The sequence below is a fragment of the Panthera uncia genome (assembly GCF_023721935.1).
Source record: "Panthera uncia isolate 11264 chromosome A1 unlocalized genomic scaffold, Puncia_PCG_1.0 HiC_scaffold_17, whole genome shotgun sequence".
NCBI lineage: Eukaryota > Metazoa > Chordata > Mammalia > Carnivora > Felidae > Panthera > Panthera uncia.
The window spans coordinates 11,184,219-11,472,576 of NW_026057577.1; the positions used below are offsets into that span (position 1 = coordinate 11,184,219).

At 39.3% G+C, this 288,358-nt stretch overlaps 2 protein-coding genes across 4 annotated transcripts; both read left to right on the forward strand.

Annotated features, from left to right (window-relative positions):
- Window positions 1–1,352: 1,352 nt before the first annotated feature.
- ARL14EPL (ADP ribosylation factor like GTPase 14 effector protein like) lies at window positions 1,353–7,653 on the forward strand. Its single transcript, XM_049649066.1, has 3 exons — window positions 1,353–1,463; window positions 3,377–3,516; window positions 7,294–7,653. Exons 1-3 carry the CDS (start codon window positions 1,371–1,373, stop codon window positions 7,514–7,516), a joined length of 456 nt encoding a protein of 151 aa, XP_049505023.1. The 5' UTR covers window positions 1,353–1,370; the 3' UTR covers window positions 7,517–7,653.
- A 19,500-nt stretch (window positions 7,654–27,153) lies between these two features.
- Window positions 27,154–241,864, forward strand: COMMD10 (COMM domain containing 10). 3 transcript variants are annotated; one of them, XM_049649063.1, is made up of 7 exons: window positions 27,154–27,225; window positions 28,556–28,646; window positions 37,762–37,872; window positions 39,968–40,123; window positions 73,884–73,994; window positions 240,078–240,137; window positions 241,321–241,864. In XM_049649063.1, exons 1-7 carry the CDS (start codon window positions 27,185–27,187, stop codon window positions 241,357–241,359), a joined length of 609 nt encoding a protein of 202 aa, XP_049505020.1. In that variant the 5' UTR covers window positions 27,154–27,184; the 3' UTR covers window positions 241,360–241,864. The 3 variants fall into 3 exon arrangements, with proteins under 3 accessions (XP_049505020.1, XP_049505022.1, XP_049505021.1); XM_049649065.1 differs by lacking the exons at window positions 240,078–240,137; window positions 241,321–241,864 and adding an exon at window positions 156,445–156,655; XM_049649064.1 differs by lacking the exons at window positions 240,078–240,137; window positions 241,321–241,864 and adding an exon at window positions 102,257–107,489.
- Window positions 241,865–288,358: the final 46,494 nt, after the last annotated feature.

Below are 288,358 nucleotides of genomic sequence, written 5' to 3' on the forward strand. Positions count from 1 at the left end.
GGGCTGGGGTTTCGTCAAGCTGACGCAAACGTTAAAGCTGTCCTGATCAAAGGTAAGTACCATTAATACTAAGGCCGCTATCTGTAGGGTGGATTCCACCTGATAGAGAATGAAAAGGAAAATCAATTGTTAGGGAAAGAAAACTCAACTTGCTGACCTACTATGGGGAACTGGAGAGTGCAGGATACAGAAGAGTGGACGGTCTATGACATAGACCTGGGAGAATGCAGATACGCGGATAGATCCAGCTGGCAAGCAGCAAGCCTGTGGTGCCAAACGCCCCCAGGGACCTTGGTAAAGCATAAGTCAGGCTTCTTCGGTGGAAACAGCACCCTTGTAGACAGTCCCAGCAGTGGATGAGAGGTAAGACAACCCGCAGGGCTGTGGGAGCCGCCTCTGGAGCTTGGTCCTTTCTGAGAGAACACTGCAGAGCAGCCTGGGATATGCAATTTGCGATTAGCATCCCATGTTGACCTCACCTGAGTCACGCATCCATAAACGGCACCCTGTGTATACAACCAAGTATTTCAGAGCAAATTGTAGGCATGTTAGCAGCTGGGTTTTATGGACACCGGATGCCTTCCCTTTTGCCCATGTTGTACTAGAAATGTGTCAGAAAACTTGAGTGAGGAAGCCAGGGCTTTTAGAGCACCCTGAGGAACTATCTGCACAAAGAGGTGACACTGAACCCACAAGAGCGGATGGGATTTTCACAATGTTACTGGGGACATATGACATTCACGTGTCTTACTTTTTGTCAAGGGATTATGTGTAATGGGGGAACAATGGGGGTCTAAGAATGCAGACTCTTAAAGAGAAGTGGGGTGCCTGGGTGGCTCACTGGGTTTAGCGTCCGACTCTTGGTTTTGGCTCAGGTCATGATCTCACGGTTCCTGAGTTCGAGCCCCGCATCAGGCTCTGTGCTGACAGCAAGGAGCCTGCTTAAGATTCTCTCTCCCTCTCTCCTTCTCTCTCTCTGCCCCTCCTCTGCTCACGCTCTCTTGCTCACTCTCAAAAATAAAATAAACATTTAAAAAGAGAGTGAGAGAGAGAAGTGGATGGTCCCAGGGTGGTCTGCTCCAGCAAAGTCTGTGATGCTAAGAATGGTTAGAAGTTAGGTGTGATTTGTTCATGGAACTCCCGGCAGATAAAAGCATTGGTCAGGTGGTCTGGGGGGAGGCAGATATGGGATTTTGGAGTGAGGGGTAAAAAAAGAAGCCAGGAGAGTGGATGGCTTTTGCAGGAAACCTGGCTTTGAAAGAAAGAAGGATGTAGTGAGAGAGCCAGAAAGTCCCAGGATTAGGTTGCTGGAGATATATCATACTAATGTGTTCTCTTTCGGTCCCAGTTCCTTCGTTTAGTGATTGGAAATGAATGAACAATCAGAGAAGAGTGTCACGCAAGAGGGACACACAGGTCAAAGCTCTCCTGAGAAAGACTGTCAGATCGGACAAAAGCAGCTGGTATGGCAAGTGGATATTAGGGTTTCATGGTATTTGGAGAGGTCTCAGCTCGGGGATCTCGGAGGTGAGCCTGGTCTTGGGTGGAAGGTGGGTCCCGTCAGGATTTCACAGGAAGGTTCTCTGCTCCTCCATACGGGTGGGGCTTTTCCCCCATTTCTTTCTGCTCTCTGAGGGGCTGGTCTCACTTCACGTACCTCCTCTCTGCCACTCACCTCCCTTGATTTACAACCCAATGTTCTGTGCAATAAAATCCTGCCCCTTGGAGAAAAATATTTTCAGAGACTATAGTCCAGTGTTTTTATTTAACAAGCCCTAAAGGTTTTTTTTGCCCCCTATTACCTGCTGGTCATGATTCTAAAACTTGGTACATATTAATTCATCAAACTTGTATCACAGGGTACTATCGTGACCCCGTTTTGCAAAGGGAATCAGTGAGGCTTAGAGAAGTGGGAGCTTGTTCAGTGCACACCCCTGACAAGTGGCCAAGGTTTGAACTTGCGTCTCGTGTCTGTGTTCTTACACTTTTGTCATGGAACTGACAATGACAGTAGACGATATGAAGTTGTCTTTATTTCACAGCCATACCTAAATACAGAATTGTTTCATACAGTCTAGTTTGTAAAACAAACCCATACACACACACCAAAATGAAAATTTAAAGAAACATGGGGCACCTGGGTGGCTCAGTGGGTTAAGCATCCAACTTTGGCTCAGGTCATGATCTCGTGGTTTGTGTATTCAAGCCCTATGGCAGGCTGTGCACTGACCGTGTTGTGTCTGCTTGGGATTCTCTCTCTCTCTCTCTCTCTCTCTCTCTCTCCCTCTCCCTCTCCCTCTCTCTCTCTCTCTCTCTCTGCTCTTCCCCGGCTTGTGCTCTCTCCTTTCTCTCAAAGTAGTAAATAAATAAACTTAAAAAATAACCCAGAAAATTTAAAGGAACATATTTATATTATTTTAGACAAACTGGACTATTATTATAAGCTAAATCAACTGCAGACAAGGCTGAAGTTGTTACTGACTTGTTACGTTGAAATTCACACTTTGAAAGTTTCCCTTTTGTTTCCAGGTGTGGTATTTCATCTCTGTATGACAGCCTGTGTGTTTTGGGGCCAATGAGATTATATTCTTCTGAAATCCTTCAGAATAGCATTCCCTTCCCTAGTGACCTATGTGCCACATTTTTTAAATAAGGTGTCAGGATTTATTGAAGAAGCATCTTTGTTCCTTGTCTTTCTCAATTGGGCTCCATTTCTTTTCCATCTGTAAATGTCCCCAGATGGAGTCTTTTGAAAATCTCCACTAACACTCTAGAAAGCCATGCGAGGAAGATTTTCTTCCTCAAATCTGGCTCTTACTGAGAGTGGATCCTTCAGGTGTGTGCACACTGCCTTGAAGTGATCCAACAACATGATTGTTGTGAAACATATTCCAGAACACGGGGTGAGGGGGGGCGGGGAGGATGGGGCTGTGTGCACTTTGGGGTCCCATTGTGGTTTGAGACCCTTCACCTTGAGTTTCTGCAGCCAAGAGTTGCAGAAGGGCTCTCTTCCCTTTTTCTCTCCCTCCATAAAATGCTAATTCTGACTTTCATCCCCATCAGATTTGAGAAGCCAACTGGTATTTTCCAGGTGTAAAAGGAATTCTGTTCCTGCTGGGTTGTTTTCTATGGTTTTCCTTTTTTAATTATATGAGTTTTTTACTGTGGATTTCTTCATTCAGAAAGAATGACCTAACGTGAGGAAATTTACACGTGAGGACATTTATATCATCTTTAGAGACTGAATCAAATAAAACTGTTTCTTTCTCTAGGTAAAACATCTGTGCTTTCATGATATTATGGCGGAAGTTTATTTTGATACAACATAAAACAACTCTCAAATTCTTACTACTAATACATTTTATTTGTTTCGTAGCAACAGATAGAGCGGCAGTTAAAATGCTTGGCATTTCAAAACCCTGGACCACAGGTAGCGGACTTTAATCCTGAAACAAGGCAGCAGAAAAAGAAAGCTCGGATGTCAAAGATGAATGAGTATTTTTCTGTAAAATACAAGTAAGATCATGATTTATTGTATTTGATTTGCGGGATCGTAACATGCCTGAATTCTCCCGGACAAAGCAAAGATTGCCTCTTCTTTATGTTTTAAAAATATCTTTTCTTGGGGCGCCTGGGTGGCTCAGTCGGTTGAGCATCCGACTTCAGCTCAGGTCACGATTTCACGGTCCATGAGTTCGAGCCCCGAGTCAGGCTCTGGGCTGATGGCTCAGAGCCTGGAGCCTGCTTCTGATTCTGTGTCTCCCTCTCTCTCTGCCCCTCCCCCATTCATGCTCTGTCTCTCTCTCTGTCTCAAAAATAAATAAACATTAAAAAAAATTAAAAAAAAATATCTTTTCTCAAGTGCAGTATTGCCCCACGTATTTGGAAGTTAGCAACTTCAAGAAATAGACAATAATCCCAGACTAGTAATCAGTTTTTTAAAGGTACCAGAAACCCTTGGATTAGAGTAATAGCTTTAGTAAGAAAGATGATTAAAAGTAAGAAAGATGTAGGGTCCAGCTTTGGCTCAGGTCATGGTCTCACGGTTGGGGGGTTCAAGCCCCGTGTCAGGCCTTGTGCTGACGGATTGGAGCCTGGAGCCTGCTTCGGATTCTGTGTCTCCCTCTCCCTCTCTCTCAAAAATAAACATTAAAAATTTTTTGAAAACTTAAAAATTTATGCCCATTAAAATACGCCTTAAAAATAGTGAAAGACAAACCACAGGATAGGAGAAGTTATTTATAATTTGGAAGGTCAGTATCCAGAGTTTATATAAGTCAATAAGAAAAAGATAAACATCTAAAGAGAGAAATGAACCAAACAATGAAGAAAAGGCTAATGAACATTCAGGATACAGAACCTCATCAGTATAGCAGAGAGGTTCCAGAGAGAGGCAGCATTTAGTCTGACAATACCAATGTTGATGAATTTTGTTTTTTTATGTTAAATCTTTTTTAACATTTATTTATGTTTGAGAGATAGAGCACGAGTGCGGGAGGGGCAGAGAGAGAAGGAAACACGGAATCCTAAGGAGGCTCTAGGCTCTGAGTGCTGGGCTTGAACCCACAAACCGTGAAATCATGACCTGAGCTAAAGTCGGACGCTTAACCAACTGAGCCACCCAGGGCCCCTTAATTTTTTTTAATGTTTATTTATTTTTGAGAGAGAGAGACAGAGAGTGATCGGGGAAGGGGCAGAGAGAGAGAGAGAGAGAGAGAGGGAATCTGAAGCAGGTTCCAGACTCTGAGCTGTCAGCACGGAGCCCAACATGGGGGTCAAACTCACGAGCCACGAGATCAGGACCAGAGCCGAAGTCGGACACCAAAGCGACTGAGCCACCCAGGCGCCCCAGATGCCCAATGTGGGGCTTGAAGTCACGACCCCAAGATCAAGAATTGCATACTGTACCGACTGAGCCAACTCAAGACCCCAAGGGATTGTTATTACTTAAAGCTGTGGTTCCTCTTGGAGGGCCGGGTTGAGGGATGCTGTGGGCGGGCCATGGAGAAGACCTCAGTGCCATAATACTCTTTTATCAAGCTGGGCAGTGGGCAAGTGGAGATTTGGTTTATTCTTCTTCTTTACCTGTGCATTTATGTTTTGCACACTTTATTTTTTAAGTTCATTTATTTATTTAAAAGTAATCCCATTGGGTGCCTGGGTGGCTCAGTCAGTTAAGCATCCGAGTCTTGATTTTAGCTCAGGTCATGATCTCACGGTTCGTGCAATCAAGCTCCACATCAGACTCTGTGCTGAGTGTGGAGCCTTCTTGAGATTCTCTTTCTCCCTGTCTCTCTCTGTCCTGCCCTGGCTCGCGCATGTGCTTGCGTGCTCTCAAAAAATAAATATATAAACATTTAAAATAATCTTTGCCACCCAACATGGTGCTCAAACTCATGACCCCAAGATCAAGAGCTCTTCTAACCGAGCCAGCCTGGCACCCCTGTTTTGCACACTTTTGTATGTCTGATATTTGAGAGTTTTATAAAAGAAAGCATCAGATGAACAGGAAACTATAAAATCTGTGTGTTGGTATCAGAGTTAAGGCAAAGGAATATTTTTGGGTTAAGGCAAGGTGACAAGGACAAGATCTGGTATGTGCTCTCTGGTGGCTTCATGACCACGGTTTCCATATTGGATTTTTTTTTATTAATTTATTTTTTAATGTTTAGTTTTGAAAGAGAGAGAGAGAGAGAGAGAGAGAGAGAGAGAGAGCATGAGTAGGGGAGGGGCAAAGAGAGAAGGGAGACACAGAATCTGAAGCAGGCTCCAGGCTCTGAGCTATTAGCACAGAGCTCAATATGGGACTTGAACCCACGGACCGTGAGATCATGACCTGAGCCAAAGTCAGACTCTTAACTGACTGAGCCACCCAGGCGCCCCCATATTAGATTTTAAATCTCCTGGTCTGCTGGCACCTGAATTTCCTGGTGGACATGGGAGGGGGTGATCTGTGCATCCCACAGACAAAGCACTCCAGATGTAAATCCTCTTTGGAAGGTATTCCCGATAAAGTGAGAAAATCGGGCAGCAAGTTTCCATAGTGATCCCCAGCCTCCCCTGCTTTGTTAGGAGAGGGAGGAAGAAGAAACAGCGTTACTCAGCTGAACCGGAAGAGAGGAGATTCTGTGCCTGTTTCAGGATAAAGGGAGCAGAAAAGTGGACAGTCTCACCACACCAGCTTAGGGCCAGCCCTTGTTAATTTTTTACTTCCAATTGTTAATAAGGGATACAAGCTATATAGAGGCACTTTTGTCACACTGAGGCTTTCACACGGCTCACTTTTGAAGGGTTTATTTCAGAAGGGCTCTGTTTGGAGAGGGTGGCAGAATTCTTGTGGAAGCTTTTGCCTCCTGGACGTGTTGCAGGGGCTGACAGAGAAAGTGTGGGCACTTAGAGCAGGGTGTGGGCTCCGCTGCTTGCCTCGGGTACAGAACTAATTGCCTTCACTTAGCTCATGACGGATCCTACCACCTTGATCACCTGCTCTCTCTCCTTCCACTGGGTAAGAAACAAAATCAGAAAGGAAGGGAAGCAAGGGTACCTGGAGACTGTTAGGTAGCAAAGGACTGTTAGTGCGTGTGTGTGTCTTTCTTCTTAATGATGATGGCGTAGTAATGCACAGTTCTAATATTTATCTCGAGTTATTAAAAATATAACTGTATTCACTGTAGTGCTTTAAAAAAAAGTTTATATATTTTGACAGAGAGTGCATGTGCATGCACAAGTGGGAGAGGGGCAGGCAGAGAGAGGGGGAGACGGAGAGAGAATCCCACGCAGGCTCTACGCTGTCAACCCAGAGCCCGACGCGGGGCTCGAACTCACCAACTTTGAGATCATGGCCTGAGCAGAAACCAAGAGTCAGATGCTCAACCGACTGAGCCACCCAGGTGCCCCTCCCTCTAGTGTTTTTTTTTTTTTTATAGAAAGAAAAAAAGAGTGCAATTTTTCAGGGAAAACTTCATCAAGGATGATTACAGTTTTGAAGAAAAATTGGGGGCATTCGTAGGAAGAAGCTTTTATTCAGCTGTTCTTTCTCATTTGCTTCGGTGGAATATTCTGTTCCCCAGCATGCTGGGAAAACAAAGTGACTAGCCTGGCCGTGTTGGGAATCCGTGGCATATTGGCTGAATTTCCCCAAACACCACTGCCATATCACATTCTGGAGCGTGGCTGGGTAATCTTGAGGATGACATTTGCTCAGAATAGACGGGCTGTATTTATGAAGTGAGCTGCATAGTCCTTCATTCTCCGTGCTGAGGAAACCGGGACTGTCGTCTGCTTTCTCGGCAGGGTCAGGAAGAAGTATGACAAAAGTGGCCGGCTGATCTGTAACGACGTCGATCTGTGTGATTGCCTGGAGAAGAATTGTCTGGGCTGCTTCTACCCTTGTCCCAAGTGCAACTCCAACAAGTGTGGGCCCGAGTGCCGGTGCAACCGTCGGTGGGTCTATGATGCCATTGTCACCGAATCTGGGGAGGTGGTCAGCACACTGCCATACCCCGTTCCTGACTAGGAGCTGTTCCCTGGGAACAGCTTTGTTTCTTCTTTCTGTTTCTTCTTGACAGTGAAGCCAACCTCTTTCTCGTGGGTGGATTTTAGGGCTTGGGGGAAATGCTGGGAGAAGATGCTGAAGGTTCATGTTGTCTGAAACTGTAGAACAATGTAGAATGGGCAGTCGCTCCAATGCCTTCACTCGTGACCAAAGGGTGACAGTGCATGGTCTCAGCATCGCCTCCCCCGAACACCTCCGTCTCTGCCCTCAAGTCAAAAATGTCTTTCGTCTTTACTGGTACCTGAGAAGATGTAGTTTTAAGATGTTCAGAACTCTGTAGCTGAGAGCTCTCCTTACAGAGAACATACAATCATAAGTTTGTAAGAGCTAGCTACCCTTGCAACCTTACACACCACAAGTTCCAAGTCCGACTCACTTCTTGAATTAAAAATACACCCCCACACTCTGTGACTTTGCACTGTATTGTCTTGTTTTTTATATGTTGATAACATTAAAATTAAATTTGGTAATACCTGGCAGTATTTTTACGAAAAATTTGTATTTTATTTGCAAAATTGAGAAATTGGGATGACGGTATCCTACACGCCAGTGGTTGACTTTTTCTTTGCAATTCAGGATCAGTATTTCAAGATTCTTTTCAAAAGGAGGAAACAAGTTATGTAAAAGTGTGTTGTTGTAGGTTAGTTGACTAAGTAGACGTGATTTTTTTCAATTCTGATACATTGTAGAAGGTTATACAGACCTTTGAGCTGAGCCTTCTTTGGATTTGCTTTTATTTTTTTAATTAATTCCTTTTTATTTGGGAGAAAGAGCATGGGTGGGGGAGGGGCAGAGGGAAAAAGAGAGAAAGAGGAAGAGAGCGAATCTCAAGCAGGTTCCAAGCTCAGCATGGAGCCCAAGGCGGGGCTCCATCCCGTGAACCATGAGATCATGACCTGAACTGAAATCAAGAGTCAGACGCTTAACTGACCGAGCCACCCAGGCGCCCCTGGGTCTGCTTTTGTAACAGAATCCTGTTTACCCTAAGTCAGGGGTCTCATACTTCAGAGTGCAACAGAACCACTTGGAAGACATTTACATCATTGATTTTGCTGTCCCCCACCAAGAGTTTTGGATGCCTTAGGTCTGGGGCAGGGCTCAAGAATTCGCATTTCCAAGGTGATGCTGCTGGTGTGTGCATTTCACCTGTAGAACCATTAATTCAAGTTATATGAACAATATAATATATGGAAGGCTTTAAATAGAGTAATGTATAATTTTTTTAAAAAAAGATTTAGTATCGGGGCGCCTGGGTGGCTCAGTCGGTTGTGTCCAACTTCAGCTCAGGTCATGATCTCGCGGTCTGTGAGTTTGAGCTCCGCATCGGGCTCTGTGCTGACAGCTCGGAGCCTGGAGCCTGCTTCAGATTCTGTGTCTCCCTCTCTCTCTGCCCCTCTCCCACTCACACTCTGTCTCTATCTCTCAAAAATAAATAAATGTAAAAAAAAATTAGTATTTGATTTTAGAATAAACTTGAAATGTTATAAACAAGAGTTTTCAGGGTTTATTTTTCCTTCTTTATCAGTGTCCCAAGCACATGTGCCAGGGAAGATTCTGAATGATTCTCGACTTGTTACTTGACAGTATGTTTTGGGACTAAATTAACAAAAATCCTAAAAGTTATGCTATGACTATGGTATTCCTGTGTACGTGGCCTGAGAACTTACTCTGTTTTCCACATAATTTCCTGGGTTTTCCAGATTCAACTCCCTTTTACTGAGCCTCTACTTAACATTTGTGAGCCACACGTGATGCTAAGTGCATCCACTTCATCACCTTGAGCCGTCACCATCCTGTGAAGAAGGCGTGAAACCCAGTGACCCAGGTCTGATCCTTTGAAATGCTCACCAGCCACCTGCCAGTCAAAGGAGTGGGGGGAGCTGTTTTGTCTGTTTATATTTTGTTTTGTTTTGAGAATATTGTTTTGCAAATGGCTGACCAAATGGATTATTTTATTATTGATTTTAGAATCATATGGTTTTAAATTTGAAAAGGAATCTTCTATGTTGTCCAGCTAGTGAATTGTTCAACAAATAACCAAGAGGTTGTACTGTGCTGGGGAACTGGGCTAGGCAGAGATCCAGCTGTGAGCATAGGCCAGTGGGTTCCTGTCTTCAAGGGGATTTTGGACTAAAACCTGTCTTGCTGTTGTTTTATTTTTACAAGCGAGGAAATTTAGCCCCAATGAGATCAAATGACTCAGTTAAGGACACACAGAAGACCTGGCCACTCTTGGTATTTTTGAACCCCAGTAGTAGGTCAGTCTTCTTTCCATGAAACCAAGCATTTCCCTGGTTTGCCTGATCATGAAATTCCTTCAAATGCTTTTAATAATACTCATTCTGAGCCCTACCCTAAACCTCAGGAATCAGAGCCTCCAAGGAGGGGGCCTGGAAATCCAAACTTTTTTTTCCTCCAGCACCCCAGGTAAGTCTTAATGATCAAGTAAGTTTGAGAAACACTGCCGTATTGCTAGCTGTCCTATTTTCATGTTAATAAATAAATAAATAAATAAGGCAGGGAAGCTGGGTAGCTCAGTTGGTTAAGCATCTTACTTTGGCTCATGTCATGATCTCATGGTTTGTGGGTTCGAGCCCTGCTTTGGGCTCTCTGCTGTCAGCACAGAGCCTGCTTCAGATCCTCTGTCCCTCTCTCTCCCTATGCCCGCCTCGCTGTCTCTCTTTCTCCCCCAAAAATAAACATTAAAAATAAAATAAGGCAAATTAACCTTAAAGTGTCTTTACCTTTGGTCTCTTCTTATCATTGAGTCTTAAACATTAGATGAGATAATCTGATTTAACTGGTTTGGGGGCGCCTGGGTGGCTCAGTCAGTTGAGCATCCGATTTCTGCTCAGGTCATGATCTGATGGCTCCTGAGTTCGAGCCCCGCATCGGGCTCTGTGCTGACAACTCAGAGCCTGGAGCCTGCTTCAGATTCTGTGTCTCCCTCTGTCTCTCTCTGCCATTCCCTGCCTTGTGCTCTGTCTCTCTCTCTCTCTCAAAAATAAATATTCAACAAAAATTTTTTAATTAAAATAAAATGTATTGATTTAAAAAGTGTGTTGGTAAATCATGTTGGTAAGTTCTCCAAATAAAGCAAAAAATAAAGAATTTGAATGATTACTAAGCAGACCCCTCCTACTGCTTTTATAGAAACCTAGCAAAACATTTGATGAAGTGCTTTTTTAGAAACCACATTATTTCATCTTGATCTAATGCCATTTCTATGCATTTTTTAAAAGGCTCCTGCACTAAATGATTATGGCAAAAATAAATCTAGGGGAATTGTCAGAAATTTATTTTGCAAGTGTCTAATTTTTATCACAAAATGAACAAAGCTCTTTAGTGATCTGAACTAAATTCAGATTAGCCAAGAAATGTAGCTGTCCTGTCTGATGACACGAACCGAGGAAATTGTCTTGTCATTGTAACAGGATTTTCCTCTTTCTTGCTTGGCTATCTTTCAATCCTGGCATATGTCTTCATGAATATGTATAGAAGTTGTAGATATTACAGATCGTTCTTCCATAATGCCTTGGAAACTGAAACATATGAGTGGGTCTGTGGTGCTTGGCCATAGAGGTTATTTGCTGCATGCGCCCAGGGGATTCCTTTCCCATAGTCTACACTGCCAACCACACCTCCTACAGTTAGTTGTTCAGCAAAGTGGCCCTGTAGGCAGGTGCCATTGGATATGTGGATTTCTCTATCTCTCTTTTTTAAGTTTATTTATTTTGAGAGAGAGACAGAGAGAGCACCTGCAGGGGAAGGGCAGAGAGAGGGGGACAGAGGATCTGAAGCAGGCTCTGTACTGTCAGCACAGAGCCCTATGTGGGGCTCAAACTCGCAAACTTATGAGATTATGACCTGAGCAGAAGTTGGACACTTAACTGGTTGAGCCATCCAGGCACCCCTGATGTGTGGATTTCTCAATTGCTTGCATTTATTGACACTTTTAATATGTGCCAGGCATTGAGTGCTTTAGCTTACCCCGTAGATAAAATCCTTTTATCTTATTTCTTTTCCTTCCTTCTTCCTGGTGTCTACAACAGAAGTCAGTTTTCAGGAGCATTCAGGAGAGTGGCCCATATTTATGATCCAGGCTAAGCAGTTTTACTCTGTGTTTCTTTTTCAGAATCTCTATATTTTAATCCTGTATTTGGAATATTCTTTTTCCAATTGACAGATTTCCTAAAATTCTGCCTATTTCTATGGTACTTTTCCTTCATCCTATAGAAGGCAATGGGCTTATCATCACTAGTCATGCCTAACAAACAGTTGATTTTGTGTTTACAGTTTGTAGTTTTAGCTGTTTTACACTTTATATGATTGTGTTCTTGGTTTTTTTTTTTTAATGTTTATTTATTTTTAAGAGAGAGACAGAGCACGAGCAGGGAAGGGAAGAGAGGGGGACACAGGATCTGAAGTAGGCTCCAGGCTCTGAGCTGTCAGCACAGAGCCCAATGCAGGGGTCAAACCCATGAACCATGAGATTATGACCTGAGCTGAAGTAGAATGCCCAACTGACCTAACCACCCAGGCACCCCTGTCTGTGTTCTTTTTAAATTCGCCAATGTTTAGGTCATATATAATAAATTCAAAGAGATCAAGGACTGGGTTTAAATGGTTTTCTTCAATAGTGCTTTCAACAGCCCTTCATGCTTAATAGATCCATTCATTCATTTATTTATTTGTTCATTAACCAAGCACCTCTTACTTGCCAGACACTTTATTAAGCACTAGGGATACAAGGTGTAAGAAAGAAAGAAAAAACCCTAGGCTATATGAAGTAAAAAGGAACCCCCATCATCATTCCTCCTGTCTGAGGCCCCTATCCACCTGCCTGCTTATCTCTTGCTTTCAGAGACATCTTATGTTTGTTGTATATGTAATGTCCAGCCTTTTTAGCTGTACTTAGAGGAATAGAAAAAGTGCATCCACCCCAACTTTCTATAAGCTGAAGTTCCTTGTTTGGGTTTTGATATCAAGGTAATGCTGGCTTCACATAAGAAGTGGGAACTCCTTGGAACACCTGGGTAGCTCAGTTGGTTAAGTGTCCGACTTCGGCTCAGGTCATGATCTCACGGTTCGTGGGTTCGAGTCCCACATTGGGCTCTGTGCTGACAGCTCAGAGCCTGGAGCCTGCTTCGGATTCTGTGTCTCCCTCTCTCTCTGTCCCTCCCCTACTCAAGCTCTGTCTCTCTTTGTCTCTCAAAAATAAATAAACATTGAAAAAAATTAAAAAAAAAAAAAGTGGGAACTCCTTTCTTCTATGGAAGGCTTTGTTTTAGATAACATTTTTCTTCCTCAAATACTTGCTGGAACTTGGCAGTAAAGCCATTTGGGCCTCAAGGTTTGTTTTTTAACCCATTTTATTTAAATTTTCAAATTTGTGAACATTACGTCACACAAAATAAACTCATCATTTTACCTATAAAATATTTTCCGCTAATTTTAACTGTAAACTACGAAAAGGAGAGTACAAACCAGTATCCTTTTAATAAATTCCTTTCCCCTCTTAAATTAGCCCGAATTGGGTTCTGTTGTTTATAAACCAAACACCCTAACTAGTGTAGGTACCACCCAGAAAATGGAGAGACATTTATAACTGCAGCAAATTCCTTTTCAACAAACTTTTTTTGAGATTCGTGTTCCTTTTCTTTTTTAAGGTATACCTAAGGCCTGATTTAGGAGGTCTGAGTTAGAGGCTCTCCAGGTTCTTTTCAACACATCTGTTTCCAGTATGAACCGGTATGCTCCTGCAATGGCAATTGAAAATGTGTTGTTATACAACTCACAGAATGTGTCAGCTGAAATAGAATACAAATTACCTACTTTTCAGGAGTTATTGCAAGCAAGTCCCAGAGACAGAAGAGAGAAAGAGAGAGAGGAATGAAGGAGGGTGGGGGAATGCTTCTCTTTAGAACTGCTTGAGATTCAGAATCTCCTTCCAGCTTTAAAATTTTCTATAGAGCACTTGGCAGCAGAGTAGCATTAAATTATATGATTTCTATGATTTTTGCATATATTTTTGGAAAATGAAGCTCATTTGCATTTTGCAGTTTTTAATAACCCATTTTCCTAAAAGGTTTGTAGAGAAGAAAAAAAAATTACATGTATGGTTTTGGCTCCCTCTGCTGGCCATTCTTGGGCACTTTAAGTCTACACAAGAGACTCCATCACTGAAATAGATTTGGGATTCTTTTCCCCTGAAAGTTCAATTCAACATTTAGTCTAACGTCTCCAAATTTATGACAACTCTTTAGGTTTGGTAAATATATTTTTATTTTGCTACTCTTTTTTCTTTTTGCTTCAGAACTATCCCTGAAAACAGGAGGCATTTAGCAGAAAAATAGTTTAGAAAATATTTCAGATAAAATGCGTAACTCACATGTCTCTCAAGCTGTCGGTGGTGAAGGTACCCAGTGGACTGATATGTGTTTTGTTTTGCTTTTTTAAGTTTCTTCGTTGTTTTTCCACGATCAGCATGTAGGCATGTTTATGACAGTTGGGGTTTTGCAACTACAAAGAGCTGGGGCTAATTGAAGCCGAAAAAGGGTCCATCCCATGTAAGGAAATGTACAAGAGCTGGCCTTGGGAAGAACAGATGCCCAGGCAGCTCTGTGGGGCTGGGTAGCATTGTCCTCCAGGACCAATTGCCAGGTGAGCTGGGGGAGAGGCAGGTTGTTAGGTGTCCCAGTAGCTAATTAATGCAACAAACAAGCCAAAGAGGAAGACGTAAGGTTTTTTTTTTTTAATTTTTTTAAATGTTTATTTCTGAGACAGAGAGAGACAGAGCATGAGTGGGGGAGGGACAGAGAGAGAGGGAGACACAGAATCAGAAGCAGGTTCCAGGCTCTGAGCCATCAGCACAGAGCTTGATGCGGGGCTTGAGCTCACGAATGGTGAGATCATGACCTTGAGCTCAGGAACCTTGAGATCATGACCTGAGCCGAAGTCTGATGCTCAACCGACTGAGCCACCCAGGCACCCCAGAAGACGTAAGCTTTTAATCACTGCCTCCCTTTAGAGGGAGACTGAAACCAGACAAAGCATGACTCCCCCTGTTCCATTTTCCTAATGGTTGAGTTCAGGTGGATCTGGGCAATTGCTGCCAACGAGCCCTGAACAAAGGCTTCTGCAGTTTCACACACCCTGTGTTGGGGTCGATAAGCTGGGGGGGGGGGGAGGTCAGGTCTAGGATAATGGCTACTGTAGTCAGTAATGGCTGGAAAAGTAATGGCTACTGTAGTCAGAGGGGGGAAAGGTGTCTTTCAGATTCCCTTCTCCTCTCTGTAAGGAGCCCCTTCCCGAAGTGCCTAAAGAAGATGTGTGTGTACCCAAAGCCTCAGACATAGAGACCAAGGAGTGAAGACACTTGGCCAGAAATTGAGATGTGCCAAGAACATGTGCCAAAGGCGCCCAAGTCCTCGACTGTGACTCCCTCAAATTCAATGCACTGGCCGCACACCCTGCTGCCATGGGGTGGGCAAACTCCCTCCCGAAGTCTGCCGGGGAAAGCTTTTGAAATTGCCTGTGGTCAGGCTGAAAGATCACACATAGATTTTTAAGTAGGAGCCGGATTCCTCCTCATTGTTGGGGTGAATCAGCTCCTGGGGTCAATCACTGGAGTTTTAGAGTCCCTGGGGAAAGTCGTTGAGTGGTCCTGAGGCGGATCAGAACCTACCCTTCACAGACTAAAGATCCCAAGAAGACAGCATGGAGAAGGAGAAGGGGATTTACCCAAATAAGATCAGGAGCTGTTGCAAAACTGAGAAACGAAAAGTTAGGTGGGTCAGCTCACTGCCCATGTACAACCCCTGCTCTGGTCTCTCCATTCTTAGAAAAAGCAAAGCAAAACCAGTTGTAGAAAAGATATCTCTTGAGGCGCCTGGGTGGCTCAGTGGGTTAAGCATCCGACTTCAGCTCAGGTCATGATCTTGAGGTTTGTGGGTTCGAGCCCCGCATCAGGCCCTGCGCTACTAACTCAGAGCCTGGACCCTGCTTTGGATTCTGTGTTTCCCCTTTCTCTGCCCCTCCCCTGCTTGCACTCCGTCTCCCTCTCAACAATAAATAAACATAAAAAAAAACAAAATATTAAAATAAAAGGTCTCTCTTTAAGTTGATGTCTATTGCTGACCCCTCCCTTTATCTGAACAGCCAGGCTTCTAGAAATAATATTCAAACATTGCCGTATCCATCTTTTTTTTTTTTTTTTTTTTTAGCTTTTAAGTAAATTCTACCCACAACGTGGGGCTCGGACCCACAACTCTGAGATCAAGAGCAACATGCTCTACCAACTAAGCCAGCCAGGCGCCCTTCAGTGTATCCACTTCTCTGTCACTTATTTCTTCATTTGTCAACTCACTATGTTCTTTGCATTGCCGCCCCTGCCCCACCTCTCCCACTCCAGTCCTCCACCCCATACAACCCAAACTTCCCTTGCCAAGATCCCCAACGACCCCACTGTGGTTAAAGCCCAAGAACCTTTATATCATTGTGTTGGTTGACCTCCTCTTGGTGTTTGATGCTGCTGGCCACACTCTTTGTTTTTGAAACCATCTCAACCCTTGATTGTACCTCTCTCCTCCCTGACGGTTCCTTCTCAGCCTTTCCTGTTATGCATTCATCACAACGTTTCTGTCGTGAGTCCTTGTGAAAGTAAAGCTCCTTGATACCCTCAGCCTTTCTGGATCTCTCAGCAGGACAGTGGCTGAGAGCCAGGTCTTGAGTTAGCACAAGGTGTTCAGGTCCTGGCTCTACCCACCACCGACCAGTGAGTGACTGTGGGAAAGTTATGCAAATCCTCTAAGGTTTGTGAATTTCCTTACCCACTCCAGTGGACCTGCCCACAGGACTGTCGTGACGTACAATGAAATAATGTTCTTCAAACAATGCTGGGCACAAGCATAGCTTGATAAAGTGTGGCTCTCATAGTGTATTCAGAGCATCCACAGTGGCCTGTGTTCACCTCAATCACGACACTTTTTTCCGCCTTATATCTTTTTTTTTTTAATTTCTTTTTTAAAAAAATTTTTTTAATGTTTATTTTTGAGAGAGACAGAGACAAAGTGTGAGCAGGAGAGGGGCAGGGAGAGAGGGAGACACAGAATCCGAAGAAGGTTTGAGGCTCCAAGCTGTCAGCACAGAGCCTGACACGGGGCTCAAACTCACGGGCTGGGAGATCATGACCTGAGCTGAAGTCGAACGCTCAACTGACTGAGCCACCCAGGCAGGCGCCCCTTTAATTTCATATTGGTTTGTAAATTCCTTGAGTGGGCGGACTGTGTTTTTAAAATCTCAGATCTTAATCTGGAGTATTTTTTACAATTACTAAACCTATACTGATACATCACTATTAACTCAAATGCGTACTTTATTCGGGTTTATTAGCTTTTGCCGATGTCCTTTTTCTGTTTGAGACTGTATCACAAAGGAGAAACTTCTCCAGTGTAGACAGAGAACCAAGGATGGGTTGTTAGAACAATGAGGTTAGGTGACATGTCACACAAATTCTGTGAATGACCTGGGGCTCTCTTGAGACCAGTTAGGACCTCTCTGGCTATTTGACTTGTTAGAAGGATCACTTTATCTTCAGTGATGCGGCACTGACTGGTTCTGAAGAAAACTAACTATGCCCCTTTCATCAATTTAGGAACATAAACAGACGCTAAAGGGAAAACCTCTTAAAATCCTGTGTAAACAAAAGAAAAGCAGTTATACCGAAGAGAGAAATGATCAGCATTCTTTTTAAATGCAATAGTCTTCATAATTTACTGTGAGCTTTCCTTTCCCCATACACACACACAAAAACCATCCTTAAGTGAATTTTGATGATGATTGATGAATTAAAATTATTTACAAATTACCCTGAGAAATAATGTTAGTATTTGGGTCACTCAAAGTAATGTTATTGATATGTAACCTCTTTTAGTACCTAATGTACCTAATGTAAAAAAAAAACCTGGGCACACAGTAATTCATTTATTTTCATTATGTTTTGAATCATGACTTTACTGTTACTGTAAAAATAACACATCCTCATTATCAGAAAGTTCAGCAATACAAAGAAGTACACAGTAAACGGTGAAAAATTATAGAAAATATTTTTATCTTTATTTTAAGTTTTTTAGCTTTATTTTGAGAGAGAGAGAAAGAGAGAGCACAAGCCAGGGAGGAGCAGAGAATGAAGAAGAGAGAGGATTCCAAGCAGGTTCCGCCCTGTCAGCTCAGAGTCCAGTGCAGGGCTCGAACTCATGAACCGTGAACTCATGACCTGAGCCAAAATCAGATGTCAGATGCTTAACCGACTGAGCCACCCATGCGCCCCCCAAATTATAGAAAATCTTACCCACCAGAAATATTGTGAACATTTGCCAAAGTGAATTCCAGTAATCTCTGTACGCATATTTATATCTAAATCTCAGTTTATATAGGATACATGCAATCTACATATAGACAAATAGAAATGATTTTATTCAAGTGGATAAGAGAAGGAAAAGAAACTGAAGAAATTATTTTAGGTAGTTGTTTCTTCAACAAAGAAAGGTTTGTGTGTTCCTAAAATACTCCTCTAAAGCAGGGGTCTCAAACTCAAGTGGCTTTGGGCATAGACTATAAGTCACAAAGCAAGCTGTAATTGTTAAATTGCTTAGTATTGTTTCCAAAATAAAAATCTCTCGGATTACATTGCCTATGTCCTCACTGAGTTGGTCACACAAATTGAGCAAAATACCTCCACAGTCCGTGGCCCAGTATCTAGATTGTTACCCTTGCGACAATTAAGAATAGACTAAGAAGTCCTAGTCAATTTATTGCCTGAGTGATGTATTACATCCCATTTCATATGGGGTGTCTGGGTGGCTCAGTCCACTGAGCGTCTGACTTTGGCTCAGGTCATAATCTCACAGCCCTTGTGAGTTCAAGCCCCACGTCGGGCTCTCTGCTGACGGCTCAGAGCCTGGAGCCTGCTTCGGATTGTGTCTCCCTCGCTCTCTGCCCCTCCCGCTCCCATGCTCTGTCTCTCGTTGTCTCTCGAAAATGAATAAACGTCAAAAAAAAAATTTTAAGATAGGGTGAAGTATGTAGAGAGTTTAATTAAACCTTAGTTCTACAATGGATTTAACATTCACTACATGCCAAAGGACCCCCATTCCTGACTCGTTTGTTTTCATTAATCTCTTGGTTGGCTTGTTTTTAACTCTCAGTTTCCCCAGAAGGAACATGTAAAAATTACAAATGCAATCCCGTTTGAGCATATGGGAACTTTGGTTAATAATTGTATAGCATATTGGCTGGATTTAGGCATTTTTCTCAAAACTTTGTTGCCAGTGAAGAAGTCTGAGGCTGGTTGATTCTTTTTCCTCTATTTTTTTTTTTTTTTTCATTTGGATACCCAAAGAATTGTCTCTTTATCCTTGGAGGTTGAGAACTTGACCAGAATTTGCCCCAGCCTCACCATTTTATATCAGGCTCTTCAGAACACAATATGTTCTTCCATCAAATGACATATACAGGGTTTCCAATGTTATAGAGAAAGTGTCTTCTGGTGTATGTGTGTTGTGATCTTCCCATAGGCATGAGGCAGCCTCACCCACCCCCAGCTGGAACTGGGTTTGGTGCAGAGCCTGATGAAGGTACACGCATGCCAATAAGGTGTGAAACGGTTAATTACTCACATGATGAGGCTTTCTTTTATATGTATATGTATATTTTTAAATGTTTTATTTATTTATTTTTGAGAGAGGGGGCTGGGTAGGGACAGAGAGAGAGAGAGACAGAGGCTCAGAAGCAGGCTCCAGGCTCTGAGCTGTCAGCACAGAGCCTGATGCAGGGCTGGAGCTCATGAACTGTGAGATCCTGACCTGAGTTGAACTCGGATGCTTAACCGGCTGAGCCACCCACTGACAGTGAGGAGCCTAAGTGGGATGTCTCCCCCTCTCTACTGTCCCAACTCACTCTCATTCTCTCTCTCAAAATAAAAATAAATAAATAAATAAAACTTAAAAAAATATGGGGCACCTGGGTGGCTCAGTCGGTTAAGCATCTGACTTCGGCTCAGGTCATAATCTTGTGGTCCGTGAGCTCGAGCTGTGCTGACAGCTCAGAGCCTGGAGTCTGCTTCAGATTCTGTGTCTCCCTCTCTCTGTGTTAAAAATAAATGAATATTAAAAAAAAAAAAAACTTAAAAGAAAACTTAAAAAAATAAAAGAAATCGAATTTGCAATTGTGTTTAGTCTGTTTGTCTCAGTGTCTAATTTACGTATTAGTTAGGAAATGGCATACTTTTGGTCCTCGGTCTCTTTCTTTTGTTTCACAATGCCTTCTATGCCGATTTGGATGTTTTCTCAAGTTGTCTCTTAGTTTTCGTTCCATCAAGTTTATTTCCTTACTAAGTTCTATCTTGAACATTCACATGGGATTTGCTGCTGCCTCTTTGGTCATTATTTTATTCCAGATTCCATTATTTTATTCCATTATTTTATTTTCATCTGCTCTTTTTTTTTTTGCATACAGTGCGCCTCTTTTTCGTATATTTCTTTCTGTAGGATGATCGCGTTCTTGCCGCATCCCTTTTTCTCATCCAATTTGTGTGGGTCATGGACAGCTCTGCCCAGACCTCTGATGTGGTGCCAGAATTTTCCAGTGCCTGTGCCTGCCACTGCGAGATCTGTTTGTTTTTCCATTCAGGATGCCAGCTTGATGGCTCAGTGTTGCCTTCTGTTTGTCTACAAAAAGCTTAAGGGGAAGTTGGGGCCGAGGGTAACAGTTTTTTGTTTTTTTGTTTCTTTTTTTTTTTTTTGGTGGGTGTGACTTTCAGTTTCTCAACTTGGAGATTTTATTCACTGTCCTGTAGCAGGATTCACTCCACTTTTATTTTTTAAGTTTATTTATTTATTTTGAGAGAGAGAGCACAAACAGAGGAGGGGCAGAGAGAGAGGGAGAGAGAGAATCTCAAGCAGGCTCTGCTATGTCAGCTCGGACCCTGATGTGGGGCTCGAACTCACGACCTCATGAGACCATGACCTGAGCAGAAATCAAGAGTCAGATGCTTAACTGATACCCAGGCATCCCAGATTCACTCCACTTTTAGGGGGCAAGTTCAGTCCCTGAGCAGGGACTAAAATTAAAATTTTTTTATGTTTATTTATTTTTGAGACAGAGAGATACAGAGCATGAACAGGGGGAGGGCAGAGAAAGAGGGAGACACAGAATCCACAGCAGGCTCCAGGCTCTGAGCTGTCAGCACAGAGCCCAACGTGGGGCTTGAACTTGCGAACTGTGAGATCATGACCTGAGCTGAAGTTGGGGGCTTAACTGACTGAGCCATCCAGGCGCACCTGGGATGCCCCAGGCTTTAGATCAGCCCTTCATTAACTGTGGCACCCCAGACCCTCTGATCCCTCCTGAGCCCTGATGTTCACTTTTTTCATTCTTTCATTTCCCCTTCCTGTAGTGGAAGGACTGGGGTGCCTGTGGGCTTCAGCCAGTGTTAACAGTGGGGGAAGGGAAGGCTATTTTCACTGCAGCTGCAATGTAACCTCCCCCTGGCTTTTGTCTATGGGTATCTTTGCTTCTTGTTTTCTCTTTTCAGATTTCCAACTCCTTCATCACTTGGGGAGTTAGATATAGTTTTGTTTTTTTCTGCCTTACCGCTCTATGCTCTTCTTTCCCCTTGGCCCAGAGGCAATAAATGTGTGACTCCTGGAGGCTCCTCCCCTGAGTGCTGGATCAGCCCTCAGACGCTTAAAGCCTCCACAGATCTCCCAAGCCTTCCCCTTGGCTGCCTATTTCTCTCCCATTTTGCTCCCTTCTAAACCGGGGAATACATACATTGGGGAATTCTCATGGCTTTGTGGACACCTTTCTTCAGCACTGTTTCAGCAGGTGGGGGATCACCTTTCAAGTCCATCTTGACAGGGGCAGATGCTTTGTTTCTTTTCCTGGCAGACACTTCTTCAAGTGTGTTATTAAGTCAGGCTTCTTTGCTCGTTTGCTGTTGGGTGGGGTTTTCTTTTCCTGTTGCGTGTTTGAGGTGTCTACTGCCTTTATATCCTTTACTAGTCACTGGGTCAAAGGGATGTGTACCAGCACCACACGCAATATGTCTATGGGGGAACTGCCATCAGCTTCTCTTCCTACTGGGTTCGCTGGTGGAGATTACTGAAGAATCCATTAAATCTTTCACATGTCCTGTGTGTAAATATCAGTCCTGTTAATGACATAGGCCTCTGGGAAGTAGAATGGAGAAAAGCAAGTGCCAATTAAAACAGAGGGGTGGGGGCGCCTGGGCAGCTCAGTGGGTTGAGCACCGGACTTCAGCTCAGGTGATGATCTCATGGTTCCTGAGTTTGAGCCCTGCGTTGGGCTCTGTGCTGACAGCATGGAGCCCGATATGGATCATCTGTTTCCCTCTCTCTGCCCCTCCCATGCTTTCTGTATCTCAAAAATAAATAAACATCAAAAGAAATTTAAAAATGGATTAGAAAGGGATCTGTTCATGTATCACAAAGTATATTTTTTGTTACATTTTAATAAATATTTCCCTCCCATACCGTCCCCCACCCTCCATTTGGTTAATACTGTGTTTTGTTTTGTTTTGTTTTCTGAGCAAATGTGGCCTGCAACTTTGATGCTATTCCTTTTCTCTTTTCTTTTCTTCTCTTTTTTTTTCTTTTTTTCCCCTAAGCTTCTTTCTTCCTTTTCACATCACAGCCTGGCATGCAAATAAATACTCAGAGAATAGATTATGTTCCTGCGTTCCTTGTTCCTGATGGATCTCACCTCAATCAGGCACATTCACATAACCACCTCATAAATAAAAATATCCAATTTTGAAACTCCATTCCCCGGAGAATCTCTGGAGAAGCTGTGGAACAGACTGTTGCATGTTTCCCGTCTAGAAGGCGTTCTTCAGTTCTACTCCTATTGATCCACTCACAGTCATAAAGCAAGTGCTGACTACTGAGCTAAAAACAGGGCTAGCAACTGTGACCGCGTGGTGGTGTGGAGAGGGGGTGGTGTGTTCCTTGTGGTGCTGAGGAGGAGGAAAACTGGGCCAATGGCTTCTGCAAGCAAATGCAGCTGAATATGAATTTTGTATTTGATAGGACATGAGTGGCAGGTAGTTTTAGCCCTCTGCCTATGTGATTCTAAGCTACCTTTGAAAGTTCACCCGAGACATTCAACATGAATTGTAGGACCACAGACACTCACAGGGTTAAGGACCTGGGCCAGATGCTTAGCTAACCCACTGCCAGAATAATCTGGGTGTGTAATAAAATGCCCATACCCCCAATCTGACCATATATATCAAGAGCTTCCTTGCAAGGTTGTTTCAGCTGAACTCGGTTCCTGGGGCTCAGATACTAGTCTGTTGGGTGAGTAGGTGTTACCTTTCCTCCAAAGATAACCATTTGCATTGGTAGCTGGAATACTGAGGTGTGGATTTGGGCTGGGCTTGTAGGTGTACCCAGGGTTTACTTAAGGGTTGGAGGAGACTTTTGGAGGGGAGGGAAAGGCTCAGAACCATTGAGTGCCAAAGATATAAATCATGCCTAGCAGGTAGAGAGTGGGTGTAGACTATATTGCAGGAAATGGCCATGGGGCCCGGGAGATGGAACTCACCCAGAGGGTGGGACTTCAAACCGGACAAAGGTCACACCCAGAAGGAAGTGTTAGCTCTCAGGACACAGAGGACCTTGCTCCAACCTGTGCTGTTATAGACTTTGGTAAAACAACTAGGCATATGTGAAATAAAAAGGCTGCATCACCAAAGAGCTAAAACATTCAAGGCTTAAGCAACTCTTGTGTTGAAATTCCACTCAAGGAGTTAAATGGTCTCTGAGTTATGCACCCCCCTCACCCCCAGATATGCTCAACCTTACTGCATCCCAGGCTTCAGTGTATTGTTCAACTTCCCTGACAAAGTGGCTGCTGGGAACTCTGAACTGTTCCCATGGTCTTAAAGCCCTTGCCATTTGCTGCCACCCTTGGCAGGGTAGGGGGTGGGAGAGGACACATCTGGATTAGGTATGGGCATGAGCTCACTTCTTTTACAGTTTTTGGGACTTGGATCGTACTCTACCAAACTCATGGAGGCTCTGGATTTTCCAATGATGCCTAAAGGCAACAGGTGACATACCTCGGGAGGACAGGGGAGGTATGAGCCATGGCACAAATTGTGACCAGCAAGAGACAGAAGATTGGAAAGAGTCTGCAGACAAATTTGTTTTCCCCTGACTCCCACCTCCTGGCGGTTCTAAGACACAGTAACTCAAAATAGTGTGTCTGGAAATATCCCACAGTACCGAGAAATAAACTGGGTTTTAAATCTATTGTAATGCCCCCGATTTCGAATCTGAGAGACCACCAAGGAGCGGATACCGATGCAAACGCACGAGGGTTTATTTGCAAGCTCGAGCTTGGGCCCAAGTATACCCGACACAGCGGAGCAGAGACTTGGACCCCTAGGTTAAGAGGCATAGCAGTTTTATAGGGGCCAGTGGCCAATGAGATTGTAACACACACAGAAAGTTGCATAGTCATGTCAGTCCACACGCAGGTGGCCAATTGAATTACAATTTACCCTATAGTAACTGTTTGAACTAGCCTATCACTCTGGTCAGAATTGGTGCGCAAGTTTGGCAGGCAAAAAGCGGGGTTTAAGAATTGGCACGCAAGTTTGGCGGGCAAAAGGCGGGGTTTACATTCTTTGGCGGTTAGGGGTTCCGAATTCCTATATGAGCCGGTTTCCAGTAAGGGTGTGCTCAGTGGCTTGACTAGGGTGGGGGAGTGTCTTAAGGAATAAGTAGGTCATGTGGGGGTTATACATGAGATGGTGGGTGTAGCACAAAATGGAGTTAGTCTTGCTCTGCTTGTCCAGGGGTAGGGGATTTTTGTTAAATTCCTTGGGTCCCACACTATAACCAACTGGATAACATGCCACCTTGTATAACATACACACACACACACACACACACACACACACACAATGTTAGATTTGGCGAAAGTTACAGTGAAGACAACGATATGGAAGAAATAAAATTGGGGGCATTCAGCATGTTTAGTAGTCACAACAGATCAAGGGCAGCCATTCTGGGCTCCGGATCCATCATAAAGTTGGGATGACACGTTCGAGGGTTAGGGGTAAAGTGTGGTCATGGAACTGTGTCTCCAGAAGGTACATATCCTGTTCTCTAGCAGGTGGTAACAGGTAGCCAAGTATAAGGGCTTTTTCATGGAAATGTATATGTCTACACTCTAGAGACCACAGAAACATTTTGGGTGAGAGTTTCATGTAAGGGGTGAAATTATTTTCTGCATCAAGCCTTTATAGCAATGAGTGCCAATAAGAAGTGATCACCCCGTCAGTGAAAATGATGAGAATTACCAGAGACTTTTTTGGTACAACCTTAGAAGTCTGTGCTTTGTGTTATAAAGGAGGGGAGAATGCTTCTTGCACATATACATCACATTGTTAAATTCTTATCACAGCTCAGGGGAGCAGACATTATTCTCATCCCCATTTTACAGATCAGAAATAAGAAATTTAAGTGAGGAAAAGTGCTCTGTTCCAAGTTACATGGATTCAGGGCTCAAACCACCCTGATGCCCTTTTGCTCAAAATCCCAGCTATGGTTTTGAAGGAAACAGGGAGGTAAACTTCACTAGAGAGTCAAAAATGCTGGTTAATGGCTCTACTTTAGGTAATGAATGGAGACAAAAGGGAAATTATTCAGAAGTCGAGGGAATTGGGACCCTTCTAAAATTATGCCAGGTAAAGTAATCTGTGTTTGTATCAGAGACCTATAATTTATGTAAATCCACATACCTCTTTTTCAGATACTGCATAAATTGGGGAGCGTGTGGCATGTTGTGGAATTAAATGTATTTGTATGTGTTCGACACACTGTATAATTGACTCAATTATCCATGTGGGGATTATTCACTTTTAATTTGCAATCTGGCTTCTCCCTTCAGTTAGGATGTTTTTGGGCTGCTCTAGGAATGCCAACTAATTTAAATAATAATTTAAGTAAAACATAATTAGGTAAGAAAATTACATTCAATCTTTTGCCAGCTCCTGAAGATTCTACAGCTGAAATGGAACTCTAATTCACTCCCTGCTTTTTTTTTTTTTCCATTCTCCAATGCTATTTTACTACCACAGGATTTTAATGCTTTCCATAGATTATTGCAATAGTTCCCTGTTTGACTTTCCTGCTTACCTCTTTCCAATCCAATCACCATTCTGCTGACAGTAATCTTCAAAAGACGAAAAACAACACACAGGCACGCACACACACACACGCGCGTAATCAATAGCATCTCTCATCACAAAAATTTCTTTACTGGAAAACATTAATGACTCCCTATTTCTCACTAGCTCAAGCGCACACACCATAATCTATCATTCAAGACTTCATGCCACCTGCAACAGGAAGTTTTCCTCATCCTAATGCTCTACCTCCCATGCTTTATCATTCTTCCCACCTCTGAATCCCTTTAACACACCACGTGTTTTTCTCTAAGGCGACAAAGGTAATCACGAACCCATGTTGTATCCCTGCTCTACTGTGAGATTCTAAAGAGCAGCCTCTGCGGGGATGCGTCTCTCCTATTAAGCAGTACCTAGCTCAGTGTGGCACCCCAAAGGGGCACAATAAAACTTGTCCCTTTGAACTGCTGGCAAGCCTTGAGGGCAGGGATTTTGGTCTTTTGCATCCCAAGTGCCTAGCATAGTGCCTGCTTACAGGGTCTGGTGCTCAGTAACTACTACGGTACATACTACATACGAAGGTACATACTACAAGCTCTGTGGGGTGCCCTACAGAGTTCCAGGCAGGCAGATACTGGAAGGGCTGATCACACAGTACCTAGGCTGGTGGCGCAGACTTCTACTGCGGGATGTTGTGTGACACCCCCCACTGGTTTGGGGAAGAGTGTTCCCCTTCCTGCCCCCACGCAGCACAGGCCAGACACTGGCTGGGATGGGGTGCTCACTCTTCGTTAAAAAAACCGTGTATGTACATGTACACACACCTAAATATATGTTTATACACACCTACTCCATAAAAATACACATGCATATCCAAATTTGAACTGTGCATGCCTACTCATACTTGGATTCTTTTGATAAGCATAGTACAGTGCCATAATGTATTTTCCTAGTAACATTTTCATTTCTCTAGCTTGCTTTAGCTTATTTTATTGTAATAACGCAGTACGTAAAAAATATACAAAATACAAGCAAGGACTATGTTACCAGTAAGGCATCTGGCCAACAGTAGACTATTAGTACTGAAGTTTTGGGGACATCAAAAGTTATACGTGGAATTTTGACTTTTGGGGGAGAGGCACCCTTAACCTCCAGGTGTTCAAGGGTCAAATGTGCATATATAACAAGTAAATAGATAAATATAAATAAGTTAATATGCGAACAGGGTTAAGGCAGAACACTGCCCGTTGGGAGGGTGGCTGCGACCCTCCCTTGGCCTGGAGGACCGCAGGAGAAGACACAGACCTCGAACCTGAGGGGCTTGGGCCTTCCGGCGTTCCGTAGACCCGCCGCCATTGGCTGAGCTGAAGACAGCTGACAGGCGGCGGCTGGGCGTGGGAGCTTGAAACATGGCGGCCACCACGGCGCTGATCCTGCCGGAGAGCCCCAGGTAGTCGCCAGAGGTGGCATGGATGGGATCGACGCAGGGACTCCCTTGTTAGCTGTCGCCTTTGGCTCCGAAGCGGGGCGGGCCCTGGGCTGGAGATACCGCGGTGCGGCCCTGCAGGAGTGCGGGGGACTGTGGGTGTCTCCCCTTCTCGGTGGTTCACTTACGTGGGGTTACAATGCGCCTGGCAGTTGGGGTCAGTAGGACAGTGTGTGATGTGTGTCACCGTTCCCAGAGTGTGGGATCAGAAGTACCCAAGTCTGCCTGGAGTAGTGCTGAAGCACGTGGAGAGCTAAACAGTTTCTGTTTTCAACTCTCCTTCAGGCCTGATTACGAGAAAGGTTCCCATTAGTGCTGGAAGGTCTTTAATCCCTAACACGTGCCATTACCCCTTTTCAATCAAGATGGACTAGGCCTCGTTTTGGGCTAGTAAGGTGCCTAAGCAGAATTTGGTAACATTGTTTTTGATTTCATTTTAAAATTTATTTTTAGCTCATTTCTACTTATGGTAGGGAAGCTCGGTTGTCCAGGGTGGTGATATAAAGTTCTGTCTTAATATACAATTATTGAAGTAGAAATGACTCCCATTTCATGAAAAACAAGTAATAGTGCAGGTAGTGATGCGGAAAAAGTTGGACAGTAACAATTTCCTTGCGCCTGAATTGGGCAGGAATCTTGACGAAGAGAGTTGTCATTTTAAAGTTTTTTCCCTTCTTCCCGGATTCCTTGAGTTCTGACAGCCAGTTGTTCTCCTCATATCAGTGTCCTGCTTAAGAGCCGCCACGTCACTAAGCCATATCCAGTATGATGCAGAATTGTTCTTATCACATAATTTAAAGTTGATGATTACAGGAGAAGTAGGGTTTTAAAACAACTGTGTGCTGTTACCCTAAATGATTTCATATGTCATATATACGTTGTTTTATCGCATTATCTGCCATGCAGTATTCTTTGCTTTGTATTTTGGTGTAACTGCCACTTTGCTCCTTCTCTTTCCATAGTTCCATTGTGGGTTAAGTGGATATTAAATATTTACTGCTGAGTGATTAATGGCATTCCCCACAGAGTGCAAGCTTCCCCTAGTTGTCTGCCTTGCCCAAAAGAAAGAGAAACTTTTCCAAATGGACTTTTTCAACACAAATACTTTTTGGGAGGCATCTGTTTGGAAATGTCCTGCCTCTTTTGCTGGCCATCATCTGTTTTTCTTTATAGCAATCAGAGTTGTTGAAATGGAAACTTAAAGACAACTGCAGTTGTAGACAAGCATGCTTATAGCAAGTACAGTTTCACCTGGAAAACTCATTTTAAAATTTTGTTTTACACATTTATTTAGCATGAAAAAAGCAGTGTCGCTGATAAATGCAATAGACATAGGAAGATTTCCACGATTGCTCACCCGAATTCTTCAAAAACTTCATCTGAAGGTTTGTATTTTTGCATTTCTGTAGTTTATAGTACTTTTCTTGTGATTGCACTGAAACTCTTTTGTTTGTATTCGAAAAACTTTTTGTGACGTATAGTGTTCTCCAGTGTGTCCTAGGGAACACAGGCTCTGTACAAAATTTTGTAATGTCCCAAAAGTTTGGGAAACTCTGTCTTCATTAAAGTTAATCTTTTTTTATTATGTAAATTTTCAGAGTGTATATATATATATATTTTTTTTTTCAGAGTATATTTTATGATAGTGTTTACAGTAAATATTTAAGGGTGAATATGATGTGCAAAACTTTTCAAAGAAGTTTGACCTTGCAACTGATGTCTCATGGTATATATTTTGGGACTCAGGTTCCGTGTAACATGCTTTGGGAATATTCTGATTTCATTCTTCCTCTTAAAAATAATGCTTTTGGGGCTCCTGGGTGGCTAAGTTGGTTAAGCATCCAACTTCAGAGCTCAGGTCATGATCTCACGGTTCATGAGTTCGAGCCCCGTCAGGCTCTGTGTTGACAGCTCAGAGCCTGGAGCCTGCTTCAGATTCTGTGTCTCCCTCTCTCTCTGCTCCAACCCCTCTCATGCTCTGTCTCTCTTTCTGTCAAAAAATAAATAAACATTAAAAATTTTTTAAAAAATGCTGTAGTTTTCTTATCACCCCAGTATTTAATCTTTCCTTTAATCTTTCCCTTTCACTTATTTCAAGGGTGTGGTTATTTTGGACACATTAATGTTTAGTGATTCACTGCTTGGTCACCAACCTAAGTTAACTTCTTTTTCAGGTTATAAAAATTTAATTCCATCCAACACATGTTTATGGAGCATCTAGTAACTGCTCTTCCTGGTGGTACATGGCATCACCATTAAATGAGAATTAAATGGACTTTTTTTTTTAAATTAGTTTTTATTTTATTTTTATTTTTATTTTTTTAAATTTTTTTAAATGTTTACTTATTTTTGACAGAGAGAGAGAGAGAGACAGAGCATGAGTGGAGGAGGGGCAGAGAGAGAGACACACACAGAATCCGAAGCAGGCTCCATCCAGGCTCTGAGCTGTCAGCACAGAGCGTGACACGGGGCTCAAACTCACAGACTGTGAGATCATGACCTGAGCCAAAGTCAGACGCTCAACCCCAAATTAGTTTTTATTTTAAATTCCAGTTAACATACAGTGCGATACTAGTTTTAGGTGTAGAATATAGTGATACAGCACTTCCATACTTCACCTGGAGAACCTGGACCCTCTTCTCTTATTTTTCCTCAGAAGCCAGCTCACTTCTGAGTCCCTTCTCCCTCTTAAGTGTCTCTCAAATCCAAGTTCTCTTCATAGTCTTAGTTCAGATCCTTATTATCCCTGCCTTAGACTGCAGTAACTGCCTCCAAACTGATACCTCTACCTGAAGTCTACTCCCTCCTATCACTTCTTCATAATGCTAGTCCATTTATCTCTACAAATATTTTTTTCTAAAAAAAAAAAAAAAAAAAGAATTCAGTGTATCTTTACAGTGTTTGAAGCCATCATTGACTTCCCATTGCCTCATGGAAAAAAGTTCAAAATCTTTAGAATTGTATTGTAATCACGTTATAACAACATTATAATATGGCCACAGGCTTTATTTTCCCATTTTGCAAGTGCTCCAGTCACACCGGGCTGTGCACTTTTACCGGAATATGCCGTGAACTTTTCCAACTCTGTTTCCATGCATATACTCTTTCCCTTACCTGCAATGTCTTTTTTTCCCCTTTTTTATTGAGTAGACTGGATGTCTCAAGGATCTTGCTGTCTCACTCTCAGCACTTTGTTTTCTGTGCTTCTAAAACACTTGGTTCATTGTCATCTCATTTTAGTCCTGCAGTGTAAGTATTTGTTTTATGGTGCCAGGGTCTTTCGCTGACCTTGAAGATCTTGAGCATCATGTCTTACTTATCTTTATATTTTCCATGCCTAATACACTTATATGGTCTGCGTTCAGTAGCTGTTCTTGCAGTTAATTCTTATCCTTGCATGGGAAACACAAACCAAATGCAGGTCCTCTAAATTCCGGGCTATAAGGAATTTGTGATGTAGATGGAGAGACAAGAGGAGCCAGCAGAGTAATATAATAGCAGCCACATTCTGAAGTATTTGTGATTCAGTTATGTTCCTCCCTCTGGTAGTGTTCTAATGACTTTGTGGTGTTAATTCATCTGATCCTTACAGCAACTTTAGGAAGTAGGTACTATTGTCACCCTTATTTCATCCAAGAAGAAACTGAGATAGACACCAGTTAAATAATTTGTGCACGGACACACACCTAGCTAGTAAGCTCCCTGGTTCCAGAATCCATCCCTTCAATCCATCCCTGTTTATTACAATCAACCTCAGGAAAGAGTACAAAACAGTATATAAGTTAGTACAAAAGTGAATGATGTAAGCAATCAGTCCAGAAGTTCTGCTGTGATTTCCCGAGCTGGTAGCTGTCTTCTCAAACTTACAAAACAGTGTGGGACAAAAAACTCTCAAACGAATCTTTTGTTCTTTATGATGAGGGAGGATAGGAAATTTGTAGGAAAACGGTGATATGTAGTTTGTCTTTGATCCTCTCAGTCATTTCTGGGGTTGTGAATAAGTTAGCGTCTATCTTAGAGTAAGTGGGTGGCCAGAGCATTCTATAGAGATGCTTGGATGCTATGCCATCAGTGGCAGGGGAGTGAACATGAGGAGGTCTGGTCATTGACAGCTGAAGCAGTTGAGAACAGAAACATATGCAGGTGATAACTTTGCCAGCTAAGATAGAAAGCAAAGGTGCATTTTTTTTTTTTTTTTTCCTGGACAGTTTCAGGCAGTGTTCTTCTAGAGGGGTTCCTATTGTGATAAGAGTTTGTAGCAAGTAAAGTTTGCAGTGACATTCAGGATCTGCCAGATTTCTTTTTGTGTTCTTGGTCTGTTAAGTTGGACTTTGCCTTGAGACAAGCAGAGCTCTTAGAACAGTGAAACCTGATGCGGGTGCATAGGTGAAGAATTTTAGGAATTGGGTTGCTCTTCTAAATGTCATCAGCTTCACACTCATTTTTTTATGGGCTTTGTCCAGACTGGTTCCTTGGAATCCCTAGTTGGAATAAACATAGGGAGAAGCCTTAAGCATGGAATATGGGTGTGCTTAAGCATGGGTTTGGGAGTCCTCTTTGAACTGGTCATCTTTCTGGCTCATCCTAGCATATAGAAATACATGGGAAGTTTTGGGGGGTTATTACTAATGCCCGGGAACTAAATGTATTGTGCAGAATGGTCCCACAAGGTTTGTCCCATCCAGCATGCTAATGGAGTCTGCATTGGGAAACACTGATAGAAGTCAGATTAGGGACTTAGAAAGAACAATTTATGGCCTCTGAGTTTAAAAGAAAAAAAAAATAGCTGTCACAACTCATGCAATTAAAAAAGCTCACATACTTTGCTCCACTGGAGAGACTTGTAGGCCATCACACAAAGCCTGTTGGTCCAGCTATGCTGTATGTCTAATTCTGAGAGATCAGTTCTTTGGATACCTGGCTGTGGCAAACTAGAAACAGCAAACTGGGGGGTGAAGATGCTGCTGTGATGGGCGTGGAGGCAGTTTCAAGAATTGACTTATAAAAATCAGACGCAAGAAATGTAAATGTCCAGAAATCTGAGGGTTGGTTATTTACTTACTTACTTACTTACTTACTTATTTATTTATTTTTTCCTGAAGTGAAAAATCATTAGTGTATCTTAGGAGTTCCTTGCAATACTGTTCATAGAATTCTGATGCTCATCATTGTGACGGACTCATCATAAGAAATTAGTTTAAACCAATATACTTTGTTTACAAAAGTCTAGAATGGGTGTGATACATTTTAGAAAGATTGCTTTCATAAGTTGGAAAAAGAATTCTTGTATTTGATAGATTCACTTGTGGAACCTCTGTATTTCCTCATTATGACAGATAGAGAAGTCTCAGTATGTTAACATAAAGGACAATCACAAATGTGAATCTCAGCCTATAGAAATGCCTAAGAATTTTTCTTGGCTATTATAATGTATGGAGGGTGCCACTAGCATTTAATGCCTGGGACTTTAAGGGTCCTGTGTGCAGGAGAGGCCTGCGCAAAGGAGAATTGGCCCCACTGATCTAGATAAAAAAGAAAAGGGCAGTTCATCTCTGAAAATACATTTATTTTGTAGTTAATATAAGATGGTATAAGTTAATATAGGATGTGTAAGGTCTTCTTACACATGGGTTTATTGGGTAAGAATGATATATATACACTTTGAATTATAATATTTGGAAAATAGTAGTACTGTGTGTTCTTCCATTGAGGTTTTGTGCGTAAGACAGTGAATGTGAGTCAGAGCTTGGGCTCTGGACAGCAGGCCTCTCTGTTTCTAAATCCATACTCTGAAGTTGTTTTTGTTTTTGAGAGTGAGCGTGCACATGAGCAGAGGATAGGGGCAGAGAGGGAGAGAGAGAATCTCAGGGAGGCTCCATGCTCAGCACAGAGCCTGACCAGGGGCTCTGTGTCATGACCATGAGATCATTGACCTGACCCAAAATCGAGAGTCGGACACTTAACCGCCTGGGTCACCCAGATGTCCCCCCCCCCCATGCTCTGAGTATTTAAAGCCTAATTGCTTTCATAATTATTTACCTAATATACTATCTTCATAGAGTAGAAGACATATTTAATTTTTTAAGGAATGTGACCTGATTGCAACTACTGAGGTTACTCACCATGCATGTTAAGAAAATGAATTCTTCAAAAAAGATAAAAAAGAAAAAGACAATTCGGAAAAATGGATTTTTTTTTTTTTTGCTTTTTTTGTGGCTTTCTAGTTCAAAATTCTTAGAGTGCTTAAATTAAGCATCTTGGTAACAAATTTTAGATTTCACAAATAGTTTATGAGTAAGTTTTTGTGTTAAGAAATTTACATAGTGTGGACAACCTGAAATGCCCCCTTGGTTAACTCTGCCTCTCCTTTCATCTTCGTTCTCTCCTTTATTTATTGTTGAATTACAAATTACCCCCAAACTTAGCACCTTAAAACAAGAGTAAACATTTATTATACTCGCAGTTCGTGTATGTCAAGAATGTAGGAGAGGCTTGACTGCTTGTTTCTGGCTTGGCTGCGTGGTTCTGGCTTGGGGTTCTCATGAAGTTGCTGCCAGATGTTGTTGGGGCCGCTGTTAATCTGAAGGTTTGGCCGAGGTTGGAGGATTTCCTTCCAATATGATTACCTGGTGGAAGGCCTCATTTCCTTGCTGCACAGGCCTTTCCTCCCAACATGGAGGTTGGCTTCTTCCAGAACCAGTGACCCAAGAGAGGGAGGTGCTGTCCTTTTTGTGACCTCGCATTTGATGTCACAGAGCTTCACTTTTACTATATTATCCTTGTTAGAAGTAAGTCATTCCGTCTGGATCACATTCAAGGGAAAGAAACGAGGCTCCATCCTTTGAAGGGAAGAGTGCTAAAGAATTTTGAGATATAATAAAACCACCACACCTCCCCAGAGGTAGCCTTGTTACCAATTTGGTTTTTATTCTAGATTCTTCATGTGTTAATACAGACGTGCATACACATGTGCATACACATACACATAGAAATGTGCAGTTTTTGTTTTTACGCAAGTGGCATTGTACTGTATATATTGCCCTGTTGTTTACCTTTTCTTGCTTGCCACTTTTTTAAGAGACCTTTCCATATCACTTCATATAGCACTGCCTTATATTCTTCATGTGTTGTTTTTCCTTTCTGCTTGTGTATGTGTATTTATGGCATATGTTCTTTAAATATATAGAAAAAATTAATACCCACTTTCCATTCTATTTATTAAAAAAACTTTTTTTAATGTTTATTTTTGAGAGACAGAGACAGAGCGTAAACAGGGGAGGGGCAGAGAGAGAGGGAGACACAGAATCCGAAGCAGGCGCCAGGCTCTGAGCTGTCAGCACAGGGCCCGACATGGGGTTTGAACTCATGAGCTGTGAGATCCTGACTTGGGCCAAGGTCAGACGCTTAACTGACTGAGCCACCCAGGCACCCTGTCACTTTCCATCTTAAAATTTAAGTTTCGGGGCACCTGGGTGGCTCAGTCGGTTAAGCGGCCGACTTTGGCCCAGGTCATGATCTCGTGGTCCATGAGTTCGAGCCCTGCGTCGGGCTCTGTGCTGACAGCTCAGAGCCTGGAGCCTGTTTCAGATTCTGTGTCTCCCTCTCTCTGACCCTCCCCCATTCATGCTCTGTCTCTCTCTGTCTCAAAAATAAATAAACGTTACAAAAAAATTAAAAAAAAAAATTTAAGTTTCTTGGACATTTGTTCTCTAATTTTATAAACCTAGGCCTTAATTTTTTCCCATTGAGAGGATAAAAAAGAATGTATCTTGTTTACCTTCTCTTTTACTCCTAGATATGTGTGGGTTGCTTTTGGTAGACAGAAATAAGTTAAATTGCTGCTTTTTGGGAGCAAATAGAGGTACTTCATGCTTAATATTTATTTGACCCAAGGTTGCTTTTGGAGCAGGGTATTGAATATGTGTTTGGAACTTTTTTTAAAGCTGTATTCTCTATTTGCTCCCATATTTTAGACTCCATCTTATTTTAAGGTTGCATTCCTGATGTACCTGTGGATGGGGGAAAGTAAATATTCCCTTAGCCCCCTTCACTCCAAACCACTTTATTTTTTTAAATATTTATTTATTTGTTTTAAACATTTCTTTAAAAATTTTTTTTTTTTTTTAAGAGAGAGAGCTAGTATGTGAGTGGGGGAGAGGGGCAGAGAGAGAGAGAGAGAGAGAGAGAGAGAGAGAAAGAAAGAATCCTAAGCAGGCTTCCATACTCAGCATGGAGCCTGACACAGTGCTTGGTCCCCTGACCCTGGGATCACGACCTAAGCTGAAATCAAGAGTTGGATGCTCAACTGACTGAGCCAACCAGGCATTCCTTATTTTTTTTTTTAAGTTTACTTACTTGTTTTGAGAGAGGGAGAGAGAATGAGTCAGGAGCAGAGAGAGAGTCAGAGAGAGAATCCCAAGCAGACTCTGTGCTGTCAGTATGGAGCCTGACACGGGGGCTTGATCTTACAAACTGTAAGATCACGGCCTGAGCCAAAATCCAGAGTCGGATGCTCAACCAATTGAACTACCCAGGTGCCCCCCCAAACCACTTTATTTAAAAAAAAAATTTTTTTTTGCATCTTTATTTTTAAGAGAGAGAGAGCGCGTGCGCAAGAGCGGGGGAGGGGTAGAGAGAGAGGAAGATACAGAATCTGAGGCAGGCTCTAAGCTCTGAGTTGTCAGCACAGATCCCGACGAGGGGCTCGAACTCACAGATTGTGAGATCATGACATGAGCAGAAGTCACACGCCCAACCAGCTGAGCCATCCAGGTGCCCCTCCCCAAACCACTTTATTAATATAATGCCCTTGGAAATCTTGAGAATGTCTCTCTCTCTCTCTCTCTTTTTTTTTTTTGTTTGCTGTATTTTTTAAACAAATTTCCCTTCCTTGTACATATTGGGGACACTGAAAGTTTATTTTTGTACCTCCTCAATCACTATTATTATTTTGTGAAAACAGCTTATTTAGCATGTGTTCCAAGGCATCAGATTGACTGACTTGGTTAAATTATAAGTATCCATTGAATTTATTTGTTATTTATTTATTTATTTTTTTAATGTTTTATTTTATTTTTGAGAGAGAGAGACAGAATGAGTGGGGTAGGAACAGAGAGAGAGGGAGACACAGAATCCGAAGCAGGCTCCAGGCTTCGAGCTGTCAGCACAGAGCCCATCGCGGGGCTCGAACCCACATACTGTAAGATCATGACCTGAGTCGAAGTTGGACGCTTAACCGACTGAGCCACCCAAGCGCCCCAATATCCATTGAATTTAATACAACATGTGGTTCTGATTATATACATGTAATACCATTACCTTCCTCACATTGATGAAATCTGGTACTCTAGGTCATTATTTCAAGAAGACATATGGTAGTCACAGAAATTCTGAAACTTTTAAGTCAAAGTGTTGCTCTTGAGGTAAGTAATTGGCATTTTGGCTAAATTTGGCTCATGATTTTCTCAGTCATAAAACAGGTAGTAGAGACTGGAAGTTCTGGTGAGTAGCCTCCAAAAGTACGCTAGCTTAAAGCTCTAATGCAGCTTTGGTTGAACCGCCAGGTAGGTGTACGTCATCGTAAGCTGTCAAGGGAGGGCTTGTGAACTTCTGAATTTTCTCCCTATTGCTGTTCGGGAGAGGCAGCCATAGGGAGAGTTGTTTTTAGTATATGTGGATAATATAGGTTATTTATTTTATTTTATATCTTATATTATTTTCTTTTAACTCATTTATTTTTAAAGGAGTTCTTTTTATTTTAAAGTTGTTCAAGTGGTACACATTTTTCCTACATAATAAACTAATGTCTTTAGATCAAGGAGATTATTTTGGATACAAAAGAAAGAAGACTTCTCAGAGGTTCTATTCAGATGGCTGTCTTCTTTCACGTATTGGTCATAAAATTAATGTGTATAATGTGTGAGTTTTGGAAAATATGTATGAAAATGATAAAAAAGACTTAATTTCTTGCTTTATGTATGCTCTTATAATAACTCACATTTTTGCAGACCTCATCAAAATGAAAATTACATGAATGAGTATTTGTATTTGTATGTCTAACTAGAGTACCGTATACTTGAGGACATGAACTGCCTTTCTCTGTAGCACATAATAGATACTCAGTAAATATATTTGAATGAGGAAGGTGGACATTACTGTCAATTATTATTAACATTTTGGGGTTTTACCTTCTAGTATTGTTTTTTCTAAACATCCATTGCTTTTGGTAAATACTGGTAGTTTCCACCTCCTATAAATCATAGAACTTAAAGTAATGTTTTTTTTTAATTTATTTAAAATGAGCTTCATTTGGCATGATCCAGATAATGAATTGTACTATGATTTTGAGTTGTTGAAATTTACAAACACAGCAGATTCTTCCGCTTTTTCTTAACATTTCTCACCCATGTGTGAATAAAGGAATCTTCAGATACTCTTCTGTGGAGTATCTAAGTTTTGAATACCTGCATGTGTGCTAATAGCTTGCTTTTTGTGTTGTAGGCTGAGAACAGTTTCAGTGAGGAAGAAGAAGAAAAGCTTCAGGCTGCATTTTCTCTAGAGAAACAAGATCTTCACCTAGTTCTTGAAACAATATCATTCATTTTAGAACAGGTATTTTTATTGCCCCAAACCTCCTAAACATGCTTTCTTTACTGCATATCTGTATTGCTATGATAGCTATCAATTTTTTTTATTTACGTACTTTTTAATTAAAAAAATTTTTTTAAGTTTATATTGAGAGAGAGAGAAAGCACACGCATGATTGCGAGCTAGGGGGAGGGGTAGAGAGAGCCTTTGCAGGCTGTCAGCACAAAGCCCGATGTGGGGCTCAAACCCATGAACCGTGAGATCATGACCTGGGCTTAAATCAAGAGTTGGACACTTAACCCACTGAGCCACCCAGGGGCGCCTATCGCTTTTTATTTTTTCAAAAAAAGTATACGGTTGGAAGCTGTGAATATATTGTACTTGAGAATTTGAAGGTAGTAAAAATATTTGAATGTATGATTTTTTCCTACGGTATTGCAGTCTACAAAACAATCTAAATGTTAATTAGCATGAGTAAAGTATTTAACAACGTGAATCAGGGCTTCATTGACTTGAGACAGGTATAAAACATTTTAATTCATTGTTACTGGGTTTATAACTTGGAGAAGTGAGCGCATTTTATTTAAGAAATTTAAGAAATGATTTCAGGGGGATTTATTTGACTAGGATGATAAAACATTTAGAAAAGACATAGTTGTCAAAGGACTTTTTGTCATACAACTTCTTCCTATTAAACTGCCCTTTTGCATCCCTTTTTCAGCCATTAAATGTGGTTCAAGTCCCATCTCCTCTCACTGTAGCTTTGACCCCTTGCACTTGGCAGTTTTGCCCTAATTTGGATTCCTTTTATCCTTGGCTCATCCGAGTGGAGCACATTGTTAGTCTTTGATTATTTCATGTGTGTCAGCCTTCATTAGGTTTTGAATTTGTGAGGGACCTGTCATATTTTTAATTCACCTTCTACAAACCTAGCACATTGCTGGACTTAAAATAGATTTCAATAAATTCCTGTTGGGTGACTTCATAGAATACTTGTGAAATAAAGTTTAAATAGTACTGTAGCTTCATAGGCATTTTAGTGAACAGATATGGTTAGGAAGACAAGTACCCAGGCGTCTACTACACACAGCCTTATGCAGATTACAGGTCAGAAACAGGACTATGGCTCTGAACCCTGGTGAACCTCCAGTAGAAGGAGGGATAATCAAGGAGGACCCAGCAACATGGACTTCATGAGAAAGTCGTTCCAGAATAATGTTAAGAACTAGAACAGATATTATTAAAAATGTTTTATTCTCACATGTTTACAATATTTTATTATTGTAAACTATTATTGTATGTTTACAATATTTATTACGTATGTTTACAATGTTTTATTATGTATTACCTAGGAAGTTGGGTAGACGAAGGTGGTTTTGAGAAAGCGCTTCCTGGAAAAAGTTTGTTTGTTGGGAAATGAAACCGTTGTACGTTTCTTTGAAATAGTTCAGTGAAATGAGGAAATGATAGCTTATTTTATTTGCTTACATTATTTATTTATTTAAGTAATCTCTACACCCAGTGTGGGGCTCACGGTCATGACCCTGAGGTCAAAAGTTGCAGGCTCCTCCGTCACCCCAGAAATGATACTTTAAATAGAGTATCACTTACATAGCTAACGTAAAGAAGACATTTTTCCGTTAAGTGGATTTAGGATTACTTAAGACACAGGCAAAAGTGGGAAAATGTAGCCTGAATAGTTTAAATTAGGCCATTTAACCCTGCGTCTCCCTGTTGTGTATATTATTATTGGTAAATAGATATAAAACACTTACGGGATGCCTGGGTGACTCAGTCGGTTAAGTGTCTGACTTCAACCCAGGTCATGATCTCGCGGTTTGTGGGTTCGAGCCCTGCATCGGGCTCTGTGCCAACAGCTCAGAGCCTGGAGCCTGCTTTGGATTCTGTGTTTCCCCTCTCTCTGCCCCTCCCCTGCTCATGCTCGCTCTCTCAGTCTCTCTCAAAGAATAAACATTAAAAAAAAATACATAAAACATTTCTGATAGAAATAGGAAATTTTTTGTTGATTTAAATCATTTAAAAATAATTTTGTATTTGAGTATAATTCAAGGGATCTGAGTATCAGGGACAGAGGTAATGTTTGCCCTCTCGTAACTAGGCGGTGTATCACAGCGTGAAGCCAGCGGCTCTGCAGCAGCAGTTAGAGAGCCTTCATCTCAGACAAGACAAAGCGGAAGCGTTCGGCAATGCTTGGTCTTCTATGGGTCAAGAAACAGTTGAAAAATTCAGACAGAGGATTCTTGCTCCCCACAAGGTATAGGGTTATACTACCCCATGATATTTTCCAGTAAGAATGGCAAAAATGGTTGTACTGGAAGGGTTTTCAAGGTGATCATGTTTTGTACAGAGGCAGTCTGGCAAAAGAAAGAATATATACACTAGGCCTTAAGGTTATTTCCATACGTATTGGACACCACGATGTGATTTAATTTTACTTACGGTTTAAAATATGTCTCTGTAACTTCAGAATAGGAATGAGTCAGTCTGTTTTCCCTTTTTTTTTTTTTTTTTTTATCTTGGGCAGAGTGGGCTATTCTTGTTAACGGTGTACCTGTGTATAAGTCTTACGATATGTTTACTGAATCACGTAATTGTGTGTGTCTGTATTAGTGCCTAGCAGAATGTACTTGGTATGTGTGGAATAGCAAATAGCGAAAAAGGGAGCACTTTGGGACAAATACAAAATAACAGCAGTGTTTCAAAACTGCTGGGGGACCTTTAGTCACTGTTAATAGAGGTTAAGTTGATCATACAGATTTTGACCTTTTTTCTAATAGTAGGTTGTATTACATCACTGATTTTCAGATTTACAGCCCGCTGTATTCCTGGGATCAGTCTCATGGGTTGTTGTGTATCATGCTTTTTATATGTTGCTGTTTGATTTGCTTATGTTTTGTTAAAAAATTTTCCATCTGTGTTCATGAGGGCTCTTGGTCTATATAGGTTTCTCGTGATGTCTTTGGTGGTATCAGAGTGCAACTGACATTGGAAAGTGAGCTGGGAAGTGTTCTCACCTCCTTTTCCATTTTCTGTAAGAATTTGTGAAGGATTGGTATTATTTTACACTTTGCCAGCATTATATGAGAGTTCTAGTACCTTGTCAGCACTTGGTATTGTCACTTTTTTAAAAAAATATTTTTTTAAAAATATTTTTATTTTGAGAGAGACAGAGAGAAAACGAGTGGGGGAGGAGCAGAGAGAGAGGGAGAGACAAAATCTGAAGCAGGCTTCAGGCTCTGAGCTGTCAGCACAGAGCCCAATGCGGGGCTTGAACTCATGAACCGTGAGATCATGACCTGAGTCAAAGTCAGACGTATAACTGACTGAGCCACCCAGGTGCCTCACATTTTTTTTTTTTTTTTTTAATGTTTATTTCTTGGGGAGAAAGGGAGAGTACAAGCAGGGGAGGGGCTGAGGAGGAGGGGAACAGAGAATTGGAAGCAGGCTCCGTGCTAATAGCAGAAAGCCCGATGCTGGGCTTGAATTCACGAGCTGTGAGCCCATGGGCTGAGCTGAAGTCAGACACTCAACCAACTGAGCCACCCAGGCGCTCCATTGTCACTTGTTTTTATCAAAACTATTCTGTTAGGTTTCTTGTGGTATTTTGTATTTTTAATTTGCGTTTTCCTAATAACAAATTATATGATCTCTTTATTTGCTTACTTGTCTCCATATATCTTCATTGGTAGAATATTTGTTCACATCTTTTGCCTAATTGTATTTCCACATTGTGAAAGATAAGGAAGTTCCATTATAGGAATTTAAAGGACAGTCTCAGGAGTAAATCCCAGCATATGGAAATGCACGGGAATTTTTTTGTTCTGGGTTTTTCAAATGTGTGGAGGGTGTTTGTTTTCTTTCAGCTTTTGTGAGGTTTTTATATATTATTCTAGGCGTGTGTCCTTTCTCACCTATGATTTACGGGAAAGCTTTTTATTCTAATGAAGTTTGATTTATCAGTTATTTTCTTTTATCGATCCTTTTGGTTTTGTATCTAAGAATTTGTGGGCTAATGCAGTATCACAAAGATTTTATTTTCTTCTGTTTTATAGGTTTATTTTTTCCATTTAGCTCTAAAATCTATTTTGAGTTAATTTGGTATAAGGCTCAGATTAAATTTCCTTTTTTCTGCGTATAGATGTTCATTTTAGATGTTCATTTATACACGTCCAGCATAACTTACTGATAACATCTTTTTGTCCCTGAAGTGCCTCACCCTTTTGTCAAAAATCATTTGACATGTTTGTGTGGGTCTTTCTCTGGACTCTCTGTTTAGACCATTGATCTTTCTATCTTTATGCTAATATGATACCTTAATTTCTGTAGCTTTGTAGTAAACTTTAAAAGTCAAGTATTGTGAGTCTGCTAACTTTGCGGGTTTTTTTTTCCCCATAATTGTTTTGGATATTCTAACTTCTTTGACTTTTTATATAAATTTAAAAACCAGCTTTGCTAGTTTTAAAAATCCTGCTGGGATTTTTGATTATGTTTAACTTACAGATCACTTAATAGAGAAATGACTTCTTAGCAGTACTGAGTATACCTCTCTATTTAGGTCCTCTTTGATTTCTTATGTCACTTTTGTTCATTTTTCAGCCTACACATCCTTCATATGTTTTGTTAGATTTATGCCTGAGTATTTTGTGTTTTTGGAGTTGTTGTAATGGTACTGTTTTTGAAATTTTGGTTTTTAGTTGTTTCTTGCTAGTATATAGAGTTGATTTTTGTATATCGACCTTGTATTCTGTGACCTTGGTAAATTCCTTAATTAGTTACAGCAGTTTTTTTGTGTGGATTTTTTGTGATTTTCTTTATGGATAGTTACATTGTCCATGAATAGAGACCGTTTTGTTTCTTCTTTTCCAGTCTGTTCAGCTTTTATTTTTTTCTTGCCCTATTGCACTGAGTTGGACTTTTTTTTTTTAACGTTTATTTATTATTGAGAGACACAGAGAGACAGAGCATGAGCATGGGAGGGGCAGAGAGAGAAGGAGACACAGAATCTGAAGCAGGCTCCAGGCTCTGAGCTGTTAACACAGAGCCTAACGTGGGGCTCGAACTCACAAACCGCGAGATCATGACCTGAGCTGAAGTTGGACGCTTAACTGACTGAGCCACCCAGGTGTCCCTGAGTAGGACTTTTAATATGATTTAAATAGGACTCAGAAGTCCAAACATCCTGCCTGCTTCCAATTTTATCTATCTATCTTTTTAAGATGTTTATTTTTAAGCCATTTCTGTGCTCACCCTAGGGCTCAAACTCACAACCCCGAGATCCAGAGTTGCATGCTCCACCAACAGACCAGCCAGACGTTCTGCCTTGTTTCTAGTTTTAGAGGGAAAGGGTTCAGTCTTTTACCATAAAGTATGGTGTTAGCTACAGGTGTTTAAAAGTGCCCCTTTATTGTTTTCATTTCTCTCCTGTTTTTTTTTTTTTTGAACTCTGCATTCTCAGTGTCCTCAAGCATTCTCCACATCATTACTTCGTTTTACATCAGTTAAATTTCTACTTTTCCCTACATCCTTTACAGATTTTAGGTTTTCCCACTTTGTGTCCCTGAAATTCTTCTTTCAACCATTCCCATTTTTAAGCAATCTCACTTGCCTTTTAATATTTGCCTGCTTTCTGTTTGTATAATTTTATTTTATAGAGTTCATTTTTTCTTGAATTTATACAAGTATAGTATACTCGCACAGTTAAACATTTTTTTTCTGCTTCCGTTAGTCAGTAATTTTTCAGTGTCTTCCAGATGATAGTATTTTTATTTTTATTTTTTAGAGAGAGAGCAGGGAAGAGGGATAGGACGGGGGGAGAGAGAGAGAGAGAGAGAAGAGGAGAGGGGGGAGAATCTTAAGCAGGGTACACGCTCAGTGCAGAGCCTGATGTGGGGCTCGATCCCACAACCCTGGAATTGTGACCTGAGCCGAAATCAAGAGTCAGACACTCAACCAACTGAGCCACCCAGGCTTGTTCCTTTTTCTATTTTTAAGGTAATATTTCTTCTCCAAATTATGTTGCATTGTATCAATATCTAAGAAGTGGTTTAGTCATTTGCCATATAAAACATGCAGGAAAGTTGTAAGGACATGATTAATTGTACATCATTCCCTTGATAATGCAGAAAATTATCTTTTATTAATATAGATTATCTGAGAGGATAGCTAATACATTATTTTTTATTTTTTTATTAAAAAAATTTTTTTTAACGTTTATTTATTTTTGAGACAGAGAGAGACAGAGTGTGAACAGGGGAGGGACAGAGAGAGAGGGAGACACAGAATCTGAAACAGGCTCCAGGCTCTGAGCTGTCAGCACAGAGCCCGATGCGGGGCTCGAACTCACAGACCGTGAGATCATGACCTGAGCCGAAGTCGGACGCTTAACCAACCGAGCCACCCAGGCGCCCTGCTAATACATTATTTTAATACCTTAAACAATTAATACAGTGGTAGCAAACTTCCTTTTTTGTGCAAGTATAGTTGACACACAATGTTATATTAACTTCAGATGTACAACATGGTGACTCTCCAAGTCTGTATGTTATGCTATGCTTACTACAAGTATAGCCCCATTTTGTCATTATACACTGCTGCTACATTACCACTGACTTTATTTCCTGTGCTTGTATGCCCATAACTTATTCCATAACTGGAAGTCTGCATCTCCCACCCCCCTTCACTCATTTTGCCCATCCCCTATCCCTGTTTCTCTCTGGCAGCCATCTGTGTAGCCTCTGTATTTATGGGTCTGTTTCTGCTTTTTGTTTGTTTATTCATTCTTTTGCTTTTTAGATTCTACACGTAAGTGAAATCCTATGGTAATCGTCTTCTGTTGGAGTTATTGGACTTGGTATAATACTCTCTAGGTCTATTCGTGTTGTTGAAAATGGTAACATCTCATTCTTTTTAATGCTCGGTACTATCCCATTGTGTATATATAGCACATGTGTCTCGATTCATCTATCGATGGACACTTGAGTTCTTCCATATCTTGGCTGTTGTAAATAGTGCCACAATAGACATAGGGGTGCGTATATATTTTCAAATTAGTGTTTTCATTTTCGTTGGGTAATTATCCAAAGAATTACTGAATCACATGGTATTTCTACTTAAAAAATTTTTTTTGAAGAAGCTCTACACCCAATGCAGGGCTTGAACTCATGACCCTGAGATCAAGAGTCACTTGCTCTACCAACTGAGCCAGCCAGGTTCCCCTCTGTTATTAAGTGTTGGAGGAACCTCCATGCTCTTTTCCACAGTGGCTGCACCAATTTACATCCCCACCAGTAGTGCACAAGCATTCCTTTTTCTCCACATCCTCGCCCTGTTCCTGTCTCCTTGATTCTCACCATTTTGACAGGTATAAGGTGATATCTCATGGTGGTTTTGATTTGCATTTCCCTGAGGATGAGTCACATTGAACATCTTCTCATGTATCTGTTGGCCACATGTATGTCTTCTTTGGAAAAAGATCTGTTCAATTGACCAGTTTTTAATCAGATTGTGTTTTTGGAGTTGAGTTTTATAAGTTCTTTATTTTGGATATTTACCCCTTATCCGATACATCATTTGTGAATATCTTCTCCCATTCGGTCAGTTGTCTTTTCGTTTTGTTCATTGTTTCCTTTGCTGTGCAAAAACATTTTCTTTTGGTGTGGTCCCGGTAGTTTATTTTTGCTTTTGTTTCCCTTGCCTGAGGTGACATATCTAAAAAAATGTTGTGATGGTCCATGTCATATTTGCTGCCTATGTTTTCTTCCAGAAGTTTTATGGTTTCATGTTTCACCTTTAGGTCTTTAATGCATGTTGGGTCATTTGTATGTGTGGTGTTAGAAAGCGGTCCGGTTTCTTTATTTTGCATGAAGGTGTGCAGTTTGCTTAGTACTGTTTATTGAAGACACTATTTCCCATTGCATATTCTTGCCTCCTTTGTCTCAGATTAATTGACCATATAAGCACGGGTTTATTTCTGGGCTCTATTCTGTCCCATTGATCTCTGTGTCTGTTATTGTGCCCGTACCATACTGTTTTGGTTACCACGGCTTGGTAATATATCTTGAAATCTGGAATTGGGATACCTCCAGCTTTGTTCTTCTTTCTTGAGATCATAGCAAGCATTTCTTGTGTTTATTGAGGGCCACATACTCTGCTGGGTGCTTTGTATCTTGTAAAACCTGCTTATAGTTATAGCTTATATTTAAAATACAACTGAGGTTTAGAAGGATTAAATAATTGGTTCAGGGTCGTGTAGCTGAGTAAGTTTGACACAGTAGTCACCCTTGTAAGCCATTATACTATACTTCTACCTAGGTGTTACCTACAGTTTTTCCGTGAAGAGTGGTTGACATAGTTTTGTGTGTAAGTAGGATATCTTTGGAAAGGAAGAAAATAAAACCTCATACATAAAGTGTAAGTTTATCACCCCAATCAGTTGGTCTTTTGGTAAAACTGACCTGAGAATCAGATGTATTTTTTAAGCCTTGTTTCTCGTTTTTTTAAAATATTTATTTAATGGGGCATGTGAGTGGCTCAGTCGGTTGAGCATCTGCCTTCAGCTCATGTCATGATCTCACGGTTCGTGAGTTTGAGCTCCGTGTGGGGCTCTGTGCTCACAGCTCAGGGCCTGGAGCCTGCTTTAGATTCTCATTCTCTCTGTCTCTCTCTTTTTCTCTCTCCCTGTCTCCGTCTCTCTCTCTGCCCCTCCCCCACTCACACTCTGTGTCTCTCTCTCTCTCCCCTTCAAAAATAAATAAATGTTAAAAAAAATTTAAATACTTATTTTTGAGACAGGGTGTGGAAGCAGGGGTGTGGGCAGAAAGAGAGGGAGAGAGAGAATCCCATGCAGGCTCTGCGTTGTCATCGCAGAGCCTGATGTGGGGCTCGATCTCACCAACCGTGAGGTCATGACCTGAGCTGAAATCAAGAGTTGGATGTTTAACTGACTGAGCCACCCAGGTGCCCCTTAAGCCTTGCTCCTTTTAAGTCATGCTACCTCTGGCAGCGATAATGCTGTCTTCCTTTTTGGCTCTGATATTTATTTCGGCTATGTGTGAAAATAGATCCTGTCCATGGCAGAGACTTGTTATGTAATGAACAAAAGGTATATTTACAGTGCTGCTTTTGGTAATTTAGGGGCTCACGTGCATAAACTCTCTGTGCAGTGCTGGCAGAACATCTGTGGGTAATAATTCTAAGTTCAAAGAGTCAGGTTCCATTAAATAATAAGTTGTAAAATCGAAGGTGCTTATTTTTGATTTAATTTTTTAAAACACCTCCTTTTGTCTTATATTATTTAGATCCAATAAGAGAGAGGGAGATTGAAAATTAATCTTAATGGTAGCCTTTTGCTGGATATGATTGAACAGATTTTTAAATTTTATCCTATTTCACTTTTTTTTTTTTAATATGCTTTATTTTAATCTTTTCGGAGACTTGAGACTGAAATGTCACCATGACTTATTTGAATTTCGTATTCTTCCCTCTTTTATCACCATTGCCTCTGTCAGCATTGTCCTCCTAACAGGGTCTTCTCTTGATTTTTGTTACAATGCCTGTGCTACAACATGTATTAAATTGCGAATTTCCTTTCAGACAGAACTTGAATGCTATACTTCATTTTACTCCTTAAAGTCTGCTAGGAGTTCCCGTACATATATTCCTACTATATAAATGTAAAAACTTATATGTCAGATGCTATTGACTTGTCTATTTTCTGAGACCTGAAAGTGGCAAAATGGGGATTTATTACAGGGAATCACACTCGTAAGCCATTATGCTGTATTACCGTAACCTAGATGTTAGCTGCACAATTGATACTAGAGAATATAAAGGCTTATTTTTCTAAAATAATTTTACATTCCAAATTAACTTTGCTCCTCAGTTAGTAACAGATGTGATGATGAGAAATATATGTAAGGCATATTTTAAGCACTCTGAGTAGCCAGCTCCTTTTCTTAAAATGCACTTATATGTTAGGGAATTCTTAAATACATATTTGACACTTAACGTTTGTTTCCAATGTTTGAAGTAGGTTTATTTATTTACGTTTTTAATATATATATTTTTAATGTTTATTTATTTTTGAGAGAGACAGAATGTGAGCAGGGGAGGGGCAAAGAGATATAAGGAGACCCAGAATCTGAAGCAGGCTCCAGGCTCTGAGCTGTCAGCACAGAGCCCAACGTGGGGCTCAAACCCACAGACTGTGAGATCATGACCTGAGCCAAAATCGGATGCTTCACCAACTGAGCCACCCAGGTGACCCTGTTTGAAATAGGTTTAATGGGAATTTCTCTCACTGAGAATGTTCTTTACCAATTACTTGGCGAATTTATTCATAGTATTTACTCACTGCATTGTACTCTAGTGAAATTTCATCCTATCTTGCAGGTTCTTGAGAAGTCTCTGTTTAAAGTTGGATAGCCACTGTTTCTGAGGTTGTAGTGTTCCTATAACATTCTTACAAATGTATCCCCTTTTAGCCTTTAGAGTACAATTTACTTTATCGTTAAGTGCAACAGCTAATTGTTTGAATTACTATTAAAAATACCTGTTTTTTATATGGAGTGTAAGAAATTAGACATTTGGACTTGATACTTGCAAAATTTACTGTATTATTTTGCTTTAGTATTTTCTTTGACATCCTTGTTTCATTTCTTTTGGAATCCTAAGGATGGATAAATAGCTTTATATAAAGAGGGCAGAAAGAGCACACTTCATGCAGCTAAATCTTGAGATTTTTAAGAGTTCAGTCTGATGAGTTTCAGAAATTATACACACCCATTTAATCATTATCCATAACAAAATAAAGAATTTCATCACCTGGAAAATGCCTAATGTTGGTTCCTCCGTTCCCACCTTTGCTTTCCATCACCAGCGATTGGTTCTGTCTGTTCTTGGATATAACGTAAATGGACTCAGAAAAATGTGTCTGACTAATTTCTCTCAACGTGATATATTTTTTGGATTCATTTATGTTGTTACTTGGATCAGTCATTTTTCTATTGCAGAGTAGTATTTCATAGTATAAAAATACCACCTTTTGTCTCTCCATCCCCATGTTGATGGACATTTAGGTTGTCTCTAGTTTCTAGCTATTATGAATTAAGACTGTTGTGAACATTTGTGTACAAGTCTTTGTGGACATATATTTTAATTTTTCTGGGATCCATACTGAGGAAGGGTTTGCTGGCCCCCTGGAGCGAGATCTGAGAGTTTCTATTTAAGTTTGAGCCAGCCTGTGCTGGGTGGTTTGGGGAAACTCATATAAATGTGAATCTATCACCTTGTGTGGTTCCCGTCTTAAATGAGTTGAATTCCCTTAACTTCTACCTGCTTTTAGCCATTCTCCAATGCCTTCAAATCATTGTTTGGAAGATATTTTGTATAGTGGTTATAATTTTATTTGTAAAGAGGGTAATGTAATATAAACTGTTTCCTACCATTACCAGATTAGGAGCTCTAAAAGTGATTTTTTTTGGGGGGTCTGGGTGGCTCAGTCGGTTGAGCATCCGACTTCAGCTCAGGTATGATCTTACAGTTTGTGGGTTTGAGCCCCGCTTCGGGCTCTGTGCTGACAGCTCAGAGCCTGGAACCTGCTTTGGGTTCTGTGTCTCCCCTTTTCTCTGCTCCTCCCCTGCTCACATTCTGTCTCTCTCACTCTCAAAAATAAATAAAACATTAAAAAAATTTGTTTAAAAAGTGATTTTTTAAAATCCTAAGTCTTATTCTATCTCTCTTTTACTCCAAATCCACCAAAGACTTTCAATGTTTCTTATAATAGAAGTCAAATTTCTTAGGATTCCCCATGATCTATAACCTCCTTAGTCCGCTACCTTATCTTGTTGACCTTCTCCTTTTAACATCCTTCACCTGGCTGACTTTGGTCACCTCTGATCTCTTTACTTCAAAAGCCCTTCTCCTGGAGATTCATATGACTGGCTTCCTTTTTCGACTCTTTTGTTCTAATGCATCTTTGTCATTGAATCTTGCCCTGATCATCATCATGAAAAGTGGCCACATCTCTGTGGTACTTTTTTACTTCATTTTTTTTTTTAACATAACATTTAGTCTTATCCAGCACATTATATATTTCACTTGTTTATTTTTAAAATTCTCTGTCTCTGTTACTAAACTGTGAGTCCACAAGGGTATTTGTTCACTATTGTATTTCCATTGCCCTAGCCCTTGGAAGATAGTGGGTTGTCAATAAATAATTGTTGGATGAATAAATGCACAATATCTCTGCTTTACAAGTTGTACTATTTTGAAGTGCAGTCTTTTAGGTTTTCTTTTTTTTTTATTAAAAAAATTTTTTTTGGTAACATTTATTATTGAGAGACAGAGCATGAGTATGGTGGGGGGGCCAGCAGAGAGAGGAGGAGACACAGAATCCAAAACAGGCTCCAGGCTCTGAGCTGTTAGCACAGAGCCCAACACGGGGCTCGCACCCACAAACCGCGAGATAATGACCTGAGCCGAAGTTGGACGCTTAACCTACTGAACCACCCAGGCGCCCCATTAGATTTTCTTACAAAGAAGGGTATTTGTACTGATTAGTGGAGAAAGACCAAATAAGAAGGGGGTATGGATATATTTTTTATTTCCTAGTATTCTTTTTTTTTTTTTTAAAGTTTATTTATTTATTTTAAGTGATCTTTACACCCAACATGGGGCTCTAACTCACCACTCTGAGATCAAGAGTCACACGCTCTTCTGACTGAGCCAGCCAGGCGCCTCTCTCCTAGTATTCTTCTGTTTTTATTTTGGTTGTACTTCAAACCTTTTGTGGTTCATTTATTTCATGACTCTTGAGGTTTGCTGGAATACTTGATTCAACCATTTACATTTTTTCCTTTTTAAAACTGGAAATATAGAAAGAATTGCTGTAGCTTGAAACCGAAATTCTCCCAGAAAACAAGGTGATGTCATTAGCTGTATTGCAGCAATCAATTAAAAGAGCTGTAGATCTAAGAGCTCCTTAATCAGTCTTATTTGAAACAGAAATGTGTTCTCTGCTTTATAAATAATTGCACAAAACCAGAACCATTAACAAATTAAATAAAGATTTTACTAATGCCAAAAATTGTGCTGTTAGCAAAATTACTCTTATGTGCCTAGCATTCAGAAATTGCTAAATAGAGTTGATGTACTTTTTGAGAGTGTTGCCAATTGTGAGAGCATTAGTTGAATGACATTTCAGTGTCCTCAACCTTGTGCTATCTTTTTCATAAATTCTTGGTATGCAGACGTGGCAAACAGTTTGAAGGATGGTTCATTGGTGTTTTCCCTCCTTTTCAGCTTGGATGTAAAGACCATGATTAGGTGTTTTGGCCAAGTCTGTGAGTCAAGGAGTATAATTAAGTTCCATGCCATCCTAGCGGTGAGACTAGGTTGGCTTTTGTGACATCTAAACTTAAGGATATAGATTAGGGAGTATCCCTAAGTTGTGATACTTACAGTAAAGCATTTGTACCTCTTATTATGATTTGGTGTAGCAGCAGCATTAACGAAGGGCATTGGCTTAGTCACTTTGGGAGTTTTGATGTTGTCTGGAGATTGCCTAATGTGTAGCCTTTATGATTTATGTAGTATGTTTTATGGAGGTTGGCAGTCATCTGGGTGGAGGATAGAGCCAGTATTAATTCAAGAAGTTTATCCGTTTGCATCTTTGTGATATATGCTAATATACTCACATCAGTGTAATATGGATGTCATATTACATAGCAGTCGTTTCCAAGATCCTGACATTGATTATACCTAACAGATGTCACAATGGAGGATTCTTTCTCTAGGATGCAAGCAGTAGTGAGTGTGGCTTGGTCCTTGGAAACTTATTGCCTCCTGTTCTTGCCCATGATTAGAGGGTGGCAGAGAGGGTGATGGGAGTGGGTGGCTGAAGATGTTCTCCCATTTGCAGCTGTCATTCTTCTGTTAAAACCTTTAGTGTGTTGTTTTTTGTGTTTTTTTTTAAAGTTTATTTATTTTTGAGAGAGAGAGAGAGAGAGAGAGAGAGAGAGTGAGCTTGGGCGGGGCAGAGAGAGAGAACTGTGAGATCATGACCTGAGCCAGAATCAGGAGTCAGACGCTTTACTGCTTCATCGAGCCACGCAGGTGTCCTGGTGTATTGTATCTTTAAATTTTTTTTTTTAAATTTTTTTAATGTTTATTTATTTTTTTACACAGAGAGAGACAGAGCATGAGCAGGGGAGGGGCAGAGAGAGAGAGAGAGAGAGAGAGAGAGAGGGAGGGAGAGAAAGAGAGAGAGGGAGACACAGAATCCAAAGCAGGCTCCAGGCTCTGAGCTGTCAGCACAGAACCCGCAGGGCTCAAACCCACAGACTGCAAGATCATGGCCTGAGCTGAAGTTGGACACCTAACCAGCTGAGCCACCCAGGCGCCTCCAGTATATTGTATCTTTTAAAAAACAATGTTAGTTGAGTTATAATTTACATAGTGTAAACTGTATCCTTTTAAATTGTACAGTTTGATGAATTTTGGTGCATGTACACCCATGAGATCACTACAATCAACACACAGAGCATTTTCGTCACCTTCAAAAGTTGCCTCATGCCCCTTGGAAGTCCCTTTTCCCCCTAATCTTGGCCCTAGGAAACCACTGATACACTTTCTGTCACTGTAAACTGCATAGCAGTGTATGAATAGAATTAATACAGATGTTCTTTTTTCCTGTCCGCCTTCTTCGTCTGAGTCAGATTTTGATGTTCATCCATAGTGTTGTGTGTATTAGTAGTTTGTGCTTTCTTACTGCAGCGTAATGTTCTGTCTTGTGGATATATCAGTTTGTCCAGCCACCTGCTCATGCATGGATCTTTGGGCCATTTCTGGTTTTGGGCTATTTTAAATAAATCTGTCAATATTCATATATACATCTTTGTTTGGACATATATTTTCATTTCTCTTGGATAAATACTCAGGAGTGGATTGATTGGTTAAGTGTTAATATCAAACGGTTTTCCAAAGTGGTTCTCCTATTTTATATTCCAGCCAGTAATTTTTTTTCACATAGTGGTCAACACCTGGTATTGCCAATCTTTAAAAAAAAAATTGTTAAGTTTATTTATTTTGAGAGAGCGAGAGTACATGCATGTGAGTTGGGGAGGGGCGGAGGGAAAGAGAGAGTCCCAAGCAGGCTCCGTGCTGTCAGCATAGAGCTGGATACAGGGCCCCATCCCACAAACCATGAGATCAGGACCTGAGCCGCAATCAAGAGTCATACGCTTCACTGATGGAGCCACCCAGGTGCCTCCTAAATTTTAGTCCTTCTAGTAGCTGCAAGGATAGTGAACCTAAAGATGTTGAGCACCTTTTATGTGTTTTTTGGCCATTTGTGTGTCTTCTGTGAATTATCTGTTCACATCTTTGCCCATTTTTGTATAGACTTGTCTGTTTATTCCTGAGTGGTAAGAATCCTATTTGATCAGTCTGTGGCTTGCCTTTCCTTTTTCTTAATGGTGACATTTGAAGAACAGAAGTTTTGGAGCACCTGGGTGACTCTGCTGGTTGAGCGTCCAACTTTAGCTCAGGTCATGATCTCACAGCCCATGAGTTCACGCCCCCTGTCGGGCTCTGTGCTGACAGCTCAGAGCCTGGGGCCTGCTTCAGATTCTGTGTCTCCATCTCTGTCTGCCCCTCCCCCACTCGAACTCCGTCACACTCTCTCTCAAAAACAAATAAACATTAAAAATAAATAAATGAAGAACAGAAGTTTTAATTTTGATGAAGTCCAGTTTATAATTTTTTTCTTTTATGGTTAATGCTTTTAATGTTCTACCTAAAACCTCTTTGCCTATCCCAAGATAACAAAGGTTTTCTTTTGTGTTTTCTTCCAGAGGTTTGATGGTTATAGCACTTACATTTAGCTCTCTGATCCATTTTGAGTTCATTTTTGTGTTGGGTGTTAAGTAGGGGTTGTTGTTCATTTCCTTCCTGTGTAGATACCTAGTTATTCTGGCATCATTTGCCCTGGCATCTTGGTCGGAAGTCAGCTAATGTGTCTATATTTCTATTCTTTTGCCAGTGGCACATTGTCTTTATTGCTGTGGCTTTGGATTAAGTCCTTTTTTAAAAAACGTTGTTATTTTTTTTCAAGTTTAGTTATTTATTTTGACAGCGGGAGCATGAAGGAGGGGGAGGAGAGGAGGACAACAGGAGAGAGAGAGAGAGCGAGAGAGCAAAAATGAATGAATCTCAAGCAGGCTTGGCATTGTCAGTGTGGAGCCCGATACAGGGCTTGAACTCACCAACCATGAGATCATGACCTGAGCCGAAATAAGAGTGAGACATTAACTGACTGAGCCACCCAGACACCCCTATACTAAGTCGTAAAGTTAGGTAGTGTAGTTCTTCCAAATTAAAACACACAGACACACACAGACACACACAGACACACACACACACACACACCAAACTGCTTTGGCTCTTTCAGATCATTTCCATTCCATTTAAATTTTATCTATCTATCTATCTATCTGTCTACCTATTTATTTATTTATTTATTTATTTATTTATTTAAGAGAGCGTGAGTGGAGGAGAGGGCAGAAGGAAAGAGAGAGAGAGAAACTTAAGCAGGCTCCACACTTAGCGCAGAGCCAGACACGGGGCTTGGTCTCACCACTGTGAGATCATGACCTGAGGCGAAATCAAGAGTTGGATGCTCAGCTGACTGAGCCACCCAGGCGCCCCTCCATTCCATTTAAATTTTAAAATCAGCTTGTCAGTTTCTATGAAAAAGTACCTGCTGGGAATTTAATTGGATTGTTCTCAATCCGTAGATCCCTTTTGGAAGAATTGACCTTCTAACAATGTTAAACTTTTAAATTCATGAACATGGTGTATCTCTATTTACCGATACCTTCTTTAATTTATTCCAGTAATGTGTGTAGATTTTCAAGGATCAGGATATACACAGATTTTGTTAAAGTTATCCCTATGCTGTTGACTGAATGTGTCTTCCCAAAATTCTTATGTTCAAACTTAACCTTCACGGTGATGATAGGAGGTGGGGTCTTTGGGAGGTGATTAGTTCATGGGGGCACAACCCTAATGAATGGGAATAATGCCCTCATAAAAGAGGCCAGAGAGAACTGCGTTACCCCATCTGCCTTGTGAGAACACAAAGAGAAGTCGCAGCCTGGAAGGGGGCCCTCACCCAACCATGCTGGCACTCTGATCTTGAACTTCCAGCCTCCAGAACTGTGAGAAATGTTTACTATTAAGCCACAGTCTGTTGTATTTTGTTATAGCAGCCCAAACCGACTAAGGCACTATGTATTTTCATGGTTTGGGTTGCTAGTATAAATGGGATTGCATTTTTTTATATTCCCTATTTGTTTCTACTGTCTTGAACTAATACTGATTTTTCACATTAATCTTGTGTGCCATAGCTTTCCTAAAATCACCCACTAGTTTTAGTAGCTTTTTAGCAGATAACTTGAAAGTTTCTGCCTATATGATGATATGTTACATCATAATTGTTTTTGTATAGTTTGTCTTCATCACTAGACTGAGAGCTTTGGGGACAGATTGTAAATTTATACGTTTTTATGCCACCAGCACCTACGATGGTATAAAAGTCAGATCCACACTCCCTTGGTTTTTCCCCTTTCTGGCTGCCTTTTTGGTCATGTTTCCTGCTTTCGTGGCCGTGACTCATTTCCACACTTTTGCATATAGCTAGGACTCAGTCCCTGGTTCTCTTCTATTTTCTTTTGTCCCTTCCCTGGCAATTTCACGTAGGCCTCGGGGTTTAAATGCTATTTTATAATTTTTTTTTCCTCTAGCCTGCGCTCGCCTACTTGATAAATTTATTGGATGTCTAATAAGCATCTCAAACTGAACATTAAAAAAAAACAAACAAAAAACTGATCCTTGGAACATTCCTCTTGGAATTGTTCCTGTAGTTTTCCATTTCAGCTAATGGTAATTTTGTTATTTTTGTTTTTGTTTTTCTCCATTTGTACAAGCCGGTCTTTATATCATTTTTTGCTAAAAATGAATAGAAAACTAGGATGAAAGTCTGATTCTCTTGGTAAGAAGTGTGGGTTTCATAAACTTAATGGAATTTACATAAAGATAGGAATCATTAGTACCCTGAAAGTACCAAGCTTTTCTCAGATTGGATACTTGTGTTTGGGCTGATATTTGTGTATAGAATACTTAGGAAAGCCACATGTATATAAAATGCTGGAAATTGAAGATTTGTCTTAATCTAAGGTATTACTTATTTTTAGCCATTGGGTGAAGGGGCTTTGTTATATTTTGTCCTAACTGCTCTGGTTAGGACAAAAGTAGACCCACTTGCGTTTCTTGTGTTGAACTACTTGGGAATTACTTGGTAACTTAGTCACCATTTATAATAGTATTCTCTGCCAATTTGTTCTGTGTTCCTAATGAGACGTTTTAGAATGCAACTTTGTAAGTAGGGCACAAACAGCTTAAAAGTGGGGGGGGGGGTAAAATTTGGGATCTCCTGGAGGGCCTCCAAAGGACAGACTGTTTAAAATGTTTGCTGATTTGATTAATGGATCTATTTGAGCTGATGATACGTCCGTTATTCATAGTCTCTATTATTTTCTTTCCAAAGAAAAGGTCAAAATTTGAGGAATAATCATCTGTACTCTTACTGGTATATAGAATGTTTCCAGTCAAATGTACTTCTAAATTGGTGGTGTTGTCTTGTGTCCTTGGGCAAATTCTGTACCTGTTTTGCCTGAGGAAATGTCTCCCTACATTATAATGGAAATACTGGAAACTTTTCTGTTTTAGACGAATGTAAAATTACTCTGACTCTATCATTTTAAACAAAGATTAATTGCATACACATACATACAGTCATGCTATTATTGAGAGATTGTAAGTATGACCTTTTAAATATTCAGAAATTGATTTTCCCAGCAGGTATTGCTTTCTTGGTGATACATGTTTATAATGAGAAATACTTCAAGGAGCTAACCTTATTAAACAGATTACATGGAATTGAAAAATTCCCTTCTCTGTGTGGAAGATGTAGAAGTTCTTACCTCATGCTTCATTTTTATACATCTAATTTTTGGAAACAAAGAATATGGAACAGCCAATTAGAATTATAGGGACCTTGTTGAGCAGTAGGTTTGCTTTAAGTGCTATAATCATATACCTAAGAATGAGGTGTAAAGATGAATTTGGCAAAATTTCTGTGATTATTTACATTTATTAATCTTTCTCCTCTTCTTCATGCCATTCCTCTTTTAAGTGAATTAGCCTTTTGATAATGATACATACACATGCAGTGGTAGGAAGTAATACAGAGAGATCCCTTATACCCATCCCCCAGTTTCCCCTAGTGATAACATCTTGCATAACTCTAGTACAATATCTCAGCCAGGACATTAGCATTCATCCAGTCAAGATACAGAACGTTGCCATCACCACAAGGTTCTTTTATGACCCTTTATGGCCTGATGATTCTCTTCCCATTCATGCCTGCCATGCCATACCCTTCAGGCAGCCACCAATTTCTTCTATAATTTCTATGTAGAACTTCTTCTGTAAAATCTGTATTTTACAGAAAAACTTCTGTGATTTCAAGAAGTATAATGTAAATGGAATCATACAGGATGTAACGTTCTGGGATTGACTTTTTTTCCCACTTGCCATAATTCTCTGGATATCCGTTCTGGTTTAACAACCAGAATTGGTTGTTATAATTAATACCTAATGAGGTATTAATAGTCCATTCCTTTTTATTGCTATATAGTATTCCATGGTATGTATATAAAACAGATTGCTTAAGCATTTAGCTTTTGGAAGATATCTACATTGCTTTCAGTTTTTGTCTGTTATAGCTGAAGTTGTCATAGACATTTGTGTATAGGTTTTTACATCAGCATAAATATTTATTTCTCTAGAATAAATACTCATAAGTGAAGTTGCTGGGTGGTAGGATAGTTATAGATTTAGTGTTTTATTTTTTAAGGACTTTATTTTTTATTTTTTTAATGTTTATTCTTGAGAGAGAGAGAGACAGAGCATAAGCAGGGGAGAAGCAGAGAGAGAGGGAGAGACAGAATTCAAAGCAGGCTCCAGGCTCCGTGCTGTCAGCACAGAGCCCATCACGGGGCTGGAACCCAGGAACCATGGGGATAATGACCTGAGCCAAAGTTGGACGCTGAACCGACTGAGCCATCCAGGTGTCCCAATTTAGTTTTTTTCTAGCTTTTTTTTTTTTAAGTTATTTATTTTGGGAGAGGGAGAGAGAGAGCTCAGGCATGCATGCATGAGCAGGGGAAGGGCAGAGAGAGGCAGAGAGAATCCCAAGCAGACCAGCATGGAGCCTGACATGGGGCTTGATCTTACAAACTGAGATCACGACCTGAGCCAAAAGCAAGAGTCGCTTAGCCAACTGAGCTGCCCAGGCACTCCTGTATATTTAGTTTTGTAAGAATCTCTCAAACCATTTCCCAGAGTAGTTAAATCATTTCGTATTCTCATCAGCAATGTATGAGGGATCCACGTTCTCTGCATCCTTGCCAGCATTTGGAGTTGTCACCATTTTTTATTGTAATTGTTCTGATAGGTATGCAGTGATACCTCATTGTGGCTTTTATTTGCATTTCTTGGATAACTAATGATGTCGAACAGTTTTTCTTGTATTTATTTGCCATCTGTAGATCCTCTTCAGTGAAATGTCTCTTTATGCCTTTTGCACATTTTCTAATTGGATTACTTCTTTTAAAAAAAAAAAAACTATTAAGTTTTGAGAGTTATTTGTGTATTTTAGATACTAATCCTTTCAAGTACATGGTTTGCAGATGCTGTCTTCCAGTCTGTGCTTTGACTTCTCATCCTCTTAATTAGGATCCTTTGGAGAGCAAAAATTTTTCATTTTGTTGAAGACCAATTAATCAGTTTTTCTTATAATGGATTTTGCTTTTGGTGTCATGTCTCAACTGTTTCCCTTACCCTAGACCATTTAAGCACTCGTGGGTTAGTTTTGTTTTTATTTCCCTAAAAATTTGTGGTTTTGAATTTTTTATTTATGCCCATGGACATTTTTGAATTAATTTGTGTATAAGATACATGAGTTGGTTGAGGTTAACTTTTTTGCCTGTGGTTCTTGAGATTCTTAGGTCATTGATGTGAGATTTTTCTTCTTTTCAAATGTAAGTATTTGGTAGTTTTTTTTAATTTTATTTTTTAATGTTTACTTATTTTGAGAAAGGACAGAGTGCACGTGGGGGAGGGGCAGAGAGAGAGGGAGATACAGAATCTGAAGCAGGTTCCAGGCTCTGAGCTGTCAGCACAGAGCCCAACGCAGGGCTTGAACTCACGAGCTGTGAGATCATGACCTGAGCTGAAGGCAGGTGCTCAATTGACTGAGCCACCTAGGCGTCTGGAAGTATTTGGTACTTTTAAATTTTCTTCTCAGCATTGCCTTAGCTATATCCCACAAATTTTGATATTTTATGTTTTTTATTTTTAAGTTGTTCACTGTGTATTTTGATTTTTCTTGAGACTCATGGATTATTTAAAATTATGTTGTTGAGTTTCCAGATTTTCCTCTTTCTGTTACTGATTTCTAGTTTAGTGCCATTGTGGTGAGAAAACACATTCTGTATGATTTCAGCTCTTTTTATTTGTTAAGGCATATGTTTTATGGCCCGGAATATGGTCTGTCTTGGTGTATGTTTTGTAGGTGTTTGCAAAGAATGTTTATTCTGCTGTTGTTGAGTGAAGCGTTCTATAAATATCAATTAGATTCTTTTGGTTGATGTTGAATTCATATATAGTCTGGCTGATGTTCTGTCCAGCTACTCTATCAGTTGTTGAGAAACAAGTGTTGAAGTCTAACTATACGTGTGGATTTATCTAGTTCTTTTAGTTCCATCCATTTTTACTTGACATATATTGCAGTTCTAAGACCTTTAGTATTGTTTTCATACTTTTATTGTTATTTAATGTCCTCCTCTGTCTCAGATAATTTTATAGCCTTCCCTGCTTTGTTTTGATCAATGTTTGCATGATATATCTTTTTCCATCATTTAACTTTCAAACTGCCTATGTCATTATATTACAAGTGTTTTTCTCTAGTCTGCATGTACTTGTCTCATTTTAAAAAAGGGAGATGTAGGGGCGCCTGGGTGGCGCAGTCGGTTAAGCGTCCGACTTCAGCCAGGTCACGATCTCGCGGTCCGTGAGTTCGAGCCCCGCGTCAGGCTCTGGGCTGATGGCTCAGAGCCTGGAGCCTGTTTCCGATTCTGTGTCTCCCTCTCTCTCTGACCCTCCCCCGTTCATGCTCTGTCTCTCTCTGTCCCAAAAAAAAAAAAAAAAAAAAAAAAAGGGAGATGTAATTGGCTTATAACATTATATCTGTTTCAGGGGTATGTGATGCAGTATTTGTGTGCATTGTGAAGTAATCACTATAGTAACTCTACTTAACATCCATCACCATGCACAGCGATTGTGTGTGTGTGTGTGTGTGTGTGTGTGTGTGTGTGATGAGAACTTTTAAGATTTACTCTCTCAGCAACTTTCAAACACACGACACAGTAGTATTGACGACAGTCACCATTCTGTACCTTATACCTCCAGCAAATATATATATATATATATATGTATATATATATATATATATATACATATATATATATTTGCTTTTGTTACATTTGCTTTTGATGTCAGATCCAAAAAGTCATCACCAAGAGTGATGCCAAGGAGCTTACCATCCATGTTTTTTTCTAGGAGTTTTAGGTTCCAGTCTCTAATTTATTTTGAGTTAGTTTTTGTGTATGGAACAAGATCGTGGTCCAGTTTCATTCTTTTGAATGTGGCTGTTCAGTTTTCCCAACACCATTTATTGAAGAGATTGTCCTTTCCCCATTGGTATTTTTGGCTTCTTTGTTGTAGATTAATTGACCACACATGTGTGGGCTTATTTCTGGGCTTTCTGTTGTGTTCCACTGATGTATGTATGTGTTTGTTTCTATGCCAGTGTCATGTTTTTTATTTCTACAGCTTTGTACTGTAGTTTGAAATCAGGAAGCATGATGCCTGCAGCTTTGTTCTATCTCAAGATAGTTTTGGCTATTAGGGATCTTTTGTAGTGCCATACAAATTTTAGGATTGTTTGCTCTATTTCTGTGAAGAATACCATTGGCATTCTGATAGGAAATGCACTGAATTTGTAGATTGCTTTGGGTAGTATGGACATTTTAGCAATACTGATTCTTCCAATCTATGAGCATGGGATATTTTTCCATATATTTGTGTCTTCATTTGCTTTCATTAGTCTCTTGTGACTTTCAGTGTACAGGTCTTTCACCTCCTTGGTTAAATTTATTCCTAGGTATTTTATTCTTTTGACACAATTGTAAATGGGATTGTCTTCTTAACTTCTTTCTGATAGTTTATTATTAGTGTAGAAAAATGTAGTAAATATGTTGATTTTTGTATCACACAGCTTTACTGACCTCATTTATTAAAATTTCAAGAGTTATTTGGTGGCTTCATTAGGATTTTGTATATATAAAATCTTGTCATATTGAGGAGGGCACCTTTTGGGATGAGCACTGGGTGTTGTATGGAAACCAATTTGACAATGCATTTCATATATTGAAAATAAATAAATAAATAAATGAACATTAAAAAATAAAAAAAATAAAATCTTGTCATCAGAGTGACACATTTACATGTTTCTGTTGGATTTGGATGCCTTTTATTTATTTATTTTTTTTCTTGCTGAATTGCTTTGGCTAAGGCTTTGAATATTTTGTTGAAGAAAAGTGGGAAGAGTGGCCATCCTTGTCTTGTTCTTGATCTTAGAGGAAAAACATTAAACTTTTCACCATTTAGTATGATGCTAGCTGTGGGCTTGTCATATCTGTCCTTTATTATGTTGAGGTATGTTCCCTCTGTACCCAGTCCTTGGGGAGTTTTTTTTTTTTGCTTCTTTTTTTTTTTTTTTTTTAATCATAAATGGATGCTTAATTTTGTCAAATGCTTTTTCTGCATCTGTTGAAATGATCGTATGATTTTTATCTTTCATTTTGTTAATGCAGTGTAGCACATTGATTCATTTGTGGGTATTGAACTATCCTTGCATCCCTGGAAAAATCCCACTTGATCATGGCATATGGTTCTTTTAATGTATGGCTGAATTTGGTTTGCTAATACTTTGTTGAGGACTTTTGCACCAATGTTTATCAAGATATTGGCCTGATTTTTTTTTTTTTTTTCTTGTGGCACCCTTGTCTGGTTTTCATGGTGATAATGCTGGCCTTATAAAATGAGTTTGGAAGTGTTCTCTCATCTTTTATTTTTGGAAGACTTAGAGAAGGATTGATATTAATTCTTCTTTAAATATTTGGTAGATTTCACCAGTGAACCCATCTGGTCCTGGACTTTTGTTTGTTTGGAATTTTTTTTTTTTTTTAACGTTTTTATTTATTTTTGAGACAGAGAGAGACAGAGCATGAATGGGGGAGGGGCAGAGAGAGAGGGAGACACAGAATCGGAAGCAGGCTCCAGGCTCTGAGCCATCAGCCCAGAGCCCGATGCGGGGCTCGAACTCACGGACCGTGAGATCGTGACCTGAGCTGAAGTCGGACGCTTAACCGACTGAGCCACCCAGGCGCCCCTGTTTGGAATTTTTTGATTAGTGATTCAGTCTCCTTATGAGGAATTGGTCTATTAAAAAAAAATCGAATTGGTGTGTTCAGATTTTCTCTTTTTTTTTTTTTTTTTTTTTAATGTCTAATTCAGTCTTGGTAGGTTGTGTGTTCCTAGGGATTTATACATTTCTTGTAGGTTACAATATGTTGACATTTAATTTGTTCATAGTATTCTTTTATGGTCTTTTGCATTTCTGTGGTATCAGTTGTAATGTTTCTCTTTAATTTCTGATATTATTTATTTGATTCTTACCCCCAGCCCTTTTTTGGTGAGTCTTGCTAAAGGTTTGTCAATTTTGGTTTATCTTTAAAAAAAAAAATCTAGCTCTTAGGGGGTGCCTGGGTAGGTCAGTAAGTTAAGGGTCTGACTTCTGCTCAGGTCATGATCTCATGGTCCACGGTTCGAGTCCCGTGTCAGGCTGTGTGCTGACATTCAGTGCCTGGAACCTGCTTCAGATTCTGTATCTCCCTCTCTCTCTGCCCCTCCCCGGCTTTTGCCACTCTCTCTTTCTCTCAAAAATGAGTAAACATTAAAAAAAAATAATAATAAAAGACAAGAAATTGTAAAAAAAAATAACTAGCTCTTAGTTTGATCTTTCTTTTTAATGTTTTATTTTATTTTGAGAGAGCACAAGCAGGGGAAGGGCAAAGAGAGAGGGATAGAGATCTGAAGCAGGCTCTGTGCTGACAGCAGTGAGCCTGATGTGGGGCTTGAACTCTCGAACTGTTAGGTTATGACCCAAGCTGAAGTTCGACACTAAACCAACTGAGTCACCCAGGTGCCCCTGATTGATCTTTTTTTAAGTTGTCTTTTTAGTTTCTATCTCATTTATTTATTATTTAAAAAAAAATTTTTTTTAATGCTTATTTGTTATTTAGAGACAGAGAGACAGAACGTGAGCAGGGGAGGGGCAGAGAGAGAGGGAGACACAGAATGGGAAGCAGGCTCCAGGCTCTGAGCTGTCAGCACAGAGCCCGACGCGGGGCTCGAACTCACAAACTGTGAGATCATGACCTGAGCCGAAGTCAGTTGCTTAACCGACTGAGCCACCCCAGGTGCCCCTCACTTATTTCTAATATTCATTTTTTCCATCTTTTTACTTTGAGTTTTGTTTATTCTTTTTCTAGTGTAAAGTTCTTTGAGGTAAGTTTTGTTCATTCTTTTTCTAGTGTAAAGTTCTTTGAGGTGTAAAGGTAGGTTGTTTATTTGAGATCTTTTTTGTTTCTTGATGTAAGTAAGCATTTGATACGAACTTTTCTTTTCAAACTGGTTTTGTGGCATCCCATAAATTTTGTTATGTTGTATTTTCAATTTGTCTCAAAGTAGTTTTTTTATTTCTCTTTGATTTCTTCTTTGACCCATGTGTGCTAACATTGTATTATGTTTTGATTCTCTAAAGTCTATGTGCTTTTGTTCCTTATAGAGCCCTTAGAGAGTTGTTCTTTGTATTTTGTTGAGAGTTTGTAGGTGTTGTTCATGGAAAGATTGTTTTTATTTTCTTTTTTTTAGATGCACAGCCCTTGATACCAGAAGTCACTGTTTCTTAAATTGGGAGCTTCATAGAATTAATCAGATTTAGAGAGGAAAAAAAAATCATTGAAGTCAGAAGTGGTTAAGAAAAAATTTGTAGAGCAGGCATTTAGCTAAGCTTTACAAATAGGTTTATGTTCTTAAATTAAGCATTGAGTCAACTTCCTAATTTTTGTATTTTCATTAGAGTAAATAGAGGTATATAGTTTCTGTAATGAGCCATACATAAATGAAATTTCTGCTTATGGTATTTTCTAGTTATAAAATAAATGGTGGATTGTAGCAACAGAATATAGATAGTGTTTTCTATTTTAGCAGTTACAGCTCTAATTGTATGTATTTTCATGATTTATTATGATAAATAATAAAATGTTTCATGAATACCTATGCACATAGTTCCTGAAACTCATTCAGGGTTTCTGAGCAGTATTTTCCTAGCTATAGATAGCCTGAAATATTAGGGTTTATTGGGTAATGAAATCAATTTAGAGGGTTTTCAAATAGCATTTTCAAAATGAAACGTAATAAAGCTTATTAAAGAACTCGGCTCTGGGTAAAAATTGTTCTGTGTAACATTAGTATATCGGTTTGCACCGTAAAAGTATTTCTTACTGTGTTGTATGGTTCAAACAGTGGCTTCTGTTTTAGAGTGCCCCAGTAGTTAAAATCTGGTATAAAACTTTACCTTTTCTTTTTTGCCACTTAAAAGGGTTAATATAATCACAATTTTGGCTGAGTTTTGTGTGTGTTTGGAATGGTGGTTTAGAAAGCAATTATGAGAATTTAAGTTTATCTTGAGGTTGTTAAATTAAAATTAGAGAATAAAGTCGTTTTATACACACACACACGTGTATGTATTTGTTTTTGAAGTTATTATACTTTGGACTGACATCTTAGTAACATTGTCAGGTAAGAAGTAATGTTAGTGAGATGTGTAAGAACTACCATTTAAACAGTTTAGCTTGTGTTGAAAAACATTAAAAGTATCAGTGGCTTGGGGTGCCTGGGTGACTCAGTCCGTCCATTAAGCATCCAACTCTTGGTCTGAGCTCAGGTCTTGATCTCAGTGTTGTGAGTTCAAGCCCCGTGTTGGGTTCTGTGCTAGATGTGAAGCCTACTTAAAAAAAAAAAAAAAGAAAGAAAGAAAGAAAGAAATCAGTGGCTTATTTTTCTTGTGTTTTATGTTATTTTGATGATGCTTAAATTTAGGATGTTGAGGGGGCCTGGGTGGCCCAGTCACTGGAGTGTCCGACTTCGGCTCAGATCACCATCTCACGGAATGTGAATATGAGCCCACATCTGACTCGCTGCTGTCAGTGCAGAGCCTGCTTGGGATCCTTGGTCCCCCTCTCACTCTACCTCTCTCTCACTAGTGCTCTCTCTCTCTCAAAAATAAGTAAAACATTAAAAAAAAAATCTAGGATGTTGATTAAGGCCTAAGGACCCTCGGATGTAAATCTGAGCATAAAATTAAAAAACAAATGTTAAAATATTTCCTGGTATTTTAATATACAGATTCTGCTGTACACAAGGCAGAGTTTTATTTTAAATAGAAGCAAATGTAGTTGAGCTCATGTAAGTCAAAATCCTTCACTAGATTTTCTTGTTTTATATGTAATTAAAATATTGATGACTGTTGTATTTGTTTCTTAGTTATGAGTCTCAAAGGAATAATTCAGTACAATACTATATGATTTTCACCTACGCAAAGGGATTTTACTTTTTCTTATTTATATTACTGCTGCCTATTAGAGACATGGCAAATAATATAATAATATGTTGTAAGCAGTGTAAGGAATTGCTTCTTTCTTGGCTTTTCTTTGTTTTTTTAGGACATTTATGTTTCTGAAGTGTATGTTTCACTTATTTTTCATGATGTTCCTTCATTTTATTTTTCTTTTGTTTCTTCATAATCAAATTGAGGTTATGATTTTTTTTTTTTTTTTGTCTAGAAAGCTACATAAATAATGTGGTCTTTGCAGGGTTTCGCACCTAGGGCTACATGATGGTTTTTTTTTGCCACTTTTTGATGATGTTAATTTTGTTCTTTGGTTAAGATCTTTGTTTTCTTCACTGCACAATTGCTTGCTTTCTTCTGTAGCTAACCAGCAGTTGTGGGTGGAAACTTTGTGACTTTGCATTCCAAATTAAACTTTCCCCTCCTAGATTTAGTATCCATTGATGATTCTTAGTTGAATCAATTTCTTATAACTTGTGATTTTGATTTTTATGTAATTTGAAACTTAGTGAAAAGAAGAATTGAAATAATAACATAAGGATGTTTATATACTCTTTGCTACAGTTCACCAGTTATTTACATTATATATATTTAATTTGTAAAAAGGGTGTAATAAGAGTCCTTATCTCAAGTAGTATTGATTTTCATTGCCTCTGAGTTTCACTGAAAAGTGTGTTTTCTTGTTACTATTCTGTGTAATTGTAAAGTATTCTTTTATAATTCTCCTTATTCTTTCTATATTCCCTCTCCATTTTAAGGCTTCTGAATACTGGTCATTTTCTACGAAATTTTACGTGTAGTTGTGTGATGTGCATATACATAATATGAACTTAGCAATTCTTTGTACTTTTTAAATTACTCTTTAACGTGGGTGTGGGACAAATATTTTCACATCACAAAGTTCTGTAGATAAGGTTCAGGAATTTAAGAAAGGCAACCTATCAACTCTTTTAGTCATGACTCTTAAACATTACCTTTCCTAGCAAAGGGCACCTGGATGGCTCTGTTGGTTAAGCATTCATTTAGCTCAGATCATGATCCCGGGGTCATGGTATTGAGCCCCACATTGGGCTTCATGCTGAGCATAGAGCCCACTTAAGATTCTCTCTCTCCCTCTGCCTCTCTCCCTCGCTAGTGCTCTCTCTTTCTCCCTCTTAAAAAAAATTACCTTCCCTTGGGAGTATTCTTTGACTCATTTCAATTCAATTCAACAGATAGATATAGAGTGCCTACAGTATTTAAAAGATAGTGTAGAAGAAACCAGGTAATCGAAATGCCTTATATTTACAATGTTTTGCAGTTTTCAAAACACCTTTGAATATGCATTTTCTTTAAAAAAAATTTTTTTAACGTTTTATTTATTTTTGAGAGAGAGAGAGAAAGAGTGAGTGAGTGAGCAAGCAGGGGAGGGGCAGAGAGAGAGGGAGGCAGAGAATCCCAAGCAGGCTCCAGGCTCTGAGCTGTCAGCACAGAGCCCGACCTGGGGCTAGAGCTCACAAACTGTGAGATCATGACCTGAGCCAAAGTTGGATGCTTAACTGACTGAGCCACCCTCTGAGTATGCATTTTCTTAATTGTCATTACCATAACTCAGCAAAGTAGATAGTTCAGATAGATTTATTCTCATTGTATATGAAGAAACTGAAGTCTTGAAAGATTGTGACTTAACCAGGGTCCCATAGCTAGGGAGTGACAGCTTAAGCATGAACCAAAGCATAAGCTCAGTGCTCTTTTAAATTCTCCTTCACCACCTGTATATAGTGACTGTATATTTATAGTGACTATAAATTAACATATTAATTTATTATGCAAATTTACTGACCACAACAGAGGTATTTTTTAATTTTTTCACTTAATATTTATCTTAAGTGCTTCAAGGGCAGGGATAGGATCAGTAAAATAAGATCAAGACAGTGTCTTATAAGTTAATATGAGTACCTTCCAGATACTTTCAACTAAGACAGTGATGTGTAATCAGCTCAACTGGTTAAGCATTTGACTCTTGGTTTCGACTGAGGTCATGATTTCACACTTGGTGAGTTGGAGTCCTGGGTCAGGCTCTGCGCTGACAATGTGGAGCCTTCTTGGGATTCTCTGTCTCTTTCTCTCCCTGCCCCTCCCTTGCCTGTGCGCTCTCACTCTCTCAAAACAAATAAGTAAACATTTAAAAAAAAAGATAGTGATGTGTATCAGAATGCTTGGATATATGAGAGTGGTTATGACATGCTTTTTCTTGTTTTGTTGGTGGGTCTGTTGAATGTGACTATTAAAAATAGTGGTGGGCAGGTAAAGGAAACAAAAGCAAAAGTGAACTATCAGAACTTCATCAAAATAAAAAGCTCCCCTCTGGGACACAGCAAAGGCGGTCATAAGAGGAAAATATATAGCAATCGAGGCCTTCCTAAAGAAGGAAGAAAGGTCTCAGATACACAAGCTAACCATACGCCTTATAGAGCTGGAAAAAGAACAGAAAAGAAAACCCCAAACCAGCAGGAGACAGGAGATAATAAAGATTAGAGCAGAAATCAATGCTATCGAAACCAAAAAAACAGCAGAACAAATCAATGAAACCAGAAGCTGGTTCTTGAAAGAATTAACAAAATTGATAAACCACTAGCCAGTTTGATCAAAAAGAAAAAGGAAAGGACCCAAGTAAATAAAATCAAGAATGAAAGAGGAGAGATCACAACCAACACAGCTGAAATAAAAACTGCCAGAGTCCAGCTCCAGCAGGTCCAGGGGTTCCCAAAAGATGGACAGCATCGGTGAAAATAAAACCAAACTAAAATAAAAAACTAAAACTAAAATAAAAATGGACACAGACAACAACAGTGTGTTGAATTGGCCGATTTATTGTAGCAAATGTGGCATTATATTTGTTAGTGATTTTTTTATAGTATATGTCATCTATGGTTTTCTAACATTACCTAATCTTGAAAATGTTCCTATGTGTAATCAACCTTTAAGAAATAACATGGCGATTTTCTTGTAATGTTCCCTCATACCCTTTGATTATTGATTAATTTCCTACATTATTTCATTATGCATCTGTGTTTATCTATAATCTATAAAGCATTTGCTTTGCTGTTCTCATGAAAGGCCCCTTATCTCTTAACACCTCAAGTCCCAGGTGCCAGGAAGGGGCCGAAAGGACCTTAGAAACCCATGCCTCACACATTCTCAGAAAGACAATGCACCTAGGAATTAATGAACCATTCTGTACCTTAACCGACTAGGTTCAGTCATCATCTGGAATGCCTTTTGGGGGCCGGGTAGGCCTAGGGGTTGAAGTCACCTGTGCTCATAGATACACTCCTTAGTTGCCGGAGTGGGGCTCTCAAATCCATATGTCTCTCCTTTGTCGGCCTCCTTAGCTGGCAAGTGTATGAGGCTATCCTTCCTGTAAGTAGAGGAGTCTCCATAGGGGATGGCAAGGGCTAGATGTAAGGCCGCACAGTTTCTTGCGGAACCTTATTTTCTTTCCTAATGGTTCTTTTCCCAGGGGGCCTGTCGAGGGCAATTCCCCAATCGACTGAGACAATACCCCAGGTAGTCTTACGGCCAAATTACCTAAAAGCGGGAGTCCAAGAAGCTTCACTTTCGGTGGGTCGCCTTGCAGTCACCAATCCGTCCCGAGTCCGGGCCTTGCCATCAGGCTGGAATAGCTCGGCTTCCAGCAAAAAACAATAATAAGAGAATATTATGAGCTATTATATGCCAATAAAATGGGCAATCTGGAAGAAATGGAAAAATTCCTAGAAGCATATACACTACTGAAACTGAAACAGGAAGAAATAGAAAATTTGAACAGACCCATAACCAGTAAAGAAATTGAATTAGTAATCAAAAATCTCCCAAAAAACAAGACTCCAGGGCCAGATGGCTTTCCAGGGGAATTCTACCAGACATTTATGTAAGAGTTAACACCTATTCTCTTGAAGCTGTTCCAAAAAATAGAAATGGAAGGAAAACTTCCAAACTCTTTCTATGAGGCCAGCATTACGTTGATTCCAAAACCAGACAGAGACCCTACTAAAAAGGAGAACTATAGACCAATTTCCTTGATGAACATGGATGCAGAACTCCTCAACAAGATATTAGCCAATATCTTAGCCAACCTACAATACATTAAAAAAATTATTCACCATGACCAAGTGGTATTTATACCTGGGATGCAGGGTTGGTTCAGTATCTGCAAAACAACTTGATTCATCGCATCAATAAAAGAAAGGACAAGAACCATATGATCCTCTCAATAGATGCAGAGAAAGCACTTGACAAAATACAGCATCTTTCTTGATAAAAACCTTCAAGAAAGTAGAGATAGAAGGAGCATACCTCAAGATAATAAAAGCCATATATGAATGACCCAATGCTAATATCATCCTCAATGGGGAAAAACTGAGAGCTTTCCCCCTAAGGTCAGGAACAAGACAGGGATGTCCACTCTTGCCACTGTTATTCAACCTAGTATTGGAAGTCTTAGCCTCTGCAATCAGTCAACACAAAGAAATAAAAGGCATCCAAGTCGTCCAGGAGGAGGTCAAACTTTCACTCTTCGCAGATGACATGATACTCTATATGGAAAACCTAAAAGATTCCATCAGAAAACTGCTAGAACTGATTCATGAATTCAGCAAAGTTGCAAGATATAAAATCAATGCACAGAAATCGGTTGCATTCCTATTCACTAACAATGAAGCAACAGAAAGAGAAGGAATCAATCCCATTTACAATTGCACCAAAAACCATACAATACCTAGGAATAAATCTAACTAAAGAGGTTAAAAATTTATACACTGAAAACTATGGAAAGCTTATGAAAGAAATTGAAGAAGACACAAAAAAATGGTAAAAGATTCCATGCTCTTAGATAGGAGTGAAAAATATTGTTAAAATATTGATACTACTCAAGGCAATCTACATATTCAATGCAATCTCTATCAAAATAACACCAACGTTCTTCACAGAACTAGAACAAATAATCCGAAAATTTGTATGGAACCAGAAAAGACCCTGAATAGCCAAAGCAATCTTGAAAAAGAAAACCAAAGCAGGAGGCATCACAATCTCGGACTTCAAGCTATACTACAAAGCTGTACCAGCAAGACAGTATGGTACTGGCACAACAACAGACACTCAGATCAATGGAACAGAATAGAGAACCCAGAAACGGACCCACAAACGTATGGGCAACTAATCTTTGACAAAGCAAGAAAGAATATCCAATGGAATAAAGACAGTCACTTCAGCAAGTGGTGCTGGGAAAACTGGACAGCAACATGCAGAAGAATGAACCTGGACCACTTTCTTACCCCATACACAAAACTAAACTCAAAATGGATGAAAGTCCTCAAAGTAAGCCATAAAAGGAAGCCATAAAAATCCTTGAGGAGAAAGCAGTCAAAAACCTCTTTGATCTTGGCCGTAGCAACTTCTTACTCAACATGTCTCCAGAGGGAAGGAAACAAAAGCAAAAATGAACTACTGGGACCTCATCAAAATAAAAAGCTTCTGCACAGCGAAGGAAACAGTTAGCAAAACTAAAAGGCAACCAACAGAATAGGAGAAGATATTTGCAAATGGCACATCAGATAAAGAGTATCCAAAATCTGTAAAGAACTTTTCTTTTTTTTTTTTTAAGTTTTTTTTTTTTTTAATGTTTATTTATTTTTGAGACAGAGACAGAGCATGAATGGGGGAGGGGAGAGAGAGAGGGAGACACAGGATTGGAAGCAGGCTCCAGGCTCTGAGCCATCAGCCCAGAGCCTGACGCGGGGCTCGAACTCATGAACCGTGAGATCGTGACCTGAGCTGAAGTCGGACACTCAACCGACTGAGCCACCCAGGCGCCCCTATAAAGAAGTTTTCAAACTCAACACCCAAAAAGCAAATAATCCAGTGTAGAAATGGGCAAAAGGCATGAATAGACACTTCTCCAAAGAAGACATCCAGATGGCCAACCGACACATAAAAAATGCTCCACATCACTCATCATCAGGGAAATACAAATCAAAACCACAATGAGATACCACCTTACTCCTGTCAGAATGGCTAAAACTAACAACTCAGGCAACAACAGATGTTGGCGAGGATGCGGAGAAAGAGGATCTCTTTTGCATTGTTGGTGGGAATGCAAGCTGGTGCAGCCACTCTGGAAAACAGTATGGAGGTTCCTCAAAAAAATTAAAAACAAAACTACCCTACGACCCAGCAATTTCATTACTAGGTATTTATCCAAGGGATACAGGTGTGCTGTTTCGAAGGGACACATGCACCCCAATGTTTATAGCAGCACTAGCCACAGTAGCCCAAAGTAGGGAGCCTAAATATCTATTGACTAATGAATGGATAAAGAAGATGTGGTATATATTACACGATGAAATATTACTCAGCCATCAAAAAGAGTGAAATCTTTCCATTTGCCACAATATGGATGGAGCTAGAGTATTAAGCTAAGTGAAGTAAATAGAGAAAGACAAATATCATAGGATTTCACTCATGTAATTTAAGAAACAAAACAGATGAACATATGGGAGGTGGGGGAAAAGAGGCAAACAAACCGCAAGAGGCTTTTAATGATGGAGAACAAATTGGGGGGTATTGATGGAGGGAGGAGAGTGGGGATGGGTTAGATGGGTGATGGGTCTTCAGGAGGGTACTTGTGATGAGCACTGAGTGTTGTGTTGTATTTAAGTGATGAATTACTGAATTCTGCTCCTGAAACCAAATGCCCTGTGTGCAAAACCAAACTAACTGGAATCTAAATAAAAATTTGAAAAAAAAATTGTGGTGGGCTGGTATTAGAGACTACACTTACTAAGGTCACTGTTCAAGATCAGTATGTTAATGATCCTTAACACACACCATTACACTGATTTTTTTATTTAGGTGTTGTGGATTATGTCCGTGTGACATCTTCCCTCTTTTTACCCATAACCTCTCAAAGGTTCAGTGCCAGAAAGAACAGAAATACATCTTTATTTTCTCATCGCATCCTCTCTTGAATAGATAATACTTCCATTGCTCTCTTTCCAATTTGGCTTCGAGTCACTGCTGTGATTCTGCTGTTGAACAGTCTTTTAAGTCAGAAGTTAGTATTCTGGTTAAGTAAAAAAAAAAAAAAAAAAAAATTGTGAGACTGCCCATCTTACCAGTGTAGCTAAGGTAGTTTTTACTAAATCAGTTATTAGGGCCATGTTGTGAGAGGCATGTGACAATTACATTTCACACATCTTTCCTAAATAGTGTTTCTCGAATTTATTGGAAATTTAATACTCCTGGTACTGAGGTTCTGAGGTTAGCGAAACCAATCATGTCTCAAGTTCAGTAAAACCACATTTGTGCTATTTAATATTTTAAAAGAAAACTTAAACAGTGTTAGTCTGTCTTTACTATTTTTGCCTTACCTGATTGAATTTTGCTCTTGTGTTAATTAATAAGTTCATAGGAAATGTTCTAATTAGTTTCTGTCATAACTGGGAACCATAATAAGTTAGAGTACTTTGGAAAGCATGATAACACCTGCTCACGAGTAAATATCAATTCTTGGTCTGGCTCTTTTCCAGTCTCGCTAACTGTGTCTAAATGTGTGAACCTCTTACCATCTGCGTGCTTCAATTTTCCTCTAAATTAAAAAAAAAAAAAAAAGTCTTACCTGTATTCTATCCAGTTCAGAGTTTTGAAAGACAACGAGAGGTCATTAAAGTGTAAAATCCCTAACTGTTGAGAAAACCATTGGCTTTAAAATAATACTGTTGTGAAATAGTAATATGCTATTTAAAGACCATGGACTCTTTTACTGTACTTTGTTGCTTAGTCTAAGACCTCTATTTTCAAAATGCAGTGTATTTGAAGATGAGTTTTACTGTTGAATTTGACAGGCCTGGCACAAGGCCAATCTCATGAGCCCAAAGGGAGAGTTTGCAGAAAACGCAGGTTGAAGGAGCCATAGAATTGACTTTCCATGAAGTCTAGGCTTATCCATGTTCATTCCTACGGGTGGGAGATTTGCTGAAAGTTGACTGTTTTCTTCCTTCCATACCATCTGATTCCAATCTGTACTTGTCTTTTATAGCTAGAGACGGTCGGATGGCAGCTTAACCTTCAGATGGCTCACTCTGCCCAAGCGAAACTAAAATCTCCTCAAGCCGTGTTACAGCTGGGAGTGAGTGGTGAAGATTCAAAGGTAAGAAATGGTACCTCAGTGAAATGCTGCATTTTGTTTACCAGGTAGGTCTTGTACTTTATTGTGAGCAGAGTCTCTGCCCCCTGGATTGAAATTTTAAACACAATTAAATTAAAATTCAACAAGGATTAACAAATGGCTAGATCTTTGTGACAGGTTTTGAGAATCAGAGTTACTTATCCCTTTGTTATTCATTTGAAGAAATGTCTTGCATGAGCATTTCATAACCTCTTCTTTTAAATTCTGCAGTGGGAAAACTTGGTAACAGCCATATAAAATTAAGATTTTAATGATTTAGATATTTGTGGATATTTGTAGGTGTTTTGTGTTTTAAGATGCTTACATATAGTAGAAGGAATTTTGTTGTCTAGCCAATGCCTGCATTACCAAGATGATGTGAATTGTGTTTGTGTGTGTATAACATTAGCGTGCATGAGTTTAAATCCCAGCTGTTGCAAAATGGAATTTTGGATTCGTTTATACTGCGCGATGATTTCTTTTTTAGCGTTAATTTCAGGAAGCTTGATTTGGAATTTTTTTTTTTTTTTTTTTTTACTGTAGCGTATAGAGAAATATATATTTAAGATAGCAGTGAAAGATATTTGTTATCTTTTTATTGTAATCGATTATCTTTTTAAGATGGATAAAGGGGAGTGACTTTTTCCCCCTAAATAAAGGAGACTTTGCTTCTTTTTAACACAGAGAGGTGAAAATCAGGTAGGAAGATCTGAGGAAAGAGAGGTAACTATGACTGGATGTAATCAGAGAATAATTGGAGAAATGTTATTGTTTATAATGGGCATTGAAGGATGAGAGCAGTATTACTTCTTTGTTAGAACTTTCATCATGTGTTATATATCATGCGCATTTTTATCTTCCATGGTAATGGGGACCAGTACGTAGCCCAGGTTAACAAGTCTATAAAATTTTAGGCAATTGAGTTGGGTCTCACTGTATATAATTTATTAATTCATTCAGTGTTTCAAAAGTATTGCATTTCACACATTTTAAGTTGGTGAATACAGTATAAATAACAATAATTTATAAAATAATATAAGTTTAGTAGTTAAGAGTTGAAGTGACTGGTATATATGCTCTACAATTTAGAAGTGGTGTAGCTTTGGGCAAGTCACTTCATCTTTATGAGTATCAGCTTCTTCATCTGTAAACCGGGGATAACATTACCTGTTGCACGGGGTTACCCAGTGTATGGAGTGCTTATTTAGTCCGATGCCTAGTGTTAGGTAAATGCTTAAAAAATGCAGGCTGCTGCCATTTTCATCATCGTCGGCAATAAAACTTATTTTTGGCTAATGAATAAATAAATGCCTTTGTTTTAAACCAAAGCTGACAGTGAATTTATTTCCTGATGAAATTAATCATTTCCCTTTCCTTGCCCCCTTCCGCCTTTTTAGTTCTCGATCTTCTTTTTCATATCTATGTTTACTGAGACCTCGGGAGGGGAAGGGCAGCCTGGAAAGCCTGATGTTTTTTTACAGTGAACTAGGGAAGGCATTCCTTTAGGTTTGGGATAACAGTCTGGAACTCACTAGTTCCAGTGTAGACTGGAACTATTCTGAGTGAAGACACACACGCGTACGTATGTACAGATGTACGTACACACATTCGTATGTTCTCCAAGTGTCTGTACACCTTCACTGTTGTATTTCTCTGGACTGTCATATGTTAAGTCTGAACAGGTAAATGGAATTGATAGGCTGGAAGGAAACTGTTGTGACCGTATATGGGGTGTACTTCGAGCATCATCGTGTAGGCAGTGGTGGACCTTGGGATGCCTGAGTCCTCCCGGCTCCTTTATCATGTCTTCAAAATACGTTTATGTCAGTTCTATGTTGAGACAGTAGGAATGAGTAATACTTCTAGTAAAAGAGTCATGTTTTTAATCCATGTTACTCAGAAAATCTCTACAGATGTGAAATCCAGCTCACTGGGAGATAGAACCTGGAGTACATTTGTATCTCCCTGTGTGTTGCTATTTTGAAGTTTTGAACGAGCGTTTGGTTATCCATATAACTTGTAGAGCTGGAGAACCATTTGCATCGACAAACAGACGATGCAAAGAAGAGTAGCGGCCTACAAAGGAAAAGGATATTTTCTTTTTTTTTTTTAAGTTTATTTATTTTGAGAGAGAGACAGAGCATGAGCAGGGGAAGGGCAGAGAGGGGGGAGACACAGAATCCCAAGCAGGCTCTGGGATCTGACCTGTCGGCACACAGCACGATGCAGGGCTCAAACCCATGAGCCGTGAGATCATGACCTGAGCCAAGATCAAGAGTCGGATGCCCAACCAGCTGAGCCACCCGAGCACCCTGATATTTTCATTTTGGTGCAGACTTAAGTGCACCTCTTTCCCTTGTATTGCCTCTCTTCCCTATGGCAGTGTGTGGATTTGACCTGTTTCTCATATCTGCTAAAGAAGAGACATGTAATGGAGCGTATCACAGCTGTCAGCCTGGACAGACACCTGCCATCTCCAAGTGCTGTGTGTCCCAGCTCCAAGGAGCAGTTAACCACCACACCTCTGTTCTCTCAGTGAACTGCTGTTGGGAAGATTTACTTTTTCTTCTTTTCATATTCTCCCTCTCTCTTTTTGTGATCTGGTACTCTGTTCTTTGTACTCGTGTGAGACTTTGGGAATTCTTGACAGGTGGGAATATTAGATGAAAGGAACAGGAATATGGAACATGTTTTAAAAACCATGTTTGTTAAAAGAAAGAACTTTTTCTAAAAAAATTTTAAGTTTGTTTATTTGAGAGAGAGAGAGAGAGAGAGAAAGCAGGGGAGGGGCGGAGAGAAAATCCCAAGCAGGCTCTGTGCTGATAGTACAGAGTCTGATGTGGGGCTCGAACTCACAAACTGTGAGATCATAACCTGAGGCGAAACCAAGAGTCAGACGCTTAACCAACTGAGCCACCCAGGCGCCCAAGAAGGGAGAAGTTTTATTGAAAATGATGACAAGTTATCACTGGTTAGTGTATGATGGAAAGTATCATAGAATGCAGAGTTGCCATATTATGAAATTGGCATTTGTTTAAAAAGCAGAAAGCATGAAATAAAATTCTTTTAAGTGTGTATGTTAAAGGGTATTTTTCTTGAAAGTATTCATGTATTAAAATAATTCTGAGAGGGGTACCTGGGTGGCTCAGTCAGTTCAACATTTGACTCTTGATTTTGGCTCAGGTCATGATCTCACGGTTTGTGAGATCGAGCCCCATGTTGGGCTCTGTGCTGACAGAGTGGAGCCTGCTTGGGGTTCTCTGTCTCTTCTTTCTCTCTTCCTCCCCTGCTCTCTCTCTCAAAATAAATAAACTTAAAAAAAATTCTGAGAGGGTTAGTCAGTGAACATTATGAGAGACTCTTTTGATGGTGTTTACTTTTGAGCTGCTGAGCTGAAAACTTCCTGCAGTTCATCAAAGTGTGTGGTTTCTAAAAGTCTTTCTTCTCATTCACTTCCAACATACACATGAAAAGCGTAGCCTGCAGTGAAGTTCTAATTGCTATCATATTAGATAGCACTGTTGCATTCGTGTCCTTTCTCTTGGAACGTTCCTGTCTCAAGGCTTTCCTGTTTTGCTACTAATTTTATCATGAAAACTGGGCGATTGTAACTTCTCTTGCAGTATTTTGATTTATATATTCTAGTTGTTTGCAATTAATTGTCTTAGTGTTTATCTACTGCATTTAGCAAAGTAAGATTATTTTCCTGTTCTGAGATACATCAAAAAGAGGGTTTTTTGTTTTTTGTTTTTGGTTTATTTCATTAGAGGGCAGTAGAGCTCTGCTTACCTAACCTCTGGCACTTACAGTGTTATTTGAAATAACATTCAAAATAATTTGTGAAGTCAGTAGTTGTGGGAAATGCTAAGTGTTCACATTTCTAATCTGTATATAACAATAGAGTTCTTTTGTTTCCATCAACAAAATTAATGCCTATTAATCAGATATGTACAGAACAAATAAATGAAATCATCATGATTTCATTGTTTGTTAGTTTCTCTGTGATTATTTGCCAAAATGAAGTTTATTAAAAAGCCTTCAACACTATTGACTATTTTTGTAACATTCTGTCGCTTGTATTAATTTCTTTGTGAGAAAAGAGAACACAGTAATCCCAAGATAGTTGAATGGCTCTAGCATAACTACTTCCAGGCTAATCATAGTTGGCATTTCTTTATTTATAGAGAATAGCAATTTTATACTTAACAAATGTTGGTAATTTTGAGTATTCCAAGCACCTTAACTTTAAATATCCTAAAAACACTAAAATACTTAAATTTTGCTCTTGGTTGTACATTATTATGTTTCCCCCAGTAACTTTGCACTTCTGAGACAATCACGTTTTGTTAGTACAGTGACTCTAAAATTTTTTGGTACATCTTTTAAGAAAGAATCTTGGTGTTTCATTCGTTTCTTCTTTTGAAACAACTGGGATAAAATCGCCGTGGAAGGGAACTGTCATTTACCTTAAGGTTAAGTTGGATTATGCTCAGGTTGCACAAGGTACTTTGTGGTGGGTAATTACGATTTCAAGTGAATTTAGGACTTTAAGTACTAATTTGTTGAGTTAGAGATCTTCATTCTTATTTCCAAAATGGGTGACAAATTCTATTTAGAGTGACGAAAAAGGAGGGAAAGCCCTGTTTTAGTGCTTATTCTGTGCTAGACATGGTATCTCCTCCTTTACTTCTGGGGTGCCTGGGTGGCTCAGTCAGTGCAGCTCAGGTCATGGTCTCACGGTCCGAGTGAGTTCGAGCCCTGCGTGGGCTCTGTGCTGACAGCTCGGAGCCTGGAGCCTGCTTCAGAGTCTGTGTCTCCCTCTCTCTCTGCCTCTCTCCTGCTCACACTCTGTTTCTTTCTGTCTCTCAAAAATAAATAAACATTAAAAAAAATTTTTTTTTTTAGATAAAATACTTCTTTCACGGTTACCTGGGTGGCTCAGTTGGCTAAACATCCAACTTAGGTCATGATCTCACGGTTCGTGGGTTTGAGCCCCACATCGTGCTCTGCACTGACAGCATGGAGCCCTCTTGGGATTCTCTCCCAAGGAGTGTGTATGAACTCCTTTTCTCTCTGATCCATCCCCGCACCTGCATGCACTTTCTCTCTCACATGCTCTCTCGCTCTCTCAAAATAAATAAATAAACTTAAAAAAAAAAAATAAAGCTGTCATCATATTGAAAAAATGAAAATAAAAGATTTCTTTCTTTTATGAATGAATTGTTATTGTTATTATACTGTTATTGTCATTATCTTGTTATTATCCCTATTTTATAGGAAGATGGAGAAATGGAAACACATAGAGATTAACCCCGAGGTTATACAACTAAAAACAAGTAGAACTAGGATTTGAAACCAGACAGTTTAACTTCAGAGCACTGTACTTTATTCATTGCTGAGATACTGCCTCTTTTTGCTTGTTTAATGACTTAGCAGTTGATCCTGTAATGTATGTATGTTTGAAGTTGCTGAACGTGTTCTAATACGCACTGTTGTATCTTGTTGGTTGTTGTTCTCCATACAGTGATAGGCATATGGATTCTCAATTTCCTTTTGCTTTTCTCTGATTAAGCTGAAATAATTTTACACCTAAAGTCAATGAGAGACACTAATAAATACTTTTACATAGTAAATAAAGTTTTATGTTTTGATGTTACCTCAGTTAGTTCACTAAAGACTGTGTTTATTGACACACTTTACTATAACAGCTATATGGCATCATGGATGTTGATACCTTATGAACAAAGAAATAGGCTATATCATTGAAAAGAAAACATCCTTAGATCTGTTTATGACAGATTCCTTAGTAAGAGAAAAATACGTCTTTGTTCAAATTATGAACTCTTGTATTAGAAATGTGAAGTATTCTGATCTCCCTAAAAGTGATGGTTGTATTGACTGATTTTGAAGGGCCTTCAGATTTCTCGAGCTGCTCTCACAAGCAGGTCTGAATTTTACAAATACTGTATTTTTACTAATCTAATCTGTATAAATAAATATATTTCAGTATATTTCCCTTGATAATTTAAGTTTATTTTTCTCTTTAACAAAAATTTTTTTCAAATGTTTATATTTGAGAGAGAGAGAGAGAGGGACAGAATGCAAGTGGGTGAGGGGCAGAGAAGGAGGGAGGCATAGAATCTGAAGCAGGCTCCAGGCTCCAAGCTGTTATGACAGTACAGAGCCCACAAGGGGCTCGAACTCACAGATCACGAGATCATGACCTGAGTTGAAGTCAGATGCTTAACCGACTGAGCCACCCATGCGCCCCTATTTTTCTCTTTTTTAAAAGTTGTGCATCTATTATGGACATTTTTAAAAATATAGGAAAAAAAAGACAAAACTGTACCCACAACACTGTTATGTTTTGCTGTAGGACTTTCTAGTTGTTTTTTACTTTGCATCTCTTAACTTGTAAATGATTAAAAAAAAATAATGATGTTTGCATTTGGTTTAGGAAAAAATTGAGATTTTATTATTACTGTTCAGTACTTGATATGGTTATGAGAAGATAATCTCATTCATTAACCAGAATTTTTTTCCATTTTGATAAGTAGCAATTACTGCTTTTTCTAGAACGTGGTCTCCTGTGATCTGAAGAAACATTCAGTAAAGTCTTGGGCTTTTTACTCACTGATTTTGATGAGAAATTTTATAAAATGAGCTTTGCTTCCAGCAGTTCTGTATTAAGATACTAATTTTCATTTGTGCCATTTGGGATGGTTATTTAGGGTTCAGAAAATTTTGAAGACATGTCAGTGGTTTTTCTTCTCAAATGAAATGATTGATAAGTATCGTCTTTTTAAAAATTGTGGTTCTTGGGGCACCTGGGTGGTTCAGTCGGTTGAGTGCCTTTGTTTTTTTTCTTTAAAGTTTATTTATTATTTTGAGAGAGAGAGAGAGATACAGTGTGAGTGGGGTAGAGGCACAGACAGAGGGGAGAGAGAGAATCCAAAGCAGGCTCCATGCTGTCCGTACAGAGCTTCACGTGGAGCTCGAACTCATGAGTCGTGAGATCATGACCTGAGCCGAAATCAAGAGTCAAATGTGTAACCAACCTAACCACCCAGGCAACCTGAGTGTCTGAGTCTTGATTTTAGCTCAGGTCATGATCTCACTGTTGTGAGATCAAGCACCATGTCAGGCTCTGTGATGGGTGTGGAGCCTCCTTCAGATTCCCTTTCCCTATCCCTTTGCCCCTTCCTTGTGCAGATGCGCTCTCGCGCACGCTCTCTCTCTCTCAAAAAACAGGAAGTAAATAATTATGGTTTTTTTCATTAGTTAGGTTATGTATGTTTATTGTAGAAAACTTGTAGAAAATTGTAGAAATTGTAGAAAATTCCAGAGATATAAAGAAAATCTCAGAGGTTTACCCCCAAGATGCAGCCAATCTATTTGACCTATTTTATTTCTGTGTTTATTCTACGGATACTTTCTTCTGAGAGTGTGATTCTATGACTTTTTTGATTTTATGTTCTGCTTTTGTCCTGTAACTCTGTAAAACTTTTTCCATATTGCTTCCAACTCACCATGCGTGTATTTTAAATGACTGTATTGTACTTTGGCTACGAAATACTATGGTTTTCTCCCAGTTCCTCCATTGTCAAATAATGGGTTTGTTTCCAGTATTTTCCTGTTATATTGTGACAAACATATTTGTGTATATATACATAGTAGGTGCTTAATAAACATGTACTGACTGACTGACTGACTGAATAAAGCCTCCTTAGTATATAGGATTATTCCCCGGGAGTATAATTAGTGAGTAAAAGGGTATAAACTAAAAAGAGGTCTTGCTATAGTTTGATAAATGGCTTTCCGTAATTATTTTGGAAACATGCTCAGAAACTCAAGGGGTGCATTCAGAGGATTTAAGAGCTTCTGGAGAAAGGTGTGACATTACTATCTCACATATAGGCTCTTTCGTAACTGGTTAATTAAGTACTTTGGATAATTGTAGGAGATCAGTTAAAAGCTCACATACTTTTGTGATATTAGAGAATCGTCCATTTTATAATTTCTTTATTCCATTAGTGTACGTATAAGCTTTCATTATGTGTGTTTTGGTTTATTATAGAACGTGCAGAAGCAATCTGATCAAATACTCTGGCAGTTATAGAAAATAGAAATAGCCCTTATTTGTGAGATAATTGCCCAGATACTCTGAGAACAAAGCCTGGTCCTTTGCAATCTAATTTATTTAAGTATTCCTAAGGCTGTGTGGCTCTAGTTTTCTTGTTTTTAACTTTGTTTTGTATCCTTTTTCAGTGTGATCAGTTTCTCAATGATTTTGTCCTTCAAGGGGTCATGTTTTCTACATAAGAACAATACAAAATGTTTTTCCTCAATTTAGTGCGTATTTTGGTTTTGTAATCAATTTGACTTTCTAAAAGCCCTTATGTATTCAAGTCATATGTGTACATTTTCATGATATCACAGTGAATCTCTTGGTCTCTGTGTGAGAGCGTATGTGTGTGTGCAAGCTTTTTTCAAATTTCAGGCTCCCTAATGGAAACTCTGCATTTAACCATAAGAAGACTTTATAAGCTTAAAAAAAAAAAAATACTGTTTGGATACTATCTTTGAGGAGTAAAAACAAACAGAATATTAATACACAATTAGAGTGTGATAGTATTTAGTATTCATGTGGGGAAAGTGATAGAAGAGTCTTGGAGAAGAAAATCCTTTCTAAAAATAATCCAGAAAGTTCATGCATTTCAGACTTAAAATATCATCTTTTCACTAACATTCTTTTAAAAAATTCTGTGGGATTCCAAAGTAGGTAAACAAACAGTATCACCCTTAGTTGTCTTTCCTAGCTTGGAGCCTTTTTAACTTTTTATATCCAGAGGCAATTGATAATTGTGGAATTCCCCAGACATAATAGAATATATTTAGAAGTACCTCTAAATTTTGTTTGATGTATTTTTATGGATTAGAAATGACATTAATGTAAAGCAGTGGTTTAAGTATTTTGATATGAAAGTGTTTACACTGCATTAGACAACTGAACAAATAAAATGCTGTTTCAGAAATTAAATAAGCAGTAACTTTTTGAATAGCTCAGATTCTGTTCAAGAAGTACTTATTAAGGGGCACCTGGTGGCTCAGTCGGTTAGGCGTCTGACTTCGGCTCAGGTCATGATCTCACGGTTCGTGAGTTCGAGCCCCACGTCGGGTTCTGTGCTGACAGCTCGGAGCCTGGAGGCTGCTTCAGATTCTGTGTCTCCCCCTCTCTCTCTGCCCCTCCCCTGTTTGTGCTTTGCCTCTCAAAAATGAATAAATGTTAAAAAAAAATTGAAAAAAAATTATTTATTAAACATTTTGTATGTAAGAGACACTAGGCAAAATGTTAATGATATGAGAAGGTCTTATTTTCTATCATGGAGTTTACGGTCTAGCAAGCCAGTAAATATAAGTTTAGTGACTGTTACAAAAGAGGGAATATATGGAGCCCCAGAGACTGACAGCAAGTAGTTAGAGACTGTGACAGGCAGGGGAGTTTCTGGTGAGAGAAAGAGCACATGAAAAAGGATGGAGGCTTGTCTCTTGAGCCTGTTGAGTATGAGGTAGCTGTAATATCCAGGTGGAGATTGGTTGGCAATCTGGGGCTTGAGAGAAAATTATAGACTAGAAACTGAGATTTGGAAATCATCGAGGGTTAGATTGTAGTTTCAGTCATGAGAATGGTGGAGATCAGTCACTTAGGGAGAAAATATAGAAATTTATGAGCTCAGGATACTGGGGGGTGGGGGGGAGCTCAGTTGATTTAGCATCCGACTTCAGCTCGGGTCATGATCTCGTGGTTTGTGAGTTTGAGCCATGCGTCAGGCACACTGCTGTCAACACAGAGCCTGCTTCAGATTCTCTTTGCCCATCTCTCTCTTCCCCTCCCCTGCTCACGCTCTCTCTCTCCTATGAGCTCCTAAATTTAAAAGGCAAGTAGAGTTGGAGGAGCTTATGACAGCGAATAGGAAGGAGCAGTCTGAGATGAAAGGAAGAACATTTCTTGGAAAGTGAATTATGTCACACATTCCTAAGAGGTAATAGAGAAGAAAAAAGTAAATTAACTAATTTAATCCTCAGAGCTGTGAATTAGGTCCTGATATTTTCCCTGGTTTGCTCAGTGGTTAAATATCAGTGCCTAGATTGAGCACTAGAAAGTGAGAGAGTCAAGATTTGAATCCAGGTCCGTGTGACTCAACAGCCTCAACCTCTAATCACTATACAGGGATAAAAAAGTGAATTCAGTGACATGGAGATCACTGGTGATCATTGTCTAGGGGCAGGAGGAGCTGTTTTAAGATGGCGGGTAGTACTGAATGCTGTTGAGAGGTCAGGAAAGAGAATAGGCATGTGAGTGTTGTATTTGGTTAGATGGACCTCTCTGATAACCTTGACAGTGGTCATCTTGGTTACAACTGAGAGGAAAAAGAAACCTGCTTGGATTAAACTGAGGAGAGAATGTGAGGGCACAAAGTGGAAGCCACCAGATAAGTTAACTCTTTCAAGAAGCCTGGAGGTAGGATGGTCCCTGTAGGGAGTGTGGATTTAATGACTGCAGATGTTAGAGGAGGCTTGTATGCCGATGCCCCAGATCCATGGAGAGAGAAATTGATAACGCAGCACAGAGAGGGATATAATTTTCTTGAGAAAGTGAGAAGTTGCAAGATCCAGAGTGCAAATGGAAGGGTTGGACTGTGAAAGAAGTGAGAACATGGCATTTGTTGTAATAGGAAATAAGAGTATGGGGTTAGGTATGTAGTTTTGAGTGTTGGAAGAGAAATTTGTGTCTGATTCCTGCTTTTTTCTCCAGGCAGCTGAGGGAGTGGGTAGGTTTAAGAGGTTTGAGAAACAGAGGAGAAAGTATGAAATAGTATTTTGTATACTGGGAAAATGAACAAACTCGGGATTTTAGTCTGCTTCACTGTGTTGAACAGTGCTGATTGCCCATTTGCAATTTGTGGCCATAAATTTAAAATGGGAACTGTTGGAAGGTTGTACATTTTTCTTGATCCATTTTTAGCTGCAGAGGTAGAGCAGGTGGGTAATTGGATTTAATCAGGGTTTCATCTTTGCCTGGGGTATCAGATGAAGGGAGAAAGGGAGAAAGGATGGCCTGTGTGTAAAAGGGAGCGATTCTAAATTGAGTCAGGTAGAGAGACAGCATAATGTGTGTTGGGGGTAGGTTGTTGGAGAAGAAATGGCTGGAGACAGAAATGGAACCCCGAGCCACAGCCTCCCTAGAGTAGGTTGTGGTGTAGAGGGCCCTCAGATAGGTCCAGGATCACTTGGGGAGTTTTTAATTTGAATCTTCAGACTTCTTTGGCTTGGTCTGGTGTATGGCAAGCATGTCCTTTAAGAGAGAGAAGTAGATAAAAGTAAAACCTATCGTCTGATCTTGTCGGAACGTTTAGCCCTGCATCAGCTTGGAAACTGAAGTGGTCCAGATATATGAAGATCGGTTCCATATCTAAGAGCTCTTAACGTGTGGCCACTGGCTACGCCTTGGTCTGTTGCTTCCTTGGCTGACGATATACCCAACAGCTGCTGGAAAATACTGGAGTAGTTCACAATGAGCCCTCTATATTAACGATACTACAGCCAGAAATCAGTTAAAATGTGTAAAATGTAAATGTTTTATGTCTCAACTGAATTTATTAACTTTTGAACACCATTGGTGATTTTCTGAATTGCTTTTCTAAATCTAGTACTCTAATTTGGGAATAGTACTATAAATTTTAGATTCAAGTAACAGTAAAGTTGGCTAGGCTAAGTTTTCTCGCAAGTAAATTGCAGTGTTGAATATTGAATCAGTTCTGATAATTTTGGCAAAAAAAAAAAAAAAATTGACAAATTTCTCTCCTGGCCTAATTTATGTGAGATTTTAAGCATTTTTGCTGTTATGTCACCATGTGAGTGCTTAAATGTATCTTTAATAGATTATGTAAATTGTGTTTCTTTAAAATTTTTTCATTCCTTTTTCTGAGAAGCATTTGGAGAAAATTAAACTTATATGAAGAAGACTCACTTTGTTATATAATATATTTCTCTCCTCAGAACAAATTTTTGGGCACTTTTGACTGTATTTATGGTATTGGGGAAAGTAAAGATTTTTCTTTATATTGGTGTTTTTGGTTGTTTGTTTTTGTTGTTGTTTTAACTTTTCTACTATCCTTAATACTTATCCCGAATTATGTAATCTTTAAAAAACATCTCATGTCTGTATATAAAGCGCTTTAATGATTTTAATCAGATCCTCAAGTCTTGGGTCACCTGCCCTCTTATCTGGAAGTGTGGCCGTCCCAAGATTCCTGGTCATTGCGAGTCTGTGGCCGTTTACATGTTTGTGTGTAGCATCTGCTCAGTGTCACAGGTTCTGTGTTTCCGGTCTGTATTTGGGTGACATGCCTGAGGGTCTGAAGGCAGCTGTTCAGTTAGTGCACAGACTGTAGTCACTTTCAGTCACCTTATGCAATGGGGAGTGGAATTCACACGCAGTGGGAACATACCACAGCGAGGGCTTTTAGATGAAATAAGGGGTAGCAAGTCGGGCCGGTGGAGCAATGCTGTCCTTGTCTTACCACTTACCCCACCTCTTGCTACTAGCAGAAACAAGAGACAGAATAGAATCTCATTTTTGCACATCTTGGTAACTTGTTTCAGAAAAGTTTTGATCCTAATTAATGAAGTGACCGACTATATACCATTTTTACAATGTCATATTTTGTTTTTAAAACTTGTTTTGTGGGGCGACTGGGTGGCTTAGTCAGTTAAGCGTTGGACTCCTGATGTCCGCTCAGGTCATGATCTCACGGTTCATGAGTTCGAGCTCTGCGTTGGGGTAGATAGAGCCTGCTTAAGATTCTTTCTCTCTTTGCCCCTCCTCCCCCCCTTCAAAATAAATAAACTTAAAAAAAATAAATTGTTATTTTTTGGAGTTTATATACATAAAATTTGCTGATACTCAGTAAATATCATAACATCAGTGAAATGCTATATGTTTGTTGTAGTGGTTGTGGTTAGTTAACAAAAAAAACATAGCTGACAAATTATTCAGGGTGAAGATAAAATGTAATAATAAGTGAATGTGTAAAAAGAGGTTCCTTTTTTTTTTTTTTAATTTAGTTTGAGAGAGTGTGCATATTCACATTTGAGCAGGGCACGGGCAGAGAGAGAGAGAAAGAGAGAATCCTAAGCAGACTCTGCACTGTCAGCACAGAGCTCTATCTACTTGGGGTTCAATCTCACGAACCATGAGATCATGACCTGAATGAAAATCATGAGTCAGACGCTTAACCAGCTGAGCCACCTAGGCATCCCATGATAATAATTTTGAATGAGATATTTTAATTGATATATGGCTTTCTGAGTATATGTATTATAAACTAGTTGTTTCCCACCATAGAGCATTACGTTGTAAATACCTTTCAACCTTTCAATGTCAATAAATGAAATTTTAACCAGCAATATCACTTTAAATGGCTGCAGAGTATTGTGTTGTTTATATATTCCATCTTCTTTTTCTTTTCTTTTTCTGTGGGGGGGGGGTAAACATGGTTTATTTTTCAAGTAATCCTTCAGCAATGCCTTTCCTTTTGAAGCCATATTTAAGCCTTTTGGTAGACACGAACATTATTGGCCAGTTAAAATAAGGGAAGTAGATCTTAGAAATGATTCCATGTGTTAGAATTCTAGTAACTGCCAGAGTAATGAGTTTTTATTGCAGGGTAAGCTGTCTTTCCACGGTTTATCATGTTTGGACATTTAGTCCAGAACATCCTTTTTTTTTTTTTGTTTGTTTTTTTATACTTATTTTTTATTTTATTTTTTAAGTTTTCATTTAAATTCAACTTAATGTACAGCGTAATATTAGTTCCAGGCATACAATATAGTGATTCACCTCTTCCATACATCACCCAGTGCTCATCACAGCAAGTGCCCTCCTTAGTCCCCATCACCTATTTCACCCATCCCCCACTCCCCTCCCCTCTGGTAACCGTCAGGTTGTTCTCTAGAGTTGAGTCTGTTTCTTGGTTTGCCTCTCTCCTTTTTCTCTCAATGATTGTGTGTTTTGTTTCTTAAATTCCACATCTGAGTGAATTATATGGTATTTGTCTTTCTCCCACTGACTTATTTTACTTAGCATAATACTGTCTAGCTCCATCCACGTTGTTGCAAATGGCAAGATTTCTTTTTTTTTTGATGGGTAATATTCCATTGTGTGTGTATATATACATATATACATATATATGTGTATATATACCTGTGTGTGCGTGTGTGTATATATATATGTATATATACACATATATATATGTATATATACACATACACAAATTGCATCTTTTTTATCCATTCATCAGTTGATGGACATGTGAGCTATTTCCATGATTTGGCTATAGTATATAATGCTGCTGTAAACATGGAGGTGCATGTTGGAATGGCTTTTAAATTTGTATGTGTGTGTTCATTAATTCATGAGGTTCTCAAACAGTGTTTGCTTCCTTCTTTCCTCTCTTCCTCCCTTTCTCTTCCCCCCTTCTTCCTTTCTTCTTTATAATGGAGGAGAAAGCAGTTTCTTTCAGAGCTATCCCATTTTATCTCAAGGAGTTCCAGCCCGACCATCTTATTAACAGGGTAATTTTATCCATGCTTAAAATCCTGCCACTTCCTTGATAAGGACAATGTAATAAATACTCCAAAATAACCCAGCAGTAAAACAAAGAGAGTTACTCAGGTACAACTTTATTTATGAAATGAGCAAAAGCTTATGGAATACACCAGCAAAAAGAGATCTTAGATGGATATGGCAATGAATTCTTAGGGTAGATATCAAAAACACGAACAGCAAAGGAAAGAAGATAAATTAGACTTCCTTGAAATGAAAAACTTTTGTGCATTGAAGGACTGTGAAGAAAATGAAAAGATAACCTAAAGAATGGAAGAAAATGTTTGCACATCATATATCTGCTAAGGGATTTGTTTCTCATATATTTGACGAACTCCTGCAACTCAACAATAAAAACAACTCCACTAAAAAATGGGCAAAGGACTTGGATAGACATTTCTCCAAAGAAGATGTACAAATGGCCAAAAAGCCCGTGAAAAGATAATGCATCATTAGGCATTAGGGGAATGCAAATCAAAACTACAAGGAGATATCACTTCACACTCATTGGGGTGGCTATAATTACAAAGAGAGAGGAAGGAAGGAAGGAGGGAAGGAAGGAAGAAAGAAAAAGACAGAAAATAGGTGTTGGTAAGGATGGGGAGATATTAGGACCCTTGTAATTGCTGTAGGGAATATAAAATTGGTGAGCCCCAATACTTTGTCAGTTCCTCAGAAATTCAAACATAGTATTATCATATGACTCTGCAGCCCCACTGCTAGAAATATATCAGGAAGGACTCAAGTCAGTAAATGTACATGTGTGTGGAGAGCAGTATTAGTCACAGTAGCCAGAAGGTCCCAGATGTCCCATCAGTGGATGCATGGAGAAACAATGTCTGTAAATACATACAAAGGAATATTATTGAATCATAAGAAGGAATGAAGTACGATACATGCCTCAGTGTGGATGAACCTCAGAAACATTCGCTTAGTGAGTGAAACCAGACCCAAAAGGTCACATATTGTGTGATTCCCTTTGTGTAAAATATCCAGGTTAGGCAAATCCATAGAAGCAGCAATCAGATCAGAAGCTGCCAGAGCCTGGGGGAGGGAAGGAAGGTAGAGGAGTGACAGCTTAAAGGTTAGGAGTTTCTTTTTGAGGTGAGGGAATGTTCTGGAATCAGAGAGTGGTAATATATTGTGAATGTATCAGGAACCACTGAATTGTATACTTTAAAGTGATTAAAATGGTAAATTTGATAGACATCAGGAAAGAGAATAAGGGAAACTGACTTTAGGAATAATTCAAACTTCTTCCTAAGTTTATTGATGAGGAAAGTCAGGCCCAGTGAGATTAAATGATTTGTCAGTTATTTTTTGCACAGCCGGATGAGATCCTTGTCTGACAGAATGGAGGAGACCGTGGATTTAAAATGACAAAACTGGGGCGCCTCAGTGGCTCGGTTAAGCATCCGACCCTTGACTTCAGCTCAGGCCATGATCTCACGATTCATAGGATCACGCCCTGTGTTGGGCTCTGTGCTGACAGCCCGGAGCCTGCTTGGGATTCTCTCTCTCCCTCTGCCCCTGTCCCCTTCTCATGCTCTTTCTTTTCTCAAAATAAATAAACATTTTTTTTTAAAGGTAAAATGATAAAACTGAGTTTAAATTCTTAGAATGTGGGCAAGAATCTGAATTTACAGCAAACTTCCCTTTTTGAAAATGTGTCTAGTAATACCTCTCTTAGGATTATTGTTGATAGAACTCATTGAGATAATGTCAGCAAAATGCCTATTAGAGGGAGTCCCACATAGTAGGTACTTGATGTTAATTGGATCTGAATTTGCAATGCTGTAGTCTAACCTTGTGTTAGGAACATAAGCTTTTCTGGAAAATTTTTTTAGGAATATATTATCTTGGAAGTACTTGAGTGCTGGCTTCATAGCTTATATGATAGTTTGCTCTTTAAAAAATACTGTGCAGCATTACAGTATTCTAGCTTCTAAGCAGGCTCTTAGAATTGAGATTGAATTGTCTGTAGCCATCGTTTTTAACAAATCACTGTTGCATTTCTCTTATTTAGTAGAAAGGATTCCCAAATGAATATGGAGGAAGGATACTACTTCCTTAATTGCTAATACTGCATTGTAGGCTACTTGAACTCGCTGTGGGACCTTTTTTTTTTTTTTTTTTTAACCCGCAGTGACCTTTCATAGAGTGTGTGCTCTGAGAGACCAAATTGGCATGGCAGTGTGCCAATTATAAGTGTAATTTTCTGTGATATTAAATCATCTTTGCTTTTATTTGATCATTCTCAATGACAGTACTTTCTATTTACTTAGTAGCTTTCAGCAGGGCTCAAAACTCTGCAAATATTGAGCCTCAAAACACTCCTTTGAAGCAGGCATACTGTAATCATCCATATTTGTTAGGAGAGGAGGAGGATGTTACCACTTCATTGTTAATACTGTAATAAGAGAAGAAATAGTCTATTAAAAATCGGTTGCTAATTAGAGGATGGTTTTCTTTGAAAATGAGAACCAAGGGCGCCTGGATGGCTCAGTCGGTTAAGTGTCTGACGTTGGCTCAGGTAACGATCTCACTGTTTATGGGTTCAAGTCCCGCATTGGGCTTTCTGCTGTTGCCATGGAGTCCACTTTAGATCCTCTGTCTCTCTCACTCTCTGCCCCTTCCCTGCTCATGCTCTCCCTTTCTCAAAAATCAACAAACATTTAAATGAATAATAAATAAAGTAAAATAAAATAAAAAAGAAAATGGAAACCAAGTTTTTCTGCCTCATGTAGATGATGCTCAGGATTTCCATCCTCATTTTAATTTGCCTATTTTCTCTACTTTTCAACCGATTGTAATGTGTATTGACTTCTTCAGATTCTCAAGTACAAGAAGAAAGTTGCAAGCGTGTACCTAAAGTAGTGTAACTGAATTATATCAGTTGTCAAGTCTTTTTGTTCTAGACAGATCAGTAGAGTAATTTATATATTTTTTTAGCTTTGAGGGTGAGTACTGTGTAGTCAGTTGTAAGTTACATGACAGTCACCTCCTCAGGTATTTTAGGTTGGCATGGCAATGACTAATAATACCACTGGCATGTGCTTCTCATTGATGGTATGCATTTTATGAATAAAGTACTGCCTAATCCAGTATCTTTTGGCTGTTTGTTTCTTGAGCGTTGATCTTTGGAGATGGGGAGATATCCTATAGGTTAAGATACAGAACAAGCTTAAAAATGCGGTTTAAAATGGGGCCTACTTAATGATAATTCCCGAAAAAAGATAAAACATTTCTCGTAAGGAAATTTAGTTTGTTGTTTTTGTTTGTTTTTTAAAAATTTTTTAGTTAACATACAGTGTAATTTTGGTTTCAGGAGAATTCAGTGATTTATCACTTACATACAACACCCAGTGCTCATCACAAGTGTCCTCAATACCCATCACCTATCTAGCCCATCCCCCACCAACCACCCTCCATCAACCCTCAGTTCTCTGTTGTTAAGTGTCTCTTGTGGTTTGTTTCCCTCTCTTCTCTTCCCCCCCCTTCTCGCATGTTCGTCTGTTTTGTTTGTTAAATTCCACATATGAGTGAAATCATAGGGTGTTTGTCTTTTTCTGATGGACTTACTTTGTATAGCATGGTATGTTCTAGCTCCATCCACATCACTGCAAATGGCAAGATTTCATTCTTTTTGATGGCCGAGTAATATTCCATTTTACATGTATATATAACACATCTTCTTTATCCATTCATCAGTCATTGGACATTTGGACTCTCTCCATAGTTAGGCTATTGTTGGTAATGCTTCTGTAAACATTGGGGTGCATGTACCCCTTCAAATATGTATTTTTGTATCTTTCGGGTAAATACCTAGTAGTGGAGTTGCTGGGATGTAGGGTAGTTCCGTTTTTAGTTTTTTGAGGAACCTTCACACTGCTTTCCAGAGTGGCTGCGCTGGTTTGCATTCCCACAAGCAGTGCAAAAGAGTTCCCCTTTCTCCGCATCCTCGCCAGCATCTGTTGTTTCTTGTGTTGCTAATTTAATGTTAGCCATTCTGACAGGTGTGAGGTGGTATCTCATCGTGGTTTTGATTTGTATTTCCCAAATGATGAGTGACGTTGAGCATCTTGTCACGTGTCTGTTAGCCATCTGGATGTCTTCTTTGGAAAAGTGTCTTTTCATGTCTTCTGCCCAGGGAATTTGGTTTATGCTAAGAAGCAAATCCATAAGTTGCCTTGCAGTCGGTTAATATGGGCCAGGGCCCGTTTGGAGGTCGAAGGGACGTCTCATTTCTTCTTCATACTATATACAATTTGCAGTTGTCTGAGATATCTCGTTGTCTCCACTTCTCTCCTGCTGAACTCTGGCCAGCCTGGGTGGGTGGGGCGGGTTGAAGCTGAATCTTAGCAGCTGCAGTGCAGACAGTAACTGCTATACAGATTCTACCACATTCCAGCAAGCAGGAGGATAACGGTAATTTTATTGACCACTTAATATATGCCAGGTATTCTTTGTGCTTTGATGCTTTGTCTCATTGGACCCTTGGACTTAATAAACAGTGAGTCACTTTTTATTATTTGCCCAGGAGGACTGAAAATAATTTACAATTTAATAAAGTAGCCACCGTTCTAACATAATGATTACTTTGCCTCCTGCTTTTAGTGTGGTTCATGGCTAGTGCCTATTCTCACAGTCTGTGTTTTTGTTTTTTAACGTTTACTTATTTTTGAGAGAAACAGAGCGTGAGTAGGGGAGGGGCAGAGAGAGAGAGGGAGACACAGAATCCGAAGCAGGCTCCGGGCTCCGAGCTGTCAGCACAGAGCCCCATGCGGGGCTCGAACCCACAAACTGTGAGATCATGATCTGACCCAAAGTGAGATTCTTAACCGACTGAGCCGCACAGGCACCCCTAGCAGTCTTTATGGTTTTATCGTTGCTCTTAAACATTTTGTTTTGATGGCCATGAAAATCTCCTGAGGGTAAGTGATTTATTTCCATTTGCCAAGTGTGAGGAGTCAAAGACTGACCTTGATAGAGATGAGGCTGAGAATTGTTCCTGTTCTTTTTGGCAGGGCTGTCTGGGTGATCAAGTACTTATAGTACTAGGGCATCAGAGAATTTCTGGTAGGAAAATAGTCTGCACTGAATTTTTCTCAAGCATATCTCCACAGCTGTAGAGCAAGTAGGGAATAGGTCAGCTGAGATACCGACTGAGCCTTTGAGCCCTCGGGCAGCCAGGCAGGGTCTCCCGGCACTGGTGTTTTCCGATCACCCAGCTGCTAGCTGACTTGTGGACTAAACACACTGTAAAGTACAAACATTATCATTTGCTGTCAGTGCCAGGATGGGAGTTAGGCTGAGGAAACAGAATTTCCCTCAAAAATGGTAGGAAGTAGAAATTGTAAAATATTTTGTCTTTTTTTAAAAAACCGAATTCACTCTCTCATCTTCTGTTTAATTACTGGGAGGATATTGTATTCAGAGCTTGAAATCTACAGTTAGCAGTTTATTGTTAGTGATCTCAGAAGTTAGCAGTAGTGATTTGCAGAAAAATATAAGCATTTCCTGAAGGCTGTGTCTACTGGCTGATGGTGTGGATTGACTGAGGGCAAATTTGACCTGTTTTCTGAGGATGCCTTTCACCCCCATTATTCTCTTGGGGGAAGTTTGGTTTACTAGCAGTTTTAGGTAATTTTTGAAGCTCTGACATAAAAATTCTTTTAGATAGTGAAGATGAGCTACTTCATCACTGATTGACAAACAGCAAGTTGACCCAAATCAGTTTCGAAGTGGATTCACAGACCACCTTAATTATTGCCACATTCTCATTTCTGCCAGCCTCTCCCACAAACCCTCATAGTTTTGTTTTTGCACCTTAATGTTAAAAAGCATCATGATCTCTTTTTTTCTTTTACGTACAGTGTCACCTCATCTAATGGGGAAACAGGTTTTAGAGTCTAAGGTCACGCAGGTGATGATGATCTCATGGAGAATACATTTTTTTTTTTTAATGTTTACTTATTTATGGGAGACAGAGAGAGACAGTGTGAGTGGGAGAGTGGCAGAGAGAGAGGGAGACCCAGAATCCAAAGCAGGCTCCAGGCTCTGAGCCATTAGCACAGAGCCTGACACTTGGTCGAACCCACGAACAGTGATATCATGACCTGAGCCGAAGTCGGATGCTTAACCAGCTGAGCCCCCCAGGCGCCCCTTAGGCAGAGGGAATCCCTTACGAGCACATGGCATTGGACCCCAGCATCACATTCCTGTAAGGACATGTCACTCATTTTACTGTGCTTTGGCAGTTTGTTTGAACAGTTCAGTGTTTCTTTAGTTGAACATTTAGAGAGCATGTATGTCCTTTAGCACTGGAATCGCTGTTAGCCCACATGGGACCTCAGCTTGCATTGACTGGTGATACTGAGGGTGGACATTTTCCACCTCACTCCAGGACTTAAACTCGTTCAGGCGAATGGTGGGCCTAACTGCCTGCATTATTTGATTCTGTCTCTGTTTGCAAAGGGTATACTTGAGGTCATATAAGGGAATCATAGTTGAATTCACAGATTCAGTATCTTGTCACTCCATTGTGTCACCTGATACTTGTTCTGTACGTGCTTTGTCCCTCATATGTTTCACTTATTTATGCCTTCAGGTTCTTATTTCTGAGAATTTAAAAGTACTACTGTGTTCATTAAGAAAGTCCCCTGCCTGTTACCAATCTCCTACTGATGTATAGGATTAGAGCCTGTTAGGAGAGAGAAAAGGCTTTAAATATAAGCTCACTGGAATTCTGTATTTGTTGTCTAAATATATTCTTTAAAAACCTTGCACATAAACATTCGGTGTGCCCAGTGAAAAAAGGAAGGGATAAGATAGTGAAGGTGATAGTTGCTAATTTTTAAATTGACAGGGCAGAGTGTATCTTGACCTAATTAGTGCCAGTTTGAAGAATACTAACTCTGATATGATTCTCTGTTTTCCTCCAAATATATTGAGCTGGGTTCTAATTGCTACCCACCAAGCAATTTTAATTGGATTTAGATTCAGATATGGCTGTCTCCCATGGTTTCCACTCTTGTAGACTTGACTTAGGCCGCTTTATACAGTAGGGGTTTGCCTTTATTTATATTAATAACATTAAACACCTATTTTTCTTCATTCTAGGCCATTAAAACCTATCACAGCCATTAGTGTAAGAAGCATTCTAAAAGTCAATCGTAACATTAAGACCTGAAAATTTTGAGAGCTGTAACATTTAATTTATTATATTTTAAAAGGTTTGGTTGAAGATTACTATTTGTGGGTTTTTTTGTTTTTTTTACACGCTAATATTGTTGCAGAGAGGGTTTAGACTCTATTACTAAATAGCTGTGTGTCCTGAGACAAAAGCATTTGATGCTTTGCCTCTCTGATCTTGGTGCTATCCTGTCCAAAATAAAGGGCTCGGATTAAGTGATTTCTCCCATCCAGCTCATAAATAAGTCCGTATTAGATTTTGACAGACAATGGAGAGTGAGGTTGATGAATTTCAAGGTGGCGTTGGCGTTGGCATTCAGTGAAAACAACACAGGCTTCAGAAGCACACTGTTAGCCTCTTAGGAAGAATCTCAAGCGGGTTACGTATCTGCTTCGGGCTCAAATTCTAATCTGAAAATTTGGATAATAAGAGCTACCCAACAAGATTTGTCTGAGAACTAAATATGATAGGAAATGCAAAAGTGTCTATTACAGTACAGTTTAGTTCCTGGATATCTTTATCCCTTAAAGATAAGGTGAGGACAAGGCAAATTGAAATGCCTCACCCTTTATAAGGCTGTTACTGAGTTTTGCCAAAAGTGGAACTGGCTGTTAAAGTAGAGGCATAAAGAAGACAATTCTTTGAATCTTTAAATATTCTCTCTAATATCTTTAGGATAAATTACTTTTGCCAGCAGTTGGAAGAACATATTTAAGGGAAGTTTAGGTCTGTCACAAGACGTTACTGAATTTTCTTCTTTAGCACTAGTAACCTTCTTTTCTTTTCCTGGAGCATTGGAACTTAAATCAGAAATGAATACTAAGTAAACTTTCAGGCAAAAAGCTGGGCCCAGTTCTGTTGCTTTTATAGTGACTTTGGACTCATCACTTAACAGCTATGTACCTCTTTAGAGATAATGCCAATTTTAGGGATACTAGAATATACGCACTATCTTGAATATTTAAAGGAAACTAGCAAGTATCAAAGAATATGGACCATCAGAATATTTTGGAGGAATGGCCTCCAAGGAGGCCTATACAAGGAGTAAAAGCCTATAAATTTGTCAGTGTTTTCTGTTAGTACCTCATTGGTAAGAAATCTTAATGCAGTAGACTCTGTTTTGAATTTGTGGCTCTTGGGGCACCTGCATGGCCCAGTCAGTTAAGCGACTGGCTTCAACTCAGGTCATGATCTCATGGTTCGTGAGTTCAGGCCCCACATTGGGCTTTGTGCTGACAGCTCAGTGCCTGGAGCCTGTTTCAGATTTTGTGTCTCCCTCTGTCTGTCCCTCCCCCACTCACGCTTAGTTTCTCTCTGTCTCTCAGAAAAAAATACACATTAACATTTTTTTTTTTTGAATTTGTGGCTCTATAGTTGGTATCTTTTAAAAATTACTGGATATTTAATTATAATCTAGTTGGCATGTAGCCTTGAACTGAGTGTATGGGGTAATGATAGTGTACCTTTACGCACTGATTTGTTAAATAAATTATTGATAGACCAGGTGTGGTAGTGGTATTTGTTTGAACTTAGGCTTTGGTTTGTTATTTTCTGTTAGGATTGCAAAATCTTAACTTTTATCACTGGAGTTGGGCTAACCATTTGGGCTTATTGTGTTAGCTGTTTGAATCAACTGGAAAAAGCCACTAAGAATCTACCTTGATATTTGACTATACAAAAAGCTGTATGCTTAAGGGAAACCCTATCCCTTTGCTTACAACACATGAGAGAGCATAACTTTGAATGTTTGATGAATGGCAGGAGCTAGGACTATATCTGCTCAATTTTAAAATAAAAGTAAAGAAGTTAGAAGTAGGTAAGAGTATAACTTATTATGGAAAAATGTATAGAAGATAAAAATTAGGGAAATTATCAGCATTCCAATTTCACATTTGTGATGAAGATCTCAGAAGTTAAATGGAGTGTCTTAAATTTTGAATTTCTAGCCAGAGAAAAGTCATTTTTTATGAATACTTTTTAAAAAAATTTTTTTTAAATGTTTTTGTTTATTATTGAAAGGGAGAAAGACAGAGCATGAGTGGGGGAGGAGCAGAGAGAGAGGGAGACACAGAATTTGAAGCAGGCTCCAGGCTCTAAGCTGTCAGCACAGAGCCCGATGCGAGCTCGAGCCCACCAACAGTGAGATCATGACCTGAGCCGAAGTCGGTTGCTTAACCAACTGAGCCACCCAGGCGCCCCATGAAAACTTCTTTACAAAAAAATAGCCACTGACTTGGTTCTTAAATATTTAGACTAAGTCCTGTAGAAATTTCATCTGAAATGGATCTAGCAGCATGCAGTATTCATAATTATAAAATCAGCATGCTGTTTGGATCTTCTAAAACTGGTTCAGGAAATTTACTTAGTACAGTTTTACCCAAATGTGTAAGCGACCTTGAGATTTTTTTTTCTTTTTTCTTTTAAATTTTTATTTTAATTCTAATTAGTTAACATACATTGTTACATTAGTTTCAGATGTACAGTATAGTGATGCCACATACATCATCACCCTGTGCTCATCGTGACTAGTGCGCTCCTTAATCCCCAGGAATTTTTTTTATGTTTCGTTTTTTTATAATTTTTTTAATGTTTATTTATTTTGAGAGAGAGAGTGAGAGAGACAGATTGTAAGTGGGGGAGGGACAGAGAGGGAGACACAGAATCCGAAGCAGGCTCCAGGCACCCAGCTGGCAGCACAGAGCCCAGTGTGGGGCTCCAACTCACTAACTGTGAGATCATGACCTGAGCCAAAGTCAGACCTTAACCGAGCCACCCACCTGCCTCTGGAGCTTTTTCTTTTCTTTCTTTCTTTTTTTTTTTTTTAACAATACCATTCACAGTGGTGTCCTGTCAACGAAGCTTCAGTGAAACTGAAGCAAAAAAAATTTTTTAATGTTTGTTAGTTTTTGAGAGAAAGAAAGACAGCATGAGTGGGGGAGAGGCAGAGAGGGAGACACAGAATCCGAAACAGGCCACAGCCTTGAGCTGTCAGCACAGAGCCTGACGTGGGGCTCGAACTCATGAACTGCGAGATCATGACCTGAGCTGAAGTTGGCACTTAACCAACCGAACCATTCAGGCACCCCTGAAGCTAATTTAAAATTACTTAAGATTGGGGCTTGGTCAAGAGAAACTCTTTCACCTACCATTTCCCTCAATTGAAAATAACATAAGCAGAGAAGTAGATTTAAAAAAAAATATTATGGGTGAGTTTGTTTTCATTAAAGCCAGGAAAGTAAACTTATAACAAATTCCATTATTGATATAAACAAAATATTTACATCTAAAATGTTAGGAGTCTCAGCTTTTCAGTTAATGTTCTGGAAAAATATTAACCATTAAAATATACATTCAAATAATGTGAATGGAACACACAATTTTTTGCCTCAGGTTCCAAGCACTTTATCAAATAACGAATAGAACTTTACAGTAGCATTACTACTGTTTCTCCTCTCCTAGCCTTTTGCTGCTGCTGCCATGCATTTTTCTTACATATGTTTTAAACCTCACACTATATGACGGTATTGGTTTAAACAGATCAATTATCTTTTAAATAAATTTAATTAAAGATCCAAGTCAGTTGACCTAAGGGAGATTATCAGGATGGACCTGACTCGTCTGACTCATTATTTTTATTTATTTTTTTAAAATATGTTTTAGGGACGCCTGGGTGGCTCATTCGGTTAAGCATCTGACTTCGGCTCAGGTCATGATCTCACTGTTGGTGGGCTCGAGCTCGCATCGGGCTCTGTGCTGACAGCTCAGAGCCTGGAGCCTGCTTCGGATTCTGTGTCTCCCTCTCTCTCTGCCCCACCCCCACTCGTGCTCTGTCTCTCACTCTTGCGCTCCCTCTCTCTCTCTCTCTCTCTCTCTGTCTCTCAGCATGTGTGAGCAGGGGAGGGACAGGCAGAGAGGGGGAAAGAGGATCCCCAGAAAAGGACTCAGTACTGCCAGCACAGAGCCCAATGCAGGGCTCGAACTCAGGAACCGTGAAGTCATGACCTGAGCTAAAGTCGGACGTTCAGCCGACTGAGCCACCCAGGTGCCCCCAGGTATACTGTTTAAAAGCACAAGGTTTGGGGGTGCCTGGGTAGCTCAGTTGGTTGAGCGTCCGACTTTGGCTCAGGTCATGATCTTACGGTTCGTGAGTTTGAGCCCTGCATTGGGCTCTGTGCTGACAGCTTGGAGCTGGGAGTCTGCTTCGATTTCTGTGTCTCCCTCTCTCTCTGCCCCTCCCCCGCTCATGCTCGCGCTCTCTCTCTCTCTCTCTCTCTCTCTCTCTCTGTCAAAAATAAATAAACATTTAAAACATTAAAAAAAAAACGCAAAGTTTTCACTGGCTAGTAGCAGAAGAGGAAGTCAGGAAGCTTCACAGCAAGAGACTCCACGTGTTGCCAGTTTGAAGATGGAGAAATTAGTGAGACAGAATGAGGGCAGCCCCTAGGAGAAGAGAGTGTTCTCTGGTTGATGGCAAGGAAGTGGAGAACACAGACCATTAGCTGCAGGAACTAGATTCTGATTCTAGCTGCATCAATCTGAGTAAGCTTGGAAGCAGTTGCTTCCCCAGAACCCCAGATAGGAGCCCAGCGTGAGTGACACCTGATTACATACCCTCGTGAGAAACACAGAGGAGACGCCGGCCAAGCCTGACTGAAATTCTTACGGAAATGTGAGCTACTCATTGGACGTTGCTTTAAACCACTAAGTTTCTGGTAGATAACAGTAAAAAACCAATATACCTTTGTAAGACCTTTTAGCAGTCTGAACGTTTCTAGGAGGCTCTGTTAGATCTTTCTGAAGTCTTCACATAGGACCTTCCAGTCCCACTCTAGATTTGACCTTTGCCTGGAAGCTGTTTCCTTCTTTGAGAATCATCTTATCAGCTGGAGGTGCTTGTTACCTCAGGGTTGTATTGTTAAATCCCGCATGTCCCTGCCCCTCCAGAGTTAACAGTGTATTCTTTAGCTCATCTCTTTTTCTTTTCATATGTCATCATCATAGACAGTGAGAAGAAGCCCGGTGGGCACATTCAGTCATTGACTTCATTAGGAACATGTCCTATTTTCAAGTGTTCTGCCAATAACAGTATTTCTAAACTTCCTTCCAAAATAAAACCAGCATCCCTGCGACCTTTGCCAGGTCTTTTAAGCTTCCGCTAACACTCTCTTCACTCCCTTTTAGGCTTTAATATTCTCCACCTGGTTTCAATGCCAGTAGCAGCTAAATTCCACACGCTAGTGGCCTAAGGCAGAAGTGCATGGCCTTTTTATGACCCAGCCCCAGAAGTCCCATAGCATAATTTCTTTTTATTTTATTTTATTTTTTTAACATTTATTCATTTTTGAGAGACAGCATAAGCAGGGGAGGGGCAGAGAGGGAGACACAGAATCTGAAGCAGGCTCCAGGCTTGGAGCTGTCAGCACAGATCGTGACGCAGGGCTGGAACCACCAACCGTGACATCATCACCTGAGCCTAAGTCAGACGCTTAACTGACTGAGGCACCCAGGCTCTCCCTCCCCCCATAGGATAATTTCTATGTGACTGTTGGTTGAAGCAATCACAAAGGTCTACCAAGTTCAAGGAGGAGGGATATTGACCCTACCTATCTATGGGACAAGTCTTAAAGTCATATTGTAAGAGAAGGATAAGAGATATTGTGTCTATATTTGGAGAATTAAATTGACCACAGATCTCAAAATGTTAGCTTGTATTTTAAAATTGCATATTGTCTGCTTTGTAATGCTCTTTAAAAATAAAACGGTACTAATCTTCTAGCCCATTTCACAATTACAGATTCATCGGAAAATGAGTTTTATTTATAATAGTGTTACAGCATATCCCGTACTAACATCAGCCAACTGGTACATTCTGAAAATTTAATTAAAGGTATTAGGTGCCAGTTCAAGCAGATTTTTTTTTTCTTTTTTCTTGTTTAATGAGTTTATATTTTTAATTTGAGAGAGAGAGAGGGAGAATGACTGGGGACAGGGGTGGGAGGGTAGGAGGGATAGAGAGAGAGAGATAGTGGAGCTTGATCTCACCACCGAGAGACCATGACCTGAGTCGATAATCAAGAATCAGATGCTCAACCGCCTGAGCCACCGAGGTGCCCCAGTCTTTGTTTGTTTGTTTGTTTGTTTGTTTTTTAAAGAAAAGTATTCTCTGAAGTCAATCCGTCTGTAACTCTTTTATACTTGGGTTACAGATTTCAAAAATTATTCAACAGTAGAATATGAATTGGGCAGATAGGAGTTAATGTGTGTTTTTTTCAGTATGTTTTTGTGTATATTTGTTTTATAGTGGTTAAGAGAAAGTTCTAATTGAAGGTAGGTAGTTTAGTATATTATTGTTTTGTACCATACATGTCTCTTATCACACAGGTCAAGTTGATACACAACTGGGATACGGTTTTGAAGCCTTGAGTGGGGTCTTACCTTGTGGGGTCTGCCATCTCTGGTCTTTGCCTGGCACAAAGGTCTTGTGTTTTCAGCTGTCAGGGCACAAGGAGGGAATTCTGCTCAAGTGTTTCTCCTCAAGTAAAATTTCACAAGAACTTCTGTAGAGCAACTAGATAAATGACGGAAGAAGCCATTTTATAACTATCAGGAATTTCTGAATTGCTATAGAACAGAGATCTCAATAAAGTATTATTGAAAGCAAATGGTGCTTCTGATGAGACACAGTGACGGTTCCCCTCGTAATACGGTACCTGCTAGATTTTATCATGATGAAGCAAACACCGGGAATCCTTTCTACCCCTTTATTCTTAAGCAGGCTGACAGAATATATCACTGTTGCTTTGATTACATGTATTAAATAAAATCTCAGCAAAGCATCTCATTTTAGGAAATGGCTCTGTTCTGTGGTGCTCGCCAACCTAGACATGTTCTTAGTTCTCTTACTACCTGAGTCTGACCTGTAGCATCACTTATTCACATCTCTTACACATGCCAAATTATATGTATACAGAAAAATGCATAAAACATAGATGTCCAGTTATTCACAAGGGTAACATCTGTGTAACTACCACCCAGATCAAGGTCTAAAATAGTGCCAGCATGCCAGAAGTCTTGGCTTCTTCCAAATAAATTCCCCCCATGCAAATCTGCCTTCTATGATACTATTTCTTGTTTTTCTTTATGCTTTTATCCCCTAATCATGTATCTCTAAACACTACAGTTTAGCTTTGATGGTTTCATTTTTGACCTTATCTAACACAAATTATATTGACTATGCTCATTTGTTTCTGGATTCTTCAGTGTTATGTTTGTGGTATTCATCCATGTAATATACAGCTGTAGTTTGTTCATTTGCTGTGTTGTGTGGTGTTTTATGATATGAGTCAACCATGTTTTACTTAGGCATTTGGGTTGTTTCTGTGTTTTTTTTTTTATTTAAACTTAAAAAAAATAAGTTCTTTTATTTTGAGGGAGACAGTGAGCACAAGTAGGGGAGGGGCAGAGAGAGAACGTGAGAGAGAATCCCAAGCAGGCTCCACACTGTCAGCGCAGAGCCTAACGCGGGGTTCGGACACATGAACTGTGACATCATGACCTGAGTGGAAATCAAGGGTCGGAGGCTTAACTGACTGAGCCACCCAGGTGCCCCTGGTTGTTTCCAGTTTTTAACTAATATATATATACTGCTGCTGTCAGCATTCTTGTACGTGTGCCTCCTGTTACATGTGATCACCCATTTCTGTTTGGGTAGATGCCTGTGAGTGGAATTGCTGGGTTTTATGATAGGCCCAAAGCCATACTTTAAGTTCTTTCGGAGACATGCCTCTTCCAGTAGACTTACTTTGGGGGCATTCGCCTGCTGTGAGGCAACTCCTTTAAGCCTAGAAAGCTTAGCTGAGAGGGTCTGGTAGACCCCTCCATAATTCTTTTAGGTTAACAAAGGGTTTTATGTCTGGTCCCTTGATTTGGATCTACAGCCCTTGATGGTATTGTATTTGGTGAATGTTAGCCAGCTGAGAGACTGGAGATGAGAAACCGTCTTATTTTCCAGCCCAGCAAGGCTTGGCCCCTCTTTACGCCTCCTAAATTTTCCTTATAAAGCGATCACTTTTTTCTTTAGGTTGTGTCTTTCTTGCCATCATTAGCTTATCTTGCACGGCCAGGGACAATGAGCCGACTTTGAACATTTGCCTAGAGATCTCCGGCAAATCCAGATGTCCATCGAGTAACTTCTTCATCTTCTGAGTATTCTCGGTGACACGATTTTGCCACTTGTTTTGTTACTACAGGCACAGGCTCCTAAAATTTACAGCCTCCAGTGCAAGCTGTGTTCCCCTTTTCCAGCTTTTGCTAACAGTTTGCTCTCCATTTTTCAAGGCTTATTAGGCCACTGTTCAGTTCCAAAGCCAGTATTACATATATAATACACATATATAATCATATATATCATCATGGCTGTAATTCACTTTGGGTACCGTTAGCTCTTGCTGTATCACAAACCACTTCAAGATTCAGTGGTTGAAAACACTCACCGTTTATTATTGGTCACGAGTGTGCGAGTGGGCGGGGTAGTTTGCTCTCTGGGCTTGCCTGAGTCCAGTTGGCATTGCTCATGTGCCGGCAGTTGGCTGGGGGCGGGCAAGTTTTGGATGGCTTTACTTGCCGCGATGACTGGGGTTCTCGGGCTTCAGGTCTTTCATCACTGAGCAGCTTAGCCCGGGCTTGTTCACCAGGTTCAGAGGGGAAACACGAAACGACACCAGGCTTCCTGAGGCCTCAGTGCGGAACGCGCGCACTGTTGTTTTCGTCACATTCTGTTGGCCAGAGTAAGTCACAAAGTGGGAAATCGATTCTTATTAGTTCTCAGAGGTGCTGCAGAATCACATTTCAGAGGTAATGTCTTGTAGCAAAGGGTGAAGAATTGGGGTTGTTCTTACAATCTGCTCAAGGATGTGTGTGTTTAATTTGGAAGTAGTTGCACGGAATACACTCACACGGGCAGTGTGTAAGAACGTGTGATTGTTTGACATCGTTCCCAGAACTTGGCAGTAAGTCTTTTTAGTTTGTAGCCTTTTTGGTGAATGTGGTTTTTACTATCATGGTTTTAATATTTATTTTGTAAATTGCTGATAAGATGGATTGCCTTTACCACCCTCCCTGCTTTTTTTAATTGGTCATTTGAATGTCTGCTTCTCTTAAGGAGGAAGGGAGGAGTGCCCCCAAAGAATGAGTTTACATCCCTGGGCCACCCCAGGATCCTGAACTATAAATCGTCCCTTGGTTGTTGGCTCTCTAGTGCCTTCAAGGAAATGTTTTTTTAATTTTTGCTTTCAATTCTTTTTTGTCAAGTTTTTCTACTTAATCCTTAGGGGGAGAGCTGGGCTTGGTCTCCCATTCCTGGAAGTAGATAATTCATTCCTGTCTTTGTAGTTTGGCTTTCATGAATCTGGCAGATTTGGGCATGTGCGTCTAAAGCTTTAAGGATTAATCTACGTTATGGAAAAACCTTTGTAAATGAAGTGTCATTTGCCTTGCAAACAATTATTATTTTTCCCCCCCAGGTCTGACTAATTTGTTGGCAAACAGTTTTGTCGTGCTTTGACATGGAACAGGTGCTAACATCTTTTGCAGTCTTGTCACCGGAATAGAGGTCACCATGTTCATTAATTAAGTCCAGGAAATTTTATTTTCTCCTGTGGCTAATCATTTATATTTGACAAGAATCTGTCATCTGTGCTTCTAGTCTCCCTGCTTCTACCTTTGTTCTCTGTAGCTTATTTTTCACACAGCAGTCGTAATTTTCAAACATAGTTCAGATTATGTCATTTCTCTGCTCACTGTACGCTTTGTCCTTCCCCTTATAACTGAGATTAAAACCCAAAGGCCTTAGCATTGCCTGTAAGGTCCTCCATGAGATGATTTCATGCTGTCTGTTTAACTTCATCTCTTACCTTTTTCCCTCCCTGTCTTCTAACCTGTTTTTCCCAGAGCACTTCCAACATGCGTCTGCCTCAGGGCCTTTGCACTCTCTGTATCCTCTTCTAGAATGCTTCTTCCCTTGACAGCCACATGGATTGCTGTTTCCCTTCTGCTAGGTCTCTGCTCAAATATCTTCCAGAGAGAAGCCTTCCTTGAACACTTTATATATAGTTACTCTCTGTTCCTCTTACTCTACTTTTCTTCATGGAACTGTCATCCCCTGACATACTATTACTTAGTATGTTTATTTGTGTATTTTCTGTTCCCCTATCCTAGAAAGTAAACTTCCTGAGAGCAGGAACATGCCTAAAACAGTGCCTGGCACGTGAGCTCTTCAGTTATTACTGTATTTTTAAAGAGTGAATGTGTGGCTATTGCAGTATTTTTATTTCACACTTACAGACTGTTCTAAAAGGCTGAGCTCGATAGTTAAGTTGAACAACAGTAAAACCAATAGAGACCTTTCTGACCTAGTAGAAGAGCAGCTTTGAGCCCTGAGCACATCTGGCCATGGTGATAATGTTAGCTGTCTCTTCATGCAGTGACAGGGATGACAAGGGCATTCATTGCCTTTCTGATTTTATAAACTAATAAACCCTAGGGGCTTATTTGGGTTGGCTGGATGGCTCAGTTGGTTGAGCGTCTGACTTCGACTCAGGTTATAATCTCACGGTCCGTGTACTTGAGCCCTGCGTTGGCCTCTGTGCTGACAGCTCAAAGCCTGGATCCTGCTTCAGATTCTGTGCCCCTCTCTCTGCTCCTCCCCAACTTGTGCTCTGTCTCTCTCTTTCTCTCTGTCTCTGTCTCAAAAATAAGCATTAAAATATTAAAAAAACTAATAAACCCCGAATTAGGAATTGGTTATAAAGTGAAATACTTTTTCTACATCTTAATCTGTAGGAGAATTTAAAATCAATATAATTATTTTAATTAAACATGTATTACTAAGGGCGCTGGCTATATTGACAAATATTTTGTTGAATAAAATATATCTATTTTATTCTATTTAAGTTTGTTTATATACCTAGAGATAGAAAGACAGAGCAGGAGGGGCGGAGAGAGGGAGAGAGAAAGAATCCCGAGCAGACTCAGCAGTGGCAGTGCAGAACCCGACCCAGGCTCGAACTCATGAACTGTGAGATCATGACCTGAGCCAAAATCAAGAGTCTGACGCTTAACCGACTGAGCCACCCAGGAGCCCTTGAAATATGTCTATTGTAATGGCAAATAGGGAACTCAGATTTGGCCTTTTAACATTTTGTTAATAAATGGATTTGGGTATGGACTTAAAAAGTTTAATAAATTTAAAATTTTAAAATAGTGATTTCAACTGTGATTTCAAAGTCATCAGGGGATAGTTTTCTAGCTTTGTGCCTATACCTACCTTCTCTTGTCCTTCCACCAATGAAAACTCTTTCAGGATAGTCACACAAGTATTTGTTGTGTTCTTTGTTAGATACACTTGTTTGAGTACCACTGGTCTAAGCTAAGACTGTAATAATCATTGCTGGAATAAGGCTAAGTCTGTGTCACATGGACAACAGTGCCCACGTACTGGGTGTTTAGTATGTGCCAGTGCTTCAAATTTATTATTTAATTTACTCTTCTCAATGGTTCTGTCAAACATAGACTATTATCTCTATTCTAGAAACGAAGAAACAAAGCAAAATCATACAGCTAGTAAATAACTGAGTTGAGATCTGAATACAGGTCTGCCTCACTCTGATGTAATAAAGCATGCAGCGAATAAGTCTTCTGATTTAGAGACCAAGTTATTTCAACAGTTGTTTTTGTGTGGGAAAAGGGGAAAAAATGTTGGGAGTGAGGATGTGACGTGTGGAAAACATACTGATGATGTTAAGCAATTATTTATGTCAGTTTGAACTAGAGAAGAAAATCAAGAATCAAATTTTGCTTTAGAATAAAAAAACTTGAAGATGGTGATAAAATTCTAGCTTATATTTTAGGTGAACACACAAGTGTATATTTCTCTTAATAAAATGCATAGTGTTAATAAAGTATCGAAATTCATTCAAAACCTCTTAGGTGCCATGCTCTGTGATAGGTACTGCATGGCTAAAAATGGGTGTGAAGTTTAGACAGACTCTCATTGATGTGAGAAAGGCTCAGAAACAGTGCAGTTAAGTGGGAAATATGTTAAGCACCTAAAATAGTGCCTGACATACGAGATGCTTATAAATGGTAATGAATTATGGAGGTTTATTCAAAGTGCAGTGTGAGCACATATATGTGTGGGCTTGATCTTTTCTAGATCCATAGGGAAGACTCCACAGAGGAGCGAGCGCACATTTGAATTAGGCCTTCAAAAGTGAGTGATCAAAGGAATGGACAGCATATAGAATGAATAATGAAATTCAGTAAGATTGAATCCTAAATATGTAGCCCAGAAAAATGCTTAATTCACCCTCCTTGTAGTTTTTTTTTTTTAATTAAACAGTTAGAAAGCATTTTATTTTCAATATTGAGTAGATTGTTCTGATAACATCATATTATGACTTTAAGGGTGTCAGTGACAAAATCAACAATATTCATTTTATTATTTAATCTTTGGGCAGTGTCAGTACATAACCTAACTGCACCATGTGAAACGTAGGGCATCAGGATACTGTTTCATCCTTAAAAGAGAGAATTTGCCAATTACGTTGGCCTTATAAGAAGTATTTCATAAAAGCAGGAACTTTATTTCAAAGTGACCATTTAGAAGCTTTAGGCATCCAGTCTCCATTCTGAAGACTTTTGAAAATCAATCAGGATGGAATAGTAGAGCGGCAGGCGCCTATGAGGTACCTCGTGTGGTGCCCGATACACTAGATGTTTATAAATAGTCATGAATTGGAGAGGTCAGTTCCAAGTTCAGTTGCAGCAAACAGCAGGTGATTTTCTGTCTGTGTGCCTCCCTTCCTAGACCCTTGATCCCATCCTTTGCCTGGCAAGTCAGTGAAATTACAAATAAATATAGTGCTTGAAAAAAGGTAAATATTTAGGTTTCCTTTTAGAAAATGCTATCAAAACATGAGTATTTATAATTTGTTGTGAGATGCTTGTATTAGTGACAAAGATATAAATTAAGGGGCTTAATCAAATAATTAGGCAAATTATTTTTTTCATTGGTTAAGTATTAAGTGAGAAATATTATAGAAACACATTTATCTGCTTTTTGAATAATATCACACATATATAGTGATTTTCCTTCTACCTTCGTAAACACTCTTAAGGTTGGTAGTATTCCTATCAGAATACAGTGTCAGCCATTCCATGACATGTGGAACTTTAAGGGAATAATTAGTAAGAGTGAGTTGTTCAGACTGCTGAGATATCCAGAAATGTCCAGAGTTCTCATGCCAGCGGAGAAGCATTGGAATACAATCTGAAATTCCCTGTGTTTATAGTTTAAATATGGAAGAGACTGTAGTGACTATTTATTTGATGCATGCACTCAGAATTGATGTCTTTTGCTAGCGGTCACTGTCTGGAGGACAGACTGTGATTTTTTTTTAAATTTTTTTTAAGTTTATTCATTTTTGAGAGAGAGAGGCAGAGTGTGAGTGGGGGAGAGGCGGAGGGAGAGGGAGATACAGAATGGGAAGCAGGCTCCAGGCTCTGAGCAGTCAGCACAGAGCCAGACGTGGGGCTTGAACTCACAAACCTGAGATCATGACCTGAGCCGAAGTTGGACGCTTAACCAACTGAGCCACCCAGGTGCCCCAGACTATGAATTTTTTTAAATATAAATTTATTCTGAAAATTTAGCTCAAATTCACTTATTATTTGCATCTTTTTCTGGCTTGGCAGTGAGATAATAAATTCATTGTATACCCATCCTCAAAGAATAACAGCATTCTAATGTCAGATACTGCATCAAAACATGAGAAAGACACAGCCCTGGCTCTTTTTAATTAAATGTGATAGGTAAGGCTGAGAAGACAGGAGAGCAGCTGCAGATGGATGGGTCTCTCAGGTACAAGGTAATAGATTTAGTCTTTTTAACTGCTCTTTTGATTGCATCAGGTACAGAGATTTGATTTGAAGGAAAAACCTCAGGAAGCCCCTCTCTCTGTAACAGTACTGAAAATGTTCACTTACTGGTACCAGGAGCTTCTTTACCTTCTTTTTAAGCCTCTGATGATTTTCTTTGTCCGCAGAACCTTGGCACATCTAACTTTGAAAGAGCCCGTGGCTTTAGTCAACGCAACATGCATTCTTTATGTTTATTTATTTTTGAGAGACACAGAGACAGAGTGCAAGTGGGGAGGGGCAGAGAGAGGGAGACCCGGAATCCGAAGCAGCTTCCAGGCTCTGAGCCATCAGCACAGAGCCCGACGCAGGGCTTGAACCCACAAGCCACGAGATCATGACCTGAGCCGAAGTTGGATGCTTAACCGACTGAGCCACCCGGGCACCCCAGCGCAACACGCATTCTTACCACCACTATACTGAAAATAGGAAGAGTCTGTAGGACAATGTTTTAGCTTCTGTGTTTTACTCCTCTTGTACTTGTTCTCATCCAGCAGTTGGAGGCCCTGTGCTGTTCTGTGGTGAAAATTGCAAAACAAAAAATCAAAAACAAAAACAAAACACAAATAAAAACAAGCCTTCCAAAGAAGGAACAGTTGACAACCTTTTTATATGGTTGTTTTATAAGGCTGTCAAACTTGTTTCTTATTTTGAGATTGTCTTTCTGTTCTGTTTCATTACATTATCCTTTTGTTTTAGGAAGTAATGGTGATAGTAGATAGGAGGACTTGTAAAAATATATGTTATTTCTTAGAAAATAAAATGTTGCCAGTGTTGTGAGGTCCACCAGTATTGTGTGTGTGTGTGTGTGTGTGTGTGTATTGTACTGGCCTGTGAGATACAATTATGGGAACAAATGTAACATCCTGTATTACCTACGTTCAAATAAAGTAACATGGAATGGAATGGAATGGAAACTGCTGACATAATGGAAAGATCCTAGGCTTTGGATTCAGCATATATGTAGTTTCAATGCTTTCTCTGATGTGGTGCTCATCTTTCTCATCTCTAAAATGTGTGTGAATACTTGTCTCCTGGGGTTGTTGTGAGGATTGACCGAGATGATGTAGGTATAATGGCACAGTGCCAAGTGCATGAAGGGTGCGGAATAATTTTAGTTTGTTCTCTTCTTTCTTCTTAGCAGTAGCTGGGGGTGGAGGGAATTCAGGTAAAGTTACCATCCAAATGGAATGTAAACCCAAGAGGAAAAAAAATGAAGAAAGCAAAGGGCCTTGGCAGTCCACAGTTTGATGAACATCTTAATAAAGGCACATGGATGGCATAGTGCCTTGTACATACTCAGAATTGTATTGATTTTAAATTATTTGAAAATGTTGCATAAGGGAGTTAATGATTGAACTACAAAACAAAGAAAAATATATCAAATTTAGAGAAACATTGAGGTTTGACATTTTATTATTATAGTAAAAGAAATCTGGCAATGAACAAAATACCATTTTTACACTGATAAGTCATTTTAGTAAAGTATTAAAAGTACATTTTTCCAATCTTATTATTTATACTTATAGCTATAATTTGTAACAATCCAAATATGTATTCTTTATTTTTCTGAAATATTTTTACACATTATGTCCTTAATGCTTCTATGTATGTACTGTGCGTATCAATATTAATAATAAATGAAAAAAGGCTGAAGGCAAGATGGTTAAGTGACTAGTATAGTTGTCATGGTTAGTCAGTGATAATCAGAACCAGATCCTTTTTTAAAAAAAATTTTTTTTAAATGTTTATTTTAATGAGAGAGAGGGAGACAGAGCAGGAGTGGGGGAGGGGCAGAACGAGGGAGGCACAGTATCTGAAGCAGGTTGCAGCCTCTGAGTTGCCACCACAGAGCCGGATGTGGGGCTCGAACCCATGAACTGTGAGATCATGTCCTGAGTAGAAGTCAGGCGCTTAACCAACTGAGCCACCCAGACACCCCTCCTTTCTTTTTTTTTTTTTTTTTTTAAGTTTATTTATTTTGAGAGAGAGGGAGAGTGCTTGCAAACACAACTGGGGAAGGGACAGAGAGAGAGGGAGAGAGAGAATCTGAGGCAGGTTTTCCACTGTCAGTGCAGAGCCTAATGTGGGACTTGAACTCACAAACCATGAGATCATGACCTGAGCCAAAGTCAGAAGCTTAACCGAGCCACGCAGGTGCCCCCAGAACCAGATCTTAAAGTTATCTTTGTTTCTGTTGCTTTTGTTTATGACAGAGATAACTTTATTAGGACCTGGTGCATTTTCAGCTTTTTACTTTTCTCTTGTGTTTCCGATGAATCATTTTAATCCTTATTCTTATAAATTGACAGTTTTATAAAGAGAATGATTTCCCCAAGGTCACATTATCGATCTTATAATTCTGAAACAGAATAGATCTGTCTAATCACTAAACTCCTCTGCTTGCCCTGATCTACAGTGGCAACAATCGTTGCCATGACAATTGAATAAAAACAGCCAAAGAAAATCTTTCTTGGTGTAGACATTTGGAATAGATGTCCCAGATACTTTTTCCATGTTTATGAGCTACTGAAGTTTTAGGGTTTACATATTTTAGACAAGCTTTTTCAAACTGTTTTAAACATCCAAAGGTTTCCATGTAAAGCAAATTTAATTGTACCAAACATATACAAATCAACTCTCACTTAGTGAAATATATATATATATATATATATATATATATATATATATATATAATGTATATATGGTGTCATCTATATCCTATATATGATATGTGGGTGGGGGGGGGGTTAAAATTTTACCTGGTCACGGGCTATAACCTTTGGTAGCTATTGTCTCTGTAATTAGGTTCCCAGATATCAGGCTAGGCTGTGATCTAACCAAGTAGTTTTTGGTAAATTTCTTTGCTGTAAGAAAGAATGTATGTTTTAGAGCTGAAAGGTCACCAAGCCCCACACCAGCTGGGTGGATGATGTATATTCATCATTCTAGATAATCGAACTTGGTTAATTTCGAGCTAATTGTGGTTGAAGACTTTAAAGTGTGGATAGCCCCACAATACAATGTGCACCCTGTTGCGAATGAACAGAGTGTGTACTGTCTTTGTGACAGAGTGTGACAACTTTGTGAGATGAAGTTGAGAAACAGAAGTCTTTCGGAAGAGAAACTGGTACATGTCCCCATCACTGTTTGGTTATCACACAGAGACACCTTGTAGGGTCTACTTTGGAGCAATAATTTTGCAGCTATTTTAGGTATAGGACTTTGCCTTCAAATAGATAAGATATTCAAATTGGTATTCAGACCCTCCCCCAACTCTTTATGTGTGTGTGTGTTTGACAAAAATGGAGCAAGTCTTGTTAAGTGAGCTGGAGTGAGGGAACCAGGCATTGTTAGAAATTTGGCCAACTCACACTTCCCCCTCAATTCCTGGAAATCTTTCTACCACCTTGAGGGCTCCTTAACACTTTCTTAGAGATAAATAAGAAAAGAGGAATCTTTCAACTTAAAGAATAAGCTAAAGGGAAATAATTATTTACCTTAGTGGAAATGTTTACCTCCATTAAATAGATATATGTGAATATTTACAGTATCAAAATATAAAACACATTTGTTAGTATCTTTTATATGGGTGTGCTTAGATCTTTTAAGGCATTTTACTAAAATTTATTTATTTATTTATTTATTTTATTTTCTTAAAATTTTTTTTAATGTTTACTTATTTTTGAGACAGAGGAAGACAGAGCGCAAGTGGGGGAGGGGCAGGGAGAGAGGGAGACACAGAATTTGAAACAGGCTCCAGGCTCTGAGCTGTCAGCACAGAGCCCGATGTGGGGCTCAAACCCATGAACCGTGAGATCATGACCTGAGCCGCAGTCAGATGCCCAACCGAATGAGCCACCCAGGCACCCCCTAAAATTTATTTTTAAAATGGTATTGACTTTTTCTTCTTGAAAAGATCTTAAAATTATAATTTTAAAAACTCAAAAACCTACATGAGGAAGGTATTTTGGTTATTTTGTGAATGGCTTATAGTTTATGGTTGGATTTATTTTGTGGAATTAAATTCTTGAATTAGTATGAGATTGCTTTTTTGTTGTTATAATATAATGTATTGATATTTTAAATAGTATTGATATTTAAGTATTGATATTTAAAATATCAAGTAGTGATATTTTACTTTTACTCTTTTTAGTGTAGAACACTGTCGTATTGGGGCACCTGGGTGGCTCAGTCAGTTGGGCATCCGACTTTGGTTCAGGTCATGATCTCACAGTTCGTGAGTTCTAGACCCCGCATCAGTCTCTTTGCTGGCAGCTCAGACCCTGGAGCCTGCTTTGGATTCTGTGTCTCCCTCTGTCTCTGCCCCTCCCCCACTAACACTCTGTCTCTCAAAAATGAATAAATGTTAAAAAAAATATTTTTAAAGAAGGCTGTTGTGTTAAAAGATAGATGTTGCATCTATTTTAATTTAAAAATTAAATGATGTGCAAAGAAAACCCACCCAAATTCCATTCGAATGAAATTTATAAGTTTTTGGTTTTGCCTTGCATATGAGTAAGCAAACATAGTTTCTTCCTTCCTTTGTTGAAATTACTAATTTATAGCTACATGGGATTACTTTATATTTTTATATATTGGTTTATAACGACATTAAGATTAGTTTGTGTAGCTATTTTCCCCACCCAATAGACACTAACTCTGGATTAGTCTCTAATTTGAATTACTGGTTAACTTTCCCCGATTTCAGTGTAAGTGTGGATAACTGATGGTTGTTTGTACAAAGCTTTGGATAGATCTGTGGTGAAATGTTCCCTAGTTTGGAATAAGTCCTCCAAGTGAGCATGTCTTTGTTTTCAAATCTTCATGCTATTACTGCTAATGAAATAAAAATGTTAAGCTAAAATAGAACCTGTCTAGCTTTTGAAACATGAACTATAAAAGCTAGCTGTCATGTTTTGCAAATAACTGCATATATCTCTTTATTTATAGTATAGTATAGTAATTTTTTAAAGTAGGTTCCATGCCCAGCATGGAGCCCAGCACAGGGCTTGAACTCACAACCCTGAGATTCAGAGCTGAGCTGAGAGCAAGAGTTGGACGCTTAACCGACTGAGCCACCCAGACACTCCATTTTTTTAGTTTATTTTTTTATTGAGATTTAATTGACATACAAAATTATATTTAGTTTTGGGTGTATATTGTAATGATTCAACATTCGTATAACTGGGAAATGAGTATAATGAGTCTAGTCACCATTTGTCAGCATAAAAGTTACAAAATACATGTGTATGTATATATTTTATAGCTTCATAGCTTTCAGTATACGAACATTAGTTTATATAATGTTCGTATACTGAAAGCTATGAAGCTATAAAATATATACATACATATATATATGTGTATATATATATATATTGTGTTTGTGAGAGCACATGAGCAAATGAGCGAGCTTTCAGTATCTGCTCTCCCAGCAGCTTAAACTATGCACCACAGTCCCATTGTCACCATGACCTATTCATCTTACAGCTGGAAGTGTGTACTCCCTCATCCCCTTCACCCATTTTGCCCATCTTCCCAACCTCCTCTCTGGCACTAACCACTCTATTCTCTGTATCCATGAGTTTTGTTTTGTTCGTTCGTTGATTTGTTTGTTTTTCCATGTATAAGTTAGATCCTGTGGTATTTGTCTTCCTTTGTCTGACTTGTTTCTCTTAGTAAAAACTTTCAGGGTCTTTCCATAATTGCTGCAAATAGCAAGATTTCTTTCTTTCTTTTTTTTTTTTTTTTTTTTTTTAAAGGCTGAGTATATCCCATTGTGTGTGTGTATCAATATCTATCTATACATATTCTCACACACACACACACACACACACACACACACACACACACACACACTGCGTCTTCTTTATTCATTCATCCATCAGTGGGCACTTAGGTTTTTTCCCTATCTTGGCTATATGAATACTGCTGTAATGAAATGAACATAGGGGTGCATATATCTTTTCACTTGGTGTTTTCATTTTCTTTGGATAAATACCCAGAAGTGGAACTGCTAGGATCATATGGAAGTTATATTTTAAATATTTTGAGCAGCTTCCATACTGTTTTCATTGTGGCTGTACCAATTTATATTCCCAACAGTGCACAAGTGTTCCCTTTTCTCCACATCTTGCTCAGCAGCTGTTGTTTCTTATCTTTTTCATAATGCCATTCTAACAGGCATGAAGTGATATCTACAGTAAGACTACAATAGGATTTGATTTGCATTTCCCTGGTGATTTACTAATGTGGAACCTGTTTAGTGTACCTGTTGGCCATCTGTATGTTGTCTTTGGAAAAATGTCTGTTCAGATCCTCTGCCCATTTTTTAATCATATTGTGTTTTTGTTTTTGTTTTTTTTGCTGTTTAGTTGTATGAGTTTTTTTATGTATTTTGGATGTTAACCCCTTGTTGGATATATGATGTGTACATATTTTCTCCAATGCAAGAGGTTCTCTTTTCATTTTGTTGATAGGTTCCTTCCCTGTGCAGAGGCTTTTTAGTTTGGAATAGTCTCACTTGTTTATTTTTGCTTTTGTTGCCTTTGCTTTTGGAGTCATATCTCCAAGACCTCTCCAAGACTGATGTCAAGGAGTTTACTACCTGTTTTCTTCTATGAGTCTTATGGTTTCAGGTTTTACATTCAAGTGTTTAATCCATTTTAAGTTAATTTTTGTGTATGGTATAAGATAGTAGTCTAGTTTCATTCTTTTGCACATGGCTGTTCAGTTTTTCCAGCACCATTTATTAAAGAGTCCTTTCCCCATTTTATATTCTTACCCTCTTTGTCTGACTGTATATATGTGGGTTTATTTCTGGACTCTTGCCTGTTTTATCTGTGTTTCTGTTTTTATGCCCATACTATACTATTTTGATTACTATAGCTTTGAAATTAGTGAACCTGAAACCTGTATCCTTGTTCTCCTTTCTCAAGATTGCTTTGGCTATTTGGGACCTTTTTTGGTTCCATACAAATTGCAGGATTGTTCTTTTTCTGAGAAAAAAGTGATGGGATTTTGATGAGAATTACATTGAATCTGTAGATTGCTTTGGGTAATATGGACAATTTTAGCAATATTAGTTCTTCCCATCTGTGAGCACAGATACCAGTTTGTGTCTGTCTCAGTTTCTTTTATGAGTATCTTTTTTTTTTTAACATTTATTTTTTTTGAGAAAGAGAGAGAGAGTAAATGCAAGTGAGGGAGGGGCAGAGAGAGAGAGGGAAAGAGAGAATCCCAAGCGGGGCTCAAACTCACAAAACTCAAGATCATTACCTGAGCCAAAATCAAGAGTTGGACACTTAACCAACTGATCCACTCAGATGCTCCTCTTTCATGAGTGTCTTACAGTTTTTAGTGTAAGGTCTTTCACTTCCTCAGTTAAAGGTATTCCTAGGTATTTTTAATGCAATTATGAATGGGATTATTTTCTTAATTTCTCTTTCTGAGAGTCCATTGTTACTGTATAGAAATCCATTGTTACTGTATGTTGTTTTTGTACTCTGCAACTTTATTGAAATGGTTTATTAGGTCTTACAGTTTTTTTGTAGAGTTTCTAGGGTTTTCTGTATATAAAACCATGTTATTCTCCAATAGTGACAATTTTACTTACTTCTTTCTGATTTGGATGCCTTTTATTTCTTTTTCTTGTCTGATTACTGTGGCTAGGATTTCCAGTACTATGTTGAATAAAAGTGGGCATCCTTGTCTCTCCTGATCTTAGGGGAAAAGCTTATAGCTTTTCACCAATGAGTAAGGTGTCAGCTGTAGGTCAGTTGTAAATGTCCTTATTTATATTGAGGTACATTAACCCTTTATCCACTCTTTTGAAAGTTTTTATCATAACGGATGTTGAATTTTGTCAAATGCTTTTTCTTCTTTTGTTGAGATGATCATATGATTTTAATTCTTTTTGTAATGTGGTATACCACATTGAGTTTGATGTTTATCGAACCATCCATGAAACCTTGGAAGAAATCTTATGTGATCATGGTGTATTTTAATGTATTGTTGAATTTGGTTTGTGGAGGATTTTTGTGGAGGATTTTTGCATCAATGTTCCTCAGGGGTATTGTCCTATAATTTTCTTTTTTTGTCTCTGCTTTTGGTATCAAGGTAATGCTGACCTCATAAAATGATTCTGGAAGCATTCCTTCTTCAATTTTTTGAAAAGGATAGATATTCAATTTTCTTTAAATGTTTATTAGTTATTAGTAAATTCAACAATTTAGCCATCTAGTCCTGAATTTTTGTTTGTTAGGCAATTTTTATTACTGATTTAATCTCTTTATCAGTAATTGATTTATTCAGATTTTCTATTTCTTTATATTTCATTCTTGGAAGATTGTACATTTCTAGGAACCTGTCCATTGGTCAGTTTGTTGGCATATAATTGTACATGCTAGTCTCTTATGATCCTTTATATTTGTATGGTATCACTTAAAACTTTTAGTCATTCATTTCTGATTTTATTTATTTGACCTGTCTCTTTTTCTTGATGAGGCTAGATAAACATTTGTCAATTTTGATTATCTTTTCAAAGAACCAGCTCTTAGTTTCATTGATCTTTTCTTTTGTCTTTTTAGTGTATATTTCATTTATTTTTGTTCTGGTCTTTCTTTCTTTCTTTCTACTAATTTTGGTTTTTGTTTGTTCTTTTTCTAGTTTCTTAAGGTATAACTTTGCGTTGTTAGAGATCTTATTTTGAGGTAGGCGTATGTTACTATGAACTGCCTTCTGAGACCTGCATTTGCTGTATTACAGAGATTTTGGTAAGCTGTAATACTGTTTTCATTTGTCTCAAGGTGTTTATTATTTTTCTTTTCTTTGTTGACCATTGATTGTTCAGTAGCATGTTGTTTAGCTTCCTTGTATCTGTATTTTCTCCAGTTTCTGTCTTATAATTTTTTATAGTTTCATACCATTGTGGTCAGAAAAGATGTCTGCTCTAATTTCAGTCTTCTTAAGTTTATTGAGATTTGTTTTGTGGGCAAACACATGATCTATCCTGGAGAATGTTCTATACATGTGAAAAGAATTTGTATTCTGCTGCTTTTGGATGGCATGTTCTGTATATATCTATTAAGTCCATTGGGTCTAATGTGTCATTTAAGGTCAATGTTTCCATATTGATTTTCTGTCTGAATGATTTATTCATTGATCTAAGTTTGATATTAAAGTCCTCTATTATTATTGCTATCTTTTTCTCCCTTTAGGTCTTTAATTTTTGCTTTATCTATTTAAGTGCTTCTAAATTGGGTATGTACATATTTACAAATGTTATATCCTCTTGTTAGATTGACCCCTGTATCATTATGTAATCCCCTTCTTTGTCTCTTGTTACACTCTTAAAATTTTATTTTAGAGAGAGTATGAATGGGGGAGAGGGGCAGAGGGAGAGAGAGAGAGAATCTTAAGCATACCCATGTTCAGGACAGAGCCTGACACAGGGCTTGAGCCCATGACCCTGCGATCATGACTTGAACTGAAATCGAGTTTGGATGCTCACCTGACTGAGCCACCCAAGCGTTCCTACACTCTTTGTTTTAAAGTCTATTTTGCCTGATACAAATAATGCTACCTCACCTTTCTTTTGGTTTCCATTTGCATGAAATACTTTTTTCATACCTTTACTTTCAGTTTGTTGGGTCCTTCTTACATCCAACATTAGCCTCTTATAGGCAGTGTATAAATAAATGGGTCTTTTAATTGGAGAATAATTCAGTCCGTTTACATTTAAAGTAATTATTGTTAGGTGTTGCTTTAATTGTTTTCTGTTTTGTAGTTCTTTTGTTTCTTTGTTTTGTTCTTTTACTTGGGGTTTGATGACTTTCTTTATGCTTAGATTTCTTTGTTATTAATTTTTTGTATATCTCCTGTAGGTTTTTGCTTTGTAGTTACCATGAAGCTCATATGTAACAGCCTGTATATAAAACCGTCTATTTTAAGTGATAACAACTTATGTTTGAACACCTTCCTCTATATTTTTATCCCAACCCACATTTTATGTTTTTGATGCACATTTTACATCTTTTTATTTTGTGTATCCCTTAAGTGATGTTGTTATAGTTATCTTTGGTACTTCTGTTTTTTAACTTTCACACTAGCTTTATAAGTGATTAATCCACTACCTCTACTATATATTTACCTTTTCCAGTGATATTTATGTTTTCATATATTTTCTTGTTACTAATTAACACTTTTTCTTTCCAGTTTAAAGAAGTCCCTTTAACGTTTCTTGTGAGGCTAGTTTAGTGGTAATGAACTCTTTTAGCTTTTGCTTGTTTGAAACATTCCTTATCTCTACTTCAGTTCTGAGTGATAATTTTGCCAGGTGAAGTATTCTTGGTTGGAAGTTTTTTCCATTCAGCACTTGGAATATATTTTGCCACTCCCTTCTGGCCTGCAATGTTTTGCTGAAAAATCTGCTTATAGTCTTATAGGGGTTTCCACATATGTAACAAGTTGTTCTTTTTTTGCTCTTCTAAGATTCTTTCTGTATCTTTAGCTTTTAACATTTTTCCAAAATTTATTTATTTTTGAGAGAGAGAGGGTGTGGGGAGGGGCAAAGACAGAGGGAGACAGAGGATCTGAAGCAGGCTCTGTGCTGACAGCAGAGAGCCCAATGTGGGGCTCAAACTCATGAACCATGAGATCATGACCTGAGCTGAAGTTGGACTTGTAACTGACTGAGCCACCCAGTTGCCCCTAACTTTTTACATTTTAATTATAATGTACTTTTGGTACTTTTGGGTTCATCTTTTTTGAAACTCTCTGGGCTTCCTTGATCTAGATGTCTGTTTCTGTTGCCAGGTTATGGAAGTTTTCAGCCATTATTTTATTTTATTTTATTTTATTTTATTTTATTTTATTTTATGTTATGTTGTTTTGTTTTTTATTTTTTTAAATTTATTTATCTTTGAGAGAGACAGAGATAGAGCATGAGCGCAAGAGTGGCAGAGAGAGAGGGAGACACAGAATCTGAAGCAGGCTCCAGGCTCCAAGCTGTCAGCACAGAGCCTGACACTGGGCCTGAACCCACGAACTGTGAGATCATGACCTGAGCCAAAGTCAGATGCTTAATGGACTGAGCCACTCAGGTGCTCCAGTTTTCAGCCATTATTACTTCAAATAAGTTTTCTGCCTCTTTTTCTTCCCCTTCTTCTTCTGGGACCCCTAATATATGAATGTTACTCTGCTTGATTTGCAGTTGGTCCTTTAAGCTATCTTCAGTTTTTCAAATTCATTTTTCTTTGTGCTACAGTTTGGTTGAGTTCTACTACCCTGTCTACCAGATAACTGATCCTTTCTTCTGCTTCATCTACTCTGCTGTTGCATCTCTTTATATTTCTCATCTCATTTATTGTATTCTTCAGCTCTGACTTCTGTTTGATATTTTCTTATATTTTATTTCTCTTTGTTGGAGTTCTCACTGTGGTCATCCCTTCTTGCCCCAATTTTGGTGAGTGTCTTTATGACTATTTGAACACTCTAGCAGGTAAATTGCTTATCTCTGTTTCTTTAAAATTTTTGTCTGAAGTTTTATGTTGTTCTTTGGTTTGGAGCATATTCTTTTTTCTCATTTTGCTTGACTCTTTTTTTTTTTTTTTTTTCCTATGTATGGGGTGAAACTGCTACTTCTCCAAGTCTTGAAGAAGGGGCCTTACATAGGAAGTGAGCCTTATCTTTCAACCTTGCCCTAGCTCTCTCACCTTAGGCTAAGTGGCCTGATTCATTCTTGATAGGTCCAGTTGTTGAGTGTGTGCCAAGATCTGTCATTGTTCCAAAGTAAGGGATTTAAGTCAGCACCTAGTTTTAGGCTGATTAGAAGCCAGACCCTAGGCAATTGCTTTTAAAGTATGCAAATATATATAATCTTGTGGGACTGCAGGTGTAATCTCTGCTGGTCTCCAGATCAGGCAATCTGGAAATGTCCTCTAGGTGACAGTTGCAAAAAACTGGGGCTTTAGATGAACATATGTGCTCCTTTTGAGGAAGTATGGAAGCTGTAGCAAGTTCAAGGAAGAGCACAAAGATGGTGTTCCCTGTCCTACATTCCCTAAAATCACCTTTGTAGCCTCTAGATGTGTGGCAAACCTGAAATCTGCCCCTCAGGCCGGATAAATAAATAGGCCTTTTTCATGGGAAGAGTGGGGGTGTGATAGCCTGCCTAGAATGGTCTCTGATTGGTATAGTCCCTTGGTGCCCAGGAATATAATCTGTCCTGCCACCAGAGCCAGGTGATCAAAGAGCATCCCTTGTGTGGACTGCATGCTCCCACTGGCTTTACTGAGTCAGTGAGAGAGTGCAGGGCCAGGGTGTGCCCTCCATCGTTTGTGGGGCAGCAGTACATAGGGCCACGGTACAGCTATAAGCTTTAGAGTGGACTGTGCAGGAGAACGAGGCTGGGGTGTGCCCCCAGTGCTATCAGGGGAGAGAGAGAGAGCACAAAAATGGCATCTGCTAGCACCTCCATACCTGGAGAAAGTCCCAACAGGCCCCTGCCCCTCAAGCAGATGCTTTAAGGTTAGCAAATGAACCTCCCTATATAGTCAAGGTACTTTTCAAACTGCTGCTTTTGTGTTGGTCCCTAAGGTGAGTGAGTCTGTGTGTGAGCCCCGGTTCCCTATAATCCTTTGGGTCTTCTAGATGTAACCCCATTGGTTTTCAAAGCCAGATGTTTTGGGGGCTCATTTCTCCATTGTAGGTCCCAAGGGTTTGAGTTGCCTAATGTGGGGCATGAACCCCTCACTCCTCAGGGAAAAGCTCCAGAATTGTGAGATCCCTGCTGATTTTTGGTCAGCATTTCAGGGGTGGGATTTTTGGCAAGACTCAGTCTCTGCCTCTCCTACCTGTCTCAGTGTGGCCCTTGTTTTTTCATGAAAAACAAGTTCGGCTAGTTGAGATTTTTCAGAGAGAATTGTTCCATATGTACTTGTAGATTTGGTGTGTTTGTGAGAGGAGGTGAGTTTAGGATTATCCTGTGCTGCCATCTTGGACCGCCCCCTCCACATATATCTTTATTACAAAGAAATTTATGAGTTACTTCATTCATTCACTCATTTATTTTAATGTCTATTTTTTATTTTATTTTTTTTCAACGTTTTTTATTTATTTTTGGGACAGAGAGAGACAGAGCATGAACGGGGGAGGGGCAGACGGAGAGGGAGACACAGAATCGGAAGCAGGCTCCAGGCTCTGAGCCATCAGCCCAGAGCCTGACGCGGGGCTCGAACTCACGGACCGCGAGATCGTGACCTGGCTGAAGTCGGACACTTAACCGACTGTGCCACCCAGGCGCCCCTTTAATGTCTATTTTTGAGAGAGAGAGTGCACATAAGCAGGGGAAAGGCTTATGTGAGAGAGGGAGACAGAGGATCTGTCCTCTAGGTGACAGTGGGCTCTTTGCTGACAGCAGAGAGCCTGATGCCAGGCTTGAACCCATGAACTGTGAAATCATTACCTGAGCTGAAGTCGGACACATAACTGACTGAGCCACCCAGACTCCCTATGGGTTACTTCATTTATATACTCATAATATATAAAGTAGTAAAAAGAAGATTGTGATTCTGGGCTGTACTGCTTGCTAAGACTCACTTCCATAATTTTGGGGGGAAAATGTTTAGATCTTTCTCAGGAGAGATTTTGTTGTACTGATCAAATAGGGTATTTTACACACAGCCCCTTAATAAGCTGTAATGTGCTCTTGGCAAAATAGAACAAACGGTGGTTATAGGTCTGAACCTTGGAATCTGTTTAAAGTCCTTGGAGTGTAGTAAAGCACACCTAAAGACTTGGAAATGAAGAAAACACTTCACCCTGTGAGAGTTGTCTTGTCCATACACGCAATGAATCATGGCCAAGATAGGAAAAGTCGCTGATACAGTCAGTATTTATCTCAGTCAATAGCTTATAGCTTTTCCAATTTATTAACATATGCAAAGAAAGTGTGCGGCCCTCTGAAGTTGCTAAGGTGGCCTTGTGCTGTTGAAGGCCAAAGAGAGCCTCTGAGACAAGGACCATAATTGGCAGGGCGTAAAGAAAGGAAATTTAACTCAGAAAAGTCTGAATGATCAGGTTCTCTTGTTGAGGGCATACCTTTGTGAGAAGGATATTTCAAGCCGTGAAAACATCATACCCTTTAAACTTCCCTGGTTTTGCCTCTCGGCTCCAAGTACAGTTCTATTCAGGAATGCAGGTGACCGTGTTCTATTTTTAGTAATTGTACTTTCTTATCATAAAGTCATAATTTAGCCATTCTTCTAGCTCCTGCATCCATAGTGTATTATTAGTCTGCTCTGGCTGCCATAACAAAATACTACCAACTGGGTGCCTTAAACAACAAACATGTATCCTCACAGTTCAGAAGCTGGGCAGTTCAGGATCAAGGTGTCAGCACATTGTTGGTGAGGTGAGGGCTCTCTTCCTGGTTTGTAGATGACTGCTTTCCCACTGTGTCCTTGTTTGACCTTTCCTCAGTGTTTGCACTCAGAGAGAGCAAGTGAGTTGTCTGTTATCTCTTCTTAGAAGGACGCTGATTGTATCATAGTAGCCTCATTGTGTTGTGTTGCGTGTTGTGGCCTCATTTGACCTTAATTACTTCCTTAGAGGCCCTATTCAAATAACAGCCCCGTGTGAATTTGGGGGAGCACACATTGTGTATGTGCCCCTGCCAGATGCCCCCCGCCCCGGCCCACTTTTTTGATCAAATGAGGTCTGGGGGACTTGCATTACCATGAGTATACTGACTGCGATAGCGTATTCTCTAAGCTTGTTCTTTGCTCTTTGGGAGCTATTTTTCATCCCTTCATCTACAGATAGCTCTGTGGACTTGAGTCTGTTTCTCTCTCTAAAATAGTGGTAAGCATTGTTCCACAGAGTGGTTACTGGTCATGATTCTTGAAGGGAAAATATTTTAAGAACTGGAAAGTCAGAAGCAAAGAGGAGTTATTTTCATCAAGGCGTTCAGTGTTCCTTTATTCGCAAAGCTTAACGACTTGAACCCAAATCGTCTAATTCCAAGTTTAGGATTCTGTGCGTGGCCAGACATGCTCATTTTCCCAGGATTATTGTAATTCTGTACGGGCAGGTACTCTGGGGAAAGTCCCACAAAGTTTACTGGCACCACCTTGTGCAGTACACCCAAATACTGTGGTTTGCTTTGTGAATTAGCACGTCTAAACTCAGCTGCTGGTGGCTGGTGCCCCAAATAAAAGATTTTGCTTTGTGATATGTCTAGAGCTTATAGAAGAATAACCCAAGACTGGAAAAATACTTCTCTTAGCCCAGCCACTTTGCATATTACATATTGATAAGTTTGAAAATGTTAAGGAAACATCCTGTATTGCCTTACCAACTGGTATTTTTATAGAGAGAAAAATCTGATTTAAGTTAATATCTAAGGCTCAAGGGAGGTGGGGAGAAAAGGAGAGAAAAGCTTTGGATCATTACAGGACTGGGAAGGGTATAAATTCTCCCTCCTTGGAGCTACCAAGGGGGTAAGGAGAGGGAGAAAGAGAAAGAAAAAACTCTATGGTGATGCTAATTGTATTCTTTTCCCCCCTCTATATTTGCTACCCCAGATTAAGAGGCACCTTTAGTTTTGATTCCACAAAAGATTTTCCTCAGACTTGGAGCATTTGTTCAGACTAGCTATTGCTGTATGCTATCTATCCTAGGTAGGAGATATTTAAGGGCTTTTTCTTTACTCCTACAGAATTTTAATCTCCTACCATAAGAAACAGAGCTGAGTTCCCAACTGGAGAAAGGAATTTACTTAAAGTGTTCTGTTACGAAGCCATCCTGCCACTAGGGTGTCTCCTTCTGTAGCCACAGCCCTGGGCCTGGCTAGAAACCATGGAGCACAGGGCTACCGGGACCAGTGCCCTGGAGTCCTGACTATGCATGTATGTAGATTGAAGTTAAAAATACTAACTTATGCCATCCATTTGAATACATGAGGTTTTGGGGCTTGAACTCTCTGTGCTTTTAACTTTTTGAAAGCACGTTTAATGTTTCAGTGTTGTTAGGCTTGTAAAACTTTGCGTAATACACAGATGAATTAGTATGAGAAGACATCTTTAATAATTTTATTAATATTATCAAACCTTTGTATTCGGCTCTTGTAAAATTTGTAAGATTTAAATTGCCTAAAATTATGTCCGTATTGCAGTCTTCATTAGTGTTTATAATAATGGAGATTATTACATACAACTTTCTGTTTTGTATTCCTGTTTTCTTTTAATATAAAATGAAAATATTTAGGAAATCAATGAGTTAAGGTCAAGACAAAGCCATATAATCTTAATTCATCTAACAGCTGTCTCTTGTTCCCTGTTTTTTTGGTCATTTTTAAAGTAGTTTACAAATGAGAAAAGCTTTGGCATTAAATTTTCTTTCTTAGAAATGAATTTTTAAGTGATACTTCCTTCAGCAACCATATTTCAACATTATTTCTGTGAGTGTAGTAATTTTCAATTTTCCTGTTGTATATACCTTTCAAATGCTACATGAGGCTAGTTAAGGAAGTTAATATCAGAGTAGGAGAATAAACTTTAGAATTTCCTGACTTTTAAAATTGTAACTTTTTCCTTTGATGGGCTGGATCATGCAATTTAATTTATGTAGTAAGTATAGATGTATTTTCTTTTCAATATGTGAAATTTATTGTCAAATTGGTTTCCATACAACACCCAGTGCTCATCCCAAAAGGTGCCCTCCTCAATACTCATCACCCACCCTCCCCTCCCTCCCACCCCCCCATCAGCCCTCAGTTTGTTCTCAGTTTTTAAGAGTCTCTTAGGCTTTGGCTCTCTCCCACAGTATAGATGTATTTATATTCAAAGAGGTAGTGGTTATTTTCAGCCATCGCACTGTGAATAGCTTTTAAAAAAAAGACTAATTTGCATTGTAGATAATGAAGTACTTGGTGTTTGCCCTTCACTTTTGATAGCTTTCAGTTTTCAACCTCTCTGGCTATGACCAGAAGTCATTCCAAAAGTTGCAGTCAGATTTTTTGTAGAGGAGTTACAGTTGAATAATTACCCACCTTCTGTATGTATATTTGTACAAATACCAATAGAATTGTATGTGCTATCTGAAGAAGCCAATGCAGTGGGTATTTATTTCCTTGTTGAAGTATTTTTCAACTGTTCCTCTTCCCAATAAGGATAGTCAGATTGCTAGTAAGAGGGATTCATTCATTCATTTATTCATTCAACAAACATGTGTTGAAAGCCTACCATGTGCCAAGCACTTCCAGGTATTGAGGATATATTAGCAATCAAAGCAAAGTCCCTGTCCTCTTAGATATTTCATTCCAGTGGGTAGAGAAAGAACATACAGGGATTGGATAAGTGTATACTCTGTGAGGTAGTTATAAATGCTATGATGAAAGTCTATGTAGAATAGGGAGATATGGAGTAATAATGGGGTGCTGTTTGGGGTACGGTGGTCAGGGAAGGCCATGCTCTCTGATAAGATAATATCTAACTGGAGACCCATAAGAGGTATGTGTATCTCAAGGAAGAACAATCTAGTAGGTAGGAACAAGTGTAAGTGCAAAGGCCCTGTGATGGACGTGTGCTTGCAGTAAGTATTCCCAGGATAGTAAAATGACTGTGGCAGGGGTAGAATGTGTGGGGGAAAAAGAGTTTCAGTTGTTTGGTGAGGGTAAAAATAGGGGTCAGAGGACATGGAATCCCGTAATGACTTATATAGGCCCTGGTAAAAACTTTTTCTCCCAGTGGAGGATATGGAGCCAAAGAGAGGCAGGATCTGAATGAAAGTCCACAAGGATCGCTGTGGTAGAGCAGAATGACTGACTGGTAGGTTAGTGCAATAATTCAGTCAAGAGATGATAGTGGTTTATGGGGCCCCTGGGTGGCTCAGTTGACTGAGCATCCAGCTCTTGATTTTGGCTCAGGTCGTGATCTCACAGTTCCTGGGATTAAGCCCCCGAGCCCAGCTCTGTGCTGGGTGTGGAGCCTGCTTGAGATTTTCTCTCCCTCTCCTCAGCTCATGGACATGCACGCGCATGCTCTCTCTCTCTCTCTCTCTTTAAAAAACAAAAAACAAAAAAAGGTGATCGTGGTTTAGACCAGAATGAAAGTGCTACAGGAGGTGGAAGGGGGATTCTGGAATACTTAGAAAGTAAAGGTGGTAGGATTTGTTGGTTAGAGATAATGTGTGAGAGAAAGTGAGTGATTAAGAACGACTCCAGAATTTACCTGGAAAATTTACATCTCTCTCACTTGCCTCTTGCTACGTTTACTATGTTTACAGAAACCTTTTCTTCCTCATTCTGGTGATCCCCCACCTTGTAGCCCCTGTGTCTTAATGTTTATCAAAACTAGCAACCTTCCTGTAAGTCTGTTGATGTGGCCCATCTTAACTTTTCTGTAAGAAAATGGCCAAATTCTGAATGTTCACCAGATCTTTGGAATTCTTTTAAGCCATTTAAAATAGAAGGTTAACTTCTTTCTTTGAAATAATTGTATTTTATGGCAGATAGGATAAAATAGAGCCTGCTGATTAGAAGCCGTGGGGAACTAGTTTGCTGGGGAGCAAGTCTCTTTTGCTCTTTCGGCCTCTAAGAGCAATGTCTCCTCCCTCAGCATTCTCCTCACGTGGCACCATTCAGAGAGGACTTCTCTCACCACTCCGCTTAAAGCGCTGCCCCTGGGGTGCCCAGGTGGCTCAGTCAGTTAAGCATCCGGCTCTTGATTTCAGCTCAAGACTCTTGGGTTCTGGCTCAGGTCATGATCTCACAGTTCGCGGGATCAAGCCCCACGTCGGGCTCTGTGCTGACAGCATGGAGCCTGCTTGGGATTCTTTCTCTCTCTCTCTCTCTCTCTCTCTCTCTCTCTCTCTCTCTCTCCCCCCCCTTTCTGTCTGCCTCTTCTCTGCTCACATGTGCGTTCTTTCTCTCTCACTCTCTGTCAACATAAATAAACTTTAAAAAAAAAAAAAAGCACTCCTCCCTTTCTTTCTATCACCTTACCTTGTTTTGTTTGTCTCTCCTGGATTTATCATCATCTGTCATTGTTCCTTGTTTTTGTCTCTGTGTCACCCCACTGAAATATAAACTCCATAAGGGTACTGGCATTGCTTTTTCTTCTGTTGTAGCACCAGAATCTAACACGGTACTTAACATGTAGTAGTTACTCAGTAAGTGACTGCACATGAATCGAATGAATGAATAGTTTTAAGCATATGTCCTTATGTGAAAGTATAGCACAGGATGGCACAGAATTGGTGTTTATTAAGTGGCCGCATGCGAAGAAAAACAGATACCCTTGTGCGTTGCCAGGGAGAATATAAAATGGCACAGCTGCTGTGGAAAATGATATCGCGATGCCTCAAAAATTAAACATAGAATTTCCCTATGGTCCAGCAATTCCCCTTCTATGTATGTGTTCAGAAGAAGTGAAAGGAGGAGCACAAACATGTTTGTTCACCCATGTTCATATCAGCATTATTCATGGTAGCTAAAAGGTGGAAGCAGCCCACATTCTCACTGACAGATGAATGGATAAAAACACAGGAATGCCTAGGTGGCTCAGTAGGTTAAGCGTCCGACTTCGGATCAGGTCATGATCTCATGGTTTGTGGGTTCGAGCCCCGTGTCGGGCTCTGTGCTGACAGCTCGGAGCCTGGAGCCTGCTTCAGATTCTGTGTCTCCCTCTCTCTCTCCCCCTCTCCTGCTTACGCTCTGTCTCTCAAAAATAAATAAACGTTAAAATTTTTTTAAAATATGGTAAATATATATAAAATGGGATTTTATTCTGCCTTAAAAAGGAATGAAATTCTGATATGTGCTACAACATGAAGACATTTTGCTAACTAAAATAAGCCAGTCACAAAAGGACAAATACTTTATGATGCCACCTATATGAGGTACCTAGAGTAGCGAAATTCATAGGGACAGAAAGCAGAAGGGTGGTTGCTAGGGATTGGGGGGAGGGGAGAATGGGAAATTAGTGTTCGTGGGTACAGAGTTTCCGTTGGAGAAGATGAAGAAGTTCTGGAGATGGATGGTGGTGATGGTTACGTAATTATGCGAATGTACTTAATGCCACTTAATGGACACTTCAGTATGTTTAAGATGGTACCTTTTATGCTATGTCTATTGTACTACAATTTAAAAAAGAAAAAATAGAAAAGTGGACCTGAAAGCAGGGTATTCTGAGTTTGAATTTCACCTTGACCTTCTCAGTTTTCTGGGCTTTTTCATGGTTCCGCTTTAGGCTTTAACAAACAGAACCTGAAGTATTTACTAACATTCACTGTGTTGGGATCTTACCAGTACTCTTGTGAGGACTTTAATTTTGTATTTCCTCATTTCTAGGTACTTAAACTCAATTTTATTGTGGTTCTTTTCTGTAATTTTAAACATGTTTTTATGTATCTCAAATTCTTATTCTAAAGCCTTAAATCCTGTTTCCTGATGTTTAAGTCCTATCAGGTTGTACCCTTAATAGATGGTTTACTTTCATTTTCTCATTTTATTATTTATGAAAAAAAGATTTCCTAGTTATTAGTTCTCATGTTCTTCCTTCCCAAATAGTAAGTTACTTTTTACTGTTGCTGTCAGAGCTTTCTATGTCTAATCAGGAAACAGAAACCACACAGTGATTTTATTTTAATTTTTTAAATGTTTATTTATTATTGAGAGAGAGAGAAAGAGAGAGCGCGCACAAGTGGGGGAAGGGCAGAGAGAGAAGGAGACACAGAATCCAAAGCAGGCTCCAGGCTCTGAGCTGTCAGCACAGAGCCCAATGCGGGTTTCGAACCCACGGGCTGTGAGATCATCACCTGAGCTGGAATTGGACACTTAACCAACAGAGCCACCCAGGTGCCCCAGAAACTACACAGTGATTTAAACAGGAGAAGCTTGGGGCGCCTGGGTGGCGCAGTCGGTTAAGCGTCCGACTTCAGCCAGGTCACGATCTCGCGGTCCGTGAGTTCGAGCCCCGCGTCAGGCTCTGGGCTGATGGCTCGGAGCCTGGAGCCTGTTTCCGATTCTGTGTCTCCCTCTCTCTCTGCCCCTCCCCCGTTCATGCTCTGTCTCTCTCTGTCCCAAAAATAAATAAAAAACGTTGAAAAAAAAATTTAAACAGGAGAAGCTTAATATAGAGCTATTAGGCTACAATAGGTGAATAACTGTAAGATGTAAAAGAGAATGGTAATAGACACCCTAGGGCTGGAGGAGAGTGTTCAAGGAAGGAACACCTCCAAACAGGGGACCCCTATCCAGAGCTGGAGTTCAGACCTTTCTGGAGAAGATGTGATTGTAGCCTCTCGGGCGGTGGAGAAGTTTGCTGCGTTGCTGGGGCCAGTGTTGGTCCCTGGGCACTAAGCAAGCAGGAAACAACCCTGTGGGGCATAGTCGAGCTGAGGCTGCTGGGTGGTCATGCTGGGCGCCACTGATTGGGAGCATGGGGCCCGGAGTGCAGGCTACAGCAAGGGGGTCAGGGATGGTACGCCTAGAGCACTGATGGAGACAGAGAATCTGGAAGGGGCTGATGGCATTGGGTGTAGCAGAAAGAAGCTGGCATGTTTGGAATGGTGTGTGAGAAAGGACAGGAGGAGATTCAAGAGAAAGGTTTTTTGTTTTTTTCCCTCCTCTAATCCTCATGTGTTTAAAATGCATACCAGTAGCGTAAATGCTGCTTCTATTAATATATTCCTCTCAACCTCATTGCTTTAGCTTAGGCTTTCATCATCCCCATCCCAGGGGCTACATTAATCTCCCAGTTTGTCTTTCTGCCCTCGGAATCTTTCTCTTTCATCTAGTATTAAAAATAAAGGGGCACTTGTGGGGGCTCAGCTGGCTAAGCATCCAACTCTTGATATTGGCTCAGGTAGTGATCTCATGGTTATAGATTGAGCCCCATGTCAGGCTCCATGCTGGGTGTAGAGCCTGCTTGGGGTTCTCTCTCTGTCTCTGTCTCTGTCTCTGTCTCTCTGTCCCTCTCCCTCTTTCGCTCCCTCCATCCCTCCCTCTCAAAAAATAAAAAAAATAAAGATCTGACATGACATTTTGCTACTTAAAATTCTATCATGACCCTCACCTCCACCCCCCACTGCTGAGTAACTCCAAGCTCCTCTGGTGGCATACAAGGCCCTGTAGGTTGGATGTCTGCCTTCCACCAGCCACCTTAGACACTTTCTGTATTGAATTTCTCTAAGATCCGCAGACATGATTTTCCTCCCTGCATATTTTGTCCCCTCCGGTGTCCCTTACTTACCTTGACACCTGGAAAATACCTTCTCATCCTTTAAGTCTTCAATGTCACCTATTCTATCCCTGTTTGCCCAAGTCTTCCTCAGTGCCAGGTGACCACGTTACTTTCAGCCTGTTTCTGTTTGTTGATGTATGTCTCATCCCACAGTGGAACTGAGTTGTTGTTGTTGTTGTTTTTACATTATGTCTTAGTCTGTTCCGGCTGCTATAACAAAACTACAGACCGATGGCTTATAAACAGCAGAACTGTATTGCTCATAGTCTGGAGGCTGAAGCAAGATTAGGGTGCCAGCACGACGGGGTGAAGGCTGTCTTCTGACTCTCAGACTTCTCATTGCACCCTCACATGGTGGAAAGGGCTAGGGATCTCTCTGGATCTTCTTTGGTCAAGGCATTAATCCCACTGATGAGGCTTCCATCCTTGTGAATTAAGTACCTTCCAAAGACCCCATCTACTAATACCGTCACATTCAGGGCTGAGGATTTCAGCATGTGAATTCGGTGGGGGAGGAGGGACACACACTTTCAGGCCATGGCACCCTATTCATCTTTTCACCTTGGTACTTAATGTACCACACGGCCTGTAGTAGGGCTCAGATGTTTGTTACGTGAATGAATGAACCACATCCACGCATACTTCGCTTCAAATAGTTTTTCACTCACGTAACATGGTCATCTGCCGTAACTTGAAAAAATAGACTTCAGAAGGATAAACGCTATGTTTGAGAATTATTGGGATTCTGTGTGTTTATACCTGTGTAAGAAATAATACTCTAATTTCTATACTGCTGTTTTCCTAATCCTTCAATATATATTGCCGTGGGATTGGTAGAGCAAGTTAGAGCTAAGAAAAGCAAGGTAAAAGTGAGCCCAAATCAAGGAGACAGATACTTAAGAGCCCCTTATACGTACCATAGTATTACATCTGTGACTCTGGGTACTCTTTCACATCTCAGATTCTGTGATTACTTTGTAAGATTTAGGCTTTACACAAAAGTTATTTAAATGTTTTCCTAAAGTGGGTGGTTATGTTAAATATTTAAATATAAAGTTGTTGTAAAATTGTCACATTACATAAAATACAATAAGGCTGTATAATATACAGTGAACACTATGCTGTACTCCTTGACGATACCAAAAAATGCATCTTTTTATATGTCTGCACATGCACACTTTTACTCACAAAAACGTATGTGTGCCTATTTATAATTTCTAAAATCGGCACATAAATTTATAATTTGAAAAATTGGTACATGAATATAATATTGGTGGTGATGTCCCTTTTTTGAGTTCTGGTATCTGAAAAAACTACCATTCTAATTCCTAAAAAGCACGTAAAATTTTAGTGCCAGGAAATACATCCTCTTTGGCAAACTTTGTTTTCTAGCCTATGTAAGGCCTTTTGAGGTTGGTTCTGCTTTTCCTAGTAGCCTTAAGGAAAATTGATTTGATAAGATTTTAACAAAAGATTTGATGCCCTGACATATCCTCAAGAGTGGTTACCTGTGAAAACAGCTGCTAGAATATATTCATAGAAACTGTCTTCCATTCCTAAGAGTTAGAAAAATATAATAAGGTATGCCTTAATCATCCAGTTGCATTAGGTTTGGTTATTCTATAATGCACCTGGACCAGGGACATATGGATTCCAGACACTTTTTGTTAAAGGGATACAAAGTAAGCATGGCTTTGTTTTTGTTTTTGTTTTTAAGTAGGCTCCACACCCAAAGTGGGGCTTGAACTCATGACCCTGAGATCAAGATTTGCACACTCTACTGACCACGCACAGGGCCAGCCAGGTGCCTCCAAAGTAAACATGTTTTAAACCTAATTCGTAAACGTAATTCTGGGCCCATATTTATCCAAGTAATTTTATGATCCCATAACCAAAATAAAATAGCTGAAAGGGAACTAGTATGAAAAGAACAGTATTTTACTGTAGAGGTTGCCAAACGAGCTCTGCTAGAGTTTGCCACTCTTGCCACAGAATAATTTTCTGAAATACTGATTATAACTATTAGCAAATACATACTATGGCTTTCCTAAAAAAGAAATTCTCACTTTATCATTTGCTACTTATGTTAATTGAAGAAAACAAAAGGAAGGGAAGATTTAAAAAGCGAAACAAGTTGCCCCCCCATATCCTAATTTCATGATTTTGAAAATCATGACATTATTTTAAGGTTTTATTATTTAAAAGGGTATTTCTTTATTTATCTTGCTTGATATAAACAGAGGAGTTGTCACAGTTAATCAGTCACAGATATTTATTAAGGATCCTCATATCAAACAGTGTGCTATGTCTTGTTGAGTTTGCAGAAACATATAATACATAACTTTTATCCTCAGGAAGTTTATAACCTAGTAAAGAAGATTAAACATAGATAAAACATTTTATGTACGATTAAGTGTTGAATGAAATATTAAGGCACTAAATATGGTAGGAGTTAAAGAATTTTCAAACCAAAGGAGATTTTAGAGATAATCTCATTCCGTTTCTCGTTATACTGATGAGGAAGCAGAAGTCTGGAGGAGATGTTACCTCAGAAATCTGCCCAGAGTCCCACTGGATAATGTCAGAACCAGAGGTAGAACCCAGGCTTCTTGACTGTAGCCTTTTTGTAGTACTTTCTGTTTATAAGCACCTATGAACATGTATGGGTGGGCTTGATTCAAGACCCAAGGAAGAAGTGAGTTCTTGAAGGGTAGGGTTAGATTCTGGGGAGAAGAGCTGCTGTTTCCTGATGGAGAGAGGTCAGAAGGCTTGGGGAAGAATGGAGGGAATAGCCTAATGAGGGTAGAAGGCACATAGTAGGGACTGTTACTAACCTGGGGTTGGATAAGGAGCCCTTGCAAGCCAGGTAGATTTTTATGTTCTTGGTACTGGGGTGCTTTTATAGATCTCTCAAATGGACTCACTTGATAAAAATTATGTTTTGGGAAGATCAGTCTGTGATGGTGACCTTGAAAGATGGAAGTAAGATCACTCAAGGGCAAGGTGGGTTGGGTTATCAGGTTGTTGTAGTAGGAATAAAGTAGAAAATTAAAACCCACAAGGCATTTCTAGGAGAGGAAAACAATAGCCACAGATTGTAGTTTTATAAAGAGAATGAAGGGTAGAAGAGTGTAGAAGAATGGTATTTCCATGGACAGAAATAAAATAACTTGGATGAAGACCAACGTGTATTGAGTATTTTTGTGAAAACTTAAAATCAAGTTGTAAATGAAGGATTTTGGAAATCATCTGTGCTCAGTTGGGGGATAAATACTATATCATCCAACTAAATGTATCCATTGGGGATTTGGAAACATAACAGTGAAGTGAAAGGGCCAAAATAGAGATTTTAGAATCTTGTCGATATGACTGTGTTGGAATTGTCAGGAGATACGAGTGCACTAAAGAAACAGGGGCGCAAGAGAGGAGACGGTCTTGGCAATGTTACCTACAACTGTAGGGGAGAGGGTGAAGAAGAGGAGCTAAAAGAGGAGACAGAAAAGAATGAATTAAAAATGTCAGAGTGCTGAGCACTAGTTAAGAGCACCATGGGCCTCAGGCCCACACAGACCTACAGTGAAGGTCATCGTCTGTCTCCACTTTGCTTTGTTACAGTCATCTTCTTTTAAGACTCGATTTTCCTCCTATGTGAAAGGCAATAGTAATAGTACCCCCATTTTAGGTAGGGGTTACTGCAAGCATTGAATAAAGCCAGGAAAAGTGCTTAGCTAGCTCAGGGCTTGCCACACAGATACAGTCAGTAAATCTTAGAAGATAAATAGGGCCATGGAAGAGGTCATTTTCATGACAGTGCCTCTGAAAAGCAGAAAGAGAAACTAACATCTGAAAGGTGGGTTTTGGGCAAAGCATCGTTGGAATAGAGTCATGATGCCGTAATTTGGCGCATATTCATGTGCTGGTTGTACGGTGGCGAGTCAGCTTTGAAGTAGAATCATATACATTCCCATTCTAAGAATGAGAACTGAGAAAGCTTTTCCTGTTGGTCTTGATGTTAAAAGAATTACTACTGAGTGCTAATGAAGACTTACTGTAAATGTATTAACATGTTTTTTTAATGTTCTTTTTTATTTTTGAGAGAGAGAGAGAGAGACAGAGCACCAGCAGGAGAGGGGCAGAGAGAGAGGGAGAAACAGAATCCGAGGCAGGCTCCAGGCTCTGAGCTGTCAGCACAGAGCCTGATGAGGTGATCGAACCCATGAACCGTGAGATCATGACCTGAGCCGAAGTCGGACGCTCAACCGACTGAGCCACCCAATTGCCCCTAAATGTATTAACATTTAACCTAAAATAGGATTTAGGTTTTAATTGGAGTTTCCCATATCTTTGGATAGTCAATAATGAGATGTGTGCATTTTAATTTAGAGTTAATAATCAGTTGTACCTGTTGTGTACACTTGGAGACTGTTAGGTTATCTCTGCATTTTTCATTTATACATATAAACAGCTTTGAATGGAAGGCTACTTACATTCAAGTTTATAAAAACCACTATGGATATGGTTTAAATCCAACAGCAGTAATATAGCTGAATCTGTAGTTGTCACTGCTTCTTTGTTTAGCATGCATTGTTAACACATTCACCAGTTCCCTTTTCTAGTAAAGTTATCCATTTACCTTTCGTTTAGATCCTAGGCCACCGGGATAGAGGAAAATATAAGAAATGGGCATTTTTTCCAGTTCAATTTTTTTCCTATATTATTCTTTGAATAATGGATTTACTTTTTCATATAAGATGCTAGTGGTGCCTCACATCGTTAATAATACTTTCCTAAATGAAAGTAAAGCTTATTGTAATATTTCCTTCCTTCCTTCCTTCTCTTTCTTCCTTCTCCTTTTTACCTTTCTTTCTTTCTTTCTTTCTTTCTTTCTTTCCTTCCCTCTCTCTGTCTTTCTTTCTTTTGAGGCAGGGGGAAGGTAGGGGCAGAGAGAGAGAGAGAGAGAGAGAGAGAGAGAGAGAGAGAGAGAAAATCTTAAGCAGTGTCCACACCCAGCACAGAGCCCCACTGGGGGCTTGATCTCATGACCATGAGATCATGACCTGAGCCCAAGTCAAGAGTCAGATGCTTAACCGACTGAGCCACCCAGGTACCCATTGAATTTTCTATTAGCAATTCTTTCATAAATTTTTGAGAAATCATTAGCTTTTATGTTTGTGGCCTCAATCTTAAAGTTCATTTGAAAAATGTAGTCAAACTAAAATTTAAAAAAGAGAACAATTTTCCGGGTTAAAAAAATGAGTTTTTAAAGCTGTTTTCATAAAATCAGTTCTTTTAACTCAGGGACATTTAGGGAGATTTTGTATATTGTAGTATCCTGTCACCCCATGACTACATTTTTATACTTGTCATATTAAAAACTTTTTTTGTTATCATTTTGAGGAGAAAATGGAGAGATATTTGTTGATAAATCTTTATTATTCTTGTCATGCATCTATTTTAATCACAAATTATTTTACTTTTACTATATTTCTCTGTTGGATATATTGAGATCTTTGGAAATGTAGTAGTATGTGGATGTATGGTGTATGGATATTCAGTATGTGACTTCTAAAGCTGATTTTTATGCTATGAGATGTTTGTTTATCAGTGTCCTTATTATAGACCATGATTATGCTTTCTATATGCCATCTTCTGCAATTGTGTGAAATAGCAATATAAAGTAAATTAAAAGTAAGCTAGTGATTTGTAACTAATTTGTAAGATATTAGAAGTCAGAGTAGTTTAACCTCCGTACAGGCTGTATTATTTCTGAGTCACAGATTTAAAAAGCATAAAGCATAGTTAATCATGAAACTCCACATAAAGTAATAGGAAAATAATAAGAGGGAGTCTGTTCAGTTGAAGTCAACATTGTTAGAGGACCGCCATTTTGAAAGAGCACTGTGGTCCTGGTACTGCTGGTCCAAGGTAGACCTACCTAAAGGCATCAAGATGAGAATGAAAAGGAAGATTTTCTTTCTTTTTTATTTTTTTTTAATGTTTAATTATTTTTGAGAGAGAGAGAGAGAGAGAGAGAGAGAGAGAGAGAATATGAGCGGGGGAGGGGCAGAGAGAGAGGGAGACACAGAATCGGAAGCAGGCTCCAGGCTCTGAGCTCTCAGCACAGAGCCCGATGCGGGGCTGGAACCCACAAGCCGTGAGATCATGACCTGAGCCTAAATTGGACGCATAACCGACTGAGCCACCCAGGCGCCCCAAGAAGGAAGATTTTCTAATGTAAGAAAGTTATTTTTAACTTCTGGCTTCCCTGGTCTTGTCTACCACAGTTGTATGTATTATAAAACTGACCAGCATCTCAGCATTTCTTTATCTAAACTTGCCAATGTATTTATTCAGTTTTTCAATAAATATTTACTAAACATTTAATATGTGCCAGGCATGTTTTGAGCAGGGGAGAAAGAATAAGACCAATGTAGCTCCTACCCTCATGGAGGTCACATTCTCCTGGGGGGCACATAGGGGCAAAAACAGGTAAATAGGCAAATGATGTATTTGCTGGGTGAAGTATGTCATATGAAGGACACACACAAGGGGAAGAAGATTGAGAAGATCGGAGAGTAAACTGTGTCAGCTGTGGCGGAAGAGATGCCATGAAGTTGAAACCCTAAAGAGAAGGAACTAGGTCTTTTAGGAGGGAGGAACAGGGGCCGGCGCCTGGGTGGCTCGGTCGGTTGGGTGTTGTTGGACTTCCTCTTAGGTCATGATCTTGTGGTTCATGGGTTCGAGCCCCGAGTCAGGCTCTGTGCTGCCAGCTCACAGCTTAGAGCCTGCTTTGGATTCTGTGTCTCCTTCTCTGTCTGCCTCTCCCCTGCTGGTGATCTGTCTCTGTCTCTCAAAAATAAATAAACATTAAAAAAATAATAATAAAAAACCTTAAAAAAGGACAGAGGAACATTACTTCAATAGGGATAATTAAATGGCCATAGACCCTGAGGCAAGATTAAAATTCTTTATTCTTATAACTGGAAGTGGGCTAGCTTGCTTATAAATTTGGGGTTGGGAGCCCCGAGGGAGGTGAGGGAAAAGGAGAGAAATTAAGGGCAATCCTTAGGTTTCTAGCTTATGTAAATGGATGAATGGCAGCATTGTTTATGGGAATGGGGAAGGGTTGTGTGTTTAGGATCAAGTGGGGCTCAGCTTTGTTTTGAGAATTTGGTCCAAGAAGTGGTCAGTTGAGGGGATTAAAATTGTTACTATATTAAGGTAAAATTGTATAGAGAAGAAACTTTAATTATCGCTGAGAAACTTAGGAGATCCCTCAAATGTTAATAAAATTTAGGAAGCCAAAGCAGTATTCTAGGGAAGCACCAAGGCTATCAAAGGATTTAGCAAAAAGCAATCTGTTTGGGGGGATTTGATGTACTTTGACCCCCCAGAAAGATTAAAAAGTTAGAAAGTCAAGTAAAAAAGTATTAAAGTGGAAAAAGGTAGATTGTCCAGAAGGCACATGAAAATGATAAATTAAAATACATAATCATCAAGAGGTTGTTGGTGAGAGAGACCATTGGCTCACCAGATAATACAGAAAATAATTACGATAGACACAGAACATCTAACGCTATGGTTGAAATACGAGATGTTAATGTTCATGGGATATACTAAAGAGATGATGCCAGAATTGAAAGAAAAAGAAATTTCTAGAGGATCTAAAACCTAAAGATTTTAGCAAACTCCTTGAGAATAAACTTTCAATGCCTGAGTAGTTTTTAAAACTCCAGGTTTAGCTAGCTCATGGCTGAGAATTTCAATGACTACTTAGAATATGAACTCATTAAAATGAAAGTCAGTCTTGTTTTTATTTTTAATGTGATATTTCCCAGTTCTTTAAGTCCTTATTTAGAAGGACTTAAATGATTCATATCCTTACAAAAGTGAATGATAGGCCTTCTTGAAATTAATAAGGGTGAAGACTTGCTGAGTAGCATTCAGTTTAAACTTGGGACTTTCTTGCGAAAGAAAGCTTTGTTCTGAGAGAACCCTACTCTACGTCAGAAAGAAACAGACCATTTCTGTTTTGTTTCCCAATACGTGTGCTCACCATACTGGACACAGTGCTGGACGCATAGTAAGCTTTTAGTAAATACTTGTTGGATGAATATGAATTTTACAGTTTGGGGTTTTGTGGGAAGCTGATACCCTACAAAGCAGTTCAGTTGCGGTGCCTGAGGCGAAGTCTCTCCTATTACCGCATTCAGGTATTATGCTGTAGCAAGGCTGTCACGGAAATAGTGCTGATGGTCAGAAATGGGGTAGGACATTTTTAAGATGATGTGTTCCCATGCATCACAGAGAATACTGGTTATTTTAAGCCACCATAAATTCCTCTTAGAATTTTTGTGGATTGTAATTATTTTGATCAGTATCTTCTTTAAAGTTAATAATTTATGGTTGACTGTGTTGTTCCTAAATTCCAAGTAGTAAAAGATTGAGTTCATGGTGCTTTTGAGAACAAATACTATCAATGACTATTGAAAGAAGTTTTATGGATGATAGATGACCTATCCCAGGACCTCATTTTACTTGGATTCATTTCTAAAAGTCCAGTAGATATGCTTATTACTGTAGTCACATGTGGAAAAATGACACACATCTCTGCTCCATAGTTCTCTGTATTTTTTTTTCTAGCAGATCATTTCTTTTGTATTCACTCCCTAATTTTGGATCCATACTTTATTTATGCTAATTATGTGTCTGACCTTCCTTCTTCCTCTTTCTTTCTTTCTTCTTTCTTTCTTTCTTTCTCTCTGTTTCTTCTTTCCCTCTCTCTCTTTCTTTGTTTCTTCTTTCTTTCCCTTTCTTTCTTTCTTTCTTTCTTTCTTTCTTTTCTCTCTCTCTCCCCCTCCCTCCCTCCCTGTCTCCCTTCTTCCCTTTCTCCCCTTCCCTTCCCTTCCCTTCCCTTCCCTTCCCTTCCCTTCCCTTCCTTTCCCTTCCCTTCCCTTCCTTTCCCTTCCCTTCCCTTCCCTTCCCTTCCCTCCTCCTCTTCTTTTTTCTTGACTACAATAAACTTTCTTCTAGAATAATATGAATTGACTTGGGCTCCCTTTGTCATGCTCCTGTAATTCAGTGTTTATATTCTCAAATATTTGTCTCCACAACCTCTGTTCCTTTTATGTAGACACATTTTAGTGGTTGCAGACTCTTCTCCACCAGCCTTTCTGGATCACAGTAGTGGTTTACCCTGACCACAAGGATGGAACCTCATCAATCATGGAGATATAGAATTAGGTCATAGTGAACATTAAAGAAGCAACATCACCTTTTACTCTGGCACCCATGGGGAGGATCATTATTTACCAAAAGAAAACAGATTGAGCGGAGGTCTATTAGAGTGACTATGTTATGTGCCATTACTGAAAAACAGTTATGCAATAAATTCTCAAGGGTTGAGCTGTTTTCAATGTTATGTATGAGAGCACACTTTATGGGCTTATAGCTGGGAATTTTATATATACGTGGTGATAGAGGAACAGTGTAACATTTATAAACTTGGAGGCAAGGTAATGTGATGGCTTTGGGGTCTTTGGGATGAAATGCTTCGAATCCTGACCCTCTTCACTTACTAGCTTTATAACTGTGTGGAGGTTACTTTGACCTCTCCGGCCTCAGCCTCCTATTGTGCAAAATGGAAATAATATGATTTCCTGGCAAGAATTTTGTGAGAATCGAATGCAGTTACACACAGAAAATGCCAAATGAAACGTTCGGCACATGTAGATTTTTCCCCCAAAGAAAAATAGATTCTGCTGCTAAATATAGAAGGGGAGAGATTAAAAAAAAAAAAAAAAGTTTCTGCATGATTCGCTAGAGCTTTGTGCCCATAAACCTCTAGACTGTCTCAGCCTTAAGGGGTCCACTATGATCTTAGCATGGATGTGTGTTTGAGAAAGGCATGGAATTTTTTTATGTTTTTGTTTGCCTTGAACAAAAGGTCCACTTGTGCTCTGAGGTTGTAGGTGGCTGCTGGATAGAAGGATACGTATGGGAAGGAGGAGGTCGTGCAAGGGCAATTTAACAGGCCCCAGTCTACCTTCTGGCAGAGCAGCTCTTACCTCTCCATTTTACCTTTTGTATTTTCATGGAAGGCATTGAATGAACAAAAGGGTCTGTGTTTTTCAGAAAAGTTTGCACAACCCAAAGCAGGCTCAGGTACCCCATTCCTGGACTTCCCTTTCCCTCAGGTCTCACTCTGCTTTTCCCTCAGCCTTTTAAAGTTTGTGGGAAAGGGTGGGGCAGGGAAGGATGTCCACTTCCAGGCTGTGTTATTGGTGGAGTTCTCAGCCAACAAAGCATGGAAAGGCAAGTGTCCTGTGCACAGAGGAGGGCATTCCTGGTGGAAACGTTCCTTGGCCTCTTTACCTCTATAGTTGATCACTCACACAGAGCCACCTTTTGAGCCGTTATCAGAAATTTTGATTTAACTTTGAAGTAACAGCTACTGATGACTTCTTCTCTGCCTTTAGTTGACCCTTCTGGATTTTCCTTCTTTATCCATCTTGGACTCTTGTGTTCTCCAGCTCTTTCCCTACTACCCTTCCCTGCACCCGCCCATGAGAACTCTGACTCTGGGTGAATCTGTCTGTGTGTGCTCTGCCATCCAGCGCTGTTGGAGAAGATAACACACACATTGGGTGCATTCATTGCTTGTAGTTTTCTGAGCTCTGGCTTCTGTCTCTTCCAGTTCTCTGAGTGGCCCCTCTGCCTTCTGTGCTCAGTGTCTTCTTCTCTGTTGGCCTCTCACTGACAACATGTAAATAAGCATGCTCAAAGGAGCCCAAGCATCACATGAAAATAACAGATGAGCCCATCCACTGCTTGAGGTACAGCCCTCTCTTGCCTCACAGACTTTTAATGTTTATTTGTTTTTGAGACACACACACACACACACACACACACAGTACAGTGGGGGAGGGGCAGAGAGAGACAGAATCTGAAGCAGGCTCCAGGCTCGGAGCTGTCAGCACAGAGCCCAATGTGGGGCTCGAACCCACGAACTGGGAGATCATGACCTGGGCTGAAGTCGTATGCTTAACCGACTGAGCCACCCAGTCGCCCCATCATGAATTTTTATTTAAAATCCATTGTTTATTTTCATGGTCCACGCAGTTTCTCCTCCTATAACCCAAACTGCTTGTGTAAATGTGTTTCACTTGCCTGCTTACTAATGTCCAGCAGCTTGTGTTCCCGCAGGAGGGAGTCTCATATGTGCTGCCTTATGTTCACGCCCTTCTGCTCCTCCTTTCCGCTCAGGCACACTGCCTTCATTTCCTCATGTATACTTACTTTTTTACTTATACTAGGTTTTTACAGATTCTATTCCTTCTTCCTGGAAAACAATAATCAGACTTTCTGTTAGGTCATCTCCTGAGAGAAGTTTTTCCCTGACCCGACCTGGCCAGGCTTGGTCCTCCTGCTTTATAACCCCCTCTTCATATCACTTGTCACATTTGTGGCTATCCTTTTACTGCCTTTCTTCCTATGTCTTTCAATGTGGCTTCTAGAGAATTGGCATCTCGTTGGTCATGAGAGCTGGTACTCGTAAGGAGTCCAAGGAATAGATGTTTAAGAAATGACTGAGTAGGGGTGCCTGGGTGGCTCAGTCAGTTGAGTGTCCGACTGTTGATTTCGGCTCAGGTCATGATCCCAGGGTCATGAGATCGAGTCCAGCGTCAGACTCCACACTGAACGTGGAGCCTGCTCGAGATTCTTTCTCTCTCTCTCTCTCCCTCCCCTGCTCGCATGCACTCTTGCTCTCTAAGATTAAAAAAAAGAAAGAAACGACTGACTAAAGGAACAGCTTTATCTCTCCCTAGCTCTATGTCTTTGGCCTTGGGAGAACTTCTTTTTCCTTGGTAGAGTAAAAAGTTTTAAGTGGAGGTGAAACTGTTAGTTTCTCTACTGGAGTTTATGACTACAGTGTAGTCAATTGTACATAATAGCTGCAGAGTATACATACTTTTTCCTTATGGGTTTCTGCTTTTTGCTCTTTTAAAAAAACTAGAGGGGCACCTGGGTGGCTCGGTTGGTTGAGCCTCTAAGTCAGGCTCAGCTCTGGTCTTGATCTCAGGGTCTTGAGTTCAAGCTCCATGTCAGGCTCTGCACCAACGGTGCGGATCCTGCTTGGAATTCTCTCTCTCCCTCTCTCTGCCCCACCCCTTCTCAAAAAAAAATAAACATTAAAAAATTAGAAGACAAAAGTAACCTTTATATTATTTGCACAGCTACTTTATTGGTGTAAAAAAAAAAAAAATCCCCTGTCAACCTATCTACGTATGAATATGACAAAGAACCGTGACACTATTTGGGCTCTACTATAAAGTAGATTACATGATCTCTTAATTACTTCATGTATTCACATTTACATGTAAATATGTTCCTAGCGTATTTCAATTCAAACTCACAACATAAATGGAGAAATGACTGTAGTTTATATTTAACTGAGCTGAGAAAACATATTGTGGTAATTAAACTTTTTTTTTTTTTAAACAAAAGCTTTTTTTATAAATAAAATAGCTGGCTTCCAAGTACTTGTACTTTAATGAAAACAACTGTATGTTGTAAGCCAAATTTTCCTCTTAAATACTTCCTTTATATCTTATGCTGTATTTTCTCTAAATTATAGTTCTGTGTTTGGGGTTGAATTCTAAGAGAGTAATAATGGACTGTACCCTGCAGCCACAAAAGCAGTTTGGTAATACAGGAGCCAGGTGACACCTTTTCCCCTCCAAGTGTGTAGATCCGTGGTGTGGACGGGGATCTGCAATTATTCTGTCAGTGGACAGCAGAGTAGTGACCCCGTTCATTTCCACTGGCCATAATGGAAAGCGGCTTAGATGCACACTGGTACTGACCGCTTGACCAGTTACACTCAGGGTGGAGAAGGAAATAACCTGTACGTGACCTGCCATAACCCACCTCAGAAGCCAAACTCTGATTGCATTCCAGGTCTATCAATTGCATGGTTAAGCCCACCTGACTTAAGTAAAGCATGTTGTACTGGCAGGGTAAATTAGGGAAGGGGGCAGGAAATGGGAGTTTATAGAATTCTTTCTGTTGGAATTAGAGCTAAATAGTTGATTCAGAATAATCCGTGTGCTTACTTTCTACCAATAATTGTGTGATTTGGGAAATTACCTTTGTTGTGTTCCTTTTTAATGACGATCTATCAATCATATGGTGCCGCATAATTACTTAAATTCTGCTTTTAGGAGAATAATAAATTACATTTATTCAAGGCTCATTGTAAGTTAGGATTTATTCTAGTTGCTGTGGTCCTGCCTCCCACTGAGTGGAGGCACTGATGCCAGCAGTGATGGCTCTAGCACTTTCAGCAGGTGCTTCCTAGTGTGACCCGTCCTTCGCATGATTTTGGTCACAGCTCTGGCTTCCTGGTGCCCCTTAGTTCCAGCTTGTTTCCCACTTCTGTTTCTTCACCATCATCCTTTTGTGTCCCTTTCTGCTTAAGTTCTCTGCAACCAAGAACTCTAACTGGTACAATGATTTTTGGCAAAAATCAATCTCTATTTGGAAATCTATCCCCCTTTTTAATTTTTTTTGGCAGCCATAGCTGTCAAAACCTTGTATTTCAGGTAACATAGTACAAGGGAATTTGAAGGGTAGAAAATAGAAGTTTAAATGCTTTGAGTCGTGGTATCAGAAGGAAACAGTAATGAAAGTCTAATAATGAATTACAATTTTCAAAGAAGTATTCCTAGTTTTCAGCACACTAGAAAACTTACAGAATTTTTTTGTAGATGTTATTGTCTGTTCACGTAATTTTTTTAAATGTTTATTTTGAGAGAGAGGGAGAGAGAATCCCAAGCAGGCCTCCTGTGAGCACAGAGCCCAACACGGGGCTCGAACTCATGAACCGTGACATCATGACCTGAGCCAAAATCAAAGAGTCCTAACACTTAACCGACTAAGCCATCCAGGTGCCCCTGTTCACATAATTTTTATTATGAAAAGATGTAATTTGTAATAGGCATGTATTCTTGATATCCTGAAAAACATCCTTTCAGTTTTCCTTTGAAGAATCCACCCTTTCCCTGCTCTTGGGGTCAGGTCACACTGACCAACCATCTCAGAGATGGTGTATGTGACTGATGTTAATCAGCAGCAAGCACCTTGCACCTCCTTGGACACATTAATTGGTCCAGGTTGAGTAAGTATAGTATATATCAGTATGCAGCGCCTTCAAGGTCTACTATAGACTCACATATCACAGGGAGCCTGAGGAGGAGACCAACATCTCAGGAAGTAGAACTAAGAGAATGGAGAGAGAGAAACTGAGTCCTGATTATATATTTTGAAGCCTAAATCCATTATTTCTGAAGCTATCCCTATTCCTCCACTTTTTAAAAAAATTTTCTTATTTATTTATTTTGAATAAAAATAATATTCAAGAGGGAGGGAGGGAAGGAGGGAGGAAGGGAGAGAGAGAGAGAAAGAAAGAGAAAGCACACACACAAACAGGGGAGAGGCAGAGAAGGAGACACAGAATCCCAAGCAGGCTCCATGCCATCAGTGCAGAGCCCAGTGTGGGACTCGAACTCATGAACTGTGAGATGGTAACCTGAGCCAAGATCAAGAGTTGGATGCTTAACTGACTGAGCCACCCAGGCGCCCCTCCTACGCTTTTAATCCTGTGAGACAACGTTACTACCTTTTTGCTTTTGCCAGTTGGGTTAGGTTTTTTTGCCACTGGCAATCAAGAGTTCTAGTTCCTTTGGAATGTGAATGCTGCATCATCTTGAGTTTTTTCATGATACATTGCAACAACATTTAAGACTAACTTTTAATTTATATCTTAATTACATACTGTTTTCATATATGAAATATTAATAAGGAAAAGCAGCTAAGACTTGAAGGTGACGTATGAATCCAGAAAGAGATGAGCAGGAAAATTCAAACCTTCAATTCTGTAAACACTTTGAAGTAGCTGCATTTTTACTTTCTATATGATTTAAATCTCTAAAACATGAATTTGGGAAATGCAAACTTAAAAAGAATAGGTAGGTCATGTAAAATGTGTATTTAAAAGAATAAAATTAAAACAAACATATTACAGACAGTTGCTGGATTATTTACAGACATCTGATCTGTAATAAGCGTTTCCCTACATTTTATACTGTCTTGTTGCCTTAACTGTCTATGGTTTGACATTGTACCATTGTGATTTTCTATCAGACATCATCACGGAAAATAGGACTTCATGAAACAGAGTCATACTACTTTCAGATTTTGTACATAGATAGATATCCTAAGTAGGGACGCCTGAGTAGCTCTGTCAGTTAAGCGTCTGACTTTGGCTCGGGTCACAATCTCACAGTTCATGAGTTTGAGCCTAGCCTCAGGCTCTGCACTTACAGCGCAGAACCTGCTTCGAATCTCCCCCACTCATACATGTGCACAAAATAAATAAACATTAAAATTATCTATAAATATTGCCCTTAACTGCCCCAAACTCATTCTAGATCCCTGTATTTTCACCCTTCACTAGTCATCTTGAGCTGAAATTGAAACTGCTTTTCTTCATTTACCTTCTTGGTTCCCACATCCTCGGGCACTGGAGTGGAGGAAGAAAAGAACTAATAAATGAAGGCATTCCCCAGGGAGGATGACCTCAAGAGCAAACCCTCAGAAGCCTGTTAGTAAGGATTCTTTTGGGTGCTAGCATCCTGTTGTGAGCTAACTTACGTGAAGTTAGTCACCGGGTCAGGTAGCAGCTCTGAAACACGAAGACGCGAATCTCTAACCTCAGTCATGGCAGGATTCAGGGGCTCAGGCAGTGTCATCACAGCTTTGGGTCTGCATCCTTCAGCACCGCCTTCTTCTTGTCGGCTTTGTCTCCGGCAGGTACCGTCCACAGACGGCACACACCCAGATGTATATCATTCTCACAGTCCCAGATTTCAGATAAGTGTGAATGACTGTTGTTTTTCCAAGTGGCAACTAAAAATCTCTAGGAAAAAAAAAAAGGCACTGACCCTCCTTGGTCCTTGTCACCAGGATTGGGGGCAGGCCACAGGATTGATAGTATCGCACTGAACTGGACTAGTGATATTTCCAAAAAAGCAACAGTGCCAGTGAGGAAAGTACATGTGTCCTCTTCAAGAGGGCCAATCTCCTTCTCACAGCAAGCTGTTCTCTTACTTTTCCTTCACTACCTACTGTACCGTTCTTGACTTCAGTGAAGTTGCCTCCTTTTTAAAAGATGAAAATACTGCTCCTGGTAGGATTTAGTTTAGTTATGCTCAGTGTCAATTAGATCAGAATACTTTCTTCTGATTTATGGCCGGGATCACCTGTGTTGAAGGACTGGGGATTTGGGCCGTGGAAAGTAAAGTACGTATTTTGAAGCACAGCCACATGGCCAAGGGGTAGACAGAGTGGACCTTGGAAGCCATGTGGACCTGGGTATGACTTTTCCACTCCCCAGCAGTATGACTTGAGGCAGGTCACGTCATTCTTCAAAGCTTGATTTTTTTTAAACCTGTAAGATAAAAACGATACCTATCTCATACAGTGAAAATATGAAAATTAGTGGTAAACTACATAAGGCGTTTGTTGCAATGCCTAGCACATAATGGATGACCAGTAAGGGACTGCTGACACTACTCCGCCTACCGACAACAGTAATAATCAACGTTTGTCCACTGCCATCCCTGTTTCTAGACAGTCCCCAACTACCTAGAATCAAGAGTTCACAATGGTTCCGTAGTTCAGCCCCGGTAAGGTCCAAGTTGATTTTTACCAGAATCTGGAAGCCTAAGTGCTGTTCATGACATTGGGTCCATGGAGATATTTTTCTTCCACATGAAGAAAATATATTTTTGTAGTAGAACTCCTTCTTGAGTGGAGTTAGCCTCCATTTGCTGTGTCTTTAAATTGTATCCCATTGTACTTTTATGAGGGGCAGGCAGTCCAACGAATAAGCGTCAGAATCTGTTTAATGAATGCATAAAGTATATTCATGGAGGCTTTTGACTGCTGTATAAGAACTTGTATCGTGATCGTGTGGCTTGCTTTGGGGGCTGCTTAACTGGGAGGCTTGATCGAGCTACACGTGAAATTTCAAGCTTTTTCATTTTGTCTGTGTATTCAGATGTTTAGCATTTCACGTTAAAAGTCCTGTCAAAACTTGCGGCCCTTTATAGTGGTGGACTGGTGGACTCAGTATGAGGAAGTGTGGTTATGGTAAGCAGGCAAGGAATTCTCCTGGAGACTCTCTTATCGTTGTGAACACGGATCTCTATGAAAGCTGCACAGATATGCCAGGATACATGTACACAGCCAAATAGCAGGTGGTCGAGTGAATCTGTTGTCCCTGGTTTTATCAATAATATACAGTGCAGATGGATATTTTTTAAGGGTTTAAATAAAATAACTTTAAATTTTTTTAAAGTTAGCTAACATACAGGGTGTACAGTGTGCTCTTGGCTTCAGGAGTAGATTCCCATGATTCAGATGGATATTTTTAAAGGCTATTTGTATTCAGAGAATTTAGAGTAATTGTACTTATGCATATTTGCAAAAGTTATTTTCCACTTTCAACTGCTTTGTTGTCAGTGAGAGAAAAATCGTGGATGAATAATCTTACACACACAGAGCCATAAGGGTGACTTTCTAGTATAAAAATCTTAATAGCCAAATCTGTTAATACTCCCTATGCCTGTGCTGGTTAATGTAGGTGATTATCCCATGAGGTTAAGGTGTCAGAGTTACAAAATTGATATTGTACTGGTTTCATTTAAGAAAGAAAGTTAAGGGAGCCTGGGTGGCTCAGTTGGTTGAGCATCCAACTCTTGGTTTCAGCTCAGGTCATGATTTCACAATTCGTGAGTTCGAGCCCCGTGTCAGGCTCTGTGCTAACAGTGCAGAGCCTACTTGAGGTTCTCTCTCTCTCTCCCTCTCTCTTCCCCTCCCATGCTTTCTCTTTCTCTCTCAAATTAAATAAACTTAAAAAAAAGAAAGAAAGTACACTGTTTATGGCTATAAATTGTGTACGGCGTGCTGTTTTCAAACATCCCTCATGCTGTTATTAGTCACAGAAATATGTATGTGTATATGAATGGCTCATTCTAGTCTAATGTAATGATTGGGGAAATAGCTAATACGGTATATTCTGAATTATGTGCCTGGGTAGCATATTATTAATTTTCAAATTTACCAAGAAGGCACTAAAAACCTAACAAATAATGGATATTGGTTTTGTGTGACAGATGATTTTCTAAATAAAGCTTAGAAGCGTTGCTATACCTGTATTCCTGTCTTCCAATATGTACATGAGTAACATCTTGATGTTGAGTGTTTTCCCTTTATAGATTGTTAGTAAATTTGTATCAGAAGTATATAATCAAGAAAGGGTAATTGTTTCTGCCAAATATCTATCTTTTTTTATCTTTTCTGCAGTAAACACTTCTGGCATTTTTTAATGTGAGGATGTCTTTCACATTTCACATAATGTAGTTTACAATGATAGGATCTTCATCATGTTCAGTTTTGGAAGAGACCATAAAGGTCATTTCATTCATTCCCCCGTCCATTTGATGGTAATGTGCTTTGCAGGTTTACTATGAAATTAACACCTTGGGTAACATTTTTTTTTTATGCTTTCTCGAATGTCCTTGACTTTTCTCGTAAACAGTTTTGTTTTTTCCCTTTCTTGCCAATAAGAATTATAAGTACAGCCGAGGACAGAATTTTATTTTTATAGAAATAGAGCATCTGTGGAAGAATTCCGCTACTTTAGCTACCTTTATGAAAGTGCAGTGAAGTCTCAGTTACCATATCGGTCCCCATGGAGGTGGCCAGTTACCGTTTGAGCAGAATTCATTTCAGATATGGAAGCATGGGGAGCATGTTGCACGACCTGCCTACGTTAAGTGTGGAGCTAGAGGTAGAGGTAGACTTGAAGCCTACTAGCCCGGTTCTCAAGTCAGTTCAGAGCCAGAGCGATAGGTGCTTTCTTTCCTCGTGGTTATCATGTGGAAGGCTTGAAACCAAAGATGTAAAGCGAGTTGCCCCACATCGTGTCCCCCTCCCCTCACAGACATAGTCTCGGTGAATTTTGGTCATTTTTTTTCCACTGCATATGTACACACCCCACACGCAGTTTTGATTAGCTCTAGAAAAACTCGAGCCTTAAGGCAAGTTATCTTCAGAAATGTCCATTGCTCCCCTAGAAGGGAAAGACTTCAATTATTAGTTACAGTTGGAGAAAGAAGAGGAAACCTAGAGGGGGCACTTTAATTGTCAAGTACAATTTGATTTCATCCTTGCTATATATTGGAGATGTGTGCTTTCCAGTAGATGTTCACCTGTGATTGCCAGTGTCTTGCCTTTACCTGATGCTATAAAGGATTCCTAATACTATACTGACATCGGTTTGGTTGCTGTGGAAATCATTGTAATGTCATAAGCTGACACCCTGACAATACTGTAGCATTAAAGGAAGGGAATAAGAAGTTGCTGTTTGGTTTGGAGTCTATACAGCAGATTCCTGGAAGGTCTTTGATTTATCAAAGTTACATAGCCTGTGAATGCCAGAAGTGGGACTAGAACCTAAATTTTTGCACTCTCAATCCAATTTTCTTTCTCCCGTGCTAAACTCTGCTTTTCTGAAAAGGAATATGCGGGGTGCCTGGGTGGCTCAGTCGGTTGAACATCCAATTCTTGGTTTCGGCTCGGGTCATGATCTTCGCGGTTTGTTGAGATCGAGCCCTGCATCTTGCTCTGTGATGACAGTGCCTGTTTGGGATTCTCTGCCTCTCTCTATTTCTGCCCCTCCCCTGCTCGTGCACTCCCTCTCTTTCTTTCTCAAAAATAAATAATACACTTAAAAAAAAATAAAAGGAATACAAACTGGTTCATATAGGGAAATGTTACACTGAGGCTTAAGTTAGTGTTTCTGATCCTATACTCATTTAGGTGTTTTCTGTTCTTCTCCTCTTCTCTGTACCTTCTTCTTTGATTTTCCTTTTGAACCTGTTTCCTCTGCTGAATAGTTACATATAAATGGCAAGTATTTGTACTGCTTTGAGGAAAAAATAATGTCTAATAATGTAACCCTTTCTTATATCATAGGCAGAAGGAGAAGTGGAACACAAATCTGTCTTTCCTTTTGCTCACTGGAATTTACAGAATACATGAAAATCAATTGTAATATGCAAACAAAAGCATCATGCAGTCACAGCTTATATGCTTAATAAGAATTCAGCAAGATAATTAAATTGCAAAGTTTAGCATCATTGTACTTCATTTTCCCATGAATATTTGAACTTACTTATAACGGATATCTGCGTGTGAACTTGTTATTTACTGTGGAGGTCGGAATATAGGATATTAAAGAAGACATTCAAGTAGAACTTGATTTGCCTTATGAGCTCCCAGGTTCCCACAGCAATTTTAGGCAACACATGCTGCTTTACTGGAAGAGTAACTAGAGGATAGAGTCTGATCACTCTCTACCTCCCCTGGTAAGCCTTCTGTTTGTTTTGTGAATTTAGTAGCTAAAGGTGCATGATAAAACTTACCATCTCTGTTAGATGCTGCTAAATCAGACAGTAATAAAATGGCTCCCAGGCTCCAGCAGCTCTTCTTTTTATTCCATTAAACATCGATTTCCTAGATGGTCATACATATGGTGTGTCTAAAACCTTACTCGGAAAGTGCTAAAATCCACGACGTCCATTTTAAACTCCAAGTGCAAGGGAGGAGGGAGCTTCCTCATTAAGTGTACACGTTCTTCCAACAAATGCAAGAAAACAGGATTTTTGGTAGAAATTTATCATTACTTTTCTGACCATCATATGATTTGCCTGGCGATATAAAACAATTCCCTGCAGTCCCTCCCATTTAATTGCTGGAGCAGAAAAGTACATTAAATCTTAATTAGCCATACTACCTATGGTAGCATCTGGTGTTATTGAGTTTTCGCCGGCATCTAGAAGCGGCACGGTAATCATTCCTTACCTGGAGGAAGATTCCACCATTCTGTTTCATTTGGTAGTTTTTCTCGTCTTTCTTTCATTACATGATTTGTTGAACAAAAAGTGTATATTCAGGTACATGATTCATTACAAAGATATACACATGCATGCATACACATGTGCATACATACAGACATGTTCACAACATATATGTCGTGTTGTGTATATATATATATATATATGTATTATATATATATATATATGTATTGTATATATATATATATATGTATTGTATATATATATATATATATATGTATTGTATATATATATATATATGCATATGTGTTTGTGTGTGTGTGTGTGTGTGTTCCTGTCTAAATAGTATAGCATTGTATACCTTGGTAAAACATAAAATAACAACCAAAAAATAAGGTTGTGATGGCTTCTTTTAAAGAAACCTAAGACATGACATCAGTTTCTTGAGCACCTTCACAACACAGATGTTAGGAAAAGTTGAGGATTGTTAATATGGTTTAGACATTTTGGTTTTTCCTTTTCTTTCTGCATCCTCTCAGTTACATATTTGCTTCCTGTTATTTGCAGTGTTCCTTATTTGTCTGAAACACTTTGCATTCCACCTCCACTGCTTCTTTTCTCTCCTTTGTTAGTTTGCATGCATTACTGACATGCTAGAATCTGAAAGTGAAAAGGAAATTCAGAAACAAAGCTGAATAAAATCTCATCATTCTTAATTCTGAAGATGGTTGCCTGAAATTATTAGCTCATTGCTGAATTGTCTTCAAGTCAAGCATTCAGCATATCAGCTCCTAGGTGGTTCAAAATTAGTTGATAGTCGCAGTATATGCCTGTGTATTGTGCACTATTCCTGAAGGAGATTTCCGCAGGTTGATCGTGAATTTTGGGCCAGCTGAACTTTTAAACTTGCTAATCCATTTGTTCCACTGAGTAGTCTTAGAGTTGAAATAGCAGTTTCCACTTCACTTATGCGTAGGTGAACCCGTGCACACATTTATCATTGATTTCCAGCCCTGAAACTGTGTAGAAGTTTGAAGAGTTTGCTTGCTTATATTTAAAGGAGGGAGACCATTTTGAGGGTGTTTTCCTGAAAATATGATTGGTGAAATAAAAATTAAAATTCATATTTACTTTATGGGAAATAAACTATCAGACACAAACCTCTTTTGCCGATACTTGAGTTAGATACATTCCGACCAAGGCAGGTTCTTCTTCTGTCTGACTTTCTTTGAGAAGCAGGGACACTCCATGATGTTGGGCTGACAGGCACGAGGAAGCAATCAGCGCTCCCCTTCTTTCTTCCTCCCGAAATATTATGAATGGAAATGTTGTGTTCAGATAACTGCAACACTATGATATAGCTTTTTTCTTCCCCTATTTTAGTGAACCTTTTTAATTTTTTAAGAATTAAGGTGAGTGGGGACCCCTGGGTGTCTCAGTTGGTTGAGTGTCCAACTTTGGCTCAAGTCATCATCTCACAGTTCGTGAGTTTGAGCCCCACATGGGGCTCACTGCTATCTGCATAGAGCCCGCTTTGGATGTTCCGTCCCCCTCTCTCTTCCTCCCCCCCTCTCTCAAAAATAAATAAGCTTTAAAAAGAAAGAATTAAGGTTAGTGAACTTGAAGAGACCATCTGAAGTACTTTTTATTTTATTGAATTGAATTGAATTGAATTGGGTAGATTTCTCTGTTAATAAAATTGTTGCCTTACTATGTGCATTGCATTATATATTAAAATCTGGAATACTTTTGGTCCTTTTACTCCTATAATGTTGAAATAATAATTTAATTTCTAGGTATTATAAATGTCTAATAGCTGTGTTTTGAATTGATATGAATTGCATTATGTTTTCTTACTAATAGTTGAGATGAATCTATATAACCAAGTCTGGGCCCACTGAAATGAGTAATCTCCAGTATAGTAGTAGGAGTAGAGATTTCTTGAACGGCTGGATTCTTCTTGTTGGTCCTTCAAGAGATTGCATAAAGATAAGACAGGTGCTCTATCTCACTCGTCAGATTTTCTGAATGAATTTCAGAACATTGCCTTATCAGAGAGGGGTGAAAATCTCTTTTTTTTTTTTTTTTTTTTAAATATCACACTCACCACCTCCGGTATTGTTTTTCATTCTTTCTTTTGGCCGTTATTTAACTAGACCCTACCATGAGCCAGGCATTGTTCAAAGCTCTACCAGTAAGTGACCATAATAGTTCTTCATGAAGTTGCGATTTAGTAGATATGGTATGTAAGAATGTAGATTCCAAAGTCACACTACCTTGGTTTTACTCTCGGTTGCACCACTAGTGATCGGACGGGTCACCTAACCATCTGTGTCAGGTTCCTCCCTTCTACAATGAATATCACAACTCTATATTAAATGAGATAAAGCAGAGCTTAAATGAGATAACACCGATCACACTGAAGTTAGGAAAGGGAACATCTGGGCTCCTATCTTTAACCCACAAAAGTGAGTCGACCAGCCTTATTCAATTTATAATCATTTTATTTCACTTTGGGAGCCTTTTCCCAGCTCTCCTATAATGTTGGGAGTATACTCTGTTCACCTTTCCTTGTTTATTTCAAAAGCTCCTTATTTAACGTCTCCTGGCTGGACATTGCCATACATGTAACACCCGGGACTCCCTGTTACACACACTGTGTAGTCATGGGCAGTTACTCCTTCCTTGTACATGTTGCTAATGGGGATTATTCATTTATTTATTTGAGTGAGACTGTATGGTGTCTTTTCAGTTATGTATTATTTGTCTCTTATTGTAAGCCCTTAGAAGGGAAGAGACCATAGCAGTCTACACGGTAGGCATTTAATAATGGAAATAAGTAAAAACAATTTCCATTTTCAATAGAAGTGAGCATAAGCTTTTTCTCACCAGGCCGTTTATGTGGTTAAGAACAAACAGGGCTGTCAGAACTGTCCTATTATCTTACGCTTTAGATTCAGAGGCATACCTGTTTCTATTGAACCTTTTGTAGAAGGAGTTGCCTTTTTTTTTTTTCCCTTCTTAAAGCGTTTACAGTTCTCACTGTATTTGTGGGATGCAGGTGCAATTTCTCCATTGTACCTCATTTGTTAGATTAAACATTGGGAGTGTCTGTTTTATTGTGAGTGGTAATTTTCTAAATTTTTACTTTTGTTTTGCTTTTTTATTTTTCTGCGAGATTCTTACTCTCTTTTCACAATTATTATTATACACACATTTGATTCCTTTCCCATAGCCATTCACTTTTTCCTGTCTTGCTCTAATGCCTTTCACAGCTATACAAGTAGATTAATAAATATTCTTCTTTCTTTTTCTAATTTTATGTGGAATGTTTCATTTTTCTTTTGTAATCTTCCTTTCTTTACAGAAACAAGAATCAACTGTAACGCTTCCTGGATAAGTACATACCAAGGCTTTGTAAACCTGGCATTTGAAATTTTTATTGTTGTTCAAGAGAAAAGGTTGTGTGAACTGACCACCAACCGCATAGGCTGCCATTTTGGTGCAACAAATCTGTCAGTTAAGACGGATTTTCCAGATAGTATTTCTTGGCATAATAAAAGCAAAGCTACAGAGTACTCTGTATGATTTTTAGTTCTAAAGAAGTAACGTGAAAGTATTGCTGTTCTTATCTTGTAGCACAAAAGTAAGCTAGAAGAGTTAGACTTGTTATTTGTCTATTCATATTGTTAGGTTAGTGGTACTGGCTCGCATGTGGTGGTATCACTAAACTTAAACCAAATTACCTGCCTCCTTGTTGAATTACCATAAGTCAAAATCAAAACACTAAGGAAAAAGTCAACACTAAAAATAGAATAGTAATTGGTAGTAGTGACCTAAAAGGCGATAATCAGATTATGTATGTATATACACACACAAACACATGTATATACAGACATATTCGTGTGTTTATTTGTTTCACTTATAAATCTTTTTCTCCAGGAAGAATAATAGTTCTTTGTTTACAAAGTAACTATCGACTGATTGTTGGGATGACAACAGAGGAAGATTTGAAATACAGTCTAAGTATTATTATAGAGAACATACTCTGTACTCTGAGGACTGCCTAATAAATTAGTGTGCATCTGTTGACAGGTAATAGATCATTCTACAAACTTGTTAGTAGATATTGTTATTCATCCAGTCAAACATTCATGAATAGTCTGTCATAATCAGTGTATTCACACCCCACATCCAGTCCATCACAAATCATGTTGTCTCCACTTTCAGAATATGTATATGTTAAATGTCACTGCTCCCTACCTTTATCACTACTTCCTTCCTTTGGAACCTTATTTCACCTTTTTAGAGACACCTTCCCTGTGCATTTTATCTAAAATAAGACCCCATTTCCCACTTCCACATTCTTCCTCTTTATCCTATTTAATTGTTTTCCATAGCGTTTCTACTTTTTGATATTCTTTTTGTTTTTTAGCTTACATATTATCTTTGTTTAATTGTTGGTCTTCCCATTAGAATGTAGGTACCATGAGGGTGAGGGATTTGTCCTTGTTATTAATCTGATGGTCTCCAAATGTACAACAATGCCTGGCCTACCGTAGGTATTCAGGAAAGTGAATATAGGAAGGAGTGATTGCTGCAGAGATCCAGGAACGTGGTGCTGGCCGTTTTCACCAGCATCAAGCACAGTGCCTTCACACATTTTCATTTTTAAAAATCAGAGAATGAATGAATGAATGAATGAATGAATGCAGAAATTAGACTTTGGTATTCCACTTTGGGAACTATTTGGGAACTATTTGTTATTGTCATCTAAAATGGAACATACATATGCCATGTATCCTGGAAATCCCACTTCTAAGTGTATCCCAACTGAAGTACAGAATTGATCACCAAGAGACATGAACGGTGTTGCTCATGGCAATACTCTTCATGAGGGCCGCAATGTAGAAACTACCCAAATGCCCATGAACAGTAGAATGGATAGATTGTGGTATGGTGATACAATGAAATACTATACACCAATTACAGTATAAATACTATGGCTATATTTAACACCATGGGTAAATCACCCAACTACAACGTTGAGTGAAAGAAGCCAAAGGCAAAAGAATATGTATTCTATAATTTTACTTCTTTGAAGTTCAAATCTGTGTTGTTAGATGTCAGGATAGTATTTACCTTAGAAGGCATAGCACTGGAAGGGGACACGAAGAGAAATTTTCGGGTTCTCCAATGTTTTATACCTTAAAAATACGTTTTGTATTTAAAGACATTACCACACAACAATCCTAGCCTTAGAAGAACTAACTTAGTGAAAGAGCAACAAACCAACATTGGGCTGAGTAAAATAAGTGATGTATAAAATGCTTTCAGTAAGCAGAAGCTGGAATCATTAATTTTATTGAGGTATGTGTAAAAAGATGACATTATAAGGACTTTTAATGTCTTTAATATTGCCCTTTGTTGTAAGTGCCAAACGTTTATATAGTATAAAACTTAAAAGTACTTTTCTTTTTAATTAATAGAATCCTCAAAACCAGGTAAGTTTGTGATGAATACACCAAACACTTTTTAACAGATATTGTGCCTAAGTAAAGGCAGAACTAGAACATTTTATAAGAGGGAGAAATTAGATTTCCAGACTTAAAAGTTCAATTTTTAAATATTTTAAATGACAGCACTCCAAAATGACTGTGGAAATATGTAAACACCATCACAATGTATTGTCAGCACTAAGAAAAATAAAATTTTATATCAGCAATGAATTTCACCGATGAGGCAGTGGAGTGATAAACCAAACACGGATGAGATAGCATTTGACATACCCATCAAATTGGCAAAAATGCGGAGGCCTGGTATTGCCAGATATTTATGTAGGGAAATGAGAATTCTTTATACATTTCTGGTGGCAAAGGAAATTGGTGTAGGCACTTAATTTTTTTTACGTTTATTTATTTTTGAGAGAGAAAGTGAGTGAGAGTGAGCATGAGTGGGAGAGGGGCAGAGAGAGAGGGAGACACAGAATCCGAAGCAGGCTCCAGGCTCTAAGCTGTCAGCACAGAGCCACATGCGGGGCTTAAACCCATGAGCTGTGAGATCGTGACGTGAGCCAAAGTTGGACGCTTAACTGACTGAGCCACCCAGGCACCCTGGTGTAGGCACTTTAAAAAGCAGTTACCTAGGAGTTTTGGAGTTGCACAAACCCTATCAGCCTGAAGTTCACACCTCCGTGTGTCAATACCAGAAAGCATTGTACATGTATAGGATGATCATTACATCTGTAATAGTGACAAAGTGCAACAATGTGAACGCCTATTCTAAGCTGATAATTAAAGAGGTCTCTGTACTGTGCGATAGAACAAAGTGGAAGAATTCGACTTCTGTGTTACCTTCAGAGATAAATTTCAACAAACAGTGCTGATTTTTTTTTAAGCAAGTTGCAAAATGAAGTGTACGGTTTGGCAGCAATTTTGTCAAATTTTAAAACAGAACAACAGTATTCTTTTTTAAATATGGTGAAAGTAGCAAGTTTGAAACACTCTCATCGCTCAATAGTATCCCTACAGAGAATATAGTATGGTTCCTTTCTTCTGCAAGGATTTGACTAGAGATTTAGGGGAAGAAAAGTAAAGCATATAAGTTAATGTTATTTGAAATTGCAGTCAGCAGAATTTCAGTTTGTTGCCTGATATATTACCATGAGATCATGTTAAATAAAAGAATTTGGTAATTATTTAGCTTGCTGTCTTTACTCATTAGTAAGTCACATTAATTTGTTGAAATTATTTTTATGTTTATTTTTGAGAGAGACAGAGACAGGGACAGAGTGCGAGCAGGGGCGGAGGGAGTGGGCAGAGAGAGAGGGAGACACAGAAGCCGAAGCAGGCTCCAGGCTCCAGCTGTCTGCACATAGCCCGACGCAGGGCTTGAACTCACAGATGGAGAGATCATGACCTGAGCTGACCTCAGACACTTAACCAGCTGAGCCAGCCAGGCGTCCCGACTTGTGGAATTTCTAGTAAGGTCCAAATCGCATATATAGACTTTTTTATTTTTCAATTACTTCTTCAAATATATGCAGAATTTTAAATACATGGATTTTGAAGATCAAAAGAAGTTTAATACATCTCTGTTTTAAACTACATTTTGGGGGCACCTGGGTGGCTCAGTCAGTTAAGTGTCCAACTCCTGATTTGGGCTTGGATCATGATCTCACAGTTGGTAAGTTCAAGCCCTACATCACGTCCGCGCTGACACTGTGGAGCCAGCTTAGGATTCTCTCCCTCTCTCTCTGCCCCTCCTGGGCTTTTCCTCTCACTCTCTCTCAAAATAAGTGAAATCAACTTTAAAAATAAATAAATTACATCTTACCCATACACACACTCAACAACTCACAAAATAATTATACAGTGATATTAAAGATTATATTATACAGTGATGTTTAAAACTTGAAATATACATAAGAGACAACAATGTGGAGCAGCTAAGAGAACAGACATGGATCAGGAAGAACTGCCTTTGAATTCCAGCCCTGTCAAGTTAACTGAACTTCCTCTGGTTTTCTCACACCTTGGTAAATTGCGATACCTCCTGCTTCATTGTGTTGATTAAACGAGAATCTATGTAAACAGCTAAGGTCAGGGCCTCATACCTAGCATACTTAGTAAACCATCAGTATATTAATTCTAACTTCTTTCTCCTGAAAAGCAATCTGAGAAATATCATTTGGATTTCCATCCCAGCCCTCAAAAGTTGACTTGATCCATCATTTAACTCAGAGTAATGTAAACAGTACCTAGAGTGAAGCAACCATCTGTAGCAGTGGTTTGATGAGAAAATACAGTCAGAGTTCCTATTTGAAAAACCAGAAACACTCTCTCCTATAAAGTTCTAGGAATAGAAGCAGTAATCGTCTTTACAGGCACCCTTACATCTTTTAATAAATCCACATATCTAAGCCAGTGGTGGTGGCTTTGGTTGCCTGGGGCTGGAGCTTTTTGTGGGGGCACTAGAAGGGAATTGAAGGTTGGAAGTGAGGTTCCCGGGGCTCCCGGGTGGCTCAGTTGGCTGAGCGTCCAACTTCAGCGCAGGTCATGATCTCACAGTTCATGAGTTTGAGCCCCACTTCAGACTCTGTGCTGACGGCTCAGAGCCTAGAGCCTGCTTCGGATTCTGTGTCTCCCTCTCTCTCTGCCCCTCCCACACTCACGTTCTGTTTCTCTCTCTCTGTCTCTCAAAAATAAATAAAACATTAAAAAAAAAAGGAAAGAAATGAGGTTCCATTAAGAGACGCTGAAACACCATGCACGTGTGGGGTGAAAGCATGTTGGCTGGGGAGATGGGTAAAGGAGGGTGTCAAGTGTAGGCCAGGGTGATAGATGAAATAGAACTTCTGATCAGGCAAACAAACATGCCAACTATACACTATTTCAAGAAATTATCTTGGCATTTCATTGAAATCAGATAATGAATCCATCATATTTTATGATCCCAACCTTGTTTATTTTAAGAAAACTAACCGGATGTCTCATGGTTTGTCTTCATATGACGTAAGTTAGTGCAGACATTGAAGGCGATTATCCGCAAACCCATGTTAGAACTTTAATGGTTCTAGGAATTGGAGAACATAGTAAATGTATCTGTCACTTCTAACTACTTGTTTTAGGGTGTCCATAGTAAAACTTCAGCCATGTGGTTCTTTGTGGTCAATATTTTTAGAAATAAACATAGTGGATAATATGGAATGCTCATAGAAGATTGAGTAGGTTTTTGTTTTTTTGTTTTTTTTTACGTCTCTAAACTGCACAATGACTAGGAAGGATCTTGCACAAAATAGGGATTTAATAAATATGTTAATGAATGACTGTCTATGGAGATAATATATTTTTATTTATTTATTTTTATTGGTTATCTTTTATAAGCCTGCTTTCATTTAGAGAATCATTGTGTTGTAACTGTCGAGGCGCCTTAGGATATGAAAGCACAGGTACTCTTTTTATTATGAGAAATTCAAAGACCTTCAGAAGATATTAATGACTGCCACTAAAACACTTCTTGATAATGATTCTACTAATGATGAGTCGTAAAGCTGCCAGAATCAAACTGAGATGTGAATGCCAGCCTCCCCCCAACTAGCTGGGGGGCTTCCTCCTTCACATCGGTCTCTGAACTTTGTTTTAGTGTAATTCAAATGTGTGCTCCAGCAAAATGACAAATTATCGCAGGACCTGGACCTTTGGGTTGCCATGAAAATGGTCATTGAGTATCAAGAGTCTGTGTAAGGGTACGGGTTCTGTGTTCAGAAGGTCTGTGAAGCTCCTAAAATTATCTGCTACATTTTGTGTCTATTTGCATACCCTTATACCCTTTTTTTTGTTTGTTTTTCTGAGAAGAGGCCTGTAGCATTTACAAGGACTATCAAGTCTGTAAATCCAGAAAGGGTAAGGACTGATGCGTTCCTCACCTCTTCAGAGGTCTTTTACATTGAATAAACATTTGCCATCTCATTTCCTTGATAGGCAGCATATACATCTGGAGAAATGAAGATACCGTGTGAGTTTATTTATCAGTGTCATTTTCATTTTACATTTTGTGGCCTTTTCATAATTTACTGGTATTTCTTTTTTATGTGAATTAATATCTAATGCAAATGCAGTGTCAACGAATGTGATGGATAAAATGTGAATGATGTTTTATGTAGTTTTATTATGTGTGGTCAGCATTGTCTTATAAAGATGTAAGTATATAAAGAAAGTTTACTTACATTAAAGAGAGTACCTCAGAATATTTTAAGCACTATAGCTAGCTAGCATTGATGCATTATGGTCAAGTTCATTTCTTTGAGAGGAATACAATAGAAATAATATTGAGCCAAGCCTTGTTATATCTAACTTTTATAAAATGTGGCAATTAAAAAGATGTTGGTGACGGTTTTATTCAGTGTTTTGCTTATGTATATAGTATTTAGTTTAAATATAAATGGCTTTTGCCCTTATTCTCATCTGTTTATCTTTGATATCTTAATATTGCCTAATTATTTGTAGATGAATGCAGAGCTTTTTATTTTTTCCTTGAAGATTTCCTTTGTGAGGAAAATTTGGGTATAAATATCAGGGGATATACTGAGTGCCGTGAAGAAAAACGTTTTTTTTTACTTCTTCCTATCAGGGTTAAAATGGAAAAGCTCCTGTTGAGGTTGCTGTCCTGTGGGAAAGGAAAAAAACCTTATCATTTACAGAATTTAATATCAAGGGACAGTTGTTCTGAAGTAAGACATCCCAGACCATTACAGCACTGATACTTCTTTTCTCCAGTTAGATTAGAAGTTTAATCCTAAAAGAACACATTGTCCAATATTTTTGGATTCGGTGTTTTTGCAGACAAAAGAAGCACTTTAACGTTAAGGAAATCTTTTTTCCTTTGATATGTATTTTTAACCATGACCTACAGTTTTTGTTATTGGAAAAAGACTAGGTAGCAAACTGATCGGAAGATTTCACATTCGGGAGAAAATTTGAATTTCTCCAGAGGTTTTATTTGTAATATTTCCTATTGTGTTTCTGTTAATTCAGATTATTTTACTCACTGCTCAATTATCTGCATTACAAAGATGAGATTAAAGCTGATCACCCAGATTATGTACAGTGTGTATATGTGTACAACCTTTACATGAACCAGAAAGGTTTTTTTGTGCTTTTAGTGGAAACATAAGACAAATCTGATATTCTCATAGAAACAGTTTTTAGAGCATTCAGTTATATTTTTGAAGAAGACCCATATTTTCACCACAATTACTATAAGCAACACAGTTAATCAGCAGTAAATTTTATCACGTTTAGCACGGAACTTTCAAAACTGGGTATAAATTAAACATACCAGCATGGAATTATAATTTTGTTCAAGTTTCTATTATCTTTTTTAATTCCTGCACTACCAACAGAAAGGTGAAAACTTTTAAATTAGGATTGTAGGATTCACAAAGATTTAGGGAGGAAGAGGTTTTAATAGAGTGTTTTAAAGATACTTTTGAGTAAACACATTGATTAAATAGCCATTAAGAAACAATGACATATATTTTTACAAAAGACGTTTTTTATTAATTCTGAAAATAATAGATGACCATTATAGAAGATTTAGAAAATACAGAGAGTATAAAGAAGGAAAAAAATTCCCCCCAGTTCCACCACCCCTAATCAACCACTCTTAACGGTAAATTTCTTACAAATATTCCCTACTGTGTAGATTGGGGTTGTTTATAAGTTTACACAATAGAAACAGGTTTGCCTTGCATAGTTTCTGAGGATACATACTAATGAAAACAGAACACAATTTTCTAAATAAGCTGACCCAACTTAGTAAACATAATTAACAGGTCTTTATTTGGACCTTTAGGAACAGTACATGGGCTGGCTGTAGGAGTTTCCCTGATCCAGGTCTGGCATAAATTTGGGGGAAGCAGGAAAAGTGGAGCCAAATACCTAGGAAGCAGTCTCTTATAAGACAGGGTAGAAAAAAAAGGGAGAACCCTTTAGGGCCCGTCGTGGGTGGTAGAGTAATAAAGAGCTCAAAAAAACCTTGCACTTAGTTTTTTATCATTGGAATGTTTTTTTTTAATGTTTATTTATTTTTGAGAGAGAAAAAGAGACCGAGCACAAGCAGGGGAGGGGCAGAGAGAGAGGGAGACACAGAATCTGAAGCAGGCTCCAGGCTCTGAGCTGTCAGCACAGAGCCCGACGTGGGCCTCAGTCTCATGATCCATGAGATCATGACCTGAGCCGAAGTCGGACGCTTAAGTGGCTGAGTCACCCAGGTGCCCCTATCATTAGAACATTTTAACTAGCCTTGACTGGGGCTTTGACTCCTCCCCCACATGAACCTTCTTTAGAGAGTGTTATGGACTCCCGTTATTTCCCCAAAATTCATATGTTGAAGCCATAGCCCCTAATGCAATTGTATTTGGAGATAGGTCCTTTAAAGAGGTAATTAAGGTTAATTGAGGTCATAAGCGTGGGTTCCTGATCCAGTATGACTAGTGTCCTTTTAAGAAGAGGAAGAGAGATCAGGGATACATGTGCACAGAAGAGGCCTTGTGAAGACAAAGCAAGAAGGCGGCGACCTGCAAGCCAAGGAAAGAGGCCTCAGGAGAAACCCACCCTGCTGGTATCTGATCTTCAATTTCTTCCAGAACTGTGAAAGTAAATTTCTGTTGTTTAAGCCACCCAGTCTGTGGTATTTGGTATGGCAGCTCTAGCAAACTAATATTTGAGAAAAACGTTTTGTGTTTGTTTGTTTTTTTAAAGGAAAAGTGTAGTAGGTAGAATAATGGCTCCCCCAAAATATCAGGTATTAATCCCTGGACCTTGTGCATATTATCTAATAAGGAAAAGCATCTCTGCAGATTTGATGAAGTTAAGGATCTTGAGATGGAGAGATTATTCTGGAGTATCTGGGTAGGCTCTAAACGTAATCACAGATTCCTTTTGAGAGGCAGAGGGAGATTTGACAGACGTACATAGGAGAAGTTGATGGGATCCATAGGGTAGAGACTGGAGTGACATGGCCTCAAGTCAAGAAATGCCGAAGGAGATTCCCAGAGGGTACAGTCCTGTGACAGCTAAGGGTTTGGCCCAGTGCATCTGTTTGCAGACTTTGTGAGTGAATACAATTTGTGTTGTTTCAGCCATCAAGTTTGTGGTCGTTTGCTACCACAGCTGTAGCACACTAAACACAATCTACCGACTAAATCTACCAAGTCCTGTTGGGCATCTATCCATGCTGTCTTAGGGTTTTGTATCCTACGCTGTTGGCTTTTGTTTTATGAAATGATGAATTATATTGATGATTTTTCTATCATTGAACCATCATGTTATTCTTGTAAAAGCTCTGCTTAATTTTGGTATTTTAATTTGTTTTTAATACCCCAGTGGATTTGATAATAATTTGATGATGGTTTCGCATTTTTTTTTTCTTACCGTATGAAGGAATGAAATTGGTCTCTAGTTTTCCTTATTTATACTGTCTTTGTCAGGGTTTGGTCATAAGGTTATGTCAGATTTGTTTACCTATGTAGCCGGAGCCCAGATTACGCCAACTTTGAAAACCGGTCATCAAAGCTGAACCTTCCTATGATAGACATTTGGGAGCTGTTGTTGGTTATTCTTTTATATGTATATAGTTTATTTATTTTGAGAGAGAGAGAGAGAGAGAGAGAGAGAGAATGAGCGCAGAAGGGGGAGAGAGAGAGAGAGAGAGAGAGAGAGAGAGAGAGACAAAATCCCAAATAGGCTGTGGGCTATCAGCGCACAGTGCAATGTGGGGCTCAATCTCATGAACCATGAGATCATGACCTGATCTGAAATTAAGAGTCAAATACATAACCGACCAAGCCACCCAGCACCCCTTGTTGTTTCTTAAGCAGTAGAGAGACCTCATAAAAAGGGCAAGAGTTAGATACTAAGCCATAAGAGTGCATCCAGCGTCATCTATAATTACCTATAGAGCATTATCAGGTATTATACTATCAGGTAACAAGACCAGGTATTGAATTTCTCAGACATACTGCACTCCATCCATGTTCTTGAGGAGCGAAGACTTACGTGCATTATGGGGCATTCAGTCAGAAAGCAAACTCTAAGGCACTGGAAAATGTCCTAGTGGGTGATGAAGAGTTGACCATACTTATCTTTGCCTCGTGATCCTTTCATTCCATTCTGTTCTTGCCTGGATGTGGTAGGCATCATAGAATCATAAACTTTGGGAAAGTTGGGGGATGATAAGGAAGGATTGGTATAGATCACAGTTTCTCAGCTGATGGCCCTAGACTCTGTTGAGAGAAGGAAGAAGAGGGTTATTGCTAAGGATCCACTGACATATATGTAACCCAAGCAGTATCTGAGCACTGAAAAAGAAAACGGCACACATTTGTTACTTCAGATTTTCACGTATACTCATTTATTTCATAACCCGTCTCAATCACCAAATGAACAATTAGGTTTTTCAATTTGTGGAACATCTAGTCGTTCATGTTTTTAAGCAACAAGTAATAAGAGCTTATACTTCTTGTCCCATGGGAATATGTCAAGTGTCTTGTTTTTGTGTTTTTAAAGCGACCGTCTTCTAAATAAACACCAGTCCCTTCATCTTACTGCTGAGGATATTCATGGTGATACAGTCCCTCGTGTTCACACTCCCAGTCAGTCACAGACTCCTGGTAGGAGCCTGTGTTCTCCAGATCCCTTAGAAAGGTATGAAAAAGACTTCTGAGATTTACAGTACTAATTACTGATGTTTAACTTTGAAAAAGTATAGATACCTGCATCTCTAGACATAGAGATACGTATACGCAGCACAGGCTACGTATAGATCGAAATGTATACTGTCACTTTTTGAAAGTTACAGGATAGCTTCTATTTTTATAAAATCGTTCTTAAATAAAAACTTTTTTTTTTTTGTACTTTCAATTTAGTGAGCTATGTGCGAGGTGGCTCTCCCGGTTGTTTTGGACGTTAGGTTTCAGTTTCAGCCACTGTTCTTTGTTTAAATGGGTTGTATGTCAAGAAGGAAGTAGAGGTTGATTTTTGGAGTCCTTTATCTTCTGAGATTTTTTTTCTTCCCAGAGGAAGAATAACTAGATAGATAAATAGATAGATGGGAGAACAGACAGTTCAACCAGGAAACAAAAACAAATAAACCTGCACAGCAGGTTTGTGAGAAGATGTACCGAGTCCCTTCATACGCGTATGTCCTTCGGTGAGCGCACGGGTGTAGGGATGCCTAGTACACCAGCCAGCATTGCTAAGTATGTGAATATATCGCAACTAGACATGGGATCAAGGGTGGAAAACTTATGAATGCTCCCTGGGGTGTTAAGGAGTTGGGGAGGACACAGAATACAATCAAGAAGAAATTGTGATGTCTTACTGTCTAGGGATAATTGAGCTCCATTTAAGCCTGCTACTGTGTTTTCATGAAAATGTTCCCCAAGTTGAAAAGAATAAATAGTAAGGCAGTTTACGTGGATCTTAAGAAAAGTAGGTTTTGACTGTTGGAATTAAATTTTAATTAAAGTTTAATTTGGAAATCCACTTATCCTGAAATCTCTCTTGGTGAAAACATGGAAACTTGTACTTTGGATTAGAATTATTAGAAAACATGGAAACTTGTAATATGGTTAACAATTATGGTTTCTGTACCTATTAGACTATCAAACTCTTATATTCCAAAGGGTTTTACATTGACTCATTGACTCATCTAGTTAAATGGGAACGTGGTTTTAAAAGTAGAACAGAATCTCCTTGTAATCGTAAATTGACACAGTGTTTTATGAGCAGATTTAACATTCTTTTCAGAAACATGAGGTTGGACAGAAAGATAACCTTACAAGAAATTACCTGTTATTCATTTGGCCTTTTTTTCACAAAAGAAACTAGAATTCAAAAGAAAACAACATTTAGACTTTCTTTTAATGTTATGGTTATTTTAATTGATTGGTGTTTGCAGACTGCTATTAAGTAGACTATATAAAATATTTAGTAGTATTTTGTGTTATTTTAGTTTTCTTTGTCCGTGCTTGTTATTTCTTCCAAGTTGATGTCTTTCACTGTATTTTTGCTGTCCACCTGTAAATTATATACTGAACGTCTTTACAGGAGTCAGATATATTCTATATTAAATGATTTTTTTCTTTATTAAAAAAAAACAAGAGAAAGGGTGAAGAAGTGAAATCTAGGAGCTACTTTGGAAATGTCACTGTATTTCTACTTATTCACTAATGGCGAATGTAAAATAAGTTAAATTTATATACCAGGGGAAAAGGTTTTCACTACAAGATAATATGTGAAGTGAGAAATGATGAATATGGTTATTCATATTTTGTCTGAATGCCATTTATTTATTTATTTATTTATTTATTTATTTATATTTTAGAGAGATAGTGCGTGAGCAGGGGAAGGGGGACTGGGGCAGAGGGAGAAAGAGTAAGAATCCTAAGCAGGCTCCATGCCCAGCCCCGAGCCCAACTCGGGACTCGATCCCATGACCCTGGGATCATGACCTGAGCCGTAATCAAGAGTCAGTCTTAACCGACTGAGCCACCCAGGCTCTTGATTTCATCTCAGGTCATGATCTGATGGTTCATGAGATCAAGCCCTACAATCAGGTTCTGTGCTGACAGCATGGAACCTGCTTGGGATTCTCTCTCTCCTTCTCTCTGACCCTTCCCTGTTTGTACTCTCTCTCTCAAAATAAAAAAAACTTAAAGTTTTTTTTCTATATTTTCTTCCTGAAATTTTATAGTTTTATAGAGGAAAGGATAGTCTTTCAACAAGGGGTGTTGGGACAATTAGATAGCTGTATGGTCTATTCTTTATTTCATATAATTCCCTGGTGGTACCTTTGTCTAAAATCAGTTCATCATAAATGGAAGGGTTTATTTCTGGACTCTCTGTTATGCTGCATTGATTTAAATGTCCATCTTTAGACCAATACCACATCATCTTGATTGCTGTAGCTTTATAGCAGGTTTTTGAAATTGCATTAAATAATTCCTTCCTTTCTCAAAATTATTTTGCCTACTTTACATTCTTTGCATTTCCATATGTATATTAAGATCAGTTTGGTAGCTTTCAGTGAATAGATGTTATGCTTTTGTTGCTAAATTTATTGCGAAGGATTTTATTTTCTTAGAAGCTCTTATGAGTTGAATTATTTTCTCAATTTCACTTTTGAATTGTTGCTGGTACACAGAGATACAATTTACACGGGCCTTGTAACCCATGACTTTCCTCAATGGTTTCTCAGTTCGAGTAGTTTTTGGAGAGGGCGAATCTCTCAGGTTTTTCTACATACAAGGGTCATGTTATCTGAGAATACAAACACTTTACTTGTTTTCAAATGTGTTTGCTTTCCATTTTTCTCTCTTACGGTATTTCACATTCCAAAACTACCTGTACATTGTTGAGTAAAAGTGATGGCAGCATCTTTATGTAGTTTGTTTGCATTTTAATCTAGTGTTTTATCACTGCTGTCTCTGGCATTTTGTGTGACCACTTCAGTCATGACCAGAACGTGAACTCAGTTGATTTTAATAGTGCATATTAGAAAAAGAAAAGAAAAGAAAGAAAGAAACCTCTAAATGTTCAGTCAAATTCAAGTGAAGTTTTTCGATATTAACTTATACCTCAACTCTTCCATTTCCATGTTGATAGTTAATACCTTTTTTTTTTTAAGGGCTAGCATATTTCTATTTTAGCTGATGGGCTCTCCGCAGCTTCTATCAGTTTGTGTGTTTGTGCATTTAATAGTACAGCTAAAGCCACTATTGACTCCTCACCACTGTCAGATTTCTAGGCATTTGGGTGGAAAATAGTTTGGCATTGGTCGTGGTGGTTATTGGAGAACTGAGAATTAAAAGGCAAGGCAAATATTTTTATTCTCAAAGGAAAATTTTCGGTCCTGCTGTGTTGTTGAACACTTTGTTCTCTTGTGAACTAACCCATTTTTAGGTTTTCTGCGATGACTAGCATTGTAACCATGAATTTACATGGCCAGAATTTATTGACTGTTCCCAGGTTAAATCAGTAAACAGTAATGTTATGTTATTGTCCTTTGATGTGGGAGTGTTTTCTCTAAGAAGAGTCAGACTTTTGTTTCTCCAGCTTTTCCAACATATTACCTCTATTATTAGTTATTTTGATATAGTTCCATGAACTTACTGAGTTTCACAGCTGGAAGGAGAGAACAAATGATTAGAACTGCAATCTGCTTACTTAATTGATGAAAAAAACTCAAGTGCAACCAGTTAAAATACTTCAAGTGGGTTAATACTAATGGGCAGTGTCAGAACTAGCTCTTGAACCTTGCTCCCCCACCTGTTTGGTATACCTAAGTTGACTTCCTCCTCAGAAAACTTAGAATGGTGTGACTTCCAAGAAGCTTTCATGTCCTGGGGCACCTGGGTGGCTCAGTCAGTTAAGCGTCCGACTCTTGCTTTCGGCTCAGGTCACAATCTCATGGTTGCATGAGTTCAAGCTCCGTGTCAGGCTCTGCGCTGACATCACAGAGTCTGCTTGGGATTCTCTCTCCCCTCCGCTCTGTCTCTCTTGCCCTCCCCCCATTCATGCTGTCTCTCTTTCAGAAATAAATAAATAAACTTAAAAAAAAAAAAAAAGCTTTCATGTCTCTTTCAAGAAACCATCCCACCTCAAAATCATACAGTTTTCTTAAGAACTCTCTATATCTATATTTGATTAGCACATACAGCATCTTTTGTTTCTTCAGTTATCAGAGTCTCCATAAGCTGCAAAATACATATTTTAAAAATTTACTTGGAATGAAACATCAGTAAGTATGTGGTTGTGATTTTTTTCTAAAAACTGTAGAAGAAATTTGTTCCAACCTGAAACTAATTTTAATTTCATTTTAATTATAGAGCATGCTTGTTTTATGCACATTATCTACTAAATGGAAAAGAGATATGGAGATGGGCAGATAAACAAAAAGAATCAGCCTGGGCACATTGTATAATACCCTGTCTAGTGTTGTAACATAAGGTTGGGATATTGGAATGTCTCGAATAACGGCAGAGATTCCTGCTGTCTCTCTCTCTTTCCCTTCCTACTTGCCTCCCTCCCTTCCTTCTTTCTTTAACTAGTCCTGTCCTAAATCATAGCTCTTTTTTTAAAAGGCCCTTTGAGTACACTGGGACTTGGATGTTTGGTGTACTGTTACCTTAAGTTTACTCAAGGCGGAAACTTAGGACTCAGTCCTCAATTCCTTTCTTGCGTTCCCCCTATCCGTGTTTCAGCCATATTGCTTATCTCTTCAAATTATATCTTGAATCCACTTTTCCTCCCATATATCTGTTGCCACCTGTTCCAAAGTGTCATTGTTCTTTGACTTTCCAGATTCCCATTTTCCTCTCTAATCCATTGTTACACAGTTTACAGTTGACCTTCTTAAAATGTTATTTGGATAACCTCACTCCCTGCGTAAACCACTTTCCAGTAACTCTCCATTGTACTTAGTATAACATCTAGACTCTTTTTTGCTTATGATACCTTTTCCAGTGGGCCCAACTCTCTTGCTCTCCCACCTAATCTCGTTCATTGACCAATCATACTGATATCCTTGTAGTTCCTTACATGCTGGTATTTTTCTGCTGCACTTGAATCACAATGCTTTTTCATCTGCCCAGAACTCTTTTTCCAGCTTAGCACACAGCTAACTCGTTCCCTCTGCTTTCTTAACTCAAATAGATGTCCTTAGAAAGGTGTACCATGAACACCATACCCATCCTGGTCCATTGTTACCTTCATTTTTACCTGTTATTATGGCTTGCAGTTCTTTTTGCCTGTTTCCTTGTATTTTCGTTTTTCTAAAATTTAAACTTCAAGAGGGTAGGAGATCCTAAACACACTGTCTGGTCCATAGTAAGCATTCAGTTTTTACCAACTGCTTGAATGAAAGTTAGAGTGTTTTTGGACAAGTAGCTCAGCTTAAGCTAGAATGTCTGTAGGGGGGAAGAAAAGAACCTGTAAAATGTAATTGATTTTATCTAATCTTGCATTTTAAATGTGGCCATAAATTTATTTTGTGACTGTTAAATACAGCATTCAGTATGTAACATTAGACTGTAAATGTGTCTTAAAAATTTAAGTGCCACTGTTCCAGACTACTTATCAACTGAAATTATGTCCTGCTTAAAGATTTATCATTTTTAAATGATTGTACATAAAATAGCATGACCATTTTGTATTCAGTCTTCTCATTTGTGACATTTCCTGTCATGTATGCTTACCATTTATTGCTTATTTTGAGGAATTTATATAGTCTGTTTCCTATGGAGCGCATACCAAGAGTTTTATAATTCGAGTGGTAAACATTTTCTGACTTTCACTTTTTAGAAGCCAAGCGGTAGTTGGGTCCGAAGTGGAGCACAGACAGTTGGGCATATTCACATGGTTAGGTTGTGGGGAAGATCCAAGTTGTGGGACCCACATTCCCATTTGTGAGCTGCAGAAGGCTGAGTTCCTAAGGTTGGAGGGGAAACTGGAGATCAGCCTGACAAGACTTCAGTCGCCTTCATTCTTAGCCTCACTGCAACCCCCTTGAGTTGGAGGAAATTCATCTTCTGCCCTTATCCTGAGGAGCAGTGATTTCTCGGTATGGATGAAACACCTGGAAAATTCCGGCATATTGGAGAAACACTTTAAGTACTACACAGCCCTACTCAGAATACTTAAACTCTACCCCTCTCCTGGTCACCTTCAACGGGGAGACTGGGATCATGGTTCACGGCCGTGGCCATGTTGCTGCTTCTAGCCTTAGGTAATGATACTCCCAGAGTTCCACTCTGTGGACTCTCAGTCAGGCCGCCAAACAGAATATGCTTCTGGAGCACAGGTCTTACCAAAACATCCCTCAGCTCCTACCACCCCTTACCTTCCATGGAACCTCGGACAAATTCTAAGCTCAGTTCCATTATCAAGCGAGGTTAAATCATAGCATAACCTTCCTCCTAACATCATTGTGAGAATTCAGTGAGTTAATGCATACTAAAGTGTTTCTCACGGCAGCTGGCACTAGGTAGATATCATTGGTTGTGGCTGTCATCATCGTAGTTAAGGAAATCCTCCCCCCCCCCCCCCCCCCCCCCCCAACAGCACCATTAGAGATCTTATAAAGAGTGTCAGGGGGAAGACTACTTTTTTAAGCATTCTAGAATTAGAAGTCTGTTCTGGGGTATGTACTCTTACCCTGACCTCCACTCTTTGCAAAATGATTCCCTCTCCCTCGTGACATCTGTCAGAATAGAACATTTTCAGAGGCTCAAGGCACACCATTCTGGGAGTCAGTGTCCAGTCACATTAATGGGAATAGCCCTGTGATCTTTGTTCATGTCCTACCTGTCACCTACCCCAGATTTTTCTGGTAGCCCCCCAGGACGGTGTCACTAGTGCACTCAGGCTCCGCATGTTCCCCTACTCTTGTCTTGTCATGGATTTGCGGGAGCATAGACCCTTGCCACCACCTCTGTAATGCCTGCCCTGGGGGGCTCTTCCTCATTAAGATGCTGTCTGTTAATGTCTATTGGAGCTTCCAAAATGGCATTGCGTTCACTTTAATAAATGCCGCTGTGCTTGGACTCCAGGTCTCACAGAATCCTTCCTGAAAACAACTTTTGTCTATAGGCCTAGCCCTAGTTTTTCCTCCCTTACCTGTCCTCGTCTGCCACCAGGTGTTGTTAGGCTTCCGCTCTGTGTGCGGGTCAGGCCGTACGTCCACTTGGGGATGTCCCTATTCTCCCATCCCATCCCACCACGGACATCCAGATACCTCTGGGTCCCAGCATGACTTCAGCCACACTGAAATTCCATACTTATTCATCAAAATTGCAGTGATGATTTATTATACCATACCCCTCATATACTATTAGGAGTTTATCATATAGGCAAGTTGCTAATCTTGACAGTTGAAGACATGAAACACTTGTCAGACTTCATCTAACTTCTCTTTGATTTTGCACAAATTCACATTATTTCTGTGTTCAAGGCCCAAGGTGTTGGGAAATGTGCCTCTTCTGCTCACTCTGCCTGACTCTGTCTCACTCTCTTTGGCCTTTCTACTTTATGAGGGTGGTAAGCAGCACCCATTTCTATCAGTACGACAGGTTCACCCTTCTTGACATAAGTCAGAGTTGATCGTTTAAAATGAATTCTGGGGCACCTGGGTGGCACAGTCAGTTAAGCGTTCGACTCTTGGTTTTGGTTCAGGTCATGATCTCATGGTTCATGAGTTCAAACCCCACATCGGGCTCTGCACTGATGTTGCAGAGCCTGCTTGGGATTCTGTGTCGACTTCTCTCTGACCCTCCCCCACTTGTGCTCTCTCTCCCTCTTTCTCAAAATAAATAAACTTAAAAAAAAATTTTTTTAAAAATAATCCTTACTTTAATACTAGATTCAGGCCGCAGACACATTCTTTTCTCTTACCTAGCTAGCTTCCCCCTCGACGGAGCCTCGCATTTGCCATCAACAAGGCTTGGGTTTCTTGGAGCAGACAGTATTATTCCCACCAGTAATTCTAATACCTTTGTGGTAAATTGGTTGCAGTTACCCCTCCTCTGCCTTTTCCTTCCGTCAGTTCCTTTGAGGACCTCTTCCACTTTGCTTTCTCTATCTTTCATGGTATCTTTGAACGACTCCTTGATTTTACATCTGTAACGTGGTGCTACCCGCAGAGGCTTTTTACATGTATACTTCCTAATCATTTAACCTAGAATAGTACTGTCCTTGAAATTCCACATTTATGCCCTGTCTCAGATGCCTCCCAGCGCCAGTCCGCTGTTACCTGCGGGGAACAGGGAAGACAGCCAGAAATCCTAAGCCCACCCACTTAGGTGATTTCATTCTTCTTATCTTCATTTCCCAAGGTATTGGCTTCAGGATTTTTTTTTTTTTTTTTTTTAGCTAGTGTTATTACAGGGCTTAGTTTTCTGACTTGATTGATGATACCAAGCGTTCACAGCTTTTCAGTTTCTCCATTTAGAAGCAAGGAATTTAAAAAAGTCACTATCGATGCCTTTTATCATGAAAAAGACAAGTAGAAGGAATTAGTCTCTCTCACCCAGGGATGTCAGTGTGTGTATACCACTGGGAACCAGACAGCATGTCTGGGTAAAATCACTTATCACAGTGCAGCTACTTTTTCACTATGGTAATTTCAGCTGAACCGGGTCATGTTAGAAATGTCAACAAGGCAAGAGAGGGAATAAAATGTCATCGGAATAATGCACATATGCTTACGTTTCAGTAGAGCTTAACATCTTTTATAGGAATCAGGATTAGAAGGGTGTTTTGTTTTCTCATTGTGGTGATAAATGTGAATACAGTCACTGTCACTGTGACTCCTAGGTGTTCATTTTGGCCTTGTTCCTGCTTTCCTTAAATTAGAAGAAAAAAAAAAATCTCAATTTTTCCAGTGGAAGTTGGTGCAGATAGGAGTTTTTCAGCTAAATAGGTAATAGTCATTGTACTGGCTCGATTTAAAAACACACTTTCCATTCACCTTTAAAAAGTGGGTTAGGAGAAATAAAACAGCGTAGTGTGAGCCCCAAAACCACCATTTTGATACTAACATCATTTATATTCTAGGCCAGAGTTTTAAAATTGGAAAAATAAAATACAATTTTTTTCATTATTGTTGATTTTGCATGACACAAACTAGAGGTTAATTTTAATTTAAATCACTTTAGGCAAAGTAATTAATGTAAGGAAATAACACACGTATCATGTTCATATATAGTCATTTCTTATTTCAAGTAAGAGAATTAGAGATAAAAAGGTATAATAAAATAGATTTGTCAAAAAGCCTTAAATAGGCTACTGGGGTTTTTTTTCCTTCAAATTTTCAATTAAATCTGAAGAGATGATATAATCCTGCTCTGACTTTAAATGAATGTTTTCATGGCTGCATAAATTTGTCATGAGTTGTAGGATTGTAAATGACAATTAAGCCTGGATTCTGATCCTTTTCCTTTCGAGCTTATTAAAATAGGACCTTTTGGGACCATTGCGACTATTTCCTTGATAGTTTCATGTTCTAATTTAACCCTGATTATAAACAAGTTTTAACTACTTCGTAGTTCAGTTTAATCTTTCTGCACTGGCAAAGAAAAATTTCTTCACCGTAAGTAAATAAGCATTGAAACATGGGCTTCTATTTGGAACATTAACTTACTATGAGAATCGTATTTTTTATTTTGACTCCCAGCTTATGATAGGATTAAGGTCAATTATTTTATCTCTCTCTTTTTTAAAGTTTATTTACTTATCTTGAGGGAGACAGAAAGTGCACAAGTGTGCAAGGGTGGGGCAGAAAGAGAGGAAGAGAGAGAGAGAATCTCAAGCAGGCTCCGCACTGTCAGCACAGGGCTCTAACTCAAGAACAGTGAGATCATGAGCTGAGCCGAAATCAAGAGTCAGATGCTTCCCTGGCTGAGCCACCCAGGAACCCTGATGATTTTATTTCTTTATAAAATAGTGTAAAGTAAATATCTGCCTATAGACATTATAATTCATATTACCTTCACATTTGGTCATACACATGCCTGTACATAGAGAACACTTACAATTTATCTACTTTAAAAATAATTATTTCCCTTTGTACTGTTTTTTAATTCCCACTTAGAGAATGAAAGATACAGGCAGTGGTTGTATATTTAAGACTGATCATTTGTGTTGAGACAGGTGCAGGCTTAATAATGACTAAGTCTGGTAAAGATATTTTGGGTTCAATCTCTAGGTGACAAGGTACTCTCGTGTAATAAAACTCACCACTTGAACTGGCATTGATTGTCATTGTTGTGGATAATCCTGGCAGGAGCAGCATTGATTGAATAAATGTAAAGATTGAAGTTGCCTTCTTCTCTAACGGCGGTCACAGAAGCAGGACGAAGTATAAAAGCTGACAGCACCACAGCATTAAATCCATTCAGCTGTACTTCAGAGAACAGAAATGACAGCGATTAAGGGCGCTGTTCGCTTCAACAGGCAGTTACTGAGTAGTCCTGTGGCCCAACACTGTGTTAGCTGCTAACAGATAAAGAAAGGAGAAGACAGTGTGATTTTTCTCTAAAGAAGTTGATCATCTAATTTGGGAGACAGACCATCCATATATGAAACAGCTGGAGAACAAAGTACAACAATATATATACTCTAGTGTAGCTTTGTGCCACAAAGGATGTGCCACTTGCCATCCGTCTGGCAAGTGAGAAGATATTTTTGTATCATGTGAAATTCTGTGTGGTGCCACGGAGTCACACAGCCCGGGTTATTTGAGACTTTCGATTACTTAAAAAGTCATTTAAAAGATGTTTATTTGAAATACATTTAGCTCAACCTAAACACCAGTTAGATACATGATCACTTCATACGTGAGACAGTCAATAAATTCAAGAATCTTTTACTCCCTTTTAATGGCTCAGTCTATTGAATATAAACTTTATTAGGTTTTATCCAGGATTCTCTCTTTTCCTGTGATATCCTAAAGTTTCATTTAGTTTTTTCATTTCAGTAAGTCTTCAGTGTATTCTGAACATAGTTTATTTTTCCAGTGGCCAGGTATTCTGAAGGGTTTATTAGAAAGTAAGCCTCAAAGAGGACAGTCACCTGCTTGGCTTTGTGTAAGGAGGCCATGCGGTCAAGCATCCTGACTACCTTCTGTTTTTCTTATTGTTTTCTCCATTGCTTCTAAATGGTAATGGTGTGGGAGATTTTGATTGTTTTATTATTATTATTATTGGAAGAACAATTAACATGAGATCTACTCTCAACAAATTTTGAGTTATAATCCAATTTTGTTAACTGTAAATAGGCACAGTGTTGTACAGCAGACCTTTAGAACTTAATTGTGTTACATAACAAAACTTTATGCTTATTGTTTAGCAGCTTTCTCTCTGCTTCCGTGTGTGTTTTAGAGACTCATCTAAGTGGAATCATGCAGTATCTGTTCTTCTGTGACTGGCTTACTTCACTCGGCATAATGTCCTCAAAGTTCACCTATGTTGTTGCATTTGAGAGCATTGCCTCTTTTTTTCATTTTTTCCTTTTATAAGGCTGAAAAATATTCCATTCCAGTCCACATATACCACATTTTCATTATCCATTCTTCTGTTGATGGACATTTGAGGTTGTTCTGACATCTTGGCTTTTGTGAGTAATGCTTCAGTGAACATTAATGCAGATATATCTCTTCAAGATCCGATTTCAGTTCTTCTGGGTAAATACCCACAAGTGCAATATGGTATTTCCATTTGTTTTTTAATTTTTGAGGAACGTCCATACTGTTTTCCATAGAAGTGGCATCATTTTACATTCCCACCAGTGGGGTACAAGAGTTCCAGTTTGCATTTCCCTGATGACTGGTGATGTTGAACATCTTTTCATATACCTGTTGGCCATTTGTATGTCTTTTGTGGATAACTTTTCAGTTCCTTTGCCTATTTTAAAAAATATTTGGTTTTTTGCTATTGAGTTGGAAATGTACCTTTTGTATTTTGGCTATTAACCCCTTATCACATATATGTTTTTGCACGTATTTCCTCCCATTCCATAAGCTCGTAGCTTGGAGTGGTTCAAATCTAAAATAAACACTCTCGAAATGGTTTTGCCAACTCTTAGAGTCTCTCAGAAATTCTACAATTAAGTCGAGCTGATGCCACAAGCTACTGGTGGTTGGTATTAGTGCTGTCATTTTGGCTAAATGTCATTGACATGAAATACAGTCATTAATCTGGTTAACAACTCACTAATTATTCACCTGGAATTTTTGGTGTCACAGTTTTTCATAGAGCTTTTTAATGTCAGCTAGTTTATTTTTGGCTATTATACTAAAGTGCTTAAACACCAGGATGTTGGGAGACTAACACTGTCGGGCAAATAGGAAGTCTTATATTTTAGTATGATCTGTTTTCTTCAGAGTCATTATTTCCTTAATCAAGGTATCTCAGTTTTCACTTCTGTGGGTGATATTTCCTGGCCATGAATAATACAAGAAATTCTCCAGTTCAACAGAGTGAAATTTGAAGGTTTTGTTTTTGGTAACCAGGCTTTCCCTGAAAACCTGTTTCAAATGCAGATTGAGACAGTGTGGTTTCGGCCTTCTTCTGACTGTAGTGTGGTGGTGTTAAAAGCACTGAGGTCACATCTAGGACATTACATGTTACAGAATGTAGTAACCACAACTGCACTTTTCTCTATTCATGGTGTGGTCAGTATTTATCATAATTTAAAAATATGACCATTTTTTTCTTTTTATCCGTTAGTAGTCCTTCTTGGATGTCACTGGCACTTCAGGTAATGGCCTTAATTTCTGTCCAGAGCATTATTTTATAAACATAAGGGAGGAGATTCATGGAAACATTTTTAAAAAACAAACATTTTCATTAGCATTTGAAAATTCAAATGATTTTATTAATGCGACACCAGACAAGTTCCTTCACCTCAATCGGAATTTGATCTGTTTGTCCAAGTTCACCTCAAATGTACTTCCTTTTTTAAGCCTCTCCATTCTTTTCTCTCTGCTCCATTCTGTTTTCTCTTTGGCCTCCTGAGTTTTACTTTCTCTTCCTGTATTCCTTTCTCCATTTGTCCACCTTTTCCCGTGTTAACCTCTTCCGTTTCCTCTCCCGTGTTGCTTGCATTTTGCATTCACGTGTATTCACTTCCTTTCTCATAGTTAATGTGCCTCCTTCATGTGCCATTGTGTCTTCTCCTCATTGAGTTTAATAAAGGATACACTCTGTCATTCTCTTCTCTGCCTGGCTTTGCTTATGTTCATTTTTCTGTGACAAAGTTGAAGGGTGGATGGAAGAGTTTGGATGGGGTGAAATAGAGGTTCATTGAAAAAAAATATTTGTTATAGGGGCACCTGGGTGGCTCAGTCAGTTAGCGTCCACTTTGGCTCAGGTCATGATCTCACCATTGGGGAGTTTGAGCCCCGCCTCAGGCCCTGTGCTGACAGCTTGGAGCCTGGAGCCTGCTTCAGATTCTGTGTCTCCCCATCTCTCCGCCCCTCCCCTGTGTGCTCGCTCTCTCTCTGTCTCTCTTTAAGTTGCACTAAACCAAAAAATATAAACATTAAAAAACAAAGTTAAAATATTTGTTGTTAACTTTAATTAACAAATATTGTGACAGTTGTTAGTTAACTAGGAGTGGGTAAATAACACGATGATCCTTGAGTGAAAAGTTAAGTTAGTATAGCAGTTGTGGTTGAAAGCCATGACTTAAACTGAGTAAAGATTCGTGACTGACATTAGAAGTAAGCTTTACTGTTCCCATTCCTTTAATTAAGGAGACAGTAGTTAAGAACACTGATCTCTTTAGTGGAAGATACTTATTTTTTAAAAATCAACTTGTTGATGCAATATGTTACTAGAGGGTGCCTTGAACTACTCTAAGTTTGAAACAAAGCCAAAAAACCAAAAACTTGGACAGCTAAATGCCAAGGCTTCAAAGCACTTTGGGATCCTCCAAATGGTGGGTCCAAACAAGGGAAGGCATTCAACAGATCCGTATTTGAAAATGACCTTTGTGATTACTGCTTTAAGTATGACCCAGTGGTACTTTGTCAGAGCTAAGTTAAGTCTCCATCACGGTCTTGGTCCTGTGCTTTGTTGGGCCCTTTTCCTGGGAATTTGTTACATATAAGGGGTATGGGTCTGGGTTTTCGTATTGTTGCCCGTAGAAATGGGTTTCTATACCTTAAGTAGAATTGATATTATTTGCTTCACTATGAACTCCTGGAGAACCTACACATGAAAAAAAGATTCTTACCAACTGTTAGATTAATGTTGAAATACACTACTAATCCTGTTACAGCATAGAGGGTACTTGCTTATGAGGTTCTTGGCACAGAACCTTGAGGTTTGTTAAATAAAACTTCATGGGAATATAGCCTGGTTTCTAACCATTAACAGATGTAACATTTAGGGAAACATTTTTAAATTGCAGTAAACCAGTTAAAAGTGGTCAGGACAATCATCAAAGATGTGAAAGTTGCCCAGTCTAGATTCATTGAAAACTCCTGCCTTTTAGCCTATTAATCATGAAAATGTTCTGTTCTTAATTATCATGTGCTCCAGAAAATTTGGGCAGTTTTTCTGTGTCACCAATGCTGTGAACAACCAGGCTGACGATTTCCTGATAATGTTTTATTATGGTGGTCGCAAGCCATTCTGGAAATAGCATTTGAAGAAATGTCTTGCTCAGAAGCATCATTTCTTCCAGGAAATAGCCTTTCATATTGGCCTAAAAAAGTTCAAGGATATGGCTTCCTGTTGGAGCTCTGGGGCGTTACCATTTTCAGACCTGGTTTGTATGCAACTGTGAGCCTTATTGATTTCCAGATAATATGAATTTATTCATAACAGGAGATTGTAACATTGTACAACCAGATTGTTTTTAGTTTTATTAAAATTACTTGGATTATAACTAAGAAAATTGCTTTGAAACAACAGTGATGTTATCTTCTGACCCCTGAGCTTTGCTGTCATTGACTACCGAAAAGTCCACCATTAGCCTAACTCTAATTGATAGTACAGATCAGGAAACGTAAGATTTAACAACAGTGTTGACTTTGGAGGAAATGCAGGATGTATTTATTGCATTTAAAAAAATAAATATAACCAACTGAACTTTGCTAAGTAATAATTTGGCCACTTAATAAAAAGCCCATTAGAGACGATGATTACTTATGATGGAAATCTTTTCAAAGAGTACTTCAGCTTACAGATCTTGCATATAATTTTGTTTGTTTGTTTGTTTGTTTTGGCATCCCTCAATTTAGAATAAAGGCATGGTGTGGTACAGTTCTTTTTCAAAATTTCCGGGCTTATGATAGAAATAAGTTAAATATAAATCACATAATTTTTATAACTGGAACACTAAATCTGTTTTAATAATAATACTAATGAAAGAGGAAATGTGCCATTTATTTTAAGTGTGTTTTGTTTTGTTTTGGAGGGAGAGAGTACGCACATGGGAGGGACAGAGATGGAGGTTGAGAGAGAATCCCAAGCAGGCTCCATGCTGTCAGCGCAGAGCCCGAAGCGGGGGGCCCAACTGCATGAATTGTGAGATCATGACCTGAGCTGAAATCAAGTCAGTCGCTAATTAAGCGACCCGTGTGTCTCAGGAAATGTGTGATATAACCACACGTTTTACCCTGCAAAGACTTGCCATTCATTCAAACTGAGAAGTCTCTGTTAGCCTACAAAATCCTAAATGATATGGTCCGCTCAAGGTTTCCTCTCTGATCTTATTATCCAGTCTTCTCTCTCCGTCACTCAGTTCCCTGCAGCCACACTAACCCTCTTACTGCTCCTCACACATGCCAGGGACTTCCTGCTTTATGGTCTATCACTTTCTAACCTACTGTATAATATTTTTACTTTTTAAGAACATAATGTGTGAAATAAAACACCGAAGGCTGTTCAAAGATCATGGATGGGCACAAATAATGTATGTGCACTACAGAAAGGAAGTTAAGGGAATAATAATAATAAAAAAAAAAATCACAAGACCTGAAGGTAGCTATTAATTTTCAGATGGAAGGGCTAAACAAGTATTAAGCAGAATAAATGAATTAAAATACTGCCATGTAAATACATACTCTTGGAGTTTCAACATGCCAAAGATAAAGAAGAAAATCCTAAGAGATACCAAAGAAGACAAAAAAAAAGTTACCAACAAAAGAACAGGAATCAAACTGTTAAACTCATCAGCAACCCTAAATTCCAAGGCGCAATGGAGAAAAGGTCATTAGGGCTCTATACGAGACTGGTTTTGTTTTTAATATTTGTTTTTGAGAGACAGAGTGTGAGCCGGGAAGGGGCAGAGAGAAAGGGAGACAGAATCCGAAGCAGGCTCCAGGCTCTGAGCTGTCAGCACAGAGCCCGACACGGGGCTCGGGCTCATGAACCTCAAGATCATGACCTGAGCCAAAGTCTGTTGCTTAACCAACCGAGCCACCCAGGCGTCCCAATATACGAGGCTGGTTTTGAAGCTAGAAACATATATGCACAGCCACACTATCCATGAAATGTGAACACAAATAAAGATAATTCCGACAGGCAAAAACTCTGAAAGTGCATCTCCAATAAAATGACAGGAGGTGAAGAGATGAGAGCTGAGTAACAGGGATTCTAGCCTCAGGAGTGTAATAGGAAAGTCAGATGCCCGAGATACTTACGTGGCAGCTTCGCAGCTATCAGAGAAGGCAACCGACTCAAATTGGGACTCAACCTCTGACAAACACACAACAGTCCCACAATTAACAGCCAAAGGGAATTGCAGTGTTTATAATTCTGAATCCAGAAGGACCACAGAGACTCCTCAAAGGAATTAAAAAGTATTTACTCTCTCCATTTAATGTATATTTTTAAATGAGCTTATTGTTAGCCCACACTCTCTCTTCTTAATTGTGTCTGTGTTTTTGTTTGTTTGTTTGTTTGTTTGTTTAACAGAAAAAGTAAATGAGTAGATTCTGGCACATTCACAACTGGAAAAAATAAAGGGTGAAATAATGTATAAAAAGCACAGCTCTGAAGTCATATCACACAAGTGATTGATTTCTGTGTCCTGTTACAAATGGTACCTTCAAGGTTGAAGTTCATTGGTAGGGTATAGACAGTTGGATAGACAGGGTGAGGGTTTTCTAGCAAGATGAAAAGTCTCAGACCCCACACAGACTGCTGTGACCCAGACTCTTTTCTGGGTGGCTGATTAGTAGAGCTGTTACCCTTTTCCCCTTTTCCCCCAGCCGCCACTCCCGCCCCCAGCTCCTTGTCAGCTCCTTCCTGTGCTCCATCAGCCATTTATACTTTAAGGGATCTCTGCACAAAAGGGACTCTGAGACCCTTTTAAAATCGGCTCTTTTAACCTTACAGATGAAATTATCCTATTGGGTGTGTTTTTAGAACTCATACTATTTTTTTAGCCAGTTCATAACTCGATCTGTGTTTAAATTATTTACAGATGAGTACAGTTCCAGCCAAATTGCCCTATTTAAATGCATCATTACTGGACACTTCAATAGTTTGTCCATTGAACACTTGATTTTTTTTTTTACCTCATTCCAACTGTGTTTGCCTAAGCAGTCTCTGTCATTCTCTATTCACCCCTATTGCTGTATGAAAGAAACAGTTTTACCCATCTTCAAGGCCATATGCATTAGATTATTGCCACCATGAGAATTTCTATGTGAAGTATTTCCCTGCTTTGATGACCCTGTTTTAATGGTTGTTGCAGAATTGAAGTTGTTTCCTTTTCAATGCTACCCATTCCTTTGTTTCTAGAACAGTCTTTCAAATGCCTTGAGAGTGTCTGTTGGTAAGCAGAGCTGTCCAGATGACATTCTCTGTGTTTCCCTGGCAGTATTTCTCTGAGGGATTCACTGTGTGCTGCTGCCTGTGCCTTTTCTGGTTACTCCTGCCTCCACTGTCACACTGGCATCCTCAGCAGATTTCAGACCCATCTTCCCAACCCCAGTGCCAGGGGAAGCTGTGGCCTCGCCTCACGTCCTTCCTTACTGCCCGTAGGGATCCTGACCAGTCAGCCTTGTTAACTTCACTCCATCGTCCTATTTTCGTTTATTACTCTTCACCTGTTGTGTTAATGTGAAACTTCCATTTTCTAGTTGCCCAGGATTCTTTTCAGTTTTTTTTCTTTTTAATTTATTTATTTGAGAGAAACAGAGACAGCGTGAGTGGGGGAAGGGCAGAGAGAGAGAGAGAGAGAGAGAGAGAGAGAGAAGAGAGAGAGAAGAGAGAGAGAATCCCAAGCAGGCTCCGCGCTGTCAGTGCAGAGCCGGAAGTGGGGCTTGAACCTACAAAACTGCTGTGTCATGACATGAGCAGAAACCAAGAGCCGGCTGCTTAATGGACTGAGCCACCAGGCACCCTGCTGAGGATTCTTTTGTAACCCTTAAAACCCAAAATATTTTGAACTTTGGATTTCTGAACAAATCCCTCAATTGGCTTCCCATCTAAAAATAGCCAAAATCCTAACAGTGGAATCCTAACAATGTCTCTTCCCGAATCCTCGAATGATTTCCCTCTTGGTTACTGTGTCCCAGTCATAATGTCTCCTTGTTGTTTCTTAAAAAGAATTTTTTATTTATTTGTGAAGAGAGAGAGACAGAGCATGAGCGGGGGAGGGGCAGAGGCAGAGAGGGAGACACAGAATCTGAAACAGGCTCCAGGCTCTGAGCTGTTGGCACAGAGCTTGATGCAGGGCTCGAACTCAGGAAGGGTGAGATCGTGACCTGAACCGAAGTCAGAGGATTAACCGATTAACCGATTAACCGACTGAGCCACCCAGGTGCCCCTCCTTGTTGTTTCTTAAAAGGCATCACATACACTTTCTCCTCAGGGACTTTAGTAGTTGGCTGATTTCTTTGTCTGGAATGTTCTATTCCCAGATAAGCTCATGGTGCATTCCTCTGCTTCTGTGTCAAGTCTTTACTCAAATGTCACCTTACCAGTGAAGCCTTCCCTGTCTCCTGTAGGAACTAATAATTCATCATATTTTCAGGGGTTTTTTGATGTTTCTTAAGTTTTTGAGACAACATGAGTGGGGGAGGGGCAGAGAGAAAGGGAGACATAATCTGAAGCAGGCTCCACGCTGTCTGAGCAGAGCCCTGGGCGGGGCTCGAACTCACGAACTGTGAGATCATGAATGACCTGAGTCAAAATCAAGAGTTGGAAACTTAAATGATTGAACCACCAGGCACCCCCATCATATTTTTAGCATACCTCCTACCTCACGGCTTCAGAGAAGCTATATATTTTACTTATTTAAGTAAACTATATTTTACTTGTTTGTTTATTGTCTGTTAGCCTCCCCTGGAATGCGTAGTTCACCAGAACAGGGAACTTTAGTTTTATAAACTTTTCTGAGCACCTAGAATAGTGCCTGACACATCATAAATAAATATTTGTTGAATTAATGAATATAATAAATGCTACGATGCTCCATATTTTACACGGGCATACATTTTGGCTAGAATTGACCAGTCTCTTGCAGTATGAGCATGGAATTAGAATCACATTACCGGAGTTTAAATAGGCATCATGTGACTTTGCTTACATGTACTTAGTTTGCATCTGTGTCTCAGGCCTCAGAGGTTGCCTGAGGATTAAATGAGTTAATATATAGCAATTTTAATAGTGTCTGGCACATATAAGTGCTTTATAATTTTATGCCTAAGAAAATATTCAACCTCATCACATTTGGTTTTGTCTTTTTTTTTTTTTTTTTTTTGTAGGTGATTAAGCATTGTTATTTCTGAGTATTTATGCTAAGGTACTTTTGAGCAGAGTACTGGTCCTGATACCATGGATTGAATTTTATTCTAACTCATTTGTTCATCTTTTTTTCCTTAGGATGCCTTTGATACTTCAGCATAAAAAACTTTATTTAGGGGCACCTGGGTGTCTCAGTCCCGCGTTGGGCTCTGTGCTGACAGCTCAGAGCCTGGAAACTGCTTGGGATTCTGTCTCCTTGTATCTCTGCCCCTTCCCCACTCGTGCTCTTTGTCTTTCTGTCTCTTGAAAATAATAAGTAAAAATGTTAAAAAAATTTTTTTTAATTAAAAAACTAAAAAAAAAAACCCTTTCTTTAGGACAGAGATATTTAACTTGTATGTCCCAACAATGTCACATCAACCCACTTCTAGCCCCCCCACCCCCGGCCCCCGACCTTGTAACATCTTTAAAGCCTTCCGTCTCCAATCAGAGCTGCCACTTTGGTTCAGCCCAGTTTGGTTCAAAGCATTATGCCAATGGATGCCTCACAAAAGGCAGCGTATATGCTGCGGGTAACAAAACAAATATGCAAATATAACTCCGACTTCCTAAACAGATACAGTATGCAATCCTGGCTTGCTCTTAGGGGCAAACCCTTGAGAATGTACAAGTGAAGTTTGTGGCTCTCCAGCAACTAGAAAAAATTCACCTCAGTATGAAGTGGCTCTTGAGCTTGACACAGTGGAGTACAACTAATTCAGATAACTTCTCGGCCTTGGAGGGAGTGTGAAGTACTGTTGTTCCCTTCAGAAGTAGTTGTTTTCATACGGATCTTAAATAGTTCTTTGCAACTTGACTTTTATGTTAAACACATTTCATTTTTATCCCTCTTCATCTGTTCGTTTCTGGATTAGATTGAAGGAATTGCTCAGGTCTTCGTGTTCAACTGTTACTTCCCTGTTGGTTTCTTTGAATACTTGTAAGTTTCCGGTGACAAGTTCTACAAAAATTAAAATAAGAAAATACACTTGCTCCTGGTGATTTTTTTTTTTTTTTAATGAGAACATTTTAGCTGTTATGCTGAAATAGCTTCCTCTTTCCCTCTCATCAGGATTTTGTGAAAAGTCAGAAGAACAATTGGCCCATTGTTTAAGAAAATAATAAGTTCATCTTCAGACTAAAGTTCTAAAGTTAGCCTTTGGTGTTCCTATGTCTTAATGAAGTATAACACCTGTAGCTCTCTGAGTTACTAGAAAATGAATATGCCTGTGTAACCACCACGCATTGAAGAAAGAAAACATTACCTGCATCTTCCAGAAGCCCTCTTACTGATTCCTAACCACTCTCCCTCCTTTCCTCCCTGAAGTTAACCCCTCTCCCTACTATTCTAATATGCTGGATTAGTTTTGTTTGTTTTATAAACTTCTTATAAACTGAATCAGTTGGAATGTACTGTTTTGCCTCTAGGTCCTTTTGCGTAACTTTGTATGTATGAGCTTCCTCCATATTTTGTGTGGCCCTACTTTATGTCCCTGGCTGCATAGTATTTCATGTAGTATGACCACAGCATATTCAACCATTTTTCATATTGATGCAAATCTCAGTTCGTACTGTGTTTGAAACACACATGCGTGCCTTTCTGTTGAGTCTATACTTAGATATAAAGCGTAGGATCAGGGGCGCCTGGGTGGCTCAGTGGGTTGAGCGTCTGACTTCGGCTCAGGTCATGATCTCACGGTCCGTGAGTTCGAGCCCCATGTTGGGCTCTGTGCTGACAGCGCAGAGCCTGGAGCCTGCTTCAGATTCTATCTCCCTCTCTCTCTCTGCCCCTCCCCCACTCATGGTCTGTCTCTCTCTCTCTCTCTCTCTCTCTCTCTCTCTCTCTCTGTCAAAAATAAACAAACATTAAAAAAATAAAATGAAAAATAAAGTATTGGATCAGAGGCTCAATTTTGGTGGATAACCAAGTTTCCCAGAGTGGCTCTACCAATTCGCTTCCCCCCAGCTGTGTAGAGCTGTGATTGCTACATATCTTTAAATCTCGGTATTGTTGTGTTTTTAATTTCTGGTGAGTTTGTAGACAGGTGTCACACTGGACTCGTAGTTTTCATTTCCTTGATTATTAGTGAGTTGAACATTTTTGACATGTGTATTGACTATTTAGATATCCACTGATATAGAGTACCTTCTCAAATCTCTTGTCCATTTATCTACCAGGTTGTCTTGTTTTTCATATTGAGTTGTTGATATTTTAGATACAAGCCCTTTGTTAATTGTATATATTGAAATTTTCTTTTTCCACTCCATGCCTTGCTTTTAAACTGTCTTAAGGTATCTTTTGAAGAAAGGAAATTTTAAATTTTGCTGTGGTACAACTTATCTCATTTATTTCTCAACATTTTCTTTTATGGTTTCTACTTTCTGTGTCCTATGTAAGAAATGATTCTATTCTAATGTCATGAAATTGTCTTCAATGTTATTGGAAGAATTTTTTTTTTTTTTACTCCAGCCTTCCCCGATTGTATGCCCTGTCAACAAAAATGTAGGAATATGCATAGTGTATATACATATCATTTATTTATATGTATCATATATATACTATGTATACGGTATACCCATTTTTACATAAAATTTAAAAAGCTAGAAAATAAGAAAATAATTAAATATAGATATGTCTTTTTTCCCACACCTTGATATTATATTAAATATTTCCTGATTTATACAGAGCACACTTTATGTCAGCCTTTTTAGAATCAAATAATATTGTCAAGTAAGTTATTTAAACTGTCACGTAGGAGGGGGTCCCCCTCTACTTGCTAGATGGAATACTGCCCAATTCATGAATCACTTAAGAAAGCCAACTAGATCTTCTAAATAAATAAGTAAGTAAGTAAGTAAGTAAGTAGTGTCATGTAGGAAACCTCACTCATTGAAAGTCCAGGCAGAAAGTTTTATTTGGAAATCTGCTTGATAACATTTTGAAGAAATAGTCTATAAGACAAGTTATTCCCCAGATTTTTATAAATTCTAATTTGGGAAGGGACATGGTCTTAAGTTATTTAGGCCTAGGATAGCCACTCAGCAAATACTTGATTTTTTTTCCCAAAATGTAGTTTTAATCATTTTATTTCCCTACTTTGAATCCTCAAATGATTCACCATACAGGTCCTTGCATCATACATTTGTCTGAAGGTTTTCTTATGTTTATGAGATTTGCTCGGATAGACTAAAGACTTGAACTAACCATGAAATGTTAAGAAAAAAACATGGCAGTTTCTTTTCCCTTTTTTAAATAGCTGAGCCGAGACTTTTGTATTTTAAAGAATGTTTCTATTTTCCAATATGTAAATTTGTGGTTTATGATGACTTGAGTCACTAAGCACAATAAATGTCATCTGGTTCTTTCTCTCCTTTTCACAAAGCTTCTTATGTGGGATCAGTAGTCCCAAAGTTAGACCTTTTACAAATGGTGCTTTGGGATAAAAGCACATTTAGATTATCTGTTTTGTGCAGGAATTGACATAGTTTAAAAGAAATCTTCTCTGAGCTCAAAACAAACTCAGATTTGTCTGTTTATTTGACCTTCTAATCTATTCATATCTTGGGCAACTTATTTTGGAATCTTGACCCAAAAAAATGTAGAAAATAGAGGTTATTTCTGGCTCTTAAGTTATTATCGTTTTAGTGTTAAGAGTATTCCCTTGTATCAAAAATAAAATCCTCTTTTTCTTTAATCTGTATGTGAGGGTAAGGTCAAAAGAAAAACAATTTAAAGAATATTTTAGTATTAGTTAGGTTTCAAAACAATCAAGAAGGAAATAGGTTTCCTGGAATTATTTAAGCATCTGGTTTTCCAATAACCTCCACTATGTAGCCATTAGTTTTTAGAGGTGATTACATAATTATCAGAAAATTTGAATTCCAATGAAATGGAGTTTTAATGCATTTGGACTAGAGTAAAACGTTTTAGATATGGATATAAGGAGTGAAAAACAAAGGCGCAAGTCTGCTGTTGGCGGAACTCATTGTACTTAGAGCAACTGCTAAAGTGTATGTATTCCAGTGACATGTGTACATAGTCTGAAGGTTGATAAATTATGTATGTTAGCATCATAGGATCAGAGTTAGTATTATGATATTCATAGGAGCTTACCAATTGCAGAATAAGAAATTAGAAATCACTAAGATAAAATAAAAGCTGTTGCAAAAACATTATAAATGTTTCCCAAAATATCAGAGATTAGAGGAAACAAATTTCAAACCAGACCTCAATGCGTCTAACCATTTCTAGGCCACATAATCTGTTTAAATCCAAAAGAGAGGTACCATGCAAGGCCACTACATTAGATTCCCCTATCATGACTGATGAAAACTCTCTTAGCACTCAGAGATGCTTTTGACCAAAAGATTATCAAAGTTTTTTCCTTCAGATTGCTGAGTTCCAAACCTATCTTGGGGTACCCAGTGAACTCTGCCAGGTGTAAACTGAGATATCATTATCCACTACTTGTCACCATAAACTCGTGCTCTTTGTCATGTATTATGTTTCTTAACTGAATAAAGAATCAAACACTGAGTATTTTTCCTTAGACTCTGCTGCCGTGTGCTCACATCAGAATATTCATTAAATAGTCATCCCTCTGTGACCTTGAATTCCCCTTAAATAAAAGTTTAGACTCTCTCTAAAAAATAAATAAACATTAAAAAAAGATTGGGGGTGCCTGGGTGGCGCATTGTTTGAGGGTCCAACTTTGGCTCAGGCCGTGATCTCACAGTTTGTGAGTTGGAGTCCCACGTCGGGCTCTGTGCTGACAGCTCAGAGCCTGGAGCCTGCTTCGGACTCTGTGTCTCCCTCTCTCTCTGCCCTTCCCCCACTCACACTCTGTCTCTGTCTCTCTTTAAAAAAATAAACATTAAAAAAAAAGTTTAGAGTGCATAGGTTGACTTCAGTGTAGCTTTTGCGCAACCCTGAAGTTTCACTTCTGATGAACTACAGGGCAACCCTGTAAAGGAATAATCAGAGAAAGTACAATGTGAAAGTTAGAAAAAGTGATGGGGATTAAGGAGTACACTTGTTGTGATGATGGTGACGTATGGAAGTTAGTGTTGAGTCACCATATTGAATACCTGAAACTAACACACACTGTGTGTGTGTTAACTATACTGGAATTACAGTAAACTTAAAAATCGAAAGCAAGTTAGGAAACGTAAACTGGATGACAGAGGAAGAGTAAGATTTTTGCACCGAAGACTTGGAAAGGTCGAGGAAAACGTGAGAGAGCAAAGCTGGTCTGTGCCAGGCATTCCAGATCCTACACAGGCATCAGAACAATTGTGTTTCAGTTGATGTAATTTTTTATTTTGTTTGTTTTAATGCATCTATCTTGGCCTAAAGATTTACAGAGTCTTTGGGAGTGGCCCTGAGCAAAGAAAATAGTCTTCCCTGTTGGTTCTGTTAGAACCCGAGCTGAAAAGCACTGTGGCCTGGCTGTGCAGATAATCTTTTATTCTTTACTTTCCCACCAGTCTTTAAAAATAACACTAAAGTAGGGGCGCTTGGATGGGCTCAGTCAGTTGAGCTTCTGGCTCTTGATTTTAGCTCAGGTCGTGATCTCATGGTTATTGAGTTTGAGCCCCATGTCGGGCTCTTCGCTGACAGTGCGGGGCCTGCTTGACATTCTTCCCCCCCCCCCCCCCACTCTCTCTCTGTACGTTATTAGAGTTTTATGCTGTGTTACATGTTAGTGATCCTGTCTTTAGCAGTTTTTATTGTTTTTAGTGTAAGAAAACACATTTATTGAACTATGTTATCAGTTCACTTCAAAGCATGGTTAGCAGCATATTCTTCCTTTAAAGTCAAAATTTGTATCACATGCTGTCTTTACCTTGGTCTGTTCAGGACTGTTAGGGTTTGGGCTACTTCAAATATATAAATGATTACAAGTAGATATTTCCTTTTTATTGAAATATCTTTTACTTTGTAACAGTAGTTAGGTAAGTTCCCAAACATTATTCTAGTGATTGTTGCAAATCAGCATTGAGATCTTTCATCTGTAAGACACGTGAGTAAAGTAAATGCGCCACAGCAGACCACACCGTGCTTTTTCTGGTGCTTATTTGTCTTCATGTAGGATCTTTATTCCAAACACATTTGTCTTGGGGTACCTGGGTGGCTCATTCAGCTGAGCATTAAACTCTTGATTTCAACTCAAATCATGATCTCAAGGTTCATGGGATCGAGCCCCTCATTGGGTTCTGTGCCAGGCGTGGATCCTGTTTAAGATTCTCTCTCTCCCTCTAAAATAAAAAAAATTAAAAACAAATTTTTTTAAGTAATTTTTCTTTCTAATGGTACTAAAGCGTTAATAAATAAAGGACTGAGATTGTGAAACCAAGTAGTGAATTTAGCACCAAGAAGACATTGTGGCGGTCAGTATATTCCCTTTTCCCACCGCCACCTTGGCCCTCCTCTTCCACTACATTAAATTTGAATTCTGAAAGATTAAGAGATAATGCCAGCATGGCAGAGATGTTCTGTGGGTTTATATCACATAAAACTACACTGTTTGGTAATTTTTCAGAATGTTTTTCTACAGCCTATTAAAATCTTAAAACTAGCATATAATATGGTGCAGACTTTAAGCTGCCTTTATAGGGCTTGTGCTTCTTGTTATCCTTCTGTTTCGCTGGGAATTCTTGGCCAGAGATCAGTTCCGCATCTGCATCTGCTTTTATGAACCAGCAATGAGACAATGGCAGTAATGTCATAAATCAACATAATGATTCAATTAATTGTGATTCACATAAGTCACTTAACAATCATATTTGTTATTCAGTGGTGTGTTTGTCATAAAATTAGTGTCTGTTTCTAGAATTTTTAAGGATTATGTTATTGCTATTTTTTCTAATTTGGTTTTATGAATAATGGTAAACTCTATTCCCCCAGACTTTCATTATTATTGTCATTGATCCTTTTGACTCATTGCCTTCTTTTGGGGAAAAAACAAGATTTTTATTTTCGTTATCTTGCAACTAATTGATAATCATTCATTTGCTGAGATAATTGGAAAAAATATATTTTATCTTTTAGTTTGTAAAGACACCCTTGAACTTGAAGCAGAAGCTGAATCTTCTTGAGATTCACTGGAGGGATTGGGTTTTCTTCAGGAAGCATTGGGTGTAGCAAGAGTAATTTGTTATCATTCAGGTATGAAAATAACTGCTGATTTCCCATCAATTTATGTTAAATTGAAATGCTGTAGAGTTTTAAAATGTGTTTAGAACTGAGAAAGGTTAGCCGTGCTACAAGTTAGCAAATAAGATTTTTATACACAGTTCTAGGCACTAGATGGAAGTAGGCTGGTTAAAATTTTTGAAAAGTAGGGGCACCTCGATGACTCAGTTGATTAAGCACCCAACTCTTGATTTCTTCTCAGGTCACGATCTCACGGTCCATGAGATCGAGCCCCACATTGTGCTGACAGCGTGAAGCCTGCTTGGCTTTCTTTCTCCCTCTCTCTCTGCCCCTCCCCTGCTCGCTCGCTCTCTCTCTCTCTCTCTCTCCCTCTCAAAATAAATAGCAAAAAAAAATTTTTTGACAAGTAGTCCCAGCCAGTGTGGGATAGAGGCCTGAGCAGAAGGGTGGACTTCTTGCCCCTTCTGAGACTTTACGAAAATAGACACACACAGAGGCACATAAAGGAGTAGATCCATGCAGCAAAGAAAACCAGAGAGGCTCACTAGTACTTGCAGCTTTTCAAATAGTGAGAGAAGAGAGGAATGAGCTGATGACTGAAACAAGCCATGAGGGGCCGCAGAGACGAGAAGAAACCCCACCCTCCGGCCGAACCCAAAGGAGCCTCAGCACTGACAGTCTGTGGGTATGAGGAAGGGCAGGAGGACGATGTAGAGCTGAAAACAGGAGGATTCATGACAGGTCTGTCCAGGAAACCAGGACAGTCAGCGCCCCTACCCACGTCCACATCCCCAGGCCGAAGCCAGAGCCTCGTCCCAGGAGAAAGGGAGCAAACCAGGTGGGAAGGGGAAAGGTTTCTTTTGTGCACCTTGGCACTGCACAGATAGGCCTGCATTATTCCGGCCTTTGAGGGCTTGGAGCCTGGCAGGCGGCTTCCTATCTGCTGTCCACGGCTCCTGCCTAACATGGAGCTTGCCTGCATCCGGGTGCACCTGTGCGCACAGAGCTCCTACTCACCGCCACCAATCAGGCCGAACGACAGAGGAAACTTATTTTCATTATCATGCGGGTCTGTTGTTTCCGAAGCCATCATATTACTACAAGTAATGGCTGTTACTACAAAGTGCTGGCTTTTGTGTTCTGTTATCTTAATTTCTATCGTTCGTTGAGTTTTTCTTCCCAGTCGTACAGATTGTTCACACATTGCAGCAGACTCTCTTTTCAAGAGTAATTTCACTTTTGGTGGCCCAGCCTTAGGGCCAGAGACTACTTTTCTACCAGAAACTACTTTTCCCCTCTGAAGACGTTTTTATTTGCTCATCTATTGATGGGAATCGATCTAGGAACAGTTAGTCTTTACATTTCATAATCTTAGTTTGAATTTAATGATGGCATGAGTTGGCACTGATATTTAATAGTGTATGTATATGCTAACTGCAAATTCACATTTATTTAGACTCTTGGGTTGTATTCTTTTTTTGCCTGTAAGAGATATAAAATGCTTTATTAAAACATTGAGAAATGTTGATCTCATTAAGTGGCAGAGAAGAACATATTTCTTGTCTTTAAAACATTTACTAATGCGAATTGAGTTGCAATGTTCAGAAACACTGCAGTTAGACCCAATCTTAATTTTTCTCATTTTCTTAAATTTTCATGGATATGCATATGGAGCTATTTTTGTCTTCATTCTCAGCTAAATAAATTAGCCCAAATATGCATGACTGAAATTACCTTCTATAAAAATGTTCAAAAGCATCTGAAAAATATCCCAAGGGTGGCAAGTCCATAATATTTTCCTGTATTAACATGCTGTGCCTGGCTTCTGGATGGATATTTGATCAGAAGAAAAGAATCTTTGAAAGTTAACCGTAGTGCTGTAAAGTCCAAGATGATCTTGTATCACTGAATGAGACTGAACTGAGAAGCTGGGGGAAAATTCACATGGTAGTTTCCAACTTCTCTTCATTTTGGAGTTACTGTATATGAAGAACACTGTTATATCTGTTCCTAAAGGTCAGTAAGTATGGACAAGATGATGCTGAAGTATAATTTGAGTATGGGTTTTAATCTGTAATAGACTTTTATGTTTCTTATTCTGAGCGCTACAGAAATTACTAGTTCCATGCGTGTATATGACAGTTGAGATCCAAAGAGCCTTGATTAATGATCCTTGGATTTGTGTTTCAAGAAGCCAGAGGATGGGGATCATCTCCCCTCTGTGTCATATTGACATTCAAAACAAGATACAAACAAGTCTTCCAAATCTTATAAAGACCCTTTCTAGATATTTTAAGTATATAGCTTATTGTTTACTGAGTAGTGTTTAAAAAAACTTTTTTAACTGAGTAAATTTTGAAGACTTTATTAGTTTTCTTCCTCGTCATTCGTGAATCAGGCAGCATCTCATCTAACAGAAACGAGCTCCAAAGAGCTGCACAAAGATTTTTATAGGTGGGAGGAGCCAGGACAAGAAAGTTACTAGCAAGAAGTCTGTTGTTTCTGGTTAACTTCCTATAGGGGATGACGGGGGTCTGTCAGGCAGATGATCTCACTAGTACTCACCAATAGTTGCAGGTTGACTGGTTTAGGATTCCACTTCTGAGAGAGGTTGAAACTAATTAAGTTAGGTGTTACCTCTAGTTTTCCTGACATGGACTTAGCACAAGTGACTCCATTTTGAACCTGTTGTTTGTGTCTCTCTCTCTCTCTCTCTCTCTCTCTCTCTCTCTCTTAACAATAAGAAGTTAGACTTCTTTTGTTTTTCTTCTATTTTACATTTTAAACCTATATTACCCATATCCAGATGCCCTGTGCTATAGAAACATTTATTTACTTTCATCTGAGATTTATGAAAGGAGATTGTGCAGAAGGCATTTTAGTACAACAATGAAGATGAAACAGCTTTTGACACTGGTTTGCTCTAAATGAGAACATTGTACATTGAAGGCTCATTTAGACCCTCAAAATTAACTTCCATGAGCATTCTTAGTAGAGGGCCCTCTCTCTGAAATCATGGTGCTAGTTTAGGACTTGCTATTCTTTTTAGTAAATACCTGTTATTTTCAAAATTATGTACATTTCTCAGAAATAAAAATAAGATGTTAAACCTGTTTACTGAACAAAAGAAGGCTGTTATGGTGGGTTCAGGTCAATTTTAATTAGAATGTAAGCATTACATAATTTGGATATTCTCATGTCTGGACTGCTTTTATACAGTGTAACTCCAAAATCAAGATTTTGTGGTCAGGAGAGGAAGACCACAGTGGAGTAGGTGGACCCTACACTCACCTCATCCCGCAAACACAACTAGATAACTATCAAATCATCTTAACTACCCCAGGAATCAACCTGAAGACTGACAGAAGAAACTCCACAACTGAAGACAGAGAAGAGGCCACACTGAAGAAAGAGTAAGAGATACAACTGGCCTTTCTAACACAGAGAAGAATGCAGACACTTAGACAAAATGCCAAGACAGAATAATTGATCCCAATCAACATAAGGCCATGGCCTTAGATCTAAGAAAAACATATGCCAGTAACATGCCTGGTGGAGAATTTAAAGCAACAATCATAAGGCTACTCACTGGGCATGAGATAAGAATAGAAGACATCAGTGAAACCCTTACCACAGAGATAAAAAAGGTTAAAAAAAAAGTCAGGAATGAAGAGTGCAATAGACAAGATTGGAAACAGGATTGATGCAATGAACAGCAGGCTAGAAGAAGCAGAAGAATGAAGTAGTGACCCAGAAGTCAAAATAATGGAAAATAATGAAGCTGAACCAAAGAGAAGAATTATCCCAAGAATAGACTTGGGAACTCAGTGATTCCATCAAAAGTAATAACATTTGTATCATAGAAATCCCAGAAGAAGAAGAGAGAGAAAAGGGGGCAGAAAATTTATTTGAAGAAATAATAGCTAAAACTTCCCTCATCTGGGGAAGGAAACAGACACCCAGATCCAGAAGGCACAGACAACTCCCATCAAAATCAATAAAAGCGGACAACACCAAGACATACTGTAATTAAATTTATAAAATATAGTGATAAAGAAAAAATATTAAAAGCAGACTAGGGTGCCTAGGTAGCTCAGTTGGTTAAGTGTCCAACTCTTGATCTCAGCTCAGGTCATGATCTCAGAGTTCATGGGATCAAACCCCACATTGGGCTCTATGCTGCAAGCGTGGAGCCTGGTTGGGATTCTCTCTCCCTTGTCTCTGTCTCTCTGCCCCTCCCACACTCATGTGCATATTCTCTCTCTCTCTCTCTCTCTCTCTCTCTCTCTCTCTCTCTCTCTCTCAAAATAAGTAAATAAACTTAAGTAAATAAATAAAAGCAGAAAGACCAAAGAAGTCCTTAACTTACAAGGGAAAACCCATAAGGTCTAACTGCAGACTTCTCAACAGAAACTTTGCAGGCCAAAAGGGAATGGCATGATATATTTAAAGTGCTGAATGGGAAGAATCTGCAGCAAGAATGCTTTATCCAGCAAGGCTATCATTCAGAATAGAAAGAGAGATATTTCCCCAGACAACAAAAGCTAAGGAGCTCATGACCACTAAACCAGCCCTGCAAGGAATATTAAAGGGGATTCTTTGAGTGGCAAGGAGACACCCAAAGTGACAAAGACAGGAAAGCATCAGAGAAAATCTCCAGAAATGACAAAACAAGCAATAAAATGGCAATAAATACATATCTGTCATTTATTACTTTGAATGTAAATGCACTAAATGCTCCAATCAAAAGACATAACGGTGTCAGAATGGATGGAAAAAGGAGACCCCATCTATATGCTGCCTATAAGAGATTCATTTTAGACCTAAAGACACCTGCAGATTGAAAGTAAGGGGATGGAAAAACATTTATCATGCAAATAGATGTCAAGAGAAGTAAGAGTAGCAATACCTATATCAAACAAACTAGACTTTAAAACAAAGAATGTAACAAGAGACCAAGGAGGGCACTATATAATCCTAAAGTGGACAATCCAATAAGAAGATCAAAAAATTATAAATATTTATGCACCTATGGGATCACCCAAATATATGAAACAATAACAAACATAAAGGAACTAATTAATAATAATACAGTAATAGTAGAGGACTGTAACACCCTGCTTACATCAATGGACAGATTGTCTAAACAGAAAATGAACAAGGAAATAGTGGCTTTGAATGATACACTGGAAAAGATGGACTTAGCAAATATATTCAGAACATTCCATTCTAAAACAGAGTGCACATTCTTTGCAAGTGCACAGGGAACATTCCCTAGAAAGATCACAATACTAGGTCACAAAATAGGCCTCGACAAATCCAGCAAGATTAAAGTCATACCACACATCTTTTCTGAACACAGTGCCTTGAAACTGGAAATCAACCACAAGAAAAAATCTGGTAAGACCACAGATACATGGAGGTTAAACAAGATGCTACTAAAGAATGAATGGGTCAATCAGGAAACTAGAGAAGAAATTAAAAAAAAAAAAAGCAGACAAATGAAAATGGAAACACAACAAACAGTCCAAAACCTTTGGGATGCAGCAAAAGTGGTCCTAAGAGGGAAGTTTATAGCAATACTGGCCAACCTCAGGAAGCAAGAAAAATCTCAAACTAATCATACACGTAATGGAGCTATAATAAGAAACATCAAATGAAGCCTAAAGCCTGCATAAGGAAGGAAATAATAATGATTAGAGCAGAAATAAATGATAAAGAAACTGGAAAAAAAAAAAAAACAATAGAGTAGACAAATGAAACCGGAAGGTGATTCCTTGCAAAAATTAATAAAACTAATGAAAGTCTAGCCAGACTTATCAAAAAGAAAAGAGGGGTGTCTGGGTGGCTCAGTCAGTTGGGTATCTGACTCCAGCTCGGTCATGATCTCGGGGTTTGTGAGTTCGAGCCCCATGTCAGACTCTGTGCTGACAGCTCAAAACCTGGAGCCTGCTTTAGATTCTGTGTTTCCATCTTTCTCTGCCCCTTCCCTGCTCACACACTGTCTCCTTCTGTCTCAAAAATAAAAATAAACGTTAAAAAATGTAAAAAGAGAGAGAAAAGAGAAAGTACCCAAATAAATAAAATCACAAATGGGAGAGGAGAAATAACAACTAACACCACAGAAATATAGTTATAAGAGAATATTTTGAAAACCTATTTGCCAACAAATTGGACAAACTAGAAGAAATGGATAAGTTTTTCAAAACATATCAACTACCAAAACTGAAACAAGAAGAAATAGAATACTTGAACAGACCAATAACCAGCAAAGAAATTTAATCAGTTATCAAAAAACTCCAGGACTAAATGGCTGCACAGCTGAATTCTGTCAAACATCTCAAGAAGAGTTAATATCTATTCTCTCAAAATATTCCAAAAAATAGAAATGGAAGGAAAACTTGCAATTCATGCTGTGGGGCCAGCATTAATTACCCTGATACCAAAGCCAGATAAAGAGACCACTGAAAAAGAGAACTACAGACCAATATCCCTGAGAAACAACAGATATAAAAATTGTCAATAGAATACTAGCAAACCGAATCCAACAATACATTAAAAAAGCCATTCACCAGGGGCACATGGGTGGCTCCATCCGTTAAACGTTCGACTTCAGCTCAGGTTATGATCTCGCGGTCCGTGGGTTCGAGCCCCGTGTTGGGCTCTGTGCTGACAGCTCAGAGCCTGGAGCCTGCTTCAGATTCTGTGTCTCCCTCTCTCTGCTCCTCCTCTGTTGCTCTCTCTCTCTCTCTTTCTCTCTCTCAAAAATAAATAAACAGTAAAAAATTAAAAAAAAATCATTCACCACGATGTATTTATTCCTGGGTTGCCAGGGTGTTTCAGTATTCACAGATCAGTCAACATGATGCGCCACATTAATAAAAGAAAGGATAAGAACCATATGATTATTTCAATAGATGCAGGAAAAGAGTTTGACAGAGTACAACATCCATTCATGATAAAAACCCTCAACAAAGTAGGTTTACAGGGGGACATACATCAGCATAATAAAGTTCACATATTAAAAAAAAAAAAAGCCCACAGCTAATATCATCCTAAATGGGGAAAAACTGAGAGCTTTTCCTCTACAGTCAGGAACAAGACAAGGATGTCCACTCTTACCACTGTCGTTCAACATAGTACTCAAAGCCCTCGCCACGGTAATCAGAAAACAAGAATAAAAGTTATCGAAATTGGCAAGGAAGAAGTAAAACTCACTCTTTGCAGATGTCATGATACTCTGTATAGGAAACGCAAAAGACTCCACCAAAACTGCCAGAACTGATAGAAGAATTCAGTAAAGCTGAAGGATAATCAAGGTACAGAAATCTGCTGCGTTTCTATGTGCAAATTTTGAAGCAGCAGAAAGAGAAATCAAGGAATCGATCCTATTTACAATTTCACAAAAACTGTCAGATACCTGGTAATAAACCTAACCAAAGAGGTGAAAGTCCTGTATCCTGAAAACTATAAAACACTGATGAAAGCAATTGAAGAAGACACAAAGAAATGGAAAGACATTCCATGCTCATGGATTGGAAAAACAAATATTGTTAAAATGCATATAGTACCCAAAGCAGTCTACACATTTAATGTAATCCCTATCAAAATAGCAACAGCATTTTTCACAGAGCTAAAACAAACAATCCAAAAATTTGTATGGAACCACAAAAGACCCTGAATAGCTAAAGCAATCTTGGAAAAGCAAAGCAAAGCTGGAGGCATCACAATTCTGTGCTTCAAGTTACGTTACAAAGCTGTAGTAATAAAAACAAATAGTACTGGCACAAAAATAGACACAAAGATCAATGGAACAGAATAGAAAACATAGAAATGAACCTATAACTATATGCTCAGTTAATTTTTGAAAAGCAGGAGAGAATATCCAGTGGGAAAAAGTCTCTTCAGTGAATGGTGTTGGTAAAACTGGAAAGCAACAGGCGAAAGAATGAAACAGGACTGCTTTCTTACACCATACACAAAAATAAATTCAAAATTATTAAAGACCTAAATGTGAGACCTAAAACCATAAAAACCCTAGAGGAGAACACAGGCAACAACTTCTTTGACATCAACCACAGTGGCTTCTTTCTAGATATAGTTTTAGAGGCAAGGAAAACAAAAGCAAAAATAAACTATTGGGATGTCATCAAAATAAAAAACAAAGGAAATGATCGGCAAAACTGAAAGGCAACCTACAGAATGAGAAAAGATGTTTGCAAGTGACATATCTGATAAAGTGTTAGTGTCCAAAATCGATAAAGAACTTATCAAACTCAACACCCAAAAAACAAATAATCCAATTTAAAAATGGGCAGAAGACATGCATAGACATTTTTTCCAGAGACCTACAGATGACCAGTATACACATGAAAAGATGTTCAACATCATTCATCATCAAACAAATACAAATCAAAACTACAATCAGCTATCACCTCACACCTGCCAGAATGGTTAAAAGCAACAACACAAGAATCAACAGGTTTTGGTGAGGATATGGAGAAAGGGGAACTCTCTTGCACTGTCGGTGGGAATGCAAACTGATACAGCCACTCTGGAAAACAGTATGGAGAATCCTAAATAAGTTAAAAATAGGCCTATGCTACAGTCCAGCAATTGCGATACTAGATATTTGCCCAAGAATGCAAAAATACTAATTCAAGAGGTTACATGCACCCTGATGTTTATAGCAGCATTACATACAATAGTCAAATTATGGAAACATCTCAAGTGTCCATTGACTGATGAATGGATAAGCAAGATGTGTGTACACACACACACACACACACACACACAGACACAATGGAATATTACTCAGCCATAAAAAAGAATGACATCTTGCCATTTGTAGTGAAATGGATGGAGCTAGACATTTTTATGCTAAGCAAAATGTCAGAGAAAAATAAATACCATATGATTTAACTCACATATGGAATTTAAGAAATGAAACAAAGGGGAAAAAAAAAAGAGACAGAAGCAAACCAAGAAACAGACTCTTAACTATAGAGAACAAACTGATTGTTACCAAACTGGAGGAAGGTGGAGGGATGTGTTAAATAGGTGATGGGGATTAGGGAGTGCACTTGTTGTGATGAGCACAGGGTGTTGTTTGGATGTGTTGAATTACTGTATTGTATAACTGAAACTTATATTGCACTGTATGTTAACTAACTGGAATTTAAATAAAAACTTAAAAAAAATAAAATGTATGAAACCTAAAAAAAAAAAAAAAGTTTCTGTGGTCATCTGAACTTTGGGGGAAGTATATTCCAAGAATTAATACTGAACCATTCCAAATCACAATTCCATACATCTGATCATTGTTTGGTTCCACTCCATACATTCAATGCCATATATTATCATTTTTGTCTAATTAGTTTTAAAGAGGGCTCAGTAGCTCCAGGAACAATATAATGGTGATGTTTACGTACCAGTAAGGATGTATTGCTGCTTAAATATGGGTACATCTGGAGTTAAGCAAACTCATTTTAACTATAAAAGCACAGAAATTGAATCTTTTTTTTTCGTTGTTTGGCATTTCTTTGTATAACTGCTTAAAAAGGATATTTTGAGGCTATCCAAAAGCTTTTCTTTTACTGAATGTTGGTGTTCTTTTAGAATAGTATCTAGACTTTTCGTATAGATTATTTCCTCCCTGGTTTCATTAAAGTACTTTTATACTTTAATTTTAGATTGTTATTTCTTTTTAACTTTATCAATAATTATTTAAATTTAGTTTCATTGCTTTTGGACGTTACATTTTTATTTTACATCTTCCTCATTGATTTTGTTTTGTTTTGCTTTGTTTTACTAGAATTGACCACTTAGTAATTCTTTTATTTTTATTTTTTTATTTTAAGTTTGTTTATTTAAAAAATTTTTTTGATGTTCATTTATTTTTAAGAGAGAGACAGAGTGCAAGTGGGGGAGGGGCAGAGAGAGAGGGAGACACAGAATCCACAGCAGGCTCCAGACTCTGAGCTGTCTGTCAGCACAAAGCCCGACGCAGGGCTCTAACCCATGAACCATGAGATCATGACCTGAGCCGAAGTCAGATGTTTAAGAAACTGAGCCACCCAGGTGCTCCTATTTATTTATTTTTGAGAGAGAGAAAGGGAGAGAGAGAATCCCAAAAAGTTCCATGCCGTCAACTCAGAGCCTGATGTGGGGCTTGAACTCACAAACCGTAAGATCATGACCTGAGCCAAAATCAAGAGTCAGATGCTTAACTGACTGAGCCACCCAGGTGGCTCAGCAATTCTTTAAGATTATATCTGAAGGTGTAAGCTAGCCTGAGTTTTTGCATGACTTTAAGTGTGCATTTATTTAATCTCACACTTGACTGCTTATTAGACTTAACAATTCTGCACTGAAGAATTGTGAAGACATTGCTGTAGTGACTTTCATTATCTGATTTTGTTAAAAAGAATTGTGATATCCATACAATTTTCATACCTTTGTAAATAACCTGTTGCCCTCTCTTTCTGTCTCTTCCCCTCCTCGCTACCCTCCCCTCCCCATAAGATTTTGCAATCTGTGTCCAGAGTTCTGCTGTTATACAAACATGTGATTAAGTATCAGTTTTTATTATTAGCATTCTCCTTTAGGTGCCTCCACCCACTCTTGTCTGAAAGCCCAAATCTATTCTTAGCCAAGTGAAAATTTTTTTTCTTTTATTTCTGTGATTACTTTTTCACCCACTTCTTTCTCTCTTATCCTTCTGTTAGGTGGCTACTAGAGCTTCTAAATCTGCCTTCCATTTCTCTTACATTTTTCTCATTTTGCAATGGATTGTGGAGACTCTTTTGTCCTCGTCTAAACTCAAAAATTTGATCTTTAAATGGGTCCTTTACATTTTCAGTCCCTTTTTTAGGCTTTGTTTTGTCATTTTATCATGTTTTTAGCTGAGTGGGACTTTTTCAAAAGAGTCTTTTTTATTGAAGCATAGTTGACATTCAGTGTTCTTTCTGTTAGTTGCATGTGCACAACATTGTGTTTCAACAATTCCATACATTGTGCAGTGCTTACCACAGTGAGTGTAGCTGTCATCTATCACCATACAAAGTTATTACAATATTATTAACGGTATTCCTTATGGGTTATAGGATAAAAAGAACAATTTTTTATCCCTATGACTTATTCTGTACCTGGAGTTTGTATCTCTCTCTCTCTTTTTAATGTTTTATTTATTTATTTTGAGGGAATGGGGAAGGAACAGAGAGAGAGGGAGAGACAATCTCAAGCAAGCTCCACGCTGTCAGCACAGACCCCAACATGGGGCTTGATCTCACAAACCTTGAGATCGTGACCTGAGCTGACTGACATCAAGAATTGGACGCTTAACCGACTGAGCCACCAAGGCGCCCCTGGAAGTTGGTACCTCTTACTCCCTTTCACCTAATTCAACAATACATTTAAAGGATTATTCAGCAACATCAAGTGGGATTTATTCCAGGAATACAAGAATGATCCAGGATCTGTAACTCGGTTCACATGGTACACCACATTAACAAAATGAAGGGCAAAACTCATATGATCATCTCAGTAGATGCAGAAGCATTTGACAAACTTCAACATCTGTTCAATGATGAAAAACTGTCAACAGAGTGGATGTAGAAAGAATGTCCTCAACATAATAAAGGACTTACATAGCAGACCCACTGCTAACATCATATTCAATGGGGAAAAACTGAAAGCTATTCCTACAAAATAAACATGCCCCTCTTACCACTTTTATTCTAGTACTAGAAGTCCTAGCCACAGCAGTCAGACAAGGAAAAGAAATATAAACATCCAAATAGGTAAGAAAGAAGTAAAAGTACCACTATTTGGAGATGGCATGAAACTATATATATAGAAGACCCTAACGACCACCTTGAAAACTATTAGAACCAATAAATGAATTCAGTAAAGTTGCAGGATGCAAAACTAAAATACATTACATTTCTGCCTTGTACTTCTGTACAGTAATAATAAAGTAGAAGTAAGAGAAATTAAGAAAACAATCCCATTGGCAGTTGCATCAACAAGAATAAAATACCTAGGAGTAAATTTAACTGAGGAGGTGGCAGACCTGTACTCTGAAAACTGTAAGGTATTGATGAAAGAACTTGAAGATCACACACACACACACACACACACACAAATGCAAAGATTTGCCATGCTCACAGATTGGAAGAATTAATATTGTTAAAATGTCTGTAGATTACTTTGGATTAGATTCAACATAGATTTAATGAGATCCTATCAAAATACCAAGAGCTTGTTCCTTTTTTTTGTCATTGATGTGTTTTCATTTCACTTAAGAATGTCTCTTTTTTATATATATATAATTTTGTAGAGTCATGAGCAGGGGAGAGGGGTAGGGGTAGGGGTAGGGAGAGAGAGAGAGAGAGAGAGAGAGAGAGAGAGAGAGAGAGAGAGAGAGGGAGAGGGAAGGAGAGGGAGAGAGAGAGAGATGAGCCTGGGGTCATGACTCAGAGCCATTATCAAGAAGTCAGACGCTCAACCAACTGAGCCATCCAGGTGCCCCTATTTCTTTAGTTTCAATGTGATGACTTTCTTGCTAATTTCTCCTCAAGTGATTGTGATTCTTGGTTGCTTGTATGTCTAGTTGAAACTCAAGGTAGAACAGTTTTGGTGGTTGTAGGGTATTTACTCCTCAGTCCAAATGGGAATCTGTTCCTCTTCATTTTGGGGGATAAGAAGATTCTTACTACAGAAGCCTTCAGCCAGTGACTTACAGGGCTGGGTGTGCCTTGTTGCAGGAATATGGCATCTGGGCTTGAGACTTCCTTCCCATAAGTGACCTGACACCTTGCTCTGTTCCTCTAATCCCGCTTTGCATTCTGGGACTCTGCACGGTCACGAAGCACATGTGAGACATTATGCTCCTCCTTTTATTATTTACTGATCAGGAGCTTTGTTTTTGTGAGCTTCTGTAATGGCTTCTCCTTTGCCTATTTTTATTCCAGTTTTCTCTGATTTGGTGTTTTTCCCTTTAATCAAATCTCCTCTGCTTTTTAGCTTATAGAACTTCCTCTCATTTTCTGTTCTGCAATGGTATGCTTTCTTGTTTTCCTAAACTATTAATGTTTATTTTTTAATACATTCTGTGTGGAATTTCAGGGAAACTGAAAGAGGTAAATGTGTCCTCATTTGCCATCGTGATTCATTTTCTCTCAAAAATAAAATGTAAAAAAGTACAGACTTTAAGAGAAACTGGGAAAATGATGAAACCATTTAATGGAGGCTTATCAACATATTTTAAAGGGAGGAAAATGTTAGGAATGTTTATAGTACATAATGAATCTATAAAAGCTATTTATTTAGCATTAACCTTCTTCGTGAGTTCATTCCCCGCCACCCCCCACCCCGCCCCCGGAAAGCAGATTTAAAGTCGACTTCTGAGATTTGAGTCATTTCTTGGGCATTATTATTAGTCATCCTATTTAAGAAAAAGTTGTTTAAGTGGGTTTTTTTTTAATGTTTTATTTATTTCAAGAGAGAACGTGTGTGAAGGAGGGGCAGAGAGAGAGAGAGGGAGTCCCAAGCAGGTCCCACACTGCCAATCCGGAGTCTGATGCAGGTCTCGATCCCACAAACCATGAGATCATGACCTGAGCCGAAATTAAGAGTGAGTTGCCCAACCACCTGAGCCACCCAGGTGCCCCAATTAAGTGGTATTTTTAGTCCAAGGTAACATGGGTTATTTTGATATATTCAGTATTCTCTGTTGACCCAATTTATTAAGTAGGCGTGCAATTTTCAAAAGTAGCATGGTGTATCAACATTTTGATCAGTACATTTTAACTATCAACATTAAGAGAAGTAAACACATACTTTAGTGGGCATTATAAAAGAATTTCACTGTCTTTTTCTAGACACAATTCAGTAGAAAGAGAAAGTCAGGGATTATATTAATAGTCATGCAAAGCAGCGGCTGATCTGTGCAAGTAAATTAATTATCTGCTAAAACGGACAGATTGATTTCTTTATAACCTCATTGTAATTAATTACATTTCTGGAAAAATGAATGCAATTTAATATTAGACCCCAGGCTTGAATTTGTCATATTTTTCATAATTGTTTTCTGAAATAAAGTTTGCTAATAAGTGTTTAGAGGAGAAAAAGTAAAGAGTTTAGTTTACACTGTACAGTACTGATTTATTTATGGTATAAGTATTATATACTTTTCCATGAAACTCTTCAGAAATAGGAGAACATGAAACAACATGAAAGTTAGGAATTATTAACAAATCAGTCCGAGTGGTTTTGTATATGAACGGCCTCATGGAGACTTACAAAATTTGATTTCATTTTTCTTTTACTTTTTCTACCAAAACCAATTTCTGCTTTAGAGACCTCAGTCGCCCATGGAAATTTGCTGCTTTTCTTTTAAAAGTGCACCTGCATCCAAAACTGATTAAAAACGTATTTAAAAAGAAAACTGCCATAATGAATTACATTTCTCAGTACTACCTAATTTGCCAATATGACTAGTTTTGATTAAAAAGAAGTTGATTATAATGTTCAAAACTGTTTATTGAACAGAAAATCTGGATGCAATCAGAAATCAGAGATGTACCCGTGGAGATACCGAATCTGAAAAATCTTGATGTGACAATTGCTATTTCCTTTTTAAGTTTGGCTAATCTTGCCATGGTAATACTAAGTAGTTCTACAAGTATTTGGAGGATTTTCTTGGTTTTGGGGAGAGTGGGGGGGGGCAGTGTGGAGGGAGGTGATGTTTCTTAGTTTTTAGTAAAGTTAGAGTGATGTTAATATGTACTCTTCTTATATCTTAGTAAAATTCTTTTATCAAGTTGATTAGTACAGCCTGCAGCTGGGTCCTTTCAAAGATATGTTACCATGAAAAAAAAATTATCTTACTATGTATAGTTTTCATTTCAGTGCATTTATTTGACATCTTTGTGGTTTTTATTGACCAAAACACCTGACTGTTGCCTCTTCTTTATTTTCATCCCTTTTTTAATTTTTATTTTGCAGCCTTTTGCATACGTACAGATCTGTGGCTTTTTCATTCCTGTCAACCTGCACTGAGTTTTAGTTTCCCTTCATTTTATCTTCACTTATCAATTCTAGTTGTTCTGGTTTAAGATTTACCAGCAGATTCCATGCGCCTGTTCTGTGTCTTCCAGATCTCTCGTCAACCCCTGGTATTACTAGCCAGCCATTTGTAGAGTTTGGGCGTCAGAAATATTGTTTCCCTTAGTTTTTAATAATATTAATGAATACTTATTGAGCACTTACTTTGTGTCATTTGCTCTTCCAAGACCTTAAATGACATAAGATCTTCACTACAGTCCTCAGCTAAGTTACTTACAGATAAGGAGTGTGAGGCACGGAGAGATGAATTACTTTCTGTGAAGTTTCACCACTCAGTAACTGGAGGACCCAGGATTCAGACACAGGCAGTCTGACCCCAGAGCCAGTGCTTTTAACTTCTCAGAGCTCTGCTGCTTTTTAAATCAGTGTTTCCTCTCATCATTTTCTGTTTGAATCTACGTTTTTACATTTTTCGTTTGACCCACACTTACCTGTCATGTTAAAAATTTCTACATCCCTCAAAACTGTCCAAATATCGGGTAGTGTAATTTGCAACAGAGTGGAAGCTTGAGGACATGTTATGGACGAATTTCTTTTTGTTGCCCCTTGGAATGAAATTTAAAGGAGAACAATCATCACAGGGTTCAGAGTTAGACCTAAGAGGATTTATAGGTGGTGTACATATGCGTTTTTATTTTATCCATAAATCTTTATTTCTTAATTGCCAATACTGTAACAAGACGTTATAATGCCTGGATTTTATCGTTCGCGATTAAGGTATGATTTTCTTAGAGTTGAAGAGTGAATCCAGGCCCAGTTTTTTCATTGTTCATTATATGGAAATGTATGGCTCTATTCATTAGAAACAGATTACTGCCTAAGTATTGGTTGTGAGGTCCAAATGTATGCGTTCCCAAGTCTTTCATTCTGAAGTGAGTCAAAGATAAAAATGCTTCTGCATTTGGTTCTTTGCATTTTGTACCCGCACAACAAAAACAATTCAGAACTTTGTTCCTCATTTCCAAAACAATCTGAGGTATAAGTTAGGCCCATTTGGACAATATTTGGCAATATTTCTATGTCAAATATTTTACAGTCTTGCACTTAAAGCAGCCAGTGTATTATAAGGCATGTTACTACCTTTTTAAAAACGAATATAAGGCCCACATGGGTGGCTCAAGTCAGTCAAGCGTCCAACTCTTGATCTCAGCTCAGGTCTTAATCTCAGTGTCATGAGTTCAAGCCCTATGTTGGGTTCCATGCTGGGCGTGATGCTTACTTAAAAAAAAAAAAAGAAAATATAAAATTCAAAAATGGTGCTCTGGAAATTGTCTCTTTAGTCTCTGTAATAGAAACAGTTAATGTAGCAAAGAAAAAAAAACTTGAATTTTGATATCTGGTTGTCATGACTGAAAATTTCTATGGTTTTACGGTTTTTCACAGATAAACTTTTATTTAGACACACATGCATTTTAGAAGATGCATAGTTCATACTGTGCTCTTCGAGGACTTTCCTTGAACATGTGTTAAATGCTCAAATGTATTTGAATTGCAGCAAACCATACTTGCCGGAAAGATTAAGAACTAAAGAGAGCTGGACGTGATCCAGAGTGTGAACCTGGTTTTTCAAATGCCAGCACTTAAGAGCCTTTCACTACTAGTGTGGCCCCTAAATCAGGCCAGACTGTTCCAGGCTCTGCCTGCCTCTTGCCAGATCGGCTGCATCTGGCTGTACTTTCTTGGGTGTACGTTTCCCCCGGTGATTACAATGCAGGACATGGTGCTGTGGGGATGAAACAAATCTTGCAGATTTGTTCAGTAGTAATTCAGGTCAAATTGTGAATGTATGAAGGAAGCCATAATACTGTTTAATATTCTAGTTCATCCCCTTCAGTAGTTAGAAAATGTACTGCGTGGTGCAGGTTCAGCTACTCAAGATATCCCTTCACCAAAATCTAACTGCCATTTTGCAACACTTCACAGCACCTACCGCCACCCGTACCCCCACCACAGTGCTCAGCATGTGAAGGCTGGATTTTCGACAAGTCTTAGTTTCTTCTCTTATCAGAAGAGAAAAGTGCATCAACCACAGTGTCACGTAAAACACAAACCTAAATTGAAAATAGAAGCATCCAGTTTCAAGACCTACTTGTTGACATAACAGACACAGCATTTTGAGCTCCATTATGACCCTGCATTGTATTGCTGATTTCTCGCTTGCCTGTCTTAGCATGTATTTTTCCTAATTAGGAGCGTGATGGGGAGAAATCCCATTTCTGTCAGGTTTTGCAAAACACCTTGAACTCTTTGAAAGGTAGGTGTCATCTCCATGAAAAATATGGTCAGTTCTTTCAGTCTGAGACATCATTTGATTTATCTGCCTTGCCATCGAGAATAATACAGTACTTGTTTAAAACAAGTCTATGTTTGTTTCAAGTACAAGTCTGTCCTGGAGTACAAGTCTGTACCGTATGGCTGTATAGTACTTACCACGAGTAAGTTCATGTCCAGATTCAAGTAAGTTCAAGTAAGATGTCTCGGATACTGACTATATTTGGAATAGTTGGCATTTCATTTTGCTTGCACGTTATTCATGAAAAAGAGCAGTGAAAATGTTTCTGATACCGATATTATGGCTTCCCCTCTGGATTAGGTCACCGGTGGAAATGAACTCCATAGACTCAGCCTATTGAAGTCATTTTTGTCTACTTCACAAAACAGTAACCTAGTTCTGCATTGTTTGGTGGTCTGTGTTCAAGAGACATTACATATAAAAATAGCTGGAAGTTGCAATTAAAATTTAAAAAAAATTTTTTAATGTTTATATACTTTTGAGAGAGACAGAAATGAGCTGGGGTGGGGCACACAGAATCCAAAACAGGGTCCGAGCTGTGAGCACAGAGCCCAATGCAGGGCTCGAACTCACAGACTGCAAGATCATGACCTGTGCTGAAGTCGGACACTTAACTGACTGAGCCACCTAGGCATCCCCGGAAGTTGCAATTTTAATAAGAAGTAGTGTCATGTGGGAAAGGAAGCCTTCACTCCCCATGTTCTCTGCCTAGATCGGTATTCTACATACTGGCTTTTTTTTCATTCTTTGCCCAAAGCCAGGATTTTTTGTGCAGTTCTGATAATGCCGTTGAAACCAGTGACCTTCATTTTACATGTAAAGGGTCTCTCAGACCACATGTAGGTATGAAAATAACTTTCAGAATTGTAACCATATTTAGATTATGTCCAAGCAGTGATTTTACACCCTTTCCAAAAAGTAATATATTTGGACATTTATATAACTATGTGTGTTTAATTATTTATTTACTGCTTATTTAAAATGTTACATTGGAGGGAGATTTTGTTTTTTACTTTCCCTACTCAGTATTTTACACATGGCTTTATTTTCCATTCGATTTAAGAAGCTAAAAAAAAAATTCTATTCAACTTAGCAAGCATATATGAAACGTCTGTTACATTCAAGGCTCTGGGCTGTGTACACGTGGAGCATAAAATATGCCGATGACTTACGAAGACTGGTTTAAAACACAAGCAGTTTGACACAGGAGGCCACACTCTTAACCACTGTGCCATACTAAAATGAAGACAAGACCCTACCCAACAGAAGCTTTCATCCTGCTGGAAAGGGGATGATATATTTGGGGGAAAAAAAAAATCAGTACTGGGTAGAATTTTTCTGGTGCTACATTACTACCTCAAGTATGGAAGATATTGGAGCTCAGAGGGAGAGATGCATTCCTTTTGGGAGGTGGGGGAAGGCCTCATAGATGAGGTGTTTGGGCTAACCCTTGAAGAATGGCAGGACTTTGCCGTACGGTAGTTAGAGGAGTATATTCTCATTGAAGGAGGCACTGGGAACAAAGGCATTGTTTGGAGAAAACGCAAGTGTTCATGGGTAGTAATTAGCAAGTTTGTATAATAACATCCTTGGGGAAGTAAGAGGAAGAAGATAATTCAACCTGAGTTGTGGAAGGACTGAAGTGGTAACCTGAGGAATCTGGACTTCTGCCCATAATGGAGAATCTTCACAAGACCTAAACCCTAGAGAAAGAAGTCCGTGGTCAGAGTTAGATGAAATGAAGTGGGAAGAGGAGAGTGGCCCAGGAACTTTTTAAAACTTGGGCAGAGAGCGTAGATAGAAATTGCATCACATACTTAAAATATATTTTACTGTGTAACTAAATGAAAACGAGAGTGGCCAAAGTTAGTTTGAATATATAGAATAGGAAAATCTTTGTGCTCAACAGATCCTTGAATATAACACACATGTTTTTATTTAAAATTGGAAACTTTACATCATTTTGGAGGTGTTAGAAAATTATAGATCCAAATTGTAGATTATCTTAAAATTGAATCGCTACATTTTTCTTCTTTAACTGTAGGAGAATTGTTCAATGGAAGAGAATTATCCAAACTAGAATCTCACCACGGTGCTACACATTAACATCACTTTCCTGTAAAGATATTATAAAATATTTTATATATTTTAATGTTTTATGTCTAATTTTAAAAGACACTGTCTGTAGCTGAGCTAATAGGTTTGGTGTTAATGCAACAAAAATAAACCTACCTTCTAAAGAACTACTCTTGGGGTGCCTGGATGGCTCAGTTAGCCTCTGACTCTTGATATCGGCTCAGGTCATGATCTCGACTCATGAGATCAAGCCCCACATGATTCTCTTTCCCTCTGTCTCTGCCCCTCCCCTATTTGCATTCTTTTTCTCTCTCTCAAAAAAAAAAAAAAATAGTAGTAGTAGTAAAGAATTACTCTCAGTATACTTTTTACTTTAAATCTCTTCCTGTAACTTGCTGATATTTAAAGTATAACATTAAAGAGACTACTCGTATTACAAGCCATCATCCATTTATCAAATTAAAATTTATTAGAAATGTTTGCCCATCTTGTGGAACACTTGCAGAACAAGTTACTCTCAATCCAAGGTTTTGCTGTATTTTGGTTCTACAGCTTGCAAGTCATCTTGGTTTGCACATATATAGGTTTTTTTTTTTCCCTTTAATGTTTATTTTTGTGAGAGACAGAACATGAGTGGAAGAGGGGTGGAGAGAGAGGGAGACACAGAATCTCAAGCAGGCTCCAGGCTCCAAGCTGTCGATGCAGGGCTCAAACTCACAAACTGTGAGATCATGACCTGTGCCGAAGTCAGACACTTAACCATATCAGAGCCACCTAGGTGCCCCACACACATATAGGTTTTTATTTTTATTTTTTCAAAATTTTTTTAAGTTTATTTATTTTTGACAGAGAGAGAGGCAGAGAATGAGCAGGGGAGAGGCAGAGAGAGATGGAGACACAGACTCGGAAGCAGGCTCCAGGCTCTGAGTTGTCAGCACAGAGCCTGATGCAGGGCTCAAACTCACAAACTGCGAGGTCATGACCTGAGCTGAAGTCAGATGCTCAACCAACTGAGCCACCCAGGTGCCCCACATATAGGTTTTTAAAGAAAATTAACTTCTAACCACTTCTGATCTATGCCTTGCCAGTCTTCATTTTCTACATTTTGTTAGAAGAATAAGGGGTAGAAGAGGGAGAATTCCTGAGCATTTTTAACCCTATTTCTGAATATTCAAATCCCATCCTGAAACACGAAGTCTGACTTCACCTTTTGTGCAAATTTGAAATGAAGGTAAAAAGAGATATTAACTGCCGTTTTGTTGTTTCCTTCTTATTTTCAACTTTTCAATCTAAGACTAATAAATGGATACCATTTTAAAAGAAGAATTCTTGGGGTGTCTGGGTGGCCTAGTCAGTTGGGCGTCCAACTTTGGCTCAGGTCATGATCTCACGGTCCGTGAGTTTGAGCCCCGCATCGGGCTCTGTGCTGACAGCTCGGAGCCTGTTTCGGATTCTGTGTCCCACTCTTTCTCTGCCCCTCCCTCACTCATGTTCTGTCTCTCAATCTCTCTCTCAACAATAAAGAAGAATTTTTTTTTAATTAAAAAAAAAGAATTCTTATCTTAGTGTAGTTAATAATTATATTTTTACATTTTTAAGTCTTTTGTTCATTGTCTCCTATTTCCTACTTTATATCTTAATCTCCAGTAAATCTTCATCCTACTAAAGGGAAAGAAATCTGATGGATGGTGTCAGACTTTAACTGTATATTTACTCTTTCGACAGGCAAAATAGTAAATATGAGATAAATATGAGTGTTGGGAATACATGAATATCTGCCAAATCAGTCCCTATAATTTTAATATTTTAAATATTTTGTAATTTAAAAGGAAAAGATAGACTAGGACCAGTTTATGGAAAGTTTGGAGCTCTAAGGCAAAAGAGGTAGAACTTTAACTGACGTTAACGGTGGCGATACTGACCATTGTTAGTTGAAGAGCAGTCTATTGAAGTGGCACGTAGAAAACTGGATTTGGCCTCAGTATTTAGAATGATCTAGAGAATGATGAAACTGGAGAGATGGATTTTTTTTTTTTTTTTTTTTTTTAATTCTAGAGAGAGCATTCGCATGTGGGGCAGAGGGGCAGAGGGAGAGAGAGAATCCCAAGCAGGCTCCATGCTCGGCACAGAGCCCGAAGCAGAGCTCAATCCCCCTGGGATCACGACCTGAGCTGAAGTCAAGAGTGGGACACTCAACCTACTGACTGAGCCACCTAGGTGCCCCCTGAAGAGATGGAAGTTAAGAAAATTCAGCATTCTGGGTTTTGTTAAATAAGTTCTTAGACCAGGTGGTGGCATAGAGAATAGAGAGGAAAGGGGAAGGAATGCTCCTTCTATTTTTGGTAAGCGTTCTGGAATGAATGTTCGAGTATATTACCAATTCTGCTTAATGCATTTTGTATACTGCCTCTCTCAGATCTGGCTGTTAATGCTTTGAATATAAGCCCTCTCCGTGAACTGGGTTAACATTTCCAAACCAAGACCAGGCCAAGATCATGACCAGTAATATGGTCATCCATGTGGAAGATGATCTTCTAAGAACATCAGTTAGCTCTGTTACCAGCAATACAGATTTCAAATTAAGTCTGGCCCGTCTGCATGGAGCCTGTCTATTTGGCAGAGCTCTGATTTGCAACACAGTCTTTGGCTGCTTCTACAGGTTTCTGCAGACTTTTGCTTAAGCCAGTCTCTTTATAAATGTCTAAAAGAGAAATCTTTATTTCACCCCACCTTAAATACCCATTGCTTCACACAAACATTCTATATTTTTACAAAATCACTGACTTTTTCCAGTTCTGTGCCACAAATGAGTAATTGTTTCACAGCTATTTGGGTAAATCCCACCAACCTTATCAATTTTCCATTTATTAACTCAGATCTGATTTGAAAGTAAAAATTACTTGTAATCGCTTTGGGGTTAAACAGACCTAACCTCTTCCAATACTGTATTCCAGTCATCTGTGGAATAATGTACATCTAAATTCCCTCTTCCATTAATCTGTGATTTTGAAGCAGCCCTATGTGACCTGTAATCAAAAAGTGGTATTTGATAGATGCTCTTACCATTCTGTCATTTTTTTCCCCCATCAGGATAGGAAATGCCTTTGAAACCCTTGTTTATTTTCCAGCACTATAAAAAAAAAAAATCCGTAAAGTAATTTCAACTTCAAAATTATTGAGAACTTCTTAATTGGATATTTAAAGTTTTATTTTTATTAACTTGGCCTAGGTCACAAAACTCATTAATATTAATGACTAGACTAGCGAGGCATTAAGGCTCTCTAATCATCAACAGATACAAAGCATTAAACCAAATTGTGTAGCTTTATTATGTTATGAGTCATTCCAGGCAGAGACCACATAGGACAAGCAAAAGCTGAACAATTCCATTTTAATGCTTCTGACCCAAACCTTTGGTTTCTTACTTCTATTTGTAGACACATTGGAGCTTTAGCACTGAAACACTTGAACGAAGTTCTTATGGACTTCATATGAGTACACGGCTCGTTAAAATAAAACACTTGGAACTAATCATTCAAAAAAGCATTTGTGAGTAGTAAACTTTAGAAAAGAGATAAAACTTGAGCCAGCATTTACTTTTTAAAGAGTATCAATTTGTAAATTACATTTGTGTTCTCTTAAGGAAGTGTGCATGAGATCAGATTTTACTCATGTTTGAGAAATTACATAAATAGGAGCCACTAAGGGATGTAGCCTACATATTTGGAAGGTGTGATCTAACAGCCTCTGCACCTGTCACCAGCCTTTGCTGTAAAACAGCAGTACATCGGATTGTGGTAAAGAGAGTCGGAAGTTGTCAGCCTTGAGGTGAGTAGAGATTACTCTGTTTTCAGTACAGCTGAATTGTCCCCTTGCCTATAAACAACCAGGCCTTTAAAACTGGCAGCAGTGACTGTACCATGGAATGTGGATGATGATTGGGTCATTTTTGGTTAATAGAACTATGATTTGAGACATTTGTCTACAAGGGGTTGGCAGACTTTGTTCTGCAAAGGGCCAAATAGTAAATATTTTAGGCTTGTAACCCAAAAGCAGCCGTAGACAGTACCGAAACAAGTGAGCGGAGCTGTGTTCCAATAAACCTTTATTTATAAAAACTGATGGCAAGCCAGATTTGGCCTGTGGACTAGAGTTTATCAAGCCCTGGTGTCACTAACCTTCTCTTTGTCATTTAATCTGAAATAAAAAGTTACCAATACTTGTGTCACTTGGTTCTTGGGAGCCTTTGACATTTGAATTATTCTTTCCTTCTTAAAACTTTCCTTAGGGTCCATGATAACACTTTCTAGGTTGTTTTTTATTCTTTTTTTTTTTTTTATCCTACCTCTCAAGGCATTCCTCATTTCTTTTGTGTTTACAAAGTTCCACTTGCTTATACCATTGCTTAAATATTGGTGTGCATGAGAGATCTGTTTAAAATTTATATCATTTCCAGAATAGGCAAATATACAGGCAAAGAGAGCAGATTGCTTGTTGCCTAGGACTAGGGTTAGGAGGGTGGGTGGATAATATCTAAAGGGTATGGGGTTTCTTTGGAGGTGGTGAAAATGCTTTAAAATTAATTGTGCTTATAGTTGTACAACTCTGTGAATACTCTCAAAACCACCAAATTACACACTTTACAGGGACAAGTTGTGTGGTATATTAATATCTCCATAAAGTTAAAAAAATATTAAATTCTCCAATGTTATTATTTTCCCTAGATTGAAAATAAAACCCATGTTCCACCTTTTCCTCAAGTACCGTAGCACAGAGTGAACTGTCTGCCAGAATTCTCTGTGTTGAGCTCATAGTAGCTAAGGCCAGACACAGTAGTATGCCCCATTAATGTGTAGTAATTATAGTGTCTACATTTGCCCATATCAGTGCCTCACTTAAACACACTATTTTGGGGGCGCCGGGGTGGCTCAGTCAGTTGAGCGTCTGACTTCAGCTCAGGTCATGATCTCACAATTCATGAATTTGAGTCCTGCGTCCAACTCCATGCTGACAGCTCAGAGCCTGGAGCCTGCTTTGGATTTTGTGTCTCCCTCTCTCTTTGCGCCTCCCCTGCTCGTGCTCTCTCTCTCTCTCCCTCTCTCTCTCTCTCTCTCTAAAATAAACATTAAAAAAAAGTTTTGTAAATACAATTTTTACTGGCTATGTAATGTTCCATCGAATGGCAATGAATTTCTTTGAAATTAATCTTCTTTCAACCTTCCTGTTTCTTAGAGTAGATTTCTTGGAAGAGTATTTACTGGATCAAAGAGCATCAGCTTTTAAATTTTTTTTTTAATGTTTATTTTTGAGAGAGAGACACAGACAGAGTGAGAGCAGAGGAGGGGCAGAGAGAGAGGGAGACATAGAATCCGAAGCAGGCTCCATGATCTGAGCTGTCAGCACAGAGCCCGACGTGGGGCTCGAACCCATGAACCATGAGATCATGACCTGAGCCAAAGTCGGATGCTCAACGGACTGAGCCAGCCAGGCGTCCCGAGCATGAACTTTTAAAAAAAAACTAATCTGTACAAACAGATACTGCACCCTTATTCACAAGCTCCGGATATACTCAGGATTATATAAAAGTAATAACTCATTAGGACCATTTCATTTTTAGACTGTGCATTGTTAGTTAATTTCATGATTCCAAGAGGATTCTGCAAATCGTAATCAGGTAATTAGGTTAGCAGGGAACTAATGTGGGTGGAAAAATGAGCTCAGTCTTCATCTGTCACCATTACAAGTTAAAAATTTGTAATGGAACATGATTACAAGATAACAGTTTCTAATAGACAGTTACTGCCTTAACTCCATGATGAAATTTGTTATTGTTCCCCGCCAGTCTCTAGGACTTAGGATCCCTAAGGGTTGAGAATAGAATCAGGGGTGTCCTCTGATTATGCTGCAGATTTGCAAACGGTGCCTTTCTGGGTGCCCGTTACATGATACATTCAGCGCCCTTCAGAACATGAAGCAAATGCTGAATTTACCCTTGTGTTTATTTTCCAGAAACAGAGCCTCCAGGTAGCCAATAAGAAGTATAAATTGTAACTAAATTGTGAAATTAATACTCATTTAGATGCACATAGTGGTCTTCTTTTCCTTGAAGACTGACGTGATGGCACAAGACAGAAAAAAATGAAACCAACATATGTTTTTAATTACCTTTTTCTTAACACTGTGAATTATATTAGGTTATTTAATTTAGGATGCAGAATGCATGGTAGCTCTTGAAAGTACACACACATCATCCAAATTTCTGTCTCTGAATACAATAAAGTGATTTTATGAACAAAGGAGAAACCCCAATTTGGGCATTGAGCTCATAGTCTTTAGAAACCACGCACTGGGAACATGATTTCAATTTAGTGTCTAGTTTACCCGGAATCCCTCAACTGGGATACTAACACATGTTTTGAGAAGTTAAGTAATGCAGCCATTCTAAATCTGTAATGATAACGCTTCAGTAATCAGATAAGTGCTTATAATTAGAATAAAGAGTAATTTCCAGAAAAAGATAGCATCACCTATAATATTTATTACAGAGAAATGCTCCATTTTTTTTTTTTTAGCTGTCAGTGCTCTTAACATAATTTCTCACTACATTTAAGGAGCTTCTTGTAATCATATTCAAAACCTCTTATCTTGCTGATTATATTCAGCAACCATAGCTAAATATTTCAGTACCAGAGCTGAAAATCATAATGACATATCAGCATACACATAATAAATTACAGTTAATGAATGCTCTAAGAGGTGCATTGTGATTGGCTCCAAGTTTGTGATCTGCTCATGCATAGCACATTGTAATTTTTTTTAATGTTTATTTTTTAAAAGAGACAGAGTGCAAGGGGGGAGAGGGGCAGAGAGACAGAGACAGAATCCGAAGCAGGCTCTAGGCTCTGAGCTATTAGCCCAGAGCTGAATATGGGGCTTGAACACATGAACTGTGAGATCATGACCTGAGCCAAAGTCAGATGCTTAACCATCTGAGCCACCCAGGAGCCCAGAATGTTGTAATTTTTCAGGGGATAGAAAATATGGTCATGAGATGACTGCCATACACACTGTTTGTCTACACAAGAATGAAGTAATATTTTAGCCAGAATGCAAAGGGCCCATACAGAAAACAGGTTAAATGTCCTCACAGCTGAAATAGTTACCTCTGATTAAACATTTTGTGACAATATGGCATGGACACTTTGACACCACTTATCTCTTAAATAAAGGTTTCTGGTTAAAAATGGTTTATTGTTCTCTTGACAGCCAAAATTTGTGGTTTTAGCTAAATATGTGCAAAACCTCATATCTTCTGATTTCACCAGCTCAGGCAGGACCCTTCAAGTGTGAAAAGCCATTTTTCAAGCTAACTAGGAAATCAATAGCAAAATTACTGTACTTTGTAGCACACATACATGCTGAATAAACAAGACTTAGGAGACCAACAAGACTACTGTCATCACTAGGGCAAATATTATAGTATAATTGGAAAATATTGTCATCATTTAGGCAAAATCCAATTATTTTGATACTCTCTATATAGTATTTTCCCCCATGGGGGAAAAAGTAAATTTAAATTTACCAGCTACCTGGGTGCCTGGGTGGCTCAGTCGGTTAAGCATCCAACTTCAGCTCTAGTCATGATCCCGCAGGTTGTGAGTTCAAGCCCTGTATTAGGTTCTGTGCTGACAGCTTGGAGCCTGAAGCCTGCTTCGGATTCTGTGTCTCCCTCTCTGTCTCTGTCTCTGTCCCTATCCCACTCATGCTCTGTATCTCTGTCTCTCTCTCTCAAAAATAAAGAATAATTTTTTTTTTTTTTTTAATGTACCAGCTACCTTTTCTTAAAATTGAGCTCAAGGGGCGCCTGGGTGGCTCAGTCGGTTAAGCATCCGACTTCAGCTCAGGTCACGGTCTCACTGTCCGTGAGTTCGAGCCCCGCGTCCGGCTCTGTGCTTACTGCTCAGAACCTGGAGTCTGTTTCAGATTCTGTGTCTCCCTCTCTCTCTGACCCTCCCCCGTTCATGCTCTGTCTCTCCCTGTCTCAAAAATAAATAAAACGTTAAAAAAAAAATTTAAAAAAAAATTGAGCTCAATAAACATCTGTGGTACCGGGTACTGGTGATCAATCCCAAGCTAGGCTATTGGTCTACAATAAAGAAAGCATAGCCCTGCCCTTGAAGTTCCTCCCATCTATAGTACAAAGGTAGGCAATTCCATACAGTGTATTAGGGAAGGGCAGTGACTGACATATGCACAAGGAGCTATTAGGTCAACTGAATTGAGAGTTAAAGGATCTGGAGGTGCCTGAGTGGCTCAATCAGTTAAGTGTCCAGCTCTTGATTTTTGGCTCAGGTCACGATCCCATGGTTTGTGAGTTCGATCTCCACATCTGAGCACAGAGCCTGCTTGGGATTCTCTGTTACCCTCTCTCTCAGCCCTCCCTCATTCTCTGTCTCTGTCTCTGTCTCTGTCTCTCTCTCAAAATAAATAAACTTAAAAAAAAAAAGGACTCAAAGATCTAGACAAATGCATGTGTGTGCTCTGTCCATGCACAAGAGCTGTGGGGAGTGCTGCTGAGAGAACGCAGGGAACAGCATGAACAGAGACTCAAAAGGCATTGTGGAAAGCCTGCTAGGACTGCAGGTGTGCACAGTGCACTCAGAGGGTGCTAGAACTCGAGGCTGTAGGCAGCGTTGGGGGCAAGATTTTGGAAGTCTTGACTGCCACGCTGACAAGCATGAAATTTGCTTTTGTTGTGTATGTACTGACTGTATTCTTAAATGGACAAGTGTCTTTGTCAAGCTGCATTTTTTCAAAGACGACGAAAAGGAAAGTTCGAATTTGGTTGACTTAACCCCAGGAAATAAATGCCTTTTGTAACTTGTGTTCCATCTCTTTGCTGAAGTTGTCCTTTTATGACTTTTATCAAACCTTGATCAAAGCTCAGGGTTTCCACTTTGCCTACTACCCTCCTCCAGCAACAGGACCATCCATGCCCAGGAGGTGTCGGGGGCCTACTGGACTGGGCAGTAGTTTTCATGAAGAGCCTTTGGAATCACAGGGGTCAGTGGAGCAACAGGGATCAGGGAATCAGCTCCATATTCAGGTGCAAGGATTATTTGTCTTCCTCTGTCTCTGAGTCATGTACTTTATCCATTGGGCTGACATATTTTTGTGTGTTTGGAATTAGAATTTTGAGCACGGTGGAGTGCTGTGTTAACTTCTATGAAATACTCCCAGTGTTTTTTTTTTTTAAGTTTATTTTATTTTTTTTTTTAAATGTTTTTATTTATTTTTGAGACAGAGAGAGACAGAACATGAGCGGGGAAGGGGCAGAGAGAGAGGGAGACACAGAATCTGAAGCAGGCTCCAGGCTCTGAGCTGTCAGCACAGAGCCGGACGCGGGGCTTGAACTCACGGACTGTGAGATCATGACCTGAGCCGAAGTCGGCCGCTTAACCAACTGAGCCACCCAGGCGCCCCTTAAGTTTATTTTTGAGAGAGAGAGAGAGACAGACAGACAGACAGACAGACAGACAGAATTTGAAGCAGGCTCCAGGCTCTGAGCTGTCAGTGCAGAGCCCGATGCAGGGCTTGAACTCAGGAACTGTGAGATCATGACGTGAGCCCAAGTGGGATGCTTAACTGACTGAGCCACCCAGGCGCTCCTCTTTTTTTTTTCTTCTTCTTTTAATTAATTTAACCAAGACAAACATTACCTTATGTAGCCATATTTATCAAAATATGTACTCTCAGAACAGCTTTTATGTATTTCTGTGTAGAATTAGACAGGGGACATAAATGTGCAAATTCATGGAGAGAAATGTTTTCTTTAAATTAGCTTGAAGGTGCAGTTTTATCTTGAGTTATCATAATAGTAAAGCAGAAAGAACAGCGATTGGTCTCACCATAATATACTGCGTATTAGTTCATCTTTGTGGGACCTGCTGCCTCATTTCGTGAACAAAAGGGTTGAGCTAGGTTATTGCCAAAGCTCTTTCTTACTACCATTTTCTGATTCTCAGTTCACTAGCTTAATTTGCTTATGTCGGGTACACCTTCCAACATCGTCAAGCCATAGAACTGAAAAGAACCTTGGGAGGTCACATAGTCAAGCTGCTTCAAAGAAGAGTAGAAATTTGCTCTCCCTCCACCTACAGCAAGCTTTTGCTTGCCCCTTCTGAAGCTGGCACCCTCTGAATCAGAGCCCATTGTAACATCTGTTACCCCCTTTGGTTGCCAGGATTGATTTCACGGATCTGACAGATGGGCAGAGGATCCCCTTCTCCCTTCTCTCCTATATACCTTCTTCCTGTAGTTGGGAGCTTAGCTGTAAAGGGCAACCAGCCTGCTTAGAGAACGACCTTTCTTTGGTTAAGGGTATACACGTTCCTGTTTACCTTTGTATTGGCACTCTCTAATGTTTATTGAATGGTGGAATATTACAGGTGACGGAAATGGCTAATGCCTGTATGTATCGGTAGAATTTCATGGGTTTTTTTTTTTCTTTTGGTGGTGAGAGCTTAAATTACACCCCAGGGTTTTTTGAACAATAATAGTGAAGTTAGTCAACAAGTAATAATAGAGATACTAGAATATATTCACAATTAACATATTGTATATTGCTATGTAGAACATAAACTGTAGATATATTTGTTAAATAAATGGTGTCTAATGATTTATGTGCTATAAACCCATTGAGCATTCAGTAGAACTTGAAATACTTATATATTATCTTTGCCCTTCATTTCTGTAACTGAAAAGGAGAAAACTTCCTCTTGAAATACCTAGAAAAGTATTTTTAGATCAGTCAGAACATGAGATTAGTAGTTTTTCTTTTCCTGGCATTCCTTATTCCTGATTTTCTAGGTGAAAAGCTAATTGTATCATTTCTAATTCTGATATCCAACTTAAGTATAAAAGCTAAGCACTGTAAATGTGGTTTAACTCTTATCCAGTTTATATCTGTATTATTTAGAGGCTATTTTTACTTGGGTAATTTGTACAGAGGCTAATGCACTTCTCTCTTGGAAAATGTATAGGTGTTCCTAATTCCTAACTAATGGGAAGGCAGAGGATATTTTTACTGTCAGCTTTCATCAAGTTAGACCTCTCTGAAGGCCTCGCTACATTTTATTTCCATGGGAATTTTGCTAATGGGTATGTGCAACGTTACCCAGGTACTTGTAGACAGAATTACAAATTAAAAATGAAAAGGAATGGGCAAACAAATACATTTTTCTTCTCTTTTAAGAAATTGGCAGAATTTTAATCTTTGCACTTCGATTTTCACTTTGCGGTGTTTTTCAGATAGGACGCAGAAAGTCTAAGTTTGGTTTTAATGCAGGAGACCAGCTTAGGCAACATAAGTAATGAATTTCCTAAGTGGGTGCTTGGCTGTAATCGTATATGTATAAGGCGGAAGAGAGTAAATCTTCTAGTCTGTGTGTGTTTACTTAACAATATTAGTGACTTTAATGGGTTTTACTGGAAAATGCAATATTGAAGGCATATTTAAAAAAAAAAGCTATCCAGTTTTATTGCCTGTATACTAACTCACTAAATTATTTTGATCCACATAATAAAACATGTAATAATAAATGTATGCCCACCATACATTTCCACATACCACGCAAAACACATTTGTGGACCTGTTGGTACTTACTGTTTCTGGAACATCCACCTACCCTAAATGTTGCAATTCCATAGATTTCAGCCCCAGGCTTGCCTCTCTTCTCATACAGCATTCTTATCTTGGGCGGTCACATCTACTCTTGCTGGGGTTTTTTGTTTTGTTTTTTAAGTAGGCTTCATGCCCAGCATAGGGCTTGAAGTCACAACCCTGAGATCCAGAGTCACACGCTTTACCAACTGAGCCAGCTGGGCATCCTGCAGTCTTGCAGTTTTAAATATCAATATATAATATGGAAATATCAAATGTACGTCTCTTACCTAAGTCTCTTTTTTGGCTTCGTAGACTTATTTCATTTATTTTCAGGGAAGTCTCACAGACATAGCAAGCTAATTGTGTCCTAAACTGCCCCTTTGATGCTCTCCTTCTTCAGATCTTCTCTAGAGTTTCCTTATCTCCACTGCCTCTGTCCACTTTCTCTTGCCAGAAAATTGAGAGTCATTCTGAGTATTGTTCCTTCACACACACACCTCTGTTCAAATCTGTCACCAAGTACTGTCTCTTCTACCTCTAATCCACATCTCAAGTTTTTCTACTTTTCTTTATCACCATTGCCATCACATTAGGTCAAATTACTGTCTTTTGCCGGGACTAATGCAGTAGCCTCCTCATTGGTCTCTCACATCCAGTTTGGCCATCTCCATTTAGAAATAAAAGCCATGGAGCGCCTGAGTGACTCAGTCAGTTAAGCGTCCAACTCTTGTTTTTGGCTCAGGTCATGGTCCCACAGCTTGTGAGTTCGAGCCCCGCATTGGGTTCTGCACTGACAGTGTAGAGCCTACTTGGGATTCTCTTTCTCTCTATCTCCTTCTTCAGATCTTCTCGCTGCCTCCCCCCCCCCCTTATAGATAAACAAACAAACTTTAAAAAATGAAAAAAGAAAAGAAAAGCCAAGGCAGGGGAGTGAGGGGAATAGAAGTCAAGGGCACTTGTTAATATGTAGATGTAATCATATAATTTTTATACTTAAAACTCTCCAGTGGCTTTCCATTGTTCTTAGAGGACAGATCTTCTCTTCTGTCCATCCCCAAAGAGGTGTTGGGGCTTATCCTAGTTTGGTAGGACCTCCATAACAGAGTACATCTGACTGGGTAGCTTAAAAAACAAATTTATGTACTCACAGCCTGGAGATGAGAAGTTTTGAGATCACCATGTCATTAGGATTGGTTTCTTCTAAGGCCCGTATCTTTGGCTGGTAGGTGGCATCTTCCCCCGGTGTCTTCACATGGTTGTCCCTCTGTGTGTGTGTCTGGGTCCTAATTTCCTGTTCTTACAAGGATACCAGTCATGTTGGACTGGGCTCCCATCCACATGACCTCATTTTACCTTAATTACCTCTGTAAGACGCTAACACTATACACAATTACATTTTGAGGTACTGGGGGTTAGGATTTCAATGTGAATTGGGGTGAGACACAACTCAGACCACAACAGGGCCTAAACTGATGGTCAATGGAGGAGTAAACATGTACAGAATGTACTACTCTGAGTAATGTCTCTATGTTCCTTATGGTCTTACCTCCACTCCTATCTTTTCATCGAAATCTTAACTGTCATTAGGTCAACATGTTACCTTAAAATACTGTTGAAAAGATACCAGAAACATTGGTGCACAAGTATCTGTTTGAGTTCCTCTTTTCATTCCTTTCAGGTGGATGCCCAGGAGTGGAATTGTTGGGTCATATGGAACTTCTTTCTTTTAACTTTTTCAGGAATGGCCAGTGCTTTCCACAGCTGCTGCACCATTCTATATTCTCACTAGCAATGTATGTGGATTCCAATTTCCCTATGTCCTCACCAACACTTGTTCTCCACCCCCCCTCCCCATTTAAAAAAAAATAACAGTAAAACCTTGGTTTGCGAGCACAGTGCATTTCGGAAACATGGTTGTAATCCATAGTGCTCATATCAAAGCGAATTTCAAAAACCGTTGGCTCAGCTGTGATCATGTGACATTCAGCATCACATACTACTTGTATTGTGAGACGTCAGTCATTTATCAAATTAAAAAATTTATCAGAAATGTTTGCTCGTCTTGTGGAACACTCGCAGGACAAGTTACTCCCAATCCAAGGTTTTACCGTATATCCTCCTTACTAAGTGTGAAGAGCTGTCTCATTGCAGTTTTGATTTGCATTTCCCTAATGACTTAGGATGTCGAATATCTTTTCATGTGCTTACTTAACCATTTGCATATCTTTTTTGAAGAAATGTCTGTTCCAGTCCTTTGCCTTTTTAAAATTGGGCTTGGGGCGCCTGGGTCACTCAGTCAATTAAGCATCCGACTTCAGCTCAGGTCATGATCTCTGGGTTTGTGGGTTTGAGCCCCACGTCAGGCTCTGTGTTGAGAGCTTAGAGCCTGGAATCTGCTTCAGATTCTGTCTCTCCCTCTCTCTCTGCCCCTCTCCCACTTGCACTCTGTCTCTGTCTCTCTCTCAAAAATAAACAAACATTAAAAAAAATTTAATTGGGCTTGTCTTTTTGTTGTTGAATTATAAGAGCTCTTTATATATTCTTGGTATTAGACTCTTATTAGTGATTTGCGGTATTATCTTCCATTCTGTGAATTGTCTTTTTTCTTCCTCACTTCTTTTAAATCTTAACTCAGATGTCACCATTTCAGTGAGACCTTTTCCGACCACCTACCACTGAATCTCCTCCTACCTCCAAACACACATTCTCTATCCTTGCTTTTTCTTCCTAGCACTTAACACCAACAGACATTTCTACATGTATGTATATGGATTGTTACTGTCATTATTATCACAAATCTTGTTTGTTTTCTGTCTTCATCAACTAGAAAGTGGGACATTTTTGTCTCTGTCGCTCAATATGTAAATGTATATGTAGTGCCTAGAACAACCCTTGTAGGCTTTTAATTCGTATTTGTTGAGTAAGAATGAATGAATGAATTTTACACCTAGCAATGCCATTTTTTTTTTAACTGGGAAAATATAGCACACATACAGAAAAAGAGTACAGTGATTTGTCATAAGAAAAAAAAAGCACCTTTTACCCACCACCAAGATTGAGAAATATATACATTATTGCCATTACGTCAGAATGGCCTCCCCTCAATTATGACCTCCTTTCTCCAGTCACCCAGAGGTGATCACTATTCAGATACTTCTGGTAACATCTTTGTTGCTTTGTTACTTTATAGCTTGGATGGTTGTACCACCCAATCGTTTGTCTCTGAAACCTTTTTTACTATTGTTTTTTAAATCCCCACATAAATGAAACCAATCAATGTGTCTTCTGTGCCTTCCTCTGACTTTTAACATTATGTTTGAGAGTCATGCATGCTGTCCTATTTAGCTCTAGTTTATTTTCATGTCTGCATTGTTGCTGTACTACAGTTGATTTATACATTCTTCTGTTGAAAGAAACTCGTTATTTCCATTTTTTGGTTCTTTTGAATATTGGTGTTATCAGTGTTCTCATACCTGTTTCATGGTGTCCAAATGTGCACATTTCTATTGAGCACAACACTCATACTTAGGTGTAAATTTGGATGTAATGGGGCATGAGTATACTCAGCTTTAGTAAATTATACCAAAGAAGTTTTCACAATAATTATACAGATTTCCACTCCTTCCAGCAGTATGGTTACTAATATGTGTTACTGTGGTTTTGGCTCTTTGGACCTCAGCTTTTGCGAAGTGACTGATCAAGTCTCTTGTCTTTTTTTTTCTTCTTTCTTTTTTCTTGTCTTCTTTTGTTTTTGTTGTTGTTTTTTTTAAATCAGAGCAAGACTGTCAAGCCAGGGCACTCTTGAGCAGCCTGGAGGTACCCCTCTCTGCAGGGAAACTTCCGGGAAACCTACCAAGAGGAGGACTGTCTGTAATTGTTAGTTTCTTTCCCACTTGTATTCCCCCCCAGAGCCAGGTTTCCAGGGCAGCACATTAGCTGGAGTCCCTTTTAAGAATCTCATCTGGCATCATGATAGTTTGTCTCTGTGGCTCATTATGTAAATGTATATGTAGTGCCTAGAACTGATAGTTTCTTTCTTCACTGCAGCCTAACACTGCCACCCAGGTGGCTTTCTTTTTTGCCTTAATGAGGTATAATTGACACAACTCTGTGTTAGTTTTGGATGTACAACGCAATGATTGGGTACATGTTCTTGTCCACTTTTCAATGGTGTTTTGCCTCTTTTTTCATTAATTTGTAGTAATTTTTGTATATTCTTGATAGAGTCTCTGTGGCTTACCTTTTAGTCTTTTGATGTGTCCTGATGAATGGAAGTTTCAGATTTTAATATATTTTCATTTATTAGTCATTTCCTTTAGAGTTGGTATATCTGCTCACAGCTTACTTGTGAACTAACACATATCTTCATGTCTTTTTAAAGGAGTCTCTATATATGCCAAGATTATGGAGAAGTTTGCATGTATTTTCTTTTAGCTTTTTTGTCTTGACTTACCATTTAGAAGTACAGTCCATCTGGAAGGAGGAGACCACATGAATAAAAACCGGCAGGAAAGTGTAGGATATTGGGGAGAGAATGAGTACAATAGTTTGGTTAGAGCACAGAGGTCTTTTGGTGGGCAGGGGTGGAGGGTGGTGGCGAGAGGGCCTTGTGGGAAATAAAACCAGAGAGGTGGATCCGAGGGGTGCTTGGGTGTCTCAGTCAGTTAAATGTCTGACTCTTGATTTTGGCTCAGGTCATGATCTCATGGTCATGAGATCGAGCCCTTTATCAGGCTCTGGGCTGGCAGTGCGGAGCCTGCTTGGGATTCTCTCTCCCCCTCTCTCTCTGCCTTTCCACCACTGATGCATGCACGTGCTGCCTCTCAAAATAAATAAACATTAAAAAAAAAAGATCTAGGAGGATTGTGTAGAATAAGAAAAATGTTATTCTGCTTTTTTGTCACATGAGCAAGTATCATTTATAATAATAGCCTGCAAAGGGGGCGCCTGGGTGGCTGAGCCTGGGTGGCTGAGCCTGGGTGGCTGAGTTTGAGACCCTCATCGGGCTCTGTGTTGACAGCTCAGAGCCTGGAGCCTACTTCTGCTTCTGTGTCTCCCTCTCTCTCTGCCCCTAACCCACTCACATTCTGTCTTTGTCTCTCTCAAAAATAAGTAAACATTAAAAAAAATTTTTTTACAATAGCCTGCAAAACATCTTGAGTACTGGTACTTTTGTCTCAAAAAAGGGACCATTCAGTAGTGTGGATGACTCCATACAAATCACCCACCCTCTCTCCTCCCAACCAAACAGTAGCAACAAAGCAAACTAACACACACACACACACACACACACACACACACACACCCCTATCTTATTTACCGACTTCACTTTTATGTTTGAAAAATTCTTCATTTATGTGGAAGGGAATGTATAATAATATCTTCACCTAGTTGGCTATCATAAATTACTTCCCTTTTTTTCCTCGTGACATTTACCTATTGATACTGTTCTCTGTATTTTGTGTCACATTAAGAAACAGTCCTGAATAGGCCTTAGTTTCCAGCTCTGACTCTTCTAGTTCATTGCCCATTGTTACATGGTTGTTTTCCTTAGGTGGCTTTCTTACCACAGTGTGCCTCTGTGCCCTCATCTGTTAAAGGGTCATATTGTATGACATGCCCACCTCCTTGGACTGTTTTAAAGTTAATGCGAGGTAATGTAGGTGAAAGTGTTTTGAAATGTTACCAGTGTCAAGACTTTGAGAATGTATATAACCACATGAGTCTGTTCTTTATTTGTGTGAGAAAAACAACTACAATGCTTTCAATTTAAAATCACATTTATGGGGCGTCTGGGTGGCTCAGTCAGTTGAGCATCCAACTCTTGGTTTTGGCTTGGGTCTTGATCCCAGGGTCGTGGAATTGAGCCCAGTGTCAAGCCACACTGAGTATGGAGCCTGCTTGGAATTTTCTCTCTCCCTCTGCACCTCTCCCCTGCTCATGTGTACTCTTTCTGTCTGTCTCTCTCTCCCTCAAATTAAATAAATAAATAAATAAATAAATAAATAAATAAATAAATAAAATCACATTTATGGAATTAAGTGTTATCCATATTAACAGGAAAAGGGAATGATATAAAAACATACAACCAAACAATTTTTGTGGGACGTATGTGGTCCATCTCTATGAAGAGTTTTCCTGGGAGTTACCCATTACAGCTAAAGCCCTAGGGTGAATTTTCTTTTTCTTTTCTTTTTCTTAAAATATAGTTGATGTGCAATACTATATTATAGTTAACCCTTGAACAATATGAGTTTGAACTGTGCCGGTCCACTTATGTACAGATTTTTCTTCTTAAGTATAGTATAGCACTGTAAATGTGTTTTCTCTTCCTTGTGATTTCCTTAACGTTTCCTTTTTTGTAGCTTACTTTATGGCACATACATATAGTATATAAAGTAAAAGCAGTATATAGCTCATGTAACTTACAGAATATACATTAATGAACTTCCGGTCAACAGTGGGCTATTAGTAGTTAAGTTTTGACAGAGTCAAATGTTACGTATGGATTTTCCACTACATGGGGGGCCAGCACCCCTAACCCCCATGTTGATCAAGGGTCAACTATAGTTTCAGTTATGCAACATTAGTGATCCCCTTTTTGTACATTACAAAGTGATCACCATGATAAATCGAGCTACCATCTGTCACCATACATACTTAGTACATATTATTAACTATATTCCCTATGCTGTACATAGTATTCCTGTGTCTTACTTATTTTATAAATGAAAGTTTTTTGTACCTTTTAATCCCCTTTCCCTGTTTCACCTACCCCTCCCCGCTCTGCCCACTGGCGATCACCAGATTGTCCTCTGTATCTATGAGTCTCTTTCTGTTCTGTTTGTTCGTTTGTTTTAGTTTTTGTATTCCACTTATAAGTGAAATTACATGCTATTTGTCTTTCTGTTCTTTCTGTCTTATTTCACTTACCATAATACCCTCTAGGCCCATCCATGTTTTCAAAAAAGGCAAGATTTCATTGTTTTTTATGAGTAATATTCCCTGGTGAATATATATACACCATATCTTCTCCATTCATCTGTTGATGGATATTTAGGTTGCTTCCATATCTTGGCTATTATAAATAATGTTCAGTGAACATAGGTGTGAATGTATCTCTTCAGATTGGTGATTTGTTTTTTGTTGGGTTGTTTTTTTTGTGTGTTTTTTTTTTTTTTTCCATAAACATCCAGAATTGGATTTACTAGACCATAGCAAATGGTGGGTCTATTTTTAATTTTTTGAGGAAACTTCATACTGTTTTCTGTTGTGGCTGCACCAATTTATATTTCCACCAACAGTGCATGAGGGTTGCCTTTCCTCCTCATCCTCACCAACACTTGTTGTTTCTTGTCTTTTTGTTAATGGCCATTCTGACAAGTCGTGAGGTGGTATTTCATTGTGGTTTTGATTTGCATTTCCCTAATGACTAGTGATGTTGAGCATCTTTTCATGCATCTGTAGGCCATCTGGAGAAATGTCTATTCTGTTCCTCTGCCCATTTTTTAATCATAATGTTTGGGGTTTTGCTCGTGGTTGTGTGAGTTTTTTTATATGTTTTGGTTATTAACCCATTGTCAGTTATATCATTTGCAGTATCTCCTCTCACTCAGTAGCTTGCTTTTTGTTGTTGTTGTTGATGGTTTCCCTGACCATACAAAATCTTTGTAGTTTGATGTGGTCCCATTTGCCTACTTTTGCTCTTCCTGCCCTTGCATGGGGAGACAGAGCCAAAATAATAATGCTCAGACTGATTTCTAAGAGCTTACTGCCTGTGTTTTCTCCTGGTAGTTTTATGATTTTCAGCCTTAATATTTAAGTCTTTAGTCTGTTTGGAGTTTATTTTTGTATATGGTGTAAGAAGGTGGTCCAGTTTTATTCTTTAACATGAAGTTGTCCTGGTTCCCCAACACCATTTATTGAAGAGACTGTCTTTCCTCTGTTGTGTGCCCTTGACTCCTTTTTTGAAGACTAATTGACTGTACAAGCATAGTATTTCTGGCCTCTCCGTTCTGTTCTGTTTATGTATGTGTCTGCTTACGTGCCACTGCCATGCTGGGTTGATGACTACAGCTTTGTACTATATCTTGATATCTGGGATTGTGATACCTCTAGTTCCATTCTTCTTATTCAAGATTGCTTTAAGTTATTTGGGGTCTTTTTTGGTTCCATACAAACTTTAGGATTGTTTGTTCTGTTTCTGTGAAAGGTGCCATTGATATTTTGATAGGAATTGCATTGAACCTGCAGATTTCAATGATGTTATTTCTTCCAATCCATGAGCAAGAACAGCTTTACATTTATTTGTGTCATTTCCAATTTCTTTCATCAATGTGTTGTAGTTCTTAGAGTACAGGTCTTTTACCTCCTTGATTAGATTTATTACTAGGTATTTTATTCCTTTTGAAGCAATTGTGAATAGTATTGTTTTTTAAATTTCTCTGTTATTTTGTTGTATTATTTTTTTTTATTACTATTTATTGTTGAGAGTGATAGAGCACAAGCAGGGGAGGGGCAGAGAGAGAGAGAGAGCCATAGACTCTGAAGTAGGTCCCAGGCTCTGAGCTGTCAGCACAGAGCCCAATGCAGGGCTTGAACTCACAAACTGTGAGATCATGTCCTGTGCCAAAGTTGGATGCTTAACCAACTGAGCCACCCAGGTGCCCCTCTGATATTTTGTTGTAATTGTATAGATTACAATTTATATATATTACGTAAGTTATACAATTACATTTATGTATATTGTATATACAGACATATATGTTAATTTTGTATCCTTCAACTTTATTGAATTTATTACCTCTAATAGTTTTTTGGTGGAGTCTTTTATTAAGGTTCTATATATTTAGTATCATGTCATCTGCTAATAGTGACAGTTTTACGTCTTCTTTTTCAATTTGGATGCTTTTTATTCCTTTTTCTTGTACAAATACTTTGGCTAGAACTTCTAATGCTGTGTTGAATAAAAGTGGCTAGAGTGGCATCCTTGGCTTTTACTGATCTTAAGAGGAAAAGCTATCAGCTTTTCACCACTGAGTAAGATGTTTACTGTGGGTCTATCATAGGTACATTCCTTCTGTATCCACTCTGTTGGGACTTTTTATCATACATATATGTTGAATTTTATCTAATACATCTCCTGTACCTATTGAGATGATCATATGATTTTTATCCTTCTTTGTTAGTGTGGTGTACCACACTGATTAATTGGTGATGTTCAACCATCTTTGCATTCTGGGAATAAGTTCTACCTGACCATGGTGTGTGACCCTTTTAATGTATGGTTAAAATCAGTTGCTAATATGTTGTTGAGGATTTTTGTATCAATGTTCCTCAGGGATAATGGCCTGTAGTGTTCTTTTTTTATGGTGGCTTTGTCTGATTTTAGTATGTGGGTAATGCTGGCCTCACAGAAGCATTGTCTGGAAGCATTCCTTCTTCCTTTTCTTGGAATAGTTTGAGAAGGGTAGGTATTAACTCTTCTTTAAATATTTGGTAGAATTCACCTGTGAAGCTATCAGGTCCTGGACTTTTGTTTCTAGGGAGGTTTTTTTGTTTTGTTTGTTTTTTTACTGGTTGAATTTCAATACTAGTCATGAGTCAACATTTTCTATTTCTTCTGGACTGAGTCTTGGAAGATTGTATGTTTCTAGGAATTTACCCATTTGTTCTAGGTTATCCCATTTTTTGGCGTATAATTGTTTGTAGTAGTGTCTTATGTATTTCTGCAGAATTGGTTGTAATTTCTCCCCTTTCCTTTCTGATTTTATTTGGGCCCTCTCTTTTTTTTTTTCTTGAGGAGTCTGGCTAAAAGTTTAACAATTTTGTTTGTCTTTTCAAAGAACTAGCTCTTAGTTTCATTGATTTTTTTTTGTCTCTATTTCATGTATTTCCACTTTGATATTTATTATTTTCTTCCTTCTACTAACTTTGGGTTTTGCTTGTTCTCTTTCTAGTTCCTTTAGGTGTAAGGTTAGATTGTTTGTCTTAAATTTTTTCTTGTTTCTTAGGATGGGTATGTATTGCCATAAACTTTCCTCTTAAAGTACTTTTCCTGTGTCCCATAGATTTTGAACTGTTGTGTTCCCATCTTTATTTGTCTCATGGTATTTATTTATTCTTTCTCTGTTGTCTCATTGTTTGTTTATTATCATGTTGTTTAGCCACCACATGTTTGTGGTTTTTCCAGTTCTCTTCTTGTCATTGATTTTATTTTCATACCATTATGGTAGGAAGAGATGCTTGATATGATTTCAGTCTTCTTAAATTTATTAAGACTTGTTTTGTGACCTAACATGTAACCTTTCCTACAGCATGTTCCATGTGCACTTCAGAAGAATATGTATTCTGTTTTTGGGTAGAATGTTTTATATGTCATTTAAGTCCATCTGATGTAATGTGTTGTTTAAGGCCAGTGTTTCTTATTGATTTTCTGTCTAGATGATCTATCCATCGAAGTAAGTGGGTTGCTAAAGTCCCCTACTATTATTGTATTACTGTCATTTTCTTCCTTTATGTCTGAATTTACTTCTTTTTTTTTTTTTCCACCAAATCTAGTAAATGTTACCCATGAGCTATCCTGGATAATAGCAGTATCCATTGATAGGCCTGTTAAACACATAAGCAATGAAAAGCCCTTCCAGAAATAATTTGTAGTACTTACCTAGTTATTATATTCCTCTGGAAGACAGTATAAACTGTTAGAATTAGAATAATTAAAAAAAATAACTTAAAATATAGTTTGCCTTATATGTAAATATCTTTTGTATCTAATTACTGGAAGAGTGGGGATATAATGTTCTCATAAACTTTTTCCTAAACATTTGACTATGTAAAAAGTGAGGCACAGTACTATCTAAAGATGTGTGTATATATATGCACACATATGAAAAATACACATGTGTGATTTAGAGGTATGTAGTTCAAGTTTAAAATACTTACTGTATATGATTGACAAGATGACAGTGCATTGTGATTATTTGCCACTGTAGTTTTATGTCACAAAGATATTTCTCTTCTTATTTACTATGACATAACAGGCTACTTTTTATTATCCAGACTATCTTTCTGACTCTTTAGGGGGAAAAAAATAGGACCAAATAGTCAAGTCTCATTATCTATTGACAGTGATAGACAGGAAGCACATGGATATTTAAACCCATTGTCAAATACAGCCTATAAAACTACAGTAGCCAGGATTTTCTACATAGTCCTTCTGAAAGCCTGTTGTTAGAGTTGCTACTGTTAGCTGAGATGGCGTGTTTGAATTTCAGCTTCATTTTCTCTTCTTGCCTTAACAAAGATATTAATGAACCATGAGTTGAGTCAAAGTCTTGGAGTGTTTACAGAACTAGACAATCCAAGCACAAGCACCCCTGAAATACCAATAATTGGACTGACATTTAACTTAATGCATTTCTTACATTTTTGTTGGGTCTGGACTGCCACTGATTTGTGACTGGACATGAAACTAAAGAGAAGTTGTTTGAAAACATGCTTCCTTAGTGAAAAGAATCTTCCATACATTCTCTGCAGAATGAGCAGTGCAGGTAGAGAGTTGATTGTGGTTTGATAAAGCACATTTGTGACTTTCTAATTATATTCTCAAATAAAGCTCAGAGAGTGTGTTTTCCTCTGAAAAAATGTCACAGTCCAAGGAAAGATTTGACCACTCCTGTTCCTAATATGTGCGGGACCTAAAGCATGAGTAAAAATGGAGGCCATGGGCCATATACCGAAATTTCATGTCGTAAATAAAGCTCTCAAACTATTAAATAGATGCGACCTATGCTCTTTTTGTGATAATATACCTTCAGTAATGTCCCAGAAGGAAAGATTTGAATTTAGAATTCTTGGATTCCATGAAGTTCATGTCAGAGCATGACATTATGGAATTGAGTTTTCGCCAGCCCCCCTTTCCTTTTTGTCCTACACAACTAAATTCCATCATGATCCCCCTAAAACAACTGCCCTTGGCCACCCCTTGGGTAAACATACCTTCTCAAATTCTAAGGATAATCTCTATACACATAGATATGCAACACTTAAAACCATTCCTATATTCTCCAGAATTCTCCTGGTCTTCCCTAAATCATTGCAGGTTGAATGGGAAATGATAATGATAATGGCTACCAGTGATTATACCTACCAGACATCAGTATAAATTCTTTGCATATTTTATCTCAGGTATCAGCATTTTCCCTTCTTGGGGCTAAGTATTTCAATAATATACATATCTCCCCGAATGTATACATATATGTATACATACATACACATACTCACGTGTGTGTGTGTGTATGTACACACATTATTTTATCTATTGTTATTTCAAGAAGTATGTTTCCAAAGTTGCCTTCCTTCCCTTTCCTCAGTGTAACATTTTAGAAAAACACTACCTTGAAATAAAGCAAAATTCAGGAAACAAGAACCTAGCTTGACCACTACCTGTAAGTATCCATACAGCAAATCACTTGTTCACATACTAATTCAGTCTTCAGTCCCTCCTAACATTTGGATTGTGGAGAGAGGAATGAACTTGCCTTGATTTTCCATAGGGTAAACTGAGGCCTGCCCTCTCCCTTTAACTGCTGGAAAGAAATACAGCACTGCTAGATAATGCTGATCTCAACCTTTGGGGTTTAGTGATGTGTGGCAGTTAGCCTACTACTTTTTTTTTTTTTTTTTTTTAATCATCTAAAGGATGAGGCTTTAAAGCAGCTTTGTGTCCTTATTCATTTTAAAGTTTAACTATTTTAGTAGGTGTTAGAAGAGAAAAGGAAGAAGTGTGGAATTTGATCCTCTGTGCCTTGGCTTTTTTTTTTTTAATTTTTTTTTTTAACATTTATTTATTTTTGAGACAGAGACAGAGCATGAACGGGGGAGGGGCAGAGAGAGAGGGAGACACAGAATCGGAAGCAGGCTCCAGGCTCTGAGCCATCAGCCCAGAGCCTGACACGGGGCTCGAACTCATGGACCGTGAGATCGTGACCTGAGCTGAAGTCGGACGCTCAACCGACTGAGCCACCCAGGTGCCTTGGTGCCTTGGCTTTTTTGAAAAAGAAAATGCCGTATCTGAAGATAGCCCCATCGACTCTCCTGGGGTGTGCTGGAGTGAACTTGTTTTGAAAATGTTGGCTTTGTCAACAGAAATGGAAATCCTTAAAACCGGGATGCCTCGGTGGCTCACTCGGTTGAGCCTCTGACTCTTGGTTTTGGCTCAGATCATGGTCTCATGCTTTGCGAGCTTGAGCCCTGCATCAGGTTCTGCGCTGGCAGCACAGAGCCTGCTTGGGATTCTCTTTCTCTCCTTCTCTCTGCCCCTACCCTGCTTGCGCTGTCTCTGTCTCTTTCAAAATAAATAAATAAGTAAATAAACTTAAAAAAAGAAATCAGGAAAAAAAAAACCAACAGATAAAACAAAGGGAAAAAAAGTAGCCATAGAAACTGAGAAGTAGAATTAAGAGAATGTTGAAAATGATCGCAAGCGATTAAGTACATGAATTAATGTCGTTTTCAACATTTGTCCAGTTCTTCAGTTCCTGGTGCCTGTTTTTGGTTTTTTTTTTTTTTTAATGTTATTTGTTTTTGAGAGAGAGAGAGAGAGAGAGAGAGAGAGAGAGAGAGAGAGCACAAGCAGGGAGGGGCAGAGAGAGAGGGAGACATAGAATCTGAAGCAGGCTCCAAGCTGTCAGCATAGAGCCCGACACGGGGCTCGAACCCTTGAACAGTGAGATCAAGACCTGAGCTGAAGTCAGTCACTTAGCTAACTGAGCCACCCAGGTGCCTTCCCTGGTGCCAGTCTGGTCAGAGCCGGTAGCACGTTCTTGGCTTTCTCTCCTTATTAACTTTCACTTCCCAAAGGCACCTTGAGTAAAGAGACAAATCATAAGAGACTCTTAAGTACAGAGAACAAAATAAGCGTTGTTGCAGAGGAGGTGGGGGATGAGCTAAATGCGTGATGGGCATTAAACGGGCACTTTTTGCGATGAGCACGGGGTGTCATATGTAAGAGAGGAATCACTGGGTTCTGCTCCTGAAACCAAGACTACACTGTTTGTTAACTAACTTGAATTTAAATTAAAAACAAATAAAAATAAAGACATGTTTAGCCAATCTTCAGAAACCACTCAAAGTGATGCCTCAGTTTACAAAATGAACCAAAAGTAGGTTGGGGTGGGCTGGATTACCGCTGCGCTTTGCTGTACCATCACACGTACGTGCACAGTATTCCTTGGTGCCCACAGCACCCAGGAAGGTTCCCCATCACGTCTGGAGCAAAAGGAAGGAGCGTGTTTCAGTCTCTGCTTTGAAGCTGTCATGTTAATTGTGAACTTTTGCTGAGTCCGTACATTAGGAAAGGTAACCATCTCAGCATGATAAGATCATAACTGCTAGATTAATGCGTAGAGGCAGCAGCTGTGCTGACGGGAGGCATTAATGCCTTAGATGAGTTCAATCAGACGTGCCGCCTCCAATGTCTTTGTGTGATGGTATTTACTCGATTTCAAATGGACTGCTGAGAAAAATGAAATGCAATCTCCATGTATCTCGGTCTAGAAAAAAAAAAAAAAGATAATGAAATTGTTCTCTTGCCGGCTTATATTTTATTAACCTCTGTGGAGTCAACTTTAAAGAACAGATGTCCCTCTAGAGTTGAAATCTTTTGCTAAAAGTGGAGCATTATTAAGTGCAGCTGTGAATTCTAGGAACAGTGGGGTTGAGTAGAGCAGGTGAGTGTTTTGTTTTGTTTTTTTTTAAACCACTCAGAGAATAATAGGGCATCTTCTGGGGCCAGCCAGAGAGAGAAAGAAAAAAAAATGCAATGCAAATTGCGTACAACTGAATTCTTTCTTCTTTCTTGTTCTTCCTTGCAGAGCGTGGAGAAAGTTCTTGTGGAATTCAGTCACCAGGAGTTGTTTGATTTCTATAACAAGGTCTGTATTTTTCAAATAATTTCTGCTGTGTGGGGTTTTGCATAATGTTTCCTTCATTTTTATGAATCCTTATTTTTAAATGCCCTATCATGGCGCTAAGTTCTTTAAACATCCCTTGTAAACACCTTATGTTTCACAGCAGGAAGCTTTGCGGAGATGGAGAGAATCTGACAGCCTAAATCAGGAAGAAAGTGGAAGTGGTTTTAATTAAGGCAATAGGATTATTACTTTAACGTAAAGCATTAAGGAATGAACTATGTGGTACCTAGCCACACTGGCACTTTATAATTTAACATTAAATATTTTAATTCTGGGCCCAAGGAAAAAGGGAGGTGCCAAGCCTGTAAAGATTTAACTTTGAGTGCATGTTATGTTTCTTTACAAATATTGACTTTGTAATCCAGGGAAATGTACTCCCCCTCCTCCTCTTCCCTACCTTCAAAAATCTTATGTAGTGATCACTTAAATTAAAACAGCTGAGTATATTTAAAACTGTATTTAGCCCTTTTTTTTTAAGTGTATTTTTTTTATTTTTGAGAGAGAGAGAGAGAGAGAGAGAGAGAGAACGAGTGGAGGGGCAAAGAGAGAGAGGGAGACACAGAATCTGAAGCAGGCTCCAGGCTCCGAGCCATCAGCACAGAGCCTTATGTGGGGCTCAAACTCATGAACTGTGGGATCATGACCTGAGCCAAGTTGGATGCTCAACAGACTGAGCCACCCAGGTGCCCCAGGTTTTTTTTTTTTTAATGTCTAGTTATTTTTGAGAGAAAGAGCGAGCACGCACAAATGGGGGCAGAGAGAGAGGAAGACACAGAATCTGAAGCGGGCTCCAGGCTCCCAAGCCATCAGCCCAGAGCCTGACGCGGGGCTCAAACTCACAAACTGTGAGGCCATGACCTGAGCCAAGTCGGATGCTTAACTGACTAAGCCACCCAGACACCCCAAACCATGTTTAGAAATCCTCCTTTACAAATTTGCAAACTTAAATTGCAGGCGTGAATTGTAATATCTTCACATAAGAAGAAAACTTTTCTGCGTGCTTCATCTGTTGCTGTGTAAATGGATTTAATATGCACGGTTGCCACTGCCATTCTTTCCCTTCTATTTGCAAGTTTCTGAACAAACCTTCATAGCATTTCTCTGCTTTCAGCAACTTGTTCTCTTGTTTTATCTTTATAAATAGCTGGAGACCATACAAGCACAGCTGGATTCCCTGACGTGATGTTCTCGAAGACTGGTTTCCCCATCACACTCTTGCCACCTCATCATTCCGCCCTGAAGATAGACTGCCAGGTTGTGTTTTCAGAAGGATTCAGTAGCTTTCTTCTTGTAAATTACCCGGCTTATCACTTCTGAGAGAAATAACCGCCAAGGGAGATCACTGTTTCCAGAGCTTCTAGGACACATCCCCTCGTTCTTTGAACCAGCAGCAAACAGTTGTTAAGAATACTTTTGCTTTAAAGGAAACAGCAATAGGGGTGCTTGGGTGGCTCATTTGGTTAAGCCTCCGATTTCTGCTCAGGTCATGATCTCACAGTTTGGGAGTTCGAGCCCTGCATCGGGCTCTCTGCTGACAGCTCAGAGCCTGGAGCCTGCTTTGGGATTCTGTGTTTCCCTCTCTCTCTGCCACTCCCCTGCTCATGCTCTGTCCGTCTCTCTCAAAAATAAATAAAAACATTTTTTAAATTTTAAGGGAAAAAAAATAAAGGAAACAGCAGTAAATACCATACTGTTTTTATTGTCTTGTTTTTGCTTTATTGCCTGACCTGTTTATTTTTTACATTTTTGATGACACCTTTATGTATCAAGGAGGGTTCGTGGATAGTCCATGGATGCAAAGTATAATGTGTACCTCGGAATACAGAACGCGGCTATTTATATTAACAAAAGCAAGAACAGAACCAAATGCAATCAGATACTTCCTTTTTCCTTGAATATAATGAGTATGTTTGGTTGGGAAGTAACATAGGAAAGAAATTTAAACTAGAGCTGGTAGTGGTACATCAGTTGATTCCAGTGTGAGCTTCTCTGTGCACTTTAACTTTTTCTCTGAGTGTAATAGTCTAGGTTTTTGTGCTCTTTTCTTTGTACTGCAAGTTAATAATGATTCACTTCATAGTATGGAAGACAGATTCAGATCGTAAGTAAAAATAATTGTAGTGAGTGTGAAATATGGGTATCCTTAAAATTTTGAAACAGATACCTTTGACACTTTATTTCTGTAAATATGTTAATTAATTTTAGTCAATAAAATTTTTATGTTTTAGAATTAGTTGAAGTCCACAGTGTTTTATGCTTTGACTATATATAAATGTGAGTATGGTTGCCTATAAAAGCAATACTATCAGTTGGATTTTTTATGAAATGAAATATCTGTTCTGTGTTGTTTCCAGAGAGACAGACAGAGGGAGAGGAGGAGAGGAGAAAATGATAGAGACTTAGAGATATTTGAGTCAAGCATGACTTTCTGTATAATTATTTTTTTAAGTTTATTTATTTATTTTGAGAGAGAGCATGAGCGGGGGAGGGGCAGAGAGAAAGGGAGAGAGAGAATCCCAAGCAGGCTCCATGCTGTCAGCTTGGAACTCGTTGTGGGACTCAAACTCATGAACCATGAGATCATGACCTGAGCCGAAGTCAAGAGCCGGACATTTAACTGACTGAGCCACCCAAGTGCCCGTAAGCACAACTTTGTTCATATGAAGGAATTTGATTTCAGAAATGTCCTGTGGCTAAACAAACAGAGCCATCAGGATTAAATGCATCTGCATAATACAAGTGTTAAAGGTCTTTCAAATAAATGTTCAGTATATGGAATTTATGCCTTTATTTATGTGTGCTATAATGTTGCTTAGAATTGGGAGTTTGGATTATGTCAGAAAGTAATTTATAGTTGCTGTCCATAGTTGATTAATTTGAAAAGTTTTTTTAACTTTAACTTCCATTGATAAGATATCAGGAAGACATATTTATAATATAATGGCCTTTATTTCCGTATCCAGCTTATGGGAGCCGCCTTATTTTTTTATGCTGTGTTCTGCTACTTCCAGAGGGAACTACCTGACTGCTTAAACATTTTGGTAAATATTCTTTCAGACTTCTTATATGCAACAAAACATACATCATCTCAAGTTAAATTTGTTAGGCCTTCCTGACAGTGACCATATGGCTAGGTAGAAGTTTTCATTGGTTTAATGGCCAATTTAACTCCCAGTCTAGGTACCTAAATTAAATGTGACATTCCAAAATGAAATTCTCAATTAGTAGCTCATTTTACGCTCCCTAAAAGACCTGCTTTTATGCTCTCTAAAGAGTATATCTAAACCTGTACAAAAATGTGGTATGTAGTTTTCTCTCTATGAGTCTTGTACAAGAAAGTCTGACCAAAGGCATTGAAGAAAGGACACGTAGAAGGTGTAATTCCAACTGAGAAGATAATTTCTTCCTGAAATATATTTTCAAAATAATTTTTAACGTTTATTTATTTGAGAGAGAGAGAAAGAGAGAGACAGAATCTGAAGCAGGCTCCAGGCTCCAAGCTGTCAGCACACAACCCAGTATGGGGCTCGAACCCACGAACTGTGAGATCATGACCTGAGCCGAAGTCAGATGCTTCACCGACTGAACTACCCAGGCGCCCCTTCCTGAAATGTATTTAATTGCGGATCCTTTCATTCCTTAAGGTACCACCATCGTTACGATACACAGGTCAAAGAAAATATCATTCCCAAGCAATATTAAATACATGCTACCCAAATAAGATGGGTGTAAGGACAAATGGGAACTGAAACCTCTTAGCATTCTTGTGTGAGTGCTTGGCATGAGTATTGAATACAAATAGAAAGGAACCAATTGCTAGAAAGGAACCAACGTGATATTTTTACACCTACTGCAAATAATATCTGAAGTTCTCCAGTCATAATTTGTGATTATTTTGAATTAGGAAAAACCAAAAATAATAAAGAGGTAACATAAAATTATAGAATCTTATCATCCAGAATGCCTGTTAAAATGACATTTTGGTAGATTTTATTGAAGTGAGTTTTTTTCCTACCCTTATATCTTTCTCGTTCCTTTTTTCTCTTTTTTCTTCCTTTCCTAATACATTGGAATAATGCCATAAATACCATTTCGTACTTTGCTTTGCTTATGTAACATTCTACAAGAGCATTTTTCCTGTCCTTTATCTAAAACATAATTTTAATGTATATTAAATAGCCCACCATGTGCATGAGCTATACTTTCTCTAGTTAGCCAATCTGTTGTTGGACGTTTAGACTATTTCCAGTTTTTTAACATACTAAAGAACTCATTGGTGCATATTTTTATATCTGTAACCCCAACACTACATCTGTCATTATATTAGCATAGGTTACTAGGGGTGGGATTATGTAAAAAGTATATAGATATATTTTCCAGTTTTATTATAAAATTATATATTATTATAAAAATAGTAATTTCCCATAGTCAGTGTATTATGGGATGGATCTGGAATCTGAATTTTTTATTTTTCTGGGACTGTCTTTCCACAAAGCCCTTCTGGCTCTGACCAGTCTTTTGCTCTGACTCTATTCTATGAATTTCTCCCTCTTACCTTAAAGAACGTCTTCTACACCTTATTCACTATTCCAGGGCTCAACAAACTATGTTCCACCCACCACTTGTTTTTATCAAGTTTTATTGGAACAAAGCTCTAGTGGACAGGCTCCCAGTGACCCCTGCCTTTTGGTATTCACATTTCACTATAATCCTCTGTCCTTGAGTGTGAACACCACCTGTTACAGGCTCCTAACCACTCAAATATGGCAAAGAAATGGTATGTCACCCCCAGGATGGTTATGTTATGTAAAATTCTGTCATGCTACCAGACTCACTGTAGAGATTTTCTCCCTTCTCGGCTTTGAAGAAACAAGCTGCTGTGTTGTGAGAGGGGCTGTCGACAGAGCCACGTGGCAGGGAACTGTGGGTGACCTCTAGGAGCTGACCAGTAGCCAACAAGAAGTCAAGGCCCAAGGCCCTCAGCCCTACAGCTGCAAGGAAATAAATCTACAGACAACCTGAGTGCACTAGGAAGTGGATTCTTCCCCAGTCAAGCCTGTGGATGAGAACACAGTCCTAACTGACCGTGGTTGCAGCCTTGTGAGAGTCTACACGAAGGACCCAGAGTCCTGACCCATGATAATTGTGAGGTAATAAATGTGTGTTTATTTAAACTTCTAACTGTAGGGGACGCCTGGATGGCTCAGTCAGTTAAGCATCTGACTTTAGCTCAGGTCATGATCTCACGGTTCATGAGTTCGAGCCCCACGTCAGGCTCTGTGCTGACAGCTTGGAGCCGGGAACCTGTTTTGGATTCTGTCTCCCTCTCTCTCTGCCCCTCCACCGCCCTCTCAAAACTAAATAAACATTAAAAATTTTTTAATTAGGGGTGCCTGGGTGGCTCAGTTGGTTAAGTGTCTGACTTCGGCTCAGGTCATGATGTGACAGTCTGTGAGTTCAAGCCCCGTGTCGGGTTCTGTGCTGATGGCTCAGAGGCTGGAGCCAGCTTCGGATTCTGTGTCTCCCTCTCTCTCTGCCCCTCCCCTGCTCATGCTCTGTCTCTCTCTGTCTCAAAAATAAATAAAAACATTATTAAAAAAAAAACAAGATTTAAAAAAAAATTTTAATTAATCTATAAATAAATGAATAAACATCTAACTGTATAGTAATTTGTTAGAGTGTATTGGATGGCTAAAACAACAGCCGTGCTCTTTTGTTTACATGGAATCGTGTCATCTCTGACTGCTTTTGCACTATAGAAGCAGAGATGAGCAGTCACAAAAGACTACCTGACCCAGAAAGCCTAAAACATTTACTACACAGCTCTTTGTAGGAAAAATTTGCAGACTCGTGCCTTCTGCCGTGCTTCCCCGATGCATCCCTAGAGGAATACAGCAGTTGCCATGGGCTACGTAAATCTCTAAGGTGGATCTGGTGTATGGTTTCGTAGCATCACTGTAATTTTTGTCAGCCACGTGGCCATCAATTGGAAATTACATTTTCCATCCTCTGCAGCTACTGTAGCCATGTGACTAGGTCTCACCAATGAAATGTGAGTGGAGATGACACTTGTCTCCAGTTTTCTTTGCCCTTTCTAGGGCTAAAAACATAGATTTGCAGCTGGGTCAGCTTTGGCTGAGCAGACGAGGATAATGCCGTCAGGAGTAGGGAGCAACAAGGTAGAAAGAAGCTGGGCCCCTCAATGTCCTGTCGAGCACTGCTGCTGATACGCCCTTGACAAGCTGCCATCTGTATACCGTCACATGAGAAGTTAAACATCTTTGTTTGAGCCACTGTGTTGGGGAACTTTTTAATACAGCCGCTTAACCTCGAGCCTAACTAATATGGGGGTAACCTGATTTTAATTAGCCAGTTATTTAGAGAATTTTTTAAAAGATTTATTTTTTTTAATGTGAAATTTATTGTCAAATTGGTTTCCATACAACACCCAGTGCTCCCCGACAGGTGCCCTCGTCAATACCCATCACCCACTTTCCCCTGCCTCCCACCCCCCATCAACCCTCAGTTTGTTCTCAGTTTTTAAGAGTCTCTTATGGTTTGGCTCCCTCCCTCTCTAACTTTTTTTTTCCCCTCCTGCTCCCCCATGGTCTTCTGTTAAGTTTCTCAGGATTCACATAAGAGCAAAAACATATGGTATCTGTCTTTCTCTGTATGACTTATTTCACTTAGCATAACACTCTTCAGTTCCATCCACGTTGCTACAAAAGGCCATATTTCATTCTTTCTCATTGCCAAGTAGTATTCCATTGTAGATATAAGCCACAATTTCTTTATCCATTCATCAGTTGATGGACATTTAAGCTCTTTCCATAATTTGGCTATTGTTGAAAGTGCTGTTATAAACATTGGAGTACAAGGGCCCCTATGCATCAGCACTCCTATATCCCTTGGGTAAATTTCTAGCAGTGCTATTGCTGGGTCATAGGACGCACAAAAGTATGGCCAACTAATCTTTGACAAAGCAGGAAAGAATATCCAATGGAAAAAATGCAGTCTTTTTAACAAATGGTGCTGGGAGAACTGGACAGCAACATGCAGAAGAATGAAACTAGACCACTTTCTTACACATTCACAAAAATAAACTCAAAATGGATAAAGGACTTGAATGTGAGACAGGAAACCATCAAAACCCTAGAGGAGAAAGCAGGAAAAAACCTCTCTGACCTCAGCCACAGCAATTTCTTACTTGACACATCTCCAAAGGCAAGGAAATTAAAAGCAAAAATGAACTCTTGGGACCTCATGAAGATAAAAAGCTTCTGCACTGCAAAGGAAACAATCAACAAAACTAAAAGGCAATTGACGAAATGGGAAAAAGTATTTGCAAATGACATATCGGACAAAGGGCTAGTATCCAAAATCTATAAAGAACTCACCAAACTCCACACCCGAAAAACAAATAATCCAGTGAAGAAATGGGCAGAAAACATGAATAGACACTTCTCTCAAGAAGACATCCAGATGGCCAACAGGCACATGAAAAGATGCTCAATGTCTCTCCTCATCAGGGAAATACAAATCAAAACCACACTGAGATACCACCTCACACCGGTCAGAGTGGCTAAAATGAACAAATCAGGAGACTGTAGATACTGGAGAGGATGTGGACTAATGGGAACCCTCTTGCACTGTTGGTGGGAATGCAAACTGGTGCAGCCGCTCTGGAAAACAGTGCGGAGGTTGCTCAAAAAATATTTATTTATTTTTGAGAGAACGCAAGCAGGTTAGGGGCAGAGAGAGAGGGAGACAGAGGATCTGAAGCAGGCTCTACGCTGACAGCAGCGAGCCCAATGCAGGAGCTCGAACTCACGAACCGTGAAACCGTGGCCTGAGCCGAAGTCAGATGCTCAACTGACTGAGCCACCCAGGCACCCTGACAACATTTATATTTTTAAAGAGACATGAATATTTTGTGGCATATAGTTGAGAATACATATACATGTTAAGGAGAAAATGAGAAGCTTTAAAAATCTTTGTGCTGGCAGTCTACAGGCTAAACCCATGAGGCTACTGAGAAGATATATTCACCGCCCTCCCCCAGTGTGGCTCCTTGGGGGAAAAGTTTGAGAAGCCTATGGATATGTATTGTAAGTTTCCCCCAAAGGCTTCCCATAATCCTTTTTTCCCTGTTGAAGAAGAGGGCCAGGACAATTCTGACTTGTTCTGGCTCATTAGTCAGAAGCTGCTCAGGAATTAGAATGTGAGTTTCAGATGAGTCCATTTTGCTTCTCTGAAACTTTGGTTTTTGTCATCATTATGCAAATAGTTCTACTCGATACAACAGCCCCGTTGAATGCTAAAATTAGGAACACATTAATTTGAAGGATTTTATAGTAAAGCTTAATGGCATTTATAATTTTCGAGAATTTCAAGGATTTGATCACTGCTCCCTCCCTGCCTCCCCGCCGCCAAACATGTACTTTTGAGGCTTTTAATAGTCCTCTGCTTTTCTCTGAGGTGTGAGGTTGTGCTCGGTGATCAAAGGCCTACGATTTAAATCCAAGCAATGGCAGTTTTCACAGCCTGCTTTGTTTATTTGAAATGGAAAGTTTTTTCTTTCAAAAGAAATAGCCGGCAAAGAGAGGACAGTTGAAGCAGGTCCGTCTAAAAATCTAGAAGATGCCGCAGGATTAGTGAAACTGGCAGGAAAAATAATGGATACGTAATCAGGTTCCCTTAGTAAAAACCCAGAGTTCAGTCATTTTTAGCATCTTTTAATGAGAATCTGAGAATCTCATTTTCTAAATGACTTGGGTTTTTTAAAGTATTTTTTCTTCCGAGGAATGTAGGTAAAGGACAGAAGGGGAAAGAAAGACATTAATAGTACATTTACCAGTTGCATTTATTTCTGGAACTGAGTTTTGAAGAACACAATACATCCCACCTGAACTGTTTAAGGAAAAGTCAATAACAAGGTTTTTCTCGTCTGTAATAAATGTAGATTCGCCCAGAGGCACAGAGCTGCGTGGTTTCTCAAGGTCTTTCCCCATGCCACCTTGCTCCCGATGATGCCAGATTTCCTTTTCTGCTGTCTCTAGTCTGTGTTTCACATTCTTCCTACAGGTTCACTTCACACTCTTCTTCCAGGCTACTCACGGACAAAGCTGTCCCAGAACCAGGTGGCTGTATCACTGCCACCTTGGATGCCTCAGCATCCCTCCCCACCCACAAATGGGGCTATGCTCTGGCAGCAGAACACAGTAATTTTCCAAGCGATCGGAGAGAGTGGTGACTCATCCATCCCAGGCCATGTGCTCTACTTTGCAAGTCCAGCCTCTCACTCTGTTAACACACTGATGTAAGTAATCCTGTGGACATCAGGGTCCTTAAGAAGTATTGGCTGAGGGGGTTAACAGAGTACATAGTTTTCCTCCCCACGCCTCTCTTATTTTCACAGTACCATCTGAATTCTTTAAAACAAACAAAACCAGGGCACCTGCGTAGCTCAGTCAAGTGTCCGACTTCTGCTTGGGTCGTGATCTCTTGGTTCATGGGTTCAACCCCCGCATCAGGCTCTGTGCTGACAGCTCAGAGCCTGGAGCCTGCTTCAGATTCTGTGTCTCCCTCTCTCTCTGCCCCTCTCCTGCTCTCTCTCTCTCTCTCTCTCTCTCTCTCTCTCTCTTTCTCTCAAAAATAAATAAAAAAAGATTTTAAACAAAACCATCATAACTCTCAGATTTACAAGAGTACCTTTCAAACTGATTTGGCAATATGTTAGTCGTCCCACCAGGGAATGGCCACATCTATTCTGGGGAGGATCTCTGGAAAGTCACTGAGCCTTCATTCATCGAGCAGAAAATGTACCTGCACAGAGTAACAGCCAGCTAACCTGCTAGACACCCAGCTTTCTCCCATCCAGAGTGTTAAAATAAAGCAAGATCTCCCACTGCTCTGAGATATGTGATAGTCATGAAGTTGACCCAGACAGGTTTTTGGTGCCGATGTCCTGAAGACTGGAAAACAATTACATTCCTACCAAATTCAGAGATGATTTTTGTAGCAGGGTCAAATGAGGTGCTCCGGAAAGACATCGGCAATCCTCTTACATAGAGGTGTATGTAAAGTATATATAGACTTTGTGAGCTCATCATCCAGATTTTAATTTCCTGTCAAAGAGTCTACCTTGATTAATGACACACACATACACATACTGCCTACAAAGAGGCTTTCCTCACTGGTGTGGGGCGATTCAGTGACAAGGTTTTAGAAAGAGGTCTCCACTTACATGGCACAGATTGTTTCAGGTCATCCCAAATACACAGGCGGGGCAAAAATTCGAAAATGTTCACCTAGATAAGGCAGGACGCAAACAAGGTGCAGAGAACCATGAAGAAAGCTGTTTAGTAACATTTAAAAAAATTTTTTTTAATATTTATTTACTTTTGAGAGAGAGAGAGAGAGAGAGAGTGTGTGTGTGTGTGTGTGTGTGTGTGTGTGTGTGAGAGAGAGAGAGAGAGCAGGGGAGGAGCAGAGAGAGAGGGAGACACAGAATCCAAAGCAGGCTCCAGGCTCCGAGATGTCAGTACAGAGCCTGACGTGAGGCTCAAACTCAAAAACCATGAGATCATGACCTGAGCCAAAGTCAGACGCATAACTGACTGAGCCACCCAGGTGCCCCTGTTCAGTAACATTTTAATTAAAAATCTCCCTATGCAGCCAACTGTGTTTTTAGATGTAGAGTCCAGGGTGAGGGATGATTTTCTTCTTGAGTGATGATTTATAACATCCAGCTTTTCTACCTCATGGCCAAAAGTCCTCTCACTGTCCAAGTTTTGGTGTTTCTTACTGCATCATATGTTCTGCACTGCATGTGGTCTCAAGTGATTAGAGTAGTAATAAAAAGCAAGTTTGGATGCATCAACCTTCTGGACTTGCAGATTACCCAGAGCATGTGTGCCTCATTCAGCAGGCTCGGAGAACTTTGGGAACAGTTGCCTTCACTAGGAATGCTCTTAACCTCCCTTTGTGTGTTTGGGTCAGTGACCTTACTAAGTTCTGCCTGGCAGGCTTAGATGTGTTGATAGGTGCCCTGAGCTGTTGGACCAGGAGAGTGTAACCACCATCTGTAGGGTTATTCCTTCAGGCACTCTCTGAGAATCTGCCCAAGTGTGCTGATCTTCGAGTGCTATGATTCTCCTCTACTGGCTTCCAGGAACCACTCTCCCATTCCTGATTTTCCTGGGTCATTTTCCTGGGGTTCATGGTATTCCCTTAAATGCATTTATACTTTTGGATCCCTTTTCTTTAGGTTACACTTTCAGTTAAATTTACAATCTGGATAATCTCAAAGACATTTTAAAATTACTTCCTTTTTTTTTTTTAACAAAAATCCTCACTAGAGTTTCTATGGTTTTAATTTTTTTTTAATGTTTATTTTTGAGAGAGAGAACACAAGCTGGGGAGGGGTAAAGAAAGAGAGAGAGAGGGAATCAGAGAGGGAATCACAAGTAGGCTCTGTGCTGCCAGCAGAGAGCGCTATGCAGGGCTTGAACTCAAGAACCATGAGATCATGACCTGAGCCGAAGTCGGACACTTAACCAACTGAGCCACCCAGGCATCCCAATAGTATTTCTATTAAAAAGTTCAAATATTCTTAAATGCTAATAAGCGTCATTCTACTTTAGCCCTATTTCTGCCTTCTCATTCTGCACAATTTTATATGTCTGTCTTTATTTTTTTAATTCCAGTATGGTTAGCATACAGTGCTATATCTGTTTGAAGTATACACTATAGTTATTCACTACTTCCATACATCACTCGGTGCTCATCGCAGCAAGTAAGCTTCTTAATCCCCATCACCTATTTCCCCCGCTCCCCACCCCCTTCCCTCTGGTAACCATCAGTTTGTTCTCTATAGTTAAGAGTCTGTTTCTTGGTTTGTCTCTCTCTGTCTTTTTTTTTCCTTTGCTCATCTGTTTTGTTTCTTAAATTCCACGTATGCATGAAATCATATGGTATTTATCTTTCTCTGACTGCATCATACTTCCTAGCTCCATCCATGTCATGGCAAATGGCAAGATCTCATTCTTTTCATGGCTGAATAATATTCGTGTGTGTGTGTGTGTGTGTGTGTATACTACACCTTTATCCATTTATCTATTGATGGACCCTTGGGCTGTTCCATAATTTGGCTATTGTAAATTATGCTGCAATAAACATAGGAGTGCATGTGTCCCTTTGACTTAGTGTTTTTGTATTTAATTTCGGGGTAAGTACCTAGTATTTATCTAGTTGTACAATTACTGGGTTGTAGGGTAGTTCTATTTTTAACTTTTTGAGGAACCTCCATACTGTTTTCCAGACTGGCTGCACAAGTTTGCATTCCGACCAACAGTGCAAGAGTGTTCCTTTTGCCTCCACATCCTTGCCGATGCTTGTTATTTCTTACGTTTTTGACTTTAGCCATTCTGACAGGTGTGAGATTATATCTCTTTGTAGTTCTGACTTGCATTTCCCTGATGATGAGTGATATTGAGCATCTTTTCATGCATCTGTTGGCCATCTGTATGTCTTCTTTGAAGAAATGTCTTTTCATGTTTTCTGCCCATTTTTAATTGGATTATTTGTTGTGGGGGGTGTTGAGTTGTATTCTTTATATATTTTGGATACTAACCCTTTATCAGATATGTCATTTGCAAATATCTTCTCCCATTCCATGTTGCCTCTTAGTTTTATTAGTTGTTCCATTCATTTGCACAAGTTTATTTTAATGTAGTCCCAGTGGTTATATTTACTTTTTTTTCCCTTGTCTTGGGAGACCTATCTAGAAAAATGTTGCTATGACTGATGCCAGAGACCTTACTGCCTATGCTCTCTTGTAGGATTTTTATGGTTTCAGATCTCATATTTAGATCTTTAGTCCATTTTGAGTTTATTGTTGTGTATAGTGTAAGAAAGTGGTCCAGTTTCATTCTTTTGCAATCTGCTGTCCAGTTTTCCCTACACCATTTGTTGAGGAGATGTTTTTCCCCCCCCCATTGGATATTCTTTCCTGCTTTGTCAAAGATTAACTGACCATGTAAGTGTGGATTTATTTCTGGTTTTTCTGTTCTCTTGCATTGATCTTTTGTCTATTTATGTGTCAGTACCATAGTATTTTGATTACTATAGCTTTGTAATATAACTTGAAGTCTGAAATTGTGATGCCTCCCCCTTTGCTTTTCTTTTTCAAGATTGCTTTGCCTATTTGGGGTCTTTTGTGGTTCCATATAAACTTTAAGATTGTTCTAGCTCTGTGAAAAATGCTATTGGTATTTTAAGGGATTTCATTAAATGTATAGATTGCTTTGTGTACTATATGCATTTTAACAATATTTGTTCTTCTGATATGTGAGCATGGAATGTCTTTCCATTTCTTCGTGTCTTCTTCAGTTCTGTCATAAATGTTTTATAGTTTTCAGAGTACAGGTCTTTCGCCTCGGTTAGGTTTATTCCTAGGTATCTTATTATTTTTAGTGCAATTATAAATGGTATTGTTTTCTTAATTTCTCTTTCTGCTGCTTCACTATTAGTATATGGAAATGAAATAGATTTCGGGGCGCCTGGGTGGCTCAGTCTGTTAAGCGTCCGACCTTGGCTCCAGTCATGATCTTGTGGTCCCTGAGTTCGAGCCCCATGTCGGGCTCTGTGCTGACAGCTCAGAGCCTGGAGCCCGCTTCGGATTCTGTGTCTCCCTCTTTCTCTCTCCTCCCCCCGCCTCATGCTCTGTCTCTCTCTTCTCAAAAATAAATAAATGTTAAAAAAAAATTAAAAAAAAAAACAAATGGAATAGATTTCTTCACAGTGATTTTGTATCCTGCACTTTTACTGAATTCACTTGTCAGATGTAGTAATTTTTTGGTAGAGTCTTTCAGGTTTTCTGTGTGTCAGTTAATTGCTATATTTAGCTGTTATTTAGTTAATTGCTATATTTAGTGTATTCTGTGCTGGGACATCCAGGTTACAAAAGTGTCTACTTGAAAAGGTGGGCCTCAAAAAGTCTAATTTTCTTTCTGTGGAATCCTATCTTTGAGAAGAGAGTAATTGCCCTATAATTAAATAATTACTCCCTATTTCATCAGCTAAGACTAAATATGTATTCTACATTTTACTAAAGAATCATATATTTTATTATTTCACAAGCTTCTCTGTACAAGTTTTAAATAGAACATTTATTGTGCAGAGAGGGTGAATGTTTTATAGGGGAAAACTATTTCTAGTTCTCTACTTACTTTCCTATTGTCCCTATTAACTGTGTCTCTTTCTTTCTCTCTCTCTCTCTCTCTCTCTCTCTCTCTCTCTCTCTCGCTTTCCAGTGTCTCTTAAGGGAAAATGATTTGCCATTCCATTTGATCAATTATAAGATATTGGTTGTCATCATACTATACATAGAAAACTCTAAAGGCTCCACTAAAAAACTCCTAGAATAAATTGATTCAGTAAAGTTGCAGAATATAAAGTTAATAGCCAGACATTGGTAGTGTTTCTATACACTAATAACAAAAGTAGCAGAAAGAGAAATTAAGAAAACAATTCCATTTATAATTGTACCAAAAATAATAAGATACCTAGGACTAAATTTAACCAAGGAGGCGAAAGAACCCTACTCTGAAAACTATAAAACATTGATGACAGAATTTGAAGAAGACACAAACAGAAAGATATTCCATGTTTGTGGATTGGAAGGGTTCATAATTGTACAGTGTCCAGACTACTACCCAAATCGATCTATAGATTTGATGTAATCCCTACCAAAATACCAACAGCATATTTCACAGAACTAGAAAAAAATAATCCTAAAATTTATATAGAACCACAAAAGACCCAGAATAGCCAAAGCAGTCTTGAGAAAGAAAAACAAAATTGGTGGTATCACAATTCGAGATTTGAAGATATACTACAAAGCTGTAGTAATCAAAGCAGTATGGTACTGGCACAAACATAGACACATAGATCAATGGAACAGAATAGATCCCAGAAATAAACCCATGCTTATATGGTCAATTACTCTGTGTCAAGGGAGGCAAGAATATACAGTGGGAAAAACAGTTTCTTCAACAAATGGTGTTGGGAAAACTGGACAGCTCCCTGCAAAGGAATGAAACATTCTTACACCATACACAAAAATAAACCAAAATGGCTTAAGACCTAAATGTGAGACCTGAAACCACAAAACTCCTGGAAGAGAAAATAGGCAATAATTTCTCTGACATCAGCCATAGCAGTATTTTTCTATATATGTCTCCTGAAACAAGGGAAACAAAAGCAAAAATAAACTGTTGAGACACATAAAAATAAAAAGCTTTTGTATGGTGAAGAAAACCATCAAGAAAAGAGGCAAGCTACTAAATGGAAGAAGATAGTTGCAAATGATATATCTGATAATGGGTCAATATCCAAAATATATATAAAGAGCTTATATAACTAAATACCAAAATCACAGTCTGGTTAAAAAATGAGCAGAAGACCTGAATAGACATTTTCCCAAAGAAGACATCCAGATGGCCAACAGACACATGAAAAGATGCTCAATATCACTTATTATCAGGGAAATGCAAGTCAAAACGACCATAAAATATCACCTTACACCTGTCAGAATGGCTAAAATAAAAAAAGACAAGAAGTTAACAAGTGTTGGTGAGGATTTGGAGAAAAAGGACTTGTGCTCTTGTGCACTTTGGAGAAAAGGACTTGTGCACTGTTGGTAGGAATGCAAATTGATGTATCCACTGTGGAAAACAGTAGGGAGGTTCCTCGAAAAATTAAAAATAAAAATACTGTATTCAATAATTCCATTACTGGATATTTATCCAAAGAAAACAGAAACACTAATTCAAAAACGTATTTGCACCCCTATGTCTATTGCAGCATTACTTACAACAGCCAAGAAAGAGAAACAACCCAAGTGTCCCATCAATAGATGAATGGGTAAAGAAGGTGTAGAACAATGGAATATTGCTCAGCATTAAAAAGGATGAAATTGCGCCATTTGTGCCAGCATGGATGGACCTAGAAGGTATCAGTCTAAGTAAATATGTCAGGCTGAGAAAGACAAATACCAGATGACTCCACGCATATGCAGAATCCAGGAAAAAAAAAAAGCAGAATCAGACCTATAAATACAGAGAACAAATGAATGGTTGCCAGAGGGGAGAAGGGCTGGGGGATGGGCAAAATGAGCGAAGGGGAGTGGGAGATACAGGCTTCCTATTATGGAATGGATAAGTCACGGTAATAAAAGGCACAGCATAGGGAACACAGCGGTATTGTAAAGGCATTGTGTGGTGACAGATGGTGACTACACTTGTGGTGAGCGTAACGTAACGTATAAAGAAGTTGAACACCATGTTGTACACCTGAAACTAACATAAAATTGTGTGTCAACAGTACTGAAATCAAGTTTTTTCTAAAAATTAAAAAAAGGAAACCCTGTTGGCCATGTTTACCAGCGAACAGAGTAATGTAAAGAGACCATGTCTGTGCATGGTAATCCTCTCCTGGTACTCTTGCACTCCTTGCTTTCAGTTCATGGGTTGGAATTATCAGTGGAACCAGGAATCCCTCGGGGCCTAGCCATCTTTCTCTACCTTAGTAAAATGCTGTTGTTTTAGTTACATGCCATATAGTTGGCAGGAGCTAGTGATACTATAGAATTTGAGGTGAAGCAGAGTGTATAGGGGAGGGGGGTGCCGTTCTTAAGTCTTAAGAGTGAGCCATGTGCTCTGATCCAGCTATATGAAGCTCAGAAGAGTAATAATAAAGTCTCACTCTGCTTCCCATTTGCTATCAGTTTTTCTGTATGCAGCTCCCTTGGGAACGTCAAAAGTTGAGGAGTGATTGACAGGACAAGATTTGGGCACTTGGAGTTCTCTATTCAAGTGCCATTGAATGCAATCACAATTTTCTCTGTGTCCCTTGTAGCTTTTCTTAACAGATCTTTTCAGTGGTAAACATGTTAGAGGGCTATAGACAAAAATATCAAAGGCATCGTTTATACCTTTCAATTCTCAAGTAGACACTGAGTAAGAGAAGTCTTTAAAATCAATGACTGATTCTCAAGGTAGAAGACCAGCTTGACACTCTTAACCCTCCATTCTAAATAAACAAAATACCCCCTTCTCTGAAAACAGGGGAAACATTGCTGAGTCCCTTTCAATTGGCTACCCACCTGCCACAACAGAGCAGTGAGACCAGTTCCCTACAGGGAGGAAATGGACCTCACCCTCACCTTCCTCTACACTTCTGAGAACTTGAACTTCAACCTCTCCCTTCACTTCCCTAGGAAGCCAAGGAGGATTGTACCTCTGGTAGCCTGACGTGATTCTGTCTTTTTACCATTTGCTGAATTTGTGGAAGGAAAAGAACAACTGAAAACAGTGCTCCCTCTCTTTCCAGACTAAGTGTTGATAGTGTAGCACAGCCAAAGAGGAAACCGAGAAAAAGAGTGGATGAGATATCAACCGACTGATCAGGTTACCTTTGTGTGGTACAGAAGACCAACCCACTTCAGGGCCACCTCTGTGCCTCCTTTTCTAAATGTGTTCCCTTATCTGCAAGTAGATCTCATTCACATTATATGAAACTCACAGGATTTGCTTCAGGCAGGGGAATGAATGAATGAAAGACTTCTTCCATATGTTAGTTTCACCCTGCAGCATTGAACCCACCCTCCTGTGTATCAAAAGCAGAGCAAACTGATTCTGCAATGCCAAGTTGTTTCTGCCTCAGACAATTAACCAGCACCATGCCGAAATCTATCTAAGGGCTTACTGGTTGAACTTCATCCACAAAATGTGTCCTAGACTGGGCAAAACACACACACACACACAACACCCAAATTCTAATTGCATCAGTGATGTTTAGTTTTAAAAAGCATTCAATGCTTCAGTTTCCTGCAGGGATCTCTGAAATGTCCCAGGATATGTTTGAGACTAATTAAACGTGCTTGCCTTTTTCTACTTCTCCTTCAGGACTGCCTTTATGGGAGAGGAGAGCCAAATGGCAGGAGGTTTCTCTCCTAGACCAATCAGCATGTCCACAGGTTTTGCCCCCTCCAGCCATAGCTTGCTTCCAGCTCTCTCCCTACCTGAATCAACAGCAGTGCCAGGACGAGCAGGGTGGAGGCTGCGGATGCCCAGGAACTTACCCTTCATACAGAGTGAGACTCTTCTGACCGAGAGCTGTATCCACGATGCCCAGACAGAACCACGGTGTATTGTGCAGTGAGATTTCTGCTGCAAAAATTCAATAAGTTGTTTTGCATATATACCCATATTTCTTCATTGATTTAATAAAAGGTGGGGGGAGGGGCACCTGAGTGGCTCAGTCAGTTAAGTGGCTGACTCTTGATCTCACCTCAGGTCGTGATCTCACAGTTCATGAGTTCAAGCCCCCCATCGGGTTCTGAGCTTATATCACAGAGCCTACTTGGAATTATGTCTCTCCTTCTCTGCCCCTCCCCTGCTTGTGTGCTCGCTTGCTCACTCTCTCTCAAAATAAATAAACTTAAAAAAAAAAAAAAAAAAGGAAGGGAGGGAGTAATAAGAGAAAGGAATGGACAAAGATTTTTGTCTGTTTTTTAAAGACATATATTTAAGGAACAATTGATTTTGATAGCCTCGTGATTATCACACTCAAATAGGATACTGTACAAGACCTTAGCTGGGCAACTCTGTTTGCTCATTCATTCATAAATGAATAACGTATAAATGAATACGTTATTCACCCACTTCGTAATCAGTCAGCAAGCGAGGTCCTACTGGAACTCCTGTTTTGCTTGAGTATCAGGATCTACAATGAAGGCATCACCCCAGGTCCCCAGGAAGAGGCTGGTCAGGAGGCTAAGAGGCTCTCCTCAGCAATGCCTCTGGCAGCTTTCTGGTGGTAGGAAGAAAGGTGGGGAAACATGAGAGAGATTCACTTGCAAGGAGCTGACCCCTTCATGGGTCAGATACAGCATGGCCTGCAGCTTCCACACCTCAGTTAATCAGATTCTGGGGCGCCTGGGTGACTCAGTCAGTTAAGCGTCTGACTCTTGGTTTCCTCACAGTTCATGGGTTTGAGCCCTGCGTCAGGCTCCCTGCTGACAGTGTGGAGCCTGCTTGGGATTCTCTCTCTCTCTCTCTCTCTCTCTCTCTCTCTCTCTCTCTCTCTCAAGTGAGTCTCTTGGGATTCTGTCTCTCTCTCTCTCTCTACCCTTCCCCTGCTTGCTCTCTACCTTTCTCTCTCAAGAATAAATGAATAAACATTAAAAAAAAATCCTTAAAAGAGATTCTCAATAAATAAGTGAAACATATAGTTCTGGTAACAAAGACCAATTAACCACCTGCTTTGTGCCTAGAGCGCTAGCTGCCAGCAATTCAAAATACATAAGACAGGGTCTCAGGGTCTCGTCGCCGAGGCCTTAACACCAGGTGGCACATCACCCAGCTTGTTGGGGCAGCAAATGTAACACTGAGCACAGCTAACATGGCAGGGACCCGCCGGAAATGTGTACCACTTTACGCTCTACAGAGCCCTTTCACGCTGCTTATTGGAGCCTCACAGTATTGGAGCCTCACAGCCAAGACACCCAAGTTTCAGGTGCACTCAGAAGGTCTGACCCCCACCCCCCAGCGTAGGGCCCTTTTGATAGCAATTCTGCCTCTCAGCTCTGAATGTCCTCTTCAATAGCTGCTCCGAAAATAATGGTTGGAATCCCTTTAACGTCTATTTTACAGTGATCACAGGTTAAGCTTTCTTGGTGGAGGCCGCTGGAGGAACAGAGCAGGAGGAAGAGGCTTCTCCTGTGGGTTCTGCCAGCGGCCCCATCAGTCACGCCTGTGAACGTGAAGACATCTGGTGGCGCTCTGCCCCAGCCAGAGGCCCAGGGTACTCAGTCCCCTAGTGACCCTGCAGTGCTGCCCTCACACTTCCCCACGGTTCTTTCAACACAGACACTGCATGCGGTAGGTCCTCTGCCCAGACTGTGACCTTCAGCCTCTCCACATGCCCACTCACGCGAGCCATGGCTCCCTCTGCTCATACGCCCCTTCCCCCTCAGGTCTGCCCTTGCCACATGGACACCAGGTGCGTCATGCCTCCTCGAAATATCTGGTCACTGGCTGTGGCTTACCTACCTCTCAGAAGGTTGCTTCCTGCTCTCCCAGGAACTGTGGACCAGCTCTGGCCTGGCCCATCCCACACACTTCTCTTCCATCTGACAGACTTCAACTCTACCTTCTTCAACCAGGTACGGGACTTTGGGTACTCTCTCTCAGCCCTATGGTACCCTATAAAGCTCTCTTTTATAGTTACTGTTTTGTCATTAGGTAATAATTCTTTATGTTAAGCTTCCCTTATTTAAATAGTTGTATAGTGTCTGTCTCCTGATTGGACCCTGACTGATGTCCCAACTGTTGGTGTGGAGTCGCAGACAAAGCAAAGGACGTGGAGTTTCTTACGGGCAGGGATCTTTTCGTACGTCTTTGACCAGTGCAAGCATTTCCTACTTTGATGCCTGGTCCATAGAAGGTCCTGAATAAGGACTGAGTAACGGAGCATAATTTAAATTAATTTTTACACTCCTGTTTGATTGGAAGTGATAGCAGCCCACAGAGAAAGCCAGTGTGCAGGAAGGAGTCAGGAATTCATTTATGTATGTGATTTTTCATTCATTTGTTCAGTAAAGTTGATCGTTGTTTATTTTTTGTTTAGATGATCTGTCCATTGCTGTGAGTGGAGAGTTAAAGTCCCCTACTATTATCGTATTATTTCGATGAGTTCCTTTATGTTTGTTATTGTTTTATATATTTGGGTTCTTTCATGTTGGGTGCCTAAATATTTACAATTGTTAGGTCTTCTTGCACTAGTGAAGTTGATCAAATGCCAGGTGGGAGCAACAGCATTGGCCTTCCACTGGGAGGCCAAGTAAATTGTTGTTACTAGAAGACAAGCTAAAGGAGCATTCTGGATACAACATGGAAAGATTCAGAAGGAGCTAGGGAAATTCCAAGTGTGGTCTAACCACTTGTGAGGTTCAGAGAAAATAAGTGACTTATCTAAGGTCATTTGGCCTCTAATGGGCAGCACCAGGAATAGAAAGCTAGTCTCATGGGGTGCCTGGGTGGCTCAGTCGGTTAAGCATCCAACTTTGGCTCAGGTCATGATCTCGCGGTTCGTGGGTTCAAGCCCCACGTCGGGCTCTGTGCTAACAGCTCAGAGCCTGGAGCCTGCTTCGGATTCTGTGTCTCCCTCTCTCCCTGCCCCTCCCCTGCTTGTGCTCTGTCTCTCTTTGCCTCTCAACAATAAATAAATGTTAAATTTTTTTTAATAAAAATAAAAAGAAGAAAGCTAGTCTCATGATCCTCAGTCCAAATCATTACCATTAATTACATTGTATTGCTTCTTCAAGTTGGGCAGAAAGAGGTGGTGATAGAAACTGCCATCTCCGAAAGTGGGGGAAAATACCCCAAAACATAGTTATCCCTTACCTAGTATTCAAAAGAGTCTTTTGGGGAATCCAAGAAATTCCTCTGCCAATGCTATTACCTTTGGGAAAGCAGTTAGAAGTCTGTCAAATATGTTGAATTTTGGGGCACCTGGGTGGCTCAGTCAGTTAAGTGTCCGACTTCAGACCAGGTCATGATCTCACAGTCTGTGAGTTCCAGCCCCGCGTTGGGCTCTGTGCTGACAGCTCAGAGCCTGGAGCCTGCTTTGGATTCTGTGTCTCCCTCTTTCTCTGCCCCTCCCCCCTTCACGCTCTGTCTCTGTTTCTGAAAAATGAATATACCTTGAACAAAAATTTATTTTAAATATATGTTGAACTTTGGGTTTCATGATCATTAAGGTAATTGAGCACTTGTTAACTCCCAGCATCCCAGGCTTGTGGGGCAAAGCACAGTCCTCCCTGCCCTACCCTCCTCAAAGCATCACTGGTGACCCCACACCCTCACATAACTCCCCTCTATCACTCATCTCTAATGTCTGTGGCTTCATCGTGCTCATAATTTTCCTTTATCATGTTGGTTTACTTAGCAGGACATTTTGCTATTTCCGATCAGATGTTTCCCAGGGAGCCGAGGCCCATCTTACTTAATGGAAGAGAGCCAACACAGCCTGTTCCACACACTTCTCTGCAGCTTTCCCAAAAGCATGACTTCTAGCTTGAATCCTACAATAAACGTATGGGCATATGTGACACACTGTGTGTCGTTAATTTCTCATCAACAGATGGGTCACAATATGAGCCAAGGGGGAGTGTGGATGTAGCAAGAGCTGTGTGCACTAAGTCAAGCCATGTTTAGAATGTCTTTGTTGGCTGTCATTGGGAAGAAGCCCATGCTGATTAACTGATTTGGGATGTACATACGCTTCTATGGCGGGAAGCAAGAGGCACTGGGTGCAGAGAAAATAAGCCTGCCTGGGAGTGGCCTGGGAGAGGCCAGATGCTCCACAAGGGGTTCCGGTAAAACGAGAGCTGCACTTTGCAGGCTGGCCCTGACTGGAGATGCACCTTATTTGAGGGTTGCAGGTGCATGGACATAAAATCTCTCACTGGGAAATCTGCTCCAGTGAGGATGGCTCTGTTGACCTGGCCCAGTGAAGTCAATGAAGAAGGACGCTGCTAGGATTTGGAAAGGCTTAGGCTGTGCACTCCCTGGCCGGGGCTTGCTCTAAGAGCCAGTACTGAGGCACTTCCTGGCCTGATGGTTTTCTTTGAAGCCACTGCGTGGCTCCCTCCCCCAATCCCTCTCTCAGTCTTTGCATTGGTACCATTCTAAGATCTGAGGTTTCCTCTGGAAATATGCTTCTTTTACCCATGTCTTACTCGTCCATCCAAGAGGCACTGTGCTAGACTCTGGGAGTACAGCAGCTCTAGCTGGTTAGCTACCACCTCGTCACCCTCTCCTAGCACCTGGCATAGGGTGCTGTAAGCAGAGACATTCAGAATAGTGGACTCCTAGAGCTGGGATGTCACTGTGTTTGAAGGAAAGCAGTCCCAAGGCGTTGGCAGACCTTGTTCCATTACCATGCATCACCCAGATGCACAAGCCCCGGCTGTCTGTCTGCAAACTAAAAAAACAAAACAAAACAAAAACTGGGGCGCCTGGGTGGCTCCGTCGGTGAAGCATCCAACTCGATCTCAGCTCAGGTCATCATCTCACCGTTTGTGAGTTTGAGCCCCACGTCGGGCTCTGTGCTGACAGTGCAGAGCCTGCTGGGGATTTTCTCTCTCCCTCTCTCTGCCCCCCCACTGCCACCACCACTCTCTCTGTCATTCTGTCAAAATAAATAAACTTTAAAAAATAACGAAGACAGACACCAAAACCTAGAATTTATTTTTTATTTTTGCTTACATATGTTGAGATTCAGTTTACATACAAAGAAGTATACTCATTTTTATTTATACATTTCACTAAGTTTTGACACACATATAGATGGAATCACGTAATCACCATCACAGTTAAGATACAGAACATTTTCACCTCCTAAGAGATCCCATGTATTCCTTTGCACTCAGTATCTTCCAGCTGTGGCCCCAGGCAACCACTGATTTATTTCCTGTCTTTGTAGATTGGTTTTGCCTATCCTAGAATCTTATGTAAATGGGAACTATACAGTGTGTATACTATGGCTTCATTTGTTCACCATATTTTTAAGACGTATTTATATGCAATATTTGTTCCTTTTTATAGCTGAAGAATATGCCATCGAATGCTTAGGCCGCAAAACGTTTATCTGTTTGTCAGTTGATGGGTCCTTGGATTATTTCCAGTTTGGGGTCTATTATGAGTTAAGCCGATCTGAACATTTGTGTCTGTCTTTCGTTTTGATTTTTCTTATGGAAATGCCTGGGAAGTAATGAGTTGTATGGAAAATATTTAACTTCTAAGAAGTTGCCAAACTGTTTTCCAAAGTAGTTGTAGCACGTTATGTTCCCACCGTTCATCTATGAAGGCTCTTACTGATTCACATCGTCCGACACTTGGTATTGTCAGTCTTTCCAATTTTAGCTTTTCTAGATGGGGGTAGTGGTTTTAATTTGCACTTCCGTGATGACTAATGCTATTGAGCAATTTCTCTGTGCTTCTTGGCCATCCATATATCTTGAGAACTGTCCTTTCACATATATTGCTTTTTTTTTTTATCATGCTGATTGTCTTCTTAATGTTGATTTATAACAGTTCTTTATATTTTCTGGAAATAACTCCACTATCAGTTATATTTACTGTATATATTTTTCCTTGTCAGTGGCTTGCCTTGTAAAAGCAGAGTGTTTAATTTTGAAAAAGTCTACACTTAGCAATTCTTTTCTGTTGTGGTTCATGCTCTCCGTGTCCTAAGAAATCTTTTCCTTCCTCACATTCACACACATTTTTTTTCCTGTATTTGCTTTTAAACATAAAAGCTAAAACTATAATTCATTTTATTTTTTTATTTTTATTTTTTTTTCAAAAAAAAATTTTTTTAATGTTTATTTATTTCTGAGACAGAGAGAGACAGAGCATGAGTGGGGGAGGGGCAGAGAGAGAGGGAGACACAGAATCCTAAGCAGGCTCTGGGCTCCGAGCTGCCAGCACACAGCCTGATATGGGGCTCTAACCCACAAACTGTGAGATCATGACCTGAGCCAAAGTCAGTCGCTCAACCGACTGAGCCACCCAGGTGCCCCAAATTATAATTCATTTTAAAGTAATTTATGGAGCGCCTAGGTGGCTCACTTGGTTAGGTGTCCGACTTCGGCTCAGGTCATGATCTCCTGGTTCATGGGTTCGAGGCCCGTGTCGGGCTCTGTGCTGACAGTTCAGAGCCTGGAGCCTGCTTCCAAGTCTGTGTCTCCCTCCCTCTTTCTCTGCCCCTCCCTGCTCACACTCTGTCTCTTGGAAATAAATTTAAAAATGTTTTAAAGAAGTAATTTTGATAAAGGGTGTGAGGTAAAGGCCAAGGTCAATTTTTTTTTTTTTTCTAAATAGATAACCAGTTAGCTGGCATTGTCATTGAAAAGAGCATCTTTTCCTGAATCATCTTGGTACCTTTGTCAGTATCATTTGACCATTGGTTATGAGGGTCTATTTTGGACTCCTTACATGGTCCCATATCCTTACACTGAACCTACACTATTTAATAACTTTAGCTATATGGTGATCATGAAGTAAACTTCATTATAATTTTTCAAGATTGATTAGGATATTCTAGATCCTTTGTATTTCTTTCTAAATTTTAGAATTAACTTCTCAGTTGGAAAGGAAAAAAAAAAAGCCTATGTAATTTTGACTGAGACTGCATTTAACCTATAGATCAATTTGGAAAGAATTCACATCTTAACAGTGAATTTCCAGTTGTTTAATTATTTAATTTCTCTCAACAATGTTTTGTCATTTTCAGTGCACAAGTCTTATACTTGTTTTTTATTACATTTATCTCGTGGGGTTTCCGTTTTTAACGCTATGTAAAATGGCATTTTTTATATTTTACCTTCTAATTGTTCACTGCTAGTATCTAAAAATACAACTGACATTTGTATTTCAATCTTGTTTCCTGTGAACTTGATAAACTCATTTCTTAATTCTGGTAGCTTTTTGAGGGTCCCTTTGGATTTTCTTCCCCTGGGATCATGCAGTCTGAGGAAAATGATGATTTTACTTCTTCGTTTCTTACATCTATGCAATTTTTTTCTCATTGCACTAAGAGGGCCCCTCGGGATAGTATTAAATCGAAGTGATGAGAACAAATAATATTGCTGTGTTCCCTATCTTAGAAGGAAAGCAAGGCTTTTTGTTGCTGTTGTTGTAATTCTAGTTAGTTAACATACAGTATTATATTAGTTTCAGGTGTACAGTATAGTGATTCAGCACTTGCATACATCATCCAGGGCTCATCACAAGTGCCCTCCTTAATCCCCATCACAAGTCTTTTTTAAGTTTTTGGGGTATGTCTCCATGAGACTGAGAAAGTTCTTAGATTGCGGGGACTTTTTATCATGATGGAGTGTTGAATTTTGACAAGAGGAAAATGTTTTTGTTGTTCCCTTATTCTATTAATATGATGGATGACACAGACTGATTTTTGAATATTCAACCACACTTATATTCCTGGGACTCAATCCAAATTTATCACTATATATTGTGCTGGATTATCATTTTTTTTTAGTGTTGTTAGACTTGACCATAAAGCCATGTGAGTTTCATTTGTGGCAAACGATTTAATGACACACTTAGTTACTTTATGTTTTTGAATTGTCTTTAAGTCAACTTTGCTCATTTCTTTCTTTAAAGGACTTGTCCATTTCCTCCAAACTGTTGAATTGATGGCCATAATGTTATTCGTAAGAATTCCTTGGCAGGTGTTCAATATCTGTAGGGTCTGCAGTGGATATTCAGCTTTTATTTCTAACACTGGTAATTTATGTCATCTCGTCTTTTTCTTGATCATCAGATCTTCAGATGATATCATATCTTGATCTTCAGATGATATCATATTCATATCTCATATCATATCACTTCATCTGAAGATGAAAGCTTATCAACTTTATAGATCTTTTTAAAAACCCCGCTTTTAATATGTTTTCTCTATTATTTTTCTGTTTTCAATCTCATTGATTTCTACACTAATATTTATTAGTATTTTTCTTTTCTCTACCTCTTCAGATATAATCTGTTTGTCTTTCTCTTGCTCCTTAAGATGAAAGGTTAGGTTAGTCCTTGTAGATGCTGTTTCATAATACATAAGCATATAATGCTATATATTTCTCTGTAAGCACTGCATTAACTGTATCTCACAAATTTGACACATTTTGTTTTGATTTTCATTCAATTTAAATTTTTCACATTTTCCTTAGGAATTCCTTTTTCACCTCTGGATTATTCAGGAGTGTAATGTTTAATTTTTCATACATTTGGGGCTTCCCCCCCCCCCCCAATTTTTTTTGTTATTATTTTTTAGCTGAATTCTGGCATGGGCCACAAATATACTTTGGATGTTTTCTATTCTTGTATAAGTATATAAAAATCTGATAGGCCACAAAACTTGTGGCCAATCTCCAAGATTGGCTATCTTGGAGAATATTCTGCATTTGAGAAGAATGTGCATTTTTCATTACTGAATGGAATGTCCTATAAATGTCATATAGGACAAGTTGGTTGATAGTTGTTTAGATCAGATACTCTTATGATTTCTGCATACTTGTTCTCTCAGTTACCAAGGGAGGAGTGTTGAAGTTTCCAACTACAATTGTGGATTTGCATATTTCTTCCCTCAGGTCTATCAGTTTTTACCTTATTTGTTTTGAAAACTCTGAGATTAAGCACATACACATTTAGGATTGTTGTGTCATCTTGAAGAATTGACCCCTTTATCATTATGTAGACCTCCTCTTTATCTCTGATTTCATTCCTTGTTGCAAAGTCTACTTCATCTGAAATTGAAATAGCTAATATAATCCAGCTTTTTTGTTGTTTAATGTTTATCATATGTCTTTCTCCATTGTTTACTTTTAATGTATCTGTATCTTTATATTTAAAGTGGGTTTCTTATTGAGGTCATAAGTTTGGGTATGCTTTTCCACCCACCCCCGCATCTGACATTCTCTGTCCTTTAGCTAATGTTTTTAGGGGACTCACATTTATTGTGATCACTGATGTTGTTGGATTAAAATAATTTGTTCTTTATTTCTTTTTCTTCTGTATTTAACTTCTTCTCTGTATTTAACTGTACTTTTTTTATTCCATTTTATCTGCTCTATTGACTTATTTATGTAGAATTTTAGTGGTTTTCCTTGGGTTTACAGTACACATTAAAAAATTTTTTTTCATGTTTATTTATTTTTGAAAGAGATAGAGAGACAGAGAATGAATGGTGGAAGGGCTGAGAGAGACAGAGACACAATCTGAAGCTGGCTCCAGACTCTGAGCTGTCAGCACAGAGTCTGATACAGGGCTTGAACCCACCAGCCATGAGATCATGACCTGAGCCAAAGTCTGACACTTAACCTACTGAGCCACCCAGGCGTCCTACTATATATACTTTTTTCATGTTTGTTTATTTTTGAGAGAGAGAGAGAGAGAGAGAGCATGTTCATGAGTAGAGGAGGAGCCAAGAGAGAAACAGGGAGAGAATCCTAAGCACACTCTGCACTGTCAATGCAGACCCTGACAAAGGGCTTGAATTCACAAACCGTGAGATTATAACCTGAGCCAAAATCAAGTCAGATGCTTACCCAACTGAACCACCCAGGCACCTCTACAATATACATTTTTAAAGTAATCTGAATCTACAGTCAAATCATCTTATAGTAATTTATGTATGGTTTAAGGACCTTCTAACATACGAGCAATGCCTCCCATTCATCATTTGTGCCATTGTTGTTATATGTTTTACTTCTAAATAAGATATAAGTACATAATACGTTGTTCCTATTTTGCTCTAAATTGTCAGTTGTCTTGTAGAACAGTTTAAAATTAAGCAAGGTCAAATATTTCATTTTCTCTTCATTTTTTTGTATAAAAGTAAATTTCTGACCTCTGTCATCTTTATTCTCCCTGAAGAACTTGATGGAACATTTTTTTGTAGAAGGCAGTGAATTCCCTCAGTTCCCCAGTTTTTGTTTTGTCTGAGAGAATCTTTATTTCTCCTCCATGTAAAAGGATATTTCCACTTCATATAGCATTCTAGGTTGACAGTGTTTTTCTTTCAGCCCATTTAAGATCTCTCTTCTTGTCTTCTTGCTTGGATGGCTACTGCTAAGACATTGACTCTAATTATTATACTTGTTCTCTTATTGATAATGTGTCTTTTTTTTTTTTTCTGACTGCCTTCAAGATTTTCTTTTTGTCTTTGGTTCTCAGCAGTTTGCTGTGATATGTTGACCTAGGTTTTTTGGGTTGTTTTTGTTTTAATCCTTCTTGGTGTTCTCTGAGTTTCTTGGATCTGGGTTTGGTGTCTGTCATTAATTTTGGAAATTTTCCAGCCATTGTTTCTTCAAGTATTTATTTGAGTCCATTCTCTACTTTCCTAGGGATTCTAATTTTGCACATGTCAGGCCATTTGATAGTGTTCCACATCTCTTTGATGTGTTTTCTAATTCTTTTTTTTCTAATCTCTTTCCTTTTTGCTTTCAATTTGCATAAATTCTACTGACTCTTCTTCAAGTTTACTGATATTTTTTTTTCTCCATCGTCTGTGTTATTTGTACTGATGAGCCTATTAGAGGCATTCTTTATCTCTTTACTGTGTTTTTTATTTCCTACGTTTCCATTTATTCTTTCTTATGGTTTACATTTCTCTGTTGAAATAACCTATCTGACTTTGTATATTGTTTACCTTTTTCATTATAGCATTTAATATTGTTAATCATAACTGTTTTCAGTATCCTGTGTGATAGTTCCAACATCCGTGTCATAGTTGAGTCTGTCTCTGATCATTACTTTATCTCTTGTACAGTGTGAAGGTTCATCACGTGTCTGTGATGAACGAAACATTGCCGAATTTTTTATTTGCCTCAGGTTTCAGTAGTGCTCAGAATGACACTATTGCTGATCTTATCTTTATTTAAAATTTTGATATTTTCTTCATTGTGAAAACACTGTATTACTTTTGAATTTTTGAAAATTGCATTAAATATTATATATCTTGATTGCAGCTTCCCCTTAAATTTTGTTACTGAGGTCAGTGCCTCACTTGGCTACCCTAGTGCAGGACTTCTGCTTTCTATATCTGAAGCTAAAAACATTGAAATTTTAATAAATTACATTGAAATAAGTAACCCTAATGTCTACGCAGAGGGATTTTAGGATGAAAGGCCTTCTGGAATTTTCTATTTTAGACAAAAAGCAGTAAAGCATACGCTTCACCTGAGCACTTAGCCCGGGGAGATGTGTCTCACTGACTTTTGACAGAAGGGGTTTAGGTAGCTGTACTCATGGCCTCACAGAGGTTTATTCCACTCTATAGAAGTCAGGGGCTCCCATAACCTAGCAGGGAAAACTGAGGTAGGTGCAGCCTAATAGTTGTAAAGATTATTAGCTCTCATCTGTATGCCAAAAGGATTCTGGGGCTTGTTCTCTGTAAGAAAAAGTAACCAGGGCTGACCAGGTCCTGCTGTTGAGGAGGACCAATACATAAAAGAACCACCACCTTGTAACCAAGTGACAGTGTCTGGGGCTTAAAAAGGTACCACTTTAAGAGAAAGTGTTTATCCTAACACCTTCCCAGCCCCCCTCCAGTGAGGGAAGCCAGGAGGAAGAAATGGGACTTCAGTATCTACTTTCTATGACCTTCATGAGGTCACCAGGCCCTACCTGTATTGTAGGACTCACACAGAGGGGTGGGAAGGCCCTTGTGACTATATTCTCCCAACCTCAGGAGGTCACATTTTGAACAGGAACATATGCAGTCACTTACGTGGCTGTTTTCCTTTAGCTGTGACTCTCACTGTGCTCTTACCCCCACCCCATCCCCACCCCCCACACACCCACACATACACTGTAATTCTTTGCATGGGAAAATAGAAAATAGAAATAATAATAAAATTTTTTTCTGTGTCAGTGCTGGTGAGGTAACTGAAAACTGAGCCACCTCCTTAGAGACCCAGGGAGTGCATCCCAGGACAAAAAGGCCAAAAGTCTGCTCATAACTGGATCAAGCATTCCATAAATGTTGTGGCTCTAGGTACTGTTCTAGATAAAATCACTCTCCCCGCCCTCTTGCCTCTCAGGGTCAAATGGCAAGACACTTTGGGTCCAAAACACAGGCTGCATGATTAGACGTTTTAGGAAGCATATTAAGATTTCCTTTCTACTTAAGTGTCATTCTTCATCATTCAAAGCTTTAAGTTACTGGGGCAAGCTTTCTAAAGCCTGATGAATCTTTCCTGTGCTTCAGACCTGATGACTATGCCCAGGGGAGTGGTGACGCCAGTGGTGGACAAATAGGCACAAAGCTTAGACTTTTCCTAGCAATTAGGTAAGCTATTATAAAGCATTTTCTAGAAACTTCTAACAAGAATCAGGATATGTTTTCAGAAATAGGTAGTTTTGGGGGTGCCTGGGTGGTTTAGTTGGTGAAGCATCTGACTCTTGGTTTCAGCTCAGGTCATGATCTCATGGTTTGTGAGATTGAGCTCTGTACTGGCGGCATGGAGCCTCCCTGGGATTCTCTCTCTCCTTCTCTCTCTTCCCTTCCCCTGCTCCCTCTCTCTGTGTCTCTCTCTCACTCTCTCAAATAAATAAATAAACTTAAAAAAATTTTTTTTAAAGAAAACACTTCCCAGCGTTCCCTGGGAAGAGCATGCTAGAGCAAAATTCAATATAGCCTCCAGGGAAATGTTAAGAACTCTTTTGACCACACATGACTGTTAACATACGTTACTTACCTCAGTGCCTCCTAAACTTTTTCTCACGTGATCTTATGCACAGAAAATACTTGCTCAGCACATTGGAGTAGATCATAGAGGAGTTTTGAACCCTTAACTAGACTGCTCGCAGCCTGAAAAATTGGAAAGATGTTTGTGTCAGTGGGAAAGAGCTATATCCGTGAAAATATAGGGAGTTTACACCTCAGTGAAATACATAGGGATCTGGTTAGTGGTCAGGTACCTACCAAACAAGTTGATGAACCTTAGGTCCTGTTACGTTGAAGAGAGCACATCATGCTTGGTGGGCTCATTTGGATTCTACAGGCAGAATTTTTCTTGTTGGAGTGGCAGCTTTGCCCATTTAGCAATAACCTGATTAAGATCTTTTGATGATCTAGTAAGTGAAAATATTTTGCTAGCCTACTAAGTAATCGAAAATAAAATTCCACTTTATGAAAGACAGAATTAGTTTGCTAAAATTAAAAGTTTCTAGATTTTCATATTTCAAAAATCGCAATAAGTTCATTAAAGGTGAATCCATCAGTATCCCTCTCTTTGTCTGTCTGTCCCTCTTTCTCCCCTGAGCACATGTTTTTTTCTGCTTAATGAATAATCTAGCCTTCACTTGCCAGGGGATTTTTATTCACTTAGTGTTTTCTTTATTTTTGAGAGAGCGAGCAAGAGAGCGAGCAGGAGAGAACAAGTGCAGGCGGAGCAGGGGCAGAGAGAGAGGGAGACAGAAGATCTGAAGCAGAGCTGGAACTCACGCATTATGAGATCATGACCTGAGCCAAAGCCAGATGCTCAACCGACTGAGCCACCCAGGCACACCAACCATGTGATGTTTAAAAAGCTGCAAGTTTCGAGTAGGTCCTAAGGAAAGAAAAGGCACTCCAGTGAGTCTAGAAACCAGTGCTAGTGACCCAGCAGATTCCAAGAGCTTTTGGTATCTGTAGCAACTTGAATGTCATATAAAGTCGGCGTGGCCAGTAAGACTCTGGAGCAAAAAGCCTTTGACAGGCAACTGCTCTCCTTTTAGATGTAGCTCTCGGCTTTTTGCTTGGCTCTGGTGAATGTTGGACGTGGGGCGCTAAGCGACCATATGATCCAAACCACCCAGCATGAATGCTATCTTCTCTCCCTGTCTGTAATGATGAGCCAGCTAAGAAGCATTCCATTATGGGGTAGAAGTAACGTTTATGAGACCAGCTACCTGAGGCGGAGAATTTTAAATTCAGGTGTAATTACAGATGGTTGTGCCTGAAATGTTGGCAGCTGGAAACACTGGAAAGTTCAGCGGCAGTATCCTGGTCCCGCTCAAGGTGCCTTGAAAGATGGAAAGGCAGGAAAATCTTCCCAGTAGGCATAACTTCTTGGTCAGTACATATTATTGTCCATTTGTTGGAAAGTAAATGTGGCCTGAGCCCAGGAACACAGTCAGTGCTGATTCCAGCAAGAATCTACACAAGGATTGGGGCACCTGGGTGGCTCAGTTGGTTAGGCGGCCGACTTCGGCTCAGGTCATGATCTCACGGTCCGTGAGTTCAAGCCCCGCATCGGGCTCTGTGCTGACAGCTCAGAGCCCGGAGCCTGTTTCAGATTCTGTGTCTCCCTCTCTCTCTGACCCTCCCCCGTTCATGCTCTGTCTCTCTCTGTCTCAAAAATAAATAAACGTTAAAAAAAAAAAAAAAGAATCTACACAAGGATCAAAAACAATTGGTGTTCCTACTTTATATGTGTCAAGTATATGAAGGTCCTGGTAGCCACATAGCCACTGTCTATCTAGATAGATAGACAGCCTGAGGGACTCCTAGACAGGATTTAGAGGTTTTACCCTTTACAGGTGACAGGTAGCGGGAAAAAATATGTCCTTGGAGAATTGGGGTGACATCACTGAATTTTTCTCCAAAAATCGCAAATGAATTTTAGGTCCACTCCACAAGCATTTATTAAAGCAAGCACTTACCTGGTTCAGACACTGTGCTTACTACTGGAGATCTGGCAGGACCCAAATCATGATGCGTGTCCCAGGATTCAGTGGGATAGCTCCCTCCCACAGTCTGGGAACTGAAATTCAAATATTTGTTTCGAGGAGCCCAGATATCTGCTTCACATTTATGTACCGCTGGGGTAAGAGATCGGCTTGTTCATAAATACAGAAAGCCAGATGGTGGTGAAACACAGTAGGGGGTTGAGAAATGAGGAATGAATTAATGACTAAAACTATTCCTAAGCCCTCTTTCCCCAAATAGTGGCAGCTAAAGCCATAAAACAGTCCCAATGGGCTCCTGCTAATGATGAGATCCTGTGATAATCCCAAAAGCCCCACTTGAGGCATGATTCTGAGCCCATTCTGACTTTAAGAGGTGAAACATAGAGGATCATACTAATTAATAATCAAGCTGCATACTGTTAGGCCTGTGGTGGGTGGTGGCTTCCTTCTGAATCTAGTTCTTTAAATTTTAGCTACGGGCTCCTTCCAGCTCTCCCCAGCGTGTATGAGGCATTAATCAGTCAAAGACTTGGGCTAAATTAACACACAGAATTACAATGGGATTCTCTCTGGCTTCCTCCTTTCTAACATGCCCTCTTTTTCTTCTTTGATGGCTATCCTTGTCCCAGGCTTCTTTCTCTGCTTCTGACAGACAATAAGCTGGTGGATTTTCCTACCAAAGCGTTAGTGACCTGACATTGTTGCCACCACATCTGTGGCTCCCTTCAGGGTAGTGACAAAAACAAGACGCTCATTCTGTGCCGATCACTTTTCTAAATTTCAGCTCCCTTCCATAATTAGCCTGTGTTTTTCTTTTTCTTTTTTATTTTTTTTTATTTTTTTAACGTTTTATTTATTTTTGAGAGAAAGAGAGACAGAGTGTGAACAGGGGAGGGTCAGAGAGAGGGAGACACAGAATCTGAAGCAGGCTCCAGGCTCTGAGCTGTCAGCACAGAGCCTGATGCAGGGTTCGAACTCACGGGCCGCGAGATCATGACCTGAGCCGAAGTCGGCCGCTTAACCGACTGAGCCACCCAGGCGCCCCAGCCTGTGTTTTTCAATCTCCAGAGTCTTAAGGTAATTTTTCCCCATTTTGTATTTTTTTTTCTAGGGGTTATAGCTGTTATTTGAAGGAGCATAGGTTTTTGTTTTTTTTTTTTCTTTTTTTTTATTTAGGAGTACACTCCTTCTAAACCAGAAGCAGAACCTCAATCATATTTTGCAGGTTTAGGATGTCAGTTTGACTCTTTTTATTTTTGTTTATTTATTTATTTATTGTTTCAGGTTTTTAAATTCTAGTTAGTTAACATATAGTGTTCTCTTGGTTTTAGTAGAATTTAGTGATTCATCACTTACATATAACACCCAGTGCTCACTGTTGTATTGATTCTTTTTAAATATAGATACAAGTTCTCTGTTGCAATGATTCACTTTTTCCATTCAGAAGTTCTATCCATTTTTCTGTTTTATTTTTCTGTGAATCTTATTTATTTTCAAGACCTTGTCTGCAAACTTTTCCTCTCTGGTTCATTTCTCAGTCTGCTTTTACTAACTGTTTTATCTCTTGATTATTAGTTTCTTTCCTCCTTAACTTTAGTTTTATTTTGTTGTCCACTGGACATTGTGGATTTTTAAACTTTTTAGAGGCTTCAAATTATGTTTTCTTTCACGAGAGTTGATCCTCCATTTCCTTTATGAGGCTTACAGAGTGGGGAGTGATGACTTAGAGACTCAGCTAAGAAAATGCTTAGCTGCAATTTTTGTCAAGTCTCAGTCTACCTCTGGTTCATCCCTGCTCTAGGGTATAGTCGTCCAAGTCTGTCCTGATGTGGCCACTAGGTACACCCATCTTGGTAACAACTCTGCAACTCTAGCCTTTGTCTTCTCATCACTGTGAGACTACCCCAAAGCCCATTCTGCTTTTCACAGATTTTCTACTTAGCTTTTTAAAGCTCACAGTTGGTGTAGCTTCAGAATTTGGCAGGTGTTTTTAGGGAAAAAACTGGAAGTGTAGTGAGGTCACGCAGGTTCCTAGCCCTGTGAGATGGCTAAAAAATTCTGATTTTTCTCATTCTGCTTTTTGGCCAAAATCAACAAATGCCTGAGGAGATAAAGTGGCTATACAGGATCAGTTCACTTCTCTTCATTTTGTCTCCAGAATGTTGGTCTCTGCTATCCCCTCAGATATCTCTATACAAATGACTTCTAGAAAGAAAAATGGTGTGGCTTTTTGTTACGGGGTTTATCTGTTATCAGTGGGAGCCTTAGTATGTCATAAGCCAGAAGCCAGTCTACGGGAAAAAGTGATAGATGTATAAATAAAACAAGAGAAACCTAAACAGACCAGTTATGATAATATGCCACGAACAAAGGAATATGATTCACTCTGACCTCTGTACTCACTCTCCACAGCCAAAACGAGAAACAAAACACAGAGAAAGAGAGAACAGTTTCAAAAACATACCATCCAGTCTCATGCCCTACATTAACACAGGCTATTCCTCTGCTGGAAATACCCTAATTCACAACCAAGACACGAGGACAGGTAAAAACAATAAGACTTCACATTTTGGCCATAATGGTAAAGGATGAGTCCGTCTGGGAAGATTTGTCTTTGAAAAGGGGAGCTCCATCTGGGTCCATTTTGCTTCTCTTGACCACCATTTCAGCAAGGAAAGGGGGAGAGGCATATTTCTTCTCAGAGAGGGGGGCTCCCCAGGGTTCCACAACTGACGATACATCACATGTGCTGAGCCCCTGCTCTGTCCAGCAGTGCACTAGACACTGTAAACTCAGGGGTAAAATGAAGCCCAAATCTCTGCCCCGGAGGAGCTCCCAGTGTCTCGTCACAGCTTTTTCTGCATGTTTGAGAGCCTCGCTAGCAGTTGCTAAGGGACAAGCTTTAGTAATGTGCTCAATGAGATGTCTTTTGTTTCTCCTTCCTGCCTGTATCTTCTGCCAACTTTATATCTCTCCAATTAATGCCAAAACAGGCAGAAAGTTGTAAGCCAAAGAAATGAGAAAGGCTTGTGCTTCTCATAGCTTGAAACTGACCCCATAGTCCACTCTCCTCTGCTAAACACATTAATGCCATTCTCAAAGCTTTGCCACTGGGTTGAAAATGGAAAAAAAAAATCTTTTATAGGGATTTTTATATCAACCAGATCCAATCATGCCTGGGTCCTTTTTTGATAAGGCAAATGGGGAGATTACTATCTAATGATCTCTAGCCAGTAATAGTTAAACTCTGAATTTGGATTTGAATAAAACGTTAACACTCCTGGCATGCAAAGATTATAGAAATGTAAATTGTATCATAAGAAACAGTCCCCATTGCATAGCTTAAAAAATACCAAATTCTACTTGCAATTATTGCCAGAGACTTAAAAATTAAGTTTGCTTCCCTGGAGAAGTTTAACTTTCAGAATGGTTACTTCCATTATCTGCCCATCCAAAATTATTCAGTTGATTTAATCCCCTCAAAATTAGGGGATTTTCACCATGGGATTTAGCCAGGGGATTTTTTCCAGCCCTGCTGATACCAACATTTAAAGTGATTATGTATAATCTATTTCCTTTCCACTATTTCATCTCAGAAAATACGATTTCCCCAATTTTTCTCTCTTCAGCAGAAAAGAAATCAGGACTGGGTATGCTATCAGAATTCAGCCCTATGCCATTTATTGGACAGAATGGCTTTAAGAATTGCTGCTGAGATCTCTCTGGCAGTGGATTGTCTTTCCAAAATCCTGATATGTTCCAGCCAGAGCAGTTCACAGGTCAGAAAAGAGCAGGGTGTTGGGTTGTTGACATAAGAAGGGTTGGATAACCCAGGAAACATTTGGAGATACTGTCAAACGTCTTTGTAATAATATATCCCCTGTGAGCGTTTCTGTTTGGAGTGATAGGAGGCAAGGAGAAGGAATGGGCATTGTTGTTTCATTCAGTGTCAAGGGGTGGTGGGAATTGACACAACTACGTTATAGAGGTTAAAGTCAAAGCTGTAGTCATCAAAGCATAGAGCGCGCAATAGATTTTACATAACTTTAAAAGCGGCATCGTTTATGGTAGTCAAGTACTAATACCCTTCACCAGGTATTCCCTGCTTTATGTAGAGCAAGGGCCAGAGAGCTGATGTTGGCTATCAGGCAATTTAGATATGGTCGAAAACAGCTTGTTTTTTAATAATAAAGTCTAAATCTTTAAGACATAAATATTTTGGACAACATTTATCAGAAACAACTTTTGGTCCCTTTAGTCTTTGAAAAAATGTGAAGTTGAGAGCAAGAACATGGTACAAGATTCCTGCATCTCCCTCCATCCCCAAGAAACATAGATACAGCTGTTTCTACTTCTGTCCATGAAGGATTAATTGCTATAGAAGCATGCATAGGCATCTTTTGAGTCTTTGGTTGGTTACCAGTCTGAGCATACTCTGTTTGTTCAAGGAATTAAAGGGAAACATGAACATAATGAGTACCAAAGTGGAAAACATCCCACAAAGTTGGACAAGAGCAACTTCCGATGTAGTATAATTATGGGAAAACTATAAAATAAACAATTACCAGGGTTCACACAGGACTGGGAATTGTTTGCCTAATGTGCAGCCAGAGCAAAGAGGCACTGTTGAGTTGAAGAACATTCAGTAGAGACATCAGAAGGGCAAGTCTTAGAAGTGGGGAATAAGGGCTCCTCTAGGCCCTTTTATAAAGAGTTTTTAAAAAATACTTCAAAGGGGTCAAATTTAATGTGAAGGTAACTGCCTGCCGGAAAATGTTGAACTCTATTTAAAGGAATGCAACAAAACTCAGCATTCACCGGTGTTAAACTGACAATGTCTGGGCAACCACTAAAAATTACTATACACGTAGGGGCGCCTGGGTGACTCAGTTGGTTCAGCGTCTGACTCTTGATTTCAGCTTGGTTCATGATCCCATGGTTTATGAGACTGAGCCCCATGTTGGGCTCTACACTGACAGCACCAAGCCTGTTTGGGATTCTCTTGCTCTCTCTCTGCCCCTCCTCTACTCATGTATGCACACGCTGTCTCTCAAATAAATAAACTCAAAAAAATTACATATAAAGAAACAAGGCAATCAACATTGGGAGAAAAATCATCAATAAAGATGAACTCAAAATAATAGAGATAATTGAATTAGTAGGATGTTAAATGGCTATGATAAATATGTTCTGTTTATTCAAGTAATTAAAGAAAAACATGGACATAACGAGAAGGGAAGTGGAAGAAATAAAGAATTAAATGCAACTTCAGACAATGAAAAATACAATATCTGAAATGAAAAACATGCTGAGTAGGTTTTAGAGCAGATTAGACACTGCAAAAGGGAAGATCAGCATACTTGGAGTTTTAGAATGTAAATCCAAAGACAGAAAAATGTATCCAAAGTGAAACAGAGAAAAAATTTTGAAAAAAAAAGTGAACAGAGTGTCCACAAGCTGCGTGGCAATATTAAACAGTCAAACGTATGCGTAATTGCAGTCCCAGAAGGAGAGGAAGTGGCAGGAAGCAGAAAAAAAAATTCGAAGAAGTGACCAATGTTTTTTCAAATTCGGCAAAACATGAAACCCATAGATCCAAGAAACTCAATGAGCCTGAAACTGAAAAAACATAACAAAAACATACCAAAGCACATGATAATCAAATTGCTGAAAGCCAGTAATAAAGGGTGTGTCTTAAAAGACACCCAGCCTTCTGGTTTGGTATGTAAGGCTTTTGGAAGCCGTCACTGAGTCCTAATAAGTAAAAAGCTGAACTAACTGAAAAATCAACAACTCTTCTTAGATCTGTCAGAGAAGTGAGGTCATAGGGCAAACACCTGCCCCCCACATCAGAGAGAAAGACAGGTTCAGAGAATCACAGTGTACTGGAGCAGAAACCCATGTGCACAAAGCTCTGTGGGAACCATTACCAGGTAGAATACCTGAACTGTAAATGATGAATTGCCAAAGGCTCAGTGTGGATGAGTTGGAGAGTTCAAAACTCCAGAGGGACTAGTCAGAGAGGAGCCTTCACACTTCAGCTGTTTCACCACCAGGAGTCCTACCAGGAGTTCTCATGGTGAATATTGGAGGAATAAATCCCTCAAGCTTATGTGGTATGAGGAGGGGAGGGACACATTTTTGAAATGTGCCGGGACATTCTGTTCTTAACCAGGCCTACACTTGAGAAAAAACTATTTTATCAGAGCTTCATCTAATGGGGTTTTCCTAGAGCCTAAACAAGTTGGGGGAAGGGAAGTACCCAACTCCAGTCCCCTCTAGCCATCCTGTCCCACCCAAGAGGGAAAAACATTGAGAAACTCTTGTGAAGTTCACTGTCAGAGGCACGGGCTCACTAAAAGACTGAGACCTGATTGTAGAACAGAATGCTTCCCCCTTTCCTCATTCCCTACCACCACATAACTAAAGACCTATTTACCACAGTTTCTTTTACCCAATATAGCATATGAGACTTTCACCAAAAAGTTACAAGGCTTATAAAGGCAAAAAATAGTTTGAAGAGACAAAGCAAGAGGTGGAATCAGACTGAGACATGGCAGAGATGTTGGAATTATCGGGTTGGAAATTTAAAGCAACTATGATTGGGGCACCAGGGTGGCTCAGTTGGTTAAGTGTACAACTCTTGATCTCAGCTTAGGTCACGCTCTCACAATCATGGGATCGAGCCCCACATCAGGCTTTGCACTGGGTGTGGAACTCTGCTTGAGGTTCTCTCTCTCCCTCATCCTCTGCCTCTTCCCCTCACCCCCTCCAAAAAATAACTATGATGAATACATTAAGGGCTCTAACAGAAAAAATAGACAACATGCAAGAATAGATGGGTAATATAAGCAGCGAGGTAGAAATTCTAAGAAGCAAAAAGAAATGCTGGAATTAAAAATCACAGTAATGGAGAGGCACCTGAGTGGCTCACTCAGTTGAGCCTCTGACTGCAGCTCAGGTCATGATCTCACCATCCGTGAATTTGAGCCCCGCGTCAGGCTCTGCACTGACGGCTCGGAGCCTGGAGCCTGCTTTGGATTCTGTGTCTCCCTCTCTCTCTGCCCCTCCCCCACTTGTGCTCTGTCTCTCTCTATCAAAAATAAATAAATGTAATTAAAAAAAAAATTTTAAATTCACAGCAATGAAAATGAAGAATGCCTAGTAGTAGGCACTAATAGACTGGATACAGCTGAACAGATCATCTCTGAGCTTGAAGATGAGAGAATAAAAACGTTAAGAATGAAAAACCAGGGTAAAAAAAAAAAGCCTGTAAAAAATGGAACAGAAGGACGCCTGGGTGGTTCAGTTGGTTAGTCCAACTTCGGCCCAGGTCATGATCATGCAGTTCATGGGTTTGAGCCCTACATTGGGCTCTGTGCTGACAGCTCAGAGCCTGGAGCCTGTTTGGGATTCTGTGTCTCCTCCACTCTGCCCCTCCCCCACTCACATTCTGTCTCTCTCTCTCAAAAATAAATAAACATTAAAAAAAACCTTTTTTTTAAATGGAACGGAATATCCAACAATATCCAACAGCATTGTTGGATATTGCTGTATTACTGCATTACAGCAATAATGATTGAGAATTTCCTCCAGATCAATGTCAGACACCAAGCCACAGATCCAAAACTCAGAAACACAGAGCAAGATAAATGCAAAAATTAAAAAAAAAAAGCATAAAAAGGAAAAGCTATAGCTACACATATCATATTAAACCTACAGAATTTTCAAAAAGTAAGAAAAATTCTTGAAGGGGGGGAAAGCTTACCTAAAAAGGAACAAAGATAACAGTTGCACCCACCTTACCCTTAGAAGCCACACAAGCAAGAGTGTGGAGAGAAATATTTGAAGTGTTGAGAGAGAAAGACAAAAATAAAATCACCACACCAATTTAGAATTCTGTGTGCTGTGAAAGTATCTTCAAAAGAGAAAAGGAAAGACTTTCTCAGACAACCAAAAATTAAGGGAATTTGTTGGCAGTGGATCTCCCTTGCAAGAAATGTTAAAATAAGTTCTTCAGAGAGAAGGAAAATGGTTTGGTCAGAAACTTGAATCTACACAAAGAAAGAAAGAACATTAAAAAGGAATAAATGAAGGTTAGGGAGCATAAAAATAGGGGCACCTGGGTGGCTTGGTTAAGTGTCCGACTTTGGCTCAGGTCATGATCTCACGGTACGTAAGTTTGAGCCCTGCATTGAGCTTTGTGCTGACAGCTCGGAGCCTGGAGCCTGCTTCAGATTCTGTTGTCTCTCTCTCTGCCCCTCCTCCACTCGTGCTCTGTCTCTGTCTCTCAAAAATAAATAAACATTAAAAAAAACTTTCTAAGCATAAAAATAATACATTACATCTAGAGAAATAAAGCTAAATGTGACAGCAGCCTTCTCAAGAACATGTGAAAATGACATCTTTAAAGTGCAAGAAGAGGGGCACCTGGCTGGCTCAGTTGATAGAGCATGTGACAATTTTTTTTTTCAAAATTTTATTTCAGTTCTAGTTAGTTAACATACAGTGTAATATTGATTTCAGGAGTAGAATTGAGTGATTCATCAGTTACATATAGCACCCAGTGCTCGTCCCAAGTGCCTTTCTTAATACCCATCAGCCATGTAGCCCATACCCCACCTCCTCCCTCCATCAACCCTCAGTTTGTTCTCAACATTTAACCATCTCTTATAGTTTGCCTCCCAATTTTTTTCCCTTTGCCTATGTTCATCAGTCTGTTTCTTAAATTCCACATATGAGTGAAATAATATAATATTTGCCTTTCTCTGACCGATTTTGCTTAGCATAATACACTGTAGCCCCATCTACATCATCGTGAATGGCAAGATTTCATTCTTTTTGATGGCTGCGTAATATTCAATTGTATATATTTTATAATTATTATATTATTTATATTATTTTATATGTCATATTACTTATAAATATATTATTTATATTTATTACATATAATAATATCATTAATATATTATTTCTAATTACACACACACACACACACACACACGTACCACATCTAATTTACCCATTCATCAGTTGATGGATGTTTGGGCTCTCTCCACAGTTTGGCCATTATTGGTAATTTTGCTATAAACATTGGGGTACATGTGCCTATTCGAACTTGTATTTTTGTATCCTTTGGGCAAATACTTAGTAGTGCAATTTTTGGGTCTTAGGGTAGTTCTATTTTTTTTTAATGTTTATTTATTTTTGAGGGAGACAGAGCATGAACAGGGGAAGGGCAGAGAGACAGGGAGACACAGAATCTGAAGCAGGCTCCAGGCTCCAAGCTGTCATCCCAGAGCCCGACGTGGGGCTCGAACCCACAAACTGCGAGATCATGACCTGAGCCGAGGTCAGACACTTAACCGACTGAGCCACTGAGGTGCCCCTTGGGGTAGTTCTATTTTTAACTTTTTGAGGAACCTCCATACTGTTTTCCAGAGTGGCTACACCAGTTTGCATTCCTACCAAGAGTGTAAAATGGTTCCCCTTTTTCCACATCCTCACCAACTTCTTGTTTCCTGTGTTAATTTTAGCCATTCTGACAGGTTGACAGTCCCATTGTGGGTTTTTGTTTTTGTTTATTGTTTTTATTTTGAGAGAGAGGGAGCATGAACTGGGGAAAGCCAGAGAGAAAGGGAGAGAGAGAATCCCAAGTAGGCTCTGGGCTGTCCACATGTAGCCGGACCCAGGACTCCATCCCATGATGGTGAGATCATGATGTGAGCCAAAATCAAGAGTCTGACGCTTAACCGACTGAGCCAACCAGGTGTCCTGCATTGTGGTTTTGATTTGTATTTCCCTGATGATGAGTGATGTTGAGTATCTTTTCCTGTGCCTGTTAGCCATCTGTAGGTCTTCTTTGGAGAAATGTCTATTCATGTCTTCTGCCCATTTCTTAACTGGACTATTTGTTTTTGGGGTGTTGAGTTTGATTCGTTTTTTATAGGTTTTGGATGCTAACCCTTTATTAGATACGTGTTTTGCAAATACCTTCTCTCATTCCATAGACTTTTAGTTTTGTTGATTGTTTCCTTTGCCGTACAGAAGCTTTTTATCTTGATGAAGCCCCAGTAGGTCATGTTTGCTTTTGTTTCCCTGGCCTCCGGCAACATGTCTAGTAAGAAGCTGCTGCAGCCAAGGTCAAAGAGGTTGATGCCTGTGTTTTCCTCTAGGGGTGTGATGGTTTCCAGTCTCGCATTGAGGTCTTTCCTCCATTTTGAGTTTAGTTTTGTGCCTGGGGTAAGAAAGTGGTCCAGGTTCATTCTTCATGTCGCTGTCCCAGCTCCACTTGCTGAAGAGACTGTCTTTATTCCATTGGATATTCTCTCCTGCTTTGTTGAAGATGAGTTGACCATATAGTTGTGGGTCCATTTCTGGGTTTCCTCTTCTGTTGCATTGATCTATGTGTCTGTTTTTGTGCCACTACCATACTTTCTTGATGACTACAGCTTTGTAATATAGCTTGAAATCCAGAATCTTGATACCTCCAGCTTTGCTTTTCTTTTTCAGGATTGCTTTGGCTATTCAGGGTCTTTTGTGGTTCCATACAAATTTTAAGATTGTTTGTTCTAGTCTGTGAAAAGTGCTGGCGACTCTTGATCTGTGTTGTATTGGAGCCCCAAATGGGCATGGAGCCTACTTTAAGATGAATGAATGAATGAATGAATGAACGAATAAACAGAGGAGAAGAGGGAGAGAGCTAAACCTAAGTTTTTTTCTTGCTGGAAGTCCAGTTGTTAATAATTTACCAACACAGAATGCCAGAGCATTCTGTTCTTACCAAGGGCTGCACTTAAACAGGGAAAACAAGCCCTTTCATACTATTATTGTTCTGAATATAAAGCAGCACAATCTCCATGTGGGATTTTGTTAATACAGTAAAACCTTGGTTTGTCAGCATAATTCATTCCGGAAACATGCTTGTAATCCAAAGCACTACTATACCAAAGTGAATTTCCCCATAAAAAAATAATGGAAACTGAGATGATTCGCTCCACAACCCAAGAATATTCATATAAAAATGATTACAATACTGTAACATAATACAAAATAATAAAGAAAATGTAAAATATAAAGAAAAATAAATCAACCTACACTTACCTTTGAAAACCTTCGTGGCTGGTGTGAGGGAGACAAGAAAGAGGGGGGTTATTGTGGAGATTTACTTTTCATGATCACTAACGGAATCACTGCTATCTATTGGCTCAATGGAATCTTTTTTTTTTTTCATACAACTTTAACAAGTAACCTGTCCAATGACCTAGAATGAAGCAAAGCATTCCTAAGCTTGCTCTTGGGTGGAAAAGCAAAGGACTGTCCATAGTGCTTTGAAGTGACAAAAAATACACTAGTTCCAGTTGTGGGCACCTTCCAACCGTCTGAAAAATCACTGATCTCTGCCAAACACCACAGCCTGAGACCAAGCATTTGAGCGTGGGAGACCATCACCCACAATCCTGCAGTGAGAGAGAGAAGAACCATTGGCTCAGTTGTGATCACGTGACATTCGGCATCATGTACTACTTGTATTGCAAGACATCATTCGTTTGTCAAGTTAAAATGTGTTAGAAATGTTTGTTCATCTTGCAGAACACTCGCAGAGTGTTCTGCTTCTAAGAACATGGTCTGCATATTTCTGTACACATGTGAAATGGTATTCTTTTCTTTTCTTTTCTTTTCTTTTCTTTTCTTTTCTTTTCTTTTCTTTTTTCTTCTCTTTGGTAATCACACAAATGTCCATCAATAGACAACTGGTTTAAAAATTGGTAATACAGGGATACCTGGAGGGCTCAGTCCGTTAAGCGTCAGACTCTTGATTTTCGGCGCAGGCCACGATCTCACAGTTTGTGGGATTGAGCCCCACGTTGGCTCTTGCACTGACAGCATGGAGCATGCTTGGGATTCTCTCTCTCCCCCACCTTTCTCTGCCTCTCCCCACCTGTCAAAATAAATAAATAAACTTAAAAAATTGTAGGTTATTTTATACAGTGAATGCCAGGCAGCTGTTAAAATAGGTGAGAGCATCCTTCATGTGCTAACGTGAAATGAGGTCTATGCAATAAGTATCATGTATCTTTCTCTAAAGCAGTGTGGTGACATGTAGCAGATTTTTTTTAAGTTTTTAATGTAGCAATTACAGTTTGGGGTATATATCTTGAGAAAATTAAGCAGAAGTAAAAACAAAGATCTATATACAAGATGGTCATCATGGTGTTACTTAACAGTGAAAGATTAGAGATAGGTATTTGCTGACATGGAAAGAGTTCAGTAAATTTAGTTCAGCCATACAAATGAAGGAATAGCCCTTAAAAATAATGTGTTGAAGCGATGCAAAGTGTCATACCTATTATAACCCTAATTTTGCTAAAAACCTATGTGTACACATTCACATGCTCACATCGTATTACGTACAAACACAAGAACAAATACACAACACGTTAAGAGGATTATTTCTGGATAACTCAGTATCCTGGAATTGTGCGCTCTCTTCTTGATAAGATTTTCCATATCTTCTGGATCACATATATTTTATAAATTTTCTATGATTGGCATGTATTTTTTTTTAAGTCAGCTTAAAGGGTGTTTAGAAAAATTCAAATCTTTAATGCCTTACAACATTTTAAACATAAAGAAATCCTTTGCATCCTATTGTATGGTTCCCCCCACAGTCACTGTGTGCATTGTTACCAAATAAAGCATGTGGAGCTATAAAGCATCTCATCCATAAAAATGAAGACAGAAATACAAATATACCCACTCTTACCCAAATTTTGTTGTGAAAATTAGGGCTTCCAGAAGGAGAAGAGTCCTGTGGTCAAATAAAGAAATATTGGGGCTCCTGGGTGGCTCAGTCAGCTAAGCATCCAACTTCGGTTCAGGTCATGATCTCCCGGTTCATGGGTTCGAGCCCCACATTAGACAGCTCAGAGCCTGGAGCCTGCTTCAGACTCTGTGTCTCCCTCTCTCTCTCTGCCTCTCCCCTGCTCACACTCTGTCTCTCTCTGTCAAAAATAAATAAATGTTTAAAAAAATGAAAAATATATTAAAGCAACATTTCATACCTTCCTCATGGAGATATGTAATTCATATTACCATATAACATGTCAGAGCGATCCTGTAGTAAGGAATATTGTTTGACTGTTTAGTTTATAGTTTCTTTTTCTTCCTCCTCCCCCCCCCCCCCCCCCCCGCCACCAACTATCTAAATGTGACCTAGTGTTCCAAAGAACAGAGTTTAGAACATGATAAGCTCAGGACTTTTGAGACTCCTTTCTCTAATCTCTAACATTTTTTTGGCACTGTGGCATTGGCTTGCTCTAATATCGGTGACAGCCAAGTGTAACTCTCTTGTCTCCCCCAAGTCAGGAAATCACACCTGGTCACTTCATTGTCCTGACACCCCCACCCAGCCACAGGGTTTACCTGCACATTATCACTCCTGTTCATCAGCTTATCAGAAGGAAAGGACCAGAAAATACTTGGACTCCTGTTAAAACACCGTGCATTGTGTTTCTGCTGGGATGAAAAATGATTAGCATATAGTTTTTTCCATTTTCTAGCATTTCCATTGCCTTCCATGGAAGAAGGAGCTTGTTTTTCAGTTTCCTCTGCTCAGTTTTTTCTCTCTCCTTTGCCCTCCAAGGAAATCTGCCATTTTTAGAGGTAATCTCTGAGCTTCAGTTGCAGATTTGGAAGAAAAGGGGAAAGATAAGGGGTAACAGGCAAACTGTAGGGAGGAAATTTGAGAGAGAAATACAAGGGGGAAGGATATGGAATATATGAGAGAAGTAGAATGAAGAGAGAAGTAGAATTTTAAGAATTGTTCTTTTGGGGGTCGCCTGGGTGGCTGGGTCGGTTAAGCGTCCGACTTCGGCTCAGGTCATGATCTCGCGGTCTGTGAGTTCAAGCCCCACGTCGGGCTCTGTGCTGACAGCTCAGAGCCTGGAGCCTGCTTTGGATTCTGTGTCTCTGTCTCTCTCTGCCCCCCCCCCCCACCCCTTCCCCCCCCCCCCATAAATAAGCAAATAAAAACTTTTTTTTTTTTAATGATATAGAAAGAAATGTGTAAGGAAGGAAACAAGGAAGGAAGGAAGGGAGGAAGGAGAGTTACCTTGAAAATTCTGTTCCAGTCTCTAGACTGAAGTTGTTTGACCATAATAACACAGCTCTTAGATGGGTTGTGGATTCACCTTCCGTAATGCAACAGGTTTCAATCTGCATTCTCTAAAGCCTGCCCACTGTTAAGTAGAAGACTTTACAGGCTTGGAAAAAACTGCTGAGATACTGCCAGTCATTCAGTTTCTATGATTAGAGAGGTGAGAGGAAGTGAGCAGATTCTGGAGCATAAAGAGAGAAAATACTTGGAGCCTTGAAATTAATATCTTTGTCACTCAGGTAACTGCATCCTAACCAGAAAATGTGGTTTGAGAGACTCTGAATAATCCTGCATCCTAAAGACCGCTTTCTGTCCTGAAAGGAAATGTAACCAGCATGATGAACTTTCCACGGGACAAACTAATGAAAGGGGGGAAAGCAGAGCAAAGTCAAGGCTGAACAGAGGAAATGCAGTACATAGGGATCCAGATAGCCTGCCAGACAGTCACAGTTCAGAAGCACAGTTTGGAAAGAAATGCAGAGAATAATGCTCAGAGCATCAAAGAAGGGAAATATTAACAAAACTCAGGGCTAAAAAGCATGCTGCCAATGAATTGGCACTTTTATTAAATTGATGTGATGGAGGGACTGTGAATTGGCAAAACTTTCTGGAGGGCAATTTGGCAATATGTATCAAAATCTAAAATTTTCAATGTATACACTCTTTGTGTGTGTGTGTATGTGTGAGAGAGAGAGAGAGAG

Bases quoted from the DNA above. Each gene is read 5' to 3' on its own strand.
- COMMD10 (XM_049649063.1), top strand. From the start codon at position 27,185: ATGGCGGCCACCACGGCGCTGATCCTGCCGGAGAGCCCCAG. The intron at 27,226-28,555 runs GTAGTCGCCAGA...ACATTTATTTAG, and splicing joins ATCCTGCCGGAGAGCCCCAG to CATGAAAAAAGCAGTGTCGC. The intron at 240,138-241,320 runs GTCTGTATTTTT...CTTTATAAATAG, and splicing joins TGTTTGATTTCTATAACAAG to CTGGAGACCATACAAGCACA.
- ARL14EPL (XM_049649066.1), top strand. From the start codon at position 1,371: ATGAATGAACAATCAGAGAAGAGTGTCACGCAAGAGGGACACACAGGT. The intron at 1,464-3,376 runs GTATGGCAAGTG...TTTGTTTCGTAG, and splicing joins AGATCGGACAAAAGCAGCTG to CAACAGATAGAGCGGCAGTT. The intron at 3,517-7,293 runs GTAAGATCATGA...CTTTCTCGGCAG, and splicing joins TATTTTTCTGTAAAATACAA to GGTCAGGAAGAAGTATGACA.